A 288,358-nucleotide genomic window follows, 5' to 3' on the forward strand; every position below is an offset into this window, starting at 1 on the left:
GTTTCTGTTTCTCTTTGTTTTGTTGAAGTGAAATATAGTACTAAAAATGCGATGGGGGGCTGGTCTCTGGCTTGGAGAATTCCAGAAAATCCTCAGCCTTGTCAACAGCCTGTCAATATTTTTGTCCTATTGAGTCTGGCTGGAAAACAACTTTGCCTAAATACATACCATTCCTGTGAAGAAAGGTGTATTATTTAGCCCTAAACAAATTAGACTACGCTAAGCAGATTGGCGGGTGAGGAGACCATTAAAAGATGAAAGGGGATCACAGAGTCTGTTTTGTTTTGAATGTTTGATTATTCTTTAGAAGGGTACAGAGTGGAAGACATTCACATTTTGTTTTTATCAAAAGTAATCCAATCCTCTCCTAACCTTCATTTTAGGAGGCTAAATAAGCCAACTTATGGAAATGTCTTTGATTTGCCACTTCCTCTCTGAGAGTGGTTGCTGTACGTCCTCGGGACACTCTGCGTCTGGAAGGCTTGCATCCCCCAAGCACCCCAGCCTGCTTGCTTTCCTGAGTTCCTCCTGCAGTTCAGATACATCTGAGATGATCTGGAAAGCTTCTCCCACTGAACCCGATAGCTTTCTGGGAGACATCTGTGCCGCTTCAGGCTAAGCTGGATAAGCAGCAGCTAGAAAACAAAACCTGCTTCAGAAGCGTTAGGTGCATTGGTGGCAAGGTAAAATAAAAATCAGAGAGGGATCATGATCATTTCTGTTTAAATCATGGTTACATGCCTCCGCATGTCCCTGTGAATTTTGGGTTTACTTCAACTGAATGCTAAGTCTTTGAAAATTGGATTTATGTATGGTCATTGATAATTGTTCATATAAGCATTTGACAGCAACTGCTAAAAGATCTGCACTCTGCTTTTTAACTTACTTATCTACACTCAGGGTTTTAGAGTTCTCAAGCCAGCCAGGTCCTACATCCAGATATCTTTACCAAAAATCATGCCTTGCGGAAAAAATTCTGTTATTTTTTTCCCCTTCCTGAAATTTTGTCTTTCAGTTCAGTGGGGATGTGTATTGGCTTTAAGTGGCAAGGTTTTGGTGGGGGGGGGGCTACAGGGGTGGCTTCTGTGAGAAGATACCAGAAGCTGCCCCCATGTCTGACAGAGCCAGTGCCAGCTGGCTCCAAGACAGACCTGCTGCTGGCCAAGGCTGAGCCAATCAGTAACGGTGGTAGCACGTCTGTGATAACATATTTAAGAAGGGGAAAAAACTGCTGTGCAACAGCAGCCGGGAGAGAGGAGTGAGAATATGTGAGAGAAACAACTCTGAAGACGCCGAGGTCAGAGAAGAAGGAGGGGGAGGAGGTGCTCCAGGCGCCAGAGCAGAGATTCCCCTGCAGCCCGTGGTGAAGACCATGGTGAGGCAGGCTGTCCCCCTGCAGCCCATGGAGGACCCCACACCAGAGCAGGTGGATGCGCCTGAAGGAGGCTGTGACCCCATGGAGAGCCCATGCTGGAGCAGGCTCCTGGCAGGACCTGTGACCCCATGGAGAGAGGAGCCCACGCTGGAGCAGGTTTTCTGGCAGGACTTGTGACCCCATGGGGGACCCAAGCTGGAGCAGTCTGTTTCTGAAGGACTGCACCCCGTGGAAAGGACCCACGCGGGAGCAGTTTGTGAAGAACTGCAGCCCGTGGGAAGGACCCATGTTGAAGAAGTTCGTGGAGGACTGTCTCCCGTGGGAGGGACCCCACGCTGGAGCAGGGGAAGAGTGTGAGGAGGAAGGAGCAGCAGGGACAATGCATTATGAACTGACCGCAACCCCCATTCCCCGTCCCCCTGTGCCGCTTGAGGGGAGGAGGTAGAGAATTCGGGAGTGAAGTTGAGCCCAGGAAGAAGGGAGGGGTGGGGGGAAGGTGTTTTTAGATTTGTTCTTATTTCTCATTACCCTACTCTGATTTGATTGGTAATAAATTAAACTAATTTCCCCAAGTCGAGTCTGTTTTGCCCGTGACGGTAATTGCTGAGTGATCTCTCCCTGTCCGTATCTTGACCCATGAGCCTTTTGTCATATTTTCTCTCCCCTGTCCAGCTGAGGAGGGAGAGTGATAGAGCGGCTTGGTGGGCACCTGGTGGCCAGCCAAGGTCAACCCACCACAGGATGTTACTAGCTGGTGGTAGTACATTACATTATTTCCTTTGCCATCACTGACTGTTCACAGGCTGTCACCTTCTACCAGAATCCCAGGGTATCATATCTTGAAAGTTTAAGTGTTTTTTGATGAAAGGGGCTTTATAAATATGTTTAATAGTATATTTTAATTCAGTGAGAAACAGTGTATCGGATCATTTGTTTCATTAAAGTATGAGCCTCACAACCAACTTAGTCAACGATACAGGATAAGAATATAAGCTTTGGTTTCTAAAGAACTTGACAAATGAAGTCTAAGTTAATGGGAACAAATGAGATATTTATCTAATTTTCTTTATGCACAATTACTTTCTGTAAATGCTGCGGCTTTGTTTCATGCACTTTCTCTGGTAGTGAATACTGTCAAGGATGCGATGATAGTGAGGAACAGTTCTACTGCATATACTAGTGGTGCTGTTTTACATATCAGGCATATCATTTACTGAATGTAGGTTTTTAGATTAAAGTATAAATTTGGGTATTTAGGACAATATAAGTAAAAGCCCTTCAAGGTAACTAAAAGACTCTTTTTTAATTATAGCTTTATTATCACAGGTTTATAAAAATAATTCTCAGCAAAATTTCCTTCCAAGGAAGAGAACACTGAATTAAAAGAAAAGTAATTCTGAATCATGTGCTAAGATACCCAGTAGTGGTTAAATTTAATCAGTAAGCATTGCATCTAATGAGTCCAGTTGCAGAGCTAGCCAATTAATGTATCCTTGTTATGGTGGAGTTAGTCTGAAATAAATGCATACTACCAAGAAGGAACTAGCTATTTAATCAGCTCTGTTAAGATACTAGGTTTTTTAACCTGTTACTGCCTAAAGCTGCTACACAATGACTAAAATATATCCTTCAGTAAAGACAGGAACTTGATATCAAAGACTGAGACATCTGTTTTACTGCAGGTAATTTCTCTTAAACAATTACAAGGTAAATTTTCTTTGGTATTGGTTTATCCTTACTAAATTTTTTAAAACAAAACAAATAAAAAGGATGGAACAAAAGCTTGAATGAGTGACTGACAAACTAACACTGAAGAAATCTTATTAATTTAACATTGTTGAATGTGTTGAGTGGCAAAGCAGCTTGGAAACCAGAGTGAGAGAAACAGAAAATTTAAAAATGCTGTAAGCTTTAAATAAAACATAAAAACATTTTGTGTGTATGCGTGTGGGGAGAGGACCATTACACATAAGTCGGTGTTTGATATGTGGCATATAATTACAGGAAGTTTGTAGAAGGTGCTATGATACCTGTCAATTATCAGCAGGCAGAAAATGCAGAGAACATACATAATTCATCAGCATACTGCCCTTTGTTGTTAAGCCGACTGATTTAGCTCCATAACATAACTGCTTATTCAAAACAAGACATTTAAATTCAAATGAAATACTGTTACCTCTTCAAAATGTGTTCAGTTATTATACTGTTCAGATGTATATATATGCATTGCTATATGTTAGCAAGGAAGACTACAACTACACAAATTTATATGTGCATACAAATCTGTTGTATTATGAGGAAAAAATGAGGTGTTATCAATATCAGTCAGCGCTTATATTCTTGCATGAGAGAATGTTAGCCAATTCTGACTTTTAATAGAAAACATTTAACAATTAAAATTATTTTAACGTCCTTAATATATTTGTTATTTATTCTGCTAGTCTCACACAAATTATTTCAATAATTGAAAATATACTTTAAAATTAATTTTAAAAATAGTGTAGAGGTAAATTCAGCTTGATTTCTCCTGCTATAGCCTTTAATTGTGCCTGCTTGAAGTCAGATGGATATTAATGAAAAGCTATCTATCTAGATAAGGGCTAGCAGTAAGTGTGGATCAGATATTGTGTGGAGGGTTTTCATGCTTTTCTCTGAATAGGAGTGTCCTCACTTAAAATAAAAAAAATCTACCAAGATTAAAAAAGCCTAATAGAAATACAGAGGTTCTGGAAATTATTAGTATCTATCGCTTGCATATGAAGAGACAGAAAACAGTTCAATGTTTGGAGGGAGACAGATCTGAGATACAATAGAAATTTGTGTACAGTATAAAAAACATAAAGAAGAAAGAAATGAACTGCTTTTATTTACTATTTCAGAATATGAGAAGGAGAAGACACATTGTGAAAATAAAAGGATAACAAATAGAAAACTCATAAAAGGAAATGCCTTCTACATAAAAGAAAGGTTTTCGCAGTTGGAGTTCACTCCCACAAGGTGAGTGGGAGCAAAAAGCTCTTTTGCGTAAGTAGGATTTCTACAAGGTTTGAACTTTTATGAGTGATGAGTGCATTCACACCCATATATAAAGGAAGCTGTGAATGTTCTCATTGTGTATGAAGGTCCATGTTACCAAAGCTGCCACTATCTGATGGATGCATTTCCCTTATGAGGAGGTTGTTTGCCTGTGCTGGGTCTGATTCTGGATAGGTAGATGTACTATGCACCTAGAGTACACTACATCCTGTGTATTACATAAAAACCTTCCATGAGGCAAATATTTTTTATTCAGAAAATTATTTTCCTATAATATCAAATTCTCAATGAAACTTTACTTCTTATTATAAGGTAGCTTTCATATCATGCCCTGTCCTTAACTGTAGTGACATTTTGGGTCATACAGTATACATTATTGATGGCAGCAGGACCTAAGGATGAGGAAAGCATTGGGTTGCTTGTTCTACTGGATACACAGCAATAGGCCTGGACAGAGATATTACAGCTGCTACAGTCTTGTGAAGCTGGGTTTGTTCTCTTTTTCTCTTCACTTACATGGCAGTGTCCAGCTCTTGCTGCCTGATGTTTATATGCCATTCAGGCTGATAGGATGTACACATTTTTTTAAAATGGCACTGCTACTTAAAGGAGAGAAGGAACAATCAGTTTTCAGACCCTTTGAGTTTGAAACCTTTCACCAAAACACTAGGGGCATTTGGAGTCTGTGTTAGGGACTGCTCAAACTAGAAGAGGTGAGGTGATTATCAATACGCAGCTCTATCACTTTCCTCAGCTAATATCACTGAGGCGATTGGTATCATTCTAGTCTCTAGGTGTAGCTGTTCCAACAGCAGTAGTGAGCATGGTTTGACTTTGGTCAAACAAGCTTTGTAGGCTAGCCCGAGATTAAATGGAGTATGCTAGAAGAGGGAAGAACAGGATCACAAGGAAAGCAGGAATGGTAAGGCTGTGGTTTTTTTAGGTTGTTATTTCTCCTTTTTTTAAGGCAGCATAAACTAGCGCTGACACGAAATTGGAGCAATAGAAGAGGGTAGGAATAAAGTTCTGTAGTTGTAGAAGGGAGACCAGGCAGATCAGGATGTCAGGTGGCAAGGAGGAATAACAAAAATCTAGTAAATCAGATGACATGTGGAGATACATAACATGGAAGTAATCTGAAAAGGGTAAGAAAGGTAGAAAAAGGGGCCAGGGATCTGTCCTCTCCTCCTGGGTTGCAGTTCACCAAAGATCCTCGCTGGCAGCTTGCCCTTGTCCTATGGCCCTTTCCAAACTTTTGTATTTCCATTACTGGCCTGAATGAGGCCTTGAACAAGAATAAAATCTCTCACAGCTGAAGGGGAAATCCTACCAGTTCAGCTTAGCAAAATGTTTTGGGTTAAGTTTTCAAAAGACTGTTGATGGGAATAGCAAAACAAGAAGCAATTGATTACATCCCAGTGTATACAGTTTAAAAAAAAAGGCAGGACAGGCTGCAAAACTAGCTTTGTGGGAGGAGCTCATGCTGACTCCCTTCCCCGCCTCTAAAGATCCCCTGGAACCCAAGTACTTTCCTCCTCAGCTGCCAAGGTGTTTATCCTTGCTGTGTGGGTTCTGGAGCCAACTGATAACTCAGTGGCTGGGGCATCCTTTGGCTAGACCCAAGGAGAAGTTGCAGATACTGCATTTAATTTTATATTTTATCATCTAAACTCATCTCTGCCAAAAGATGCTGTCTATTTGTTCTAGCAAATGCAAAATTGAATATCCATAATTAAGATCAGGTTTTGGATATGGTGCTTTGGTTAGCTGCAAATAAATTCAAATCAATTTGTCAGCATGTAAAATAATACAAGTGTTGCCATATTTGTGTCCCGCACATAACATACACTACTTATCTATCCATAGTAGCACTGCAAAAAGTAAGCAGCATATTTTGAAGCACATGTAGAAGAAAGAGTAATTTCTCATAAATGGGTAAAGCTGTACTCAAACATACGTGCTGCATAAACAAAATATTTATTGGACTCACAAATTATCTGTATACCCTAAATGTAAAAATGACTGTACTTCTGATTATTTCCTCTGAGTATATATAAAATAGCGCCAAAGGGCAGAATGTTACCAGACTAGTTCAACCACACTCAGGCTTCCTGCAGACTCACTGAGAAGATGATCTCCATACAATTATGTCTTTGTTGCCCTTTCTCTCACCCTTGGTGATTACTTCAAACATATGGTCATTAGGTGGGAACAAGATGGCAGGAAGCTGAGATATATAAGAGCTGGTAAGCAGCTGCAGTTTGGGATGGGCAGAGGACGTTGTCCCTCTGTAGTAAGATGGAGTCACCCAAATGTGGACAGTGGTCAAACAGCAGTGAGGGTAAAGACACTGGGAGGCCAAGAAAAGTTAGGAAAAGAGAAGTTTGGGGAGGTCCTTGCTTAAGTTTTGCCACCAACCTACAGACAAGGACACTTTGGCTGCGCTTGATGGTGTTTTATTTACCTAAGGTCAGCTAGGTAATTTTTATCATGCTTCTGTTTGCACCTCCAAAAGGCTTGTGAAGGGCGAATGTGTTCCTTTTGAATGTACTAGGCTCTGTTGGGTAATGCAACTACAGCTATTGTCCAAAGCAACTAACCCAGGATCCCCTTACCAAATCCCATGACTGTAGCAGGACCTGACACATATTGTAAAAATACCTCTCACAATTTGGGATTGAAAACACCTAGTTTCTTTAGATTGGTGATTCATAACTCGTTCTTATTTACACATCTCTAAGAAAATTTGACAAAGGATGAAAAGCAAAAATACTTCCCCCCTCCCCTAATTAGAGGGTTTAGGGCTTAGCACTAGCTAGCGATTTCTTAAAGTATGTAGTGTAGTAGGGTATTAAACAGAGGGGATGATGCAGAGGAAACATGAAACAACCAGCCCTAGAGATGTAAAAGATGACCTTCAGGTAGCAGGAAAAAAGTTGATCTCATAAAATCCGGTATTCTCTCATTTATCAATGCTTCTACTCATGCATACCAGGAAAAGTTACTTATAGGCCTAGATGGATGTAAAGTCTTTGCAAGATGTAAAGACAGTCAGACCAGTGATTTATGATGAACAAGCAGGAATGAAATTTTATTCTTTTTCTCACTGACATATTAAGGTTTTCTGTTCTATTAAACTGTCTTTATCTCAACCCACAAGTTTTTCTCACTCTTACCCTTCCGATTCTCTCCCCATCCCGCTGTGGGGTGGGGGGAGTGAGCGAGTGGCTGCATGGTATTTGGCTGCCTGCCAGGTTAAACCACGACAGTCCTTTTTGGCGCCCAACGTGGGGCATGAAGGGTTGAGATAATGACACATCTGACCCAAATGGGTTAAAACAAATTGGTTATAAGCATTCATTCTATCAGTTTAGTACTCGCTGGTCACAATGTTGGTTTATTTGCTCTCAGAGTTGTTGGATCTGTTCTTGGAGTTGTAGTATGTAGCACCTTACTGGCTGTATATACTGCTGATTATCAGTATTTATGTGGGGTTTATCATCTCTGGGAAATGGATTAAGGTTATTGTTTTGCTACACTGTGTAACACTGGCTTATGTTATGATAAAATTATTGGTCAGGAGCCTGTATTCAGCACTGCCGTCATTCCTGTTCTTCGGGAGCTATCTTTGGGAAACTATTAATAATTGCACTTTTTACCCCTTCTCCTCGGAGAGCCAATTTACAGGGGAGACAGATTCCTTCACCTTCCCCTTCTCCTCCAGGCTGATTACAATAGCTCTTGAGGATTTTGAATATCCTTGGGATGTTCAAACCAGCGTGTTCCTATTGCTATGTCTCCTGAATGTGTTTCAGGCCTTGTTTAAGATTAAACAACTATTTAAGAATACCACCCAGAGATCTGCCCCCAGGCTGGATAGTTATGAGTGGCAGGGTGTGTGGGATAGTATGGGCAAGTGCCTAGGACAGTGGTCACCTCCAATGTTTTGGAGCTTCACCCCTGAACAAGTGCAGAATCCTGAAAAACTAGTAAAATATTTGGAAAATGTATGCTGTCACCCTGGCAATTCCAGAGAGATCCAGATTACTGCAACGTGCTGGGGCCTGGCCCATGCCTACCGAGCCCTGTTCAACACTATTCAGAACCCTCAAGGGGGAGAGAAGGTCTCCGGATCTGATAACAAAACGACAGGCACTGCGAATACTCCAACCCCCCGCAACGGGCACTGCGGCTACTCCAACCCCTGTGACAGGCACTGCAGCTACTCCAACCACCGCAATGAGCACTGCGGCTACTCCAACCCCACGACGGGTACTACAGCTGAACGAGAGGACCAACCCTTGCTGGTATCAGTCGCCCCTATATATAAAAGGAAATCTTGGAAGCGAAAGTCAGGTCGTTTAGAAAGGGATGATGGAAAAGCAGGGCCATCACGAGGAGGGGAGGAGGAAGAGGAAGAACTCATAAACGAGACGGAAACCACCCGATCCCTATCCCTGCATGAGTTGCGAGATATGCAGAAAGATTTCAGCCGTCGTCCAGGCGAGCATATTGTTACCTGGCTGCTCCAATGCTGGGATAATGGGGCCAGTAGCCTGGGATTAGAGGGGAAGGAAGCCAAACAGCTGGGATCCCTTGCTAGGGAAGCGGGTATTGCCAAAGCGATTGGAAAAGGGACACAGGCCCTCAGCCTCTGGAGGCGACTGCTGTCAGGTGTGAAGGAAAGGTATCCCTTCAAGGAAGATGTTATATATCGCCCAGGCAAATGGACCACTATGGAGAGAGGTATCCAGTACCTGAGAGAACTAGGCGTGCTGGAGGTGGTTTATAGTGACCTGGACAAAGAGCAAGTACCCAAAGATCCAGATGAAGTCCAGTGCACGCGACCCATGTGGCGGAAGTTGGTATGGAGCGCACCAGCGTCGTATACCAGTTAGTTGGCAGTACTGTGGTGGAAAGAGGAAGAAGCAGCAACGGTGGATGACGTGGTTAGCAGACTCCGGGAATACGAAGAAACTGTCTCCTCCTCCCTTGTCTCAGCTGTGGAGAAACTGTCCCGGGAGGTCCAGCAACTCAAAGAGGATATGTCCTATTCTCCACCTGTATGGACCAGTATCTCAGCCATTAGGAGTCAGTGTTCTTCTCCTCAAGAGAGAGGATATAGAAAGTACACACCACGGGGCACCCTGTGGTTTTACCTGCGTGACCACGGAGAGGACATGAGGCAGTGGGATGGAAAACCTACCTTCACCCTAGAGGCACGTGTACGTGAGTTGCAAGGAAAAACAATCACACAAGGGGGTTCTCCCAGGAAAAATGCTGCTCCAGTTGTCAGGAAAAATCTGTCTCACGACAGTCCAGTTTCCAGTGAACAGTTCCCCAGACAGAGTAGAAGGGCTGATCTTAATTTGGATTGTAATGAAGAAATTCTTGACTCACGTTTGCAAGAAGTGAGAAATGGATACTATGACCAGAACTAGAGGGGCCCTGCCTCCGGCCAGGTGGAGGAAAGGGACAAACGGGTTTACTGGACTCTGTGGAATCGATGGCCTGGCACATCAGACCCACAGGAGTAGAAGGCTTTAGTGGACACCGGTGCACAGTGTACCCTGATGCCATCAAGCTATAAAGGGGCAGAACCCATTTGTATTTCTGGAGTGACAGGGGGATCCCAAGAGTTAACTGTATTGGAGGCCAAAGTGAGCCAAACCGGGAATGAGTGGCAGAAGCACCCCATTGTGACTGGCCCAGAGGCTCCGTGCATCCTTGGCATAGACTACCTCAGGAGAGGGTATTTCAAGGACCCAAAAGGGTATCGGTGGGCTTTTGGTATAGCTGCCCTGGAGACGGAGGAAATTAAACAGCTGTCTACCTTGCCCGGTCTCTCGGAGGATCCTTCTGTTGTGGGGTTGCTGAAGGTCAAAGAACAACAGGTGCCGATCGCTACCACAACGGTGCACCAGCGGCAATATCGCACCAACCGAGACTCCCTGATCCCCATCCATGAGCTGATTCGTCGCCTGGAGAGCCAAGGAGTGATCAGCAAGACTCGCTCACCCTTTAACAGTCCCATATGGCCAGTGCGAAAGTCCAATGGAGAGTGGAGACTAACAGTAGACTACCATGGCCTGAACGAAGTCACACCACTGAGTGCTGCCGTGCCGGACATGCTATAACTCCAACGCAAACTGGAATCAAAGGAAGCCAAGTTGAATGCCACAAGTGATATCGCTAATGCCTTCTTCTCAATCCCTTTGGCAGCAGAGTGCAGGCCACAGTTTGCTTTCACTTGGAGGGGCGTCCAGTACACCTGGAACCGACTGCCCCAGGGGTGGAAACACAGCCCTACCATTTGCCATGGACTGATCCAGACTGCCCTGGAACAGGGTGAGGCTCCAGAACACCTGCAATACATTGATGACATCATCGTATGGGGCAGCACAGCAGAAGAAGTTTTTGAGAAAGGGGAGAGAATAGTCCAAATCCTTCTGAAGGCTGGTTTTGCCATAAAACAAAGTAAGGTCAAGGGACCTGCACAGGAGATCCAGTTCTTAGAAATAAAATGGCAAGATGGACGTTGTCAGATCCCAATGGATGTGATCAACAAAATAACAGCCATGTCCCCACCAACTAGCAAAAAGGAAACACAAGCTTTCTTAGGTGTTGTGGGCTTTTAGAGAATGCATATTTCAGATTACAGTCTGATTGTAAGCCCTCTCTATCAAGTGACCAGGAAGAAGAACGACTTCAAATGAGGCCCTGAGCAACAACAAGCCTTTGAACAAATTAAACGGGAGATAGTTCAGGCAGTATCCCTTGGGCCAGTCCGGGCAGGACAAGATGTGAAGAATGTGCTCTACACCGCAGCCGGCGAGAATGGTCCTACCTGGAGCCTCTGGCAGAAAGCACCAGGGGAGACTCGAGGTCGACCCTTAGGGTTCTGGAGTCGGGGATACAGAGGATCCGAGGCCCACTGCACTCCAACTGAGAAGGAGATATTGGCAGCATATGAAGGGGTTCGAGCTGCTTCGGAAGTGGTTGGCACTGAAGCACAGCTCCTCCTGGCACCCCGACTGCCGGTGCTGGGCTGGATGTTCAAAGGGAGGGTCCCCTCTACACATCATGCAACCGATGCTGCGTGGAGTAAGTGGGTCGCACTGATCACACAACGGGCCCGAATAGGAAACCCCAGTCGCCCAGGAATCTTGGAGGTGATCACGAACTGGCCAGAAGGCAAAGATTTTGGAATATCCCCAGAGGAGGAGGTGACGCGTGCTGAAAAGGCCCCACTGCATAATAAACTGCCAGAAAACGAGAAGCACTATGCCCTGTTCACTGATGGGTCCTGTCGCCTTGTGGGAAAGCATTGGAGGTGGAAAGCTGCTGTATGGAGTCCTACATGACAAGTCGCAGAAACTGCTGAAGGAGAAGGTGAATCGAGCCAGTTTGCAGAGGTGAAAGCCATCCAGCTGGCCTTGGACATTGCTGAACGAGAAAAATGGCCAGTACTTTATCTCTATACTGACTCATGGATGGTGGCAAATGCCCTGTGGGGGTGGTTGCAGCAGTGGAAGCAGAACAACTGGCAGCGCAGAGGGAAACCCATCTGGGCTGCCGCATTGTGGCAAGATATTGCTGCCCGGGTAGAGAACCTGGTTGTAAAAGTACGTCACGTAGATGCTCACGTACCCAAGAGTCAGGCCACTGAAGAACACCAAAACAACCAGCAGGTGGGCCAGGCTGCTAAGATTGAAGTGGCTCAGGTAGATCTGGACTGGCAACATAAGGGTGAATTATTTATAGCTTGGTGGGCCCATTACGCCTCGGGCCATCAAGGAGGAGATGCAACATATAGGTGGGCTCGTGATAGAGGGGTGGACTTGACCATGGACACTATTGCACAGGTTATCCGTGAATGTGAAACTTGCGCTGCAATCAAACAAGTCAAGCGAGTAAAGCCTCTTTGGTATGGGGGACGATGGTTGAAATACAAATATGGGGAAGCCTGGCAGACTGATTATATCACACTCCCACAAACCCGCCACGGCAAGCGCTATGTGCTCACCATGGTGGAAGCAACCACCGGATGGCTGGAAACATATCCTGTGCCCCATGCCACTGCCTGGAACACAATCCTGGGCCTTGAAAAACAAGTCCTATGGTGATATGGCACTCCAGTAAGAATTGAGTCAGACAACGGGACTCATTTCCAAAACACCCTCAAAGACACCTGGGCCAAAGAGCATGGCATTGAGTGGGTCTATCACATCCCCTATTATGCACCAGCCTCCAGGAAAATCGAACAGTACAATGGACTGCTAAAGACTACGCTGAGAGCAATGGGTGGTGGAACATTCAAGCATTGGGATACACATTTAGCAAAAGCCACCTGGATAGTCAACACTAGGGGATCTGTCACTCGAGCTGGCCCTGCCCAGTCAAAACTCTTACGTACTGTAGATGGAGAAATAGTCCTTGTCGTACACATAAGAAATATGCTGGGGAAGACAGTCTGGGTTACTCCTGCCTCTGGCAAGGGAAAACCCATCCGTGGGATTGCTTTTGCTCAAGGACCTGCGTGCACTTGGTGGGTAATGCAAAAGGATGGGGAAGTCCGGTGTGTACCTCAAGGGTATTTGATTTTGTGTGAAAATAGCCATTGAACTGAATTGTATGATGTTAAATGTTATATGATATTGTATATCATCATTTCTGTGGTTGCTATCAATGGTATAGCAGTAAAAATCACCCAGATTAATGAAGAATGAACTAACTCCGATGAAACCGAGCGAAGTGCAACGATGATAGAACCGGACAAGCGCAGCAATACTGAAATGAGAACTGGCTTCAGCATGCAACAGTCCAACACCACACACCATCTCTCCTGCCCTGAAAGACTTTTATGACAGATGGAGCCCAAAGTCACGGAGTAAATGAACTCAATGGACATTTTAGAGGGATGTATGTGTGTGTGTATATATATATAAAAAGACAAGAAAGGTGGTGGTGATTAATTGGAATGTATTGAAAAAAAAATGTGAGACCTGGGCATGATGTAGATGGTATAGAATAAGGGGTGGATACTGTCCTGGTTTCGGCTGGGATAGGGTTAAATTTCTTCCTAGTGCTGTGTTTTGGATTTAGTATGAGGAGAATGTTGATAACACACTGATGTTTTCAGTTGTTGCTAAGTGCCCTCCTAGTCCAAGGACAGCTCCCATGCCTACTGACTGAGCTAGGTACACAAGATGGGAGGGAACATAATCAGGACAGCCAGCCCAGCTGGCTAATGGGGTATTCCATACCATGTGACGTCATGCTCAGTATATGAAGGGTAGGCGTGATCCAGGAAGTACCGATCGCTACTTGGTTATTGTTCAGCGCGGGTGGTGAGCAATTGCATTGTGCATCACTCATTTTGTATATTCTATCATTATCATTATTATTTTCCCTTTTTTATTCTATTAAACTGTCTTTATCTCAACCCACAAGTTTTTCTCACTCTTACCCTTCCGATACTCTCCCTGTCCCGCTGGGGTTGGGGGAGTGAGCGAGCAGCTGCGTGGTATTTGGCTGCCTGCCAGGTTAAACCACGACATAAGGATGTTTTTTGAGTATGGACATAAACTTCTGTCATTCACTAAAGGTGTCCTCACTGGGTAGCAGTCGTGGACTATGCCTGAGCCAGGACTGAATGTGATTTATAGAAAAGGTGCTGTTTATATCTATGCCCTGTTGTTACTAATAGAAAGAGCATAATTGTATATAAATTTTGAAGTAATAGGGGAAAGTTTCATGCTTTATGGAAAAAATAGTTCTTTACAGGCAAAATTGCATAACATTCTCCAGTAATATCGAAATGATGATTTGTTCTGTGTGGAGAGTTAAATCAAGAACTGTAAATAAAGACGACACATTTTCTTCAAACATAGTGATAGGTACTTTATTTACAGTATCACATTCTGGAATAGGTCAGAGACCATGTTTTCTAGGAAACATTTTACAAATTCTTACCATATTCTTGATATAAATAGTTGATATCCATGCAATCTCATATACTTTACAAGTTCAAATTAATACCAAACATCAGGTAATGTTCATATGGCTTGAAGATGAATATAGAAATCAAAACTAAAACACATTAAAGTGACAAACTGTCCTGGTTTCAGCTGGGATAGAGTTAATTTTCTTCCTAGTAGCTGGTATAGTGCTGTGTTTTGGATTTAGTATGAGAAGAATGTTGATAACACACTGATGTTTTAGTTGTTGCTAAGTAGTACTTACGCTATTCAAGGACTTATCAGCTTCCCATGCTCTGCCAAGTGCACAAGAGGCTGGGAGGGGGTATAGCCAGGACAGCTAACCCAAGTGGCCAACGTGGTATTCTATGCCATATGACATCATGCTCAGTATATAAACTAGGGGGAGTTGGCCGGGGGGCAGCGATCGCTGCTCGGGGACTGGCTGGGCATCGGTCGGTGGGTGGTGAGCAATTGCATTATGGTTATTATTATTTTTCCTTCCTTTTCTGTTCTATTAAACTGTCTTTATCTCAATCTGTGAATTTTACTTTTTTTTTTTTTTTCAATTCTCTCCCCCATCCCACTGAGGCGGGGAGAGTGAACGAGCGGCTGTGTGGTGTTTGGCTGCCTGCCGGGTTAAACCACAACACAAACCTAAGTAGCTGCTCTAAAATATTGCATATAATAATATGTAATGTTCACCATCAGTATAAAGATATTACTAGCTTCTAACAGAGCCAAGCTCTTGGGCTTTGTCGAGGGAATGTTGTCTTTCGGGTCTCCCAGCAAAGCTGCTGTCAAGAATTATGACAGTCTCTGTTCAACTTTCATTTTTGATAAAATACAGGACACAATCCCAGTTACTCAGACACAAGACAAAGGACTTTAATTCTCCAGTATGCGGTGGTCTGTTGGCAGCTGAGTATCAGGTATTAAGATAGCTAGACTCAGACACATACTAGGCACTTATCATTTTTCTGATTAGTTAAAGTAGCAGCTGCTTTTTATTATAGAGTTTTCAGATGCAGAACCTCAGATGGTATAAATTATCAAATCCATTGAAGTCAACTGGAACTACGATAATTTACAACAGATAAGAATCTGAGCTATCATGGGAAATACAGCCTCACTACAGGAATCTTAAATGAGAAATGCTGCCTAATGTCCTTCAATGCAAAGACAGAAAGCAAAACTGGGGAAAGGAGGATGGAGAAGGTTTTGCCTCCTTTCCCCACAGCCACAGATCAAAATTTGTTTCTTCAGATGCCTATGAGAAAGGGGGAAATGGTCAAGTGTAGTTGTGCATAGACCAGCAAATGCTGTCCTGAGTGCATGTGAGAAGTTGCTTTGCAAGGTCTCTCCTTGTGACTTTGTTGCAACACAAACTATAGCATCTGAGACACAAGACTCCAGTAGGAGAAGGCAAAAATCAACTGTGGATGCATGAGGTACTAAGCCATTGTCTCATGACAGTTTTACTTTGGAGCCTCCTGTCTCAGTGAGAGTTGCCAGGCAGTCTTTACCATGGAGGGGACGCACAAAGATCCAAAGTTAAAGATGATTCTTAAAAGCACACAATCTAAAACTGGAGTTCACAAGGCATAGAAACATAGGACCACCCACCCAAGAGATTCAGGCCTATGACATAAGGCCTACTTAGAAATTTCATGCTTTGCTTAGCTGTAGATTTCCAGAGTAGTTTGTTTAAGTATAATCAAACAACTATCTGATTCATAGATGGATGAGGAAGTAGTGACACATCACATGTACTCCTCAATGAGTGGTGACCAGTGAAACTACAAAGAACATGCAAGTCAGTCTGATGAGAATGTAAAAGAGAAAACCTACCCCTAAAAGAGAATAAAGAATCTCCTCAGTAGTAAAATATGACTGCCTGGGAGCTTAGCTTGCAGATGACACTAAGCTGGGCGGGAGTGTTGATCTGCTGGAGGGTAGGAAGGCTCTGCAGAGGGATCTGGACAGGCTGGATCGATGGGCCGAGGCCAATTGTATGAGGTTCAACAAGGCCAAGTGCCGGGTCCTGCACTTGGGCCACAACAACCCCAGGCAACGCTACAGGCTTGGGGAAGAGTGGCTGGAAAGCTGCCCGGAGGAAAAGGACCTGGGGGTGCTGGTTGACAGCCAGCTGAATATGAGCCGGCAGTGTGCCCAGGTGGCCAAGAAGGCCAATGGCATCCTGGCCTGTATCAGAAATAGTGTGGCCAGCAGGAGCAGGGAGGTGATCGTGCCCCTGTACTTGGCACTGGTGAGGCCGCACCTCGAATACTGTGTTCCGTTTTGGGCCCCTCACTACAAGAAGGACATTGAGGTGCTGGAGCGTGTCCAGAGAAGGGCAACGAAGCTGGTGAAGGGCCTGGAGCACAAGTCTTATGAGGATCGGCTGAGGGAACTGGGACTGTTTAGCCTGGAGAAGAGGAGGCTGAGGGGAGACCTCATCGTGCTCTACAACTACCTGAAGGGAGGTTGTAGTGAGGTGGGTGTTGGTCTCTTCTCCCAAGTAACTAGCGATAGGACGAGAGGAAATGGCCTCAAGTTGCGCCAAGGGAGGTTTAGGCTGGACATTAGGAAAAATTTCTTTACTGAAAGAGTGGTCAGGCCTTGGAACAGGCTGCCCAGGGAAGTGGTTGAGTCACCATCCCTGGAAGTATTTAAAAGACGTGTAGATGAGGCGCTTAGGGACATGGTGTAGTGGGTATGGTGGTGTTGGGTTGATGGTTGGACTCGATGATCTTAGAGGTCTTTTCCAACCTTAATAATTCTATGATTCTATGATTAGTGAGAAACTTGCTTCATCTGAATAGAGACTAAGCCCTGGAGCTACTAACACTAAGGGCAGCAATTAGTCCAGCTCCCTCCTGGTCAGTGCTGCAATGACAAGGTGACCAGTGCTACCTACTACCTTCATGACACTACTGTGGCTTTTCCTTCTCTTGATTTCTTAAGATCATGCAATTTATTAGCTTCTTCAACACAGGACAGGAAAACACAGGGTCCTTTGTGATGCTTTTTTTTTTTAAACACATCCCTTCCTCATCAGTATCAAAGTAATTAAAGAGTTTGGGAGACTTGTATAGGATACCAAGGCCAACTTTGCACCAAAAGTCTGTTAAGAAGGATTGCTATGAAGTATAAGGTTCTAGCTTGGAGGAAGCTTAACAGAAAATTCAGATGATCAGTCATAAAGAAAAATGAGTGGCAACAGAGGTACAAACATCCAATTCTTGTTAGGGACTACTTCGAATGCTGATCTCATTCAAACATGCTCCCCAACTTATTTTAAATTTCTTACACAATTATATTCTGTTTTCAAGTTCTTGTCACTGCACAGAGGTCCCTTTTGTATATGTTCATATTCAGGTCGAGTTCGGTGAGGCTTCATAGCCATCAGAGACAGAACATTGTCCTTCTGCCAATGTGGTTTTGTCCCAAGCTGCAAGAAGGCTGAAGTAGCCATTGTAAGGGATCTTTGCCTTTTTTATTACTTGCAGAAAGGAAGATTTCAGCCAGGCAAGGGTATAATTTTATTTTTCTATGCACAAAGAGGGAATTGGTTTGCTGTAAATAATGATAAGCTAATGTTACTAATTACTTCTGCACTTTTTATTTGAAGGACTAAATATCACTGTCCTGGTTTTGGCTGGGATAGAGTTAATTTTCTTCCTAGTAGCTGGTATAGTGCTGTGTTTTGGATTTAGTATGAGAATAATGTTGATAACACACTGATGTTTTAGTTGTTGCTAAGTAATGTTTACAGTAGTCAAGGGCTTTTCAGCTTCCCATACTCTACCAACTGAGAAGGCTGGAGATGCACAAGAAGCTGGGAGGGGGCACAGCCAGGACAGCTGACCCAAACTGGCCAATGGGGTATTCCATACCATATGACATCATGCTCAATAAATAAACTAGGGGAAAGCTGGCTGGGCATCGGTCAGCAGGTGGTGAGCAATTGCATCATGCATCACTTGCTTTGTATATTCTTTTTTTATTATTATTATTACTGTTTTATTTTATTTCAATTATTAAACCATTCTTATCTCAACCCACGAGTTTTCTCACGAGTTTTCTCACTTTTACTCTTCCAATTCTCTCCCCCATCCCACCGGGGGGGAGTGAGCGAGCGGCTGTATGGTGCTCAGTCGCTGGCTGGGGTTAAACTACGACAATCACTTTACAAACAAGAGCCCAAATGCAAGTTGCAAGTTTTGGACAAGCTAAAAAATCAAGTGTCAATACAGACATATCCTTGGTGCATTTAAAATCATGCAGGCGTACAAGAGTTGATACATGAGCTAGGACTGTTAATCCAAAACAGTATTCTACCTTCTGTATATGGCCGCAAGCTTATATAGTAGCACAGAATCGCCACATACACTGTTAATTCACAAGATTGTTGCTCAAAAACTGGAATAAACAAGAAAAAGGAGTGCTAAAATTCCATGTGTGGCTGGCTGTCCTCTGCGTACATCTTTAGGACAGGCTTTTCTGCAGTTTGGATCCCTTGCCACACTATACCATTTACAGACGATTATGCCCTTTCTTAAACTGCTGCAGCTGCACTGAAGCTCCAGTACAACTGTCAGCATCCATAGGCAAAAAACTGGAGCATGAAGCCCATAGCAGAGATAAGGCTAGAACATCCACTGTAACCATCTGGGCTGATCTGTTTTGTCATAGAAGTCCCGGAAATTTCCTGAACTACTGCTGAGTTCAACTAGAATATGTCTTTTAAGAAAGACATCTCTTGAGGTTAAAACTGCTAGAGATGGAAAACCCATTATAATTTTCATCAAACTGTTCCAATGGTTAATTGCTCATTATTTAGGGAAAATTGGACCACTCAATTCTAGTCTGATTTTTTTCAGCTTCAACATCCAGCAATCAGATCCTGTTGTCTTTGTCAGCTAGATGGAAAAGCCAGGTATTAAGTTTCTATTTCATTGCAGAAACTTTTGGACTGCAGTCAATACACTTTTCTGTTTGATAAACCAAACAGAAAAACTTCCTTGCATCACGCCACATGAATCAATGATTTTTCTGGCTCTTCTCTCAACCTTTTCTGTCTATGTGGTGGGTTGACCTTGGCTGGATGCCAGGTGCCCACCAAGATGCTTTATCACTCCCCTCCTCAGCTGGACAGGGGAGAGAAAATATAATGAAAGGCTTGTGGGTTGAGATATGGACAGGGAGATCACACAGCAATTACCATCACAGGCAAAACAGACCTGACTTGGGGAAATTAATTTAATTTATTGCCAATCAAATCAGAGTAGGATAATGAGAAATAAAAAACAAATCTTAAAACACCTTCACCCCACCCCTCTCTTCTTCCCGGGCTCAACTTCACTCCCGGCTTCTCTACCTCCTCCCCTCAAGCAACACAGGGGGACGGGGAATGGGGGTTGCGGTCAGTTCATCACACATTGTGTCTGCCGCTCCTTCCTCCTCACTCTCTTCCCCTGCTCCAGCGTGGGGTCCCTCCCACAGGAGACAGTTCTCCACAAACTTCTCTGATGTGGGTCCTTCCCATGGGCTGCAGTTCTTCATGAACTGCTGCAGCGTGGGTCCTTTCCAACATCTTCCCCCCTGAGCGGTGCAGGGGGACAGGGAATGGGGGTTGTGGTCAGTTCATCACACGTTGTCTCTGCCGCTCCTTCCTCCTCACACTCTTCCCCTGCTCCAGCACGGGGTCCCTCCCACAGGAGACAGTCCTCCACGAACTTCTCCAACGTGGGTCCTTCCCATGGGCTTCAGTTCTTCACGAACTGCTCCAGCGTGGGTCCTTTCCACAGGGTGCAGTCCTTCAGGAACAGACTGCTCCAGCGTGGGTCCCCCACAGGGTCACAAGTCTTGCCAGCAAACCTGCTCCAGCGTGGGCTCCTCTCTCCATGGGGTCACAGGTCCTGCCAGGAGCCTGCTCCAGCGCGGGCTCTCCACAGGGTCACAGCCTCCTTCAGGCACATCCACCTGCTCTGGCGTGGGGTCCTCCATGGGCTGCAGGTGGATATCTGCTCCACCGTGGACCTCCATGGGCTGCAGGGGGACAGCCTGCCTCACCATGGTCTTCACCACGGGCTGCAGAGGAATCTCTGCTCCGGCGCCTGGAGCACCTCCTCCCTCTCCTTCTTCTCTGACCTTGGTGTCTGCAGAGTTGTTTCTCTCACATATTCTCACTCCTCTCTCTCCCAGCTGCTGTTGCGCAGCAGTTTTTTCCCCCCTTCTTAAATACGTTATCACAGAGGCGCTACCACTGTTACTGATTGGCTCAGCCTTGGCCAGCGGCGGGTCCGTCTTGGAGCAAGCTGGCATTGGCTCTGTCAGACATGGGGAAAGCTTCTGGCATCTTCTCACAGAAGCCACCTCTGTAGCCCCCCTGCTACCAAAACCTTACCACGCAAACCCAATACAGTCTACCAACAGTCGTCTTGAATCCTAAACTGGACAAAGCAAATTCCAACAAAAATTGTTTCAGTGCCAAACATAGAACTAGTATTGTCTTTGTCGTCCCTAGAGATTTGTCTTTGCATAGCCAAGAATTACATGAGGCTTTTTGAACAAAGCACCATATTTAAGAGTTCATTCATTGTTACGTTCCTCGATAAATCTCTCTGTACCTCTTAATTCCTCCTCCAGATCGCCAAATAAAAAATTGTTAACAGAAGAAAAATTCCAACCAGCATTTTCAGTTCTTCTTAGGTCAAGCAAAACACAAATTTCTGAAGATGAAAAACACAACAGCTGCATTAACTTTGCCATGATGTGACTGATGATTAAACTATGGGAATTATCTGCAGACATGATTTTATTCCCTTATTTGTACCAATAGACTTGTTCAGAAACAATCTGGAGTAATTTTGTAGAGCTCTAACTCTGATACTAGTAAAGCTGGGAGAGACAAAGAAGAAGGAACACACAGAAAGAATAAGACATACTTTTTTGTCAAGATCCACTAGTTTTAAGGCTGCCTTGCATAAGTTGGGCCAGTTAGAGAGGTAAAAGATCCTCTGACATGGGGATTCTCTTCATAGAGGAAAAACATAGTCTGCAAACTTGCTGATGATTAGATGAAAGTGTAGTCTGGAATGATAGCAAATATATACATGTAAAAAGGCTATGCAAGGCAGAGAAAGGGTAATAGTGACACATCTATGGCATAAGAAAAATATTTAAAAAGACTGGCTCAAAGTTCAAAAGCAGAATAAATCTATAGCATGGGAATGTTCTAGCATTACTCTGAGATGCCATAATAAAGTTGTGTAAGCATGTAACATAACTGCATGTTTTGGAGATGAGCCGTGATATACAAGGAATCCCAGGAAAACAAATTGGAAACTTAGACTCCCCTAAAACAAAAGGCTGTGTTTTCTAGGGAACTGTATTTTGAGAACACCTTGCTCAACTGACCTTCAATGGCCCCAAATTTGGGTGTCTTCTCTGTTCTTGAGCTCTGGTATTTGGTGTGCAGACCAAATGGACAGGTAAAAAGGACAGTCTGCTTTCACTGTTCACAGACGTATTACTTAATAGTTAGCCACAAAACACTTGTATGCTTGCACTCAACTTATTTAATAAAGTAATCTGGACTGCATCAATGACTTATCTTTGTTGCTTATTACATCCCCAATCTTTTGAGTCATCTATGAGCTATCATTAATAATTTTGTACAATCTTTGATGTCATTTAAAACAAACAGTAAATAACACATGGCCAAAAGCAATTCCTCAAATAACCCTAATATGAATATAGTTGCTCAGTTAGAATCCTCCATTTACTATTTTGGTTTCGGCTGTCAGTTAACCAATATTTTATTAAATAACAGGTCATATTCATTAAATTAGCATGACATATAAAAAATATCATGCAGGGTTAAGTCAAAATGTCTGGAAGAAGTCTAAGTATTACATAAACACTATTGTTATTTAAAGACTATATTTTTTTATCAAGTGTGTTGTTTAATAAAACTGTGGTCAGATCTGTTTTTCATATACCCATATTGACCAACATTAGTTCTACTGATTTTCTTTAATAGCTTACTGATCAGACTTGTATTCAGTTATACATTTTTTACCTACATGGATGCTAGCCAATAATCATCTGGATTGTCCTATTTACCTTTTTTACTGCCAGTACTCTTAAATTCGTCAAGTCTTCTGGATTGTCTTTCCCAGTTTCAAATTTATTGAAAACAAACAGTAGCAATGCAGATAGCTGCTCGGTCAGTTTGAATATAAACACTGAATTAAAGTTATCTGAACATGTTACTTCAAACCTAGCTTTGATGGCTAACATGCTCCTGAGTTACTGCTGGAATAGGATGTGTTTTCTCACCTTGTGAAGCGATAAAAGTTTGGGATTTACCCATATGCTCCAAACATAAAAAAAATATTTAATTATTCAGTCTTTTGTGATTTACTAGCAACATTTCCATCATTTCTATACTCCATATGATTCTTAGGAGTAACATAACCCTCCCTAAATGTACCACTTCTAGCCACGAGGGCAGCAAGGGACATGAATGATGCTGTGTTCTTTGCAGACGTGATTGCTGTTTACAGCTGTCATGGTTTAACCTGGCAGGCAGCCAAATACCACGCAGCCGCTCACTCACTCCCCCCCCTCACAGTGGGACGGGGAGAGAATCGGAAGGGTAAGAGTGAGAAAAATTCGTGGGTTGAGATAAAGACAGTTTAATAGAACAGAAAAGGGAAAATAATAATAATAATGATAATGATAGAATATACAAAATGAGTGATGCACAATGCAATTGCTCACCACCCGCGCTGACCGATAACCAAGTAGCGATCGCTACTTCCTGGATCACGCCTACCATTCATATACTGAGCATGACGTCACATGGTATGGAATACCCCGTTGGCCTTTTTTTTTTTTAAGCTGAATGTCCTTGACTAGCAGGGTACTTAGCAACAACTGAAAACATCAGTGTGTTATCAACATTCTTCTCATACTAAATCCGAAACACAGCACTAGGAAGAAAATTAACTCTATCCCAGCCAAAACCAGGACAACAGCACTGACTCAAAAGAAGTAGTAACTCTACATAAAATATTCCATCAGACTGGCTGATGTGTTATCCCAAGAGGGTGTGTTGAGGCAATAAAGAACAGTCACTGTTCTGAGCATCTGTTGAAAGGACAGAGTCAGCTTAAAATCTAGCCAACTTTCAAAAGTTAGTTAAAAGCAGTTCTATATTTTCCTACACATCTCCTAAAGGACTTGTGAAGCTTATTTACAGAAACATGTCTTTCTGTTTATCAACAGTTTATACCTGGGACAGCAGAGGACTAACTCAGGTCTAGAAATTTCCTTTTATATTCCCCTCCTTATTTACATTCACCCCACACCTTTTTTCTTTGTATGCAGACAGTAAAACCTTCATCTCGTCTAGGAACTGTCATTCTTTATTTTTTTCCAAGTAAACTTGGAAAAAAGATTTTAACTACCTTTGCACTACAGTTCAGCATATAAGGCTAGTAGTATTTGTATTTTTAAGTATACTTCACACAAAATTAAGGCTGTTATGGGGCTTTTCAGAATCGTCACTGGCTATTAATATTTATACCATTATGCTTTCACTCATCAAGGTAAGATCTATACAAATGATAACACAAATACTCTTGCTGAGATCAGCTTAAGCCAAAGTAGTAAATTTTGCATAATGTTCACTTTGCAGATGCTGAAGTGCATTCTCATCTGGACTGTAGTCCGAAACATGATTTTTCATTTCTCAAGCCACTTTCAAACAGTTGTCTTCTGAATGCTAACATCACTCTCGTGTTGGCAGATCCATACAGAGCATGTCATGAATGTTGCCATGGTTATACTCTCCATTTAGTAAACAGCATGAAATAAACCCACGTTCAATGGCAATAATGCAACTTAGACCAATCCCCAGGTACTCTTAAAGTGGTTCCTCTTCATTTACGCTTCTTAAAATCATAGAATCATAGAATAGTTTGGGTTGGAAGGGACCTATAAAGGTCATCTAGTCCAACCCCCCTGCTGTGAGCAGGGACATCTTCAACTAGATCAGGGTGCTCAGAGCCCCGTCCAACCTGACCTTAAATGTTTCCAAGGATGGGGCATCTACAACCTCTCTGGGCAACCTGTTCCAGTGTTTCACCACCCTCATCATAAAAAAATTCTTCCTTATATCTAGTCTAAATCTACCCTCTTTTAGTTTAAAACCATTCCCCCTTGTCCTGTCGCAACAGGCCCTATTAAAAAGTCTGTCCCCATCTTTCTTATAAGCCCCCTTTAAGTACTGAAAGGCCACAATAAGGTCTCCCCGAAGCCTTCTCTTCCCCAGGCTGAATAACCCCAACTCTCTCAGCCTTTCCTCATAGGAGAGGCGTTCCATCCCCCTGATCATTTTTGTGGCCCTCCTCTGGACCCACTCCAACAGGTCCATGTCTTTCTTGTGCTGAGGGCTCCAGAGCTGGACGCAGTACTCCAGGTGGGGTCTCACCAGAGCAGAGTAGAGGGGCAGAATCACCTCCCTCGACCTGCTGGCCATGCTTATTTTGATGCAGCCCAGGATACGGTTGGCCTTCTGGGCTGCGAGCGCACATTGCCGGCTCATGTCCAGCTTTTCATCCATCAGTAACCCCAAGTCCTTCTCGGCAGGGCTGCTCTCAATCCCTTCATCCCCCAGCCTGTATTGATACCAGGGGTTGCCCCGACCCAGGTGCAGGACCTTGCACTTGACCTTGTTGAACTTCATGAGGTTCACACGGGCCCACTTCTCGAGCTTGTCCAGGTCCCTCTGGATGGCATCCCATCCCTCAGGCATGTCAACCACACCACTCAGCTTGGTGTTGCCTGCAAACTTGCTGAGGGTGCACTCAATCCCACTATGTCATTGATGAAGATATTAAACAGTACTGGTCCCAATACTGACCCCTGAGGGACACCACTCATCACTGATCTCCATCTGGACATTGAGCCGTTGACCACTACCCTCTGGATGCAACCATCCAACCAATTCCTTATCCACCGAGTAGTCCGTTCACCAAATCCATACCTCTCCAGTTTAGAGAGAAGGATGCTATGGGGGACCATGTCAAAGGCCTTACAGAGGTCCAGATAGATGACATCCGTAGCTCTTCCCATGTCCACTGATGTAGTCACTCCATCATAGAAGGCCACTAGGTTGGTCAGGCAGGACTTGCCCTTGGTGAAGCCATGCTGGCTGTCTCGAATCACCTCCCTGTCCTCCATGTGCCTTAGCATAGCTTCCAGGAGGATCTGTTCCATGATCTTCCCAGGCACAGAGGTGAGGCTGACAGGTCGGTAGTTCCCAGGGTCCTCCTTTCCACCCTTTTTAAAAATGGGTGCAATGTTTCCCTTTTTCCATTCGCCGGGGTGTTCACCTGACTGCCATGACTTTTCAAATATCATGGAGAGTGGCTTGGCAACTACATCAGCCAATTCCCTCAGGACTCTGGGATGCATCTTGTCGAGTCCCATAGACTTATGTATGTTCAGGTTCCTCAGGTGGTCTCGAACTTGATCTTCTCTTACAGTGGGAGGGACTTTGCTCCCCCAGTCCCTGTCTTACGGTCCATCCACTCAAGAGGTGTGCGAAGAGAGGTTGCCAGTGAAGACTGAGGCAAAAAAGTTGTTGAGTACCTCAGACTTCCCCTCATCCGTTGTTACCAGTTTGCCAGTCGTGTTCATCGGGGGGGTATGCTTTCTTTGACCTTCCTTTTCTGGCTGACATACCTATAGAAGCCCTTATTATTCTTGGCATCCCTTGCCAAGTTCAGCTCTAGCTGCGCCTTGGCCTTCCTGACCCCATCCCTGCACAACCGGGCAATGTCCCTATACTCTTCCCAGGATACCTGTCCCTGCTTCCATTGCCTGTGCATTTCCTTCTTGCCCTTTGGTTTGACCAGCAGGTCTTGGCTCATCCATGCTGGTCTCTTGCCTTCCTTTCCTGATTTCTTACACCTGGAGATCGAGAGCTCTTGCCCTCTATGGAAAGCGTCCTTAAAGATCTGCCAGCTCTGTTCTGCTCCCATGTCCTTGAAGGCAGTTTCCCAGGGGGTCCTATTGACTAACGCCTTGAACAGCTGGAAGTTTGCTTTCCTAAAATTCAGGGTCCTGACCCATAGCCCTCAGGACTGCGAACTCCACCAGTGCATGATCACTGCAGCCCAGGCTGCCTCCAATCTTGATGTCACTGATTAGCTCACTTGCATTGGTGACCATCAGGTCCAGTATCACATCCCCTCTGGTAGGGCTGTCTATTACCTGGCCTAAGAAGTTATCCTCAATGCACTCCAGGAGTCTCCTGGATTGCCTACGGCTCGCCGTGCTGCTTTTCCAGCAGATGTCGGGGTAGTTGAAGTCCCCCAGCAGGATGAGAGCCTGAGCGCGCAATGCCTCCTGTAGCTGGAGTAAGAAGGCTTCGTCAAGAGGCTCCCCTTGATTGGGCAGCCTGTAGTAAACACCAACCACAAGGTTCCCTTTGTTGCCTCGGTCTCTAATTCTTACCCATAAGCTTTCAACCTGCTCATGGCTATTCTTCAGAGGCAGCTCTTCACAATCTATCCATTTCTTGATGTAGAGGGCAACCCCTCCACCCCTCCTTCCTCGCCTGTCCCTTCTGAACAGCCTGTAGCCATCGATAGCCGCACTCCAGTCATGGGATTCGTCCCACCAAGTTTCAGTAATGGCAACTAGGTCGTAGCTTTCTAGCAGCATGGTGGCTTCCAACTCTTCCTGTTTGTTGCCCATGCTGCGTGCATTGGTGTAGAGGCACTTCAGCTGGGCTGTCAGCCATGTCACCTTCTTAGAGGAACACACCTTAATTCCTTTGAGGTATTTCACTGGTCTTTCCCTGTTGGCTCCTGTTACCTCAGGAGCCCCTGGCTCATCTCCGTAAGACTTCAGGTGTGCTCCAGTGTACCCAGCACGTCGCAGAGCAACAGGCTGAGGGCCCTCGCTAGCACCCTGTCCCTCAAACCTTGGCGTGTCGTCCCACAGCTTGTCACGGGCAGGCCTGATATTATCCCCCTCCCCCTTCAAGTCTAGTTTAAAGCTCTGTCAATGAGCCCCGCTAGCTCGTGAGCAAAGACCTTCTTCCCCCTTTGAGAAAGGTGAATCCCATCTGACACCAGCAGGCCTGGTGCCATGTAGACCATCCCATTATTGAAAAACCCAAAATTGTGGCAGTGACACCAGCCATGGAGCCATTTATTAATAGACTGGGTCCGTCTGTTTCTTCCAACATTGCTGCCTGCAACTGGAAGGATAGAGGAATAAAAAAATAACCTGTGCTCCAGATCCCCTTACCAACCATCCCAAGGCCCTGAAGCCTCTTTTGATTGCCCTTGGACTACGTGTTGCAGCTTTATCGCCACCCACATGGAAGAGCAGTAATGGGTAATAGTCCGAGGGCCATACCAGGCTAGGAAGTTTCCTAGTGATGTCCTTAACCCAGGCCCCAGGGAGGCAGCAGACTTCCCTAAGAGGGTCTGTCTGGCATATTGGACCCTCTGTTCCCCTCAGAAGGGAGTCACCTACAACTATAACCTGTCTTTTCTTCCTCGTGGAGGTGGTCGTGATACAGGGGGTAGGCCTTTCTGACCTTGGCAACACCTCTGGTGTAGATGGACCATTGTCCACATAATCCATTGACTGACTTTCCAAATCCAGAGCCTCATACCTGGGAAGGCGAGGTAGGCAGGGAGGGGGTTCACCTGCCGCCCCAAGCGTGGACTTGCCTCCATTCACTCCTTTCCTTTAAGCTACTGCCTTCACCCTGGCGGGGAGAGGATACAGGATCCCCTTGATCTTAATTTTTTTCTGGTGGCTGTTCCTGTTTCTGTCTCAGGGAAGGCAGAGCATGGTTCCACCAGTCTCTCTCTCTCAGACTGATCTGAGTAAACAGATTGCAGTTTCATTTCCAAGTTGCCAGTATAGGGGACACCATCTCTTTCAAGAAGTGCTCAAACTTAGCAAACAATTTTTCACTCCTAGGACCATCATTGCAGACAAGGCAAGAGATTCTGAGCAAAGGGAAAAATTTGCCTTCTTCCCCTTAGCAGATGTGGTAACTGCGACTCATAAGTACCAGATGGAGGTTGTCACCACAGCATCAATTATTGGAATAGGAAACTGCAACTTTTGTAAGGCCCAGAGCTATTTTAGGAGGATTTTCCCGATGCTAGAATCAGTCCAGGGTGGATCCAATTTCCCTGAAAGTAAATGCCATTTAGAGGATGGAGTTGGCAAGGGACTGGGTTTATAAACTCATCCTTCAAATCTTACTCGCATTAGTTCTGCCCTTCTCTTCCTCAGTTCTTCCACTCCTAACTCATATCCTAGTGATTTCTTATTTTCTTTTTAAAGAAAAGATCTCTAGCTTTCCTAGAGAACTTCAAAAGCAGCCATTCAACTGCAGCCAATGAACTTTTGTTTTAAAAAACAAAAATCAAAGCCTTTATGTTTGCAGAGATAAATTGAAAGGTCAGAGTAGGGTGCAAACTGACTCGGTACTGGTTGTCCAAGCATGCCTACAGAGAGCTTTGGTGCCTGTGCTGCTGCCCTGAGCATAGTGAAAACTGGACAGCATCTGTCAGGCTTTGCTGCTGCTGCTCAGAACCACTGTAACCACAGAAGAACAAGGTGATTTTTGTGCTGGCTGTAACAAAGCTCTGAGAAGCATATATTAAAATTACTAACTGGGAAGCAGTTCTGACTTAGGGTACTGGAGAGATTCTTCCTTCTTCTCAGATTTGGGGAGCAGTAACATAGCATCGGATCTTCAGTACAACTGGATGAATTCAGAGGCTCCATTGAGACCCGTCCCTGCCCAGAGGCTCCATTTTTTGAACCACTAAAAAAAACGTATTTTACATGAACACACCAGAAGAGTTTTCTCTCCCTCCTGCTCATGGATCACAACATCCGCAGGATGACTGATGGTGACATCTGCCTAAGCCCACAGTCAGCCTGACACAGTACCTCTTAGAGCATTTGAACCACACCACACACAGTGCCTGTATCTATTCCTTCTGAAGGACCCCAATACAGCCCAGCAGAGGACAGTGTCTAGCAATAAGACAGCTGTCCCATGAGTCCTGCCTAATTTATTGAAGCAAAGAAGCATGGATAAGTATTAAGTATCAAGGGGCCCCTTCCTTTTCAGTAGTAAACCTGCCAAATTCTTGCAACTCTTAATACCCCCCTGGAAGAGGCTCAAAGCACTAACTTTCCGGAAATATAAGAGTACATTGTGCTTCTATTATTCCAAGTGGGGAAGTACAGCAGAGGCATATCTCTCAGCTCATCTTAATCCCTGAAGCACAGAAGAGGAAAAAGAAGAATGTTCTCCCTTTCTATTCAGAATAACTTCAAAAGTTAGATGTTGTTTAGCGACAGACCAGTAGGGAAAAAAAATTAAATCCCTGCTCCAAGAAAGGGATTCCAACAAAACCTTTGAAGCTACTGAAGTAGAAGGAAGTACTGGGTTCTCTGACAAAATTTTACTGCAGAGCTCTAACCATAGCTTATCTCTATCTTCTGAATTTGATTACAAGGCTTAGCTTGAGATATTAGCTCTGGTACAATTTCCAAGACTCCAGGACAGGAAGAATAGGAAGAAGGAAGATAAGTGAATGGAATGTTTATGGGGCATTAATCGGGACAGAGCAGTACAGTTTTACTGTAACTAAGTTTTATTTAGTTAAACCCAACCTGCAAAAATACCATCACCTTTAAATGGCACTTTGCTTAAGGATGGAGTTGACACCAAATACTGCTATACAGATACAAATAGAAGATGAAATCTGGAAAAAAAAAGGAAAGAAAAAAAAAATTAAAAACAACTCCCCAGAATGTTATACCCTCACACTGGGTCTTCATTAATTATTCCTCAGTGCATAGTCCTCTTTGACTAAATGAAGCTTAACCAGATGGCACAGCATCATTTTTCTGCCATAGAGAAAAACTCAGTCTCTAATTTCATAGGATGTCTAAATTATACAGAAGCCCTCATATTTAGAGCACTACCTTGTAAGTTTGTCTTTGATACAACCCAAGAAAAGAGTAGTCTGTAAATCCTGACTGGGTGTTTCAGTCCCAGCAAAGCTAGAGGCAGGTTTGTAATACTGTTTGAATACTTGTAAACTAAGAATTTAAGAATCAGTAGGAATCAAAGTTTAAATGGACTGTTAAGAAAAAAAAAATAAATCTTTAAGTCCAGCTCAGTTTCCCCAGCTTGCTAAATGCAATCACTGGTGACTAAGTTAGAGGAAGCAGACATTGTACCCAAGCTTTTTAAAAGAATGCCAGTTTTTTAAAACAGGAATGATTTAAGTGTTGTTTAGCTATCTCTGCCTTTTCTCTGCCTCCATACTTTCTGCAGGTCCTCAGTTATAATTTATAAAGGCAGAGAAGTTCACAGAAGACTGGCAAATATCCGAAGCAATTGCTGGCCAGTTAGCTATACTTTCCTCTTCCTTGCACTGCTGTCTTGGCTGCACTGGTGGAGACAAGGATGCACCGGAACAACAAGGTATCCTACAGATACGCACCGCATCTCTAGCACATAGGCAGGAGCTTCAGTTTTTGGCATATTTAAGCTGTTCCCTTGTAAGTACAGCTCCCTCACCATCACAAATGAATCTGGACTCAGACTTCTTGAAATGGGAGGAAGAGGGTTCTTTTTTTTTTTGGTGGGTTTTGGTTTTTTTTTGGTTTTTTGTTTTTTTTTTTCCTTTAAAGCCGTTCTACCAGCACTTAACATCCTGGAAAATGCACTTCTGAGAATTTTTAGTATATGTTGTTTCTCTATCTTTGTCATAGGTGAAAATCTGGGTAAGCAATGCCTTTTGTTCCTTACATTAGTGGATTGAGGTTTGCATGCCCATCTTCACACAGAGTTTCTGCCCAAGAATTATTATGTTGCCTGCCATGGCAAAGTAGCTATTTGGTCTAATGCAAGGAAGTCTAAAGTAAAATGCAGTTTAAAGGAAGGAAGCCGGAGAAGATAAAAAGGAGATTTCTTAGTGTAGGATGCTTATCCACAAGAAGGCAGTCCAATGATGTTTCCATTTAGACCACCAGTCTACTTCACTTTCTGTACATTATATGTGCTGAGGTGTTCCTATACATGATGGTAGATCAATCGGTGGCATTTTGCAACTGATTAACTTCTTAACTGGCCTATCACATTTTTGGTGGAGGACTTCTGACCAGAAAATGATAAAGCTTAGAGTAACCTTTTTTTTTTTTTAAAAAAGCATTACACAGCTACTTTACCACAATTAAGTGTATGCACTTGCAGTAAAGAGAAAAAATACCTAGAAGAAAGTTATTTTAAAACCTGAAGTTTTCATCAAATTTGCTTTTATTTTGATATTAGAAAAAATATAATCCTTTACAAATAAAGTTTAGAAAAGCTTGTGAGAGTAATAACACTGTTTTTACTTTGAGTGTTCATGAATTCTGCAACTCAGATCTATAGAAGGGATGTTATATCTAGTTTCCTCTCAGAGACAGGATTTTCTGCTTTTAACTTTTTGCAAATGGTAAGTGAATAAGTTAAAACTCCAAAGAAAGGTGAGACGCTCTTGTTCCTCTATTCCAAGACTTCGAAATTCTGAATCTTCTAAATCAGTTCAACATGTTTAATTTTAAGAAGTCACTTTCACATTATCATTTTACTTGTAACAGTGATGCTTTTATTCCTAGTAACTTAGTAGTGAGCTAAACTGTCCCAACAGATATCCCAACACAAGGCTCCTTATAAGGAAGAAATAATTCATTCCCAGGGTCTATTCTCAATAAATGTAAACTGAATGTGCTCATTCCTTGAGGAAATACAGAACAGCATTAATTCACACAGCTCTGGGACTCTGGCACACACAATGCCCTACCCTTCAGTCCATCTCAGAATGACTTCATATGTCAAGTATCAAGCCACAAAAAGGCAGAGGACACAGAAATGAATGTCAAGAGGATTTAGGACAAATTAGGATGTTTGTATCTTTTCATTATTGTAGAATACTGGCAAAGCACACTTAGTATTTTAAGTACATTTTCCTAAATGCTTTTAGATTCTAGCCTCTGACTCCAGTTTTGGAATCATCATAGAATTTAATTAGAATAAAAAGCTGCACTTTGAAAGGGCTCATTCAGTGCTGCTGGTTTATTTTCACTTTAATAGAGAGACTCTAAAGAGCTGGCAATATTTATCCTAGAGTATTTGATTTAAAAGGCTACTAAAAGGCAAACGCTCTATTTTTAACTCCTTAAATTAAAAATAGTTTCTGAACATAATGAATGAAACTATTTAAGAAAACATTGTAAAACTGAAGATATTGATCAAGCACACTATTTTCTTCATTGACCAATCTTAAGACGATAACTTCATCGACACTCATCGCTATTATCCATTTTCCTGTATTTGAATTTCCAGAGTCACTACACTGCAAAGTGTAGTGATATTCACTACCTTTACCTACAGCAGTGTTTTTCAAGCTTTCAAATGATAAATTATAGAATACATTTGGAATCCATAAAACCTATAGCTTTCTTACAAGAACTGAAGTGCTTAGTTATCTAAAAAAGCTTAAAGAAACAGGTTAAAAAGGACTTGTTTCAGCATTTTAAATTCAACTGTTTCAGTAGGCCCATCAGTCATTTTGTATTTGATTATTTTAGTGCTGCCACCTTGAGTAATTTTTCTTGTGTTTTTTCTTAAAGTTCTAGCTCTGAGAGCCCTCTAGCCTCCCTTCCTGAGTTTCTTCCTCTTCATCTTTGACCCCCTACCCTCCCAGTGTTTAGAAACTTTTTATGCAGCGCATGAATCTGGACTCTTGTTCAGCTTACATGCCATGCCTCCTCTTAATGGTTGTTCTTGTTCTCATCTTTCCAGATAAGTTTTAACCACCAGGGTGACTTGTGTTGGCCAACATTAGGTTGTCTGCAATCCATTTTTCTACATTTAGACCATTGTTTGCTTCATACAAACACAACTGTGCAGCTGTATGTGATCTTTCTTTTAAATTACCATAACTGGTAGAATGCTTAAGCCCTGTATGTATTACTGGAATGAGCAAAAATGACTGCAAGTGGCCTAATGCTTTCAAACATTATTAAGAATGAATTTCACTGAGTGGTGGCCAAGGGTATTTTTCCAAGTAGCTCATAGAATAGCCTTTGATTACATGCAGGAAGTTAACCAAGTCAAGGTTGCTGTTTTGCAGCCATTTCTTCCTCTCTATGTAGCTCTGGAATACAGACCTCCCAAAACCATGAGGCAGAAAAAGAGGAAATGAATACTCAGCTCAGCAAGGTCTTTCCACAAGAAGAACATCCATTGAAAGAAAAAACTAACTATAAATTTAAATACAGTTCAGGTACGGCTTTAACACATTTTAATTTCTTCCCTGGAATTAACACATCTTCCCACTTGCTTTCAGAAAGTTAAAGGAACTCAAGGGGCAATACTAGTGGGACAAAGGAACTTCAGACTCAGATTATAATTTGCAAGCCATTATGGAGCTACACTAATGCAGAGGGAGCCCAAGGAGAAGCATACCTGGTGCTTATGGCAGAATTTCAAGAGCAAAGATGCCATTACCTCATGTACTCCCTAGCCCAGAAATGAAAAAAGCTTCAACAGCATCCTGTGTAGCTATTAATATTCATAGACTTAATGGGAAGTAGCTATTCCTGCTGAGTAGTAGATGGATGAAAAAGGTGGTTCTATGGGCTTTTCCACCTGCTTTTCTCTGGGATTTCTTAGGTGAATTTGATAATTTCTGCCCAGATCTGAAAAGACAGAAGAATGACTAAGTTGAGATAACTGACACATGGACTACTGCTGCTTATTATGGAAGTTCTATTTTTCATTGGCATATCTCTCTTCTTATTTCTCAATTTTTACTGTAAAGCTTCTTTACTATGACAGGAAGAATTCTTCCAGTGGCATTAGTGTGTTATTTTTATTGCAGCAGGTGGCTAAGACCTGGTAAAGAACAGCCATTACCCAATTTAGAAGAGCATTTTTACTGACTTGCTAGACACTTGTTTAAAACAGAAATAGAGCTAGAAGAACATAGAAGAAAAAATGCTTCAAGATGTGAACAATTATTAACAAAGAGTAAGTGATGGGGTGAAAATTAAATATAATTTTCCTCTGCTCTCATACACATGCAATCATGAAGTTCTTCATTTTTTACCTTCTATATATTCCATTTCTCTGCTCTCAGAAATACTGAAATCAATACCATATTAATAGTAAAAGAAAGTACTACATCCTCATCTCTTGCCTGTAGCATTCAGGCTCCCAAATACCTCCAAAATTTAGTTAGAGTTAAGTATATAAATCCAGTAGATCACTTGTAAAATATATGCCTAAAATGATGAAGATGCCAGTTAATATCCCAACAAGGTATCTGTGAATTTATGAAACTGGCACCTCAAGAGTAACTGTTTTGTGCAGTCTATACCCAGAAGCACAAGCATCAGTTTATACTCATTTCCTATCCAGAAGGTAGCTCTCATGATCCCAAAGCAAAAACACCTTGTAGTATATACAGAAAATAAACTCTGCAGAACACAGTTTAGTCCCTGTCTGTAGTCTGCAGTTTAAACTCCTTGGTTAAAAACCATTAGCCATTTTCTTAGTATAAGCAACTGACAGCAGAAAAAGCAAAAAAAAGTTCTATACCTAGATGTAAAAAAATTCTCTACCTGTAAAATTACAAATCAATGCTACTGTCTAAGAGCTTACTAGCATATAAAAAAGCCAATACTTGTATATTCTAAACCATCTTCAGGTTTTCTGCTGATCTTTCTTTAAAAATCAAAGTCAGCAAGTCTGATACAGTTCATTGAATTTCCCATCCATTTTTAATGGAAAACGCAGTTTCCGCAAAGCTCTTCAATCACCTGTTTAGAAAATAAACTATTTCTGCAGTCTCGAGTTTTGGTGGAAACAAAAAGTAGATGTTAAGTTTCAAGTCAATTTGATGTTATTTGTACTTCTTAGATCTTACGCCTGACACACTTGACATTCTTTCGCTGCATTCCCTGACAGAGCCATCTCCCGACTGCGCACCTCCCAGCTGAACGCTTGCATTGCATCATGGAAAATGTAGTCTAGCTGGGTAAACTAGCTTACGTGAATGAAGCAACTAGGCACTCAAATTACGGCTTCTGCATCGTATGCTATCAAGTGCTGTTCATTGTTAAATCCAAGCGAGATGAATAAGTGTTTTCAACTGTAAGTCGCCAAAAATGCCATTTTCAAGCTAAAGTTCCAAAATATTTAATTAATTAAAAATATTGATTGTTCTAAAATGATACATCAAAGTCTCTCTCCATAAGAAAGATGGTATCAGCTTTATTTGCTAGCTCTGATCCTTATTGTATATCATTTTCATAATATTTTATATTAGCAGTGTGGCTGTAATTAGGGACAGAATTCCCTGCTACAAGCAGAGGTAGCATTTGGTATTTACCCTGTGCTATGCAGAAGTCTTATATCCTCAGCCTGCTACTGTGGCTCATCAGCATTTTCTCTTTTTTTTTTTTTTTTCCAGGAAGGCCATTTAATTTGAGGAGTCGGTATGATCCCGAATGGTATGGTTTTTAATGAACACAGAAAAATAAAAAGAATCCTTCTCACTTTACGCTCTGCGGCAACTGCGAGCATTACGCACCGCATCGCACCGCTTGCTAAAAATTTACCGGGACAGAGATGGCCAACACCAGCCATTTACAGACCTTTTCGACACCAAGGCAAACACAACACGTTAATTGCGTTCAATCTACTCACCGCGGGTCGTGGCACGGAGCCCTTCACCTTGGGCTACCAGAGCGGTTCCAAGCTGGACCATCTGCGAAGCGAGCCGGCCGCGTGGAGCTCGCACCAGGCTGCAGCCAGCACTTCCAGGGACCAGCCCGCGCGCAAACGCACCCACGGCGCGCGCGACCAGCGAGCCAGCAACGCCGGGCACCCCACGGGGCGGGGGCTCACCCCGCGGCCCAATGGCCGTAGCTACCATAGTGCCTCTAATAGAAGGGAAAGATTTGGGGCACGCCTCACTGAGCCGCCTCAAGGGCTTGTTGAGGGCACGCGTGGGGTAAGCCACCCCAGCTCCTGCCCCAGAGGAGCAGCACCCCGACAACAACACCCCGGCTTCTCCCGTTTCAGTCCGCCTCTGAGGCAGGAGCTCAGGCCACCCCACCCCATGTGGGACAGCCCGTGGCCACCTCCTACCTGCCCTCCGAGGCGCCTCTGCGCCTCCCAGCAGCTCTCAACTCCCGCGGAGCTCCGGCGAAAGGCAGGCGTCGCTCTGCTCCCCCAGGCGAGGCGCTGGAGGCGGGCCAGCCCCCGCCTTTCCACGGAGCGAGGGTAGCTGCCTCAGCCGTTACCGTATTTTTCGGCTGCGGGGCGCGGTTCTCCTCACCCGCCGGCTTTCCTAGCAGAGGTGACCGGGTTGAGGCCGTGGCGGCCCCGCCCCCGCATTCCATTCCTTACATGGTGTCAGAGAGGGGCGCCGCCAGCCACGCCCCCTTTTCCCACCAGGCGCGCGAGGCGCTCTCGGGCTTGCGCGCGTGACATCGGGGGGGGGAAGAGAAAAAGGCGACACATCGGCACGGCGTCCCCACGCCAGAAGCGTGCGCACCATCCCCCACCAGCGCGCGGAACGAGCCTTCCTCGGGCCGTTCTATTTATGTTTGTGGCGCCGATTTGCATAAGACTCCGCCCCCCGCCGTGGGCGAGGCGGCCGGCACCACCCCCCGCGGCCATGTAAGGGAAGAGGGGGCGTGACCCGGGGTGGCTCGCGGCCGCTCGCTGCCTTCCTGGTGCCGTTTATAGGGTACAGCCACTTCCGCTATCTGCTTAGAAGCGGCGCGATCATGGCGGAGCGTGGTCAGCTCCCTCCCCCCGCCAAGCGCCTCTGCTGCAGACCCGGCTATGGCTCGGGGTGCAGGCCGGGCCAGCGGGTGGGCGGCACCGGACTCGGCAGCGGGGTGCTCTGCGCCGGACCCTCTTCCGCCGCTGCCGCCGCTGCCGCCGCTGCCGCCGCCGCCGCCGCTGCCGCCGCCCTGGGGCTGCTGCCGCTCGGCAAGACCCAGAGCCCCGAGTCCCTGCTGGACATCGCGGCTCGCAAGGTGGCGGAGAAGTGGCCCTTCCAGCAGGTGGAGGAGCGGTTCGAGCGGATCCCGGAGCCGGTGCAGCGCAGGATCGTCTACTGGTCCTTCCCCCGCAGCGAGAGGGAGATCTGCATGTACTCCTCCTTCAACACCGGCGCCGAGGACTCCGCCGCCGCCCCCGGGGGGGCCGTCGCCAGCACCGCGCCCGGTGGGGGCGCGGACACTGCCGCCGCCGAGAACCGCCTGCCCTTCCGCAGGGGCATCGCTCTGCTAGACGGCGGCTGTGTCGATAACGTCCTGCAAGTCGGTGAGTCACTGGCCGGGGCCGCGCCGCGGAGCCGGGCCGCGGCCACCCGGGCAGGGCGCCGCCGGCCTCCTCAGCCGTGGGTCTCTCCCTGCGTGTCACCCGCCTACCGTCCGAGGAGCCTCCTCCCTCCCTGCGCGGCCCCGGCGGCCGGAGCCACCCCACCTCCTTGGCGCGTCTCGGCGGCCCCTCGGGGGGCCGGCAGCGCGGCTGGGGAGCTGCCCCCCGCGGCCCGGCCTGCACGAACCCTTCACTCCCAGGCCGTAATTCGGGACGGGCAACTTCCTCCGCCAGTCTCCTCCCCCTCGCACCCAGAACACGGAATAACTCCTTCGCCCCGCTCCGTGACACGTCCACGGCCCCCGCCGCCAGCAGCCGGTCCGGTCTCCGGCAGGCGGGCCGGGCACGCTGCCCCCCCCGCCTGTCCCTTTAACTCTCCCGACGCGTCGTGCCCGCTCCCTGTAATCCAGAGTGTATAATCCCGTTTGGCTCTGCTCCCTCCCAGCGCCCACCCTCGGTAATCCGGGTCATCGCCATACCCCGAGTCACAATAGCGAGAAGATGCCTCCGCCGCCACCCCCCCCCCTCCCCGGGACCGCCGGTGGAAATGAATCAGCAGAAGGCGGCCGGCGGGAGAAGAGGGCGGGATGCGCCGCGGTCCAAAATAAAGAAATAAAAGAGGGTGCGAGACCCTAGGAGCGGGTGTGTGTGGGGGGGAAGCCGCGAACAAAGGCATTTCTAGGGTAGCGGCGGCAGCGAGCCAGAGGGTGGGGGCGCGATCCGCCCAAGCCCCTCCGCCGCCGGGGGCGGGGGGGAGGGGAGCGTCGGCGGGAAGCTGCCGCAGCTCGGGCGCGGAGGGGCCCACGAGTTACTTTGGGATGAGCCCCTGCGTGGTAACGGCGAGGTGAAGAGGAAAGCGCTGCTCTTCCTCCTCCTGGAACAATACTTTACCCCACTTCCGCCGCTGCCCCCGCACCCGGCAGCCACCACCGCTTCCGCGGTGGGGGGGTGGGGGTGGTGCGCTTGCGCTTTGTGCGGCCCGGGCGTGCTGGGCGCATCGCCGTGCGGCGGTGCCTTGCGGAGGAGGCGGCGGCGACTAGGCACTTTGTTCTCATTTTCATGTTTATTTGTGTTCTCTTCAGTTTTCTGTTTCCCCTCCCTCCGAAAGTGGAAGCCAGACAAAAAAGACTCTTATTGCTTCTCACCGCCGGGTCGACAATCGGGGGGCAGGGCGGGACGGCGGCTCCGTGGGGTCGGTCCCTCTGTCCCGCCCTGTGCTGGGCCGGACCGTCCCCCGGCGGTGGCTCAGCTGCGGCTGCTGCTCGCCTTTTGTTCGCAGCGCCGTGTGGGGCTGAGCCGTGCCGAGCTGTGGCGGCGGCCCCGGTCCCGGTGCTGTGGCTCGGGGTCGGAGGGTGCTGGGCTCCACCTCGGCCTTGTCCGCAGTGGATTTCACTTCGCGGGCAGCCTGCAAATGTGCTTTCTACTTTCCGAAGGGAAGCTCTGTTGCTGTTCTTGGGCTAAGCGCCCTTCCCTTCTGCCTAGGTGGAGTTCAGCCTTAGACATTTTTAAAAAAGTTTAGAAATTTTTATTTTTAAAAAAAATTTTATTAACTTTCTTATAAGTTTAATCTTTTGGCTTTCTCTCTTTCCAAAAGTCTGAGGCCCATGTGTGGTTCCTCAGGACTAGCAAAACCAGAAGTAGGGCTTTTTTAGTTTGGTTGGCAGTGCTGAGACTTTTTTTTTTCCCCTTTTGCTTGCACTTGATTCTGTTTGCAAGCAATGAGGAATGACAGGAGTGTGCATAGGGATGGTTTCTTGGTTGATTACCTTTAAGCTAGGAATTCACTGTGAAAATAAAGCCAAGGGGTGATAAATAAAAGATGCAATCTTTTCTAGGACACCCAGTGTGGGCTTGGCTTTGCTTGCTTTCAGCAGTGGAATAGGCCTCATTGAGTAGTTGTGAAAGAAAAAAAAGTAACTTTTTGCATAGCTTCAAAAGGGGAGTAATGTTGGCAAGGGTCAATGTGAAGAAAGAAAACATGTATAAATACAACTGATGTGTTGACTGATGCTTCTGGACCCCTTAACTGCATTTCAAACAAATGCTATACCTACTGCTGAAAATACCTTTGGTTGGTGGTGTGTTGTTTGTTTGTTTGTTTTTTTTAAACCTTATGTGAGCCTCCTTTGGAAGGCTGTGCAAAAATAGTAGTGGAAGCTGGTGATATGAAACATGTCAATTGTATTGTTATTAAGGGCATTGTCCAAATGCCTCTTAAACACTTACAGGCATGGGGCATTGTTCCTGCTGTATTTAGCATTAGTGCGGCCTCACCTTGAGTACTGTATGCAGTTCTGGGCCTCACAATTTAAGAAGGATGTTCAGGTCCTTGAATGCGTCCAGAGGAGGACAACAAAGCTGGTGAAAGGGCTGGAAGGCATGTCCTATGAGGAGTGGCTAAGGACTTTGGGGTTCTCTAGTTTGGAGAAAAGGAGGCTGAGGGGCGACCTCATTGCTCTCTGCAGCTTCCTGAGGAGGGGAAGTGGAGAGGGAGGTGCTGATCTCTTCTGCCTGGTATCCAGTGACAGGACGTGTGGGAATGGTTCAAAGCTGCATCAGGGGAGGTTCAGACTTGCCGTTAGGAAGCATTTCTTTACCGAGAGGGTGGTCAAAAACTGGAACAGGCTTCCTAGAGAGGTGGTCAATGCCCCATGCCTGTCAGTGTTTAAGAGGCATTTGGACAATGCCCTTACTAACATGCTTTAACTTTTGGTCAGCCCTGAATTGGTCAGGCAGTTGGATTAGATGATCATTGTAGGTCCCTTCCAACTGAAATTATTCTATTTTATTCTGACAGAGGCCTTTGGTTTGCCCAGCAAGGGAGTCGTGGAGCACTTGGGTAGGCTGGGTCCTGGTGTAGGAAAGTTCTTGTGTAGTTTGGATAGGTAGCTGTGTCATTAGGGCTGGTAAAGGCTCTTGCCGGTGAGATACTCCTTGTAAAGCAGAAAGGTGCAACTGTGAAAGCAAATTTAACTGGAGTGAGTTATATTGGGTGGAGAATGGAATTGGTTCCATATAATATGGTTGAAAATGTAGCATTGAGGAAAACTTAACATTGAGTTTGTGTAAGTGTGTGTTTAGTGACCATATAAATGTGAACTTATGTTCTTTGCAGTAAGAGTAATGGAAACTCTGTAAATGTTTACTATTGTACTATGGAAAAGTGCAGTTATTGGACAAAGTACATATCGATTCTAACAGCCTTACTTGTAACACTAAGTATTACTATAAACAGGGAATGCAGGATTTGATTTCTGAGGGAGATGCATAAATTACAGTTCAGTGGTAGTTAAATGGAACAATTTGCTTCTGAATTTTACGTTTTCTTTTTCCGTCTAGCCCTGAATAAACATTCAGACAACTTTATCATGGCAACTCATTTCAAGTGAAAGAATTTCAAAAACTTGTGTCTATGCTCTGCTAAAAATCTTCATGTGATCCTGCTTTATGCCCCCCCAACTTCATCTCGTGTGTAATGAAAAAAAAAAAAATACTAAATAAAAGGAAGATAACACATTAGTGATATGCACAAATAATATTCTTAATAATCAAGCAGTGAAGTTGTCCACTAGCCTATTTTGAAGTTGAATTATGCTGTCCTAGTATAATAATTAGCATCACTTAATTTTGAAAGATTTTTCTCCAAAGAAGTTGGCTTCAAAATTCCATTTGCATCTAACTTATTGATGTTTTTATAACTTTTTTTTATGTTTCAATCAGATATAAAGGATTTTCTTTTTTAGTTTATTAAAAAAAAAAAAGGAATGCAGGCTCCTAAAGCAAACCTTTTCAACTGTATAAAACAGAGCTTTTCTACTATACATGTTTTTAATTTATTTCAAACAAAGTATTTTTAGTAAAAGTTACAGTCTAAACATGAAAGCACTTTGTGAGTAAATACAACAATCTGGAAGGAAAATTGGAAATTGACTGTGTTTCACTTGGCCAAATTGGTGAATGTGCCAGGAGTGAGCAGACAGTTTTAGATGGTGAAGTGTATATTTGGTTTCTGATGTTAGCCCTGAATTAGTATACAGTATTGTATTGTTGTCACAGCTGTGGCTGTCAAGGTTAGGAAGAGGTGTGATCCCTCAATAGCACAGTTGACCTGGCGAGAACCCTTAATGCAGTTATTCTAGGAGAAGAAGGAAAAAAAAAAAAAAAAAAAAAACAACAAACCCTGTGCCTCTGCTGGTATGACTCTTCTTGCTTGGGGAAAGATGGAGACTGCCTTTGCTGTAGTGCTATAAAGCTCAGCTTTGCTGCTGTAGCTGCATCCACATTAGAAGTACTTGGTGTTTTTTTTGATGTGTCATATAAGTACTCCTAGAGTATTCTTGTCTGTCTGTAATTTGAAGTCGGCTTGTCTTTGCTGCATAGACCCTGCTTGCTCATGCAGGCCTTCCTTTAAGGCGTTACAGTCCTTTCCACTGCAGCATAAGGCTTTGTAATCATGGTAGTCATGCCTCTTGGGTATGAATGTCAAGGGAGTGAGTTGGAGGGAAGAAACTCCTAGGGAAGGAGAATAATGTAAATAATTGACTGGCACTTACCACAGCTCTAGAATCTAATGTTAATATTGTGAGCTAGAAAACTGCCTCGTCTGTGGAAGAGGGTTCAGCTGAACAGCATCATCAGTGTGGAGCTGCAGACTCATTTTTCTGAAGCCCCTCAGTGAAATGTGATCAGAGGGATGTAACCGAAATACTTTTTAAAGAAAAAGAAAGTAAAATTTCTCAAGTGTAAAATAATGGTTGGAGCTCCCTAGATGTTTCTTTAATTGGTTTTTAAATGAAGTTAAAGACTTGACTTTTTTTTTTCAATTTTCTTTTAATGAGAAGTATTTATCTTCTGACTCAGAGGTGTTTTTATCATCTATTGTTACAGCTAATTATTCCCTCCCTTTTCTTTTTTTTTTTTTGCGAAATATGAGCTAAAAGTCGGTGATTGCTTTCAAAACCAGGAGAAGCCATTTTCTCACCAGGAAGAGAAAGCTTTACAAGACCATGTTGGTAACTGCTACATGTAATTCTGGTGGAATGTGATACCTATATGTATTGTAATCGGCAGATTTCAGATCCTTTTAATGGATGATGATTCTAGTTAATAATTTTTTGTTCTCTCTAGCCATCTTTGCTCAAAATAATGTGAAATTGTAGAGCAAGTAAAACAAATGTAATTTCTCTTCTTTCAAGGTTTAATTGTTTGAGTGCCAACAGTATCATGTGAAACACCTTTCTGTTGATAGAACACCGGGTATTTTATTAGCAAAGCTGGCACAAATGTTTTTGTGTTGTGAATTGAAATGCACCTTTTAGCAGACATGATGATCTTCACTGATGTATGCAATACATATCTAATTTTTGATGAAACCTGTAGGACACATGGATTTAGTAAAAATTTTTATTTAATGCAAGTAATACTAAATTAAGTGACAAAACTAAGGCTGTCATTTGTGGAGATACAAGCACTGTGTTTTGCATTAACTTCTTAGTGTCCTGTGATACCAAATTGTCCTGGTACGTGTAGTGACCTTTTTCCAAGGGGAGAAGGTTGTGTTAAACTCTGCCTGTTTGAGGAGGAGAAGTTTATCTGCTGACATGCTGAAGAAACAAGCATGGCTTCTTCCCCAGTCAGCCTGATGTTGGGATTTGGTTAGGAATGTATGACTAAAACAAGTAATCCAGAATTTGTTAATACAATATTGTGGTAGGGGAGTAAACAAATGATGTCTGACTTCTTGCTGGACTTTTTTGACTTAGTTCCAAGACTGCTAGAGTCTTGTGAAAATATCTTCAGTGGTTCCAGTTTGTTTCCTTTAAGAAATAACTACCAATATTTCCAAGTTCCAGAACAGAAACAGGTAAACTAATTTTTAAATATTTCTTCATGAAAGGGAGATGTCTGAATGCATTCCAGTTTCCTTGTTAGATTTGGAATGCAATGCATTAATTGGGGAATGCACAAGCTATTTTCAGTGTGTATGCATGTGTGCTCTGATGTACTGTCCCTGACCTTGAATAATTTCTTTGGAAACCCTAAAAAAAGGGGGGGGGAGGAAAAAAGCTTTCTTTCAAGACCAGATTACTAAACGTGGAAAACTTTGTAAATCAGCTCCTGCCTTTTTTCAGTCTTTCTCTAAAAATATCTAATCTGGATTTTAAGAGAAAGTAAGCATTTTAAAGTGATTCCAAGAGGTGAAAATAAAACTTTATACTATCTTTCCATGTAATTATGAATAGTAGGATAAATGTAATAGGACAGTGTCATTATTGCTCTAGGACTTTTAATTTTTTTTTTTAAGGAGAAAATGAATTGTAAATCACTTCCCATCACAGTTTTTAAAACAAGGAATCTTCTTTTCTACAAAAGTTTTATATTGGGTTGACCTAACAAAATTTTTCATCGTTTGTTTTGGGTCAGTTTTCATGTTCCTCACATTTCATTTTTCCCCTAATTTCAAGGCTTTCCTTGGTTTCAAGAAATCAATTTTCATTTTCAAAGCTTGCTTTCAGTTTAGGAAAGCAATTCCATCTCTGTATATGATCAGATGTTTTGGTATGTAGCAATTCTTGAATTTGAGCCAGTTGTCATGCCAGCAACCAATGCTTGTGCGCGTGCTCTCTTTCTCTGCGCTCTAACTTTAAGAGATGAACAATTAATTAAAAGCAAAATCTGTTTGTGAGGGTAGGCTGAAACAATTTAAAAGTCAGCATTGGACAAATTGGTTTCCTTAAAAATCAGTAGCTAGTTGCAGTGTTTTGCCATATCATTTGCTTTTTTTTAATGAACCTGTTAAAACTGAACCCTTGCATAAGACTCTGGTAAAGTTCTAATTAAAAAAAAAAAAAACCCACAAAAAAACCCCCAAAAAAAACAAAAAAAAACCCCCAAAACACAACAAAAAAACCCCACCCTACTTAGAGTGAGAAGTAGTATATTATTATGTACAGCAGTTTTTACTGGTGAAGGATAAAGTATATTATGTGGCACACTGTATGATATGTCTGCATGGGTTCAATTTTAATGTCACCTGCTATCCAGGTAATCTAGTTGTTATGTCAAGACAAATCCTGAAGTTTTGTAGTAGTTAACAAAATATGAGTGCAAAGTTATGGTAGTATAGGAATGCAGCTGACACCCTTTAACTTACTTTCTCTTTAGCTGATTTTCTTTGGGGATTAGGTAGGAGAATTTACTGCATTGTTAAAAAAATAAAAAAAAAAAAAAGAAAAAGGAGAAAAAGGGCCACACTATTTTAACTGACAAAAGCTATCCTAATTTATGAATATGCTGTGACAGGAACTAATTTGAAATTTTAAAAAGCTTTCATGTGCAGCAAGGGTACAGATTTAATGCGAATTCTGATTGCCTGGAATGCAGTCAACCTGACAGCATGTGAATACTTGAGTGCTGTCCAACAACTGCACTTCTCATTCTGGGAGATCTGTCTCCTTGAACTTCCAGTTTTTCCTTTTGGTTTACTATCTAAAACTACCTATGTAAAAAGCTTCTCTCGGCTGGATATATATGCAGCTCTTGACATGGCTTCATAACCTTCTGTGACCTGGATCACTAGAGATGTTGGCTGGTACTGTACGCTGGTTTGCGTTCTCCTTCTAGCTACATGCCAATTATCATGATTTATGTGATGCCCTTGCAATGCATTACCATGCCATCATGTAAGTCACTATCTTAAAATAGTGTTTTTTCTGACTTAATTCTGCAAATGTGTAAAGAGACCAGAGGAGTGTAGCCTTCTAACAGTAACTAAAATGTAGAGAATTCCTTTGTGGTTAAGTCAGAACTGATAAAAGTCCTGCTGTAGGAGCTGAGCAGTCGTACAAAAGACTTTAATGAATTGTGTCAAATCAGAAATAGACTGAAGTGTCTCCTAATGTAGGCTTTTTACCAATGCTTTATTAAACCCTTCTGAAAAATGAAAAACAAAGTGTGAAAGAGGGGAATCTTTAACTGTGTTTAAAGTATATTTTAAGATAATTGTGATGTGCACCATCACATGCTTTAAAAAGGAGAGCTTAATCTTCTTATTTATCTATTATTTTTTACTCTAACCCTCTACTCCTTGTTGCAAGTGAGTACATTTGACAGTCTTGAAATATCTGGAAAATTTTGCTTTGGAAATGCATGGGCAATAGCTGAGAAGGTCTGACATTAATTGGAAAGATGCAGTAAAACTTGTCAGTAAGCTTAAATTCACACTAGTAGAACTAGCTGATCAGATAAATCAGAAGCTCATTTACTGAAATAATGTGCTAAAAATTCAGGTTACTTACCTTTTGTCCTGCTTTATTTAACAATCTGCCTGTTTACATAAGTCATCTTTCATTGTTAATTGGTGTCAGACCTTTAATACATTAAGGGATTGTCGAAAAAAATAAGGGGGGGGAATGGCACTATAGGCAGAAATTTCACAGAAGTAGGTGTTAATATATATCTTTATCTAATTTTTTTTTGGACAAAATTATTGACATTCAAATGATCATTTTAAAGGCTGGGAAAATCAAATATTGCATAGCTGTATGACTTGTAAGAAGTGAGACACTTTGTACACATGCCAAGTTTAACTGCTAACTGGTTACTGACAGCTAAGGTAGTAATGCAGATACAGTGCAGGAACTGTGCAGGAGTTGTGCAGCTGACTACAATGTTTAATTTATACTGACTAATGAAATAAAGAACATTTGACCATTGAGGCACTTAAAATTGCATAAACTGTTTTATAAAGTGTGAGACAAATTTACAATCTGTAACACAGTAGAGGATTAAGTTTGCATGTATTCTAATTATTTTTGTATTTTTAAACGTGTTCAAAGCAAGGTTTTTCGGTTAAAGGCTTTTATCAGCACTGGCTCTCTCAGGTTTGTTTCCTTATGCTTAAAGTTTGACTCTTTCTTATTTTATACTAGTGGCTTGTATTCTCTCTGCATACCAGTGTTCAGCTATGTGTGCAAGGCATAGTGGCAGCACAAACTCTCTTCAGCAAATCAGCTTCTGGCTTACCCTTGTCAAGAGCAGCTGGTGAGCTTTATTAATATGTAATTTCTACATTCAGCTTTGATATTTTGACTGGCCTAAAGCTCGTAGAGCACCAATCCATATTCAGTGATTAATGATGGTATTGATAGTGCATTTATGGAAAGTATAAATAAATGCAGATAGTATGGTCTTCAGGATTTCATATGCTTGGGGGTTGGTCATTTTTGCCACTTACCTGCAGTTTTGGCCACGAAAGGATGGCAGATAAAATTACTGTGTTAAGAATTCATTAACAAAAACATCTACAGATAATGTTCTGGAAAACATGAGCTAGTCAGCAAAGTTGTGTGAAGAACCTTACAGTAAGCTATTGATTACTTGCACAGCAGTTGCCTCAATGAAGCACTTATTTTCCCTCTCATGTTTGAAGAATACAGTACACTGCTTTGGGAGGGTGAAAAGTAGTCTTAGTAAAACACTCATTTGCATATTTACAAAGCTGGCCTCAGCGACCACATTAAGCATGGCTTGTGCTTCTTCAAGAAAATTCTGCTGAGTCTGCTGATTTTTAAAAGTTCAAGAACAGGGAAAAATCGATAGTCTAAATGAATTGTTTAATATATTAGCTAAAGGAAGGAAACCTGGAATGCTTTTATTCTGAAATACTGTGTTATGACCAATGACAACTGGGACAACTGGCTGTACTGCTGCTGTTGTACATGCAAAATGAGTCTCAGTTCCTCCATTGATTTAGGTTGTAAACTGAAACCTTGCAAACTGACTACAATTAGTGTCTTGGGGATAAAATATCAGTTCATTATATTCTGTATCTGGATTTAGTGTAGCTATATTACATAGAAGCATGAAACTTAAATTTTGCTTCTTCTAGAGCAGAAGGATGAGGATGACATAAAATGTATAACTGTTTTTTAGCTCTTTGTTATTGCAAGCCATGATATGTGAGAGCGCCATCATGCAGCTTTCTTGGTCAAATCTAAATGCATGAATTTATAGAGGTGACTTCAGTTAAATCTGCTACTAATGCATGAATGGTAGGCAGTGACTAGGAATGGGACTTGATGTAGCAGATGCCTTGGCAGTCTGATGGGATAAGGAAGCTGAGAATAACTTGATTAGTGCTACTTTGGAAGCAGCATACCACTTAGTTTTACTGACAGTTTTCAGTGATAAAACTTTACGTTGTCATGTATTCTGGAAATAATTTACAGGCTTAATTTCTAGGTAGTTATGTAGATGATAAATGTAAGTGGCTGTTTGGTGGCAGGAGTGAAAAAATGTTTAGGAGTAAACAAGAGCTTGGCTCATTGAATAAGATGTACTTGAAGAGAAGAGAGGTAGTAAAATGCTGAGGTGACCTCAGAAGAAGCTAGGAAGAGAAGTGGGCAAGTGGTGATTCCTGAGATAATGTAGAGGTCAAAGAGCTCAGTAGATCCTTGAAGAGGTGTATTTAAGGAGGATATAGTCTGAACGACTGCTCCCTCTACATGGTCTACTTTCAATGGGTATTAGCGAAGGCATGGAATCTGATAGATTCTTTCCTACAAAATGAAACAAAGCTTTCAAAATGGAAAGCAGGTTGGCAAACTGTAACTTAGATGCCCTGTAGCTTTTGAAATTGTAAAATATGTTTAAAGTTATGAAGTGGGTGTTCTCTTGCTCTCTTTTTTAACCTTACATCCCAATTTAAATTTTATAAATAAGATGTATCTGACACACAAAAGAAACACACTGTTTTTCAGAAAGCGCTGACTTTATATTTAATTGAAGGGTGTTTGTTGGACTGTACTTTATCAGAAGAGGAAGCTATTTCTGTTGGGTCATGGTGGAGGCTCCATCATTACAGTGGTAAAACAAAATCATCGACTTCATTTTGTACAACTGTTAAACAGATTTATTCATAGAGTTAAATATGCATTGTTAAATATGAATTGATAAGATCATAGGATACAACTGAATTTCTTTTATTATAAGGTATAGTCAAATTGTGTCTTAATTCTCCTCAACAGGCAATAAATGGATTAATTTTAAAAATTACAAAAAGAGCAGGTATGTTTTCTATCTCCCCCCCCCCCCCCCCCCCCCCATAGTAGTGAATATTTGTGGTACCCAGACTTGAAAAGAACTGAGAGGGGGTTTATTTTTGCTTTTGTTTTTCTTTTTTCCAAGGCTATATGTTGTGCTGACCTGGGAATAAGGATGGGGAGTTGTCCTGGTTTCGGCTGGGATAGAGTTAAATTTCTTCCTAGTGCTGTGTTTTGGATTTAGTATGAGAAGAACGTTGATAACACACTGATGTTTTCAGTTGTTGTTAAGTACCCTCCTAATCAAGGACATTGAGCTTCCATGCTCTGCCAAGTGTGCAAGAGGCAGGGAGGGAGCACAGCCGGGAGAGCTAGCCCAGCTGGCCAACAGGGTATTCCATACCATGTGACGTCATGCTCAGTATATGAATGGTAGGCGTTCCTGGAAGTAGCGATGGCTACTTGGTTATCGGTCAGCGCGAGTGGTGAGCAATTGCATTGTGCATCACTCATTTTGTATATTCTATCATTACTATTATTTTCCCTTTTCTGTTCTATTAAACTGTCTTTATCTCAACCCACAAAGTTTTTTTCCACTCACCCTTCCGATTCTCTCCCTGTCCCACTGTGTGTGGGCAGTGAGCAAGCGGCTGCGTGGTATTTGGCTGCCTGCCAGGTTAAACCACGACAGTCCTTTTTGGCGCCCAATGTGGGGCTCGAAGGGTTAAGATAATGACACATCTGACCCCAGCGGGTTAAAACAAATTTGTTATAAGCATTCATTATATCAGTTTAGTACTCACTGGTCACAATGTTGGTTTATTTGCTCTCAGAGTTGTCGGATCTGTACTTGAAGCTTTGGTATGTAGCACCTTACTGGCTGTATATACTGCTGTTTGTTGGTATTTATGTGGGGTTGGTCATCTCTGGGAGATGGATTAAGGTTATTGTTTTGCTACACTGTGTAACACTGGCTTATGGTACAATAAAAGCATTGGTCATGGGATTGTACTCAGCGCTGCCGTCATTCCTGTGCTTCAGGAGCTATTTCTTGGAAACTATTAATAATTACACTTTTTACCTCTTCTCCTCGGAGAGCCAATTTACAGGGGAGACAGCTTCCTTCACCTTCCCCTTCTCCTCCAAGCTGATTACAATAGCTCTGGAGGATTTTGAATATCCTTGGGATGTTCAAACCAGCGTGTTCCTATTGCTATGTCTCCCGAATGTGTTTCAGGCCTTGTTTAAGGTTAAACAACTATTTAAGAATACCACCCAGAGATCTGCCCCGAGGCTGGATAGTTATGAGTGGCAGGGTGTGTGGGATAGTATGGGCAAGTGCCTAGGACAGTGGTCACCTCCAATGTTTTGGAGCTTCACCCCTGAACAAGTGCAGAATCCTGAAAAACTAGTAAAATATTTGGAAAACGTATGCTGTCACCCTGGCAATTCCAGAGAGACCCAGATTACTGCAAGGTGCTGGGGCCTGGCCCATGCCTACCGAGCCCTGTTCAACACTATTCAGAACCCTCAAGGGGGAGAGAAGGTCTCTGGATCTGATAAAAAAAATGACGAGTGTAGCTACTCCAACCCCTGCGACAGGAGTTGTGGCTACTCCAACCCCACGACGGGTACTACAGCTGAACGAGAGGACCAACCCTTGCTGGTATCAGTCGCCCCTATATATAAAAGGAAATCTTGGAAGCGAAAGTCAGGTCGTTTAGAAAGGGATGATGGAAAAGCAGGGCCATCACAAGGAGGGGAGGAGGAAGAGGAAGAACTCATAAATGAGACGGAAACCACCTGATCCCTGAGTGAGTTGCGAGATATGCAGAAAGATTTCAGCCGTCGTCCAGGCAAGCATATTGTTACCTGGCTGCTCCGATGCTGGGATAATGGGGCCAGTAGCCTGGGATTAGAGGGGAAGGAAGCCAAACAGCTGGGATCCCTTGCTAGGGAAGGAGGCATTGACAAAGCAATTGGAAGAGGGACACAGGCCCTCAGCCTCTGGAGGCGACTGCTGTCAGGCGTGAAGGAAAGGTATCCCTTCAAGGAAGATGTTATATATCGCCCAGGCAAATGGACCACTATGGAGAGAGGTATCCAGTACCTGAGAGAACTAGGCGTGCTGGAGGTGGTTTATAGTGACGTGGACAAGGACCAAATGCCCAAAGATCCAGAGTGCGTCCAGTGCACGCGACCCATGTGGCGGAAGTTGGTATGGAGCGCACCAGCATCGTATGCCAGTTCGTTGGCAGTACTGTGCTGGAAAGAGGAAGAAGCACCAACGGTGGATGACGTGGTTGGCAGACTCTGGGAATGTGCAGAAACTGTCTCCTCCTCCCTTGTCTCGGCTGCGGAGAAACTGTCCCGGAAGGTCCAGCAACTCAAATGGGATAGGTCCTATTCTCCACCTGTATGGACCAGTATCTCAGCCATTAGGAGTCAGCGTTTTTCTCCTCAAGAGAGAGGATATAGAAGGTACACATGACAGGGCACCCTGTGGTTTTACCTGCGTGACCACGGAGAGGACATGAGGCAGTGGGATGGAAAACCTACCTTGACCCTAGAGGCACGTGTATGTGAGTTGCAAGGAAAAACAATCACACAAGGGGGTTCTCCCAGGAAAAATGCTGCTCCAGTTTTCAGGAAAATCCTGTCTCATGACGGTCCAGTTTCCAGTGAACAGTTCCCCAGACAGAGTAGAAGGGCTGATCTTACTTTGGATTGTAATTGCAATGAAGAAATTCTTGACTCACGTTTGCGAGAAGTGAGAAATGGATACTATGACCAGAACTAGAGGGGCCCTGCCTCCGGCCAGGTGGAGGAAAGGGACAAACGGGTTTACTGGACTGTGTGGATTCGATGGCCTGGCACATCAGACCCACAGGAGTATAACGCTCTCGTAGACACCGGTGCACAGTGTACCCTGATGCCATCAAACTATAAAGGGGCAGAACCCATTTGTATTTCTGGAGTGACAGGGGGATCCCAAGAGTTAACTGTATTGGAGGCCAAAGTGAGCCTAGGCGGGAACGAGTGGCAGAAGCACCCCATTGTGACTGGCCCAGAGGCTCCGTGCATCCTTGGCATAGACTACCTCAGGAGAGGGTATTTCAAGGACCCAAAAGGGTACCGGTGGGCTTTTGGTATAGCTGCCTTGGAGACGGAGGAAATTAAACAGCTGTCCACCTTGCCTGGTCTCTCAGAGGATCCTTCTGTTGTGGGGTTGTTGAAGGTCAAAGAACAACAAGTGCCGATTGCTACCACAACAGTGCACCAGCGGCAATATCGCACCAACCGAGACTCCCTGATTCCCATCCATGAGCTGATTCGTCGACTGGAGAGCCAAGGAGTGATCAGCAAGACTCGCTCACCCTTGAACAGTCCCATATGGCCAGTGCGAAAGTCCAATGGAGAGTGGAGACTAACAGTAGACTATTGTGGCCTGAACGAAGTCACACCACCACTGAGTGCTGCCGTGCCGGACATGCTAGAACTTCAATACGAACTGGAATCAAAGGCAGCCAAGTGGTATGCCACAATTGATATTGCTAATGCCTTCTTCTCCATCCCTTTGGTAGCAGAGTGCAGGCCACAGTTTGCTTTCACTTGGAGGGGCGTCCAGTACACCTGGAATTGACTGCCCCAGGGGTGGAAACACAGCCCTACCATTTGCCATGGACTGATCCAGACTGCCCTGGAACAGGGTGAGGCTCCAGAACACCTGCAATACATTGATGACATCATTGTATGGGGCAGCACAGAAGAAGAAGTTTTTGAGAAAGGGGAGAGAATAGTCCAAATCCTTCTGAAGGCTAGTTGTGCTATAAAACAAAGTAAGGTCAAGGGATCTGCACAGGAGATCCAGTTCTTAGGAATAAAATGGCAAGATGGACGTCGTCAGATCCCAATGGATGTGATCAATAAAATAACAGCCATGTCCCCACCAACTAGCAAAAGGGAAACACAAGCTTTCTTAGGCATTGTGGGCTTTTGGAGAATGCATATTCCAAATTACAGCCTGATCGTAAGCCCTCTCTATCAAGTGACCCGGAAGAAGAACGACTTCAAATGGGGCCCTGAGCAACAACAAGCCTTTGAACAAACTAAACAGGAGATAGTTCAGGCAGTACCCCTTGGGCCAGTCCGGGCAGGACAAGATGTAAAGAATGTGCGCTACACCGCAGCCGGGGAGTATGGCCCTACCTGGAGCCTCTGGCAGAAAGCACCAGGGGAGACTCGAGGTCGACCCCTGGGGTTCTGGAGTCAGGGATACAGAGGATCCGAGGCCCACTACACTCCAACTGAGAAGGAGATATTGGCAGCATATGAAGGGATTCGAGCTGCTTCGGAAGTGGTTGGTACTGAAGCACAGCTCCTCCTGGCACCCCGACTGCCGGTGCTGGGCTGGATGTTCAAAGGGAGGGTCCCCTCTACACATCATGCAACCGATGCTGTGTGGAGTAAGTGGGTCGCCCTGATCACACAACAGGCCCGAATAGGAAACCCCAGTCGCCCAGGAATCTTGGAAGTGATCACGAACTGGCCAGAAGGCAAAGATTTTGGAATATCCCCAGAGGAGGAGGTGACGCGTGCTGATGAGGCCCCACTGTATAACAAACTAGCAGAAAATGAGAAGCAATATGCCCTGTTCACGGATGGGTCCTGTTGTCTTGTGGGAAAACATCGGAGGTGGAAGGCTGCTGTATGGAGTCCTACATGACAAGTCGCAGAAACTGCTGAAGGAGAAGGTGAGTCGAGCCAGTTAGCAGAGGTGAAAGCCATCCAGCTGGCCTTGGATATTGCTGAACGAGAAAAATGGCCAGTACTTTATCTCTATACTGACTCATGGATGGTGGCAAATGCCCTGTGGGGGTGGTTGCAGCAGTGGAAGCAGAACAACTGGCAGCGCAGAGGCAAACCCATCTGGGCTGCCGCATTGTGGCAAGATATTGCTGCCCGGGTAGAGAACCTGGCTGTAAAAGTACGTCACGTAGATGCTCATGTACCCAAGAGTCGGGCCACTGAAGAACATCAAAACAACCAGCAGGTGGGCCAGGCTGCTAAGATTGAAGTGGCTCAGGTGGATCTGGACTGGCAACATAAGGGTGAATTATTTATAGCTTGGTGGGCCCATGACACCTCAGGCCATTAAGGAAGAGATGCAACATATAGATGGGCTTGTGATCGAGGGGTGGACTTGACCATGGACGCTATTGCACAGGTTATCCATGAATGTGAAACATGCGCTGCAATCAAGCAAGCCAAGCGAGTAAAGCCTCTTTGGTATGGGGGACGATGGTTGAAATATAAATATGTGGAGGCCTGGCAGATTGATTATATCACACTCCCACAAACCCGCCACGGCAAGCGCTATGTGCTCACCATGGTGGAAGCAACCACCGGATGGCTGGAAACATACCCTGTGCCTCATGCCACCGCCCGGAACACCATCCTGGTCCTTGAAAAGCAAGTCCTATGGCGACATGGCACCCCAGAAAGAATTGAGTCAGACAACGGGACTCATTTCTGAAACACCCTCATAGGCACCTGGGCCAAAGAGCATGGCATTGAGTGGGTATATCACATCCCCTATTATGCACCGGTCTCTGGGAAAATCGAACGATACAACGGACTGCTAAAGACGACACTGAGGGCAATGGGTGGTGGGACATTCAAGCATAGGGATGCACATAAAAAAACACAAAAAAAAAAAAGCAAGTGTTGGGAGGGAGCATAGCTGGGACAGCTGCCCCGGCTTGTCAATGCGGTATTCCATACAATGTGATGTCATGCTCAGTATATGAATAATAGGCATGTTCCAGGAAGTAGCGATTGCTACTTGGTTATCGGTCAGCGCAGGTGGTGAGCATTTGCTTTGTGCATCACTCATTTCATATTTTCTACCATTATTATGATTATTATTATTATTTTCCCTTCCTCTTCTGTTCTATTAAACTGTCTTTATCTCAACCGTTGAGTTTTTCTTACTCTTACCCTTCCATTTGTCTCTCTGTCCCACTCTGTGTGGGCAGTGAGCGAGCAGCTGTGTGGTGTTTGGCTGCCTGCAGGGTTAAACCATGACAGGAGTGCAATGTTAGACAGGATAAATGGAAAGAGATGTGAATCATGAGTGTGCACTTCAGTGAATCCTGTCTGTTATGAGGTCTATCTTCTCCTTCGTCCTTGAATAACAAAATGAAGTTAAGAGGTAGAGATGAAGTGTCAAGAAACATCTACTGAAAGGTGGAAGCAGAGGTGGATGATTGCTCAATGAGATGCTGAGCTGTGATTTTTAGGAAGTAAAAGGAGAGCCAGAAAAGCCAGTAAAGGTCAAAAGTTCTGGTAGAGGAATCATCAATTTATAGAAGCATTGAAAGGTAAAGGAATACAAATCCTGAAGCATATCCAGAAAAGCTTTCCACTGGGGACCTTGGTGAGATCCATCCCAGTGTGATACACTGTACTGGAACCAGCAAAGGCTCAATGGCAGAATCACATTCCAGAGAAGGGCCTTGGTGTACTCAGTTATTTGGCAGTGGGAGTGAGAAGATGGTGATGTGGGGCAGGTGGTGTTATGATATAACACAAGCACCTCAGGCAGAAGTTACGTGGGTGAATGAGGTGGAGGAGTCAGCAGCATAAGAGTGCAAAAAGAAGTCTGTCTATTAGCCTAGCATACATATAGCTTGATTGGTAGGTGCGGGTGGGGTGTTATCTGTAGCTGTGTTTTGGACCAGGTAGCTTGGAAGGGATAGCATTGCATGTGGCCTTAGTAAGGAAATGCATGTCCTGAACCTGGGGATGGGGGAGTGTGGTATGAGGGAATAAGCAGATCCACCTATATTGCAGTTGCTGCCATCTGATGCTGGTTTGAAGTATAGTGGGAAGGGTATGTTTGCAGTGTGGGCTGGTGGTGGGACTGCTGCTGAGGTAGCCTGCGATTTAATTTTCCATCAGTAGCTGGGTACGAGTAGTGTAAGTTGCCAGCAGCACATTCAGCACAGGTTGGAGGGACCTTTGACAGGCTTATGCCCCACAGAGCTCAGTGTCATCACACCCTGCTTTTGGCACCGAGCAGCTCCTCTTCCATGGGTAAAAGCACTGCCAGGCCTTTGTTCATTTTGCTTTCCTGTGGGAATGAATACATTTGTGAGCAGGAGGCTGTTGTGAGGTTTGTTAGCAATATGTGCTCTAGGTGTGTAATGGCAGTGTCCAGTATGGTGGTTACAGCTTGTTAGCCCTGACATGGGCATGCTTGTGCAGTGATACAGGTACTAGGAGTTGGTGTTATGATGAAAGGGCCTCCATTAGCTTGAGCTGTGCGTGTCAGCTGTTCAAAGACTTTTTTACTGTCCTACAAAACCTGGATTGTGTCATAAAGGTGGTGTGCTGATCAAAGGCCGAGACCAGTAGTTTACAGTTTTTGTAAATACAGGTTTAAAGCTAAAATACAAGCCTGATGTCTGTCTACTTTCTAAGGCTGGTAACCTTAGGTTGCCTGACAAAGATTATAAATGACAAAAGCCATAAACCTTTACTCTGAGAGAAGTTGAAACTGTATTTCCAGTTATAATTTAGCAGCCTTATCACTCTTCTCCCTCCCTTTTTCTAGGGAGTGGGCGTGTTCCTCGTTGACCAAGCCTGTTGCCATGAGGAAAGCTGCTTGATACAGCAGCACAGTGTGGTTGTAACACTTCCTTGTGAGCGTGGGAGTCCTTCTTCAGGAGCCCATTCCAGCAAACTTGCTCCCTCTTGTCACTTGGTGAACTCCTCCAAGGACGGACTATGAAACAGGCCTAATAAATGTTTTCCATTGTGAAATACTCTAGTCATAAATAACTGAATCATTTGCTGCTCTGTGCCTCATTGTGTAACTCCTAGAACAGAAAATGCATATTGCTGTGCTTATAAACTTGTATTTTGGAAAGTGCTTTCGTGATTGTCATTTGCAAACTTCACCCACTGTGAAGACCACTGTGTGTCATTCACCCTGAAGTTATGTGGTTGCTTTAGGCTGGCTTAAATGCAGCCTGCTGTCAAAGGGATGCTGGAGTTCTTCTCAAGCTTGCACCTTTGTGCCAGGGTTTGTGGAGCTGTGTGGTGAGCCAGACAACTAGCCTGCTTATGAATTCAGATCTTGCTAGGTGAGTTTTACGTGGTTTATTGGCCAAAAAAAAATGCTAATGTTGATTCAAGGGAGAGTAGGTTGCAAGAGGGGGGCACAGAGAAGGGCAGGACTCATTTCTGTGTCAGTCACACTTAGACTGGCTTAAAGTGATCATGAAGTTCTGACTGCTGCCTGGGGAAAGGAGATGGCTGCTGTGCTTGGGAATTCACTATTGGCAAAAGGTGGCCTGATTGTTCCAGAGATGGCAGCATGGGCCTTTCCTGAGCCGTGATGTGTGTTGGGCCTGTATGAGTGAGCCATCTTCCACACCTCTTCATTCATAGTGTTTTTCCTTGTTACAAAACCTTGACCAAGAGATCAGTCCCCCTACCACGCTCCCCCAGTGGTTAAAAGAAAGCCAGGCAAATGTTTACTTTAGGAATACAGGAAAGGGGAAGGAAATATGTAACTATTTACTCTAATCGTGCATGTTCACTTTTCTCTGTATCTGCATAGCTGTTGCAAAAGGTGCTTTTTGCCGTCAAAGTTCATATCTTGCCTCTTTTGAGACAGTACTGAGCTTCAGCATACTTATACATAACACAGACTTTTGAGGCAATTTTTCCACTTATTATACAGTTGTTAGGTGACCAAATAATGTGTTCTATGTTTTATTTTTATTCATAGCTGTTGACTTCAGTTGCTAAAGTAAGCATTCACAGCTTTTTGTCTGGTTAGGCCTGCTGAGCCAACATAACTGAGAATGAGCTGGAATTTCCTCGTCGTTTCTTGGGCTTTGATTGGTTGCCCCTCAACAGTCTCACTGGAGGCTGCAGGGTCATGATGGTATAGCAGAGACTTCAGTAGGCTTGCATGGTCTTTATTACTGGTAGTAATGCATGAGAAGGAAATGATGGAGCAGGACTTGTAGATCTTAAGCTGAGTTTGTAGGTCTGGCATATAGGGGGGGAAAAAACCCCTTATTGCTTGTAAACTGAGTACTTTTGATATGGACCTCACTGAGAGTTTAAAATAGCTTTGCGGGGTTCCAGTATCATTACTACTTCCCCAAGTAGAACAGCAATTGAGTAGAATGTTGGTGCTTTTGTATAACTTGCATAGTGTGGAATTTAAATGACAGACAGCTGCTCCAGTAAGTGAGGCGTATTTACTGAATTGATCTGTTTTCAGGACTAGAATAAAGCAGATGTGTGATCTATTCCAGATGGACTGAACTAACACAGCACTAAGCTTGCCCATAACTGGTGGAGGGAAGAAGTGCATTGGAAGCCCTGTTGCACACTTAACAGTGCGAACGAGTCCATTTTCAGGGCAGAAATGGCTTCCCTTTACCATAAAGAGAGATTTCATGGGGCTTTATGCTGCGGGCCTGTCTGGGATAGGATGCTTTGGCTTTCTTAACTGCTTGCACTGGGGGAGATGAAAGCTTATCAACAAGGCTTGCTTTCAACAGTAGCCTGTTACGATGTGGAAGGATTGATCTGGAATGCTCACTTCCTAGAGCCTTCTTACAGGTCTGCCTAGAGGATTGTGGTTGTCGGACTCTTTAAGGCATGCATGAGTGAGAGACAGAGTCCTTAAGTTGTACAGAGCTTAAGCAGGGTACTTTACCTCTCTTGGTTGTCTCCTGCTGGAAAGGAGCCTGCATGACCTCCAACCCTAATTGAAGTGTCTAGTTTCCTTCCTAACCTCTGCCAGGGGTGTTTATTGTACATGTTTATCCAGGCTTCTAAACTAAATATTTCCTCATTTGAGGAAGGTGAAGTTACTCAGTCTTTTATCTTTCCTGCTCCATTGCTGCACTACTAAGAGTCTTCTAAAATTAGATAGCTCCTTTCTGTCAAATCATGTTTTAGGCTGATCACAGGTGTTTAATGTGATACTTCTGTGAGCTGACCATGATTTCTGCAAGCCAGGTTTGTTAAAGAAGTACTAGCTTGAACTCTTGTCCACTTAGTGAATGAAGAGCAGTCAGGTATATCAGTCCTTCAATTTTTGTACCAATTAGTTTAGTTTCATGGCTGTCTTCCTTTTAACCCCTCCACTTCTATCCCTATTTCCTCTTTGCTATTTTGAAGACATACAATTGGGGAAACTGGCTGTTCAGAACAGCGTACTGAGCTATATGCAGTGCTGTTGCTCCCATGAAGCTAACAACTAGGAAAAAGAACAATCTCCATGAGTAATGCAAGAGGTTCCTTAAACACAGTCAAATAAAACAAAAAAGATCAATTTTGAAGCTCGGCTAAGCTATATTCAGTGTAAGAAGTACTATCCCAGGAAGGATGAAGACTTACAGGACCTGAGTGGGGGAAAGAGGAGAGGAGCAGTGCTTGTAGGCTTCCTTTATCTTCATGAAATTCTTAAATTATTTCATCTGCTATGGGTGGATGTGTGTACTTTAATTACTATATTTACACAAATCCAAGATCGCGACACAGATTCAGGTTAGTCTAGAAAAAGTATTTTAAGTCACGTTATTCATAACCAAGTATGTTTTGTCTTTAATCTGGGGAAAACATTTTTTTGCCTCAGTAAAAAAGCATTATTTTATTCGAAAGGCATTTAAGAGGGTTAAAAACCTGGGATTTTTGTGCCCTACAGTTGAGCGAGCCTCCTCAAACCTGCCAAACTTATAACTCTGTGGGATTGATGTTTCTTAACAGCTCACAGTGGATGTTCTCCTGATCTCCTATGACCAGGTGACCTGCCTCGTGGATGAGGGAAAGGCTGTGGATGTGGTCTACCTGGACTTCAGTAAAGCCTTTGACACTGTCTCCTACAGCATTCTCCTAGAGAAGCTGGCGGCTCACGGCTTAGAAAGGTACACTCCTCGCTGCGTAAAAAACTGGCTGGATGGCCGAGCCCAGAGAGTTGTGGTGAATGGAGTTAAATCCAGTTGGCGGCCGGTGTCCTGTTTCGGCTGGGATAGGGTTAAATTTCTTCCTAGTGCTGTGTTTTGGATTTAGTATAAGAATGTTGATAACACACTGATGTTTTCAGTTGTTGCTAAGTACCCTCCTAGTCCAAGGACAGCTCCCATGCCTACTGACTGAGCTAGGTACACAAGATGGGAGGGAACATAATCAGGACAGCCAGCCCAGCTGGCTAATGGGGTATTCCATACCATGTGACGTCATGCTCAGTATACGAATGGTAGGCGTGATCCAGGAAGTAGCGATCGCTACTTGGTTATCGGTCAGCGCAGGTGGTGAGCAATTGCATTGTGCATCACTCATTTTGTATATTCTATCATTATTATTATTATTTTCCCTTTTCTGTTCTGTTAAACTATCTTTATCTCAGCCCATGAGTTTTTCTCACTCTTACCCTTCCGATTCTCTCCCCGTCCCACTGTGGGGTGGGGAGTGAGCGAGCGGCTGCGTGGGGTTTGGCTGCCTGCCAGGTTAAACCATGACAGCCGGTCACGAGTGGTGTTCCCCAGGGCTCAGTTTTGGGGCCAGTCCTGTTCAATATCTTTATCGACGATCTGGATGAGGGGATTGAGTGCTCCCTCAGTAAGTTTGCAGATGACACCAAGTTGGGCGGGAGTGTTGATCTGCTCGAGGGTAGGAAGGCTCTGCAGAGGGACCTGGACAGGCTGGATCGATGGGCCGAGGCCAACTGTATGAGGTTCAACAAGGCCAAGTGCCGGATCCTGCACTTGGGCCACAACAACCCCATGCAATGCTACAGGCTTGGGGAAGAGTGGCTGGAAAGCTGCCCAGAGGAAAAGGACCTGGGGGTGCTGGTTGACAGCCTTCTGAACATGAGCCGGCAGTGTGCTCAGGTGGCCAAGAAGGCCAACGGCATCCTGGCCTGTATTAGAAATAGCGTGGCCAGCAGGAGCAGGGAGGTGATCGTGCCCCTGTACTCGGCACTGGTGAGGCCGCACCTCGAATACTGTGTTCCATTTTGGGCCCCTCACTACAAGAAGGACATGGAGGTGCTGGAGCGTGTCCAGAGGAGGGCAACGAAGCTGGTGAAGGGCCTGGAGCACAAGTCTTATGAGGAGCGGCTGAGGGAACTGGGACTGTTTAGCCTGGAGAAGAGGAGGCTGAGGGGAGACCTCATCGCGCTCTACAACTACCTGAAAGGAGGTTGTAGCGAGGTGGGTGTTGGTCTCTTCTCCCAAGTAACAAGCGATAGGATGAGAGGAAATGGCCTCAAGTTGCGCCAAGGGAGGTTTAGGCTGGACATTAGGAGAAATTTCTTTACTGAAAGAGTGGTCAGGCCTTGGAACAGGCTGCCCAGGGAAGTGGTTGAGTCACCATCCCTGGAAGTATTTAAAAGACGTGTAGATGAGGCCCTTAGGGACATGGTTTAGTGGGCATGGTGGTGTTGGGTTGATGGTTGGACTCGATGATCTTAGAGGTCTTTTCCAACCTTAATGATTTTATGATTCTCATCACAGCTCTGGGGTTGAGTGAAAAACAGTCTATCACCAAAAACCAGAAGAACTTACCTCGTTCTTTGCATACAGATTTGCTGAAAAGTTCAGAATTTTGCAGAACTAGTTCAGGAATCCTGACTTGGACTTGCCATCCTTGCCAAAGCCCTCCAGAAGCATTGGGTAAATACCTTCACACCAGCTGAAGGTGAGAATGCTGCCTGTGGGTGCATGGCCAGAAGCTGCTCGCTGTAATTTACTCTCTTTGGACCTTTATCGTGCACCTTCCCAAAAGACAGCTGACTGCTTTCCACCAAGGGGTAAAGTCCTGTGGATTAATATCTAGTCACTGTTGGGGGACTGTCCACAGGGCAATTTCTGTAGAGTGATGAATGTGCCACCAGACATGCCTTTGCATAGTTTTTGTTGCTGCAGTAGGTGTGAAGTTATACAACGTTGTTTGACCTAGTAGAGAAGTCTAAGACAACTCTTGGGTTTTTAATTTTGAAGATATGAGGAAGAGGTCATATTGGGTTCAGATAATTACTACTATTAAAAAAGCTTGTTTGGTTTTATACACTTTGGTGCTATTTGAATTCAGGCCAGAGTTCCTGTCAGTTTGTGGTGGGTTGGTTGACCCTGGCTGGATGCCAGGTGCCCACCAAGCCACTCTATTACTCTCCCTCCTCAACTGGACAGCGGAGAGAATATATAAAGAACGGCTCGTGGGTCGAGATAAGGACAGGGAGAGGTCACTCACCAATTACCATCATGGGCAAAACAGGCTTGACTTGGGGAAATTAATTTAATTTTTTGCCAATCAAATCAGAGTAGGATAATGATAAATAAAACCAAATCTTAAAACACCTTCCCCCCACCCCTCCCTTCTTCCCGGGCTCAACTTCACTCCTGATTTTCTCTACCTCCTCCCCCCAAGTGGTACAGGGAGACGGGGAATGGGGGTTGCGGTCAGTTCATCACGTCTCTGCTGCTCCTTCCTCCTCAGGGGGAGGACTCCTCACACTCTTCCCCTGCTCCAGCGTGGGGTCCCTCCCATGGGAGACAGTCCTCCAGGAACTACTCCAACGTGAGTCCTTCCCGCAGGCTGCAGTTCTTCACAAACTGCTCCAGCATGGGTCCTTTCCACGGGGTGCAGTCCTTCAGGAACAGACTGCTCCAGCTTTGGTCCCTCACGGGATCACAAGTCCTGCTAGCAAACCTGCTCCAGCATGGGCTCCTCTCTCCACGGGTCCACAGGTCCTGCCAGGAGCCTGCTCCAGCATGGGCTCTCCACAGGGCCACAGCCTCCTTCAGGCACATCCACCTGCTCTGGTGTGGGGTCCTCCACGGGCTGCAGGTGGATATCTGCTCCACTGTGGACCTCCATGGGCTGCAGGGGGACAACCTGTCTCACCATGGTCTTCACCACAGGTGACAGGGGAATCTCTGCTCCGGCGCCTGGAGCACCTCCTCCCCCTCCTTCTTCTCTGACCTTGGTGTCTGCAGAGTTGTTTCTCTCACATATTCTCGCTCCTCTCTTCAAACTACTGTTGCGCAGCAGTTTTTTTTCCCTTAAATATGTTATCACAGTGGCACTACCACTGTCACTGATTGGCTAGTCCTTGGCCAGGGGCGGGTCCATCTTGGAGCCAGCTGGCATTGGCTCTGTCAGACATAGGGGAAGCTTCTGGCATCTTCTCACAGAAGCCACCCCTCTAGTGCCGCCCACCCCCCCCTCCACCGCCAACCTTTCTATGCAAACCCAGTATACAGTTATGTGGTGCAGAGGGCAGGTATAATTAATCCAGCAGTCTCTTTAAATGTATACATCCTTAAAGATAAAATAAAATTGTGTGTGTCTTGGTTTAATCCCAGCCAGCAAATAAACCCCACGCAGCCCCTCGCGTGGGGGGATGGGGGAGAGAATCGGGAGGGCACAGGCAGGAAAACTCCTAGGGTGAAACAAAAACAGTTTAATAATTGAAATAAAATAAAGTAATAACAACAATGAGAACAACAACAGTAACAGAATATGCAAAACAGGCAATGCACAATGCAACTGCTCACTGAGGGCATGACACGAAGGGGGGCGAGCCCCCCCCCATACCACTGGTTTTTATACTGGGCATGATGTCACATGGTATAGAATACCCCATTGGCCAGCTGGGTCAATCTCCCCAGCTGTGCTGACCCGCCCTGCCCCAGCTTGCCCTGCATGTGGCAAGGCATGGGAGGCCGAAAAGAGAAACCAGAAGTCTCCCTGGTGCAAGCACCACCCAGCAACAACCAAAGCATCAATGGGCCATCAATGCTCCTCTCATACCAAACCCAAAACACAGCACACCCCGCAAGCTACTGGGAAGAAAGTTAACTCTCTGCCAGCCGGAACCAGGACAGTATCCACCCCTTATTCTATACCATCTACATCATGCCCAGGTCTCACATTTTCCACTACATTCCCATTAGTCATCACCAATTTTCCTGCCTTTTTATATATACACACACAGAGATATATAATTCTCTTAGTCCACAGGCCATCCCTCTAAAATGTCTGTTGAGTTCATTTAGTCCATGACTTTGGGCTCCATCTGTCATAACAGTCTTCCAGGGCAGGAGAGATGGTGTGTGGTGTTAGACTGTTGCATCCTGCAGCCAGTTCTGGTTCCATTATCACTGCACTTGTCCGGTTCTATCATTGTTAAACTTTCCTCGGTTTCATCGGAGTTCATTCTTCATTAATCTGGGTGATTCTTACTGCAATACCGTTGATATGACATACAGCACCCATAGAAGTGATGACATACAGTGTTATATAGCAATTAACATCATACAATTCAGTTCATTGGCTATTCTCACCCTAGAGCAAATCCCCATGAGGTACACATTGGACTTCCCCATCCTTCCGCATTACCCACCAAGTGCACCCAGGTCCTTGAGGAAAAGCAATCCTACGGATGGGTTTTCCCTTGCCAGAGGCAGGAGTAACCCAGACTGTCTTCCCCAGCATATTTCTTATGTGCACGACAGGGACTTTATCCCCCTCTACAGTACGTAAGGGTTTGGATTGGGCAGGGCCAGCTTGATTGAAAGATCCCCTGGTGTTGACTAACCAGGTGGCTTTTGCTAAATGTGTGTCCCCATACTGGAATGTCCCACCTCCCATTGCCCTCAGTGTTGTCTTTAGCAGTCCGTTGTATCGTTCGATCTTCCTGGAGGCTGGTGCATGGTAGGGGATATGATAGACCCACTCAATGCCATGCTCTTTGGCATGAGGGTGTTTCGGAAGTGAGTCCCGTTGTCTGACTCAATTCTTTCTGGGGTGCCATGTCGCCATAGGACTTGCTTTTCAAGGCCCAGGATGGTGTTCTGGGCAGTGGCATGGGGCACAGGGTATGTTTCCAGCCATCCTGTGGTTGCTTCCACCATGGTGAGCACATAGCGCTTGCCGTGGCGGGTTTGTGGGAGTGTGATATAATCAATCTGCCAGGTCTCCCCATATTTATATTTCAACCATCGTCCCCCATACCAAAGAGGCTTTACTCGCTTGGCTTGCTTGATTGCAGCGCATGTTTCACATTCATGGATAACCTGTGCAATAGCGTCCATGGTCAAGTCCACCCCTCGATCACGAGCCCATCTATATGTTGCATCTCTTCCTTGATGGCCTGAGGTGTCATGGGCCCACCAAGCTATAAATAATTCACCCTTATGTTGCCAGTCCAGATCCACCTGAGCCACTTCAATCTTAGCAGCCTGGTCCACCTGCTGGTTGTTTTGATGTTCTTCAGTGGCCCGACTCTTGGGTACGTGAGCATCTACGTGACGTACTTTTACAGCCAGGTTCTCTACTCGGGCAGCAATATCTTGCCACAATGCAGCGGCCCAGATGGGTTTGCCTCTGCGCTGCCAGTTGTTCTGCTTCCACTGCTGCAACCACCCCCACAGGGCATTTGCCACCATCCATGAGTCAGTATAAAGATAAAGTACTGGCCATTTTTCTCGTTCAGCAATGTCCAAGGCCAGCTGGATGGCTTTCACCTCTGCAAACTGGCTTGATTCACCTTCTCCTTCAGCAGTTTCCGCGACTTGTCGTATAGGACTCCATACAGCAGCCTTTCACCTCTGATGCTTTCCCACAAGACGACAGGACCCATCAGTGAACAGCGCATAGTGCTTCTCATTTTCTGGCAGTTTATTATACAGTGGAGCCTCTTCAGCACACGTCACCTCCTCCTCTGGGGATATGCCAAAATCTTTGCCTTCTGGCCAGTTCGTGATCACTTCCAAGATTCCTGGGCGACTGGGGTTTCCTATTTGGGCCCGTTGTGTGATCAGTGCGACCCACTTACTCCACACAGCATCGGTTGCATGATGTGTAGAGGGGACCCTCCCTTTGAACATCCAGCCCAGCACCGGCAGTCGGGGTGCCAGGAGGAGCTGTGCTTCAGTACCAACCACTTCCGAAGCAGCTCGAAACCCTTCATATGCTGCCAATATCTCTTTCTCAGCTGGAGTGCAGTGGGCCTCAGATCCTCTGTATCCCTGACTCCAGAACCCTAAGGGTCGACCTCGAGTCTCCCCTGGTGCTTTCTGCCAGAGGCTCCAGGTAGGGCCACTCTCCCCGGCTGCGGTGTAGAGCACATTCTTTACATCTTGTCCTGCCCGGACTGGCCCAAGGGGTACTGCATGAACTATCTCCTGTTTAATTTGTTCAAAGGCTTGTTGTTGCTCAGGGCCCCATTTGAAATCCTTCTTCTTCCTGGTCACGTGATATAGTGGGTTTATGATTTGAGTGTAATTTGGAATATGCATTCTCCAAAAGCCCACAACGCCTAAGAAAGCTTGCGTTTCCTTTTTGCTAGTTGGTGGGGACATGGCTGTTATTTTGTTGATCACATCCATTGGGATCTGATGATGTCCATCTTGCCATTTTATTCCTAAAAACTGGATCTCCTGTGCAGGTCCCTTGACCTTACTTTGTTTTATGGCAAAACCAGCCTTCAGAAGGATTTGGACTATTCTCTCCCCTTTCTCAAAAACTTCTTCTGCTGTGTTGCCCCATACGATGATGTCATCAATGTATTGCAGGTGTTCTGGAGCCTCACCCTGTTCCAGTGCGGTGTGGATCAGTCCATGGCAAATGGTAGGGCTGTGTTTCCACCCCTGGGGCAGTCAGTTCCAGGTGTACTGGACGCCCCTCCAAGTGAAAGCAAACTGTGGCCTGCACTCTGCCGCCAAAGGGATAGAGAAGAACACATTAGCGATATCATTTGTGGCATACCACTTGGCTGCCTTTGACTCCAGTTCATATTGGAGTTCTAGCATGTCTGGCACGGCAGCACTCAGTGGTGGCGTGACTTCGTTCAGGCCACGGTAGTCTACTGTTAGTCTCCACTCTCCATTGGACTTTTGCACTGGCCATATGGGACTGTTAAAGGGTGAGCGAGTCTTGCTGATCACTCCTTGGCTCTCCAGTCGACGAATCGGCTCATGGATGCAAGTCAGGGAGTGTGGGTTGGGGCGATATTGCCACCGGTGCACTGTTGTGGTAGCGATTGGTACCTGCTGTTCTTTAACCCTCAGCAACCCCACAACAGAAGGGTCCTCCGAGAGACCAGGCAAGGTGGACAGCTGTTTAATTTCCTCCATCTCCAGGGCAGCTCTACCAGAAGCCCACCGATACCCTTTTGGGTCCTTGAAATACCCTCTCCTGAGGTAGTCTATGCCAAGGATGCACGGAGCCTCTGGGCCAGTCACAATGGGGTGCTTCTGCCACTCATTCCCGCTTAGGCTCACTTCGGCCTCCAATACAGTTAACTCTTGGGATCCCCCTGTCACTCCAGAAATACAGATGGGTTCTGCCCCTTTATAGCTTGATGGCATCAGGGTACACTGTGCACCGGTGTTTACGAGAGCCATATACTCCTGTGGGTCTGATGTGCCAGGCCATCGATTCCACAGAGTCCAGTAAACCCGGTTGTCCCTTTCCTCCACCTGGCCGGAGGCAGGGCCCGTCTAGTCCTGGTCATCATATTCGCTACCCACTTTTTGTAAGTATGAATCAGAAGTCCCTTTATTAAGGTCGGAAGTGGAATCAGCCCTTCTACTCTGTCTGGGGAACTGCTCATTGGAGACTGGAGCAGCATTTTTCCTGGGAGAACCCCCTTTTGTGGTTGTTTTTCCTTGCAACTCACGTACCTGTGCCTGTAGGGCTGAGGTAGGTTTTCCATCCCACTTCCTCATGTCCTCTCCGTGGTCACGCAGGTAAAACCACAGGGTGCCCTGGGGCACGTACCCACGATATCTCCTCTCTTGAGCAGAGGGACGCTTGCTCCTAATGGCTGAAATACTGACCCGTGCAGGTGGGGAGTAGGACATATCCTCTTTGAGTTGCTGGACCTCCCGGGACAGTTTCTCCACAGCAGAGACACAGGCCCGTAGGGAGGAACAGAGACTTTCTTCATATTGCTGGAGTTGGCCAGCCGATTCATCCACTGTTTGTTCCTCTCCTTCTTTCCAGGTCATTATTGCCAATGAGTTTGCATGTGACACTGGTGCACTCTGTACAAACTTCCACCACATGGGTCGGGTACATTTGACTTCATCTGGGTCTTTGGGTAACTGCTCGTTGTTCAGGTCATCATAAATCACCTCCAGCACAGTTTATTCCCTCAGGTACTGGATACCTTTCTCCATGGTGGTCCACTTGCCTGGGTGGCATATAACATCTTCCTTGAAGGATACCTCTCCTTCACGCCTGACAGGAGTCGCCTCCAGAGGCTGAGGACTTGTGCCCCTTGTCCAATGGCTTTGTCAGTGCCCCCTTCTCTAGAAAGGGATCCTAGCTGCTTGGCTTCCCTACCCTCGAATTCCAGGCTACTGGCCCCGTTATCCCAGCATCGGAGCAGCCAGGTGACAATGTGCTCGCCTGGACACGACTGAAGTCTTTCCGCATATCTCGCAGCTCACCCAGGGATAGGGATCTGGTGGTTACCATCTCATTTATGGGTTCTGCCTCCTCCTCCTCCTGTTCTCGTGATGGCCCTGGTTCATCTTCATCCCTTACTAAACGAGCTGATTTTCTTGTGCATTTTCTTTTTTGTGTAGGGGCGACTGATACCGGCATGGGTTGGTTCTCTGTCGCAGGGGGCGGAGTAGCCACCGGGCCTGCCATGGGGGGTGGGGTAGCCACAGGGCCTGTTGTTTTGTCATCAGCTGCAGAGACCTTTTCCTTCCCCTTGGGGGTTCTGAGTGGTGTTAAACAGGACTCGGTAGGCATGGGCCAGGCCCCAGCACATTGTAGTGATTTGTGTCTCCTTAGAATGGCCAGGGTGACAGCATACTTTTTCCAAATATTCTACTAATTTTTCAGGGTTCTGCACTTGTTCAGGGGTGAAGTTCCAAAACAGTGGGGGTGCCCACCGTCCTAGGCATTTGCCCATGCTATCCCACTCGCCCTGCCACTCCTAACTATCCAGCCTTGGGGCAGATCTCTGGATGACATTCTTAAATTGCTTACTAACCTTGGATAAAACCAAAACAATATTCCCAAGGAGTACCAATATATGTATCCTAACTATCCAGGGATGTTCAAGGTACTGACAAGTTATGTTAACGAAGGAGACGACATCATAGAGGAAGGTAGTGAGGGTGCCATTCTGTATTTCCTCCATTAAAAAATCTCTCAGAGTAAAAGATATAATTGCTAATGGTCTCCATGAGGTGGTACCTGAAATACAGTAACGGCTTCATTACAAATCCCAAATACCAAATAACCCCCAATGCCAGCGTTTTAGTAACAAATCTCCCAGGCAAAACATCATTAATCACTGCAGAGCACAGCAGACTACAAAATCCAACTCCAATCTTTAACAGGTACTGTAAAAACAAGAGCATGGTGCAGAACAAATTAGTATGTTAACAGATATAAATTCCTTAATACATGCTAGTTAATCTGTTGTTATCTCAACCCTTCGCTGCCCCACGTTGGGCGCCAAAAAGGACTGTTGTGGTTTAATCCCAGCCAGCAAATAAACCCCACGCAGCCGCTCGCTCACCCCCCCCCACTCCGGTGGGATGGGGGAGAGAATCGGGAGGGCACAAGTAGGAAAGGTCCCGGGTTGAGATAAGAACAGTTTAATAATTGAAATAAAGCAAAGTAGAAAAGTAATAATAACAATGAGAACAACAACAATAACAGAATATACAAAGCAGGTGATGCACAATGCAACTGCTCACCGACTGCCGACCGTGTGTCACGAACTGGCGGCCAGCCCCCCCACACCCCTGGTTTTTATACTGAGCATGATGTCACATGGTATAGAATACCCCATTGGCCAGCTGGGTCCACCACCCCGGCTGTGCTCCCCCCTACCGCCCCAGCTTGCCCTGCACGTGGCAGGGCATGGGAGGCCAAAAAGAGAAACCAAAAGTCTCCCCGGTGCAAGCACCACCCAGCAACAACCAAAGCATCAGTGGGCCATCAACGCTCCTCTCATACCAAACCCAAAACACAGGACACCCCCCAAGCTACTGGGAAGAAAGTAACTCTCTCCCAGCCGGAACCAGGACAGTGTGTAGACTAGGAGCTGGGACTTATAAAATTACTTTCACCACACATTTTCTGCTAAATGCATCCTAGAAGAACTTAGAGTGCATAAAGTGATTTGATAGGCTTCCATCAAGTTGAATCTGTTACACATTCAAGATGCAAGTACTGGATCTGTTTTAGCTCAGAATACTTGGGCAGAAACAACAGGCACAAAATTGACTAGTCTGAGTTTTGAAGAGGTGCCCTTTAATATTATCTTCCCAAGAATAACTCTGCACGAGGTAATAAAGCAAATAAAAGATTATTTTTTTTTTGTGTGTGTGCATAATGATTGAAACCTTGGCTATTGGGAGGCCTCAGAACATTCTTCACTGGAATCACTTATATGAAACTCACTTTCAGGTAGGAGTGGCTATTCTTGACTTAGACCGTTGTCTGGATTTTCTAAGCGTTTACATTAAAAGCAGTGTGTCAGTTTTGGAAATACCATCTTCCTTAAAAGAAGGAAAAATCTGTCTTGAATGATGAAATATGGTGAATATACAGGTCCACACTGTATTTCTCATTGAGCTTCATGACGGTTCCAGTTAATTTCCTTCTTTTCCTTCCCCCCCACCATGTAGTAGTGACAAGAAGAAAAGACAAAGGGAAAAGCAAAACTGAACCCTGTGCTGTTTATTATGAAGGTGCCACAAAGACAGTTGAGATTTAGACCTTCTATTTTTAAGCAAAATGTGACATTCACCTTATTAGATGCAGTGGTTGTGAACCTTTTGAAATTCTTCAGTTCTTAATTGCTAAAAACTTGAAATACATTCCTGATGATTGCAAAATTTTTAATATCTTTTTGCATTCTGGTTATTCTGAATACAATTTGGCACATCTTGATTAAGCCTGCTTTAATTTGATGCACGCAGGGAGTGAATGGAACACAAAGGAGAAACCTCAGCTGAAAGTTGGAATAGCTTCAATCAACATGATCATTTAGGAAAAAATGTATTTCCTCAGAAAATCGGATAAAATATGCATGTGCTGTATCTTGGTCATCATTTGAAGTTTGCTATGCCTGAAATAAAATATCAAACTTGGAACTGTACCGTAATTGGCAGGTTATTTTAGAGTGAAAAACATAGCAGGTGAAGGGAATCTGTGGCTTTTAATCAGTTCAGTGAAAGTTATGCAGTTCTTGAGCATGCCTGGAAAGGTATGAAAACTTTTTTCTTCTATTGACAGCATTCAGAGTGTTGATATACATCTACCCTGTTAGACTTATATTGTCCTACCTAGTGTTTCACTTAAAGCAGGAACAGGATCTATAAGAAAACCTTCATTAACCCTATGTGCTGACGATGACTCTGCTGCTCCTCTTGCTAATGCTTTTGCATTTCACATTAGCACTTAGCAGGAGGATAGCCTATTTTTGGCACTCTGAGATTAATTACATTTATCATGCTGTTTACACAGACTAATTTTGAAGGCTATCACCAAATAGGTGTGGGAGGGAGGGAAAAAAATATCTCTTAGAATATATTGAAATGCTTATGTGATTTGGAGACTTTCTTCCATTATAAACATAGAAACTACTTGTCAGCTTTCATTTTCTGCCAGTAGTAATAGGGTTTCCATACATCCACAGCTGTTTATCATGTGAACAGCTGACAAAAGCTCAGGCTTTCAGGGGTAAGGTGAGCTGGCCTCTGGGTAGAACAAAGACATTCAATAGAGGGGGGGAAAGGCTTTTTTTTTTTCTTCAGAAGCACAAGTGTAAAGGCAGCTGGCAACATGAGTGCAAATCGGAAACATATCTGGAAATTTAATTCCCCCAATTGTGGTGTTACTGAAGTGCAAGGATTTATTTTTACCTTATTGTCTTTAAGGTTGTTAATATTTAGCAAATAAAACTGTATGCTGCTGCTTTTTGGATTGTAAAAAAATGCTGTAATGCACAGAGAATAATTCTGTTAAAATAGAGGGAAGGAAGTGCTTGCACAAATGGTGTGATTTGTCTTGTGAGGAACATGGGGTTGCTAGGGTTAAACTAGATTAAATAAACCCTGTAGGTCTTGGAGCTCTTGGGTTTTCCTGAATTCAGCATTATGTGGGAGTGTTATGGAAATACTCATTCAAATAAGCAACCTCTGCTGTTTGTAAACCATTATCTTGATGTGCTTGCTTTTGTAATACTCCTTCCACAGCCACAGTACCTCTTATTTTGCATATGTGTTCTTACTTAGATAACCTTAAAGGAATGCTACTCATCTCCCCCTTATTTTTTTTTATCTAAACCATTACTGAAAACCCTTGATCATGCTCTGTGACTGCTTTAACTCTTGAGTTGTTTGTTTGCTATTTAACCCTATAACTCAGTAGCAATGCTCTGAGAACTTTCTTAAGGAGAAATGCATGTCCTACTTGGAAGGGTAGCTGCTGCTAACATGTGTGACTGGGTTGGGGGAGGGCTGTGCTGGCAGAAACTAAATCAAGTTCTCCAGGCACAAAGAAAAATTTGAGTGCAACAGCATGATAATGAGAAAGCAGCCCAATTGCACTGTACAGGCTAAATGACATATAGAAAGTAAACTCTTGCACAAATGGAGCAAGGCAATGTTGCAAAATTCAGCTTGTTCATTTGCTGAGAGTAAATTTATTTGTCTTGATGAGCAAAACAAAAGGTTTTATTACAACCTTCATAATTGGCAAACAGATGTTTTTGTACTTCGGTTTATAAACTATCATGAATCTACCAGTCTAAAACCAACAGTAGAAACTACTTTCTTCTTTAATTTAAGGAGCATTTCTAATGTGATGTGCTATCTCTTTTAAAGTGTGTGCTATTGAACACTTTGGGAGGCTTCCTGGAGAAAAGAGGTATTAACCTAGCTGAGTTACATGATCTCAAATAAAATAACATTTCTGTCTTTAACATTTCATTTGGAGCTTTAACTGATACTGAATATTGAAAATAAAAATAATTAAATTCACAGATTAGAATAAATTATTATACTCATTGAAGTACGGTTCTAAGTTCCATGTCTTGCATGTAGTAGACATTGAGCTTAGTTACAGCAGAGTTGAGCGCTTAGGCTGCTTTTACAGAGGATAAGATGCAATGTGTTCATTGAACAATAGAAAACAATTTAAAATTGGTTACAGCCACCTTTTTTTCTAAGCTCTTTACACTGTTTTTAAATTACTCTGCTTTGCAGTTATTCAACTATATTGTCTGTAAAGAGCAAGAGATTGTCAGATTTTAGGATTCTTTTCCTAAAGGGCATAGTGCATATTTGAAAACTGTTGTTAGAACAGTTCACTGACTTACTATGTATAGGGCTATCAAAACACAGCGTGCTCAATGCTAAAAGATACAGTGTATTATACCATTCAAAATGTTCTTCTGTATTAGAGAGAAAGTTGAGCTGACTCTGACATAGAAAGATCATGGATGGCAATCATTCTGTTCACTCCACCAAGCCAAAATGACCTATCTCTATTGTAGACTTGACACTTTTTTTTATCTCGCTTGTGGCAAGCTCTTTGTCAGCTATTGAAGGCACCTTCTAGATTATGGAGAGCAGCATTACTGGAGCTCAGCAAGTCATTTTGAGTTCCCTTTGGCTAGATATTGGTATCAACACGTTCCCTTTCCTGCTCTTCTGGCCCCCTCTCCCAATTTTTGTTCTATACTGTGTTCTTCATCTGTTGCAAATGAATAATGGGATGAAGTCTCTTGCCCATGTCCCTCGTTGGGGCTTGGTTGGGTTCTTTGTAGTTTGTGATACTTAAATACAGTAAGAAAAAGAACTGATCTATTATGGATTGGGTTTTTGAAACTGTATAAAAAGTCTTAAACCTTTTTCAAGGGGCATCTGCAGTTCTTGAAACATGATTCATCCTGTGAAGAGCTGCATGCAATAAGGCTAGTTATAGCTTGCTTTTCCTTTGCAGTTTTAGAACCTGATTGCCTTTGTAGAAAGATGGGGCTGAGTTATTCTAAGACATGTATCTGCACAGTATGTCATTGGACATTCCTGGTGCTAACATAGCTTTGGCTACATCTGCAGTTGAAGAACATGTATTCTGGCAGTGTTGATGGGCCTTAAATTGAGCTTACATGAATTACATGTGCTGTGAGGCATATACTGCTAATGTGGAACCTACTGAAAGCTGATAAGTGATTGCAGAACTTAAACGTAATTTTCACCAAAACCAGAAATGGTTGGAGTCAGATTTGTAGAGTACTTAATACTTAAGTCTGTGGACAAATGTATAGCTCAACAGTGGTTATGCAGCTAATCACTTGGTGCATGTTTGTATTTGTTGGCACTAAAATGTCTTTAAAAAAAAAACAGGTCCTCACTGGTTTCTTTCAAGAAATAACTGCTCCACAAAGAATGAGCTTTAACAAGAGATTTTTTTTAAACAAAAACAACTCTGCCCTTTTTGAGCTTTTCAAATCTTTCGGCAGGCATTAACCACTTCTGATTGTGTGTTTGCTGGCAGCTGAATTTAAGCTTTAGAATTTTTGGACAGTTATCAATATAGTTTAGGCCTATTGTCTTCTTGGTTTTGTTTGGTGGTGGTGTTCTGTGTGGTGTGTTGTTTTGTGGGTGGTTGGTTGTGTGTGGTGTTTGTTTGTGGTGAGTTTTTTTGTTTTGGTTTGTTTTTTTTTTTTCCCCCCAGAGTTAATCCAGGGAGAAAACTAGTTCTGTTTCTGGGATTTTGACTTCTCAGTCAAGATTGAAGAATATTGACGGGCATACTTATCAAACTGATAGGGTAATACATGCAAACTCTTTAGGAATCAACTATTTGATCTGACTCCTTCCTGAGATTTCTGTCTAGTTTAAAGCCATGGCCTGGAAGACTGGTAAGGATTTCACTCTAACAGGAAAAAAGTGTTTCCTTATGTTGAGGAGGAACCTCCTGTGTTTCACTTTGTCCTGTCACTGGGCACCACTGGAAAGAGCCTGGCTCCGTCCTCTTTGTACCCTCCCTTCAGATATTTGTACAAATTGATGAGATTCCCCTGAGCCTTCTCTTCTCCAGGCTAAACAGTCCCAACTCTCTCAGCCTTTTCTATGTGAGGTGCTCCAGTCCCTTCATCACCTTCGTGGCCCTTTGCTGGACTCTCTCCTGTATGTCCATGTCTCTCTTGTACTGGGGAGCCCAGCACTGGACACAGGACTCCAGGTGTGGCCTCAGCAATGCTGAGCAGAGGGGGAGGATCACCTCCCTTGACCTGCTGGCGATGCTCCTCCTAATGCAGCCCAGGATGCCACTAGCCGCCTTTGCCGCAAGGGCTCCTGTTGAACTTGGTGTCCATGAAGACCCCCAGGTCCTTTTCTGCAAAGCTGCTTTCCAGTTGGTTGGCCCACAGCACAATACATGGCACAATACAAATACTTGGCCACATAAACAAAATTTGTTTTATAGGCTACTGATGGAAGAGAATCTTACGCTTTCTGTACTACTGTACAGATACAACTTGCATTACTGCAGAGCTGAACGTCAGTGACCAGAGGCTTGCACAGCAGGTAATGCATCAGAACTTGATTTATTCTTGGGCATAAGAGGCTTCACCCAAAGAAGTTCTGACCAAGACAGTGGATTGCTTGGATCTGAGCCTGTGGTAACTGCCTTTCTGCTGCCCATGGGATGCACTGGCACATCAGCGTTTGGGTCTCTTCAGTATGCTCACTGATATAGGTGCAGTTTAGCTTATAGCAAATGACTGTGGGGGCTGAGAAATCTTCTTGTGCTCAGTCCCAAGGTACCTTTAAGAAACACTTTTGGTCTTTATTTCAAGTGCAGTATGCATCACTTTGGTTAGTGGGGGTTTTTAAAAAACATCTGTCCCCTTACTCGTCAAGTTTACTCAGCTTTTGCTTGGGAAGGGAAATAACTGTTGGAGCAGGAAGAAAAGCTATGTAAAATGCTAGCCATGTTCTTGATCCAAGATGCAGATACCATGGTGATAGCTGTAAACAGTGGTCATGTGTTGAAGGTTGAAAAAAAATTCTACTCTATTTAGGAGTGCAAGTCCCACTTGCTTTCTTCAAACTAATTCTTGGTGGAGTAGGACTCAGTGGAAATAATTTGCTTTTTTCAGTCTGGAAGTTCAGGGTAGTTCATGGTGATTCTGGCTGAAAGTAGAATACAAATTATTTGCTTATGAGTATCCTTCCAAGCTTGTTAATGAATGAGCGGTTGCACTTGTTTGTGAGGTTGGAGTTGAGTTTTGTTGTTGTTGTTGTATTGATATTTTTTACTAATGTAAGTGAAGAGTTTAAGAATTTTGAAGCTTCTAATTATTTTTCAACTAACAATCAAAAGAGAGCTATTTAACTTTTTTTTAGTTTCAGAGTTTCAGACTACCCTTAACCCCAAACAGCAGTGAAATAAAAACACTTACTTAAATTAAAAAGCAATCACAACTCCTCATTTGCCCCGCCTGTGTAATTGGAACAATTTCATTCTTAACTCTGAGAGAATACTTTTTAAGCTTGAATTTGTAACACCAGCATTAATACTAATCTGTTAGTGGATGGAGATTGGAATTGGTGCTGTTTTTATTTTGGGAGGAGCTACAGAATTACTTCATTAATTGTGTATTTTCTTCTCCATTAGCATATTGTTTGCTAACCAGTGTAAGTTTGTTATGGTCGTTTCTATGATTTTTTTTTTTTTTTATTTCTGCTTAGTAGAACTTGGTTGTAGGTGACCTGCTGCTGCTTTGGTTCTCACAGACAGGTCTCTTGGGGCATGGGGGTACTAATGTAAGGTTTACCTGGATTGCCCCCCAGAATGTAAATAAATCTTATGATGAATCTCCTACAAATAGATGATACTTCAAAACAAAAATTATAGTTGCAAAATACATCTGAGTGGCTAGTTTCTGGTCAGATGGCAAAGAATGTTTTAATGTAGAGCAGAGAATGCTGAAAGCCAAGTAGTTTTCAAGACCATTATTATTTGTCCTTAATAAGCATCATCTTTTTATAGGTTCGGTTTATCACAGTTATAGAGAAGGTAAAAGGCAAGAAAAACAGCTGCAGAATTACATTTGAGAAGTGAAATTATTTAATGTTCTTTTAATAGCAAATCTTTTCCTGAAAGTGGTCTAAGAGGCTCTCAGTTTCCAGAGTCTATGTGCCTTTTCTGTGTACAGTAAGGCTTACAAAATAAGCATTTTCATGCAGGTGAAGGGGTAACTAAATAGCAAGTGTGTACTGATGACTTTTTTCTCTTCTCTAAAGAAAAGTTGGGTTTTTTTGTTTGCAGTTCAACTTGGAAGCTAGCTGTCAAATGGAGTAGTAGACAACTGATCCATGCTCCCCTCTGCTCTCCCTTCCACGCCATTTGAGAAGTCACTAGTATTTGCAGAAGATAAGTAGTGCAGGAGGGATTAAAAAAAAAAAAAAAGGAAGGATTACCACATTTTTAAAATGTGTTTACTTCCTAAAGCTTACATATAGGGTCTGCTATTGTTTTTGTTGTCATTATAATAAACAACTAACTTAAGTTCTCTTTGTTTTTTTGGATTACAGTTGAGAAATACAGGTAGACTGTGGTTTAGATAGAACTGGTGTATGGATGGAAGGTGGGAAAGTAGGTGATAAAATAGATATAGATACAGATACCATCTTGCAGTCTAAGTTTTAGCCCTCGCTTTCAGAGGAAAATTTGAAGTGCAGTAATGATACAGCTTTACAGATGTTTGCAGATAATTCCTCCCAAATAAAACAAAAAGAAGGAAGCAAGGAAATGTTCTGGAAACAAGTAAGCAATGCGTCTTTGACTTTTAACTCCAGTTTGTGTGTTTGACCCCTGTCTCGGTAGAATTCTAATATATTGTTTCCTTTGCAAATTCTCATGTTCTAAAATGGTCTTCCTTTGGGGGAGTTTAGGCAAAATCCCCCCCCCAGCTGTGAAGATCTGCTTGTGTCTTTGAACGCCTGGTGGGAAAACCTCGAGCATTTTCAGCCATTACCTCTGGATGTATAAGGATGAAGTCATAGCCACAACCTAATTGTCAAATATTCACTTCTTTTTGGGTGTATTCATTTAGGTGGACCTAAGTTGACTTGGAATCTGTTAAGCTGTAGCCTTCCTATGTACTCTTGAGGACATCTTGCAGCAGGTGGAGATAAACATGCAGGAAAAGTTCATGGTAGAGATTATATGGCTGACTCAGTGTTTTGTTTAGAATACATTGCAGAAATGCTACTGTTGCTTTTAAGAGGATATTCAAAAAATTAAGTTATGGAAAAAGATATAGAGTTTATCTTGAAAGTAGTACAGAAGATTTCATGGTAATTAAAGGTAAGATCATATATTGCAATGGATCATTGAAGATGTATGACTAGGTAAAAATTTAAAATGTTTAGGATCATGCCAGACACAGGAAAGTATCTCAAGTACAGCCAGAGGACTCATAATTATTCCATTAGTGACAAGTGAGCTACTAGATGCTTGCTCATTCACGTTCCCTCCATGCCATGAACATGTTTAGCAAAGTATTCGTTTCACCAATCCCATCCCCACTAAAATTTTGCCTTGCATCTTACCTAACATTATTTCAATCTAGTCACTGAAATCAGTAAGAAAATGTCTGTTTGAGTACGAGGAAGCTACTGTAAATTAGATTCTTCCAAGTAAGACTTAATTAGGGAAAATTCAGAGTTTTACAAGTCCACAGTGAAGTGACATAATAATGGAATTTAGGTACTGAAGAGCATGTTAATGAGTTTGAATTTAAATACCTAACCAAAGGAGGCAAATGGATCATTTCAGTCCAAAAGGCAAAGTTATTTGGGTCTAAGCAACTTGGTTTGGCAGGACTGTTGGTGCAAACATGTAGGTAGGTGTTCTGTTGTTGTTTTTTCTTGACAAGGCAATCTGCAATGAATAAAACTCATCCTGGCTCCTTCTGTTCATATTCTCTGCCTCTACAGTTTCACTATCATGGTCACTGGAGAGCAGTATGACTGAGACGACATTGGTGTGTTTGGGATCTTCTTTAGAATTTCTGCACACTTTATTCGGTTTTCTCATCTGTTTTGGCAAGATGACGGAGACAGAAGATTTCTCATCAGCAGAGGATGTAAGCAGGCAAACCACAGTGTTGGCTCTGGCTGATCATGCTTCAGATCCTTTTCTCAGTAATTAAGAGTGGCAGGTTGGGCTAACCTAAAATTTTTGGAACACAAAATAGAGCTCTGTGAAGTTCAGGCTTTGAGCAGATGTGGTTCTGTTTTGCTGGAGCAGAGACCCTGTCTTTTCAGTGGCTTCAGGTTAAGAAATGATTATTTTGTCCAGAGATTAGACCATGTCCTGAGGCAACTAGGATAAAGCCATATTTCCTTCCCAGTTCTCTTATTCCATTCAGAGCCAGTGAAGCAACAGGAGAAACAGGTCTGCAAATACATCAGTAGAGTCTGCCTAGACCATTTCATTTGACAGAAAGGGAAGTGACGCTCTTGTTCTAGCCAGCACCATCCTGGATGGAAAAGATAATGTAACTTAGAGAAGTATTTTCTAGCTCAGAAGTAGATGTTGCTGCAACCAAATCTGTGACAGCAGTAAGTTAAATACTTTGGTTTCATCTGTAAACCATTCATGCCTTCACCTTCTACAGTAATTACTAAGGTTGTCCCTTCCATCAAAAGCCAGTGCTTCCTTGGAACATGAGACATGGAGTAAATTCTCAGTAGGAGTTTTGGCATAGCTTTGGCTTACACGTTATAATTTATGCCCTTGCATGATGACTAAGTATGGTATTAGGTTTTCAGATAAAATCTGAGGTAACCACCACCACCTAATTAAAAGACTTGAAAGGCTGTTATTTGTAAAGATAATTTTTAAAAGTTGCATTCCCTGAAATAACAGCAATGAAATAAAAGGGTTTGAAGTAGAGAATTTTGATTATGACTTAGTCCTTGAGAAATAGGGTAGTTTAGGAGCAATGAGAAGGAAATTTTGTGTAAATATTGTTTGTATTTCATTGTTGCTAAATTCTTAAAACTTTAGAAGACTTTTCTCCAACAAAGTTGGCCATTCTGAGGGAACAGGTACTCCCTGGGGACAATTTTCTTCCCTAAAGATCTTTGGAGAAGATGAGTTACACAGGGTTGGATTGGTTTCTACATCTCAATTTTGCAAGGCCAGTTTCTATCATTTTGTCTGTTGAGAAGTTTCCAGGAAACTACTAAGAGGTTAGATGGCTGCTAATCTGCTTTGACTTTCACCCTTATCTTCTCAGAGAGGCTGCCCCTTTACAAAGGCAGTCTGGATTAAACTCCCTGGGACCTCAGTACTGTTGTCATTAGCTAGGACAGTCCTTCCCATTTTTTACATCCTATCCTTAACTTGAGGACAAAATCTTTTAATGCATCAGGATACAAATGAACACCCCCCAGCATTCTGTAAATAGAATTAGAGCCTAGAGGCTTTGTTACTAATTGTGAACATTACCGCTCTAGGCGGTGTTCTTGCTATGATGTTTAAACATCCTGCAAGTTTGGCATTTTACTAGTGTCTTTATTTCTGTAATGGTAGCTTTTCTTGGATGGTAAATATTACCCTTTTTTTTTTTTTTTTAATTGTTGCGGTAGCTTTGAGTCACTAATATCTCTTAATTTTGCCCTACAGCAGTGACACTGCAACGTTTTAATGCACTTGGCAATCCTGTTTGTTCATTTTATTTTGTTTTGCCTCAGCAATACCACAGTTTTAACAGCTGGCTTTTCTCTTTTGGTGCAAGGCAGGAATTTTTCCAATTTTTTCAGATCCATTAAAATGTCAATAAGAAGGGGTGATTATTCAGAAGAATCTGTTTTGAACAGATAATTGGCTAGCAGCTTATGAACTATGTTTATTTTAAGTATCTGAATTTCCTTCCTTGTATGATGATTTATGTTGTCCAATACACAATTGTAAGGACTGTACTGCTGGAGCATCCTAATATACTGCCGTTGTATTTTTACTTGTTGTTTGAACCCTGTGATGACATTCCTTCAGTTGCTAGAGTTGTAGTTCTAATTAGCTGATGATGCTTCCTTGCAGATTAATGCATTTTATTATGAATGCTATATTGTAGGCAGAAAATACAAGAAAGGTGGTAGTTTGAACTAGAACAGCTCTTTGTAAGGGCTGGAAGATACCATAGTAAACTCCAGCATGTTATACAAGCAGGGTTCGTGCCTCTCCTTGTAGGGGCTTAACATTTCAAGAAAACAGGTTTAACCCTTGCTAGAGGTTTGCAAAACTGTTCTGAAAGAGAGAAACTAGCAATATATACCCTGAACCATCTCATAATGAAACACAGAGGTTAGAACATAATGTCTTTTACTTAAAATTGCATGAGATAGTTATGTGTATTCAGAGTGCTTGTGAACGTTTCAGACTGCTTCATGAGTGTTTACGCTGTGGTGGCTTGTTAGTTAAAGTAGTGATGAGGAAAAAAGAAAAGTTCAGGAACTGATGTTTTCATGTCAGGTCAGCAACTTAACTGACACGCGGGTTCTGGGTTTTTTTACAATTTGACAATTCTCTGAGAGTGCAGTGGGGAGAGAACAAACGTTACTGCTCTGTGTGTGTGTTTGTATCTACTGTCTTTGTGTGTAAGCTGTTGCATTTTTGGTTCAGGCAGTTTTACTTAAATTTACATTTTAAACTAGTAAAAACCTATTAAAATAATTCCTGAGATGGGTTAAAGATTTGCAAGTATGTTTTACCATGTGCTGTGGCCAGTGGGGAAACTCAACGCATACTTAAGTAGGATTTAGGCTGTGGTTTCACGTACATTTCTTGCAGTGTCAGTATGAGCTGGAGTTGCTCTCAGCTGTTTGTTTCTGTCTTTGCACTATTCCTTTAGTTGTGCCAGCGGAAGTGGGGGTTTTGTTTTGTGTGGCCCGGTGTGGTGATGTGGGTCAGGGAACTTACCCAGTGAAAGATGGTTTGGTTTGGGTTTTTTTTTCCTCCTAGCTGGGTCCATTCCTTGGTTCAGTTCAGGATGTAAGACCACAGAGAGGAGCTTTGGTGAAACTTGAGAGGTCAGAGTAGGGAGCAAGAATGAGGGTCAGTGGCTGGTGCAGTTCTCTGAAGCTCCTGCTGCTTCCCTAATGCTGAAAGTAATACAGATGAGGCCATGCCCATAGGTGTGTTAGCCTGAGGTGCTATGGATTTCCCAATCCTAATCATAAGCAATTAATGGAATACTTTATTACTTTTCTTCTCATCTGTGCTTATGCTAAGGCAGCAAATCTCTCTTCGAGGAGGAGGGGGGGAATCCCCTTTGTATCTGGCTCATCTGGTTTCTCCTAGCCAGCTCTTAAATTTTAGGCCTGGCTGCTGAAGAAGTTTTTCCAAAAAACAAGATGGAATGAGGAAGCAATAACCATCCCCTGCCACCCAAAACTAAGAGGAGGAAGAAAATTACCTGACAACAGTGTCCCTTCCCCCAGGTGGCTCTTTCAAGGGTTTGGTTTATCTGATGTAGTTCTGCATGTAAAGAAGTCCATGTAATTTGGCCTCGGTGGGCAAACTTCTTCCTATTCCTGTCTTTGCTGGTTGAAAAAAAAGGAACGTATGCTGGTCTGCTTCCTGAAATGTATCCAGGTTGGCTGAGAAAATGGAGAGTTGTTCCCTCTGCAGCATCCATCGTTCCTTAGGTCTTTGCTGTAGAGTTCATGAAATAGCCTGATGCTCAACACTTCATCTTTAGCCCTAAGAAAGCAGGCAATACACTGCAGTGCAACGTAGTAACAGCTGCTTGAAAACGCTCGGTATCTGTGCACTTAACTGTCCATTGCAGTACAAACTGTAAAGGTAGGTAAGGGACAAGTTAAGGTCATTTGAAACTTCCTTTTTTTAGGCTTCTTATGAATGAAATATGGGTTTGTAGAGATGACCAAGAATGAGATCTTTTGAAAGTGCAGAGCTCACAGGAGAAAACCATGTCTTAGCCTGCATAAATGAAATGTAAGAGTTCAGTTTGTTCTTAAATAGAACTTGTGAAGAGTTGCCAACTTTAAAAAGGGTGCAGTTTAGCGCTGGAGTTTGTCTTTAAGAATAGTTGCAAGGCTAGTAATTTATATTTAACTGCAATAAAAATAAAGATGCTTATTGGTTATAAGAGCCACCTTAGCTTTTCTCTTGAAATGGAAATTTTAACTATGATCTTTTTGCTGAATTGTCCTTTTGATTCCCTTCACTCACTTCTCTAACACATGAACAAGGATTTCCTCTCTGGATTTTCTGTTTTGTACTAGTCATGTTTAGAAGCTTTTTATAACCGTATTTATCCACCTTACAAAGTCTGAATGATTTGTTTAGAGTTTATAAAGTCATCTCGTTTGGTTGATTTGATAGAGAGATCCATAGATGACTGAAGGATTTCTTCAGAGCTTGTGTACACTGTCACTCCAGTACTTCCCCATCACCTCTGCCCTTACCCACCTGTACTCATTTATTATTTTATCCTGTTTGTGCTAGATCCTGTGCAAACTCATGTTACCAGTCAGTCCTTGCTCTGAAAAGTTTATTCTTAAAATTATGATGCAAAAGGGTGTAGCAAAAAAAAACTGAAGGGGAAGAGTGAATGAGAACAAAGATGTGAACGTGTGCTTTCACAGGCTAAATAGGTACATAATTTCAGTGTGTTGTGTAATTGTCAACTGAAGTGTTCAGAAATCATGATTAACTTCTCCTGAAATCAAAAGGCTTAAAAAAAAAAATAAGAAACCCTAGGAGATAATTTTGAAATTCCATGGTTATTTACCTCTTCTAATGCTTTAGGGGTTTGCAGTTTTCAAACTGTCCTCTGCAGCTAAAAAGAGAAGTTCAAAAACAATCCAAAGGTCAAAAAGCAGACACAAATAAAACTTTACTGTTTTAAATGAGAGAAGCCCAATGGCAAGTAGAAAACCCTGAGAAATTTAAGAATGGGATTATTCTAGGAAGACTTTTGAAGATAGCAGCTGCCTGTCCTCGTATCGAGGTGTTCAGCTTTTTCAAATGGTAAGCTAGTAGTGAAACACAAACCTGGTAATACTAAATGTTGCTAGGATCGGAACAGCCTGTAGACCATCAGTCACTTTCCTGTTTTCAAATCCCCCAGAGGAGCCAGAAACAGCATGTGATGTAGTTGGCTTCTGTGCTGATGACTTACTTTTTTTTTCTTTTGAGGACTACTGAGATAATTGCAGTGGTGATAAGGTAGAAACCACCCAAATGATATCGTTCTCAATGAGAGCGCTACCTGGAATTGTCCCGAGGAAGTGTTATAAACATGACATAAAGCTAAATCCAAATTCAAAATGTCTGTCTGACGTGCAGAAAACAGACTCCACAACCTAAAAGGTTATAAAGTAGCTATGTTTATTCAGCGCTGGGCAGCACGGGGGGTAGTCCCACCAAAATCGTGCGCACCAGGGTACTTAACTTACAGGGGTTATATGCAATCAATATATACATATTCATTACATTCCTTAGAAAAGGTGGTCTTATGGTAATGAGTTCCTGAAAGTCATTTACATAGTCCAAGCATGCGCAGTAAAATTAGGGTTAGGGTCTTTTCCTTCTCTGGTGGTCGTCCATAGTCTTCTTCACTGTGTCCGTTAGTTGAACTCTGGACTTCCTTTGTCTATATATGGTCACTTAATTAACTCATCAGTTCCTTGACTCTTGGAATGTAACGAGGCATCAGGTTATCTTGTCCTTTAACACTTATCCCTTCACAGTTGTTCATTGTTAGTGATTTACATAGGACACTTATCTCATCACAGGTGTTACATAGGAGGCCTAACGAGCCAGCTCAAGGTCTATCCTCTCTTATCAAGTGGGAGGATGCACCACAGTAAGGTCTCAGTCAGGAATTGTTAGTTAGTTTAGTAATTCAAGGATCCTGTTATCTACACAGCCTTTGTAACTTCTGCTTACAATATTTATTATGCTTATAACAGCATCTTGTCTATCCGAGTTGCTAGCTACAAAAGATTGCACTAGCAAGCCAGACAATGGCTCTGCTATTAACCCTTAAGTGTTAGTTCCCTCTATCATGTCCACTTTACATCTGAAAGTAATTGTTAATTTGAATTTTATAACACTCTGTAGTGTCTAAAAAGGAGATGTACTAAATGTTTCTCAACTAGTGTTTTATCAGCAAAGGTGATTTAGGGGCATTACTGGAACAAAAGCAACAGGGGAGGCACATGGGGAGCTATTTTTTAATAGTTCATGCAAGTATACCAAATGAAAACCTAAAACAAGGAAAGTGAAAGCTCCAATAATTGTGAAATCCCTTTAATGCTACTGTCAGTTACCCAGTGGAACATTTTAGTCAGTTTGTGGAATTGGTATTGTTAGGAGTATTTCAGGAAGATAAATGTCTTTATAAATCTGTGAATCGTACACTGCAATGATAGAATAGATCAGATAAAGCAACAGATCCTTTCCAACTCAATTATCTAGTAAATGTAAAAGAAATACAGAGCTTGCACGTTTAAAGCAGAGACCAAATTTGTAAACGTCAAGAAAACTAAAAGTTATGGCCCCCACAGCAAATATTAAGTCATCCCCTAGCGCACTTGAGTTTTTTTGTGTTGCTGTATATGCTGATAAAATCTTGCCTTAAAATATGTATGTTGTGGTGGTTATAGTAGCTATGGGGAACTTTTATTCAAATAAGTGCCCTGGTGCTTTGAAGGCATTGAACTGATTCATTCCGTGCATTTAGATACTGGTGTCAGTTATGCAGTCAGATAAAATGCTTTTACTTGTAGTTAACTCTTCAATTTGTCCAGCTTGCCACCACATGCAATCTGTGCAGGATTTATAAAACTTAACATGAAAGGAGTTGTAGAACTGTTAGATATTTGTTAATATTTGAAATCCTTTATGCTATGAGTTAAAATAATATGTGCCACGTGTTGTAGTCTTATAACATTGTAAAGCTTCAGCTCTGGAGAGTCTTGACAACTGGAGCTTCTACACTTCCTAACAATGGTGGTTATAGAAGACTGGAAAAGGGACTTTCCTTGAAATCATGTTTTAGATTGCATAGGTGGCATGGAGGGAGTGTGAGGGAAGAGACATCCTTTCTTTTCCCCCACCCTACCTGTTCATACTATTTAGGAGCACAGGCTGTACTGTGGCAAACTAAAATGTAGTGTGAAAAATTATGGTTCGGAAGTCAAAGCTTTTGTTTTGCTTTAACTGTCCCTGAGCAATGTCCTGTTCTGAAGAATGCTAGATGAGATGGCTATTTTTCTGGGGTTTTTTGTTTTCTTTTTAAGTGGGGAACTTACATTTTTTCTGATTAAAAACATGAAAATCCATTTTAGGAGATCTAGTTTGTCATTTAAAAAAAGGTAATTGTAAACTTATGAATCCTTGTCAACACTGTACTTGCCCCTCTTCAGGAAGTACATAGATGTGTTTTGTTTTTTTTTCCTTTGGACTTGGGTCATGTGACCTGGTTACAGGAATATGTTTACTTGTGTTGTAAATGGTAGTGGGGATCTGGAAACAGCTGATCAAAACTAAACGTCTGTAAAATGCTTTCATGCTTTTTGTAAAGAATTTTCTGTGACACAAAGTTTCACGTTGCCAGCAATTTACTTGCTAGCTGAATTAAAACTTATCTCTAGTTTTACTATGACATTTCTCAGAGATTATTTGATTCAGGCTTGTAGTATCTGTAATGTTATGGTACTGAGGTGATGCTGACAGTCAAAATCAAAGAATCTTATACAAATATTTCTTAGGGTTATCTCTATTTTAAAATGAGTGCCCCTTGCTGGGTGAGGCAGTGTGTACTGGATAGATATTCACCTAATAGGGCAAAAACTCTGTATGTGCTAGAAAATTATTTTTGTATGGCATGTGCTCAGAAAAATAGAGCTAAACTTGATGATTTAGAATAGGGATCTGTGATTAGATAACGTTACAAAATGGAAGGCTGCGAGGAAGGAATTTACTACACTGTACTGTCTTCACAGCTTTAAAATAGGAACTGTGTGGTCTCAAAAGTAGTAGGGCTATATGAATGAAATGTGGAAACTAAGGTTACATGACCTTCAGAAAACTTCCTTCATTTTTTCAGATTTGTAGAGATTATTGGAAATCACTTGCATAGTGTATGTAGCAGCCAAAGCTATTCTTAGCCTCCTCCCCACCTCTGGTTTCAGATGTGCTTGTTTTGAGTCTTTTCTTAAATTAGACGGCCAGCTCAGTGTGACAAGAACCACATCTTCCTGTGTTTGCCCTGAGCCCTGAACCTGGTCCCCGGTGCAGCACAAATGGCAATCTGCTGGTTTCTCTGGCTTGTATGGATGAATCTGTGACCAGTGGTACTTTCAGGATTCATGTGTAAATATCATATATATAAATCTGATTAAAATCAGAGCTGCTGTAAATACAGTATCTGCATCCAACTGTCTCTGTCAACACACAGACTCACGCAGAACCAGAGGAAATTAAGGTAATCTTTTGGCTGTGAATGTTACTGCTGAATTTGTATCTACTTTGCAGTACTTCGGGTTAGTTCCTGTTTTTCCTTTTTCTGACACACAGTTTTGAGTAAATGTGACAGTAACTCCCCTGGTCGCTGCAGCCTCTCAGTTTGTTTTCCGGTGTTTCTAATGGAGAGTTGCTGGCCCAGCATTGTGGGAGTGGGTGAAAAGAAAGTGCTGCAGCCATAAACCCGATTTCAAGGTGTGCATGGGGGTGTGTGGGTGAATAAAGGGTTAAAGGTGAAGGGGCCGAGGCATTATGCAAGCTGCTAAGTAAAAAGGAAGTGCATTACAAAATGCTGAGCTCAGTAGTCTGGCTCCTGGCCAAGCCTTTGCTTTCTTCACTACAGCTGAGGGCTTTCCAAGTTTCCCACCAGTGGGTTTGTCTGAACTGTTCAGGAATGCTGCCTCTGCTGCTAGCTGACGTCGGGGTGGGCGGTTCAGCTGAGGGCCAGGCAGGCAGGCGCGGGCCTCCTGTCCTTGCTGCCTTGAAATACCCTCTTCTCCCCCCCACCCTGCCGAGGTCCTGCGGCCTCCCTGCTTGCTTCCATCCCCTTCTTCATCTTGCTCCGTCATACCAGGGCCTACAGTATAAAGGCAAAGTTGTCGTTTAACTGAAAAATAATGTCTCCCCACAACGGCGCAAGGTCTGCTTTTGTATTTCGTTTTCAGCACTGTGGATGAGCTGGTGAAGAGGGTGCAAAAAAATAGCCTTTAGCTTTCGCAGTTTTGGGGTTGGAGGATTTTGGGAGGCGGTATGTGTCTTCCATTATCGGAGCTCCTTCCCCTGCCCATCCAGTCCATCTTCATCCCAGCCAGATTCTGAAGCAGAAGCTCATGACTTGTCTGCCCCATACGGAGGTGACTTGTCAGGTATCAGCTACAGCCAGAAGCACCAGAGCAGTAAGGATACCATGGTGCCATCACAGTGCTTTTTTTTTTTTTTTTTTTTAAATTAGGGAAAACTTCCATAGAAAAGTATTTTGAGGGTGGCAAGGTGTTAAGCTTTTGGTTCAAAATGAATAAAATTAGCCTATTTTTGGATTTGATTGCTTTCTGGGTTATATTCTCTTCAGCTCTATAATCAGATTCAGTGCAGATTTATGGTTCTGGATTATTATGAAACAATACAAAATATGATTGTATCTGGAAAATATGCAGGCTGTGGAAGAGTGACAAAGCATGTTTCAATATCAGCCTTACTGGCAATATAGGTAAATGGAGCATTACTTAAATGTTTCTTTTTCAAGGATTTTGGGAGAACTGTTGATTGCAGAGGCTTCTGGGCTGTCTGGACACTTGCTAAGCAGGTCCAGGCAGCTTCTTTGAAGCTGCTCCCTTGGCTTTTCTAATTCAGTTTTATTTTTTTGGACTACCTTTCCTCCTATAACCAGTCTTACTGCTTCTAGTCTTCACTAGATCTGCAAAACTTCTGGGGCAGTGTTTCTCATCACAGGTGTCTCTAGTCAGTGTGTGCTTGTCACTAAGTCTTGTATAAAAAAAACAGTCCGATCCTGTTGTAAATTAGAGATACAGGTTGCAGGACTCCATTCGGAGTTTAAATATAAATACATGATGGAACTGATTTTCTAAGTTTTATGAAGGAGAGGGGAAATGGAAAAAAATTCAAGAGAAGCCCTTTTCTCTTTGTTCTCCCACTTCCTATCCTGTGAATGATTTTGCAGATGTAGGTGGCATCAGTATAGTTACCTGTTCCTAATAATAAAGACAAATGAGAGAACAATCAGCAGACTGGAGATAACAAATTTTGAAACTGTTAAAAAGAAACTTGTTTGTGCAAGGCAGCACTAGTTCATTAAATTCATTATCAGATGGTATTGGGGCCAAGTCTTAAGTGGAGCTGAAAAAGACCAGATGTACTAGTATGGAAAACACATTTTAAAATTTGAGACATGACCTAGTGGTTGGGGCTTTAGGAGTCAGAAGAGGTGAATTTCTTCTGTACTACTGAGGTGCTGCATGACTGGGTGAGTCACTCTGCTTGTGTGTGTTGCTTTCTCCTGTCTTGTCTGTTGGAGATTATTAAAATTATTAAATTTCATGACTACTGCTGGACAGTGCATACCACAGTGGTGCCTCAAGTTCTGTCTGGGGCATCTGGGCAGTAGTAATACAGTAACATGACTACAAGGAAGCCTCTGGGTTGCCTCTGTGAATCAGACTAGTTTTACACCTCTCATTCCAGTGAGCACAATCTGGGATTTCCTCTTGAGCTATAAAATTACTAAGTCTAGTTAAATGCAGCACAGACCATAATGAAACAGGACTTTGGAGCTTTCAAGCTACCTAAATATTGCTGTGTATTGAATAGAAATTGGGTATGTTGGGTTTGAGCCATGAGAGACTCATTGAAGGTCTGCATTTCCACAAAGAATAGGCACCACGTAAAGCTTAACACATTGCCTGCTTCTGAAATTCACTGTCAGAGGTTTAATTTGATGTGTGGAGGTGGATTAAACTTCAAGGCTGTGGATTTTAATAAAATGTCTACATAAGCGTGCATTTCTTTTTTCTTTGTTGATTAAATCTATGAATTAACATGGCAGAAGCAATCTTGTGTACTTGATTTTCATTGGTGTTATGGTAGATAGTGTTCCTCATATTCGCTGTTTCACTTCTCTTTTTCGGAGCCTGGTTTTTCAAGGTGCAGTGCTCCTTGCTCTTGTACCTCGAAGTCCCTCATCATGGTGACTCATAATGAAAGAAACCTAGAAGCAGTTCAGAGAGAGAGAGGCCCTTCCCCTGTAAACTGAAGGGAAACGTACCCAGTAACGTATCCACTAAGAAATCCTGTGCGGCATAGAGTTTATTGTCATTTTAAAAAGAAGTATGGAGCAGTGATTCAGTGCCGGTACCCAAATGGCATGTTGTTTTCCCTTTGTGCTCTACCAGCTGATGGTCCTGTCTTGTAGAGGTCTTGTCCATCTGTACTGATGCAGTATTAGCAATTCAGTACAATGTCAGTGTAAGTATGCAGGAAAAAAATACCAGAATGCTTCTGAAAAGCTAGTAATAGAGTAATAGGCACAGAGATCAAACTCCTAATGAATGCTGTGCGGGTACTAGCTACTTTCCCTGGGTGATCCTCCTTTCCCTGACAGGGTATTAAGTGCCATGTTTGTTTGTTTGTTTTTCTTCTTGTATTGACTATTTGGGTAAAGGGGTACTGGTGCAAAATTTGCATCCTTGTCTTGAGTTTTAATAACTAAAGAAGTTTGAAACACAATGTGTCCTCACCTCACTTCTTTTCTAGAGGCATTAACTAAAAGGCAACTTCACATACAGCATGTACAGAAAGTACTTTAGCAGGGGCTCTGATTAAGACACCACTTTTTCTTCCCCTCCTTTCCCCTGCTAGGTCTATCTTTGGGGACTGTCCATCTGGTGAACTCTTACAGCCAGAGAACTGAGAGCAGAGTGCTCTCACAGCTGGTGGATAAATTAGGAATAATAATTTAGACAGCTATTTGATTAGGTAAGAAAATAACACTCAACAGAGAACTAGTTTCCTGAGTATTATTAGTAGCCAAAAATAATTTGTTTTTAAGTGCAGCAAAAGGCATTTCTAGTGATTCTGAGTAGAACTTTTTGCAGAAGGTGAATGTGAAAGTTTACCAAGTGTCTCTCCCCCCCCCTTTTCTTTTTTTAATGTGCCGTGGCAAATAAATGCCTTTGTTTTGCAGCTGTTTCTTAATTTTCATGGGGTGGGGATGGAGATACCCCTCTAGCTTTAAAAAGGCAGAGTTTTTTGTTGGGTTTTTTTTCTTCTCTTTCTCTCCTCTGGTTTGGTGAAACAAGAGAATGAAAATCTCTCTTGCTTGACGCTTGCCTTGATGGGATTTGGACACAGTAGGGGTGACAAATAAACAACCTTTCTGTCCCATCCCATTTGCTGCATATCACTTCTCCATCTCTCCTTCCCCAGACACTTGGCAGCTTTTGCTGCAAGTCTGTCTGCTCAGCATCCCATATTGTCCCTACACCAGGATGTGAGCCATAGTGACAGTGTAATTGGTGCCCTTTTTCAGGAGATCTTGTGGGACTCCAGGAGTCTCAGCTGAGCAGCAGCAGCAAGGAGGAACTGAATGTTAATGTCTCTGGGAACCCCACACCAAATTCAGTGTGTGGCTCAGAGCTCTTCTGCATGACGTAGACTTGACTGTAGGTGGCTGGCTTGACCATCGTAAAAGTTATTTAAATTTTTCTCTTAATGCTTCTAATAACAGTAAAATAACTGTATCCACAGGGGACTGTAGCTAAATGAGCGAGTGGAGACTTTTCTTAAACTTTTGTTAAAATTACTTTTCAGTCTCTATAGAAAGTTTATTAACTTTGAACTCTTGTATCTTTTTGATTTGAACTTTTTTTTATGCCAACTGTATTCCACTCTTTTACATTATTCTGCAAAATATAAACTATGTTTTATTAATTTTAGGATGTAAATGGCACAGCTCATTGTGCTGAGTGTATCTTATGTCTGCATCCCGAAAGCAAGATACCAGTTGGCATGGTTTGGATGTGTCTGCCTGTGCTAGTAGGAGGCCCAGAGTTAGGGAAAAACTGGATCCTGCTCAGTTAGAATTTGGTTAAAGAGATTTTGCGTCCTCTTTGTTGTTAACTGCTTCTGATGGCTCAAGTATGCAAGATTTATTTTCTGTGAAACATGTTGTACCCTTGTTCTAGCCTTGAAACATCTTTCAGAGCTAATTCTCATATCACAGTTTGGTACTTATGTTACAGAGATACTGTAATAGTACACTGAGATACAGCATTGTATTGGGTCTGGCTGGGATGGAGCTAACTTTCCCCATAGCAGCCCTCATAGTGCTGTGCTTTGTACTGGTAGCTAGAAAGGTGTTGATAACACACCAGTGTTTTGGCTACCGCTGAGCAGTGCTCCCACAGCATCAAAGCTGTCTCTCCAACATTCCCCCTCACCAGTAGCCTGGGGATTGGGCAAGAGCTTGGGAGGGGACATAGCCAGGACAGCTGACCCAAACTGACCAAAGGGATATTCCATACCATATGACGTCTGCTCAGCAATGAAAGCTAAGAGAAAGGAGGAGGAGGGGGGGCATTCGTTATTACGATGTTTGTCTTCTGGAGCAACCGCTACACATACTGAGGCTCTACTTCCCAGGAAGTGGCTGGACATTGCCTGCTGATGGGAAGTAGAGAATAAATCTTTTGTTTTCCTTTGCTTCCGCACGCGGCCTTTGCTTTTGCTTTATTAAACTGCCTTTATCTTGACCCACGAGTTTTTTTCCATCTTATTTTCTCCCCCTGCTGTCCTGCTGAGGAGGGGAGTGATAGAGCGGCTTGGTGGGCACCTGGTGGCCAGCCAAGGTCAACCCACTGCAAGCATCATCTGCATTTCTCCAGTGCTTTGAGATTTGTAGTATCTGTAGGACCGGACTAGAAGACTACAGGCTTGGTTTTGGCTGACCTCATGAAATTTTGGAAACTTTTTCTCTTGAGGCTATTTCAAAGTATGCTCTTTGAAGTGACAGTTGCTGCACAGTTCCTTGTAATCAACATGTTATTGCAATGCTAACTGAAATTAAAATAATAAGGAAAAGGATTCACAAGTTTTGACATACTTGCTCCTACCTGGCTGGAATTACATGGTTGTTTTAATAAGAGTTTATTACAATTTTATTAGCTGCAAAATTGATAATGTAAAAGTACGATATCTGGCTTATCATGCTGATAACTGCACACACTAAAAAAATAATTCCTCTGTGTTCGGAAGTAACTTCTGTGGTTAACTCTGTACTAATACTTTTTCTTTTCCATGCATTGATGTTTCAACAAATAACACAACAATTACAGGAAAGTGACAAAGCACCATTTTTATAAGCAGATTTGTGCAGGTTGGGTTTTTTCCTTTGCTCACTGCTCTCTTCCTTGTTTTGGCATAAAGCAATGAGATACTTTTCACATGGACAGGTGGAAACATGAAGAAAACTTTGACTTTGCTTGCCTGTGTAAGGATCTGTTGTCTGAATTTTTTTTCTGCCTTCAAAATAACAGCTGGTTTTGTTCTAGTGAGTTACAATTGTATTTACTATGAACTAGTGCCTAGCAACATCTAGGCAGTGCTTTTGCTGCTACGGATTACTCGGTATACACTCTGTGACAATCTAGTTGATTTTAAGGTGAGCAGTGTCTGTTTAAGGCACCGTGGCGCATCTAAGTTTGTGAGTCTTGCCCTGTCTCAAAGGGAATTGTTACATTTGGTACGATATTTGAGCTCTTGTGGATGCTGAGTCTGAAACGTTTCTGACTGTGAAAGAGCATAGAGGTTCTTCTTTTTGGCTGAAAGGTTTGGACAATTCTTAAGTTTTTACAGTGAATGCGGCTTGTTCGCCATAAATACAAATTTCCCATTCGAATGGAGCATTACAAAACAATCCCCGGTGAATTCTGGGTGATTCTTTTTGGCAGGTGAGGACATTTCCCAGGGAGGTGAGTGTGCTACCTTGGGCTCCTCCCGCTGCCCCACCTCTTTGAAACAACTTAGTTGGCACTGGCTTTGCCAGCTGCTGTTGTGCAGGCTGCTGGAGCTGAGCTGGTGGTGCTATTGTTTGGGAATTACTGCCTAAAATTAGAGTCCTTTTAACCAGCAAGACCTGCATGTGGCAGGGAACATTATCTGCAGTTTGTCTTCCTGCCTCCATCTACTGGGAGGAGGAAATGAATGCAACACAGCCAAACAGATTTTGGAGAGCTGGAGAAAGCAAATGACCGGGTATGAACTTTTGCTCAAACTGTACCTGTTTGGAATAATTTGACTTCAACTTGATTGTTTTTTAAGAATATTTGCGGGTTTGAGAATGTTTTGTAAGCTTGAAAGGTTTTCATTGAAATGCAATTTTTAGTTTAGATGATGCTTGTTGTGAAGGGCAGATGAAAACCACAAGTGTTTTCAGAGGTGGGGAGTGGAAGGCCTAATGTTTAGAGAACTTGGTCCCAAATACTTATGGTTATCTAGTTTAAAAGCACATAGGCTTTATTTCTTTTAAAAACCCCAACACTTATAAATAATTGTATTTGTGTTATGATTAGAGACGTAGTTTATTAAAACCAGGACTAACAAGACGAGCAGTATTGTGTTAACGATAGCAAGTCAGTGCAAAGCATGCTTGTGTCGTGGTTTAACCCCAGCCGGCAACTAAGCACCACACAGCTGCTCACTCACTCCCCCCACAATGGGATGGGGGAGAGAATCGGAAGAGTAAAAGTGAGAAAACTCGTGGGTTGAGATAAAGACAGTTTAACAGGGAAAGCAAAAGCAGCATGTGCAAGCAAAGAAAAATAAGGAATTCATTCACCACTTCCCATCAGATATCATTCCCTTAGTCTATAGACCACCCCTGTGAAATGTCTGTGAAATGTCTGTAAAATGTCCATAAATGTCCACAAAATGTCCATTGAGTTCATTTAGTCCATGACTTTGGGCTCCATCTGTTATGGTGGTCACTCAGGACAGGAGAGGTGGTGTGTTGCGTGGAGTTATTGGGCACCAAAGCCAGCTCAGGTTGGGTCACTGCTGCACTTGCACTGCTTCTTGTAAGGCTTGTCCTCCATTGGTTCAGGTGGTTCCTGCTATAGTAATTCCTACAACATGCAACTCAAATCATGGGTTACAACAATTTAAAGGTATATCCATTACAATCTCCACCCCTGGTCCCTTTGGACCAGACCATCGGGTTTAACATTGCAATGAACTCCTCCCCTTGCCCCTGCTCCGGCTTGGACTTATCCAGAGACTGCAGTCCCTTAGGGGTGTACCTGCTCCAAGTGGAGCCTTATCCACGAGCCACAGTCTCTCCAGGGGTATACCTGCTGCAGCATGGACTTATCCACAGCCACAGTCGCTTTGAGGTGCACCTGTTCCAGCATGGCCTTCTCCATGGGCCACAATGCCTTCAGAGACATACCTGCTCCAGCATGGCCTTACCCACAGCCACAGTCCCTTCAGAAGTAAACCTGCTCCAACATGGCCTTACCCACGGCTGCAGTCCCTCCAGGGGTGTACCTGCTCTGGCGTGGGCTTATCCATGGCCACACACTTTGAGGTGCTCCAGCATGACCTCATGCACAGCCACTGATGCTTCGAGGTGTACCTTCTCCAGCGTGGACTTATCCTTAGGCCACAATCCCTTCAGAGGTATACCTGCTGCAGCATGGACATAATCACGGCCACAGATGCTTCAAGATGTACCTGCTCTGGCGTGGGCTTATCCATGGTCACAGATGCCTCAGGGTGTCCTGCTCCCACGTGGACTCATCCACAGGTCACAGTCCCTTCGACTCGAGTTCACACTGGAGTTCCAGCCTGTCCAGTACAGCAGCACAGAAACAGCAGCGATGTCCTGGCCATCTGCCAGCTCAGGCGCATCGCCATTGCTGTTATCAAAATGTTCCCAGGCACAGCACAGTAAGGTGATAAGCAGTACAGCAAGCAGCGGAAGCAAAAAGCAGCCACTGATGAGCACTAGACTCTAATATACAGGAAGGCAAGCAAGCCCCATGGCAAGCACAGGAGCCTACCGATTAATAGCTAAACAGCAATAACAGCTATAAATTCGATCTAGCACAGTCCAATCAAACCTGTCGTTATCTTGAACCCTTCGAGCCCCACGTTGGGTGCCAAAAAGGACTGTTGTGGTTTAACCCCAGCTGGCAACCAAGCACCACACAGCTGCTCGCTCACTCCCCCCCGGTGGGATGGGGGAGAGAATTGGAAGGGTAAAAGTGAGAAAACTCGTGGGTTGAGATAAAGACAGTTTAATAGGGAAAGCAAAAGCCGCGCATGCAAGCAAAGCAAAACAAGGAATTCATTCGCTACTTCCCATCGGCAGGCAGGTGTTCAGCCATCTCCAGGAAAGCAGGGCTCCATCACGCGTAACGGTTACTTGGGAAGACAAACGCCATCACTCCGAACGTCCCCCCCTTCCTTCTTCTTCCCCCAGCTTTATATACTGAGCATGACGTCATATGGTATGGAATATCCCTTTGGGCAGTTGGGGTCAGCTGTCCTGGATGTGTCCCCTCCCAACTTCTTGTGCACCCCCATCCTACTTGCTGGTGGGGTGGTGTGAGAAGCAGAAAAGGCCTTGACTCTGTGTAAGCACTGCTCAGCAATAATGAAAACATCCCTGTATTATCCACACTGTTTTCAGCACAAATCCAAAATATAGCCCCATACTAGCTACTATGAAGAAAATTAACTCTATCCCAGACAAAACCAGCACAGCTTGGAAGCTGTTGCTTTTAGTGGGGATTTCACATTGTGAGTATTGGAGCTTGTCTATGTGGAGAGGAGGGAGAAAGTTGCATATGATATGCCAAAAAGTATTTCTTCAGTAATTAAATGATATTTTTGTTTGACACCATTTCAGCTACCTGCTTAATTTGTGAGATTTAATTAAGATATAGTCAGCTTGTGCTGACATGGACATAAAATCAATGCCTAGTTTGTCTGAGGAAAAGTCTCTTTTTCCTTTTGCAGTCTGGCTATGTCTTTTTTGTTTTTCTTCTTTTTTTTTTTTTCTTTTTTTTTTTCTTTTTTTCTTTTTTTTTCTTTTTTTTCTTTTTTTTCTTTTTCTTTAAAGAAAAAAATCATTAGCAATTCAGAGAGCAGAAGCAAATAGCCATTTTTAAAATTCATGTCCTCAAATGTTAATTTGATGCTTTGAGGCATAAATGACCTTTCTAACCAGCCCAAACTTGTCAGACAAAGGAATGATAGAAACAAGCTGCTTTATTCTAATACAACAGGCTGCTTTTCAGGGAGAACTTCAAAACAATTCTGCCTCCCTCTTCCCAACAACATTAAATTAAACTTTGGCCTGTGCTACATTTGAATTTAGATGTGTATGCAACATTGGAGAGATTGGTGATGGAATCTAGACAACCTGTGCAAATTGAACCATTGACTTCAGCTCCTGAAGCCCAGGGCAAGTGAATAATGCTTTCATCCATAGCTACCCCAGCTGGTATTACTTAGTACTGGAAAAGCAGTTAGGTGTGGGTCAGAAGCAGAGGGGAAAATTAAAAGGGGATTTCTTGTTGTCACAAAGCTGAAGAGTGGAGGGGAGAGTGGGGAGGAGAGAAACAAACCTACCACCATTTCTTGAAACCTTTCATTTAAGTGTTTAGATTGCAGTATACACCTTGGAGGTTATATTTAGAAACTAAATATAAATATATTTTTTTGGTAGCTCCTAGGGGTTTCATTGAGACTGGAACTGTGTATAAGTATATGCTGTACAAACAGGAAAAACACTTAGTGCATCAGTGCCAACTCTCTGTCATTATAAGATTTACCAGATAAAAGACACACATAAAAGGTTGGAGTGGAAGATATAAGGCAATATCAAAAATGAATATGTCTTTATACAAGGTAATGCATTCTTTTTTTTTTTTTTCCTACCTCTTTCCAAAAAGAAGTTAAACTAAATTTGGTACTTGAATACCATTTTTCCTTGCCAGCTGTGCTTGAAGGATCTCAAATTAATCTCTTGGAGGGACATGTTTCTGAAGCAAGCACCACAGTAGTAAACTACTTCTCTAGGAGATAAGTAGAGTTAACGAGTAATAATCTGGTGTTGCAGTTCTTGTATCTTGTCTATTTTTTCCTATCTATATTTTTTGTCTTGCTCAGTGCTTACTCATTGATCCACATCCAAAAAAGGAATATCCAATTCCTGAATTTGTTCAAACTGGAGAAATTTGAAAGTCCTTTAATCGTTCGCTATTTTTTCCACTACTTATATGTTCAGAGATTTACCTGGCATGTTCTGCTGTATAACCTGTATTGGTTTTGTTTATCTAAAGCACAATCCTTCCATAAGTTTCCCAGCTAGATGGGAGGAGACAGTACTGGTCATTCTCAAATATTCAGCAGCTGAGCAGTATCATAAAATATCAGGGTCATGTTATTACTGTTCATTAATATTTGGTTACTTGAATCTTTTATATTAGGGCTTATTTTATCTTAGGGATGAAATATGCAGTATGTTATTAAAATATTTGAGGAAAGCTAATGTGTCCTTAGCTTTTCTTTTTAGATGACCTTCTCAAAGCTGTTTTGTATAAAACAAGAAGAAGAGAAAATACTTACCATGTTAGTTCATCTTTTTGGCCTAGTAGATAGTTCATATAGAACCTCTAATGGTAATTTTTCTGACACTTCAGGATCCATTCATGAAGGTATTTTACTTTAATAGATTCGCCGACTTCCATGTGTACTGGGTGATTTTCTCACGTAATTGTGTTGTGGTGGGGTTGTTTTTTGATTGCTTATGAATGAAAAGTATATATGTTTTGTTTTTTAAAACCTTTTTGTTTTGATCGCTAGCAAGGGGAAACTGCTCTGATGGCCTGAAATCTTATATAAAGCACTCAAGTCAGCTCAGGCTAAAACTTGGCCAGATGCTGTACCTGTGTCAGTCATGGTGGGCTAGAACATATCACTTCTCACAGGGACTGGGGTTATCTGACTCCAGAGAGAGGAGAAACAAAAGTAAAAGCCTAATTATTGCTTCCAAAAATACTGAATTCTTTCTAAAACATCAACACGTGAACAAACTGTAGGACACAAAATTCTGCTCTCTGGATGAGAACAAAGAGACCCTTTTCTACTGTAGTGTCTGCAAAATCAGCCTGCAAAGCTGTTCTGGATTGTAAAGCGCTTTATCAGTCTGCAGTCTTCATTCAGATCTAGGAACGAGCTGTGACTGCCACAAGGAATGCATATGCATGTACCAAACTCGTACAGAGTTGCTGGTGGAAAACTTGGGCCAACAGCATATAGCTCAACATATTCACATAAGTACAAATGACGCCTGTTAGTTATCCCATAGCTTAAGTTTGCAGTTGATTCTGGTAGTTGATCCAAATTGCTGTCAGACTGTATTTTCTTGCACACAAACACATGTGCTTTTGCTTTAAATTGGTACAACTATTTCAAATCTAGTTGGGCATATTTTAAGCAACTGCTAGATTCTTTTATATTTGGTTATTTGCGTATTGAAATGAATAGGTATCTGGATGGAGCTTTAGGCAAGGTTTTAAGGACAGCAGAACTTTAAAAAAAACTCTGCTGTAATTACATTATCACTGGCTTTTATCCAGCCAAGGATATCTGCTCTCCGAGGACACAACCTTTTTTAAAGATCAGAATTCCTCTGTGCTGTACACCTATAAGATAGCCATGCAGTAAGCTGCTGAAAATGCTTCTTCACCTGTTTGGCCTTGAGTGTGTTTTGTGCTGCCATGACAACTTGGTCACAAACAGCCTTGGGTTTGTGGTTTCCAGGCCTGATTAATACAATGTACTGTAATTAGGAATAGGAAAAATCCCCACAGGCTCTTTTCCAATTTAAATATTCTCACTGCTCCCAAGACTTCCCCAGCTTTCATTGTGCATTGTTTCAGATTAGTCATAATTGAAATATTTATTTTGTTTAGTGTGGCCTAGACACTGGGAAGAGTCCCTGGAATTTATCAGAGCTTTCAGCTTGGTTTTGGGGTCTCTTTGAGAGGGTTGTATGACTTGCTGTGTACCCTAAGAACTGAGGTACTAGCATAACAGCATTTCAGTGTCCTACTTTTATAGTGCCAGTGCTCATTCAGAAAGGAATTACAGATAATACAAAACCACTTATTTAGCTCTTGACAAATTCTTCCATCACTGTTATTTCTTTCCTGTGCCAGTGTAGATGGGAAATGAGTTGAAGAACATTAAAGCACTGAAATGGGAAAGAAAGCAAAACACAAAGCTACATATATTTAATTTTTCTAGGTACAATGGTAACTGATTTGATAAAATAGTTTTAGTTTTCTGTTATGTTTTTTTTTTGAAGTGAATTGTAACTTAACCAAATGGTATTACTTAAATTTTTTTACTATAGCTACTGTAGAAATGTGTGCACAGCTACTGTTTTGGTAAAGAAAACCTAGTAGCCAGATGGCAGTAATATTTAAAAAGTTGAGCGATATGATTTGGGAAGCATCCAACTGGAATATGCTGTGCTTTGCCTAGGTACCTTAGATTTAGTACACAGTAGAAGACTTTAAATGTGTTATCACTGCAGTGGCTTGAAAGAACAAAGACTATTATGTAGAATACAAATAATGCTTATTAAACTTGCAGTTGATTCTTTCTGATAGATGATCCAAATTGCTGTCAGACTGTTTTTACTTACACATAAACAGATGTGCTCCTGCTCTAAATCAGGATAATGATTCCAAACCTAGTTATCCATATTTTAAACAACTGTTAAATACTATGCTTCGAATAATTTCTGGTTTCATGAAGGCTTAATTTTTCTAATAGGTCCTTTCCTCAGCCTTATTCCATTCTATCCTCCTACTTGAAAGGTTAAAACTTGGTACATTTGGCTAGCTGCTGTATGACTGAAGAACTGCTGTTGAGTGAAGAAGGAAAATAGGTTTTTTGCAGGGTATGGATGCCCAGCATACTCTGCTGTTCTTTGTATATTTTTAATCTGTTGGGTAATTGTTTACCATGGTGCATTAAAATTGTCAGCTTAGTGGTTTTTCCTTGTTTCTAAAAGTAGGCTATAGACTAGGCTGAAGGATTCTTAGCATGAACTTAGCCACCATCAAATTGGTGGAGATAGTGAGATCAGATTCTGTTCTTGGTGACACAGCTATGAGAAAATATGATCCTTGAGCTATTAAGCGGCAAAATAACCTTTTCTAAGACTTGAAGTAAGAACCATCAATAAATGGTGGCAGACTTCTTTCTTTCTTTGTTAAAAAATGGGGTAAGTCTTCCTGCAAGGCTGCCTGCCTCTTCCCCTCCCTCCCCCCTTTTGATGTGGGAAAAGTCTGCATTGTGAAACAGTTGAAGCAAAAAAGCAGGACAACACCCCACCCCCCACCCCCCGTCTAAACTGCTTGTTTCTCATGCACTGCTCTTCCTTGGAGCAGACATTACTCACAGGTTGTGCTGCTCGCTCCTCTGTGAGCAGCAGCATGGGCTCTTTTCCTCTCTTTGTTTGGAGTTCACCTTCTGCTGGTGTTAGACAACCTTCTCATCTGACCCCCCCAGTCTACCCTGCAAGCTTTTTATATACAAGCTTCTGCTTTTCAGACTGCTGCAAATAGGAAGCAGTTTTTGGCAACTACAGCCTGTTGACTCTCCTCTCTGGGGCTGAGAGAGGCTTGGTGTCGCACAGGCATTCCTCCAGGATAGCAGTCAGCCTTGCTGTGGTTTAGCCCACTCTGCCATCGTGCCATGCTTTCACTGCCTTTCCTCAACACAGCCCTGTGCAATCCATAATAAAGGGAGAAATAGATATCCCCCCCACCAGTGATGATGATTTTTGTGGATTATGAGTATAAATAACACTCCATAGTGCTGCAAGCACTAGAAAACTGCCTCTGGTGTTTTGGAAGCTTTTTCTCCACGTTCTGAAGTAGTGGTGGTGTGGGTCATTGTTGGGATGAGCGGCTTCCTTACAGCAGGGCCTTTGGAGTCCTGAGGAAAACAAAGAAAAACAAACTTCATTAGGTGGGCACAGGTACTTGGTGAGATTACAGTCACTTTCTCTCTTCATTACCCTTAAAGAACAGGAAGAAGGGAGGCTTCCTCTGCTTTCAAGAAAGGGGTTTTCTTACTGGAGATCTCCAGGCCAGGAGCTCTGAATCCAAAGAAATTTTGTTCTCTTAAGGCTTTTTTCTTGCTTAACAGGTAATTAAGAAAAAAAAGTTCAGTAGTTTGTTTCAGTAAGTTTTACTTCTGATTTCAATATTAACTCTGAAAGAATAACTACAAGTAGTATTTGTTTTAAGCTGGTCAGATTGTAGAAAATCTTTAAAGTAATTACTCTTTCTCTTATCATTTCATTACAGCAATAAATCCTACCAGTGTCCTCAGAAAAACTTTGTATGTTTGACTAAAAATTAGTTCATATAAAAATTCCCTGTCCAAATGTGGTTAACAATAAGGTTGCAGGGACAGCTAGAGTAAAAACAAAATCCCTGAAACTCACCTGAAATAGAAATAATGCTTGTGGCTTTTCCAGTGTTCATTTATTTGGAAGGCAGACTGAAGAGAAAAATATAAAGGTTACTTCTCTTAATATTCTGGACAATTTATTTTTTCTGTTTAGCTTTTTCCAGAAATGAAGTATTATCCTGCTTTAAAAGGTGGTTTCTTCAGCCGTCTTTTGTATTTCATGGTCTAGAAGGTTTGGAATTTGTGTTGCCCTCTCATGCAAAAAGCAAACATCACCTTTCAAAACTAAATGTGTGGACTGCGACATCCTTACTCTTAAAAAGAAAATAAGTCCTTCTTTTCTGAACCAGTTTTATCTCTGGCAGGAATATTTTAAAAGCATATTAAATTTGCAAAACCAGAATATAACAGTTCTATTTTCTATTTCATGAATTTTATGTAGATGAATAAAAAAAATTAACCTTTTTTAGAAGAGTCTTGGTTCTGCTTCGTGATTTCAGTATCCAGGTTGTTTCTCTTCATATGGACTACAAGGGGGTTGTCTTTGTTAAATATGCCTATGGTGGAAGAAACAGAATTTTTTGTTTTGTTTTGTTTGTTTGGTGGGGTTTTTTTTGTTTTTTTTTGTTCTGAATCTGGCATGATTCATTTGAGAAAAGGCTCCACTCACCCTCATATGCTTCATAGATTTCAATAGTTGTGACTGTCCTTCCTCACTGATAGTGTCAGCATTGCCTCATCTTGAGAGGTATTGATGTGTTGTTTGAATGGCTTACTGCTTTAAAAAAAAGAAACTTTGTATATTCCCATAACAGCACAAAAAAAAGATTAAAATATCCTTCTTGTTGCTTTATAGAATGTCTTAAGCAGATCCAAAATGGAAAAGACTAACTGACAATTTTCCTGTTGTTCTGATTGCATTCAAACTGTGTGTGTGTGTGCGCGTGCGCACATGTGTGTAATGGCAGGGGTGGGGGCAATATGTTGGTCTTTCCTTATGCAGTACCTCCCTGATACAGTCTTCTCAGCATCTGCAGTCCATACTCTGATCAGCGATGCATAGCAGGCAGCAACCTACTTCAGCCTACTGATTTCTCTAAGTTGTCAGGCAATGCGGTGATGCTCTGCTTTACAAAATCCTCAGGGCAGTGTTTGGGTTGCACATCAGAGCAGCCTGTGTGTGTGTTGGATGAGCAGAAAGGCCCAGTCCACTGGAGTCTCTTAGTCCTCAGGAATGAGACTTGTCTACTGCGTAAATAAAAAAAAGGAGGGATAGGAAAGCCTTGGGCATCCTTTCATATCAAAACAATGAGCTATTTGACTATCTGTACTCATAGCAGATAAGAGAAGACTACATTGAGGCTCTGTCTGGCCAGCAAGGGGTGTCTCTGTTGCTTTTTTCATGTTTAGATCTATTTGCAGTTTGGAACAAGGAAAATGTACCAGTTGGAATTTTGTTCCTAACATCCTAAAGCAGCCTGTGGGGGTACTTCTGTGTTGTCATAGCCCCCAAATCTTCCTAACATCAAAACCTGCATAATCCTGGGCATCTAGTTGAGATAAAGCTTGTTTTAGCTAAGTATATTGGAATCTCCTTTGCCTTGCATTGCACTTGCCCTCCAACAGAGAGCAGATTATCGCTTGCTCCAAAGCAGGTTTAAAGTAGTGTTTCCCAGAGGGCATCGCTTTAGTAAAGCAGAGTAGATTCCTTACCTTTTACTTGGACTGCTTTGGAAGTATGTAATTAAAGTCAAAATCTGAGCTGGGAACCATACATGCTAGTACTCACTGCCTTCTAGACTAAATGGCCAGTTGTTTTGTCACTTGGAATAACCATATTAATAATCTGTTTTCCCTGAGTTAGGTGTAGGGAGGATTGGTGACACTGTCTTAAGACTACATTTGGCGTAGGAGCACATTGAAGTATTTCCTGAAGGACATGAAACGTCTTACATGCGTTGGTCCAACACTTGACTCCAAAAAACTTGTTTCTCTAGTTTAGAACTTTGATTTCTTTCCTCTGAAGTCATTTGCTATTGTGAACAAAATTATTAATAACTGTATGTAGTAGAACTTTAATATTACTACTTAGTGTCCTCTAGTAGAAAGAATAAAATTTGTTGCAAAGGCCACTGCTCTAATACAAGTATTCATATTTCCAGTGGCAAGAGTAGCCTGGAATAGGTTTCCCACCAGTTGTCCAGATATGATTCCCTTTCCACTTCCCTTCATATCAAAACAACTATTCATATCAAAACAACTATAGACTGGGGAGTGAGACCCAGGAAATAAACTAAATTATGTTAGTAGTTGCAGGCCAGAAGCTTGTCACATTTGGTTACCTCACCCTGAGTCCTGGGGTTTTTTGGTCTAGAATAGTCTACGAGCTGTTCATTTGAGGCTCTGTTACAAAGAACACCAGGGAGAAGGCCTAATAAAAAGTACAGTGTTTTTCAAAGGGAATAATGCTACTTAAGAGTACATAATATCTGAACAGGCAATGAACAGCATACAATTCTGTACATTATGCAGCGGCATTAAATATACGTATTAGTAAGGTAGCAGATGCTGTAGTTCTGAAATTGCCATGTAAAGTAGCAGTCTTTCGCAGCAAGGTGCTGCTCTATGTGAGACTCCTTCACATGTAATGAATAGCTAATTTCAGCTCTATAGTCCATGAGAGACCAGAGGGGATCAGGGAGGGGGTAGAGTGTTCCAGCAACCAAAACCAGCAAGATGTGCTGAGATGTGCTTTTAATGGAGCAACATTTCAGAACTCTTGGGGGTAAATTCATAAAGAGGGATGAACAGATGCTCATCTGTTACTTTGTATTCAAACTGAGGAATTATTGCTGCAAACGGACAAGCAGGCATATGAAATGCACATTGCAGGGATGAGACGATGATAGGTTTAGGTTTCGGTACCTCTTCTGAGGTGGTGGATGTCTTGTATTTTACTTTTCTGTGTAACCAAAAGATGAAATAAAAACAAATGAAAGCATATACAGCAATTGGCACTGAAAAGGTGAGCAATGTTTTCCCTCATCCCTCTTTCAGAGCATGTGAGGATGCTTGTTGATCCAATTAATGTATGTCACAGATGGGAAGATTCAGCTAGCAACTGAATCTGGCACTTGCACATCTCATGGGCTTGCGAGTCTTGTGAGAGGTGAGAACTAGGAGATTTCTTGCTGAGAAATAGGATTTTCTTGCTGAGTAATCAGGGGGTCAAAAAGCTTTGGGTATTCCAGGTTCATTACTGATATTATTCTGTGTTTTCAAAGTGTTTTGAAAATAGTTGGTCTAATGTTCGAATATTTATATAGAAAAGCGATCCCATTTAATCTTAAAACATCGTCATTGCTTGTTAGGACCAAGCTAGGTCTATGAATCTGGACTTCTAAGACTTGCTTGGAGAATTTAAGAAGGGCAGCAGGCATCATATGGACATCTGTCACAACTCTCATCCAGAGATTCAGACTGCAGAGAAGACAGATTTCTAAGGAAATGGTTGATAATGTTTGCAGCTCCTGATATCTGTCTCACTCCTTATCAGAGGAGGAAGCCTCCTGTTTGGCTAAGTAAACAGGAAAAACCGGATGTAGGGAATAGTAATCCTTGCTACATAGTCTAATCTACCTTGTTATAGTGAATGATCTATTTAAACCCTTTCTCAACAGATACAAATAACCAAATAACAGAGTAAACCTTCTGGAAGCATGATGATAGTTAAACAGTTCTTTTCCTTCCCATTTGACTGAAGAGGGTATGGATGGATTTTTTGGGGAGTTATTTTGATTTAAAAAGTGGACAACTCTGGTATAGTACCCAGCTGCTTCCTTTGAATTATTCTGCCAAGTAAGAGAGCAGAGGAGATTTGCGAAAAGGGATGGGGATGTTGTTGCAGGGGACAAGACTGAAGGCATTCTTTTTAGATACTTTAAATTTCTTTTGAACCATTTAAAGTATAAAGAAAATAAATCAATAGCCCTCTATGTAAGGGCCCTGACTGAAGTATTTCAATTTATTTTGATGAGAGCTGGGATACTGACAGTGTTAAAAGTTAAAGGCCCAGTTTTCAGTTTACAGATCTTTATCATCATAACAGAGGCTAGATTATAGAATTGAACTCTGTTCTGTTTCTGCCTTTCTTATTGTGATACAGAGAATTACTTCAAATACTAGCAAGTCTCGATTTGAGTATCTTGGGCAACACTGAAAACTAATTTATATGTAATCTTGTCTCTGTCTTGCTATTTAAGTGCACTGTGATAACACAACATTAGGCAGGTGACAATGGTATGATGTAATAATCCAGTATGTTGCTGAATTTCATCTTAAGTTAATCTGATCCAGAAAATAATTTTTAACCATTAGTAATGATATCAACAACTGTGGTGATAGAGGAATGATTCCTGTTCAACTTTTCTGCCAGCAAAGGGCAAGCACCCTTTCTATCTTTACCTGCATCTGTTTCAGAGTTCATATAAACACCTGTTTTTTTTCTTCAAAGAACTTGGAATGTTCTTCCTTTTTTCTCCCAGTTATTTTTATGTAGGTTATGATAAAAGTTAAAAGAGCATAGAAAGAGAACCGTTCCTTATCACTAAAGGTAGACCTGTAGCCACTTAGTCTTGTGGGTTTGGTTTCAGCAAGCCTAACCCTTGACTATTTTAGTAGGCAACCAAAGCTAACAAAACGAAGCATTAAGCACACTTCTACAAGTGCAACACCTACCAGCTTATCACAAATGCTAATAGTTGTAGTATAGATAGGTTATCGGAAGCTGAAGCCCAAAAATAAGTGGCAAAAGAATGCAGGGATCTGGAAGGGAGAGAGAGTTACTTCATCATTGCATGAAAGCAGCATGTTGCTTGGCTCACTGGCAGCTAGAGAGACTTGCCATCCCTGAGGTTTTTGTCTTCTGTCCCCTTGGGTTTTTTGTCTGCCCGCAATGCACTGTAAAAGTAAAATAAACGGTGGTGGTTTTGTAATTGTTTCCTTTTCCTCTATCAAAGGATAGTTGTAAGGTGTTTCTTGGCTTGTCAGTGAAAGTTAGAAACGTTATATGTTACCAGAAGTGCTTTTTTTTTTTTTGTTGGGGTCCTCAGTCTAATAGCTTAGGTACTGTAAAACCTGGTCTTGGAGGCCAAACCACAGCATGTTGAATTCCAGTAACTTGCTTAATAAATCTAAATGACAAATTAAATTGTGTTTAGTTGTATAATTTGTCCTCCTTCCTTAGATTGTTTTTCTTAAATTTACCCTGGAAGTTTTGCTTCCTTGATTGTGCAGTTCCGTTTTTTCCTGTTTCCCCCTGCCTTTCCAAACTTTTCACTATCTCAGTCTGTGTTATCTGGAAAGTTTTGATTTTCTGGGTGTGAGACACGAATTTAAAAAAAGAAAAATCTCATATCGCATTTTATTGTTCAACCCTATGCATGTTAATAGAGGTTTGGATAACATGTTACATACTAAAATACTATCTAGAATCTGATTAATAGTCAGAATAACTATAGCTTGTTAAAGTTCTGGGTGCTGCAGGTTAGAGGCAAATATTCCTAAGAATTTCTTGACTCTGTCAAGGAAGGAATGGTATGCCTTGCTCAATTCAAGGAGAATTAGTGTGTGGCTTTAGAGGAAGAGGTGGGCTCCTAAATTACCTCTTTAAGAAAATTGCATATTAATCTTACCTGCATTGTTTGAGGAGCAGCCGTGTGCTCTGAATGTGCTAGCATTGGCTTAGTCAGTAGAAGAACGTACATCAGGCTCCCCCACCTGCACACACCTACCCCATACCTATTCCAAGTACTTGCTCTGCATGCAGCTCCCAGAAATTAGGGCCTGGGAACATACATAATTTTTGTTTGAACTACCAGATATTTGTATTTTATAAATACAAAAAGATATGCAAGTGACTTGCACTCAGTTTTCTGTGCCTTTGGAAATCTGTTTTTCTTACATGAAGCCTATTCATTCTGCATCCTATGTCTGGAAAGAGGTGGTGCACACCTAATATGGAGGAGTACTAGTATGGCAAGTCTTATCAGCCAGTTTTGACGATGGGGTGCACTAGCCAGGACTTCTGTATATTGATTTGATTTCATCAACTAATAATTGGAACAGCAAGAAGCGAATTAGGATCTAGCCTAGCAACAGTATGGAAAAACTGTGAACCACAAGAACCTGTTTTCATACAATATGTCCCCTTGTGTGGGTTTAGGCTGTGTACCAGTGTTATCAAGGATGTTCTGATTTATAATATAGGTGACCTTTGCATGTGCCTCTTTTTGTCTTGATTTTTGGGTTTGTTTTTTTTTTTTGGGGGGGGTGTTGTGTTTTTTGTTTGTTTGTTTTCTTTTGTTTTTTAAGATTTTATTTTTATTATGATAGTTCCACAGGATTCCAGTCTGCATTTGGGTCTCCACTGTGGTTGGCCCTGGACATCTAGAAAAAGAAAGATGCTTCCCCCTGATGTTGGCTTCAGCCATGCAAGGGTGACTCATCTGCGATGTTGGTGTTTTTTTAGACTTTCATCCTGGAATCCTATGATTTTAGTGGCTTTTTCCCTGCTGCTTTGTCAGGAAATACTATGTCGTACTTCATTATTTTTGCTGGAGTCCCTTGTAATGCTCTGGTGACCAGAGAAAGTTGCTGAAAACACTTATCTTGTAAAATTTACAGTCCAAAATGAACTGAGCCCCTCCTGAAGTCCTACATTGTTGTTGTTTCTACACTTAAAAACCTCTTTTCCTCCTTTTACTTCCATTTTGATTATGAATAAAACGAGTTCAGTAAACATCCTGATTCTTGCAGTAATACACAAACATTTGTTATAAATAAAATTAAAGCAATAAAAGAATTTTGTAAATGCTAAGAATTAAGTCTTTCTGAATACTTAGTATACAAGTGAAAGAATAGAATCATGGCCATAAAGAAAGGGTCTCCCTTTCTAGGAGTTTTAATGCTATTTTTCATTTGGCACAAGTGCAGCATTGATCTTTTTTTCTTTTTTTTCTTCCCCTTTTTAAACAAAGAAAATTATTTATTCCACAACTAGTAATGGAAATGGGAGTGGCAGTTTCCTCTTTTAGGACAAGCGTAATGCTTCCTGATGGAAAGTCAGTTTAGTTTCAAAACTGTACTGGCTTGCACTTTTGCATAGCTTAAACTTTAACTGTTTGAGTGCAATCTTAAATTACTCAATCAGTTAAATGTTTTATGTTGTTGGAATGACCTAAATACCTTTTACTGCAGGATGCCTGTGTTTCGGACATCCTGTGCTGGGTTTTCCCAAACTGTAAGTATGGCTATGGAAATCCAGACACACTCTTTTCAGGAAGTAGTTATTTTCTAATCTTTTTTAAATCTCTTCCCAAGTTTATATCAGTGATTGCTGTCTTCTTCCTTTATAGGATTTTATCCACTTCCCATTAAATGGGAAAAGTGCATGCATTGAGCCAGTTGAAGGTGAAAATAGCAGAGATGAGGTTGGACTGGGGGAGGGAAACTTCAAAACAAAAAAAAATTTGATTAGAGCTGGGTTCTTCCCCTCTTTCCCTCCCTTAAAAATGAGCAGGTCTTGCTGGAGGTTTTTTTCAGTCTCAGATGATTTAATTTCTGTTATTTCCTTTTGGTGGAGACAGATGATTCTTAGTTGAGGGTAAACCTTTAACTGTAGACATGTAATATGGAAAATTTCACCTCTTAGCAATAAGAATGTAAATAGCAACTTTAAGAAATGACCATATTTTTCTGTTTGACAGGCAAGGCATCTTCTAAGTTGCTTAAAACAACTGATAGTCTCTAAATATTTACTTTCATGAATGTAAGAGCAGCCTATTTCTTGTTATATTGCTTTAAGGATATTTTAATGAAAGCAGGAGGTTTAATCTGAGTTTGTTTGGTTTTGTTGCTCTTCCTCATTTGCAGTCACTTTCCCATTTGTGATATTTATACTTGTGCTGTAGCAACTAAGCATAATTTCTCCCTGCAAATGTTGTGATGTGAAAACTAAGTAGCAGTAAAAGCTAAAATGGTATCACCTTGGGAGATAGATACCCTGGGCTATGGGATGAATCTCTGCTGCCTGCTACCTGCAGGAGGGATGCCAGCTTCTGCCCACTGTAGTAGAGCAAATTCCTCCTCAAAAGCTAACAACAAATGTCTTCACACTGATCCTCTGAAGACTGATAGTAATCAGTCTTTGTTCTTGGGCTCCCTCAGCATATAGCTGGGATGCAGATCCTTGCAGACTGTTTGCACATCCTGCTGTCTCAGTCTGTTCCCTTTGCAAAAAAACAGGGTCTATGAAGTTCACCAGCAGAGTGAAGGTTTGTTTATCAAAATTTAACTGTAGATTAGTAATATGTCTTAACCTTTTGTTTCCAGCCTTTGTTATGGCTGAATGTAAACTTGAGCCTGATGCCTGCCTACGTGTATATTCCATTACAATTCACCTGTAAATATTTCAGTGTACACTAGCTGGACTGTCTGGGCAGCATGGTTAGTTAAAAGCTCAATTATTTGGGAGTAGCTCCACCTCTAGCAACTTTCTTGACTATTAATTACCCTTTTTTTCTTTACCCTTCATTTTGAATTTACTTCCAGTTTCTCTTCAGTGCCAGTGTAGATTTGATGATTCCCACTTCACACTTTTGCTGCAGTGAGCTGCTGTATGACAGTTCCAGATGGTTTCCCTCAGCTCAGATAGCCTATTAAGTCTTCCTCAAAAGTTTGAGGCTTACCATATTCCATGCATGTGGTGGGTTGACCGTGGCTGGGCGCCAGGTGCCCACCAAGCTGCTCTGTCACTCCCCCTACTCAACTGGACAGGGGGAGAAAAATACAACGAAAGGCTCGTGGGTCGAGATAAGGACAGGGAGAGATCACTCACCAATTACCATCACGGGCAAAACAGACCCAACTTGGGGAAATTAATTTAATTTATTACCAATCAAATCAGAGTAGGATAATGAGAAATAAAACCAAATCTTAAAACACCTTCCCCCCACCCCTCCCTTCTTCCTGGGCTCAACTTCACTCCCAAATTCTCTATGTCCTCCCCCCGAGCGGCGCAGGGGGACGGGGGAATGGGGGTTGTGGTCAGTTCATCACACGTTGTCTCTGCCGCTCCTTCCTCCTCACACTCTTCCCCTGCTCCAGCGTGGGGTCCCTCCCATGGGAGACAGTCCTCCACGAGCTTCTCCAACATGGGTCCTTCCCATGGGCTGCAGTTCTTCACAAACTGCTCCAGCGTGGGTCCTTTCCACGGGGTGCAGTCCTTCAGGAACAGACTGCTCCAGGGTGGGTCCCCCACGGGGTCACAAGTCCTGCCAGCAAACCTGCTCCAGCGTGGGCTCCTCTCTCCACGGGGTCACAGGTCCTGCCAGGAGCCTGCTCCAGCACGGGGTCTCGACGGGGTCACAGCCTCCTTCAGGCACATCCACCTGCTCTGGCGTGGGGTCCTCCATGGGCTGCAGGTGGATATCTGCTCCACCGTGGACCTCCATGGGCTGCAGGGGGACAGCCTGCCTCACCATGGTCTTCACCACGGGCTGCAGGGGAATCTCTGCTCTGGTGCCTGGAGCGCCTCCTCCCCCTCCTTCTTCACTGACCTTGGTGTCTGCAGAGTTGTTTCTCTCACATATACTCACTCCTCTCTCCGGCTACTGTTCCTGTTGTTGCTGGGTTGTTTTTTTTTTTTTCCGCCTTCTTAAATACGTTATCCCAGAGGCGCTACCACCATCGCTGATTGGCTCGTCTTTGGCCAGTGGCGGGTCCATCTTGGAGCCAGCTGGCATTGGCTCTATCGGACATGGGGGAAGCTTCTGGCATCTTCTCACAGAAGCCACCCCTGTAGCCCCCCCTGCTACCAAAACCTTGCCACGCAGACCCAATACACATGCATCATAAATCATAAAATGTTAATTTGCACACATTCTGTGAAGCTTATGATTTCTTTGGCATTCTTGATTTTTTTTTAATAGCTGTCACGTGAACCCTGTGGGGTATATTATTAGAAAAATTGTCAGATATATAAATTTCCTGTCTGCTGGTGTCTCACAGCAAACTACTTTTCTACCTGTCAGCTTCAGGGTTTCCAGGGTCACACTGAGATTTCTTTTTTTTGTTTACTGCTGCTCTTATGATACCTTGTACTGAGAGGAGCTGTTAAACTCTTAGCATAGAGGAGCAGTTTGTTTTAAACTGATACCCTTTTAAAAACAAACAAACTTGGATTGTATACCTGATAGAGGGTGACCTGCAGCCATGGATTGCTAGCCTTCTTGACCTGACAGGAGTCGGTCAGCATTCACTCAGCACTATGTTAAGCCTTTAATTGAAGAGACATGTCTGCTTCTGCTCTGCTTCTGCTTTGTGAGCCATAAGCATCATTTGCCATAGCATCCTAGATCACAATTTGAGGATCACTGTACTAGAGGTAGCGTTCTATGTTACTGCTGTCTGGAAGGTGCTTTTTTTTTTTAAAAAAAAAAAAAAAAAAACACATATCTCTTATTTACACCAAGATTTTGCTGCTTTTGCTTTGGCCACAAAGCTAATGCTGCAAACAGCTAAAATGGGGTTGATTATATCCATATTAAATGAGTTGGAATGCAGACAACTTTCAGGTTTTTCAGAGATGTGATCTGAGGCTGTGAGCATTGCTGGTGAGAACATCATTCTGTAGTTCGTATGGGGTTCCTATGGAGTGGGTTGGAAGTTGTTTAGCCACAAGAATAGCAGTGAAACTTTGAGGGACCCTTGAAGCCATGCTCATGGGGAGCATGTTTTGTTCAATGTCTCCACCTCCAGACAGCAGGAGCTGCTGCAGTCTGCATCTGTCTTGAAACAGTCCGGATCTTATATGGCTGTTGGGCAGGGGAAGGCATTTTGCTGTGTTATTTGCTGATTGAATGGCCTTTCCTTCTCTTCAGGGAAGAATAGTCTGGATGGATGTATCCCATCCACAGTCATCCATGACCCGTGCTTGGACCACAATGTTAAGTGGTTGCTTTTGAGCAGCAGAGATACAGACCTATCACATAGTTTGGCTTGAGGGGTTAGTGGAGGCCTTTGTCTAATGAACGTAATTAGTTGAACAGTTCTTATACTTGAAGGTTTGGGCTGCTGAAGGAAGTCCTGGAAGAATTTTTTCTTTAAATGCAACTGTTGTATATATAGTGTTGGGACAAATAAATCTTCTGGTTCAAGTCACTAGTGCTGGCACTGTTACAGCATGCACATTCTTGGACGTGCGCCAGCAGTAGTGAACTTTCAAGTTGTCAGTGGAGTGTGTGCATGGAGTTATTTATCGCTACTTCCACTCTCTCTTGCATGCAAAAGTCTTGAAATATCAAATCCTGACAATTGTCTTTATGAATGAGTCGTGGAATCTGGGCGGTTGTTTGTGACTGGTCCTCTGTTAGTGTTTGGGTGCAGTGGTAATGCCAAATTTATTCTAGGTGGCAGTGCTCTCAAAACATAAGCTATTTTATACCCTGTGCATTCATTACATACAGTAAACATCTTATGTGCTGCTTGTGTTAATTAATCTTCCCCCCCTCCGCCCTTATTACCTTTGTGCCAGCATGTTTAAGGTACTATGGGTAAGTATTTTCTATTTTAAAGCAGTGTTTTATCTGGTTTATAAACAGGCTGTTAACATTAGCTTCAGGCTAAGTGGTGGCATGCAAAGTTTTGACTTCATAATAATTTCAAAGTGTGTTGTTGATCTGTTTTTAGAGTGTTCCAATGTTCAGAAGAATTGAATGTAGGATACTACTTTGCCATCTTAAAGGAAAACCACCTCTTAAAAGACAAAATTTGAATGAGGTAAACATGGTTTAGACTTTTGCTTGTCTTGGGGAGGGGGGAAATGGAACCACTGATCTAAGTTATGAAAAAATAGCTAATGGGCACAGTTGGGAACTACTTTCCATAAGCATTTCTTGTTGTTGTTTGGTAGGCAAGATGAAGCAGAGGTGGTTTTCACTTTACACAGTGATTATGTGTTTGCTAAGTAATATAGTAGTCTGAATAAATCTTAGCTGGCAGGTCTGCAAGTTAATTTAAATGACTGTTAAAGATAGAGGGTATGATTCTGATTGCCAATTTAAAGTTGCGTAAGAGGAGGTTACCCACATAGGTCTTGCTCACTGAAGACTCCCCAGCTCTCAGAACAAGCTCTTCCATTTTTTTTCTCTATAAGTAACCTCATCTGCTGGTCTCTTCTTCTGGGAATGTAAAACAGCTCTTGAGTTTTTTTTTTTAAATAGGAGTATAAAGATGATTCTTGTAAACTACTTGAAAAAAGGTCAGTGGATCAATGTTAAGGAATGCTTCTGTTTTCCAAATACAGTTGGTAACACATTTCCTAATTTTAAGATAATGTGTGCATAGTGGATGAGGTATGCATTGTGTTCTCAAAAGGTACATGGCAGAAAGCTATTCAAAGGCACTGGTTTTTAAGCTTTAGGGTATTTCTGTAATCCAGTTCTGACATTTTTGTATTTTCTGTAAAGGATAAACAATACCCAGTGTTGATCTATGGTTGCATTTCAATCAAAGCTTTCAACTGCAAGTGTGAACTTAAAGTGATTATTTTTTTAATCATTAGAATTCTTGACAGCAAAGATATTTTTAATATATGCAATGCAGGTTTTGATTTTTGTAATAAATTTTGTTAAAGTACTATTATTGTATGTTCATAAGAATAGCCTGCTATTTTTTGAGCTGGTAATGTGTTTGTTTTGATGTCATGTTATTGGCATTTTTTTTTGCCGAACTAAAAAGTTTACTGAGAAAGAATTATTCAAAATATTTTTTCAGCTAAAGTTCACTTTATAATAGCTTGCTGTATTGTTGACTGAATCACAAATGGATGCAGCTCCCCTTGAATGAGAGGTTTTTTTCTTTAATTTCTTTTTTTCTGTGTCTACAGGAACATTTTAGAATTTTGAATTCTAAACTACTGAGAGAAAAGAATCCAATGGTCTAAAACTTTAGATTGAATTACTATTTATAGTTAATTTAAAATTTATATTGTACTTTTTTTTTTTTAATTTCCTTGAGCCACAACACCGTAAAATCTCAGCATAAATTTTCTTCCTTTCCCCCCCCCAGCATTTTACATGGCTGCTTGTTCTGATTAGGTTTTGTTCGTTTTGGTCAGTATCTTTTAAAGTACATCTTTAGACTTGGGTAGATTGAGGAAGATGCTTTGTAACACAGGGTGACAGTAGAAACGAATTAAGCTTGTGAGATGCTATTGATGATGCTTATTTAGTGCAGTAAATTTGCTGCTTATGCTGTTGGATTAGTGGAACTCACTATTTCAAAATTTGCTTTTGACTTGAGTAATTGAAAGCCAACCTGCTGCTGTTTCTCTGCATGCTGCCGTCGTTTCTCCTCTTTAGTGCCTTACAGTTTGAAGTTTCTTTTGTTTTATTCTAAAGTATTTATTTTCTATGACAAAACTCAGAAGGATGTCTGAAGCGTATATACTTGTGCTGGCAAATACTACACTGTAGTAATGTGAATTTTCATTTATCAGGCAGCTTTACAGTCCCAGAATGTTTTTACTTAATGGATTGGATGCTGTCAAACAGATTTTGGCAAAAATTACTTTGTAGAATTCAGTGACTTAATGCTTTCCTCCTGATGGCACTTTGGCACAGTTTCCTTCCAAAAGTATGGCAGCTGAAAAAACTATTTTCTGGCTGTTAAATCATTTTTGTGGTGTGTTTGTTTCTGAGGTGAGTGTTCAACAGAAACAAAATCACCTTGCAGAAGAGCTTCATTTGATACGTTGTCTTAATGCTATAACTGCTTTTCTAAATGCATTTTTGCAGAATGCAAAGCCTCTGTGCATTGAAAATGTCAGCAGAGCTTGAATTACTGGTCACGTGCTGGTTTGAAAACAGTAAAACATTTCAAACTGCAGCAGCTGAAGGGCAAAGGTGAAACATGCCTGCTCTATAAATAGTAGTGAACATACACTTTTCTGCCTGCAAATCTTCTGTTGTATTTAGATAATAACGAACAAGCTTTTTATTTTAAAGGTTGAAACACTAGAGTTCTTGCGGTTTTTTGGAATGGATAAATACTTCCAGCAAAGGTTTGTAACTTTGAGTAAAAGAGGAATTTTCCCTTTGAAGGGAAAGACATATTTAGAGTGAGGGCTTGCAGCTTTTAGCTGAAGAGACTTTTTCTGCTCCTTTGGATCTTAGTGAAATGTCATTATCTTTGAGTCCCCGTGCGGGTGATTCCTTTTGCCTTCTTCCAGAAGCATGTAACATCTCTCTTCTTGGCAGGCTATAAATTACTGCTGGTGAAAGCTTTCTAGCAAAGCACAGTGCGTCAATTTTTTACCTGCTACAAGCTTTTGATATTTTGTTTTGAGAATATTAAACGGTTAGGTTAAAAAAGATTAAGGCTATGTCTGCGGGAGGGGAACAACCCTCCTTGTTGAGTACTCTGCAGTGTTGTGGGCTAGCGGAGAAGGCAGCGTTTGATGTCTGGTAGGTTAAATTATAACAGCCCTACTAAGGCTTCTGAGCTGAAATTTCGTGAATTGTTTTGTCGCATGTTGAAACCTTTTTAAAGGTCATATTTACTAACAACAATTTCTTTCTTTAAATATACAAACAGAAAAAGAAGAGGAAAATAGTTCTTCATAATTACCAGGCATAGTACATCATTGCACCATAGTTAATACAGAGCTTCTACATTTTAGGCTGCAAGAGCAGCTGATCTTTTTGTTTAAACCCTCTGTAACTTAAGAAGGGTGGGTTAAGTAACTTGACTGTATTAGTGCTGTCATTGTTTAGATCAGGATCTGTGTTTATAAATGTTGCTGCTTGTAACATGAATTCTCAAAAAATCTCAGTGGAGAGGGAGGGGGAGCCGGGAGCTGCATTTGTGTCTGAATGCAAGTAGGGACTTACAGGCAGGTTTGCTGTTAACTCTAAATATTTCTGGAGACACTCATCTGTCCAGGAAAATTTTAACCTTTTGAATGCTTGAATTATATGCTGACAAATTAAAAGTGATAATATTGTTGGAGTAGCTGGTTGTGCACTTTTTTATTTTAAATTGGTTTAATAGAAAATCTTTCATTGGGTCTTTTTCTATCGGAATTAATAGGAGTTTAGCTACTTGCTGAGAGCAGGAAGGAGTGGGATCAGGCCCTTTCAGTGTTCAAGTGTTAGGCTTTTCCTCAGCTCATAGATGAGAGAGAGTTTTATGTATGCTTCATAGGAAAGTGATATTAAAAAAAAAAAAAAAATCATCTCCCGTACAATTTCTTTGAGACCACCAATCCAACTCTCATTTACTGGGAATTAACCTGAAATAGAGCTGGCTAAGTTTTAACAAAGCCTCTTTTTTTGAGAGAGGGCACTCATGGGAGCATGCTATGACTACTTAAAAACCAAAGGGAAAGGCAGAGGGAGGAGCTCGTGATTCAAGGGGCAATTCCCCTCCCCTTCTCTGTATAAGTGTTAAGTGGAGCCAAAACCAAGAATACCACATACGCCTGGGCTTTGTCCTCCCCCCCTTCCTCTCTGTGCACTTTACAGCTTACTGTCTCTTCAGCTTCAACTCCAACTACTTTAACTGGTAAACATCCTCTTGCAAAATCGAGGTTAGTGTGTGTGTATGACCTTCTTCAGGGTAGAGTATCAGAGTACTGCAGTTGAACGCAATCCAAACAGTGATGCTGACTGCACAACCTGCTCTGAAATGTACAGCATAAACAAATGGAAAAAATGAGAGATTTTCCTCTTCGTTTCCTGTAGCTTGAAGAGCTTTTTAAAAACAATTGGAGATACAACATTTTTGACTAGAGCTATGTATATATTTCTTTTTTTCCACCTAATTTTCATGTGATACTGCTTCCTACAACTCACTTTTCTTATATTTCAAGAATACTAAATCAGTTTTGGACTTTGAGGGAGTGTGGTTTTATATTATTTCCATTATAAATAGTTAATGTATAACACCTTACTTGTAGTATCCATTCCAGATTTTATATGCACAGTCTGTTCAAGTTTAATACTGATACAGCATATGAAATTCGTTTGTATTGCTCTGTATCTATACCTCTGACTTAATGCTTGAGCCAAAAATCAATGTCATGTTTACATAAAATCCAAAAGAAACACCCAAATTCTGCAGTGATAAAGTATTGAGAGCCAAACCTGGGTCTTCATGTTGGGAAAACAGAGATGGGTTTAGGTCTGATCTTCAGAGAATAGAGTTTGAGACCTTGGTTCAACAGGGTGCTTTGTCGAGTAGTGGCTGAAGTGAACATCTTTCTTATGGTATACCATACCTTCTTACAATATAAGAAAACCCAGCTCTTTGGCCTTGTGCTTTATCGTGCCAAGTGGAAATGCAGACTTCTGAAACAGTGCATGCGTGTCTCATTCAGTATTATAAAACTGATATCCTGTGTATTGGTAACTGCAGCAGTTTCCATCTCCAAAGAGCTACACAAACATAGCTGCCCTACCAGATTGCTTGAGTTGAAGGTGAGCTTTAGCATCAGCTCAGTGGTGGGAGAGGTGAAAGCAAAGAGGTTAAGTGACTCGTGTCAGTGAATTGGTGGCAGAGTTGGGGTTAGGACCTGGGTTCATGCCACTAGAGTGCACTACTTCCTTCTTACTTATTGAGAGAATGGTTAAATTTGCTGGTAGGTGCAGGCTCCCTGGTGTGGGGTTTGCAAAATTGCTGCCAACTTGCTGAGCTACTGGGAGTTTCACATTGGTCTTTATCGGATGCAACTCTGCTTCTGCAGCTATCATTTACCAAATAAATGTTTTTCTTACTATCAAACTTTTATGAATGTTGTGATGGAATAGCAAAGAGGGCTTGTAAACTAGCTTTTTACCTCCTTTTGATTTCATTGGAGATTAAAAGGGTACGTACGAAAGAAAGGGTTCATCATATTTGTAATTAAAGCAAATTCTTTAAGATATATAATTTCTCAGAAATAGATTATGACTTTTACTTGATTAATGAAAGGTTATTGATAATGAGATATGGTATTTTACTTGATAATGTAAGCTCTCTTTTTTTTCCCTTCACAGGTTTCCACTTGAGTGGCACAGTGACAGAGCCTGCAATGCAATCGGAGCCAGAAACTGTTTGCAATGTAGCTATCAGCTTTGATCGTTGCAAGATTACCTCAGTGACCTGTAGCTGTGGAAACAAGGACATATTTTACTGTGCCCACGTTGTGGCACTCTCTTTATACCGGATCCGCAAGCCAGATCAGGTCAAACTGCATCTTCCCATTTCAGAGACACTCTTTCAAATGAACAGAGACCAACTACAAAAATTTGTACAGTATTTGATCACAGTGCACCACACAGAAGTTTTGCCAACTGCTCAAAAATTAGCAGATGAAATTCTTTCTCAGAATTCAGAAATCAATCAAGTCCATGGTAAGTTTGATACTTGTTCTTCCTTTTGTTTCATTCCCTCTTTGGTTTTGAGCTTTTTTTGTGGCATTCAGGAGTGTGACCTCCTGAGGTCCCTTCCAACCTGAATTATTTTGTGATTTTATGGTGTTTACTAAAGAGGATTCTGTTATTGAACCTTTGCTTTAAGATGTTTAGGAAGTAATACTTTCTGGAAAAGAGAAAAGGCACGTTTGTTAGATACAGAGTAAGTGGAACAAAAGAAGGGAGTCTTTCTGATAACAGGGCTCATCTGCAACCTAGTCCCTCTCCTTAGGGTCTGGTGACCCTGGAAGGCCCAGGCAGGTGGTGCTGCAAGAAGGTGAATTTTGGGAGCAGTGCTCTTCTTTGGCTTTGAGGGCTATGGGGATGTGGCCAGAGGCAAGGCGATTGCTCTAGTTGTTGGACGTAATGACACGGTGGTTTGCAGAGCTGCCTGGTGGCAGTGGAAAGGGAAGCTAAAGCAGATGCAGGACATGAAGCAATAGAGGAAGATGCTCAGATGATGTAAGCTGAAGGCATGTATCACATGAGAGTTGGTAATAGCCTGAACGTAAGGAATTAAGGGGAAGGAAGAATTATGATGAGTATGCAAGTGGTGCAGAGAAGACTAAAACAGTCAAGGGTGATTAGAAAAGGGGAAGGCAAGGGTGGGAAAGGAAGGACTTATGATGGCTGTATTAGCTATACTATGACTAATGTAAGGGGAGAAATGACATAAAGGGTGTTGCAGAGAGTGCTTAAACTTCATCAACATTGTCTGTAATTATACTAATCACAGGCATGTTGATCTTTGTCAGTGTCAGCTATTTCCTTATTGTCAAAATATCTCTTTACTCATTAGTATTTAAAGTATTTTTAGAGAGAGATTTAATGCTTATATCACAGCCCAGATAGCAAAAAGGATAGGAAACAAAAAACTAAGTTGTTGATCAATTACGAAATTTCGCAATGAGTTTGAGTAGGGTGGTTTAAAAAATATCCACAAAACTAAAATGTTTGTCTTTTACATGTTGCTGTTTTCCTAGTAAATGAGATTGCAGTATGTCTTTATTGACTGTTGGTATTTCTTAATAAAATACCAAAAACTGAAGTAGAAAATCCAGGCAGCACAAGAAAATAAACTGCTATTACCAAAGAAAGCTGGGTTATAACAGAGGATCTATAGTCTCCTGATTTTCCTCTCAGACTCCCATGAAACCATGGTCTGATTTTTTTTTTTTTTTAAGATATGTTTACGATGTTAAAAATTCCAGGATTCTTTTAAGGAAAAAGTTAGTTCCTCTGATTATATAGCAAGTGAGCGTTCTTCTGGGATTCATACTGTAATTCTGTTATTTTGATCTTTAATCAAATTCCTTAAATTAGAAATAAAAAAACTAACCAGAAGAAATCTACCCCTGGTTCTAATAGCATAGGTGGCTGAACATAAGATCACCATTCACTCTGTCATATCTCCTGTGCTGCAGGTGTTCAGTTTGTAATACAAAACTGTCTTGTAGACCTCTCTTGCTTTGAAAAGTTTAACCTCACTAAACCAATGTTTGAAGAGGAATTATATTGAACACTGCTTGAAGGCACAGGTAAGTAAGAGGAAAAACTTACTTAAAAAAACTTGCTTATAAAAGTACAGAAACACCAGAAACAGCTTTGATTAAAGGAAAGTCCTGAATCTGGAGTTGGATGAGGAAATTCACACCTAGAGGTGTGTGGTGGGTTGACCCTGGCTGTACACTAGGTGCCCACCAAAGCTGCTCTATCACTCCCCCTCATCAACTGGACAGAGGAGAGAAAATATAACGAAAGGCTCGTGGGTCGAGATAAGGACAGGGAGATCACTCAGCAATTACTGTCACAGGCAAAACAGACCCAACTTGGGGAAATTAATTTAATTTATTACCAATCAAATCAGAGTAGGATAATGAGAAATAAGAACAAATCTTAAAACCACCTTCCCCCCACCCCTCCCTTCTTCCCAGGCTCAACTTCACTCCTGATTTCTCTACCTCCTCCCCCCGAGCAGCGCAGGGGGACGGGGAATGGGGGTTGTGGTCAGTTCATCACACGTTGTCTCTGCCGCTCCTTCCTCCTCACACTCTTCCCCTGCTCCAGCATGGGGTCCCTCCCATGGGAGTCAGTCCTCCACAAACTTCTCCAACGTGAGACCTTCCCATGGGCTGCAGTTCTTCACGAACTGCTCCAGCGTGGGTCCTTTCCATGGGGTGCAGTCCTTCAGGAACAGACTGCTCCAGGGTGGGTCCCCCACGGGGTCACAAGTCCTGCCAGCAAACCTGCTCCAGCGTGGACTCCTCTCTCCACGGGGTCACAGGTCCTGCCAGGAGCCTGCTCCAGCACGGGGTCTCGACGGGGTCACAGCCTCCTTCAGGCACATCCACCTGCTCTGGCGTGGGGTCCTCCATGGGCTGCAGGTGGATATCTGCTCCACCGTGGACCTCCATGGGCTGCAGGGGGACAGCCTGCCTCACCATGGTCTTCACCATGGGCTGCAGGGGAATCTCTGCTCTGGTGCCTGGAGCGCCTCCTCCCCCTCCTTCTTCACTGACCTTGGTGTCTGCAGAGTTGTTTCTCTCACATATACTCACTCCTCTCTCCGGCTACTGTTCCTGTTGTTGCTGTTTTTTGGGGGTTTTTTCCGCCTTCTTAAATACGTTATCCCAGAGGCGCTACCACCATCACTGATTGGCTCGTCCTTGGCCAGTGGCGGGTCCATCTTGGAGCCAGCTGGCATTGGCTCTATCGGACATAGGGGAAGCTTCTGGCATCTTCTCACAGAAGCCACCCCTGTAGCCCCCCCTGCTACCAAAACCTTGCCACGCAAACCCAATACAAGTTGTTTTAATTCCAGGTTTGTTTTATATAAAGCTTCTAATTTTTTTTTCTCTCTTGTGGTAGCTGTACTAGTTCTGGTTTTCAATAGGCAAAAGAAATCAGCTCTTGAATACTACTTATTGTTTCATAAGAATGATCTGGGCCTTTGAAGATCTCCGACCACAGCAGTCTTGTTGACTTGCTTATGAGCTGACTAGGGAGATGGAATAACTCTGCAGTACTTTCCTTTCACAAAAGGTGAATTGGATAATTGTTTATTTGCTCAAAATTCTGTCTTATGCAGCATTCGATGACTGGCTTTGGCCACCTTCCTTGTGAAGGATGTTACTGGGGGAACTAGTGAAGTGACTTACACTGATGGAATGGGTTTTGAAATGACAAATCCTTTTAAGTTTCTCAGTGGATACAAGTGATGCAATATCCTTTCTTGCTTCATGACTGAGCCTCACTGCAGGAAAAAAATAAGGGGATGCTGTTAGAAGCACAGGAATGTGTTGTCTATTCACTAACTTCTTCGGGAGAGGAGTCATTTGTTGGAAATTCTCTCTGTTTTTGCCATGCTAGTTTTCACTTGGTGGTGATTACATTACAAGAGGGTTTTGCATGTTTTTAAGGCACAAAAGCACCTCTTACATTTGAGAAGATTTGTTGTGTTCTGATTTTCTCATGTGACAGTGCTACAGCTGTACATGTTCCTGATGATTTCAAAACTGGAGATCTGTCTAATCTGTGGGGTCTAATCTTCTGTACTGAAGACAATAGTAGGTATTCATACTGATACCCTGAAGTCTGTGCTGCATAACTGTTGGCTTCACATTGGGTTTCAATTCGGGGATGCTGACTCAGAAAGCTGGATATAGATTTGGATCCTGCTTAGCTGAGGCTTTTTTCCCCCGTTAACTTTTGTACCATCGTAGCGGAGGAAGCTGGCAGGTGTGTAAGGCTAGGAAGAGAACAGTCAGGACAATGGATTATCAGCCGCGTTTGTCAACTTTGGATCTGTCTTGTCTTAGATATGAAACTTTCACTTAAATAAATTGGTTGCAAGATCAAACTATGTTCCTGAGAATTTGAGTGGAAATAGGAAAGTAACTGCAACATTGGGGGGAAGGTCTGTTTGTATATTAATCTCGTATTAGCATTGATTTGTCATTATGTGCATATTGAAAAAGGGTCTGCCTTTTACTGGTATAAGGACAGCCTAGCAAACCAATTTCATTTTTTCCTTTTAAGGTGTACTGTTTCTTTCCTGAGTGTTTAGTGCTGCTGTTATTATCTCTCTTTTTAGAAAACCATATGGATGTCTCCACACTTTCTCCCATTCTCTGATTAGATACAAAACTACATGCAGGTGAACTCAAATTTAACAGGGAAGAACTGGGAGAAAGGGGTTTATGTACATTTGTCTTTTCAGAAGCAGAGGTGCCTGGGTAGTTGTTTCTCTATTTTTTCAGGCAGATCTAGATACATCCTCTGCAAACGTTAATGTGTGACGTATATTAGGAGCGCTGGTGGAAGCATTCGAGAAGAAAACATCTATCAAAAAAATTCAGATTTGCTTTAAAGAAAGTTTCAGAATATCTAGTGCTGTTCCTATATTGTAAGTTCCAAAGGGCAATCCAGAGATACTGATGAATACGTGTTAATCTGAACCTAGTGTATTTAGCTGAAATGATGGGGGTTTTAGTGGGAAATTGTAGGGTAGGGTAGGGCTGAACAACAGAATACAATGTATTGCCAATCTACTAGAAAAGGGAACATTTAACGTTAAAGAAGATAAATTATATTAAAAAAATGATGGAATGTTTCATATGGCCCTGCTTAAACTAATAAAATTGATTGAGAGACTAGTTGCAAGAGAATAACATAGGAAATGGCAGGTGGGTTTCCTTTCAAGAAGGATAAAAGTAAAGTGTTCCAATGCTTAGTATGAGAGTTGTTTAGTGAACTGGATTTGAGAAGGAAGTAACAACAAGGCTAATCAAAACTAGAGAAATTTCATAAACCCAAGTAGAGGTAAATAAGTAGTACGATGTAAAATGAAATGAAAATTTGATAGCTGCAAAATAATATGAAAAAATATTTTATGAAATTCAGATTTTTAGGAAAGGTTTTTGCAGATACATTAAACATTAAAATAAAACTTGTTATATAGAAAATAAATAGTGAGATTTTGGTTTGAGACATGGAATGTAAAAATAAATTAAAATGAAAACACTGCATGCTAGTCTATACTGATAAGGAAGTTCTTTTATCTGCCACACACAAGTAGACTTTGAAACTTATTGCTATATAATGTTTGTGAGACCTGGATTTTAGCAGGAGAGGTTAGATATTGTCAGCAGATAAGTTTATGCATTTTGCTGTATGTGTAGATGGAAGGGAAAGAATTTTTTCGAAGTTAAAAATTTGTTGGGGGTTTATTAACTTTCCTCAGCAACTTAGCGTAGCCTGTCCTGTCTTTACATTTTCTGTTATTAGCACTGGCTGCTTCACAGCAGTTGCTGTTTTTCTTTGATGCTGTGCACTGCTGAACAGGTGTTATATTTCACCCAAGAGTTCTGAAATTAAATACAAGATGAAGTGTCTTATGTCTAAACTTTGAATAATTTGGGGAATAATATTTTTGAATCATTAATTTTATGATCTTTGTTTCTATATAATTACTGTTTAGAATAATTCTGAGCACACTAAGTTTATAAAATCAATTACTATTCTGTTGTGAATCAGCATACAGCAGTATTGGTTTCTAGCTGGGACCATTCAGTCTTTGCATAGTACTCATGCTTTTTATTTGTAATCGTTTTTCCATATCTTCTTCTCCTTAATGCTGCCATGGGATGACATTTAATAAAAATTAACTGATCTACAGTTCATTTGTATACTTAAATTCATAAGATTTTTAGAAAATTCAGTATGGCTGAGTGAGTAATTTGGCATGGTTTCATTTGAAGATTAAAACAACTCTTGTGATACTTCAGAAATAAGGACCAGGGAAGCAGTTTACCTTGAAGATGCTACATTCTGTTGTTATTTTAACCAAAATTTACTGTTGATCTGCTCCTGAGTAGTTTGCAATATAGGCTATTCTTAGCCTGTTTTAGTCAAAGCCCCTTGCTTTGCTTCTATTTACTTTTCAAGGTTAAGTTCTCCATATATGACACCAGTTCTTGAGTGCGATTGCTCATTTTGAAAGCAGTTGCTATGTAAATGATCAAAGTGTTTAATTTTTTTAAATGCTGCTGCTTCTTAGAACTTGGGAGTTGATTATATTTAACATGTAACCTGTTATGACCATAAATATAAAAGGCTGTTACTCTGTTTTCAAATTTTATTTGGGTGTTCAGTGTTACAAACAATTGTGCACAGTATTCCTGCTTTGATTGCTAAGATTGCAATTTAGTAATTTTAGTAAAAGAGCATGAGTAAGTATGTATGGCTGTATCTATATACTGAGTATAAATACTTATTTATTGTATTTAACTGTAAGTACATGACATAAAATCTATTTCAAAGACCAGTCACGACAAGTTAACAAAGCCAGAGGTTGTAGGGAGATTAATATGTTAGTGTCTATAAACTGACACAGTTTAATTACAGGTTTTAATATTTAGTATAATTATACAGTGCTTTTCACTTTCATAGTTCAAATGGGAACTAATTTATCCTCATGACACCCCTCTAAAGCGCATAAGTAATACTTATCCCCAGTTTACAAGTGGGGAAAGGGATTTGGTCTTGGTACCAAACTGTGTTGCAGAGATTAAATTCAGGGCTGCCCATGTTCCTCTCCGCAGCCAAACTGTCCATCCGCTGAAGCCTCGCGGTGCCTGTTCGGGGCTGCACTGCACCCCAAGCGAAGCCGCCGCCTTTGGGTTGACCCTTCGGATCTACCTGGTGTTGAGCCTGAGCCTTCTTGCCAGCTATTGCTAGGGCTTCATCTCGCAGCTCCTAAGGCAGCTCCCTCCTGCAGTCCTGTTGCTTGTTCAGATAGTTTCTTGTCTACTCACCTGGTCCCACATCTTCAGAAGAAAAGTGGCAGTGTAGAAATCCTGTCTGTTGCTCAAGAGTGATGTGTGTGCTAGTGGGAGAGTGATCTTGAAAAGTGCCTGGTTGAGAGATGTGGAGATGGTCGCATCTCGACCCCAAAACAAGAGTGACGTGGGCAGTGGGAGCTGAGGCTTCCACAGCAGCAAAGCCAGGAGGCCCGGCTGCTGCCAGGGCTGCAAAGGGGGTTTGGACTTGTGCCCAATCAGACATGCCATCTCCACGCCTTGTTAGTCCATGGTTATTGCTGAAGACTGCCAATGGTGTTGAAAGATCAGTGAATTACAACCGTAGCTGGTGCCGGTTACATGTATACTGGAATTTCTTTATACATCCCAATTAAAAATTTTGATCATACTGAGTGTAGCCTATATATGATCTTGTGAGGAAAAATTGCTCTGAGTCAGAAGTATCTGTAGTACTGTGCTGAACAGCGTCGTAGAGCTCAGACCCTCGGCTTGGTGTCTTCAGCTTTTATAGTCTTCTAACCCACTGGCATGAAAATAACGCTGGCGTAATATAGTGGTGCTGAGCCCCTGGGGAAGGTATATTTGGGATTGTGCTGGGAGAAGAGGCCTTGGTGGGGGCAGTGCTGCTGGCATGGGGCAGCGGGTGCCCTTGTTCCTGTAAAGGAACCCTGTTTAAAGAATCTGCGGTAGCTGTGTTAGAATTTAACCTTCTAGCACAAACTGACCGATGAGCTTTTGATAAAATGTAAACAGTTACGGAAGGAATTTTGTTTTTTCCCTAAATAGGGAAGCTTAGCTGAGGAATCTTAGGCTATTTTTAATACAACTTAAAAGTAGCCATACCAAGATTATTTAAAGATAAATCTCCATTGAAGTGAGGGATAAATATGTGTTTTGTATATTGGTGCTTTTATATAGTTCCTTTTCACAGGTCTTTTCTCTGTGTTTTAGAGCAATGAAATTTAAACTATTTGCAAGGTGATACTGCAAACCTGGGTCTGTTCAACAGCTGCACTGCTTGTTCCTGTGTGGCTTGATTTCCCTTTTTATCTCATTCTTTGCAACTGAAGACTTATCAGCATGTTTCATGTAGCTGACTGAATTGAAGACCCCTTAAAACTAACATAGTAAAGATGGAAGCACTCACAGAAGAGGAAGTTTTTCATTCCTTGGTTTTTGTACTGTCTTGGGCTTGATTCCTGTCTTCTGAGACACTGTTATGGTTCCTGTGGAAGGCAGGAGAGTTCTTTCACATCTTCAAAGACACAATTTCTTATTTTTATATATATATATATATGGACAGCAGTGCAGCATTCACAGCTGTAGGCTCTGAAGTTGGAGGCAGTTTAGGAAGTTGCTGAGCTGGAAGACTTTTTTTTGACTCTCTCAGCAACTAGTAGACAAGACATCCCTCTGACCCTTTAAATCTTCTGGTTGTATTTTCATTGAATGAAGATTCTAGCATTCCCTGCAACTGCTTAAAAGATTCACCTACATGGAAGAGCTGCAATTGTGAAATAAAGGCTTAAATCAATAGAATCAATGTTTCTATACATCTTTAAATTCCTGTACATCTGAAGAGTTGTAGCTATCTTTGCTTTTCAAGTTCTCAGGACTTCTTTGAAAGCAAGTTTTTACAAATCTGACTATGTAATTTTCCTTCCCTGCCAGTATCCTTCTTTTAGTATTGGCTACAGAGGTAACATGATCTGGGATTTAAAAGTGATAGATTGTGTTATGCGATTCAATTTCTAACATCTTCTCAAAACCTAACAGATAGAGATTACACAGTTGTGACAAGCCCAAAATCGAAATTTCAAGTTAACTTGAGTCTTGGGCATGCTTAAAATACCTTACATCTGGTATGGTGATGCGCTACCTTGAGTTGTTTCCCTGACAGTCTAGTTAAGTGCTTTTCAACCGTTTCAGTTTGAATACCTTTTAAAAAATATCCAGCGAAGGTGCAGGCTTCTTCAGAAATATGTAGATTGCTAGATGGTGCAAGAACTTGTTTTAGTTTTGTCAGCCTTTAGAAGAGGCCACAAGTGGAAAATAGCTGATCTCAACTGCAAATTTGAGTTAGAGCAACCTGTGGCCAAAGCACTGCCTGATGTAAATCCAGTCACTTTAGTTGGCACTAGGCTAATTCAGGTAGAGTTGCTCTGAATTGACTCTGTGCTGATGACATTGCCTATGTAAAAATGCTCCTTCAGAAGCACCACAGTCTTACACAGCTGTAACTCTTATTTATGATGGAAATGCCTTTAGTGCTTAAAGACTTTGGATTTGTTTGGGGATTTTTTTTTTACTCTTTGTTTAGCTTTGCAGAGCCATCACAGCTCACAGGCGCTGAGGTGATGATTTTCCTCACATTCATCAATAGCAGTGTTCACTAGCAGTCACTTAAACCTGAGCAAGTTTGCTGAAGGTACAAGAATTACACAGGTGTTTTGAGGAGAGTGGTTTTAACATTGCAGTTGTTGAAATACTATGTAAAGTGTAATTTTCTTTGTAAAATCATTCTAGAATAGCTGCTGAGATGGGAGGAAAAAACTCACCTTGATTTCAATGTTTTATTATAAAATATTGTTTATTTAAATACCTTATCATAGGCTGTCATTTCTAAGTGCTTAAGACTACTGAGGAGAAATTTAGGTCTATTTTAAAGAACCTTTAGATTAAAGCCAAGACATCCAAAACAGGACAATACACAAATCCAAAAACCTCTGCAGTACTCCTTTCCCCTGGACTCACAAACCTCTCTTCTTTATATAGAACATAATGATTTCTTTTCTTGCTGTTTGCAGGTGCTCCTGACCCAACAGCAGGTGCTAGCATAGATGATGAAAACTGCTGGCATTTGGATGAGGAACAGGTCCAAGAACAGGTTAAACTCTTCCTCTCCCAGGGCGGATACCATGGATCAGGGAAGCAGCTCAATTTGCTTTTTGCAAAGGTATGTTGACTACTCTAAACCTTCCCTCTTTTCTCTCCCCCCACTCCCCCAGCCAGTCTGTACTTGTTCACGTCTTATTCAAAGTCCTGTTGTTCTAAAACAAGACAAAGCCTTAGGAACATGATGGCAAGTTAATGCAATGGAACACTATCTGGTGTGTCTTGAGATCAGTTTAAGGATATGAAGTAACATTTCAACTGTTTGCAGCTTTGCTGTTCTCTTCCTTCCTACCCCCAAAATGTTGGAGAAACCTGTAGAAATGATGGTCTTGCAGCAGCTTGCATAATACACCTGTGGAAGAAGTGTGTTTGCAGAATTGCAATGGGATACTGAAACTAAAAACTGTTGTTAAAATTGGGAAGGCAGACTATTTTTTTTCTACTTAAAAATTTCACATCAGATATATAAATTATATTTCTTATTTAACAGACATGGAATGTTTAACACTGCAGCATATTGTCTGTACTGTGGTTTGGTTTGTTTTTTTCAAGTTTGTATTAAAAGACTCATTTCCTAGGTGCGAGAGATGCTAAAGATGAGAGATTCAAATGGAGCTCGCATGTTGACGTTGATAACAGAACAGTTCATGGCTGACCCTCGTCTGTCGCTTTGGAGACAACAAGGAACTGCAATGACTGACAAGTACAGGCAGCTCTGGGATGAACTGGGTAAATGCACAGACTTCAAAATCATTTAGGTGTTCATGTGTATAATGAAGAAACAATTACATATTTTGGATGGAGAGAAACTTTATTGTGGTACTAGGTAAAGCAGGTTAGAGTTTTCTGCAGGTTTGCTTGTTCAGTTAAGGTTGGGTGAAATTGAATTTTTGATCTACTGCACGAGACACAGTTGGAGGAGAGGAAGCATGGTATGAAACAAGTATGATTGCAACAGGTTGTAAGTACCTGAGGATCTAAAAAAAATAAAGCAAAAAGTGGAAATGTAGCTACACAACTGAGGGTAAGTATATAAGCCACTAGCGCTAAACTGGAAAGATTAAGGAAGAAATCAATTCACAACTAGAAAGAAATAGAGGGCAAAAAGAGAAGATTCATTAGAGTATGAGAAGATAGCAACAAAGGAAAGCAGAAGTCCATTACTGAGCAGGAAAGGAGAACAAATAACAGAGGGCTATAACAATTTACACTGCTTTACAGGAAAGGTCAGTTGTGACCAAATACATGACTTGTACAACAGAGAGAGGAACACAGGCTGAAATGGGAAAGGAATATTTAAACTGGTAAAGTCTGAAGACACTTGCTCTAAAGTGTTCCAGAAACTCGCTGACACAGTTTTGAACTGCTGCTTCAGAAGTTCTCAAAATCTATAGGAATTTGTGGTAGGGAGGGGAAATTCAAAACAACTTGAAGGTAAATGTCACCGATATTTTAAAGGTGGGTAAGTGAGTGGAAAGAATAATATTAAGTAACCACCAGCATTGCTTTCCTAGATGTAAGGTACTGGAACAAACTACTAACCAGTTGGTATGTAAGCATATAGAAGAAAAAAGCGATAAAAGACAACCTGAATTATTTAAAATACAGTGGTAAATCTATTTTTTTTTCTCTAAAAGATAATTCACTTAGTGTATGAGTGAAGGAATTAATGTGTATATCTTAGCTGTAGTAAGGTTTTGTACGATGTCTTGGAGGCTTTCTCAAAGCAAGTTGAAGACACACAGCCTAAATGGAATTGCCTTGTAATGGAACTTGGAGTAGTTACCTGTGCTCTCACTCAATCTGGAAAGACACTTCAAGTCTAGACTTACAGGAGTCTGTCTTGAGATGTGTTCTGGTCAATATTGCTATTCCTGACTTATGTGGCATGGAATATTAAAATAAATATATATATATTAAAAAACAAACAAACAAACAACAACAAAAAAACCCAAAAAACAACAAAACAACAACCCAAAACTTACTGATGACACCCCTTGGGACAATATGTAAACACTGTGGAGAACAAAGCCAAAAACCCTAATGCTCTTGATACATTTTAAAGGTCCAAAATCAAGCTAAATGAAATTAAATCCAAGCAAGAATAACATGCTTCATTTAGAAAGGAAAAGTCAAAAGCAAAACTTAAGTTTTCCACTGTTAAAGGTTAAAGATGACCATGATTGATTGCATATTGTCTGGTGGGGCTAAGACTGGATATAACCTGTTTAGCATAAATTATGTTCATTCTAAATGAAGCATTAGGCTAATAAAGCACTGGCTGTCTATAGTTGATATTTTTGACTTCTGTGGTGGAAAGCCTTAATATCAGAGCAGGCAAAGCTCTGTCAGAGAGTGTAGGCATAGCTACTTTGCCTTCAAGTATACCAACCCTCTTAGTATGTAATTTTTATGATGCCTTAGCTTGCTGGGGAATAATGCTTTTTGCCAAGCTGGACATGTACACAGCAAAATTGTATCCCATCATACTGAAAAACGGAGGGTCTCATGCTTCGTTGCTTATGTGGGTTGAGCTGGTAGGTGGTGGGAGAGGCAGAAATGTGTTCTCCATCTGTTACCTGTAGCAGTCTTACCACGTGCTGCCAATAAACATAAAAGGTTCTGTTAAATTTCCTTAGCAGCTCTTCTTGTTTCACCAGTTCCATATTAACGTCATCTTCTTGACAGCACCTATCTGAAGGTGGAATCTCTGCCTGCAGCATCAAATAAGCAATATTTTAGATTAATCGAATTTATTAGTTTACCTCTGTTTAATCAGAATTGTAGTTGCCACTCCCAAAAAGCTGCAGTGCGACCTCCAGCCTCACCACTACCTCAGCTGCTGTATTTGCAATCTGAGGCAGACCCTGTTTCAGTCCTGAACTGCTCTGCCTCCTCTAACAGTATCAAAATATGTTGATTGTGTACCAGTTTCAATTGCAAATACATTTCAATCACTTCAGGTGTGTAGTAGGCTAAGGGTAGAACTTAACTTGGTTCTTCCACCTCCAGCTTGTGTTTATGTTGCTAAACTGTCCATTTCTTCCCCACACCAGTAGGATTCCTTCCATTGGTGCTTAGCAAGTTCCCTGAAAATTTCTGTTAATTGGATGAATCTCTCCAACTTGACTCCTGCCCTGTGTGAAAATTAGAAGTTGCTGCCATGTTTTTGCTAGGATTTCACCTTGAGTTTCACTCTAGTTAAACACATCCCTTTTTCCAGGTGAAACATGCATGTGAATGTGCAAAAGTTGAAGGAGGTTTTAAGGGAGACCAGAGTTACGATAGCAAAGTACAGAAGGAAGAGCAGGATGTCCCTGGCGACCCTTGATCTGTGCCAGTAGTGGCAGAGAACTCAGACATTGGGTTTAAGGGGGCAATGGTATCATTATGTTCTAAAATAATGTTGGTTTCCTATCTTGTCACCTTCTAGGATGTTGGAGAATTAAAATATCAATAAAGGGAGTGGGACAGGCCTTTGCATACTTAACTTTTTGTATTATCTGTTTAGAGTAATCTGGGAGTGGCATATATGTATGTCTTTTTAAAAAAAAATGCTTTATCTATGATCTCATTTATTTCACATTGTAGTTATGGAGATTTTTAGGACATGTAAAGTATGTAAATATAGACTCTGCTTAATAAAGGCTTGCTTGCTTGCACTGGTATGCTGTCTGCCAACCGCTAGGCATATGGCCACTTTGTCAGTTCCATTTTGGCATAGGTTTTTAAGCATACTTAAATAACTTCAGCTTTGCTCCTTGACTGGGTCACTTGAGCCTTTCATTAGAACTTAACTGATGCTTCCTGCCTGGCATTGGGCATTGGCCAAGGATACTGGGAGGACACATTGGGCTCTGATCAGAGTTCCTGCTGAAGTTTATGGTAAATTGTGTTGACTTCAGTAGAAGTCAGATTGGGTTTGTATGTTTGAAGATGCTGATTTAAAAAAAACAAAATTAAATACTTCACATCTAAGTATGAGCCTGGCAATTTTCTAATACAAAGTCCTAATTCTGTAAGCAATTTATGATTCAAAGACCTCAAGTTAACTAGCTAGTTATGTGTAAGGCTTTTTTGTTGTGTTTTAAAGCCTCTAGATCAGGAGGAAGAATATAATTATGCTCAGCAGATTCCCCTATTGTACATCAAAGAACAGGTTGAGCTAAATGCTCCAAAGGTGTAGTATTGGAAAGATTAAGATTACAGGTCAAAGCTATAAGACTTGCTCATATACTTCTCATGCTAGAAGAATTTAGATGCAGCTTCAGTGATGCACTGGTGAACACTTCCAACTTGCCACAGTAATACATGAATGCGCTTTCCAGAGTTTAGAGTGGAGTTGGAATTCTTCATGTTGTTGCTGTTTAAATGGTGTCTAGGTAGGTAAATTTCACATGCTGATCTTTATGCGTTTAACTTTCTGTGACCATGGTTGAAGACTTCAGTATATCAGAATGATTAACTATCTGAAGCCCCTTGGTTTATCTTTTTAATTAAATTGCATTGGTAAAATGGAGGAATACGGAAATGCACAGTAAATATCTGCTGATGCCTGTTGAACTGAGATCCCAGATTTGAAGAAAAGGTCAGTTAACCTTCTTTGTACTCTAGAGGGGAAAAAATGGTCCATGCAATCTTACTACAGCAGTAATTTGTTAATATTCATCCATCAAAAATTAAGTAAAAGTTTCTTGTTCTCTACGAAAGTGAAAAAATTTCCTTAATAAAAGGGGAAAATTTGACTTTGTGCCCCAGCCCAGGGATCATGATGGCTGCGAGGCTCTGCTTTGGAATTAAATGTTGAGCACTGCCAGATGCCAGACATTGAGAAGAGGCTGAGTTTTGTTGGCAAATGGGATCTGCAAGTTAATTGGTGTTTTCTGCAGGCTTCTGGCTGTGAAATGAAATTGGAAGCCCTTTAGCCACATGGATAATACAGGACCTGAATACAAATGTCACATGTCACCATCAGGGCCCACTGTGAAACAATAGTGTTCCCACTCGAACACTGCACCATTACAGATCATTTAAATATGGGGATTACATTTAAACTAAAAGCCCCATTTGCCTTTTACTGCAATTTAAATGTCCTCTTAGCAAAAGCTAAGTGACAAATTAAATGAAAAAAGCGCCCACATTTTTAAAGCTGTAATGCAAAACAACCTTTTATTGCTTCTCATGTGTCACGAATTAATCATTATACTTGTCAACTCTAAACCAAGCCATAATTGGAGCAGCTACTGTTATCAAAGCAGGGCTGCTCTTGTGACAGCTTAATAAAGCTGAAACTGTTAAACTAAATCCCAGATGCTTAACCTGATGAAAGCAGTCAAGTAGAAGAATCTAAGACAAGTATCTACTACTTGGTGGAGTGAGGGAGCCCAACAGCTTGTCAACACATAGATTACAGGATCAGATATTTTTTTGTGAACTATCATTTTCAATATCTTTATATCTTCTTGCTTGCCTTCATGGTGAAGAAACTTCACATAATTTGCATGTTTCAAAACAAACATTTCTAGTAGATTTCCTCCATTTTTATATTTAAGAACAGTTTAAGGGGGAAGAGAGCTGTTTTGTGAGTCAAGGATTAGTTTCTTATAGAACAAAAATATGATGGCTGTGTCATGGTATGGTGGGTTGACCTTGGCTGGACACCAGGTGCTCACCAAGCCGCTCTATCACTCCCCTCCTCAGCAGGATGGCAGGGGGAGAAAATAAGATGGAAAAAAACTCGTGGGTCAAGATAAAGGCAGTTTAATAAAGCAAAAGCAAAGGCCGCGTGCAGAAGCAAAGGAAAAAAACCAAAAGATTTATTCTCTACTTCCCATCAGCAAGCAATGTCCAGCCACTTCGTGGGAAGTAGAGCCTCAGTACATGTAGCGGTTGCTCCAGAAGACAAACATCATAATAATGAATGCCCCCTCTCCTCCTCCTTTCTCTTAGCTTTTATTGCTGAGCAGACGTCATATGGTATGGAATATCCCTTTGGTCAGTTTGGGTCAGCTGTCCTGGCTATGTCCCCTCCCAAGCTCTTGCCCACCCCCAGCCTACTGGCCTTTGGGGGTGAGGAGGGGGATGTTGGAGAGGCAGCCTTGATGCTGTGCCAGTACTGCTCAGCAGTAGCCAAAACACTGGTGTGTTATCAACACCTTTCTGGCTACCAGTACAAAGCACAGCACTATGAGGGCTGCTATAGGGAAAGTTAACTCCATCCCAGTCAAACCCAATACACATGGGGAAGACGGTATATCCAGAGAGCTCTTGCAAGGCAGGGCAGTGGATAAAATTGGCAAACTTGTTCTGGGTTTTCCTCATGCTGATCCTGATCTCTGTTGGTTCTTGTATTTCATGAAGTAGAGGAGAACTTAAAAGATATTCTGTACTTCCAGCTGGGTACTCTCCACATAAGCTTCTCCTGTCTATCTCAACCACTTGTTGATATCTAAAGTTTTTAAGAGTAGGAACCTCTCACGATATTGCCATGAGCCTCATTCATGGTATAAAGCTTTTCTGGGTGATGTCCTTACAGTCCTTTCTGTTATGCATACTAAATGGCTTGTTCTCAAAGGTATTTCCTGAGCAGAATAATATCTCTTTGCCTTAGTAGTTCTAATAGTCTTAGTCTTAGTAGTTTTTCACTAGCACTTTGCCCTACTGTGGGCTGCTTTTTAACTGTTGGAACAGCCTGATGATCTACTTTGAGTTCACATTTGCTGATATTTTGGACATTTTCTGGATTAGTGATATATTTTTGTGTTAAAATTTAAAACTAAAATATCATTTTACAAGGTCATGTCACGCAGAGAAATAGTACAATATATTTCCTGAAGGATCATGCCTAAATTTTATTAGTAACACTTTGCTCCTCATCTAAAACTTAATTCTAAATGTTGAGTTTAGGCAAGGAATCATTATAGATCAATTAAGAGTGATTTAATTACCATTTTGCCATGAGCAAACTAATGATTGAGTGTTAAATAATGTTTTTTTGATTCAGAAACCACTCTGAATTTTTCTGATAAAAGTTTGTATTTATCTCTAGAAAATACCAAGCTAGATTCTTTTAACCTTTACTAAATGAAGCTATTCTCCATCTATATTTCTATCTCAGGCATTCCTTCCCTTTGCAATTAGAGAGACAAACTTGCATGAATGGGACATGCCAGCTGTTCTAAACAGATTATCTCTGCTTAGTACTTAAGGGAGGGGAAAAAAGGACAAAAGCAGCTAGGGTTGTTGCCAGTATGCCCCTAGAGAAATTCCTTCCTGATGCCAGATTTGGTGACTACTTCAGGGCTGCCATGAACAAGAATCCCTAAAGTTAAGCATTCATTACAGTTTTTGTGTTCTAATACCATTTTTCTGGAGCTGCATACTTCATGCAATCCCTTTTTAGGATCCACTGTGCAGTAGGAACAGTTACTTTTCCCCATATTTTATGGTATTTCAAAAATGGTACAGCGAGACTCTAATTTTGAAATTTGAGTGCCAAGCTTATATCCGTATTTACATGATTTCTTTGGGTATCTGAAGTTCTAATTGAATCATGTTCTGCCTTAAAGCTAAGGAGAGTACAAATGCCCTGCACCTTCAAATTTCATAGTTTAGATTAATCAGTTGCACATATTACATTTCTGGCCTTGAAGTGAAAGCTGTAGGAATGCCCATGTTTCAAAGGAGGTGGGATGCACCATGCTTTGCACCATTTCCCTTGGTCTTTCATTGTGGGGCTTATGGGTGGAGTGATATCTTACACATACTTGTGTCTACAACTGTGTCATATCCAGTAGGCTATCTTTGCTTAATTGATAATCCTTTTCTTACTGTCAGTTTGCTTAGTCTTAGCTGCCATGGTGTGGTTGCCATACAGTTACAAAACACATGTGCCTTCAGTTCATGCACTTAAGGTTACATCTCTTTCACAGAATAAGCTGTTAATATATGTCAGTGTATTTGAATGATTTATGCTATTGGAGGCACTAAATTAACAGTACTTCTGAGTTAGCATCACAAGACAGTTTTGTTGCTCTAAGGCCTGAGTTATGGATGACAACTTCAAGAAATTGCTGTCATGGCCCTGGAGTGTCTCAATTGTTGCTGTCAAGTTCATTTCCCTGGTGAATGAAGCCAGGCTGCCATTGTGCAAAGATGGGTTCTGTCCATCTTTTTTGAGGATGATTTCCTTCCTCCTTTATTACAAACAGTAGAAGATTATTGGCATGTGCCATAATGGTATTTGAAATTGAGGGTATATGAGGCTGGATTTTGACAGTAAGTGGGAGCTATTTTCAAAGAGGGTATTCTTTCCTGTGGTTAAACTGCATTTATCGGATTTGAGGAATAATGGTGAAAGTAATTAACTTCAGTCTATAAGCATAGCTTGAGGGGTTTAATTTTAATGCCGTACAGAAAGTTTGGGTTTCCATTTAGTTCAGTTGGATGGAAAGTACTTTTACAGTAGGAGCCAAATTTCTTCAAGTACCCACATTAAAACAGTTTTTGAAGTTTTTATTCCTAAGCTATTGAACTGATTTACTTATAAATGTTCTAAAATGTTCTAAAAAATTGTTCTGTATTGCAGCTGGTACAAAACTCATTGTAGCCCTAACTGTAGAGTTGTGACTTCCAAGATTAAGGTCAGAGTTTTACTGTGAGCCCAAACTGCTACTTAGCATTATTTTTTTCCTTCCTCTATTTTTAATACTTCAATAACGTTAAGGTGCCATTTAATTTTCTGATACCACTTCTAGTAAATACCAGAGCTAAAGAGAAGTAATAGATCTATGGAGAGGAATTACTGAATCTTCACTAATTTCTGCAGTCCAGCAATCTGGCCTTGTGATATTTTCCAGTTTTCTGTCTTGAATGGATACTGGAAAAATAACTGAAAAATTGGAAAAGTAATCTAAAGTGAGAGATGCAGGAATCTCAGTCTGCTCGGGCCTGTCATGCAAGACAAAGGAGGATGATCTCCTTCATGATTTAAGAGACCTACATAGACTAAAAACTTGATAGTGAAGACACTTCTGCCAAGCAAACAAAAGGTAGCTGAAAATTGTAATTGGAGCTGGACAAATTTAACTAGAAAACTTGAAATAAGCTTAGAATTTTGAGTCATGGTAGCCAGGCAGTATAGATCAGCTAACCAGGAGCTGTGCTAGATTCTCGTATTGGAAATCTTAAAAATTGAAGTATGCTGTTTTTTGTGGAAACTCAACCATCGCTTTTGGACTTGAAGACAAAATTAACTCAGGAGATCTTAGAGTATGAAGGAGTCCAGACTAGTCAATCAGAATGTGTTCTTCTGGCCATTTATAGTGGGTTATTTACCTTCTGTGAACATAGTTGTGGCAATCATACTTTTTTCCCTGACCTTTCTCACCATACAAGGGAGTGTTTGCACTTGCTCTACTCTTTTAAAAAATGAGATGTATTTTCATCCCTTTCTTTTATGAATATCTTGTTTTGTTTGACAAACTTCTCAAAATTTCCAGTTTTGCATCTTCCTAAGAAAATTAACTGAGAGGAATTCATTCATCTCTATGATAGATTTAAATAGAGGTACGGTAGTGTAGTCACATTAACTTTTATTCTGAAAATTGTCAAAGTCTCTGAAAATAGACTGTGACTGCTGAGAGTGTATTACCAGTTAAAATATTTGATAAAATATCTAGTCTCTGTTTTGGGCAGGAGTATACATTGTGTTCACCGCCTAGCTGTAAATGCTGGCAACTACTTAAAATTGTGAAGGATCATATTACATTATTCATAAAGGAGTATTTTTGTACTATTTGTGCTAGTATTAGCAATGTTTTTACCTTCAGTTGACTGTGAACAAATGAATGGTTTTGTGGATATTAGGGAAGTTAATCAGTGAGATTCATTTGCAGGTGCTTTATACTTTCCCCTAGCTTTGTAGACTAATAGCCCATGCCTTGCTATGGTGATTAGGTTATAGGGTACTATAAGTGCATAGAGGGGCATCTAATGGACATGTGACAGATACCTAAATGCTCTCTTAGGGAGATTGTAGTCTCAGGCTATGATACTGTAAACTGCACCTTTCAAGCAAATTTCTCTTCTTCTGTGAAACCCTTTGGTCAAAAGATGCAGCAGTTTTTAAAACAAACTGAAGAAGGCATGCTCATGCAAAATGACAGAAGTGCTTGGTTAGTTCCTTTTTCCATTGTGCTAAAAGTTGAAAATGTAGGAAGATGGGAGCAGGAGTTTTTTGTTACTTGACACACACAGATCAGAGCATGTACTTGATGATAGCTTAGAATAGAATCTCAAAATGTAAATACCTGTTTCCTTTCAGCTGAATACAAGTGTGCCTTTAACCCTTGGAGCAGAGGTATGCAGCAAGAGAGAAAGGGAAACTTAAGGAATTAGACAGTTTTTTGTCCCTGGATTACACCTCCACTCCCTCTAATGCACATTCAAAGTTTAATGTGCAGAAGGGCAATGATTCCCTCTTGCCATCAGTGCTGCAGGTAATCTATTGCTTTAATCAGCCAGCTAGTGTGAAATGCATGGGGAACGATTATACTATCATACACAATACAATCAGCATGAAGCACTTGTCAAGACCAATACATCAAAGTTTAATTCAGTAATAGAATGAATTAGAGCAAAATGAAACATTCTGTTCTCTAAGAAACACAGCACCCATAGCAAGCCTTTTTTTCTGAATGCTGCATAGAGAAACCAGAGTGCATTAAGGATTTTTTTTATGAATAAAATTGCAACTTGGATCCAACTGAATGCCGAGAGCACTTTTCCTTGGGGTTCTTATCAAGGAGAGAACAGCACTGAAGTGCTTTGCCTATCTTCACTATTCCATAAAAGCAACTGTTTAATTGGAGCATTCTCCAGTGGGACTTCTGATTATGCTTTGTTCTAATGGAGATCTCTCCATTCCTGGAGGAGGGAGGTGGCTTTGCCAGTCATTCTGAAGGCACTTGTCCTTCTTGTTGAGAAGCAATAAATATCATACACTACCTTCTTTGAGGTTTCCAAGTGACTGTCCCAGTGAAAGTGCATATGTGTTTAAAAAACAGATGTAAACCACTTTAAAATCCTTTGCTGACACTTCTATTTTAAAGGGGTCATAGGTTCTGTCTCCTATTATTGTTTCTATTCTGGCACTTCCAATACTGGAAGATGATGCTTTTGTAATAGAATTGATTAGGCTCAAACGGGGCACAGTGGCAAGTGTACAGCAAGTGCTGAAGCTGATTTGTCTGTTGCACAAATAAAATCTTGATTACCTGGCTCCATTTTCTTTGAAATAATCAAATGTTACTAACCTGGTAGCTTTTGGGGTTTTAGTTTTTTAAGAAAGAGACGTGCATTAATGGGAAGAGCAGAGACATGTCAAACGTGCATCAGTTTCTTGCATATTTTAATTTTGCAAATGAATGGATTGACCTTAAGTATATTAAACATAAAATTCCAAGGCAAAGGCCAAGTTTCAGCCACTGATTACACAGATATTGTAAATGAGGAAACACTGACCCAAACTTAGCTACACAGCAGCCCTGACAAGGTAGCATAATATTTCTAGGAAAAGCAGATTTCTTGGGAAGACTGTAATCAAACAGTCAAACAGAATTGTACGCTGGATCTTCAGTCATGCTCAGTGTCCTAGCTCCCACTAAAACTGTTTCCACCACCACCCTCCCATTTACTGGTACAAGAGTAAAATATAATGGGATTTATGAAAACCGAGCAATGCTTAATCTCTTGGGAGAGTCTGTATACATTCCTTGCACTTTCTTTGGCTTCATGAATTCATGCATACACAAGATGTGTAATTATTACAACACCTACTTTTACAGTGACTGAATACTTCTTAATGTTTTTCAATTTGCATGTTTAAATTCTAATCAGTGTAAAGGGCATGCTGTTCCTTTCTCCCTCATGAATTCAGAGGTATGGATGTCTACTGAGAAATACAAAAGTACTGATGTTCCCCCTGTATGTACAAGGCATGCATGCATTGTGTAAAGCAGTAATTTAACCTATTTCTTTGTGGTGTGAGGCACACTAAAGATGAATGATAACCGTGCATTTTCAAAAAGAGGACTATTTGAACCAAAGGTCTGTTTTGGCAAAGCTGGCTTTTTCCAGGTCAAAAGGATTAGTGTTGAACCAAAATAGGCAATTCCTCACTGCAATATGACAGTTCTAATATTAATTCCCTTGTGAAATTAATATCAAATTGCAGTCACAGTATGACTTGTCTTCCAGTTATCTTCTGGGGGAAAAAAATTTGCATATTGGTTTGTGATATTTTGCCACTGTGCTGTGAGGAGCTTCATATTGGAAAGACATGGGTCACAGTCAAGGGATCCAAATCAGAACTTTACTTTTGGTTTAGTTCGGGGGGGGGATGTGTCAGCCTTCTGAGATCCAGTATGAAAAGATATCTGGTGCCTGGGGGAAAGGGAGACAGGAAAAAGTTAGCTGTGTTAGAAAAACAGAATATGTAAGCACAAACACATTCTCTGTTTGTTTTTTTTTCCTTTTTTTTTTTTTTTCCATTTAATGAGACATTTGTTCATGTTGCAGGTGGCATTGGTGACATCATTAAAACTAGTCAAACAGGTAAACTTACTTGAGAATGCCAGGAATGTATTTTGGGAAACTTCTTTTGAGTATAGGCTGTTGTGAACAGCAGTTTCCAGGCTGAAGTCACTAGAAATGGATTTAGATAAGTTCCCAACAAATTAATTACAAGTAGCTGCCCTTCATTTTTCCGTAAGCCTTATCTGTAGTAAGGGGTAAGTGTGATCAGCAGTTTCCCCATATAGGAGCCATTAGGCAGAAAATAGAGAATCTCTTGTTTGAGGCCAGTGTAAGCTTTCAGGTTGGTGGTGACATATAAGGGCCAGCTCACGAGGGCTTCCACTGAGCAGCATTAGAGTGAAATAGGAAGAATATCCTCCGGGCTCCTCCCAGTGGTAAAATCTGGGCACAAGCGAACATTTTCCTCAGACTTTTTCAGTGCTAGGAGCAGGACAGGAACCAGTGAATTGAAAGAGCCAGAATGGAGCAGATGTCAGGGGAGGGGGAAGGCGCTTGGGGAGAAGGAGGAGGAAGAAATATGAATACAGGCAAACACACACACGCTGCGGGGGGGAAGATCACACACATACACACAAAAACTTGAAACCCAAATAGGCTGAAGAGTGTGGGGTCATTAGCATTATGCTTCCTTCTCCCAGATGGTAGCCTTTATAGTGCTACAGGAGCTGAGCCTGAGGCTCTTTCTGTTCCCCTCTCTTCTCAGTGGGGGAGTTTTGTCTCTCACTCCATTTTCTGCAGGGAATTGGGCAGCCGTGAAAGCTGGGCAAGACCTCAGATGTGCATGCAGCTTGCCCTGAAGTCACCTCAAGCAGGGTGCAGTTGATCTATTGAAATTTTAAGTGGTTTGTGTGGGGTTTATTAGAAATACACTTGTCCTTGTGCTTCATTTGCATAAAAATAGCATGGATTTCTGAGACAATCGCTGCTAACAACGTAGTTATGCTTGACATAGTCTCCCTCTTTAAACCAAAGAAGTTTTTAAATTATTTTGGTACTTTGGGGTATCTCTTCCCTTTCCTGCCTCTTAGATGTAACTGCATGCATAGTGGAGCTTCTGAAGAAGGCAAGTGAATTCCTTTGCTTCTAGTGGTGTTTCTGAGATGCAGAAAAAGAAAAGGCCACTCATTTTGTAGGGGCATGGTGTAATCAGTAGTGTGCGTTCCACCTTGCTGGATGATTGAAATACTTACCACATGTGGTTAAGCTATTCTACTTTGCTTTTGCTTCAGTCTGAAAACACTGGGAATCTGATTACAAAGTATTAAATTGGCTTTTTTTTTTTTAAGATGCTGAGAGGTACAATGACTCCTCAGTAACCTAAAGTAATACTTGATTTTGAAAATAAATAAGTAAACCCAAGATAACTATTCTACAAGGCTTTCCAATATTCCCCATCTTCTGTTTTGTTTTGTACATTGCAAGAAATATAGTCCTTTTGTCTTGGGCAGTGCTGAATGCATTGATGCTTAATAATAAGAACCAGTTGTAATGCCATCCAGAGGGACCTGGACAAGCTCCAGATGTGGGCCCATGTGAACCTCATGAGGTTCAACAAGGCCAAGTGCAAGGTCCTGCACCTGGGTCGGGGCAACCCCTGGTATCAATACAGGCTGGGGGATGAAGGGATTGAGAGCAGCCCTGCCGAGAAGGACTTGGGGGTACTGGTGGATGAAAAGCTGGACATGAGCCGGCAATGTGCGCTCGCAGCCCAGAAGGCCAACCGTATCCTGGGCTGCATCAAAAGAAGCATGGCCAGCAGGTTGAGGAGGTGATTCTGCCCCTCTACTCCGCTCTGGTGAGACCCCACCTGGAGTACTGCATCCAGCTCTGGAGCCCTCAGCACAGTAAAGACATGGACCTGTTGGAGTGGGTCCAGAGGAGGGCCACAAAAATGATCAGGGGGATGGAACGCCTCTCCTATGAGGAAAGGCTGAGAGAGTTGGGGTTATTCAGCCTGGGGAAGAGAAGGCTTCGGGGAGACCTTATTGTGGCCTTTCAGTACTTAAAGGGGGCTTATAAGAAAGATGGGACAGACTTTTTAGCAGGGCCTGTTGCGACAGGACAAGGGGGAATGGTTTTAAACTAAAAGAGGGTAGATTCAGACTAGATAGAAGGAAGAAATGTTTTACAATGAGGGTGGTGAAACACTGGAACAGGTTGCCCAGAGAGGCGGTAGATGCCCCATCCCTGGAAACATTCAAGGTCAGGTTGGATGGGGCTCTGAGCACCCTGATCTAGTTGAAGATGTCCCTGCCCATGGCAGGGGGGTTGGACTAGATGACCTTTAAAGGTCCCTTCCAACCCAAACTATTCTATGATTCTATTCTATAATTTGACTCTGGGGAGTAAAGCGTGTTGAAGAGTGTGTCTAAAGAAAGTCATATGATTTGATTTTAAAACAAGTTTTTAAAAACAGTATTGGCTTTATTCACTCCCATGGCAAGTTTTGGGGACACTTTACAAAAAAAAAAAAACCCCACACCCAAAACAAAACCAAAACACAACCAAAACAAACCCAAAACCAAAACCCAAAAAACCCCACAAACAAAAAAACCCAACAAAACAGCGTGCTCTACTGTATTTAACTACTGTGCAGTAATAATCTGCATTAGTGTAGTGTCTCTCTGGTGTTTTGCACTGTACCATATCTTATTTTGTTGTGGTTTTCAGATTTCTTTGATATTCATAGAATCATAGAATAGTTTAGATTGGAAGGGACCTTTAAAGGTCATCTAGTCCAACCCCCTGCAACGAGCAGGGACATCTTCAACTAGATCAGGTTGCTCAGAGCTCTGTCCAACCTGACCTTGAATGTTTCCAGGGATGGGGCATCTACCGCCCCTCTGGGCAACCTGTTCCAGTGTTTCACCACCCTCATTGTAAAAAATTTCTTCCTTATATCTAGTCTAAATCTACCCTCTTTTAGTCTAAAACCATTCCCCCTTGTCCTGTCGCAACAGGCCCTGCTAAAAAGTCTGTCCCCCTCTTTCTTACAAGCCCCGTTTAAGTACTGAAAGGCCGCAATAAGGTCTCCTCAGAGCCTTCTCTTCTCCAGGCTAAACCACCCCAACTCTCTCACCCTTTCCTCATAGGAGAGGTGTTCCATCCCCCTGATCATTTTTGTGGCCCTCCTCTGGACCCACTCCAACAGGTCCATGTCTTTCCTGTGCTGGGGACTCCAGAGCTGGACACAGTACTGCAGGTGGGGTCTCACCAGAGCAGAGTAGAGGGGCAGAATCACCTCCTCAACCTGCTGGCCATGCTTCTTTTGATGCAGCCCAGGATACGGTTGGCCTTCTGGGCTGCGAGCGCACATTGCCGGCTCATGTCCAGCTTTTCATCCACCAGTGCCCCCAAGTCCTTCTCGGCAGGGCTGCTCTCAATCCCTTCATCCCCCAGCCTGTATTGATACCAGGGGTTGCCCCGACCCAGGTGCAGGACCTTGCACTTGGCCTTGTTGAACCTCATGAGGTTCACATGGGCCCACATCTGGAGCTTGTCCAGGTCCCTCTGGATGGCATCCCGTCCCTCAGGCGTGTCAACCGCACCACTCAGCTTGGTGTCCTCTGCAAACTTGCTGAGGGTGCACTCGATCCCACTGTCTATGTCATTGATGAAGATATTAAACAGTACTGGTCCCAATACGGACCCGTGCAGGACACCGCTTGTCACCGATCTCCATCTGGACATTGAGCCATTGACCACTACCCTCTGGATGCATCCATCCAGCCAATTCCTCACCCACCGGACAGTCCACCCATCAAATCCATACCTCTCCAGTTTAGAGAGAAGGATGTTGTGGGGGACCGTGTCAAAGGCCTTACAGAGGTCCAGATAGATGACATCGGTAGCCCTTCCCATGTCCACTGATGTAGTCACTCCATCATAGAAGGCCACTAGGTTGGTCAGGCAGGACTTGCCCTTGATGAAGCCATGCTGGCTGTCTCGAATCACCTCCCTGTCCTCCATGTGCCTTAGCATAGCTTCCAGGAGGATCTGTTCCATGATCTTCCCAGACACAGAGGTGAGGCTGACTGGCCTGTAGTTCCCCGGGTCTTCCTTTTTCCCCTTTTTAAAAATGGGGGTTATGTTTCCCCTTTTCCAGTCAGCGGGAACTTCACCGGACTGCCACGACTTCTCAAATACGATGGATAGTGGCTTAGCAACTTCATCCGCCAGTTCCCTCAGGACCCGTGGCTGGATCTCATCGGGTCCCATGGACTTGTGCACCTTCAGGTTCCTTAGATGGTCTCGACCCTGGTCTTTTCCTGCAGTGGGCGGCTCTTCATTCTCCCAGTCCCCGCCTTTGCCTTCTGCAGCTTGCACGGTGAGGCTCGAGCACTTGCTGGTGAAGACTGAGGCAAAAAAGTAATTGAGTACCTCAGCCTTCTCCATATCCCAGGTAACCAGGTCTCCTGTTTCATTACGGAGAGGGCCCGCATATTAGTTCCCCATTCCATGTTGGCCTGAATAGCAGCGGACTTGCAACCTTAAGGATCAAGCTCTGTTTCCACTGGCTCCTGTGCTGTGGCATACTGACATACTGAGTTACTTTAAGAATGAATGTAATGTGATGGCCTGTGCTCTGGGTATCCATTTTGCATTCTTAGTTAGCAAAAGAATACTTGAATATGAGAATTCTATTATCTTGGAAGAACCAGCTGCATTTTTTATTCTTTTTTTTTTTTCAGCCTGTCATGAAGATTGCATAGTTTTTATAGTTCATGAAGATAGCATATTCTTTAAATCTGTTGTAGTGTATAAGGCACGTTCTCAATGAGCAAATGAACTGTTTCTAAACAGTACTTTCAGATATCTTCATGCTTCTGTCAAAGTTCACTCTGATGAAGAGACAGCTGATTTAGAGAAAAATCTTTCCATTTGAAAATTGTTGCTAGAGACCCTGATGTATTTATGCCTGCCCTGCTATATAGTGTCAGGGAGCAGGTTCTAAAGTGATGGTATATGTGAAACGTCAGTGCAAATTAGCTTTCCCTTCGAGCTCTGTAAACAGAAAATGTAAAACAAATTTTCTAGTGTAACCAAATTACTGAAGTAGTAGCAGTAAAAATATCTTATTCCTATTAGACTGCACAAAGCCAGTGTTTACTGGATGTCTGAGGTCCAGATGTGTTTGAGAATGAGTTATATGATCAGCAGTACTTCTGCTGGGTTTTGAGTGTGGAAGTATATGCTTACAAAATACATGTCTTACTAATGCACTTGTTTGGTTCCTGTAATGTGAAGCTGGAAGATACATAGTTCTTGTTTGTAGAAAACAACATTTGCTTCTGGTACAAAAATTAGAAGAAAAACTTGGGTAATTTCTTTTTTATTGGGTAAAAAAACTTGGGTAATTTCTTTTTTATTTCTTTCTTCTTGGGTAATTCACTTTATGTGAATTCTTGTTTGCTTTTGACTGATGTCCCTGTCTGATGGGCCATACATCGTGAACTATGGATTTTCTAATACAAAAGACCCACTTAATGCCTTTTAATTGAGAAGGTTGGCTTGATACAGTCTTTCAACTGCTTCAGATGGGCCACACCAGCTCCAAGATTCTGCGTCAGGAATTTAGTCTGCCTGGTGTTAGGCATAGCTGGGAAACAAGCAGTGTAGTCTTCAAGGGGAGAAAAAGCGTTACAGTATAGAAGTTTGCAATTAGTCATTGGCTGCTGCATTTTTAATAGAAAACATAATTTAGCAATTTTTTTTTAAATCAGGTGCTCTGTGGATGTGTATAGTCTTAAATCCCCACTGCAAGTTGGAGCAGAAGGCCAGTTGGCTAAAACAGCTGAAAAAATGGAACAGTGTGGATGTTTGTCCCTGGGAAGATGGAAACCATGGAAACGAGCTGCCCAATTTAACCAATGCTTTGCCTCAGGGTGCAAATGCTAACCAAGGTGAGCCTAAATTTATGCACTGACTGCAACATATAATATAGCCTCTATCTTATATACTCTAGCCTTGCAGAATTCAGCACTCTTTCCTGGGACAAGTAACTTTCTTGTTGAGGATTCACCAGCCAAATTTATTTTCACTAATACTATCCTTGCAGAAAGGATAAATAGGGTTTTTTTTTTTGCACTGGGGCTGCAATGTTTTCAAAGCAAGTATTTGTGTTTAGTTAGGTCTTCTAACTTTTCACTCGGTCCTTCTAAATACTTGTTGCATGAAAATTGGATGTCCCTGAAGTATGTCATGTAAAAGTCTGTTGTTTCTTTGCTTGACTATAATCTTATATCCCTTCTGGTGTTGGGGTTTTTATTTTGTTTGCAGTTACAAAGCCTTTGATACTTACTTAAAGGGAGATCTGTTGTAACTGCATTAAACTGAGTGTGTGAGAAACTAAAGCAGCTATCTGTGGGATGTGCTCTGTGTTGTGCAGTCTGCATTGACAGGTGTGGGGGGGTGCAGAGGCAACACTGCCTTCTTGGAGGAGGTGTCTCTTCTTACACGATATGATGCTTTCTAATCTAAAATGTGATTATCAAATCTGACAGAAACCTTCTCCAGTCATCTTCAAGCAAAGATTGCTACTTTGCTAATAACTGAGGAAGATGCAGGATATTTACCTGGGAAAAAAACCCTCATAATCCTCAAAACCCTCAGTATTTTGATACATATTTCATATAATCATGATAAAGTTAAAATTAAATGCTTGTGGGAGGTGGCAGATTTGGGCTTAGATGGGTTTTTCCTTGTTTCTTTTTCTTGGAAGATTACCTCTGAAGGAAATAGACTTGGTTCATTTTTAAATCTTGCAGCTAGCTGGGGACAGAAGTTCATTCAACATATAACTTCCTACAGAGGTATTTTGCTTTCTGGATCTTGTGATGTTCAGCTCAACCCGAGCAGGCTAGTGGCAACTCTGACACGGCATTTCAACATTCATAGACACAGTGCCATGTCAACAGAGCACTTTTGCCATAGGAAGATGACCAGTAAGGATTATGTCAGTCCCATGGCCTCAGTACCTCGCTTTCTTTGCAGTATTTGTATATGTTTATGACAAAAAATTATACAAGTGCTCAAAGTTAATGTCATTTCTCAAAGAGAACAACTAAAAATCTTTCATGCGATGTTTATCTGTCCCTCATCCTAGTAGCTCTGGGTCTGAGAAGGAGAGAAGCTGGGGATGCTTGAGTAGCTGTGTGCCATATACTTTCTGGTTTGTTTTTAGGGGAGTTCTGTATGTGCCGTTTAATGTCCTTCATCTCTAGCTGTTCCCTCTGCAAAGTCCTGTTTAGCATTAGCCATGCTGGTTTGTAGATCTCTCTCTCTGAATGCAAAGTGAATGGCACACACTTTGTCTGAGCTGTTGGGTAATAGGATGTGAAATGTCATCTGCGGGCTGCTCCTTGCGGAGGGGGGCAAGGCAGGCTGTCGTCAGTTGGGGGTTGGTGAATAGGCAGAAGACAAGAATACTGTGAATGACTGATTCACATATGAATGAGTAAAAGCTGATGCAGCTTTCTGAACTTGTGAAAATGACAGATTCATCGAACAGGCCACATCGGACAGTGTTCACTCGAGCCATAGAGGCATGCGATCTGCACTGGCAGGACAGCCACTTACAGCACATTATCAGCAGTGACCTATACACCAACTACTGTTACCATGACGACACTGAAAACTCGCTCTTTGACTCTCACGGGTGGCCCCTCTGGCATGGTAAGTGGCTAAACCGGAAAGACATTTCCATGACTTGCTGCTTTGTTCAGTTTCTATGGCATTATTTTGGGGGGATGGTGGGGAGATGAATGAAAAGCCTGGCAAAAAGAACAGAGGCTCCCTTGAAATGCTGGCTCAGAAGTAGTCCTTTAAGTCTCTCTTGCACAGTTTTAAAAACAAAACAAAGAAAACAAACAAAAAAGCCCTTTTGAGTAACCTAGCAAAACAGGCCATTGCAGACATGGAATCATTGCTATTCCTCAATTATTTTCTCCATTTTAGAACATGTTCCTACAGCCTGTGCGAGGGTGGACGCATTACGATCTCATGGATACCCACGAGAAGCACTGAGGCTAGCAATAGCTATTGTTAATACACTAAGAAGGCAGCAGCAGAAACAGCTGGAAATGTTCCAGGCTCAGAAGAAAGGTAAATGTGGGGAAAAGAGAAGGGCAAAGGACGTGACAAGGTGACAATAACACCGGACTGGAACTTTGCATGAGAAAACTGCTTTTGAAACTAAAGCAAAAGAGGTGACTTTAACTCTTTGGTCCAAATGATCATAGTGGTAATGTCCCATTCTGGATGTTGGAGGTTTTTTTTCAGCTGGGTTGTGAGCTCTGCAGGGCAAGGGCTCTGTTCTGCCTTCTGCAATATGTCTGACATGATGGGGCCTTTATCCCAATCAGGGTTTTTGGTAACACAGTGTAAATATTCATCCTGTGTAATTTATAGGCCTTTAAACAGAGCTTTGCATTTGGCACATCAGGTATTTAAAATAATTTTTTCCTCTGATATATAATTTAGCAGAGCTATATATTTCTGAGGTGGAAGCCTAAAGTCGACATCGAGGGTAACAGCAAGGCAAAGTCTGCATCAAATTTGGCAGTTTGTTCCAGAAGTCTCTTATGATGCTTAAAACTTTAGTGGATTCACATCGCTGGAAATGAGATTTTTGAAACATTGGCTTTATAAAATGTTCTGTGATGTTCCTCTGAGCACTACCCCTATTTTTTGAAGGAACATTCTACCAAAAATAATCCTGCACTGAACTTTGTTATAAGTTTGAAGAGGTAGTGGAAGAAGAAAGGGATGGCTTTGTGGTTAAAGAATGCACGTGGAAAAACTGGAATTATGTTCTCAGCTACTACAAGAACACCTTTCATTCAAATTTTATTTTAGATCTTTGTTGCTACTCTTAACTATGTGTATCCTCATGCATTGTAGGCAAAACTACCAGTGTGAAGTCATGTGTGTAAATGTTTCAAGTGTATGTGCAGGTGTTTTCCCAGAAATGATCATTTAGAAATTGAAGTGAAGACAAGGTAGACACCTGACTGAAAAAAAAATTAGCTGGCAGTTCCTTTGTGCCTTCATTTCCATTTCACGGTACCCAAGGAAGAAGTTTGGAGCACTATTGTGGATCCTAGATTTGAACAAAACTTAAAAGCACTTTGTATTATTACTTAGGAGAATTTTTCTGAGTCTTTTTATCGTGTAATATATCTTTCCTTAACATGTGTTCCCTTAAAAGCTTTGCATGTTTTCCAGCTTCTCAGACTGGGGAGGTAAGAAGGGAGGGGGCTATGTCAGTCTGTGAACGTGTGTATGTACTGCTGACAGGTATGAAGGGTCTGCTGCAAGTGTGCTGGTCGTAGTACTGCTCCTTTTCATTCCCAGTTGCTAATGCAGTATCTAGACATTCAATACTTCTGTTAAGTTCCTTTCCCTGTGAGCAGTTTCTATAGCTGTCAACTAATATTATGCTATTATAAAAAAATGGAGTGTATGAAATGCGATTCATCCTACCCCAAAACAAAGAAGTTTGTCATTTCTATGTTGTTACTCACTGCTTTTGGTTTTTTTTTCCTCTTATGTTTGGAATTTAAAAAATATTCTTTTAATACTGTAAAATATGCTGGTCTTCTCTATAAGCAGATTAATTCTGCAGCTACAGCCCAGCTTTAGGTTTCAGTTCAGCAACCACCACATGCTTCTACTTAGCTTTCATTCATGTGACTGATCTGACATCCGTGGAACCACTTGCGTGATTTAAAGTTAAATGTCTATATGAATGGAGGACTGAAGCCTTTGTTTGGCATGACACGAGTGAAGCTCATAAGTAGACGCAATAGATGAAATGGAATATAAGTGAGTCAGTAAGAAGTCACTGATATTAATCCTTTTTGGTAATATTACATGCTTCTGCCTGTTGTCTTTAGCACATGCTATTTGTTAGTAAGACAATTTACTTGTTTTTTTTTCATATTACATATCAGTTGATTCTTTAAAAAAAAGCCACCCTCCTGAACATTCAGTTCAACAGTGTGGCTGTGTTTCGCTTTGTAGCTCCACACATTTAAATAGGCAAGAAGCAAGCTTTTAAAGCTTTGTGATAATACATATGGTTACTCAGAAAGATGGCACTTTGTGAACGAGAGCGGGCATAGGCAGGTACAAGTTAGTGTGTAACAGGCAGAGAAACAGAGCATCCGTAATGGCTTGTATACAATTTTTAAATGGTCACCCGTAATGCATCTGATCTCTCATAGTTCAGTTGTGTGTATGTGTCTAGGAGAAGAAAGTTGGGAGTTGGAGTAAAAGGGGAGCTACTGCCGTAAGACTCTTAGTAAAAAAAGGGATTTGGGGAATCTCTAACCTCTGTTACCACAGCCACACTTCCTTCAATTCATTGTGCTAAACAATTTTTTCATGTTGTAACTGACTGATGGATGAGGGCTACAAAACAAAGTATCCACGAAGGTATTTGTTGACTGAAACTTTAGAATGACAAAAAAATGCACTTAAAGGACAATTTTTTCTTGTATACCTCATTTAAACACTTCATACTTTTTTTTTTCTTTTTTTTTAGGAGCTGTCATCCTGAGTTTATTACTTCAATAAATATTTAGATGCAAGATAAGCTCATATTTTATTTATTAAAATGGAACATTTTAGAATATTTTAATTTATTTCAGTGCCATCAGATTCACTTAAAATGTAAAAATGGTACTGCGTCTTTTGAGTGAGGAAACGGTTGTGAATATTTTACAAAAAAAAGTCTTTGCTATAATTTTTCAGCAGACATTTTCAGAAGAGTTACTGGTATCAAGTAAGAGATTTCAAAAGATACCGCAGTTGAAAATTTTGACCCATAATGCACTTTGCTAGTGCTAGAAATGTTTGGCCTTTGTCCATTTTCTTTTTTTCCTCTTTTAACATATTCACAAAGGGCAATGAATTCACCCTGAAAGATACTATTTTCTCCTTCTAAGCAGAAGCTACTGGAAATACTTTGAATTCTGTACTGAGAGCATTTTAATCAGTTTTACTTCTATAATTGTTTTGAGGGGCTAACATGTGCTCTCTTTCCCTCCCTCCTCCCCCCATCTTTTCTGTCACAGAACTTCTCCACAAAGGATTAACCTCAATAACGAATCTTGAAGGTTGGGTGGGACACCCTTTGGATCCAATTGGCACCCTCTTCAGTAGCCTGATGGAAGCCTGCAGGGTGGATGATGAGAGCTTCCATGAATTCTCAGACTTCACGGGTAAGGCCGTGCAAAGGGAGCAATCTTCTCTAAGTCTTCAGTAACTGGAGGCGTTTTTCTATCTTGCCTTTCTGAATTAACTTCGAAGCCAGTGTCTTTATAGTATAAGAACTCACGTTTGCATTCCCTAAGAAAACACTAGGGAGAGAAAATGTTTAAAGTAAAATTTTGTTATAAGTTATATGAAAGCACTTCAAAAATTACCAGTTACTCATTCTTGAAGACAATTCCGTATTTCACGCTTGAAATAAAACCGAATAAGACTTTATGGCAGCAACCCTCTCCACATACATTGCTCTGTCCTCTTTTTGAGAAAATACAGGAAATCACAGAATTGTTGAGGTTGGAAGGCTCCTCTGGAGATCATCTAGTCCACCTGCTCTGCTCAGAGTAGGGTCACCTAGAGCAGGTTGCCCAGGACTGTGTCCAGTTGGGTTTTGAATAACCCTAAGAATGAACACTGTACAACCTCTCTGGGCGACCTCTTGCAGTGTTTGACCATCCTCACAGTAAAAAAGTGTTTTCTTATGCTCAGATGGAATTTCCTGTATTTCAGTTTGTGCCCATTGCCTCTTGTCCTGTCACTGAGAAGAGTCTGGCTCTGTCTTCTTTACATTCTCCCATCAGATATTTATACATTTTGGTAAGATCCTCCTGAGCCTTTTCTTTTCCAGGCTAAAAAATCCCAGCTGTATCAGTCTCTTATATGGGAGATGCTCCAGTCCTTTAATTATCTTTGTGGCCCCTCACTGAATCTGCTCCAGTATGTCCATGAGGAGCCCAGTGCTGGACATGGTACTCCAGGTGTGGGCTCACCAGTGCTGAGCAGAGGGGAAGGATCACCTCCCTCAATCTGCTGGCGACGCTCCTCCTATGCAGTCCAGGATGTTATTTGACTTCTTAGCTACAAGTGTACATAATACTTCAAATTGATGACAAAACACTTAAAATTTATAACATACATGGTCTATAAAGGTTATGAATTGGAAAATAGTATTGCAGTATTGATACATGATTTAGGACAGGATGTGTACACCCATTTTAACTTCAGTATTTGTTTCCCAGGAGCTTAACTGATTTATTCCTTATTCTCAGTCTCTTTCCACCTCTGTGGTAGTTTCTTATCACCTTCTGTGTGGTCAGAAACTCGATTCATCCCTCTACCTACAGCTCTTTTATATGCACATCCCCAATCTTCTTGGGGCTTTGCCTCAAAACTCATTTTATTCAATTAGATTTTCTTCAATAAACTTCTAATCCCATATTCACCAATTCTGGAAGAACTTTAATTAAAATAAATCAGATTCTTTGCAATTAGAAAAAAACAAAACAACCCCATAAAATAAAAGTAGTGTGTGTTGAAAAGTAAATTCCCCCTACACACGCATATGCAATCTACCAAATGCATTCTGCCTTCTCATTTGCTGCAGCTGTCCATCTCCTTACATCTGTACATTACAACTTTTTGTTCCCAAACTAGACTGTAAACTGCTAGAGGTTGGAATAGCATTTTGTCATATGGTTTATCTGTGAAGTGCCAAATGAATCAGTAGTACTCTTTAAAGCAATTTATGGCTTGGTCTGTGTGGAATTTACAAGTAATCTTTACTAAAAGTAGCACTTCTAGTGTTAATAAAAGTCAGAAACATTATACATGTTTATCATAAATACAACTGTAACAAATAAAAAAGCATGAAAAGAGCTCTAGCAAACAGGATGCTTTAAAGTTGTGGAGTTCCCAGGCCTACTGTATTTGCACAACCCTAATAGCTTCAACTGAAATCTATGCAGGTGTATAAGCACCTTCCCTTTCAACTTATACAACATCAAAGCTTTAAGGAGATACGGAAATGGGTGGGGAAAAAAATTGAAATAGATCTTCCAATTTTGGCCTTATTAACACAAAGCTGGAGAAACTGCCTTTCTCCAAATCATGCAGTTTAAAATGAAAACTTTTATTTTTACTTGTGGGTTTTTTAAAACCTAATTGTTTTGTGTATTTCTGCCATGTGGAATTGGATCAGGTAGTTTAGATTGGACCATTGGATCTTGAGATTGCGCTAGTAATTTAAATCATTTTTAAAAATGAATACTGACAGAGGAAGCATTTGTAAATGTGGCATTATAGGCAGATTATGGATTAGAATGATTTCCTGATGTGGTGTTCTTTGTGTCACCCTTTACAGAGAACGTGGGGCAATGCAAATCTCTGGAGTACCAGCACCTGCCTGCACACAAGTTCTTAGAAGAAGGGGAATCTTATTTAACGCTGGCTGTGGAAGTAGCATTGATAGGGCTGGGACAGCAACGAATAATGCCAGATGGCTTGTATGCACAAGAGAAGGTTTGTCGAAATGAGGAGCAGCTCATTTCTAAGCTACAGGAAATTGAATTGGATGATACTCTGGTGAAGATTTTTCGAAAACAAGCAGTCTTCCTATTAGAAGGTAGCTCAATGTAGATGCTAACTGCTTCTTTAAACTGTCTTCACTTACACAAGCCCACTGAATTAGTATTCCAGTGGAAACTGCCTTACATACTTAAGATGTTTTTTGAGTAGAACTCCAGCAAAATTTTGTTTCCAGTCTCTTGTGAAAATCAAACATACTTCAGATATCGCATGACTGTAGAGATAAGGCATCTACCGACCTATAAGCCTTTCATTTTAATTTTTATTGCATTTTGTTCTTTAGATTTGTTGCTTGTCATAATCTCAGTATCCTAATTATACAACCCAGGCTCACGATTAAATAATATAGACATCAGTTATCATCAACAGTTCTTGGGTAACAAATTTCTAAATGTCACTTGTATCCTGAAAAAGGACTGGCAGCTTTGTAAATGTATGAAGATTTTTACCTCTGTTCCCAAGTGAAGAGCTCAGAAAATTCACTTAGAATTGCTGGGACAGAAATATAACATTTTCTTTGTAGCAATTAGGAAAATGACTTGCCTCTGAAGTTTGTATCATACATGAAAATTGAAATATATGGTCAAATATTGAGGCTTAAGGCCTGGTCTCATGACTAAATTTTGATTAAGACAAATAACTTGTGTTTGGGAATTAACTGGTGTATTGCAATAAAATCTGTACAAAAAAGTGCATGCTTTTGCCTTAGCTTTTAAAAAAGCTTAACATATAGCACTTAAGCCTCATGTTCAGAGAGTAGTCTTGTGGTTTCTAAGGTTGTCTTTCTAGTTTTTGGTTTTTTAAATGGAAGAAAAAACTTTAAAGGAACCAATTAGCTAAAGGCATGGTCCAAGTTTTGAGTGCTTGCTCAAGGGATGGTGGGGAGTGTGATACTGCTCTAGGTAAGTTGTGAAGACTGTTACACAGCAGTCAGGTTTTGCTTTCTTTCTGTAAGACATTTGTCTTTTAAAACTACTTCTTTAATGGAAGAGATGCAGTATGCTGTTTAGGGTTCTCAGCTTTGAGTCACTATTATTGCCCAGATCCTTAAAGACTTTGGTACCTACTGATGGTGCCATTTGAAACTGCAGAGAAGCTTCACCATAGGGAGAGTTTCCATTATGGTGTGGCTGTAACCACTGCTTTATGGCCTTTGGACAAGAACAGCTGCTTGCTGGATCCAGCTATTAACCACCATAGAGGGATCCTACAGATTATAAAATCAATTTGCTGCATCTATTTACTGGTAAGGCTTTATGAGGAAAAGGCAGGATTTCTCAAGTATTCTCTGATGCTTCTAGTTTACTACTTTGATCACTGATATTCTTTTTGTTTTCTTAGAGTAGTAAACAAGTGATCGTAGCAGGAAATCTGCTAAAATAACTACCTACAAAATTGCTGTGGTGAGCAGTGTGCAACAATGGTCTTGCATTACTGTGTGCTGAGAAATCTGTCTTTTCTGCAATAGCTTCAGTTTATTCCAGGTTAGGCAGAAACTGCCAGCTCACCTGGAGGAAAAACTGTGCAGTGATTTAAGATCCTAATCATATCAATTGTATTTTTATAGTTGTCCTGTAGATATAATAAAGAAAGCTTAATCCAATATTAAGCTGATTTCTATGCTGTTAATGCAGATTAATGCATGCTGTATGTAGCTACCATTTGAATGTGTGGGAAAGCAGAACATAAGACTGTGTTGCAAGAAGTGTTCTAATTTTTTGCTTGACTGCTAAGTTAATGGCAGAATATATTTTCATATAAATGCTTTGTCATGCATTCTTCGTGTCCTGAGTTTCTGACTGGACCACCAACTGGCAAACATACATGAAATGGCTTCTTTCGTTGAAGCAATACCGGCTCATTTTGAATGGCTTTCAACTTCATTTTAAATGATTGAGAGACACACTGTCACCTACTTAATCTTCATTGATGTTTCCTTTGTGATCAGCCCCAGTCTTCAGAAATGCCCACCTATGGAGCTCAGATTTTTTTTTGTGCCTAGTGATTTTTATCTTTGCATTTTGTGCTAAGGCACCAGTCAGAAAAACATTGCTGAAACAGCTGTGCTGGTCCAAGTTGTTACCATCTCTCTCTCATGGAGTTCATCATCCTCTGCAGCAGAAGTGGTTGAATAAATTTTGTGAGTATTCCTCATCTGCTTCAGTGTAGGGTCAGCCATGTTAGTTTCAACCACTGCTGGAAGCTATGACATGTGTGACTGCAGTGAAGAAGTGTGCTCACACATTTCATCCATCCAAGTGTGGTGGGTTGGAATCTCTAGTAGAAGAGGAAGTAGTAGCTTCTAGGACTGCTGGCTGCTATTTGTGCAATAATTGTCTGATAATACTTAATGTAAGATTCTTATTCTGTATCTTGCAACATTTAATGCCTGAACCTCTAGCCGCTGAAGTAAAAAACTGCTTGACACAGTTTTCCTATTAATAGGAATAACAGTCTTAAGGTTGCAGGGAAAATGTAAAAATGGGATTCATATGCACCGTGAACATTCAGAACTCAGCAAGCAAATAGTTGCATTTATTTTTTTTTAAATCGTCATTTCAATCTTGACACTGCTGTTATGAAGTTGAAGTACTGCACTGGCTGCACTGAGTGTGAGCAAAATCCATTGCCCCAACAATAGGAATAGTTTCCCCACAACAAATACAATTTTTAAGATTGTGTGGCTATAATGGGCTAACAAAAGCAGCTTTGGTGCAAGATCTGACCTAGTCTTCTCTGGAGACCAAGTCCAGACCAAAGGGTTATTTAAATGCCTAATGTCAGGTGAGACATTAATAGGGATCAGGTGCTGCTGTAGTGATTGGTCATGTAACTTCAATTAAAGATACATGTTTTTCCACTGTAACCACTTTTTTTTTTTTCCTGGTGGATTTGTGATAAAGCAATTATGCACCAACAGAGGGTGCATAGGGATTCATGTGCACAATATAACTACGCAGAGGCAAAGCTAGGATTATCACCTTCTACTTTTGCATACCATAGACTTGCTGAATGAGCCCCATGGAGCCCTGGGACCATTCTGTCATTTGTATGTGCACTGGTAGTGTGCTTAGTACTATACAATTTGCAGTCTGTCTTGTTGTCTCAAAGAATATATGGTATTTAATATACTTGTAATATATTTCACAAAAATATCAATGTAACTTTACCTTTTGTACAGCAAACTGTCTCTGAATACTGATTCTAACTCAAGGTATAGTGAATGTTTTTAAAGGTCCAGAAGTTGGGTTTTAACAGTCTGTAAAGACTGACATTCTCTTTCTCTTTCCCACAGCTGGACCATATAGTGGTTTAGGTGAAGTCATCCATCGAGAGAGTGTTCCAATGCACACATTTGCCAAGTATCTTTTCACCTCTCTCCTACCTCATGATGCTGAATTGGCATACAAAACTGCACTGAGAGCCATGCGGTATGTATTCACAAATCATCTAGAAAGAGCACAAGTAGCGGTTTGGAAAAGGGGAAAAAGCTTGGTAATCAAGACCTAGTCTTTTTTTCGTAGAAGCAGCATTGTTCCCTTTAAGGAGAAATTACTTTGGTTCTGTCATCTGTAAAAGCAATTGATGTCTGTAGTAACTACAGTATAATCATTTATAAATGTACAATTAGTACATTATTAGTACATTAGTACATACTCCTGAGTGGCGAGGAAATGAGGAAAGAGGCATCTTACCAGCAGTCTCAGGATCATCTGCTGCTTAGCAGATGATAGGACTATTTGTTCCACCAGCCTTCTTTATAAATTAACTCTCAATGATAGATTTGAAAACATATGGTGTGGTCTAAGCCAGTACTTTTTTCTTGTGCTTAATAACTAAGCAGTCTTGCACACTTCTGGGTGAATGTTGGGATTTAAATGGAGTATGTCATATGACAACAAAACGTCTGACTTGCATCCCATTTGTCTTCAGTAATTGGGGATAAAGATGTTTCTCAGGGAGTGCTCAGTGTGTGTTGGCTTTGTCTCAGGGGAGGCTGGATTGTTAATGGTGGCTAAGAAGGGTCTTCTGATGGAAGTTCCAAGGGCCTAAATGATCAGCGATAAATCTATGTTGTCCGCATACAGTGCAAGGAAGAAACTGGTCCCATCTGGATTGTCTAGTCGCTGTCAAGAACTTGTAGTAAATGATTGTTGACAAAGAATAGCCACAACTGAATACTAAGAGCAATCAAGTCCCAGATTTAAAAAAAAAAAAAAGTGTTGGGTTTTCCTGGTCATTATTATCAAGAATGATTGCACAGTGACTGAAGGACACACTATCCACATAAGTAGCATTTAGCTTCATCAGACAGGTTGTGTCCTAGTGGTTTGGAGGTGTGTATTCTGGAGCTAGTTTCTTCAGAAAGCTAAATGGGGAGGAAATAATCCTGTGTTCAAAGGACTAAACAGGAGGGCATGCATAAGAACAAAACATAGCTAATATCAGGTCAGGCCAAAGGTCTGCTTAGCCTGTTTGGGTTTTTTTTGCCTCCAAGAGTGTCTAATAGTGGATGTTAGGGAAGGAGTCTAAGAAATATGAAGAGTGACCTTGCATACTTGCTGCTTATGATTAGAATTTTAGGAAATAGATTGAGAAGACAAAAGTGCGTTACTGATAAACTGTTGAGAACATTTAAACGTATGATCAGAAAGCTGTCAGGGCCATCTAGGTACACCCCTTTTCTTTCATTGCAAGTTAAGTGCATCAATAACCCTGGTCATACCAGATCAGCAAGATAGTACAAAATGTGTGGTGTGTGGTTGTGTGTGGTGGGTTTTTGGGTTTGTTTGGTTTGGTTTGGTTTGGTTTGGTTTTGGGGTTTTTTTTGTTTTTTTAAGAAAAAAAGATCAATTTTATAAAGTAGACTTGTGTCCTTGCGTTTAATTCCAGTCATTACCTTAAAGTGTTTCTCAGAGATTGTTTGTGTGGAGTTTTCCTCCTTAAACTAAACTACTGAAACCACATTGAAAGGCTGGAATAGAAATCTATCAGTAGCTTTGCACAGTGCACTGAATGCTTCAGTGAATGTGACGGCAGCATGCCATTCCTCTTGAAGAAGGATTTGGGCTTTCCCCAGAAACAAATCATAACTGAAAACTTCTTTTCTGGAAGTTTCCTTTCCCAACTGGAAAAATAAGCAAAGCAGTGAAAGTTCCAAATGATGAAATCTCTAGTTAATCATGGGGAGCTCCAGCCATCTTTTGGCATGAAGCTGCCATCTCAGCCAAAGAAGTTACTTCTCAAACAGACCAGTATAAGAAAGAGTTGTCTGTATGTTTCCATCTGGTAAAATCACAGGAGACATCAGCATAATCAGGGCTGTTCTCCATAGCTCTCTTGACATCACTTTATAAGGCAGATGAGAGTTCAGCTTTTTTATAATTTTTTTTAATTTTATTTTTTATATTTTTTATATTTTTTTAATATATTTGGCACTCTTAAGAAATGTGGACTGCTATCTTGAACTGTGGTGATGGCAGATGCAGACACTTTCTATTCCATGTCTGTCTGCATTCCTCGGCACTTCTTAAAAATTCTCATAAAGAAGGTTGGTTACTCTTTCCATTCACGCTAAAGTGATAGTTCAGTGTACAAAGCACTCCTGATACAAACCAAATTAAAAACTAACTAAAACTAAACGTTCCTTTGAGGGGGAGAAAGAAGAAAGCAAACATGAAGATTGAATGTCTGACTCATGTTTGTGAGGTGGAATGGATCAGAAGAGGGAAATTTGAGCATCCCTTCCTCCATGGCATGGGTGAAATATTTCCGCATAGAAATCTGTGTAGTTGCTCATGCTTTTAGAAGTGGAGCATATTTATTTCTTCACTTGAACATTTATCAAAGAAGTTAACTTCCCAAGACTACAGCTAGTTGCTCTCCAGACATAAGTGTTTAGTGTCAGTCTACGCACAAGTCTACACAGGTCATTGACCCATGATGGCAACTCTGGAGTATTTTGCCTCTCTGTATTCAAAATCATCTGTTGCTGTTTCATTTTTTTTAATCCTCTTTTAGTGTGTGGAACACTCAGTGTGAAATCAATGGAAGCTGAGACCATAAGGCCTTTCATGCATGCACCTCAGGTCTGCAAGGACAGGGTGTGCTATCCTTGATGATTGCTTCTGTCTACAGTTCTCTGCTTGCAGCACTGAAACATATGGAGTAGAGCCTTGGAGAATGTGGATCTGCGGTGACCTAGTTGACTGCTCACTTGGAATCTGAACTTGAATGTTTGGCTTAGTTTGGCTGATCCCTTGTTAAGCTTGAATTTCAACCCAGGCTTTGGGAGTCAGACTTTAATGGTGATGTTTAATCACAAAGTAGCTTTGCTAAAACCTAGCTAAATAATTGATGTTTGAAAGGGGAAAAAAGTGAAGAATGCTAAATCTGCTTGTGCTTTTTATGATGTTCCCTAATCTTGCCAAAATTTCATGAAAGCCACCAATTCACAACAGCATTTCTTTTCACAGCAAAGGAACGTAGAAGCTGGCAATGAAATTCAAAGTGACAAAAGATTTCCCCAAAACAGCCTCTTCCTGTCATTCTTTTTGTCTGTTTACTGTTACTCATAACCTAATAATCCTTTTTGCATTATGTAGTTGGGATTTTTCCTGTTTGTTGAAACCATTTAATAATGCATCTTTTTTTCTCCCCCCTCTCTCTGTGCTCGGAAAAAATCAGCTGAAGAATTTATATGTATTTTATTTTTACGTATATAAAGCTATATAAAGAGGTGTCTCAGTGGTACTAGGGAAGAGATTTGACTCTTGATACAAATCAAAAGGGAAGTCTTTTTTTTCATATTAGCATGCACATTATTAAATGTTGGTAGGCTAGAGTTTACAGACTTTAAAAAGTAGTTGATATTTGAACAGTAAAATGCCCTTTTTGGTATGTCTGAATTTATTGCAAGGTCAAAATCCGAATGACTTGTTGAATATCCCTCTCCCTCTCCCTTACTTTGAGCATTTGCAAGTAAAGAAAGTATATTCCAAATACTGGAAAATATTTACATGTTCTCAGTATGATGGAGAACTACTCCACTTTCCTTCCTGAGGGCTGTGGTTCAAAGACTGAAACAAGGCAGGGGAAAAAAGCTTCAACTCTATGGATGATTCAGAAAGTCTCTGCTGCCTTGGCTAATGGATGGCTTAATTGTCCTGTGAATTCCTGCAGATGCCCACTGATGTAGGCAAGTTTGGCAAATGGACTTTTAAGATTCCCCAAGAAGAGAAGTGGTTTTCCAATATCTTTATACCCAAAACTGCACATTTCATAAACAAGGTCAAGTGTTCTTGCAGCTTTAGTTTTGCTTATGAGTAACCTAATATAATAATGATTTAATGAAAGAGGATTTCTTCCTTATTTCAGGTTGCTAGTATTGGAATCTACAGCTCCTTCGGGAGACGTGTCCCGCCCACACCACATTGCATCAGTTGTTCCAAACCGGTATCCCCGCTGGTTCACCCTAAGTCACATCGAATCCCAGCAGTGTGAGCTGGCATCAACCATGCTAACAGCAGCCAAAGGTACATTGCTGTCAGTTACGTACTCAACTAAATGTATGCTTTTAATATTGCATGGTATAAACAGATTATAAAACTTGTGTTTAGGAATCCAAATCGCAGTCTGACAGGAGCTTGAAATGGGAACAACAAACTGAACTGACTTAAACCTGTCACTTAATTTTCTAGCAAAGTGGTTAAACTAGCTAGATGGTAGCCAGATGGGCTTGATTTGAGGCTGATGAGACAGCTTTTTGTTCTTCTGACACACGATATAGACTGTGAAACCCAGGAGTGGACAAATCACTTCTAAAATTCACAAATCAGGATGACTTTTGGCCATGTACTACACTAACATCATCAGGCACTAGAGGAGTTTGTGCTGTCTTGTATCTTTCATTCATGTGATTTAATTATGGAAGGTTTATAAAAAACAAAATGTGTATAACTGAAACATCGTACTATTGCGTAGCAATGGCAGGCTCAATTATAATGCATCTCTGGATGTTTTGGGAGCTTGTTCTGTTTTGGTGATTCTGTTTACACCTTGCAGGTGATGTTCGGAGGCTGGAAACAGTGTTAGAATCCATCCAGAAAAATATCCACTCCTCATCACACATCTTCAAACTTGCCCAGGATGCATTTAAAATAGCAACACTGATGGACAGCTTGCCAGACATCACTCTTCTGAAAGTTTCTCTGGAGTTGGGCCTTCAGGTATTTCCCTCGTTCATTATTACTACAGTAGAAGACAGGAATTTGACCCTGTGTTGGTGGGTACAGCTCTTTAAGTCACTGAGGACCATACCCTCTTTGGGCTCTGTCTGGAATTTTTAGATTCTGTTTTCTGATGTAAAGTGCAGTTGACTGGTAAACACAGAGCAAGGGTCTGCGCAGCCCCTTTGTGCCATTCGAGTGGAAGAGAGAGCTGGGAGCAGCTGGCTGCAGGGCACTCCTCTGTTCAGGGGTGAGAGAGGACCAATGCAATGGGTTCAGGAGTATATGTAGGGATGGCTAGAGAGCAAAATTATTCTGCTTGCCAGAAATGCACTTTTGCAGATCTTTTGCATGGCCTTGGGGGGTTTCTTATCATTCCTCCCATCCTTCCCTTCCTTTCCCTCAAATGAGATTTGGTAGGTGCTTGTTGAATTACTAGAGAAAGCCAAGGTCAACCATAATGACCTGTTTCTAAGGCAGACTGTGCTAACAGCAGCCCTCTCACTTCCTTCATCAAATCCTGCACTCCACAAGCTGTGGGATGGTCATCTGCATCAGACTCAGCTTGACGTGTACAAGAACCTCAGATCAATTTTCAGGCTCTTAGGAGAGACTTTACAAGCTAAAAGGAGACAGCTAAGTTTTTAGGTATCTGGAGTAATATTGCCTTACACTGATGAATCTTGGAGTTTACACAGTTCATTTCAACAAAAATAAATCTCTTCATCCCTCTTCAGGGAGTTCTTAAAAACAACAAAAAAACAAACAACAAAAAAAAAGCAGATCAGAAAACCATTTATTACTTTGCTTCAGTAAACAAAGCTCCAAAGACTTCTGGGGAAAGGATATTATCCCACTTGCTTCTCATGCCAAAGAAAGGTACTATTTGCCTATTCTAGACTTTTAGAAGCTAAAGTCTTTAATCAGAAAGCTGAGATTGTGTGCTTTGTTAGCCTTTCTTATTCCCAAGGTTGCTGTGGAAATCTGCTTCTTTTTTCACATCTTGGTATGTTTCTGCCTTAAATGTTTGTTTACTTGAGAGAGAAAGATCCTTATGATTGACTTGAATGTCACCTCAAGCATTCACCGAGTATCATTCAGTGGTAGCAGCACACTTTGGATATCACTGTGTTCATGGATACCCCTGTGTGGATGATGGTGTCATCAGAATGTCTTCAGTAAGATCTAGTGAAAGAAATATCATGAACCTGTACTTTCTCCTAAATCCAGTGTTTGGAATAAACTGGTGTAGAACATGTCCACTGTCTGCCCCAAGCTTACTAAGGTGTTTTAAGAATCTTAAAGGTAGTTTGCTTTCCAGAAGGAAGATGCATAGTAGTTTTCTGGTAGTAACTCACAGCTGTATAGATTTCTACAGTAATGTTTTTCCTGTAAAAGCCTTACAGTATCATCACTGTCTTCAGTGGCCTACAGATGCTTTCCCCTCTCCTGCTCCCTGACCTAATGGCAATTAAATTGTCTATATTTGCTATCTAGTAACTGACTGCTTATGACATTTATGTGCCCTATAAAACTCTGTTTCTCTCCTCACGTGGCAAACTGAACAGCAGTGTCCTCGCAGGTATGCTGTTCTGCCTCTCAGCTACAATAATGGCAAATTGGACTGGTTGGGCTGAGAAGATGATACCAACAGTTTCACAACTCTGTCACTGGGATTTCTGTGACAGAAAAGCCTCTTATATTGTTCTAGATTTGGGAGTAATGTATGGACTCCTGGGTTCTTTCTCCCTATTTCCAATGGCAGCATGTATTATGTGACTCAGCAGAGGGAAGGCATTTAAACTAGCTGTAGAAAGAGGTCATCAGTGTGGCCAAATGGGCATGGAGCATCTCAGGTGTATTCTGTCCTTCAGAACCTTACTGGCACAGACGCTGTAAGATCTGCAGGTATAGGAGGGGCTTCTATTCCTCCATTTGCCTGTTGTATGCTACATCAATGCAAGTAAGTATTACTGCACACATGCAGACAGGTACTGCTGGCAGAACTGCTGAGCAAGTTAGTGCAGGTGATCACTTGATGCGTATTTGGCAAGTGGTGTCCTTTCCCTGAAAGCCTGTAAATAAACAAACCTCCTTCCAATGTGCATGACAAAGAGGTTTCATGTTGGTGCAGGAGCTAATGGTTGGTTGGCCATTTCTTGCATCTCTTATGGGTAGTGAGATCTTCTGTTCCTCTAGACTAAAAAATTCTTATTAAAAAAAAAATCCATCAGGACAAAGTCAAGGTTATTCTCTGTGGAAGAGAGCTTGGCTTTCAGATAAGCTATATAATTCCCAGGGGCTTCTTGTCATTTTCAGACTTACTAACCTGTTGAGAAGCTCTCTTCAATTGATAGCACAGATCTTGGATAGAACTCGGACGGATCTGGAACTCCCTTTTAGGAAGAGGTGGCTCAAGAATGTATTGAGCAGAAGTGAAATAGTTCTTTGACTACATGGGCTACAGTATAAATTAACTTCAGCTCCTCCTTGGTCTTTCCATCTTCTTAATTATCCTATCTACAGCTTAGGACTAAAGGAGGTGGCAGGAGTAACAAATATGACAGAGGGCTACATGCCACTTTGAAGTCACCTTAGGATTGGGGGGGGGATATGGGTTGAGAACCCTCTTACAAATGCTGCTGACTCCAAGCTGTTTTGTGAGTGCATTTTATGAGTTAATATGTAAAGATCATCGCTGAAAGCTCTGATTGACCTATTATGCTCTTTGTTTAATTGCTACAAATAGTAATACCATAGTATGATCACTGATATTGTAAGGGGAAAACTTCTTGCTTTCTTCATCTAGATGTCTGTGGGGTCTGTCCAGTTAGCTGAAACAAGCTTTCCATGCAATTTCCATGCAGTGTTTGTTTTACTGCATAAACATATTTGCCCACATTTTGAGAAACAACATAGTCAATAACTGCAAGTGATGTAAAATATGGGCACTGCAATCAGAGCTTAAAGTCCTTTTTCTATGATTCTGATGGTTTTACGATGGAACTTCTTTGCAGGGACTCCTTGTTCAGAGAGAGAAATCACCACTATGGACTTACTAATAATATCTGGATATATCTGGAAGTGTGTGTGTATATATATATCTTTGCAGCATAAGCAGCCAGTCAAATCACAGTACACTCTAACTCCTGTCTGTATTGTTTAAGTCAATGAAAAAAAAATGCAGATGGGGGAAAAATTAGATGGGTTAGTTTGCCCGACAAGAGTTGAAATGTTTCCACTTTAAAGACTAACATACATAGAGGGAGGAGACACAATATAATTTAATTTGAATAATTGGTAATTGGTTGGGCTTTTTTGTTGTTTGGGGGGGGGCTTTTTTGTGTGGTGTTTTTTTTTTTCTTCTCCCCGAATAAAACAGAGTTTCTCCTCTAGCCTTGAAGGACCTGCAGTTGGAATTACTCTCTGTATACTCTTCTAAGATAGTTGAGCAGTATTTGTCAAGTCTTTTGACATATCAGCTAAAAAGAGGTAACAGTGGAGAGGGCAAGAGGCTGCCATTTTGAACCTCAGTGTATTTGAGTAACTTAAATCCCCATTGGTATATTGTCTTGGTTTTGCAATAGGATTAATTTGTATTTTGTTTGTGTTGTTTTAATAGGTGATGCGGATGACGCTGTCAACACTGAATTGGCGACGGCGGGAAATGGTGAGGTGGTTGGTAACATGTGCAACAGAAGTAGGTATGTTCTGAGATGCTTCTCAAGGGCTCCTGCCTTTTTGTCAGCTAATCTTAGAGGGCTTGATCTTGTTTGTCAACACCCAGGCTCTGCAAATGTCTCCCACTTTCTGTTCATCTATAAAATTCCTTTGGTTAGAAGACATTAATTATGGCAATGATGAGTGGGGTTTTTGAGTATGTGATAGAATAGGCACAGGCCAAGTGAGACAATAGTTGAGTAATGCAGTGTGACTTCTTTCCCCTGCAAGGTAGGGATGTGCATAACCTCGTGGGAAATACCCCAGATTTCCCCTTGTCCCCTCCATGTTGGGTTTGGGTTTGAGGCTGCAGCAGAGAAAAGGCTCGTGGTTATGGGCTGTTACACTATGCTACAACTTTGCTTGCTCTGAAAGGTGAGGCTCCAAAAGACTGGTGAGAGCGCTATCTGGTCAGCTGTGGGGAAGAGGAACCAGAAAACAGGTGAATGAAATGCTGAGGATGCCTCCCACTGTGTGGCAGACAAGATCTCATGAAGGGGTTCTCATTGCTTGTTGTTTGGTTTTTTGGGGGGTAAATCCAAGCTTAGAGTGTAATGCATCTTTTTTATGTGGCTGTGACGTTGTGCAGGCCTCTCATCTGCACTGGAAAGCAAACCAAACATTAATGCACCTATCCTTAACCACGTAAGGTGAAAATAAGGTGGGAGCAGAACTAGCCTTATACTTAGAGGATAGCAGTGGGAGAATAGTGTACTCAGCAGGACATTATGTTCATTTCTGGGCTTTGCCATAAATTTCTTGTGTTTCTTGATGAGGTATCCCTTAGCTTCTTTATTCCAGTTTACCATCTGCAAGATGAGGATACAGAATCTGAAAGTGAAGATGAGGGCATTAAAAACTGTGTAGCTGTAAAAAAAAAAAATCAGCAGCTGTGGTAGTGAGGACAATATAAATACTATGATAAGGGAGCAATTTTAATTGTCACTAAAGGTATTTTTGGAAAGTATGCTTCCCTACTGTATTTACTCCTTTTTCATACATCTGAGTTGGATTGTATCGCATAGATGCTTCTTGAGTTTCAGAACTTCAAAGGATTGCTGCTGCTTAATCTCTGGATTAGTTTATTCTGCTTTACGCTTAACTGGGAAATTAATGTTGTCAGTAGCATGGGAAAATACAGCTTGCCTTTGTATGCCCTCAGCCAGAAAATGGTTTGTGTCTACAAATTTTCATGCAATGCTCTTGTTTTATTGCTTTTATATCTTTGCTAAGGTAATTATTACTGAGGCTATCTTGCAGATATTAGTGCCTGGGTATTATTTTGTGCAGTTACATATTGGCAAATAAAATGCTGGTTTTAATAATGCTTTAAATTAGTTTACATATTCTAATAGAAGCATCCCATGAAGAACCTTTAATGTCACACAAAGTACTCTTGAGACTTAATCAAGTTGATAAAACAAGGAATCTGTTTATTTAAATGAAGATCTGGTATTTTCTGACTATGCTGAATTTTTGCACGAGTGAAGGGGTGCACAGGAAACATGAGAGTCCTACAGAGAAAAGGGCCTCTGGGTGTGGTTTAGGTGGGCTCACAGATGTGTGTAAACTGCCTCTAGCAATAATAAGACACTCTAGTTGGCTATAAGGTTCAATTTATGGAACCTATTAGTCACTGTTTCCCCCTTCTTCACCCCCACCACACACACATTCCAGGAATAAAGTGATACTAAGGAAAATATCTATTTCAGATAATATCCCATAGTGCATATTGCTCAGAGTATTTCCCTAATAAGGATCTTGATGTTCAGGTGCATATGAATTTGATACAAGATGTATCTGAAAAGTCTGTTGGGAGGGGGTGGGGGTTAGGGTTGTTTTGTTTTGTTTTTTTAAGGTGTGCTTAGTATTAAATGCCATGATGTTCTATTAAATGAGACATTTAGCATGCTTTCATATTCTTTTGTGCATGTGCTGTACCTTGAGATGCACATTGAGAAAAGAACTTAAAATTGCCTTTTAAGTGTTCAGTGTGAGGGCTGCTTTTGAGTGATGTGATGAGACCAAATGAGCAAGAACTTGTTATCCAAATTGTCTTAGATAACAAGTGAAACAGCTCAGTTGTCACACCGGGAGATTAAAGCTTATCTTGCAGGCTTTTTTGTTATTATCTGCATTTCGGTGATTGCTACAGAGTTTGCACAGTAGCCTTTGTTTTAATGTCCTTTTCCAGCCATGTTATCTGGTTTAGCCCTTCTTGCTGAAGCACATCTCCTTGGATGTACTGGCAACCTCTTAGACTTTGAAAATGTAATCTCTTGCTGAACATCTGTATCTGCTAGGTTTTATCAGTTGTGGCTAATCCTTTCTTTCTCTCCCCAGGTGTTTATGCACTGGATAGTATCATGCAAAACTGGTTTACACTTTTCACTCCAACAGAAGCCACTAGTATTGTTGCTACAACAGTGATGTCCAACAGCACCATTGTCCGTCTGCATCTGGACTGCCATCAGCAGGAGAAGCTGGCCGGCAGTGCTAGGACGCTTGCTCTACAGTGTGCCATGAAGGATCCTCAAAACTGTGCCCTCTCTGCACTGACCTTATGTGAAAAGGATCACATAGCTTTTGAGACCGCTTACCAAATTGTTCTAGATGCTGCTACAACTGGCATGAGCTACTCGCAGCTTTTTACTATAGCACGATACATGGAGCACCGTGGTTACCCCATGCGGGCCTACAAGCTGGCCACTTTGGCCATGACGCATCTCAACCTGAGTTACAATCAGGACACACACCCTGCCATTAATGACGTTCTGTGGGCATGTGCGCTCAGCCACTCCCTTGGGAAAAATGAGCTAGCAGCTATAATACCTCTGGTGGTCAAAAGTGTCAAATGTGCAACAGTACTATCAGACATTTTGCGTAGGTGTACTTTGACCACTCCTGGCATGGTGGGACTTCATGGAAGGAGGAACTCTGGTAAGCTCATGTCATTGGACAAAGCCCCTTTAAGGCAACTCTTGGATGCCACAATCGGAGCCTACATTAATACAACTCATTCGCGTCTGACTCACATCAGCCCACGACACTATAGTGAGTTTATAGAGTTCCTCAGCAAGGCCCGAGAGACCTTCTTAATGGCTCATGATGGACACATCCAGTTTACACAGTTTATTGACAACCTAAAACAAATCTACAAAGGCAAAAAGAAACTGATGATGTTGGTTCGTGAGCGGTTTGGTTGATGAAAATGGGGGGGGGGAGGGGTGGTTTGTTTTTACTTGAGCCTGCCTTTGTATCCTTTTGAACTTAAAGAAACAGAGCCACACCGGTATTATATGTGTATAGTTATATTGAGTTTGCAAACTAAACTGTCATGTTGTGAAAGTGTTTGTGTTTAATTTTTTTTCCTTTCTTCTGTTTTGTGTGAGAGAGAGGTTAAAAAAGGTTTGGTTTACACTGAGTATATGTTGTCAAGTGGCAAAAGCCCACATCGCTCTCCTGTTCTTTCTGTATATGTTCACAGCCTCAAAAACAAACATATATTGCAATGGCTTTAAAAACCAAACAAAACACCTCCATCCTGTGATAAGTACCTCGAATGGATTCAGCTTTACTCCTTTGTAACCCATCCTTACATTTCAGCATATTTAAACAAACCAACAAATGAAATACTAATACTTAAAAGGCTGACCACGTGGCTTTGCAGTGCTGTTCATCCAGAAGCATGGCACACAATGCTTGTGCATGTGGAAACTTAGCGACTGTCAACATACATTCTCAGGGATTTATCAAAAAAAAATTAAAAAAGAATGAGAGCATTTATTGTACTGTATATATATTATAGTATATGTCTGAATATTGAAAAAATATAATTAATTTATAAAAAAAAAATCTATGTAATGCAAAATACTTGAAGCTGCAGTAGCTTGGTTTTAAACAAAAAAGAAAACCTATCCGAAGGACTAAAGTGCGCCTTGCTTCAGGGTTGGCTCAGGTGGTGAACTATATGCTGGGCATCTATGCAGAGCCACCTTTTGGATTGCATGGTTGGACTGATACCTATTGGGGGAAATTTTATATATATATATTTATACAACCCATGTATACATATATATGTATACACACATACACACATGCTTGTAACAGGCACTATAGTAAAGAGGGACAACAAAAAAATACACAGCCAGAGCAGCAAGCCTTAGCATTAAGAATACAGTATGCCAGAATTGGGGTTTGTGCCTCCTAGCCTAGGAAACTTAAAGAAATATCCTTTTTGACACAAAACACAAAATGATTGACATGATACATTACGCCTTTGCAGTGAGCTAATAATAAGCTAACCTTTGTGCACAAATATATATATATATAATATATATATTCTGCATAGGTATTTTGACTTTGTGCAGGACAGAAAGTTGTGTAGGTATGACTGTTCTACTTTTCCGTTCGTTTTTTTTAATATATTTTATTTTCTCTAGATTACTCAAACAAAAGCAGCCTTCTATCTTGCCTTGTCTTAATGCTTTAAAATAACCAAACTGGAGATCTAACTACCAAACTGTTCATTATATTATTAAATACCAACTTTGGTTACAGTATAGTGTCTTTACTTTAGCTGATGGTTCTGTATCCTTGTGCTTTTTAAAGCAGTTTTTATGTTTTGGTGCAAAAGTTGTCCAGTGTCTCTTGTTCCCTTCATTAGAGAACATGCTAGAGGTATGTTTGTAGGTATTTTTGTTTAGAAAAACTATTTCATGCTCTCCATTTTATTTATTAAAATAGGTAAAAAGGTTGTACTTCATCACCCATGTAAACATGCTCATGAAGTTGAAAGTAATTAAGATTTGATACACTGATATCAACTTATTTATGTAACTAAATCACTGTTTTATAAACTTGTTAATGATCAACAATTTCTTTGTTTTGATTAAAATTAGTTTTTTGAAAGTTGATTCTGCCTCCTTTATGGTGTCTGTTACTGGAGTTGAATTGTGTATGGATAGTTCATAGATCTTAAATGCCCAGCTTGCAACTTTGGTGCATTATGGTGATAAGCAATATGACCACCAAGACCAGGAAAGAAATGTTTTGTTCCTCAAAAATCTGCTGAGGAATGGTAGTGTTCACAATTGCAACAGCTCCTTTGCTGGTGGAAGAAGACCCGGTGTGTCAGAGGGACCAAATGCTGCCTGCGATTGAAGATGTGTGGTCTATACAACGAACCATAAGCCTTGACATATTGCCCTGCTGGGATGGAAGAGTGTGTGGGGGCATGTTCCCACTCAGTGGATTATTTGGGTGACCATGAGAGTTGAGATGTGCTGCAAATATATACAAGGACAGTTCCTGCTGTTCTTTGGCTTTTCTAAAGCTTTTTGTGTATTCTGAACTGTGCAGCTCCACCCAGCATGGAGTTCCTGCTCACCAGCTGACAGCCAACATTTCTGCTTTTTTGGAGCCTTTGGTCTGTAAGATTTGTGTAAGTTTTCCAGCCCTCAGTGGATAATGGGATACGGCATGGTTGAAAATTGAAGAGGAGCTTTCTGCTTTACCAAGATCTTTATCATCTTAGGTATGTTATATGATGTCATATTTGACTACATGATCTGAACACCTTCACTTTCTTTGTTTAGTATTTTCAGCTGAAAAGAGAATTAGCATGCAGCAAGCAACTATCAGAGATGCCAGTGTACCCATGAATTCTGACAGTGAGACTTGTGTCACTGGAATATTAAGGAGGAAAAGGTCTGAATCTTTGTACAATTTGTCATATAAAATATGAGTCTTTACCAAGCCTTGCTAACAGCTGAGTTGTCCTGACCTGGTAGTACTAACGTTCTGTAGCTTCTGCAACTTCTATCCCTTCCAAGTATTGAATCCTCATTATGTGTTTGCTTCATTACTTTGCCCTAGATTAATTTTCTGCTACAGACAATAAGGAATGAGAAGGATACTCCATTCTGTAATAGGGTTTGCATGGGTGTTGGGGTTTTTTTGCCTCTTACAAATAATTCAGTATTATGGATATTGTGGATTATGCAGATTGCAAAACTGAAGCCTATTTGAAGACAAAGGCTTTAGAATTAAATGAGGTCTTGATGGTTGCCACCTGCTTTTGAGAAGCACGATGGCTTATTCTTCTTTCAGAACTGATCAAAGTTTATTTGACTTGTTTTCGTGACTGATTGAAATCTCTCATGTGTCCTCAGTGGTGCTGCGCAGTGCAGTTCACACCATGTTAAAAGCCCTCATGGACCAACAGATGCTTGCCCCATGTCTCTAGCAAACATGTCTAGATATGTACTGCTCTTGTTTTGTGGAGGTAGGAAGAGCCCAGGAAAGAGATTCCACGAAAAAAGTCTGAAGGCTCTTTTGGTGAAAACGGATCAAATATTTCTAAAACTACAGATTGGAATTAATTTTGAAGCATGAGAAAGCCTAGTCAAAATACAATGTCTCAAATACCTTATCTTCTTTTCAGAGCCATATATTTGAGATATGCAACTGAACACCTCTGCTATCATTGTTGCAAAATGTTATAGTGTTTTTCAATACTCCTTTAAATAAGAACCTTTTTTAAATCCAGGATTGCTGTTCAGCAGTGAAGGGAACTGAGCATGATTCTTCCATATCATAGGCTACCATATCTTCATTCTTTTGGTGAGTTGAGTGAAATCCTGAAAGACGTGATATTACTTCTGTATTATGAGACTGTCTTGCAGCCCAAGAAACTGACTTTTACCCATAAGTTCGTTTTCAGATTTCCTTTATAGTCTATTGATTCTGCCAGAACAGAAGCCAGCAGAGATTTTTCTCACCCAAATTACATTACCTTCCTTTAGCTTTTTGGTGTTTCAACGCTTACTTCATTTCCACATCCGGTTTTCCCATTAGAGAAAACTGCACAACTTTTCAGCATGAAAAAGAGAAAGGCACGTATGGGAGACTCAGACTTTAGATACTAAGGTGCAACTGAAATCCAAGACAGCTTCCCTTGGAGTACTTCATGTCTTATTCTCAAAATCTTTTGGTTTTAATGCTATGGCAGTGAAGCTAAACCTGGATTGCATGTACATGACAAAGAATTTATTAGACTGATTGAGAGAAATTGCAGGTAATATTCTGAGGCTAGAGCTGCAACTAGAAGACTGGGACTGTATATCACTGTGGTTGTCTAGTAGAACAGATGGAGCTCTTTCAAGACAGTGAATCTGCTAATATGCGCAATCGGTGCTTTGAATGACCAGTCAACAGTTTTTGCAGTACAGATGAAATTCTGGAGGACTTTTTTTTTTTTAATATAAAAAAGTAAAATTGGCCTCCTAGTATTTTTAAGTATAGAAGATACTGAGTGCTTTGCATTAATAAATTTCTGTTCTATAGAAAACCCATATTCCATCATTTTCTTTGTATATCCATACAAAGTTTCATGCTGCAAGATTTCAAAAGTCTGTGAAAGTCACTTTTCAATAATGCTTTAGTGTTCTGTCAAATTAGTTTGAGCTACAGTTTTCGTTCAGGTTTGTCTAGTAGCAATTAAGTTTTTATATAAGTGGGTATAAGTAACATAAGTGCATCAAAACTGGGGTGCAGCTTACACAGAGGGAAATTTTGCTTTCTGAGTTGTGCCAATTTAGATTTGTAGTTCCATAGAGTGGATTTGCACTAGAAGTAAATTTATTTCACTGAGACGCCTTCAATTTGATTAAAATACAGATTTTTACTGAAAAATCATCCAGCCTTCTATTTCTGATTTTAAAGCAAAAATCCTGGTAATTCATCTACTTTTAATGCAGGATATAATTTGGAAAAATAGCAATATAGCTGATACCTTTACAGAATTGGGAAGTATGATACCCTCAAGTATTCTCTTGCTCTGCAGTTCTGGCTAGGGATAAAGTATAAAGTGTTCATAAACAAACATTTTCCTATCTTTTTAAGTGCTTGTCCTCTTGAAAGTATACTTTTTGCAAGGATAAGTGGGGAAGGAAGGAACACAAACCACTAATTGTTATGTCCAACCCTTGCCTCATGACAATGCAACAGATGATAGTAGAGATTTATGGGTATTTCAGCATGTTACAAACTACACTGAATATGAGATGAAAAGCTTTGTAAGATTCTTAATTGAGGAGACAACAAAGTGTCAGGGATAGCTTTACTGAGAGAAGAGATTGCTAGGATTTGCCTCCCCTGTAGAAGTGTGCACTCCATACCGCACATGGGAAGACAAGAGTGTTGCCTCCGCTAACACCCTGGGCTGTCAGCATCAAGTAGCACCTAGCCCTCAGTTGAAATGTTTGCGATCCATCCTTACAGGTAGTATCAGTATCCCTAAAGTTAGTAAAAGTAGAGCATTGTATGCTCTGAGAAAAAGAACCTGTCTTAAGAAGAAAATGACATCAGCTGCTGTATTTGCAGACATCTGCAAGGTCACAGGATCAAAGATGTCTATTAACATGTATTGGCTACAAAGTACAAGTTATTTCTAAGGCCAACCTTGACAGATTTCTATAGCTTCTAGTTGCAGAGAGCAATTATGACTAGAAAGTACCACGATCATGAACTGCCCCTGTTTTTAAATATTACCCTTTCTTACCTGCACAATGTGAAGAGCTGCATCAGATTGATTTCTTTCCTTAATTTTCTAATCCAAATATTTAATGTTTTTATGCTAGTGTTTTTATGCTTTCTTTTGTTGTTTGCTGTTAAACCTGGTATTTTGAAGACTGGAAAGCAAAACTTACCCACAAATAGCAGAGTCCATGCTCCTGGTGTTCCATTATAGGTGGGCTCCAGTGTGTTCCTGGAATCAAAAGGCAGTGGAAGAGGTGCAGATGGCCCAGCCTAATTAAACTGTCTAGGTCACAACCTCTGAATTGTGAAGTATCCTGTCAGCCCAGGAGCCAGCCAGTGAGTAAAGTCTCTTACCGAGTTTTGTACCAACTGCATTTCATTGTTATAACTTCCCTTTTCTTTCTCTTTAGCCTTTGTCTTTTAGTATACATAATTTCAAGAGCTTTGTATTTGGAAAAATGCTTACATGGAAGATGATGTGGATGGCATTTCTTGCTTGGGGTCTGATGATGTAAAATGAGCAATGGAGCTATTGCTTGGTTAACAGCGGTCCGTGGTGTTGGAAGTATCTGTGGAGCAGTAAATGAGAAGGGTGAGCTGTTCAGTCATGCTTACTTTAGGGGCCATTGAGCTGAGACCTAAGGCAGCAGCCACAGCTAGCATGTAGAACCAGCACTGTCTGCCTTTCCAGCTCACCACTCTGACCTTGGAATTGCTTGTCCGACCACAAAGTCATCTTCGTTTGGTGTCCCAGGAATCAAAGGCAAATCACTGTTCATGGAAGGATACTGGAAAGTCAAAAAATGGATGAAGGTGATTAAGGACAGAGCTAAATATTCCTCTGGTGAAGTTGCTGGAATTACATCAAGACTGATCTTGGCACACACTTTTGGGAAGTCTGTTTTAGTTATAAGAACAGTGGTGAGAGAAGTAGTGCCAAATTCTGCCTAGTCAGTGGGCAGGAAAAATCATTTGGGGTTTGTGGCCTCCAATTCCAGATGACCTGAATCTTATTAAATGGCACAATGACTATTTGTAATGCTTGCTTTATCACCTAGCTTTTCCTATGCGCAGGGAAACAAGTCAGGCAGACTGCACCTCATCTCTTAGATGCATTACAAATGGTACAACTGAAGCCCTCTGTCCCTTTGTCTTTGCTGCTATTCAAGTGTGTGCTTACAGGTGAGCATGTTCAGCAAGGGCAGACATAGGCTGACCTCACAGTGTGGGGACGAGGGGGGAGTCCAAGCCCAAACATGGCTATTAACCACTGGCCCAAGCTTTTCTTCAGGTGTTGCAGTTGGGTGAAACATTTGTGGACTGATGCGCAGGACAGGCTGGCTCACTAGCTGATATCTGTAGCTTTGGTCTTTCCAAGCAGCATGTACATCCTGCAAGGATGTGCTATGACTGGGCCAAAGGACAGCAAGGGAGACAAAACAACCAGGTAACATATTCATTCCTGGCCACAACTACACGGCTTGATAAACCATGGGCATAGGTAGCCCCAGGGAAACTGCTTGTTTCCTCTTTCCCTAGTATTAAATACTTCTCTACTGGACAAACGATAGTGAGGATTAAGGCAACAGGGTGAGCCCTGTGACTGAGAGAGATCACACATCTTTAGAGCCTCCCTGTGTTGGGTTCCCCCATCCCATCTGTGAGCCTGAGTGCTGCCTCTGTGCCTTTGTTTGAAGTGAACACTCTTTTGTGCAGCTCTTGGCTTTCTGCAGATGTTTTAACTTACCAGCAATTCTGGTGATTTTCTGTATGTAAGAATCGTGAGGAATTAAACTGCTTATTTAACTGCCATGCTGTGAATTTGTGATTAAATTCAGAAATGATAGTGTTTTGGAATTCGGTTATAAAAAATATTCCTTGACTTGTTCAATGGGTCCTTGATGTCTGGGTTTTCCAAACAGTGGTGGTTTTCAGCTTGCTGCGTTTATTGCACAATTGGCAGCACAACTGCAGAACCCTCTCAGCGCTACAGAAAGCACATACAAGACACTGGTCTCTGGAAGCTGTAATTCCAAAAGACTAAATACATCTGGCTTTTGGTTTTTTTCCATGAATTCTTCTGCTATATACTGGGTGAGTAGCAGTTCCCACAGCAGACCTCAGGGATCCCTAACGTGAAGACCAGATGTAAGTCTGGAACAGTCTTATTGATTTAGGTCTCTGGATTAGCAAGATACGGGAGCAGACAGTTGAGTTTCTGTGCATTAATAGTCCTTGTGAGGTCAATGGTACTTCTCACTTACTTAAAGTACTTTGCTAAAAAGAGGACTTAGAAGCACAGTGGAGTGCACAGCCTGCTCCTTCAGCAGCTGGCGGGAGCCAGGCCGTCTGCGCAAAGTACGTCATCCTTGGGGGCATCTGCCCAGAGCTTCTGGAGGGTGTGACTCCCCACTTCCACCCCTTGCTGCAAAGCTCCACTGACGGGTCCCAGGAGGAGCTTGTCCTGGTCTGCCTGTAGAGATCTGTGGGAGACATAGTGCTCCTTGAAGATTCAGATATGGACATGAGGGAGTTCACTAGGGAGGCTGGGGAGGGAACAGCCAGACTTTCTTAAATGGAGAAGCTTTTCATTTAATTTCCTTTGTTTTCTTTTTAACAGCCTAAAATGAAAAGTAGAACAGGAGTGACAAATAAAACTTAAACAAATTGCTTCTTGTCAGCTCTGTTTCACTTGCTGATGTTTTGAAAATGTATCAAAGCTCTTTGCAGCCTAGTGTTTAAAAAATTTCTCCTATTTAAAGGTAGCCTTTGTAAGCGCCTGCTAAAGGTTTTCAGACTGCTGCTTGTTTACCAAATAGCTCATTATAGGCCTGCTGCAGAAATGTGCATGGGGAGGATGAGGGAGGCTCCCTCCTTAGGTGAAACTCCCTTGGCAGTAACACTATAACCCTCAAGAGAAGTGGGTACAGTATAAGAGCAGTTGCTTTTAAGGTTTGAAAAACAAATTATAACTGGCTACATCAGGAGAGCAGTGAAAGTAAAGAGCTATGTCAGAAGTTGAAGACAAATTATTCTTTTGATTTAGATCATTTTGGGCTACAGAACTACATTAAAGACTAAGATCCCACAATTGCTTGTATGTGTGTGTGCATGCACAATTTTTAAGGTCCTGGTATAGAAACAGATTAATTGTGTCTATCTCTGCCAAGTGCCATATGTTTACAGCTGAGTTATAAAACACTTTAAAATAGGGGTTTATAATGGAAACACTGACACATCCTTAAATATGTTGATGCTAATAGGCACACCATAATAAATCCCATAGAGGATTTAAAAGATATATCTGTTGTTCTGGAACATACTGGCTTCTGCCTGAAGTGAAGCTTTTCATTTCTGTTCTTCAAACCATTTGAATCTTCAATGGCATCTAAGAAGCCCTGGATTATATCTAACGCATCAGATGGTGCCAGTATGTTGCAAAATAATTTGTTTGATATATAAAAGCTTTTCCAATTGCAATATGGAAACCACAGCCCTTTTCAGAACATGTAATTTTACTTGTGTGTGATATAGTGCATAAAGGCATTCCGGTTTCTTCCCTGTTTTTTATTTCCTGAAATAAATCCCAATATGGAGCAACTGTTCCAGTTTTTTGTATACTGGCTGCAATCACCAAACTCTTGCTTTTGTTAAAATTCCTCCCAGGAGAAACTTACCTTCTTGTAGGTAACTTTATTCTTAATTACTACAAATTTTAATAGGCTTCTGACCTTCCTATAGACAACAATAGACAGAAGCACACTGTAGCATTGGTATGTGCTAATACCTTTCACCCAAGTTCTTGCGAGTGCTATCGGAGGGGATCCTTCCCTGCCACTAGCGAGAGGCAGCCAGCTCTGGGCTGGAGCGGGGCAGCTGTGCAGCACAGCTGTGCAGCATCGTACGGTAGCTCAGGGGCGTGAAGCTTGCCTGCCATGCTCGAGATGGTAAAGGCAGGTCAGTAGCCTGAGTGCGGTGACACTTTGGATTTGAGCCGTGGTCCTTGGGATAACATCCTCACTCTGGAAAGCAGCACAAGCAGGGAATGGGGATGTTAAACACAGGAATGCTGCTATTCTGTTAGATATTGCTGGAGCCTTTCCCAGGGGCAGGCAGTAGCCCCACCAGGGGGGACCCGGGGATGGACTGGGGGGCAGCAGTGCAACCCAAGGCCCCTGGCCTGCTCACTCACAGCCCCCCTGTCCTGCCACCAGCCACCCAGCCCTGCCGTCAGCTGCCACCCTCAACCTCAGAAGATAAATAGCAATGCCAAATAGAGAGGTCTGCCTAGCTCAGGCTGTTGCACTGGGTGACCTTCGTTTCACCAGCCTGGTCATGCGTAGGTTTTGGACTCTTTCCCTCAGGCAGCGGCTCCTGGAGGGCATGCGTGGGACCGGCACCCCTGCCTCTGGGAGACCGGGAAATTCCCTCAGCAGCAGTAAGGCCTGTGTTTTCAGAGGTACCATCAGGGCTCGCTACCACAGGCTTCCCTTTCTCTTGAATGAGGTTTAGTGACAGCACGTTTTTTTCTGCGATTGTTTGTTGTTGTTGTTGTTGTGTTTCCTTGTTGTTCACCACAGAACAAAATGTCCCCTGGCGGCAGGGTCTCCCGGTGCATGCCAGCAGCCCGCTTTGGCCAGAGAAAAGCCTCCTGGCCCGAGTGAACTATGTGGGATGAAAAATTGTGCAGTGTGTCTGAGGAGGCTTAAAGACAAGGCAGGGAGTGTTGCATGGTCAGACTCTGGGGCTGCGCTTTCGCAGTGAAGTGAAAAGGGGGACAGGTTGCTTTGGGGTGAAACGCTCAACCGGGTGCTGACAGGAAGATGCTGGAAAATCCCCGTGAAAGAGAAAATGAGGTGACTCGCACTGTTTGTGGGGGTGACCAGGGATGTCCTTGCTGTCTTCTGAGCTGTGGTGTTACTGGTGGTCATTACAACTGGGGGCAGCAGAAAACAGGCAGTCTGATAGAAGTAGATGATTGACTGCTTTCCTCTCTGTTGGAGGCGCAGTGTCGCACAATTCCTTTTGTATCTTGAGCAAATTCCTTCTGCAAACCTCCTAGAAGCTTCCTAATTTCCAGTGTGCATCAGAAGGCTCGGGGAGGCAGTTGCTGTGTCAGTCGCCACGCAGAGTGGGGAGCAAAGCAACCTTCTTCAAAACCTCAGTCCAGAGACGTGAGCTGCAGGCGAGGGACGAGAACAGCAGGCTCGCGAGTGCTCTCCCCTCCCTCGCCTGTGCTGATGGTGTCAGGGGAACAGTGATGGAGGATGCAGTGTGGGGATCCGCAAACCCCGCCAGGCTTGCAGGCTGGTATGGTACAGCACAGAGCAAGATGAACACAGGTGCCCTCAGCTCATGACAGTGGCAGCTCTATCTTTTCAACACGCCAGGCAGGAGCTCAGCTGCAATATTTCCAGTTACAATTTCACATCTATGTGCACAAAGAATTCCTTGGTGCAAATGTTAGGTGAGAGCACGTAGTCTGCGAAGTAACCTACACAGCCATCGCAAAGGCACCAGCTTCCTGAAAGTCTGCAGTTCGTGCATGCAGATCTAATATGGTTTCTTCTGCAGAAGAGCAACAGAACATTTTAATTCAATATCCTGAAGCTCCATGAGCTTATTTATCAGATTTTCCTTCCAAAGACTCAGTTTTCCCTCCATCCTGCCTTCCCTCTGCATCAGTCCCAGAGATGACTTTCTCAGGTTAGGGTCCTATTCTTAAGTAAAATGTTACCCCAAGGGGGACCCACAGCATGTGACTCAGGTGGCAACAAAAAGCAAAACCTGCGCAACAAATTCAGTCTTTAAACAAAGCTGCGCTTTTGTGAATGGTGAGTGTTTACTTCAGTAAACTTCAGAACTGCAAATAATGAATAGAAACCTACTGTTTGTATTAGACTGATCATAAATACAGCAGTGGCTATGTTACCTGAATAAATCACTCATTGCGAGCTGTTTTGTGGCTTCCTGTGATAATTAATAATTCCTGAATTGAAGTTGTTGGATAAGGGTAAATGTTTATATTATGCTAGTATCATCTAAAGACCCAACGTGAGCCCATGTCTCCTTGCATTGCCTATGCCTCCAGCATAGGCATGAGAATCAGCACAGAAAGAATCCTTCCATTCAAAACTATATGGCATTTCCCTGGCGGCTCCTTTCCTTCCTGAGCCTGGTACCTTTCCAAGAAAGGAGAACGGCTGCTGCTATGCAGTATATTCTGGCTAATCAATCTATGTCTCCACTGCTCAGATAGTATCAGTGTGGTAGCATATGAACCTGTCCTGGTTTCAGTCTTCCAGGGCAGGAGAGATGGTGTGTGGTGTTGGACTGTTGCATGCTGAGGCCAGTTCTGGTTCCATTACCACTGCACTCGTCCGGTTCTATCATTGTTACACTTTCCTCGGTTTCATCGGAGTTCTGAGAGAAGGGATTAAGGAATTTTAGTAGTTGAATGATTAATAGTAGTTAGAAAATTGAATCAGTAGGTAGGGGCTTGATACTTTGTTCCTCACAAGGCCGGCTCAGCCTGATAAGGCCGACTTAGCTATGGTGTAAATTAACTGAGGCGCCTCACAAGGACAGCTCCTGATAAAGACTAAAAACTTGTCTCAAGAAGCCAGCTAAAACTGACCCTGCGGTATGGACAAAAGTGAGAAGACAACTGAGCCTGCGCAAGAACAAAAGGTTACTAGCGGTGACGAAGAGGAACTATCAGCCTTCATCCCCACGACCCCCGACGACCACCACTAGGAGGAAATGCGCAAGCGCAGATAGGAGGGGGTCTATGGAAATGACTTCTTGGAACTCATTTTAATACAAAGCGGGGACAGGTCATGCATATGTATAGGCGTAATACGAAACTCTATGAATATGTAATATTTTACTGTATATATTTATGGTAAGTGCCGCGTTGAGGCGCGCACGACTTTGGTGGGACTACCCCCCGTGCCACCCAGCACTGAATAAACATACCTACTTTACAATCTCATAGATTGTGGAGTCCGGTTTCCGCAAGTCAGTTTTGGCGAGCCAGGCAGGAGACTCTCTGCTTCACCGCGGGATCGGCTGAGGAGCAGACGCCCCTGGGCGCGCCCCGAGCACTTTCCTCGGAGGGGACTCCGCTGCCAGCCGCTCACCGTGGGAGTAGACAAGAACCTCCTGAGTCCGCGGAAAGAAAAGGTATGTTTTATGGGAGGGGCCTGTAAGTCGTACGCATGGCTGGGGCTGCTGGTAAATCGCGCAGAGACGTCTGGCGTGCAGCATAGTCCCCGTATGGTAGGAGGGTACCCTGCACGGTAGGGGATTCGCTGACCGATAGAGCGGCCGCTAGCGATCTTGGGAGTAGATCGAGTGAATCCGAGGTTTCCGCTGCATCCCAGTGTTGGGAGCCAGGACGGACCTGCTAATGACTGGTATATAAGAAGCAGGAGAAGGGTAAGCGGACCTCCTCGCAATTGCGATTGGGTCATCTTTACGGTTGCAGCTGCTGGGTGGGAGTACAACTAGTCTGAGGAGTTGTATGTGGCATGGCCATAAATATTATCATCTGTTGCAACAATTTATTGTGTGACTGAGTGTCTGTGTTGTATGAGTGAGACGCAGCACAGCTGCGAAGCGAGTGCGGAGTTCTGATCTGCGGTTCCGTAATCTCCGCGAGGAGAGCGGCCGGAGACGAACGAAGTGAATGATAGGATCGAGCCTTCGTCTTTTGTGTACGAAAACATTGTAGAATTTTGTGGAAAAGCAGTATTGTATATCTAGAGGGTTCTATGATAAGAAAACCTCCGATAAAATCACTGAGACAGTGCGGGAAGGAAAACCAGTCCCGGCATCTTATTAAAGGTTAAAAGAAAAGATCAATAAAGGGAAGATACGAAATGGGTAACACTCAAAAGGGAGTCTTGAAGAAAAGCCCCTTGGGCTGTGTGCTTGCTCATTGGAAAGACATTGTTGGGACTGGAGGGACAGAAAGTAAAAAGACTCTTATTAAGTATTGTAATCAATGGTGGCCGTTGTATAAATTGGAAAGTGAGGCTAAATGGCCACTTAATGGATCAATAGACTACAATACTCTCCTACAATTGATGCTATTTCTAAGGAGTGAAGGGAAGTGGGATGAAGTTTCATATGCAATGTTTTTCACCCTCCGAAACCATCCGGAGTGGCAAAGGGACTGTGGAATGGTGCCACCACAGGACCCTATGGTACTCGCACTTGAGCGAGAAAATAATAAAGAATTTAAAGGTAAACTGAAGCGGTGTTGCTCGGCATGCAGTACAGACAGAGGTGTATGAAAGCAAACAAAATTCACCAGGCGCCGGAACCAGATCTAACTGACCTGTTTAAGCCTCCCCCTCGACCACAGGAACAGGATGCGGACTCGGACGAAACTTCTACCCCTCCGGACAGCCCTGTATCTTCCCGCACCAGAAAGAAAACTGCCCCAGTAGCCTTACAGGCACCTCTTCGAGAGGCAGTGACGCCTGATGGCGGGACGATGCTAATCAAGTTAAGCAAGATCCCTCTGAGTCCCCATCTGAATTCCTGGATCGATTGAGGGATGCAATGCGCCGTAACACACCGCTGGATCCTGGATCTGAGGTAGGAATACAACAACTAGTCTCTCTGGTTTTGGGTCAGTCCACAGGGGACATTAGGCGCAAGCTCCAGAAGCTACGCACTACAGAAAGTAGAAATTTGGAAGTGTTGCTAGATGAAGCATGGAGAGTATTTAGTAACAGAGAAGAAGCATACAAACAGGTGCAAAGGAGAACAGTGGCAGTTGTAAGGAAAAAAGAGGAAAGGAGACAAAGGCAAGAACCGCCTCGCTTAGAAAAAAATCAATGTGCACGATGCAAAAAGTTTGGTCATTGGAAAGGAGAATGTCCGATGAATAGGGGAAGAGGACGAAGTTATCAGGCAAGGAAAGTGGTAGCTCATGTGAAAAAGGACTGACGGGAACCTGGGGAATCCACCCTAGCGGATCCACTGGTTATAATAAAGCTAGGGAAGGAACAACAAGAAGTAGAATTTTTAGTTGATACAGGGGCAACATACTCAGTTTTGAATCAAGCCTTGATGCCCCTGGAGAACGATTACATCATGGTAAAGGGGGCAACTGGCCAAAGTGAAAAGGCGTATTTTTGTAAACCTTTGAAATATAAACTGGGAAAACAATGGGGAATTCACAGATTTCTATATATGCCCAACTCTCCAAAGGCCCTATTGGGAAGAGACTTGCTAGAACAATTAGGTGCAAAAATTATATTCGAAAAAGGAGAAATTTATCTGAAAGTAAAAGATCAACAGTACATTCAAATCCTGGGTTTATTCTTAACCAGACCTACCATAAAAGGAGAAATTAGGGAGGAAGTCTTAAATCAGGTATACCGTGGGGTATGGGCTACCGATGTACCAGGAAGAGCAAAGAATGCATTACCTGTTGAAGTTAGACTTAAAAAGGGAAACCAACAACCAGTAAGGATTAAGCAATATCCCCTAAAGAGAGAAGATAGAGAAGGGATTCGGCCGATAATAAAAAAATTTTTACAGTTCGGACTATTAAAAGAATGTGAGTCTAATTTTAACACACCCATATTACCAGTTCGTAAGCCTGACGGGTTGTACCGTGTGGTCCAGGATCTACAGACTGTAAACAAGGTAACTGAGGATCTCTACCCCGTGGTGGCGAATCCATATACTCTGTTGACTACACTAACACCTGAATTAGCCTGGTTTACTGTTATAGACTTGAAAGATGCCTTCTTTTGCCTCCCTCTCCATGAAGCCAGCCAAAAATTGTTTAAACCCCAAAACTGGTCGCAAGACTCAACTCACCTGGACGGTGTTGCCACAAGGATTCAAAAATAGCCCTGCCATTTTTGGCAATCAGCTTGCGAAGGACTTGGAATCATGGGAAATCCCGCCTGAAAAAGGAAAACTGCTACAATACAATCCTGATTGCCACCGAAACAGAGAATGATTGTATCACCTGGACGGTGAGTCTATTAAATTTCTTGGGGCTCCAAGGGTACCGGGTGTCTAAGAAGAAAGCCCAAGTAATACAGCGCAAAGTGATTTAATTAGGCTATGAAATCAGTGCTGGGGAAAGAACCCTGGGACAAGCCCGCAAAGAGGCAATCTGCCAAACCCAGAGACCTCGAACAGTGAAAGAGTTACGGACTTTCTTGGGAATGACTGGGTGGTGTCGGCTGTGGATTTATAATTATGGACTGCTTGTTAAACCATTATATGCCCTAATAACTACCAACCAGGGTGTCCTGGTTTCGGCTGGGATAGGGTTAAATTTCTTCCTAGTGCTGTGTTTTGGATTTAGTACGAGGAGAATGTTGATAACACACCGATGTTTTCAGTTGTTGCTAAGTGCCCTCCTAGTCCAAGGACAGCTCCCATGCCTACTGACTGAGCTAGGTACACAAGATGGGAGGGAACATAATCAGGACAGCCAGCCCAGCTGGCTAATGGGGTATTCCATACCATGTGACGTCATGCTCAGTATATGAAGGGTAGGCGTGATCCAGGAAGTACCGATCGCTACTTGGTTATCGGTCAGCGCGGGTGGTGAGCAATTGCATTGTGCATCACTCATTTTGTATATTCTATCATTATTTATTATCATTATTTTCCCTTTTCTGTTCTATTAAACTGTCTTTATCTCAACCCATGAGTTTTTCTCACTCTTACCCTTCCGATTCTCTCCCCGTCCCACTGGGGGGCGGGGGGAGTGAGTGAGCGGCTGCGTGGTATTTGGCTGCCTGCCAGGTTAAACCACGACAGAACCTCAGATATAAATTGCAATAACATAATGTATGTAGTAATTGGAAGGATAATTAAGTTATAAGTTGGTAATGCTTGTGGGATTGTTTACTATCTTCCACAGAGTAGATGAAAATTGGAGGGATCAGGAGCAGCAGGCCATTTAGCTTTCTGACACAGCTGGATAAAAACAGCTTTATCTGAATAGCATTGCCGTTAGCACTAGGTTTCTCATCCGTGCATTTTGGTTCCCCAACAGTGGATGAGTTGGATCCTGTTATTAACTTGTCTCAAAGTACCATGTAAAATTAATAAGCATAGAGAAAGAGTGCTTTCAGATCATTTCAGATACATTAGTATCCCATCATGTTTACAGCATGACTTGGGTAATATTGATAGAAACCACCTGTGCTGTAACCACATTTCTAGACTGTGCCCTTCTGAGGTCCGCTGTTAAAATACAGATTGGGAATTTGTTTTAAACAGTCTGGGCTCAGCAAAACTAAGTGATACTTTAGATGAAGCTGTACTGAGTGACTAGCCGGTCTTCTAAATAGTTCCTTGTTTGGATCACATTAAAATCAATTGCCTCAAATATGGCTTACTTAGCTGAGGTAATTTCTTCAGCTGACCTTGGCCAGTCTTTCCTTTCCTCTATAGCTTTCCAGAAAGACTAAGTTTAATTTCTTCTCCTAAACTACTGCAAGTTGCACGCTCCTCTTGGCTCATACCAGAATTGACTGTGGGAATTAACTGCTGTTGAGGAGCCTCTTCTGAAAATGATGGTAATCAAATGCTATAGTTTGCTTGGTAGGGACTTTTTAATTAGCAAAAAGCAATCAGGTGTTTTATTTTGTTTTGTTTTTTCCAGAGTAACCCTCTGTAATCTACAGGACACAGCAGAAGGCAGCCAGCAAGAGCAGTGAACACAACAGCCAGCGTAGTGACCTGTTCAGGTTTAAACTGGGAATTTCTCAGGCTTGAGTGCTGACAGGTGCCTTCCAGGTGGCAGGAAGTTGCAATGTATGAGAAAAGCACTTCAACATGGCTCCTAAAGAGATTAGCTGGAAAGGAAATTTTCCTTCATCATAGGATCTCTCAGCAGATTTGTTACAGGTAAAGCTGGTTAAATTCAGTACTAAATATGACATTGTAAATAAGAAACCTAAGGGGAGCTGAGAAACCCTGTTGTTTAAAAATGTTTTAAAGTCTGTTCTCTTGAAACATGTATTATCATTCCCTATTCAAAAGTTTTCTGGTTAAAGAAGGTCATGTGCGGAAGAGACTGTTCCCAATAGTTATCCTCACAGGTACCTCTACTCTTCCCCAAAGAGCACTGCAAGGGTAGTGCTACAAGTCTCTCCTCAGCAGGCAGAGGTGGGTTTTAGTGATACCTACTGAACCAGGTAACGACAGATTGGAGAATGCCTATGGGTTATTTCATGCCTTTTTTTCTGAAGTGTGTTCAGTTCTTAGGTGACATTTTAGAAGTACCTATTTTAAAATAGAGAACCATCGGTGTGATATTCAGCTCATAAGAGTTTCCAGGATGGGACAGATGGGTGTCTCTGTCACTCACAGGTGTTATGCCCACACCATACATGACACAACAGGCAAGGGTCTTGCAGGGAAAGGAGCTTGATTTCACCTGAGAGATTTCTCCCACAGCAGAAAGTCGACAAAGCCAGCTCCCAAGGCACCTAGGGCTGCGTGGCTAGAAGAATATGTAGGTGTGCTTTGTTGCACTAATTCACAAATTATGTAAACAGTGCCCAGAAAGACCAAAGCCAGCACAGGCTGCTGAAACTTGTATTAGGACTGGGGCAGTCTAACTGGCTTCATAATTCATTTTTGCATCATATCCACTGTTGAGTGCAAGAGAATGAATAACTCCTCTCTTTGACTCTGTTAATTTGTCTCCTGTTATTTCAGCCAATCCTTCCCAAAATGCAAGCATCTCTTCCACTGATGTTCTTTTAATATGGAGTGTGAGCAAAAATATTTCATTTATAGCTACCACAAACATAGGTTGTAACTTTTTTGGAATGTGTGATTGCAGCTTTTAAAGGCATATTTGCACTAGCTTTAGTTATCTTGGATACCAAGAGTGAAGTCATGCTCTTCAGCACAGACTACGCAAAGTAGGCTTGCTACATGCTTACTTGGATGATTACTTTGGTGCCTAAGTTCAACAGAAAAATGAATAATTATTTCCATATAATATTTCCATTATTTCCACATATTTCTGTACATTCAAGTGGGAAGGAAGAACCTCTAAATTCACACTTACAGTAAATGAGCTGAATACAATGCATACGTATGTATAGCACTGAATGAGAATGATCTTCATACATGAAATCTGAGAGATTCACAGTCATTGTACAGGACATCTGCAAAAACAGACTAAATGCAACAGTTGGAGTCACTGGAGAGCTAAATAGGAATTTGGGGTGGGAAAAAAGTCAGCAATGTGTATTATTCATCATTTGTCATTTGCAGTTGAGGAAATGGAATGCCCTCTGACACATCTGAAGAAGCTCATGATTTATTGGAAGTAGTGAAAGAAGTATAAAGCCAAATAGTAATATAATCCCCTGGGGATGTCTTGCTACAGTCTTTTACACAGTAGTAGAGCCACTGTAAATAGTTGGACTAAGATAAAAATCCTGGCAAACATTTGGCATGAAATGCTTGAGATATGAAACTATTCATTCTTTGAAGTCAAGAGATTTTAGTCTTGTCCAGCATCATAATACTAAAACCTGCTACCTTTATTTAAAAATCATTCAAACTCACATAAACCAAAGACATTATGATGAGACTTCTAATCTTTCACCCTAAACCCATCCTCCTTTTACTGGAGATGCCCTGGATGATGAATGGCGTTAGCTACAACACCTCAGCTTTGTGGACCTGTTGTCGCAGCAGAAGAGCCCTATTAATTCACAGTGATCACAGTGGGCATTGTATGAGGTTTGCTTTTGACCTGGGAGAATATTGCCATCATTTATTTTCAGTAGCCAGTACAAATAGAACCATTTCATAGAAAGTGGCCAGATGGAACAAAATACTTGATAGCTTAAAAAATAGTTATTACATATATGCAATAGTCATTATGGAAATGTAGTGAGCCAATTTGAGTAACCGTTTTCCAAATATTACCTATAAACTTCATTTCTGCATGCAAGCCTAAATGAGCAGCAGTGCAACTTCCTAAATTGGAAATCAGTAAATAATCCTGAGAATCAGCATTGCTTTAACAAATGATACGTATACAGCCATTCGTGCCTGGACTTGATCCTACACAACCTGACATTTGTGGCATGAACACTCACGGGTTTCTTCCTACTGCTGCATTGCAGGTTACTTGCTTTGCTTTGTAGACCAGGAATTCCATGCATTAGAGCATGGATGGAAACAAGAGGAAGAGGATATAGAGAGAACTAAATCAAGAATTCACCTGTCATGGGTCCAAACACCAGAAAGGACATGCTCTTCAAGTATGCTTGCTATGGTCTTTTAAATAGCACTCAAGCCACTGTAAATAGTTGGGCTCCCACAAAAATAAGTGGTGCTGGAGAGGTAGTTTGTGGCTGTATGTTATGTAACAACTCCAAAATTCATCTAAATTCTCGTGTTTTGTCCTTGGACAATGCTTTTCCTCTAAAAAATTACAAATATGAATTTGTCTTGGAAATAATCAGCAATACACACACAAAAGGCAGCAGATCAGACTTTGTGCATGGTAAATGGGAAAATCCAAAGCTGATAAGTTACCAATGCAAGTGCAAGTTAGTTCAGTGATTCAAACGTCAAGAAAGTGCACACAGCAAATAATAAGGAATAGTGCTGTAAGTGATATCCTAAGGCAGGAGAACAAGAACCACATGTAAGTGTCAAGTACCTCCATGCAGTTATAAAACAGTTGTGTCAAACAAACCAGGGTTAAAATCAGCTTTTGTGAGTTGAACTGGCATACAGTCCTCTTGCAGTTTAAACACAAAGTTCCTTTCTTTTTTTAATTGTCTCATTTTTGTATGTGCAAGAACATATCATTAATAATATTAGACCTTACCATCACACCCCATCATTATTTTTGTGGTTTTCCCCTATACCAGATAATTTTAGCAGCTAGTTTCAAGAATGAAAGTGCACACTTGAGCTGGCTTTAGACACAATGGTTCCAAATTTCTACATAGTGCATGGTGCTGAGTTCACGCTCTGGCAGTTTGGCTGTTGAAATCGTCAGCCATTTAAGCAGAGTTCAAACACAGCTTGTAAATGCTGCTTATAGCCTGGAGTAGACACAGCTGAAGATCAGGAATGCCTAGTGAGTTTTTCCTAAGCGTGCTGCAGGGAAGACACATCTGTGTTTTGCAATGTGTGCAGCCGACTAGCCCAAACAGTTGATAAAATGTTCCTCTTTTGTCCATTGCCATTGAAGTCTCTGACACCCTTCACGAGTACCTCAGCACGTACTGACATCTCTCTTCTGCAAGAAAAGTATAATGATTTGGCCTGTCTTTTCTAGTCTCATTTTCTTCTTTGATTTTTTTCCTCCTCAAATGATAGGGAGTATTGTGATGACTTCCCAGCTGTGTGTCCCCTTTGGACAGTCTCGTACACGATCTACATGAAACTATGTTGTCCATTATATTCTTCATAGTCTCTCAACAGCGAAGGTACATTTCATTATGTGTTGCAGTCAGCTAGGCTAGCCCTTAGCCTTCATGCTAAATGAGTTAATGTTCCTGAATCAGCCCAAGCTTCCTCTTTCTTGCCCAGCTGGTTTTTCTACTGATGAGCTGACGGAGTTAGCAATTGTGATGCAGTTGCCCACAGATTCCACTACCCTGGTCCCTTACAGGGCTGTACGCTGTGTACATTGCCTTTCAGTGCATGTATGCTAAAGATTTCCTAGGACAGAAAAGCTCTAGAAGGGTTCTTCAGAGACTGTAAGTGGATACATAGATGGAAGTGTAAAAGCATCATTGAAAGCACTGGTTTAATCTCATTGAAATAAACATTTACAGCTTTTCTGACCTTTTCCTGTAGATCATGTCAAGCCCTTCATCAAGTTCAACATGATTTAAAATTTAGAGCAACACTCCCTTTAGGCTGTTGTTACATTAAAGTCCAGCTGTGAGTGAACATTCAGGCTCAATCTGAAATTTTCCACCAACTTCCAAATCCATAACCTGCAGGCAATTGCAAGAAGGTTGGCTGCACATACCTATTCATTAATCCCAAACAGGGACTCTTTGTATGCAATGGCAGAGGGATGATGTAGTTTCCCCCTTACTGCTTTGAAATAAAGATAATTTACTAACATGGAAATTTTTTGAGAACCTGCTTTTGGCATGTTTTGTTCTAATCTTTAGTTTGCATGCTATTTTCTTATTTACTCTACTGAAATACTGTCAACATCTAGGATAAAGAAATATTTCTTATTACCTAAAATTTATACTTCCTCTGCAACATCAAATATTCTGCAGCTGCTCTAGTCTTCACTTACAGCCATAGATCTGTATCATGTTAAGAACATGATGACATGCACAGAATCTCTTAACTAAGGTGATGCAAATAGGACTTTAGGAAACAAGCTTTGACTTTGGTCAAGGAGGTAGGACAGAATTTCAGAATATGTATTGGAGGAACAGCTCATATCACTGCAGGCCCAGAGATAGGAGTGAAGATGTTTCAGCCACCTACCTGCTGTACTCCTCCTAGTTTGTGCTAGCAGGGGAGGATTCTCCCCTGGCCTGAATTGCAATTGTCCAGCCCTGGACACCTCTGACTACATATTGGGTTTGCATGGCAAGGTTTTGGTAGGGGGGGAGCTACAGGGGTGGCTTCTGTGAGAAGATGCCAGAAGCTTCCCCTATGTCCGATAGAGCCAATGCCAGCTGGCTCCAAGATGGACCTGTCGCTGGCCAAGGCTGAGCCAATCAGTGACGGTGGTAGCGCCTCTGTGATAATGTATTTAAGAAGGGGGAAAAACTGCTGCGCAACAGCAGCCAGGAGAGAGGAGTGAGAATATGTGAGAGAAACAACTCTGCAGACACCAAGGTCAGAGAAGAAGGAGGGGGAGGAGGCGCTCCAGGTGCCGGAGCAGAGATTCCCCTGCAGCCCGTGGTGAAGACCACGGTGAGGCAGCTGTCCCCCTGCAGCCCATGGAGGTCCACGGTGGAGCAGATATCCACCTGCAGCCCATGGAGGACCCCACACCAGAGCAGGTGGATGTGCCTGAAGGAGGCTGTGACCCCGTGGAGACCCCGTGCTGGAGCAGGCTCCTGGCAGGACCTGTGACCCCGTGGAGAGAGAAGACCACGCTGGAGCAGGTTTGCTGGCAGGACTTGTGACCCCGTGGGGGACCCAAGCTGGAGCAGTCTGTTCCTGAAGGACTGCACCCTGTGGAAAGGACCCACGCGGGAGCAGTTTGTGAAGAACTGCAGCCCATGGGAAGGACCCACATTGGAGAAGTTCGTGGAGGACTGTCTCCCGTGGGAGGGACCCCGTGCTGGAGCAGGGGAAGAGAGTGAGGAGGAAGGAGCGGCAGAGACTGACTGATGAACTGACCGCAACCCCCATTCCCCGTCCCCCTGCGCTGCTCGGGGGGAGGACATAGAGAAATCGGGAGTGAAGTTGAGCCCGGGAAGAAGGGAGGGGTGGGGGGAAGGTGGTTTTAAGATTTGTTCTTATTTCTCATTATCCTACTCTGATTTGATTGGTAATAAATTAAACTAATTTCCCCAAGTCGAGTCTGTTTTGCCAGTGACGGTAATTGGTGAGTGATCTCCCTGTCCTTATCTCGACCCATGAGCCTTTCGTTATATTTTCTCTCCCTACCCTGTCCAGCTGAGGGGAGTGATAGAGCGGCTTGGTGGGCACCTGGCGTCCAGCCACGGTCAACCCACCACAGACTAGCAGTACTGTTTGGCATTACTGTGTTGTTATTCATTTGGAGCCCCAGCTCCAACTCCGTCCTCCATTTCTGCCCCGTAATTTTTTTGAGGTCCTACACGAGGCCAGATCCTTACCCCAGGCTCAGAGGATACTTCTTGCCTAGTCAGCAAATGGCCTTTTCCCACTGTGTTATGTTTCTAAAGCAGCTTTTGAGGGACTGGAAGATAGAAACACTCTTTCTCTAGATGGATGCAGCTATTCACCCTCATACTGAAATTTTGTCCAAGTGCTCACATTTCTAACATCCCAATGGTGTAACTCTTGTGTTTACAGTGCCATTTATGGTCTAGACAGCCATGGTGCACCTTCCCCAGTGACCAGCCAGCCTCAGGCCTGTCTCGGGCACCTTGGTTGTTTTGACTAAGCCTGTGAACCCTGCTACTGCTCTTAGCTCATGTCCAAGAGTGAGGCAATCAGGGGTACATCCTATATTCATTCCTTGCTTCTGTGTATGCCATTAAAAGGAATGCAATAATGTAGTGTGTTTATTATTGTTAATTATTTGCTATAACAGTTTTAGATTTTTTTTTTAGCCTAATCACATCTTTTTTTAGGTCTAGAAACACATATGGTTGAGCATCTCTCCTTAAAAGAGGAGAAATAAGGATATGTGAGACATCAAGGCACGAAGAGAGTTCATGGATTCTTCAAATGGCTATGCTGCTTAGAGATGGACAACTCAACCCTAAATCTGTGACCTGAGTCCCACCACCCCTCCCCTGTCTGAAGGGTTCAGGAGTTTGGAGTTTGCATGTGGGTGTTGCCACTTGGCCCCTCCTGTAACTTCATGGTTACTGGGAAATCACACTGATTCACTCTGATGGTGCCTCTTGCACATCCTGTGTTTCTTTAGACTTCCCCATTCTCTTTCCTTCTCTTTCCACCTCCTAACCCCTGTTCAACATTGCATGCTCTATTCTGTGGTCGCAAACCGTGCTGTGCCAGGCCGCCCTGCACTGCAGGATTTCTCTGTTTGCCCATGGTCAGAAGTCTTTGCTGGAACTGGGCTTTATTACTGAACACCTTACCTAAGCTATGAAGCTAGGTAGCAACATAGGAAACTTTCCAAAATCAGGCACGTTTTTAAACCCTATGAATTTCATGTGAGAATGAATCATAGAAAGAGTCATTTTCTTCTCATGCTGAACAGGGAACTGCATTAAAATTGGGAAACAAAGTGATTCATAAAGCAACTTTCTTTGTTTCATGTCAAGACATCTACCTTAAGCTTTCTCAACTCCCCCTCTGCCTTTTTTCCTAATTTTACTTTAGAGAAAAAGACACAGTTCTCCTCCCCCATCCAAAGAATGAAATGAAACATCTTGATTTGGGGTCAAATTAAGCATCTTAATTCACAACGAATTTTCCCCTGCCAAAAAGCAGATAAACTGCTTTAGGTTGACTCATAACAAAAAACATGTTCTTGGTGCCACCAACAAACCAAATGAATCCATTATTCACACAGCTCAAGAGAAAGGCCTGCTTTGAGTCAAGGGCTGGAAAATTAGCTTAATGTTGTATTTGACTTTGCCGATCCTCAGAAAGGGAGGATGCTTGAGTCAGCTACAGATCGGTGACATCCTCAAGCGCCCAGCCATGCGTGGTAAGGGCATGAAGTGTGATGAGGTGCCCTTAGGCACAGGCCTGGTGTGGACAACAGTACCAGAGTGCCTTTTTACACCGCTATCCATAAGGTCCGCCACAGCAACCTCCATTTTCTCTGCCGGGGCGTGGGGGAGCCGTGAGCACAGCGCTTTTCCCCGGAGGAGACGATTATTACATTGGTGATGCTCCCAGCCCCACTAATTCTCAGAGAAAATGACCTAAGGTAGCTCATCTGAACCAAGCCTGCCATTTGACAGCACGTCACATTCACTTATTAGGCTGGAGCCTGCTGCTTTACTTTCCAAGTTTTATTAATTTCAGTGTATATTGCTGTTGGCTGTGCTTCTCAATAGCTAGTGTTTTTTGTGCTACAGATGGGAAATAGGCCCATACAAGGAGCTGTCTTCAAATGCAAGCCTTGAGGGGCCTGAACTTGAGAACATTAGTGTGCGCTTGTGGTGTGCCACCAAGTGCAGGTGGCAATTTAAAATCATCTGCACCTCTGTTTACATGGGCTACATTCAAGGACTTTCCTAAGTGATGCGAAACAAAGTAGACATGGCAGGAAACTGCGCTGCTCAAGCAGCTTCTTGGCGCTGACATCCCCTACTGAGCACGAGAGCATCTAGGCCATCTAATTGCCTTGATGTGCGCTTGTGTCTTTGTGCTGACGCACGAGATGTTTCGCTGCCAGCAAAGCAGGACAAACGTGCTCAAGCTAATGCATTCGAACGTCCTAAGAGGGCGGGAGGCAGCTGGGTGGGATTCCTCCAGGTAAAGGGGGACCTGGGCTGTGTGTTGTCAAAAAGAGCTTGAAATGCATTGTAAAGTCGCTGTAGTTTCATCAGCAGAAATTGTGACTGTCCTACTGTTCCCAGTTCCTGCAGAAGGGATTTCTTCCCCTGTCCCTGTGGCAGGATGAGGAGCATTTGGGGATGCATCTTTTGCCCTTCTCTCTCCAGTTTTGCTGGGGCACTCACCTGGGCTGGGGCCTCGGCCACGCCGGCCACCCTGGGCCAGCCACTCCCTCCCATAGCTCCTCGCTTGGCGGCACCCCTGGAGAAGAGGATCAGTTATTACTATGCTCACGTTATGCAGTGCTTTTAGGGTTTGTATGAATACCGGTTAACCCTTGTAGCATCTGAATGATGTCGGTAAGTGTGTATTTAACCAAGGAAACCCAACTTATTTCCCTGGCTCTTGGGAGATAAGGAACGATCCAGAGCTGGAGGCCAGCATGGTCAAGGGGTAACTCATCTCATTGCCTTTGAGGAGGAAATGAGACAAATGGAGCCTTTCCTTACATGAGACTTCCCTTTCTTCTGAAGGACAATAGGAGAAGAGAAACCTAAAGTGCAGAAGAAAGGATGTAAACCAAGAGGAAACAGGAAAAAAGGATGGAGTAAGAAAGAGTGGCAGAAAGAAGGACTAACTGCCACAAAGCAAAGACGTGACTGTGAAAACAAACCCACCAAATGACAGAGGGAGATACACAGAGAGATCTCTTGGGAGATGGATTTGCTCTTGTTTCTATACGAAAGCACGAGGCTCCTGAAAAAAGAGAGAGATAACTCACACTTCAAATCTCTCTTCCAATAATCTCAGGTGTAACCTGTAGCAACAGGAGTTTAAAAAGCGCCACATAAAATTTGAGTAGCCAGCACCTCCGTGACTTCTCTGTAGCTGCAGCTTTGGCTGTTGTTGCTGCAAGGGCGGTGTTGTGGTTTAACCTGGCAGGCAGCTAAACACCACACAGCCGCTTGCTCACTCCCCCTCAGTGGGATGGGGGAGAGAATTGAAAAAAAAAGGTAAAACTCGTGGGTTGAGATAAAGACAATTTAATAGGACAGAAAAGAAAAGGACAATAATAATAATGATAAAAGAATATACAAAACAAGTGATGCACAATGCAATTGCTCTCCACCCACTGACGGATGCCCACCCAGTTCCCGAGCAGCGGATACCTGGCCAGCTTTTCCCCTAGTTTATATACTGAGCATGACGTCATATGGTATGGAATATCCCTTTGGTCAGTTTGGGTCAGCTGTCCCAGCCGTGTCCTGTCCCAACTACTTGTGCACTCCCAGCCTACTCGCTGGTGGGGCGGTATGAGAAGCAGAAAAGGCCTTGACTCTGGGTAAGCACTGCTCAGTAGTGACTAAAACATCAGTGTGTGATCAACATTATTCTCATCCTAAATCCAAAACACAGCACTATACCAGCTACTGGGAAGAAAATTAACTCTATCCCAGCTGAAACCAGGACAGGCGGTTCAACACGTAGCTCCACTCCTCTGACAGCACCTTTTGCTGCGCAGTGTTGTCCTTGTATTCAATATTTCTTGTTCAATGGACACCGCAGGTGAATGCAGGTAATGGCAAATGTGTGTGAGTTCAGTTATTCAAGACACAAAAATCTTACACCATGTTGTACCTTATAGTTCAAATGAGCCAAGCACACTAGATGAAAATATGCAAACAGGTTTTTCAATCTCTCTCTCTCTCTGTTACCGTCTCTTACAGTTGCATGTTTTGGGTAACAAAGCACGGGCTATAGTGCAGAAACCACCATAATTTTTTGAGGCTAAAACTCTGGCACCTACAAAATCAATAACATTTATTAGAAACACAGGGTCTTGCACAGGGCTTGTTTTTTGTCCTATTTCACTGGTTTGTTGCTTTTATATTAAAAATGTACCCATCAAATATTGTTTACACTTCTTCCTCCCTGTAAAACTTTTACCTTCACAGTTTCTCCCTGGCCTTTCCTCACCTCTGGCATTTTTGTTTCTACAGCAGCTCTGGAAGACCTTCCCCCTCCTTTGAAAAAGTATCTGTTAAAAAGTTAACCTTACTTTTTCATTGGAAATGTAAAGGACCACCTCATGACCTCTGGTAATAATACTAGGGATGGGGGACAAGCAGGCCCAGGCGTTTCTTCAAGGTGATATTCAGGAAATTTGTGATGAATGTGGTGAACAGCTGGAAACAGCAACACCAGACATGGCATCAGAAGAGGAGCCCTACAGAAGTGCAGGGGACAGCACTGTGCGTAAGCAGGGGATGGGGAGGCGGAGAAAGAGGGGTCCCATTTCGGCGCCTGTTCCCCTTCCTTCATTTGAAGTCTTCTCCTTCCTCCCTTCAAGAGGAGTGCAAAGACGTACCCCATGCCTGCCTGGTTTCCAGAGATATGTAAAAGTATAAACAGATTCAGCAAACATCTCAACAAGCATTTGCTGTTTCTTTCTACTTCTGCTCCTACTACTTAGACTTTATTTTCCTCCATCACTGCTCTGAGTTACTGCATTATTCCTGCATATGATTATTGTGGCTCTGTGTGGCTCTCCTTTTAGCCCAGTATGCAGTGCCCTACAGCAGTGCCTGTGCCTCCTGCTTAGCCCACATTCTTGTCCTCCTTCCTTGATAGTCATACCCAGAAGCATGGCGCTGGCTTGGTGTCCTGGTTTCGGCTGGGATAGAGTTAAATTCCCTCCTAGTGCTGTGTTTTGGATTTAGTATGAGAAGAATGTTGATAACACACTGATGTTTTTAGTTGTTGCTAAGTTCCCTGCTGGTCAAGGACTTTTCAGCTTCCCATGCTCTGCCAGGTGCACAGGAAGCTGGGAGGGAGCATAGCCAGGACAGCTAACCCAACTGGCCAACTGGGTATTCCATATCATATGACATCATGCTCAGTATATAAATAGGAGGCGTGGTCCAGGAAGTAGCGATCATTTTTTGGGTATCAGTCAGCGGGTGGTGAGCAATTGCATTGTGCATCACTCATATTGTATATGCCTTTCATCGGGCCTGGCCTCAGAGGTTGTCCCCTGCCCCGTCCCTGTGTCTTCAGCGCATTCAGGGCCATGGCACACACAGAGCTGGAGGGAAGCGAAGTTTCTGTCAGCTCTTCTGGAGGCCCTGCAATGTATTGTACCTCCCCTCTGATGGTGAGGAGCGACGCATGAGAATAATTTACAGGGTTAGAGTGAGAGAAATAATTTAAAATAGGAACAAGGGGCCAGATTCAGAGCATCTGTTCAGGGCTTCCCGTGTAGACCTTGCACTGTCCTAAAATTCAGGTGTCCAACCCCAGCAGGGTGGTTCAGAGGTCAAAACAAGACCTGTGCAATCAATGGGAAGGGTAACACAGCTCCAAAGGGTAACCCCCAAATTCCCCATACCGGGTAGGCAGCAACCTGGAGCCAGTCAGCAGGAGGCATGGCGCCAGTTGTTCTCCTCTGTTCCTGCTCCTCCCTGGGGCCTGAATCAGATTTGTACCCTGGGTGTTCTCTATCCCCTCTGGACCCAGAGTGTAGCAACTGCTTTGGTGCTGGGTGAGCAGGCCTTGCTGCTTGGAAGATGTTTTTCACCATGCTAGTGCTACCCTCTGCCATTGCCTTTGCTGTGGTTTGAGAGGGATTCTCCAGAAAAGGGCTTCAGGTCATGGCTACCTTCTCCCACCAGCTGCCAGGCTACAAGGTTACAAAATCAGGTTTTCTTGAGTTTTTTTTTAATTCTTCACAGACCCCCCCAGCTTCAGGACACTCATCATTTTGACTGGTGAAAGGAAAAATTTCAAAATGAAGGGTGAGACGTGTCTATACCTGGAGGACTCAGCTGGGGAAGGATGCCTTCAGGCTGAGAAGGAAGCTGAACACAGATTTCCCATTTCCTAGGTAAGTATTCTGCCGGCTAGGCTAAGAGCTGACTTTATTTATTTATTCATTTACATTTACAGTTTTGTTTCACATTTTATTGGCTGCACACGTGAACACACAAAATTTATTCTCTTAGGAACGTGCAAAGGAATTGGAAATGTTATAGGTATTGGTGAAAAAGTACATATGACTGATTATTCTTATTTTTAAAACATGCAACTTGAAGATGCTTCTTGGGCTGGGGGGGGCTACAGGGAGAGCAGAAAAAATACTGGTTGGCTTCAGTGACCAATCACACAGTCCAACTAGTGAACAAGCAATAACTGTGGCACAGCATTCACAAGTAAGTACACAGTCTGCAAGATGATCCTATGCATTATTCAGTGAATAATTCTAAATAATGAAAACACTGAAATCTGTGTGTAGATGTAATACGAGAGACCAAATTCAATGCATTGTTCAATAGGAGAAGCTGACCCAGCTCTAGTGAAGAACAGCAGCAGCTGTTTAGAAAACCTGTGGGTCTATGTAACATGAATTTACTGTGCGCTAGCAACAGTAATCCAAGTCCAGCAATCTGTAGTGGCTGGTAGGTATCATTCAAAGTGACGAAGCAGTTGCCAGACTACATAAGCTTCACCTTCACTGCAAAGTCACCTTCCGAGTCATTTTCTACATGGACTCCACTGGAGCTGACTGCGGTCAGCTGAGAACCAGCTGTGGTGCTGGGCACCACCCTGTAGTGGTTTAACCCCAGCCAGCAAATAAACCCCATGCAGCCGCTCACTCACCCCCGCCACTCTGGTAGGATGGGGGAGAGAATCGGGAGGGCACAAGTAGGAAAACTCCCAGGTTGAGATAAAAACAGTTTAATAATTGAAATAAAACAAAGTAGAACAGTAATAATAACAATGAGAACAACAACAATAACAGAATATACAAAGCAGGCAATGCACAATGCAACTGCTCACCGACCGCCAACTGCGTGTCACGAACGGGGGTGAGCCCCCCCACACACCTGGTTTTTATACTGAGCATGACGTCACATGGTATAGAATACCCCATTGGCCAGCTGGGTCAACCACCCCGGCTGTGCTCCCCCCGACACACAGCTTGCCCTGCACGTGGCAGGGCATGGGAGGCCGAAAAGAGAAACCAAAAGTCTCCCCGGTGCAAGCACCACCCAGCAACAACCAAAGCATCAGTGGGCCATCAACGCTCCTCTCATACCAAACCCAAAACACAGCACACCCCCCAAGCTACTGGGAAGAAAGTTAACTCTGTCCCAGATGGAAACAGGATAGTATCCACCCCTTATTCTATACCGTCTACATCATGCCCAGGTCTCACATTTTCCAATACCTTCCAATTAGTCATCACCACTTTTCCTGCCTTTTTATATATACACACATACAGAGATATCATTCCCTTAGTCCATGGGCCATCCCTCTAAAATGTCCATTGAGTTCATTTAGTCCATGACTTCGGGTTCCATCTGTCATAACAGTCTTCCAGGGCAGGAGAGATGGTGTGTGGTGTTGGACTGTTGCATGCTGAGGCCAGTTCTGGTTCCATTACCACTGCACTCGTCCGGTTCTATCATTGTTACACTTTCCTCGGTTTCATCGGAGTTCTGAGAGAAGGGATTAAGGAATTTTAGTAGTTGAATGATTAATAGTAGTTAGAAAATTGAATCAGTAGGTAGGGGCTTGATACTTTGTTCCTCACAAGGCCGGCTCAGCCTGATAAGGCCGACTTAGCTATGGTGTAAATTAACTGAGGCGCCTCACAAGGACAGCTCCTGATAAAGACTAAAAACTTGTCTCAAGAAGCCAGCTAAAACTGACCCTGCGGTATGGACAAAAGTGAGAAGACAACTGAGCCTGCGCAAGAACAAAAGGTTACTAGCGGTGACGAAGAGGAACTATCAGCCTTCATCCCCACGACCCCCGACGACCACCACTAGGAGGAAATGCGCAAGCGCAGATAGGAGGGGGTCTATGGAAATGACTTCTTGGAACTCATTTTAATACAAAGCGGGGACAGGTCATGCATATGTATAGGCGTAATACGAAACTCTATGAATATGTAATATTTTACTGTATATATTTATGGTAAGTGCCGCGTTGAGGCGCGCACGACTTTGGTGGGACTACCCCCCGTGCCGCCCAGCACTGAATAAACATACCTACTTTACAATCTCATAGATTGTGGAGTCCGGTTTCCGCAAGTCAGTTTTGGCGAGCCAGGCAGGAGACTCTCTGCTTCACCGCGGGATCGGCTGAGGAGCGGACGCCCCTGGGCGCGCCCCGAGCACTTTCCTCGGAGGGGACTCCGCTGCCAGCCGCTCACCGTGGGAGTAGACAAGAACCTCCTGAGTCCGCGGAAAGAAAAGGTATGTTTTATGGGAGGGGCCTGTAAGTCGTACGCATGGCTGGGGCTGCTGGTAAATCGCGCAGAGACGTCTGGCGTGCAGCATAGTCCCCGTATGGTAGGAGGGTACCCTGCACGGTAGGGGATTCGCTGACCGATAGAGCGGCCGCTAGCGATCTTGGGAGTAGATCGAGTGAATCCGAGGTTTCCGCTGCATCCCAGTGTTGGGAGCCAGGACGGACCTGCTAATGACTGGTATATAAGAAGCAGGAGAAGGGTAAGCGGACCTCCTCGCAATTGCGATTGGGTCATCTTTACGGTTGCAGCTGCTGGGTGGGAGTACAACTAGTCTGAGGAGTTGTATGTGGCATGGCCATAAATATTATCATCTGTTGCAACAATTTATTGTGTGACTGAGTGTCTGTGTTGTATGAGTGAGACGCAGCACAGCTGCGAAGCGAGTGCGGAGTTCTGATCTGCGGTTCTGTAATCTCCGCGAGGAGAGCGGCCGGAGACGAACGAAGTGAATGATAGGATCGAGCCTTCGTCTTTTGTGTACGAAAACATTGTAGAATTTTGTGGAAAAGCAGTATTGTATATCTAGAGGGTTCTATGATAAGAAAACCTCCGATAAAATCACTGAGACAGTGCGGGAAGGAAAACCAGTCCCGGCATCTTATTAAAGGTTAAAAGAAAAGATCAATAAAGGGAAGATACGAAATGGGTAACACTCAAAAGGGAGTCTTGAAGAAAAGCCCCTTGGGCTGTGTGCTTGCTCATTGGAAAGACATTGTTGGGACTGGAGGGACAGAAAGTAAAAAGACTCTTATTAAGTATTGTAATCAATGGTGGCCGTTGTATAAATTGGAAAGTGAGGCTAAATGGCCACTTAATGGATCAATAGACTACAATACTCTCCTACAATTGATGCTATTTCTAAGGAGTGAAGGGAAGTGGGATGAAGTTTCATATGCAATGTTTTTCACCCTCCGAAACCATCCGGAGTGGCAAAGGGACTGTGGAATGGTGCCACCACAGGACCCTATGGTACTCGCACTTGAGCGAGAAAATAATAAAGAATTTAAAGGTAAACTGAAGCGGTGTTGCTCGGCATGCAGTACAGACAGAGGTGTATGAAAGCAAACAAAATTCACCAGGCGCCGGAACCAGATCTAACTGACCTGTTTAAGCCTCCCCCTCGACCACAGGAACAGGATGCGGACTCGGACGAAACTTCTACCCCTCCGGACAGCCCTGTATCTTCCCGCACCAGAAAGAAAACTGCCCCAGTAGCCTTACAGGCACCTCTTCGAGAGGCAGTGACGCCTGATGGCGGGACGATGCTAATCAAGTTAAGCAAGATCCCTTCGAGTCCCCATCCGAATTCCTGGATCGATTGAGGGATGCAATGCACCGTAACACACCGCTGGATCCTGGATCTGAGGTAGGAATACAACTAGTCTCTCTGGTTTTGGGTCAGTCCACAGGGGACATTAGGCGCAAGCTCCAGAAGCTACGCACTACAGAAAGTAGAAATTTGGAAGTGTTGCTAGATGAAGCATGGAGAGTATTTAGTAACAGAGAAGAAGCATACAAACAGGTGCAAAGGAGAACAGTGGCAGTTGTAAGGAAAAAAGAGGAAAGGAGACCTAGGCAAGAACCGCCTCGCTTAGAAAAAAATCAATGTGCATGATGCAAAAAGTTTGGTCATTGGAAAGGAGAATGTCCGATGAATAGGGGAAGAGGACGAAGTTATCAGGCAAGGAAAGTGGTAGCTCATGTGAAAAAGGACTGACGGGAACCTGGGGAATCCACCCTAGCGGATCCACTGGTTATAATAAAGCTAGGGAAGGAACAACAAGAAGTAGAATTTTTAGTTGATACAGGGGCAACATACTCAGTTTTGAATCAAGCCTTGATGCCCCTGGAGAACGATTACATCATGGTAAAGGGGGCAACTGGCCAAAGTGAAAAGGCGTATTTTTGTAAACCTTTGAAATATAAACTGGGAAAACAATGGGGAATTCACAGATTTCTATATATGCCCAACTCTCCAAAGGCCCTATTGGGAAGAGACTTGCTAGAACAATTAGGTGCAAAAATTATATTCGAAAAAGGAGAAATTTATCTGAAAGTAAAAGATCAACAGTACATTCAAATCCTGGGTTTATTCTTAACCAGACCTACCATAAAAGGAGAAATTAGGGAGGAAGTCTTAAATCAGGTATACCGTGGGGTATGGGCTACCGATGTACCAGGAAGAGCAAAGAATGCATTACCTGTTGAAGTTAGACTTAAAAAGGGAAACCAACAACCAGTAAGGATTAAGCAATATCCCCTAAAGAGAGAAGATAGAGAAGGGATTCGGCCGATAATAAAAAAATTTTTACAGTTCGGACTATTAAAAGAATGTGAGTCTAATTTTAACACACCCATATTACCAGTTCGTAAGCCTGACGGGTACCGTGTGGTCCAGGATCTACAGACTGTAAACAAGGTAACTGAGGATCTCTACCCCGTGGTGGCGAATCCATATACTCTGTTGACTACACTAACACCTGAATTAGCCTGGTTTACTGTTATAGACTTGAAAGATGCCTTCTTTTGCCTCCCTCTCCATGAAGCCAGCCAAAAATTGTTTAAACCCCAAAACTGGTCGCAAGACTCAACTCACCTGGACGGTGTTGCCACAAGGATTCAAAAATAGCCCTGCCATTTTTGGCAATCAGCTTGCGAAGGACTTGGAATCATGGGAAATCCCGCCTGAAAAAGGAAAACTGCTACAATACAATCCTGATTGCCACCGAAACAGAGAATGATTGTATCACCTGGACGGTGAGTCTATTAAATTTCTTGGGGCTCCAAGGGTACCGGGTGTCTAAGAAGAAAGCCCAAGTAATACAGCGCAAAGTGATTTAATTAGGCTATGAAATCAGTGCTGGGGAAAGAACCCTGGGACAAGCCCGCAAAGAGGCAATCTGCCAAACCCAGAGACCTCGAACAGTGAAAGAGTTACGGACTTTCTTGGGAATGACTGGGTGGTGTCGGCTGTGGATTTATAATTATGGACTGCTTGTTAAACCATTATATGCCCTAATAACTACCAACCAGGGTGTCCTGGTTTCGGCTGGGATAGGGTTAAATTTCTTCCTAGTGCTGTGTTTTGGATTTAGTACGAGGAGAATGTTGATAACACACTGATGTTTTCAGTTGTTGCTAAGTGCCCTCCTAGTCCAAGGACAGCTCCCATGCCTACTGACTGAGCTAGGTACACAAGATGGGAGGGAACATAATCAGGACAGCCAGCCCAGCTGGCTAATGGGGTATTCCATACCATGTGACGTCATGCTCAGTATATGAAGGGTAGGCGTGATCCAGGAAGTACCGATCGCTACTTGGTTATCGGTCAGCGCGGGTGGTGAGCAATTGCATTGTGCATCACTCATTTTGTATATTCTATCATTATTTATTATCATTATTTTCCCTTTTCTGTTCTATTAAACTGTCTTTATCTCAACCCATGAGTTTTTCTCACTCTTACCCTTCCGATTCTCTCCCCGTCCCACTGGGGGGCGGGGGGAGTGAGTGAGCGGCTGCGTGGTATTTGGCTGCCTGCCAGGTTAAACCACGACACAGGGACACCTTGAATGGAACAACCAGGCCGTACGAGCCTTTGAGAAACTAAAGAAAGCCTTGATGTCAGCTCCAGCCTTGGGGCTCCCAGATGTGAGTAAGCCATTTCTCCTCTTTTCCCACGAAAAACAAGGGGTTGCTCTGGGGATACTAGCACAGTATTTGGATCCCAATCGACGAGCAGTTGCCTACTTTTCCAAACAGTTGGATACAACTGCGAAGGGCTGGCCTGGATGCTTGCGGGCAGTCGCAGCTGTAATACTAAACATACAAGAAGCCCGAAAATTCACCCTGGGTCAGAAAATGACTGTGCTGGTGTCCCATACAGTATCTGCAGTACTGGAAGCGAAGGGTGGACATTGGCTTTCTCAACAAAGATTTCTAAGATATCAGGCTATATTGGTAGAACAGGATGATGTGGAAATAATAGTCACTAACATTGCCAACCCAGCTTCCTTCCTAGAGGGAAACACAGGAGAACCAGTGCATCATGACTGCTTAGAAACCATTGAAGCAACATATGCAAGCCAGCCAGATCTGAAAGACAGCCCCGTAGAAGATGGAGAAAACTGATTCACAGATGGAAGCAGCTATGTCCTGAGTGGTAAAAGATACGCGGGATACGCTATTACCACTAGTCAGGAGATAATACAATCAAGGCCTTTGCCCCTAAATACCTCAGCACAGAAAGCGGAGATAATCGCTCTAACCCATGCCTTGGAATTGGCCCAAGGAAAAATTGTGAACATTTATACAGACTCAAGATATGCCTTCGGAGTTGTGCACGCACATGGAGCAATCTGGAAAGAGAGAGGGTTATTGGACTCTCAAGGGAAGAATATTAAACACGCAGAGGAAATTTTGAGACTGTTAGAGGCAGTACAACTCCCTGAGAAAGTGGCAATTGTACACATCAAGGCACACCAGAAAGTGAGCTCGGAATTGGAAAGGGGAAATGAGCTGGCGGAGGGAGAGGCAAAACAGGCAGCCAAGGCAAAGGTAAAAATAGAAAGGGCTTTAGTCCCTGACGGGCCAATCTCCCTAGAAGGTAAGCCAGAATATACAAAAGAAGATCAGAAGCTTATTGCAGATCTAGAAGGGTCATATAATAAAGAGGGGTGGGCTCTCACCCCACAAAGGAAACTAATCATTCCCTCCTATCTAACATGGTCTCTGATAAGGGAAGAACATAGAAAGAGGCACTGGGGAGGGCAGAGGCCCTATATAAACACCTAATTAGAGAGATCGTAGCTAGGAATCTATACACTACTGTAAGGCAAGTGACACAGCAGTGCGATCTCTGTCTCCAGACAAATCCCAAGAACACCCCCAAACTAGAAATGGGCCAAATCGGGAGAGGCAATGGGCCTGGACAACAATGGCAGATGAATTTTTCAGAACTCCCAAGAAAAGGGGGTATCGATATTTATTGGTATTAACTGACACCTTTTCAGGTTGGCCAGAGGCATTCCCTACCAGAACAGCCAAGGCTTGGGAGGTAACTAAAATATTAATACAAGAAATAATGCCACGTTTTGGGGTTCCAGCAACCATATCTTCTGACAGAGGACCACATTTCATCTCCAAAGTAGTACAACAAATTAGCCGCCATTTGGGCATAGATTGGCAGCTTCATACCCCATATCGCCCTCAGTCGAGTGGCCAAGTAGAAAAAATGAACCACTTAATCAAACAGCAGATTGTGAAATTGGGACAGGAAACTAACTTGGCCTGGCCTCAGTCTCTTCCTTTGGCTCTTTTGTGCATACGAACTAGACCAAGAGCAAAGGAAGGACTGAGCCCTTTTGAAATCTTGTATGGACAACCCTACAGAGTACAGAAAGGGATGTCCACGCAAGTCGGGGATGAAATCATGACCTCCTACATGAAAACAACTTGTTTCCTCCTACATGGAAACAACTCAGGAAAGTTGAGAAATATGTGGTTGGGACCCGAAGTAGGGGTTTGGATGGGCCTGTACATAATATACAGCCTGGAGACTATGTGTATGTAAAGTCTCTTGCAGAGAAAAGGCTTTGGAACCGCAGTGGGAAGGACCATTCCAGGTACTCCTCACCTCCTTCACAGCAATCAAAATCAAAGAACAGAATGCCTGGATCCATCATACCAGAGTGAAGAAGGCACACAAATCTCCATGGAAGGTCACGCAAGCCCAACCGGGAAAATTATTTTTTTCACGGTCATAATTATGATTTGGGGGTGGGAAAGCACTTCTAGCCAGGATAATACTAAGCAGCTTTGGTCTCAGGCTTATATCAAATATACCGGATCCATGGGGAAATTGCCTGATCTGAGAGGCTTAAATCTATCTACCGTGGTCATACACGGAAGCCAGGTATACTTGAGAGGGGAATGGGGTAACACTACAGAAATTCATCAACTCCAGGGGACTGTAGGAGAAGAAATCAAAGTGGGATGCCGAATGACTAATGGGACTACTACCCATAAAAAGGCATCCCAGATTAGTAATCGAAACATCTGTCCCATAGATGATACCACAGAAGTCTGCCCTAAAAACAAGGAGGACTGCATTACAAATACAGTCTGCCCTCCAGATAACATAACGGCCTGTACCGGAAGGGAATTAGAATGTTGGCATAACTTCACACTAATACGAACCACTGAGGTGGTTTGTCTCTGGGCCAGAGATAACATTGGACTCTCATTTAAATTTAGGATAAATGCTGTGGCAAGGCCTGTTGCAACGGTCACACCGGTTACACCGGTCACACCGGTCACACCTCATGCACTCAAGCTCAAACCTAGAGTGTATGAAGTCGGGCCGTATGTAATAAGGAATACAGGACAACAACAAATGCTATTTAACCCGGATTGGTCCCTTAAACAAGTTAAATTACAAATGCAGAACAATGTTTCAGAAATTCAACCGGCCTGTTCTCCTTTTTTGCAAACCTCTTACGAGGGGTGGACTACCTGGCTGCATAAAAGACGAATATCAAGAGACTTAACTGGTATTTTAGGTACAGGGTTAGGGGTCCTAAATAGCATTGACGCAGAGGTAATAATGAATAAATTGGCTGCCTCTACTACTGAGCTGACAAAATTACACCAGCCTTTACGATCTTCCCTATTGGCTCTGGGAACCCATCAGTGGCTACTGTCAAAAGTGTTACCTGATTGGGAAAGAATAAACAGAGGAGACCATGAGATAATCATGAATTCACTCGGTGGGCTCCAAAATAATGTTTCTCTAGCTCTCAGCTGTATTCAGGCACAATTGTGGATGCAATCAGTAACTGCTTCAGTCCTAAGAGAGGGTGAAGAGGGAATCTTCCCCACTGAAATTCGGAAAATAATTTGGGACAACGCAAATGACTTCGAAAAGAAACTTCAGTCTTGGTGGAACTTAGTGAATTTTACTTATGATCCTGCTACAAACACAGTCAAGGCTTTTGTATTAACTATTAGCAAAGCTACAGTATATGTGATCCACCCTATTATAGCGTTAGGACTGAATCATAAGACTCTACTTTACCCTTTTGAACATAGGGCATGGGCTCGAAAAACAGGGAATGAATGGCAAACTGTAGATTTAGGATCTTGCATTGTACGAGAACAACAAGGGTTCATTTGTGAGAATAATGCTATCGATACTCAAGATATTTGTCTTGACACTGATCAGAAAGTTTGTCATTTTGAAATTCACCCCAATGCTGACCTTAAAACCGTAATAATATACACCGGCAAAGGTTGCGTATGTTTGAGAACTACTTATAGTTTTATATCTGTAGAGGACACGAAGGTAGACACTAAAAATCACTCAAATTTTTGCATTTGCAATTTTACTAAAATCATTGGATGTGACTTTAATTATATAACTCCAGTCATATCCCATCAGGTTCTTAAATCTAATTATACATTATTCCATGAATTGATACCTACATCCCTCGGGATGGATAAAGCTCGAACGAAGGAATTACTACAACATCACGATTTAACACGGATACTAGAAGAAGTTAAAAACAATGGAAAGGAGACCTTGATAACGGTGCATCATGACGTAGACAAAATAAAAAAAGTTCTAAAGTGGGTAAAGAAGGATGGAGAACACAAATGGTGGGAAATACTTTTCGGATGGTCGCCCGCTGCTACAGGTATCCTTAATACCTTATGTCACCCTATTGTTCTCCTAATTCTAGTTTTTATTAGTATTGCTTTATCTGCAATACTGTATGTTTTAAATTGGCGAATGATAAAACAAATAAGGCACTTGAGGTATGTCTATCAGCACCGACAACAAGTTGAAACAGGCAGAAATCTTATAAAGAACCTGGAGAAGAATGGGATAATATAAAGAACATAAGTGTAGAGTTTAATATAGAGTAAAAAAATTTACTAACTTTTTAGAAAAGGGGGGACTGAGAGAAGGGATTAAGGAATTTTAGTAGTTGAATGATTAATAGTAGTTAGAAGATTGAATCAGTAGGTAGGGGCTTGATACTTTGTTCCTCACAAGGCCGGCTCAGCCTGATAAGGCCGACTTAGCTATGGTGTAAATTAACGAATCAGAAGTCCCTTTATTAAGGTCGGAAGTGGAATCAGCCCTTCTACTCTGCCTGGGGAACTGCTCACTGGAGACTGGAGCAGCAGTTTTCCTGGGAGAACCCCCTTTTGCAGTTGTTTTTCCTTGCAACTCACGTACCCGTGCCTGTAGGGCTGAGGTAGGTTTTCCATCCCACTTCCTCATGTCCTCTCCGTGGTCACGCAGGTAAAACCACAGGGTGCCCTGGGGCGCGTACCCACAATATCTCCTCTCTTGAGCAGAGGGACGCTTGCTCCTAATGGCTGAGACACTGGCCCGTGCAGGTGGGGAGTAGGACATATCCTCTTTGGGTTGCTGGACCTCCTGAGACAGTTTCTCCACAGCAGAGACACAGGCCCGTAGGGAGGAAGAGAGACTTTCTTCATATTGCCGGAGTTGGCCAGCCAGTTCATCCACTGTTTGTTCCTCTCCATCTCTCCAGGTCATTACTGCCAATGAGTTTGCATGTGACGCTGGTGCGCTCCGTACAAACTTCCGCCACATGGGTCGGGTGCACTTGACTTCATCTGGATCTTTGGATAACTGCTCGTTGTCCAGGTCATCATAAATCACCTCCAGCATGGCTATTTCCCTCAGGTACTGGATACCTCTCTCCATGGTGGTCCACTTGCCTGGGTGACATATAACATCTTCTTTGAAGGGATACCTTTTCTTCACGCCTGACAGGAGTCGCCTCCAGAGGCTGAGGACTTGTGCCCCTTGTCCAATTGCTTTGTCAATGCCCCCTTCCCTAGAAAGGGATCCCAGCTGTTTGGCTTCCCTACCCTCGAATTCCAGGCTACTGGCCCCGTTATCCCAGCATCGGAGCAGCCAGGTGACAATGTGCTCGCCTGGACGACGACTGAAGTCTTTTCACATATCTCGCAGCTCACCCAGGGATAGGGATCGGGTGGTTACCATCTCATTTATGGGTTCTGCCTCTTCCTCCTCCTGCTGTCGTGATGGCCCTGGTTCATCTTCATCCCTTACTAGACGAGCTCATTCTCTTGTGCATTTTCTTTTTTGTGTAGGGGCGACTGATACCGGCATGGGTTGGTTCTCTGTTGCAGGGGGCGGAGTAGCCGCCATGCCTGCTGTGGGGGGGTGGGGTAGCCACAGGGCCTGTTGCTTTGTCATCAGATGCAGAGACCTTTTCTTCCCCTTGGGGGTTCTGAGTGGTGTTAAACAGGGCTCGGTAGGCATGGGCCAGGCCCCAGCACATTGTAGTGATTTGCGTCTCCCTAGAATGGCCAGGGTGACAGCATACTTCTTCCAAATATTCTACTAATTTTTCAGGATTCTGCACTTGCTCAGGGGTGAAGTTCTAGAACACTGGGGGTGCCCATCGTCCTAGGCATTTGCCCATGCTATCCCACTCACCCTGCCACTCATAACTATCCAGCCTTGGGGCAGATCTCTGGATGACATTCTTAAATTGCTTACTAACCTTGGACAAAACCAAAACAATATTCCCAAGGAGCACCAATAGATGTATCCTAACTACCCACGGATGTTCAAGGTACTGGCAAGTTATCTTAACAAAGGAGACGACATCATAGAGGAAGGTAGCGAGGGTGCCATTCTCTATTTCCTCCATAAAAAATCTCTCAGAGGCAGAGGTATAATTGCTAATGGTCTCCATGAGGTGGTACCCGAAATACAGTAACAGCTTCATTACAGATCCCAAATACCAAATAACCCCCAGTGCCAGCGTTTTAGTAATAAATCTCCCAGGCAAAACATCATTAATCACTGCAGAGCACAGCAGACTACAAAACCCAACACCAATCTTTAACAGGTACTGTAAAAACAAGAGCATGGTGCAGAACAAATTAATATGTTAACAGATATAAAATTCCTTAATATGCTCTAATTAATCTGTCGTTATCTCAACCCTTCGCTGCCCCACGTTGGACGCCAAAAAGGACTGTCGTGGTTTAACCCCAGCCAGCAAATAAACCCCACGCAGCTGCTCGATCACCCCCGCCACTCTGGTGGGATGGGGGAGAGAATCGGGAGGGCACAAGTAGGAAAACTCCTGGGTTGAGATAAAAACAGTTTAATAATTGAAATAGAACGAAGTAGAACAGTAATAATAACAATGAGAACAACAACAATATACAAAGCAGGCAATGCACAATGCAACTGCTCATCGACCGCTGACCGCGTGTGAGTCCCCCCACACACCTGGTTTTTTATACTGAGCATGATGTCACATGGTATAGAATACCCCATTGGCCAGCTGGGTCAACCACCCCGGCTGTGCTCCCCCCGACACACAGCTTCCCCTGCACGGGGCAGGGCATGGGAGGCTGAAAAGAGAAACCAAAAGTCTCCCCGGTGCAAGGACCACCCAGCAACAACCAAAGCAGCAATGGGCCATCAACGCTCCTCTCATACCAAACCCAAAAACACAGCGCACACCCCAAGCTACTGGGAAGAAAGTTAACTCTGTCCCAGCCGGAACCAGGACACACCTGCATGGCACCAGTAAGGGGTTTGCAGCACACAGTGATCCCAGCTGCAGCTGATGAGCTGTGGGTACTCAGACTCTAGCCTATCCCCCCACTTCACATTACATATGCGTTGAGACCTTTGTGTGTAGATTAGCTTTGAATTAATGGCAACACAGTGGTTATAATCTGAATGAATTCTTGCAGGGAAGATAGGCACTTATTTATATCAACTTGGGGATGTTACAGCTTTGCATGCATTTAGTTGTTTTATTCTGAGCTCTAGCACATATTCATATAGAGCAGAACGATAACTCTTTCTTCCCTTAAGGTACCCATCAAAGTAATCATATGGGTAAAAAAACCCCAAACCACAGAGGTAAAAATAGCTCATGACCAACACCTTCTTGGAATTTTATTTCCCATGTTATGATCTAGAGGAGAGGGGCTAAAGCTCGTAGCTGTTGTAGCAAATTTCCCTGTTGTTTTTGAAATGTTCCTACTTGATGCAAGGCAAAGCTTTAGGAAAGTTACTGAAGGGCAGTGGGGAATAACAGTGGATTTATATTTAAACAAGAAAACTAGATCATGGTAAGACATTTTGCCAAGCCATAACTTGTCATAAAGCCAAACAAAGGTGAGTATATTTTAGTAAAAAGTTGCACATGCTTTTATTGATTTTTATTGCATTTTTAGTTTTGTCCAGGCAGCCAATGTGTTGCTGGCTTGCAATTAAGACCTGACAGCGGGAGAAAGAACAGTAACAAGAAATTGAATTAGTCATTTGTTTGAAAGCAAGCCAAAAACAACAGTATGGAGAGAAAGGGAGTAACTTGTGAAAGATCTACTTACTGTTATATTTCCAACATTCAACTCCTTAGCTTTAATAGCGCTTAAAATACCAGTCACAATTTGTGTTTGTGAAGGAAAATACGCAATGTTTTCTGATGATTGAGTACTTATTCTAAAGGCACCACAGAAGAAGAATGCCTTGGGGCTTCAGCAAGTTTTAAATGTTGTACAAGAATTCAGAAAGAAATTGACCTAAAAGATGCAGTAAATGGATTTACAAGTCTTATTGACTACCCTGTTGAGTTACTGTTTCCAAAAAGCTCTGAAGTCCAGGTCTGTACTAAAGGCTTTCCTTTCAGATATTCAGCCTGCAGAGTCTGCTGGCATTCAGCATTGATACGGGCTTTTATTTTTATTGGAAAAATACAAGAGGCAGGTTGATGAAGTTTTGTTTTTCTCAGGTTTTGGTGATCTGAAATCATAAGTGTTTTGGAGTATCTGAGTTCTCTTTGTGCAAACCATCAAAGTTTTGGGGTGCTGTGATAGAACATGAACCACACTTTTTTTTACTTTAGTCTTTACAGTGATCCAAAGTAGTGTGGCTGTATGGACGTTAGCAACATAGGTTTTATTCAAAACACTTCAGAAATCTGGATCAGGTTGTGTTTTTACTATGACCACAAAGTTGGATGGGAAAGGCTGGATGATTTTGCCTTCCCCCCCCAAACCTCTGACTTTTTACCGCTGCGAGAGACCTCGGCTGTTATCCAAATGCATGTTGTCACAGGCTGCAGTGCCATCATGCAATCTTTTACATCCATGCCTATAAGAGGCATGTCAAAATGAAGAACTGGCCGCCAAGTGGCTTGATGAAGAAGCTGTGTCTGTAAACTGTGTTCTGATTTGATATTATAGAGTAGGTATGAACTCCATCTTTGGGGTTTGGGAGCGAAACAGTTCTAGCCAGTATTATCTTGTTTGAGGAGCTATAGCTGTGGAAAGGGAGTTTGGATTATTATGGAGGGAGAATCATAGAATCATAGAATCATAGAATCATTAAGGTTGGAAAAGACCTCTAAGATCATCGTGTCCAACCGTCAACCCAACACACCATGTCCACTAAACCTTAGGGCCTCATCTACACGTCTTTTAAATACTTCCAGGGATGGTGACTCAACCACTTCCCTGGGCAGCCTGTTCCAAGGCCTGATCACTCTTTCAGTAAAGAAATTTCTCCTAATATCCAATCTAAACCTCCCTTGGCGCAACTTGAGGCCATTTCCTCTTGTCCTATCGCTAGTTACTTGGGAGAAGAGACCAACACCCACCTCGCTACAACCTCCTTTCAGGTAGTTGTAGAGCGCGATGAGGTCTCCCCTCAGCCTCCTCTTCTCCAGGCTAAACAACTCCAGTTCCCTCAGCCGCTCCTCATAAGGCTTGTTCTCTAGACCCTTCACCAGCTTCGTTGCCCTCCTCTGGACACGCTCCAGCACCTCCATGTCCTTCTTGTAGTGAGGGGCCCAAAACGGAACACAGTATTCGAGGTGCAGCCTCACCAGTGCCGAGTACAGGGGCACGATCACCTCCCTACTCCTGCTGGCCACACTATTCCTAATACAGGCCAGGATGCCATTGGCCTTCTTGGCCACCTGGGCACACTGCCGGCTCATGTTCAGCCGGCTGTCAATCAGCACCCCCAGGTCCTTTTCCTCTGGGCAGCTTTCCAGCCACTCTTCCCCAAGCCTGTAGCGTTGCATGGGGTTGTTGTGGCCCAAGTGCAGGACCAGGCACTTGGCCTTGTTGAATCTCATACAGTTGGCCTCAGCCCATCGATCCAGCCTGTCCAGGTCCCTCTGCAGAGCCTTCCTACCCTCGAGCAGATCAACACTCCCACCCAACTTGGTGTCGTCTGCAAACTTACTGAGGGAGCACTCGATCCCCTCGTCCAGATCGTTGATAAAGATATTGAACAAGACCGGCCCCAGTACTGAGCCCCGGGGAACACCGCTCGTGACCGGCCGCCAACTGGATTTAACTCCGTTGACCACAACTCTCTGGGCTCGGCCGTCCAGCCAGTTTTTTACCCAGCAAAGAGTGTACCTGTCTAAGCCGTGAGCTGTCAGCTTCTCTAGGAGAATGCTGTGGGAGACAGTGTCAAAGGCCTTACTGAAGTCCAGGTAGACCACATCCACAGCCTTTCCCTCATCCACTAGGCGGGTCACCTGGTCATAGAAGGAGATCAGGTTGGTCAAGCAGGACCTGCCTTCCATGAACCCGTGCTGGCTGGGCCTGATCCCCTGGTTGTCCTGGACATGGCTCGTGAGGACCCTCAAAACGAACCGCTCCATAATCTTCCCCGGCACCGAGGTCATGCTGACTGGCCTGTAGTTCCCCGGATCCTCCTTCCGGCCCTTCTTATAGATGGGCGTCACATTGGCGAGCCTCCAGTCGTCCGGGACTTCCCCAGTTAACCAGGACTGCTGGTAAATGATGGAGAGTGGCTCAGCAAGCTCCTCCGCCAGCTCCCTCAGTACCCTCGGGTGGATCCCATCTGGCCCCATAGACTTGTGAGCGTCCAGGTGGCGTAGCAGGTCGTTAACTACTTCCTCTTGGATTATGGGGGGTTTGTCCTGCTCGTCGTCCTTGTCTTCCAGCTCAGGGGGCTGAGTACCCTGAGGATAACCACTCTGACTACTAAAGACTGAGGCAAAGAAGGCGTTGAGTACCTCAGCCTTTTCCTCATCCTTGGTGGCAACGTTCCCCCCCGCATCCAATAGAGGATGGAGATTCTCCTTGGCTCTCCTTTTGTCATTAATATACTTGTAAAAGCATTTTTTGTTGTGTCTCACGACAGTGGCCAGGTTGAGTTCTAGCCGGGCTTTTGCCTTTCTAATTTCCTCTCTGCACGACCTAACGAGATCCCTGTACTCTTCTTGAGTTGCCTGCCCCTTCTTCCAAAGGTGGTAAACTCTCCTTTTTTTCCTGAGTCCCAGGCAGAGCTCCCCGTTCAGCCAGGCCGGTCGCCTTCCCCGCCCGTTCTTCTTGTGGCACATGGGGACAGCCCGCTCCTGCGCCTTTAAGACTTCCTTCTTGAAGAACGTCCAGCCTTCCTGGACCCCTTTGCCCCTCAGGACTGTCTCCCAAGGGACCCTCTCGACCAGTGTCCTGAGCAGGCCAAAGTCCGCCCGCCGGAAGTCCATGGTAGCGGTTTTGCTGGCCCCCCTCCTTACTTCACCAAGAATCGTGAATTCTATCATTTCATGGTCACTAAGCCCAAGACGGCCTCCGACCACCACATCTCCCACCAGTCCTTCTCTGTAAACAGCAGGTCAAGCGAGGCATCTCCCCTGGTGGGCTCGCTTACCAGCTGCGTCAGGAAGTTATCCTCCACACACTCCAGGAACCTCCTCGACTGTTTCCTCTCTGCCGTGTGGTATTTCCAGCAGACGTCCGGAAAGTTGAAGTCCCCCACGAGAACCAGGGCTAGCGACTGGGAGACTTCTGCGAGCCTCTGGTAGAATATTTTGTCTGCCTCCTCATCCTGGCTAGGTGGTCTATAACAGACTCCCAGCAGGATATCTGCCTTGTTGGCCTTCCCCCTCATCCTTACCCAGAAGCACTCGACCTCATCATCACTACCATTGAGCTCTAGACAGTCGAAGCACTCCCTAACATACAGGGCTACCCCACCGCCTCTCCTTCCTCACCTGTCCCTTCTGAAGAGCTTATAGCCATCCATTGCAGCACTCCAATCGTGAGACTCATCCCACCATGTTTCCGTGATGGCGACTAAGTCATAGCTACCCCGCTGCACAATGGCTTCCAGCTCCTCCTGTTTGCCGCCCATGCTGCGTGCATTGGTGTAGATGCACTTGAGCTGGGCTGTCGATTTCTCCCCCGACATTGGCGTGCGGTCCCTAGGCTCTTCTCTAGTGAGCCTGGTTTTATCCCCTTCCCCCTTCGAACCTAGTTTAAAGCCCTCTCAATGAGCCCGGCCAACTCATACGCGAGAATCCTTTTCCCCCTGTGAGAAAGAGGTCTGAGGGGAGCAGCTTGGGATTTTGGAAAAACCTATACTTCTGCCTTTAATTGTAGGGCTCTAAGGCTATTGTTGTCCCAGGAATTTGGGCCAGAGCTCCCATGACCAATTCTGGAGAGCTCCCAGCTGCTCTATCACTAAAACTGAGGACAGCAGGTCCTCTTGGAAAATGTGGTATCCTCAGCAGCTCTGGCAGTTCTCCTTGCTTGGAGCAGCTCAGCCAGGGACTGAACAGAGCTACAACAGCACTCTTCAGGAAAGCCACAGAAAACCAGAAAGGACCCATGAGTCCTCTAGAAAGGCACAGAAAAATATCTCATCCCTCTACGCCCAAAGTTTGTTTCCTAACCAAAAGTGTTGTTTCACAACATCTCAGCATTAGGTTCCTCTTTGGAGGAGATGAATAATTTTAAAGTTATTCCAGTTTAGTTAAGGAAAATTACAAAGGCATGATCTTTCCTTTTCTTTGTACCTTCAACATGGAGAGAGACTGGCAGAGTTCAAGGCTAAGCAGAATTTTATCTGCATTTTAGCTTGTTGAAGGACAGCCATTAATGAAACTTTGAAGGACATTCTGTCAGGGTTAACAACCATGGAAATGTTAGACTAGATAGGGAATCCTTAATATCAACCCCCCCAAAAGTCTACTTTCGTTTTAAAAAGCATTTTTTAAATCAAATACACATCAAAACAAGGTGTATAAAGAACAGAGAAATGTCTCTTTTCTAAAAGGCAAAAGTTGCAAAGAAAATTTTTCTCCCATTTGTAACTGTATTCTATCTTCTATTTCAAAACAGCTATGATATATTGGAAAGAAGGGAAAACAAGAATGAAACTTGAAAACAATGCAACATTTCATTGTTTTTTAAAACTGAAGCAATCAAAACTTTTTTCTCTATTTTTCTCAGCACCATCCTTTTTCTCACCAGAAAAATATCACTGTCAAATTTGGAACAGGCTGTCCTCATTCCTAAGAGCATTTCTTCATTACATCTCTAGCTTTGAATATATCTGTGCTGGCTTTGACCAATTTAAATTAGATGATTGGATGAAACAAGCAGAGTGACTGCAGCAACTGGGAGCTCTAACCAGGTTAGCTGTGAGCCTCACCATGCAAACCATTTACCCACGCTCTTGGTCAGGCTTTCTGCCCGTGTTGAGCTGGCTATACCCAAGTCAAACCCAAGTCAAACTACTGTCAAACTGCCTTGCCCACATACATCTACACAAGCAGCCAATCTCAGCACTGATTGCAACAGTAATATACCCGCAGTGCTGGCACACTTCTAAGGCAGGATTTTTCCATCACCACAATCCAGGCCTGCAGTTTGGAGGGGGAGATCTGTGAATCAGTTATTGCGGAATACTAATTTTCAAAGATTTGTTATCAGCAGTGTTGGAACAGCAGCTTCAGTAAATTTAGATGAAGATTAGAAAAATATTTCCTGCCCATGAAAGTAGAACAATATGCCAAGAATGTGTGTGAAGCCCATAATTTGGTGCTTTTCAGCTCCAAACTGTAAGGAACAGCCCTGCAATGTCAGGGAAGGATGTGATTGCTCTAAGTGATTTATCTTCATCTCTGCTTTTAAAAATCTATATTGTGTATATTAGATACCTATCAATATGCTGGGGTTAATGTAACTCTGTATCTGAATAGATTTTGAAGGTGCGTGGGTTGATGCAAGCACACCTTGTTTTGAATTATATACTAGGGGTGCCCTTGCATGGTGGATCATGTGAGGGGAAAGGTTGGTGGCACACATCTTCAGCCAGGAAGAGGTGTTAGTACCTTCACTTTCCATCTCTTCCTCCCTTGCGATTGCATGGGCCTCATTTATCGCCATTACTGCACTCACCTTCCATGTGTGTGAAAATGGGGAATTAGAAAGAAGATACGGTCTTATACTGGAAACACCAGCACACTGATGGGGGAGGAGGGAAAAAGGGGTAGTAGACAGGGAACAAAAGAAGAAATTAAATCCCCTGTGGCGCCAGGGTAAATCTCTGCCTGGAATATGGTTCCAGTATAAAGTTATTGTGAAGTAATTTTGGGCATGCAGATAGAGCACATCAGCTGTTTTTTGATTACAGACTGTGAGTATGCTCTTGCCCGTGGTGTATGTGGAGCAACTCTTTCCCTGAGAGGAGAGAGAAGCTGGTGTACATCTGCCCTAGAGTAAGAGCATCCCTGTGGGTGGCTACCCAGAGCAGCCAACAGCAGCCTATTTATTCACATCTCAGCTTAGCCTGTGGTAAGCTGTTTGTGTACCATATGCGAAGATCTTAGGAAGAAAGCAGTTTGTTTAAGACTTAAATATCAGCTTTCTTTTTCTAAAGGAGAGAGGATTTCCTACCATATTTTAATTTGGAATTTATTTATAGCATTTACGTTCGAATTCGGTAAAAAGCTATCAACACTGACAATGAAAAGCTTGTCGCGAATGAGTGGTTTAGAGGCCACTCAAAGAATCACTGTCGACGGTATTAGCAGAAAGTGATTTTAATAGAAATTTATGTAAGCGCGACTTAACAGAGTTTGATGGCAAGGTTCACTCTATCACTTACTACACGGATGAAGCATACAAAGGAAAAGAGCATGGGAAGCTGAAAAGTCCTTGACTAGAGTAAACACTACTTAGCAACAACTAAAACATCAGCGTGTTATCAACATTATTCTCATACTAAATCCAAAACACAGCACTATACCAGCTACTAGCAAGAAAATTAACTCTATCCCAGCCAAAACCAGGGTATCGTGTTAGAATTGAGTTGGGATGATTTATACAGAGGCCGAGGACGAAAAGCTTAAGGGAGACCCTCCCATTGAGTCATGAGGTTCAGAGAAGACCCGGCTGGATCCAATCTTAGTGTCAGACTTGGACAATGGTTTTTGTCTAATACCAAAAGGGTAAGGAGACCCTCCCGTTGAGTCACGAGGTTCAGAGTAGACCCGTCTGGACCTACCCCTAGTCCCAGACTTGGTCAACGGTATATGTCTAAGGGATTATATGTGTTTAGCAGTAGTCTAAGGTTCATTCCCAATCTTAAGATAGATAATAAGATTTAAGCAGACTATATTTGCTAGCGGGTATTTCCATCAATTCACACACACACACCCACAGATACAAAGATAGATAAATATACAAAGATATACCTGTTAAAAATCCCCCTCAAATTCAGTGAAATACTCACGTCAAATGTCTTGGCATTTCTCAATGGGCGAAGGGTTGAGCCTCGAGGAGTGTTGCAGCCCAGGTCCCGTGCCAGTCGGCGACGGTCCTCCGAATATCGCAAACTCGAGAGTTTGCAAGCTCTGAGGAGCATTCCACGCAGAGGGAGATGCTGGGCACAGCCTGCTGCGGCCCAGGAGAGCTCAAAGGGCCTCACTTGGGACCGCTGTTTATAGGGTCGCAAAATGATTGACTTTAGTTATCCGTCAAAACTCTCAAGGTTTCAGTAACAATAGTATCGTTCCACTTGAGCTACGACTCAGATAAGGGTATCAGGGGATGATAATTATCCCTGCTCTCGTCCTCCACTTGGGCCAGGCAGCAGAAGTTTCTGGTACGATCGTGTCACGAGTGAGTGGTTTAGAGGCCGCTTAAAGAATCACCGTCAAAGAAATTAGCAGAAAGTGATTTTAATAGAGATTTATAAAGGTGCAACCTAATAGAATTCGATGGCAAGGTTCACTCTATTACTTATTACATGGGTGAAACATATAAGGAAATTCATCTAAGGGTTTATATTTCAGGGACAGTCTAGGTTTCATTCACAATTTAGCAACACTTAATTATCAACTAATCATTAACAAACTTTAGTAACGCCTAATCATTAACTATTCAATATTTGCAAAATAGGTTAGTAAGTCTACTACAATCACAACTTAATTACAGATTATGCTTACCATTAGTTCACACACACAGAGAAACATATATATATAAAAAAATATACAGAAGGTATACCTGTTAAAAATTCCCCTCGATTTCAGTGAAGAAATATTCACGTCAAATGTCTAGGCATTCCCTCTCAACGGGCGAAGGGTTGAGCTTCGAAAGGGACTCACCCAGGACCCAGTGGTCCTCCGAATATCGTAGGCCTGAAAGATCGCAAGCTCTGAGAGGCGTCCCACTCAGAGGGAGATGCTGGGTGCAGCCCGCTGCGGTCCAGGAGAGCTCAAAGGGCCTCACTTAGGACCACCGTTTATAGGTTCGCAAGATGGTTGGCTTTAGTCATCCATAAATTTCCATCCTGGCCACAGTCCCAGGTGGTAATTACTAAAGAATTCTCAAGGTTTCGGTGTTGTTCTACTGGACACCTGGGCCAGACAGTAGGAGTATGTTCCCAGCCTCAGCTATGCAGAGTTTCTGATACAGTCAAGGAGTGCTCAACTGCCAGACTTCAATACACCAAGGCCGAGGTTTCATGGAAATTTCTGAGATCAACAGGCGACTCAGATCAACAAATGGCCCAGGGAAGAAAAGGGGGGGTATGAATGCACCACCACAGATCGGTACATTCCCCAACCTCAGCTACGCAAGAGTTCCTGATACGGTAAAGGGGCGCTTCACCGCCTGACTCATTACACCAAGGCCAAGGTTTAACAGGAGTTTCTGAGATCGTGGAGCGACCCAGGAAGTGGGGGGGGAATGCACCACCACAAAGCTCGATAGCTCTACAGCAGTGTCACAAACAATGCCAGCAGGGCATTTGGCATCACATGATATGATTAATATGAAATTCTCTGCTGCTGCAGTATATCACTACAGTGTTTAACATCTTTTTCTCAATGGATGCTGAAGGTGAGCATAGGTATTTTATGCTAGGAGACAATTCATTATTCCAGGCACAAAATCCTCTGCTACGAACCACAATACACCATCATTCAAAGGAGCCACACACAATAGGAGAAAAATATCCAGGCAGACTTTTTTCCTCTTTCCTTCTGCAACAGTTTTTTTCCAAGCACTGTAATTATAAGCAGGCAGATAGTTTGGATATTGGAACATATGGGATACAGGGGTGTCCTCTCTATTGCATTTTGTACACAACTACTCTGCAATTATGATAGCAACAGGGGTTCTGATCGGCCTTGCTACACAACAACCTTTTTTTATAGTGTATTTTTTTCAGGTCTTCATGCTAAAAATATACCAATGGGATAAAGTTTGCCTAAATTTTTCTGTAAGTTTTTACTTTCAGAATTTTGTTTTGGCCAGTATTGGTCCCTTACATTTTGTGTTTTAACATAGCTCAGCAGGCTTTTTTGTTCATTTTTCTTTTCTATGCCATTATCTTTCATTTCACTCATAGTACCATGGGAATACATTTTCCTGTAGTATTTTCAGTGGCACATGTAATGGAAAACACAGTGCACTTCATGTCCTTTTCGTCAAGCCGTTTGTTGTGTCTGTGTACATGTGTATACAGAGAAAATACATACATTTTAGTGGTTAATTATAGACTAAGTGATTTTTGTCTGATAGGAATCTAATCTATTCTATGAAGATAACCATTGTGTAACAGGAGCAAATAATACGAGCACTGGATGAAGAATGCTAAACAATTAAACCTTGAATGCACAAATCTCATTACTGGATTCCTTTTGTGTCAGACCTGTTATATTCCGCTCTGCTGTCAATGACTAGGGTTTCCACTGATCCAGCTATCACATAATTACGAAAAACAGGACATGCACAACAATAGCTACAAGAGCCCAGAAAGGAAATTATAGCACTGTGACCATTTGCCACATATACAAAGACTTGCTCCAAGATGACAGATGTATGGCTCAGGAATGGCCGGTGCTGCTGTGAGACTCTGAGAAGCTAGTCCAGTGCCTGGGAAGATTGGTCTGTCTCGCTCATAAGCTCAGGTTCACGCTGGTCACAAGAGTTAGGATTCAGGTGCAGAGGAACAACTCAATTGGCAGTAGTGTCCGGAGAGCGTGTAGGGAAGCTGATTGGTCCCTGGGCGTAGGGCACAGCAGACACTGGGAACCCCCCGTTCTTGGTACTTGGCATGCAGGCGCCATGGGCTTGGATGTATTGGTCCAGACTCCATACTTGAAACAACATCTGGAGGAAACATAACAGTCTATGTTATGCAGAGGAGACTAGACAGCTCAAAAGCCCTCCTACTTTTAGAGTGTATGACAATTTGCTCTGATTTTTTTTCCATGTTAGGCTTTGAGACACATCAAAGCAAGAAAGAAGCAATGAAACTGTGCTGGGGAGAGTGCTGATGCTGACATGTTTTGCAACAGCAATCCCTTGTAAACTAATGAAGGCCCCACTTGGCACCTCAGGGTATATGGCAGGAGGCATGCTGCTGCGTAGCAGTCATACAGCTATATCTAATGACACCAAACCCCTGACTTGGGTGTCTACCTAACCCGTGACAGCAAGTGTGCAGCAGGTGGGTCCCCAGGGAGATGGGCTCCTTGCCTGTGCTGGTTTGTTCGGCAAAGAGACAGACAGCATGCACCCGCCACTGTCATCTGGAAGGGAGAAACTGATCCTGGAGGGAAGCCCTGACTCTCAGTAGCCCAAGGTACAGCTAGTACGGCCGTGCCTGTCTGGATACAGGTGCCAAAAGAGCTCCCGCTCTTTCCAGCTTGGCTTTCACGTGTGATGAAGGTGCGTGTGCAGTGTCACTGAAGGAGTGGCTGTGGGTCCCGGCAGGCATCAGGGAACGTCTGTGCTTCTGGGACACTGGGGCTGAACATCAGTCCATGTCTGCAAAGGCCTCATAGACCAACAAATGTGAGTCTCTGTAGCGTCTGTGTTTGATTTGATTCCTGTGCACCCATGTTGCCCAAAGCCTCTGTGGCAGGTGCTGCAGCGTAACATTGACATGAGGCCCCTTCCTGCAAGTGGAGAAAGGGTAGATGCCAACAACTCAGGTACTCTGCCTCAGGTACAGCCACTGCTAGGGCTGTGGCTGATGTCAAGCCTCAATGTAGCTCTTGGCCCAAGAGTACATGCAGCAAGAGACACAGCCAAGGTTTGCTGGCAGGTAGTGAGAGCCTGGGTGCTGCAAGTAGAGCTGATACAAGATGGTACAGCCAGTGCAGGTGGGACTTTGCCATGTTTCCTTGCTGAGAGTGCCCTGTCCTCCTGGCACTGCAGGGCTCTGCCTTGTCCCTCACAGGTTGCTGTTTGAAGGATACAGTGATACTGTCAAGAAAAAGATATGCGCAGAAGGTGGCCCTAAGCAGGCTGATCCTGGACTCATTTTTATACTATCTGTAAAAGTTCCCAGATGTCGATCTTCCTTACCTTCACCTTTGCTTTACCACTGTGAGGAGCTCTGTCCCTCCCTCCTCCCACTCTGCTCTGAGCAGGCAGGATTACTCCACTGACCCGGGATGGATGAGAAATGCTGACCCTGTTAAGTGAGATCCTAAGCTTGCCTTTTCCAGGGCTACTTCATTCCTAGTGGGCTCATAACTTTTTGAAAACTTAACTTCCCAGCTGAATGTGGCTTAATGTCTTTAGTGGCAGACATTCTTCAGTTGTTTTTTTAAAAATACATATTTGAAATATAAATCTGAGAAGGCAGAGAGCCTAGGTATAGATTTTTGGCATTTTTCTTTCTATTGCATAGGAGAAAGATGTTTTTCCCTAGATCTTGTATATGCTAAATGGCTTCTGTGAGATTGCTCATAGACTTTGATTACACAGTAAAAATATAAATTCCAAGCTGTGATAATAGCCATCAGTTTGGTGACAAAAGGCTAATTGGGTGGGGGACTTGGGGAAGAATGGAATGCATGTTAATGCAGCAGAGGAGGAGGTATGGGAGCTATGTGCTGGTGGAAATGCTGCAAACAGGAATGAAAAGGAGTGTAAAAATACAGTCAGCCATCTAGGCTTCTTCATGCTCTCTTGCTATTTTTGTGAAGACATTCTTTGTCCAAATGAGGAATGAGAAATTACAATGGGCTGGGTGGTGGCTGCTGAAGGTGTAGGAAGCATTGCTGGCACTAAAGGGGATCGGAGGATATCAGAGGAAGGAGCAGATGAAATTGTGGATGGGACTAACAGATGTGGTGTGGGATTTGCTGCTGCATACACAGGGTCACTCACTCACTGGGGAACAAACATTTCTGCTATAAGGTTGTTGGCTGGCAACAGAAGAAAGTCCTGAGACATTCTGCTGAGCATAAAATAGCTATAAATATAATGGACCTGTGAAAAAAAATGCAACCCTAGGTGGCATCATTAGAGTTAGGGAAATATCCCTATTTTGTACATGCCAGAGGGTGCAATATTGAAGAGATCCCATCTGGAAATGTGTATATAGGTCTGGTCTCCTGTGTTTAGTGAAGGTGCTCAGATGGGAGTCAGGAAGAGGGAGGCTCCTAGGACTGCCACGACAATGGTAGCCTGCCCCAGGGGACAGGTTCCCAGCTTCTTGCCTTCACTGGCAGAGAAAGGGACACGGCCACTCTCTGTAAATAGCTTGGGAAGCAGAGTGGTTTAATAACAAAAGGGAAAAGAGAGATTAAAGCTAAGAGGAAATATCAACTTTAAAACAACTGCATAATAACTGTCCCTGAAAAAAATTGAGCGAGGAATTAGCAGCAAATTTCTTTTGACCATAGGAGTGAGGTGTTATAACATCTCCTACTCATACTGTTGAGGACATAAACCTGTTTTTACATTTTGCTTAATCTGTTTATGAAACAGTATCTTTTGATGCAGTTGCCTGGGGCAGCAGGGTCTGTCCTCCATGTCCCTTCCATCCTTGTTTTCCATGGAAGCTGGATTATGAGGAAACTTTGGTTTAAGTAATGCTTTGAGCAGATCTGGCATGGGGACAGCTTCTTTAAAGGTGTAAACCAGAACCTTAAGAGCTGTTCCTAGAAACAGTGGAATATGTATTAATCTCATACCATAAGAGAGTCCCTTAGTGCCAGACTGTCAATCATCAATCATATTTGCTAAGAGTCTACCAAGAACTATTTTATCAAAGAGAAAAAAGTATATTTTTATCAACATTTGCAGCAAAAAAAAGCCAAAACTCATAGTGTTGTGCAACTATGTGATTTTGACCAGGAGGAAAAACTGTGTTATGGCAGCCCTTGGTCTTTCCCTACAGTTTCCATACAGCTGATCTCGTTTCTTGAATCCTCCCTCCCATCACCACTGCTCCTTGCTGAGACACTCGATAGCCCCCTTTCTTCATCTGCTGCCACCCCTCTGCCTCCCTTGTCACAGTCCTGTGCTTCCTCCTCAAGAAGATGCCCCAAAGCCCCTCAGGCTGGATGGCCTTGGTGGGGCAGGTCATGTGTGGGGGGTTACCCACCGCCAGCCCCACTGAGGCAGAGGAGTGGGAGCCTTCGCTGCCAGCCCTGCCCCAACACCGAGGATGAGCTCTCTTGAATACTTATAAGAGAAATGGACTGATGTCTCAACCTACTTACCTTGTCCGTATTGTTAAAATTCTGCCAGAGCATTCAAAACCTTGGTGTCAGTCTCAGGAAGGGTATCAATGTGCTGAAAGACCCCCTGCATTTCCTAAACGGTAAAGTGGCTCCTCTCACCAGCACAAAATATTTTGAGAAATTTTGAAAAAGAATGTTCTTATGTAGTGCTTGCGTATGGTATTTAAACAAAATACCAGCCAGCACATGCAATCCTGCAAGAAGCAGTGATTTCTCCTGAAAATTTAGAAATTACTTGTCCTTAGGCTGTTGTAAATGGTTATAAGCTTTGTCTTATTGCACTCATTCCTCTGGAAGAGAGGGGTAGTAGCTGTGGTGTGATGTTTTGTATCACACATGAAAGAAAAATCTTTCTCATAGTGTGCATTGGGGTAAGCTCAGTGTCCCACAGTGCTGGCAAATAAAATAAGAGTTCAGAGTTCAACCGAACCTCAAAAGGTTCAGAATTGCTCCAGAAAAAGTTCAACTTGTTAAGGAAAGCCCTCCAAGGCTTCTCCAGGATTTCCAAGCCCATCCCTCCTGCTGCCCAGGGAGGACACGGGGAGCTCCCTTCTCCCCCTGAGCCTGCAGGCACCTGCCCCGCAGAGCAGGTTTTGGCTGGCGCAAGGAGGGCCCACACAGGGTGGGAAGTGGGGCTGTGGTGACCTGGGTAGGTGAAGGCTGCCGGCTCCTGCCTCTCCTACAGACAGAGCTCGGAGGGGCCACAAGACCCTCTCACACAGGTGAGGCATTGTGAGTCAGGTATGTCCCTTGGAAAGGCACCATCTCCAGCATGCTCGGGCTCTGATTTGGGGAAGAAAACATATTCTTCTATGAAAAAGCTTTATTAATTAATTCAGGGAAGTCATACAGCCTTTATTACAAAAGTGGTCAGATCAGATGATCACAGTTGCCTTTATCTGCCCTTACAGGATGTATTTAGTTTATATATATGGTGGGATTTAGTTCACTTAATATAAAGAACTATAATCACAGGTAAGTACCTCACAGTGTGGGATTGCAGGGTCCCCAAGGAGGGACTCCCCTTTAGAGATGTGGCCACTCGGGCAGCCCAGCTCTGCTAAACCCTAACCAAAACTCTGCTCCATTGTGTTGCTCCATGAATAAAGGACTGTCAATGCTTAATGATCCTCCACTGTCAACTCAGTGTCACTGCTTGCCAGAATTGTCATCCACAAGGAGATAAAGAAAGAAAGGAGGCAGGCAAGCCTCATAGCTAACATAGGGTTTTCACACTGTTGTAAACACACATAGATCACAAAAAAAGTAAATGGAATTAGTATATAGACAGAGTCCCCAATTCAGTACAGGCAAATTCTCATTTTCCTGAATCAATTCTCAGATGCCATGTCCAGCACTGAAACTATTACTTTTTAGTGTTCTGATGAGTGTGTTTGGCAAAGCACTCTAGAATTGCAGAGAAAATGATAACCTTCCCACAGAGTTTTTTTCTAACAATCATGTAGAATGTGTTAGAAATATACAGTGTTACTGCAGAATTTCATAGGATTGTTAAAATATATAGAAAGGAGATTATTCTTTATGAAAGCTATTGGGTTTTGGAATGATTTCTTTGGATTCCTACTGATCTCAGCCCTATTACTTACATGCAACTTTTCCATACAGAGGCAGGTATTAGGCCTTTCACAGGCCCATAGCTGAGGTCTGCCATAACCCTGCTGAACTAAACACAGAGGTCTCGACTTACTATAGGATGAGCTCTATTTGTCCACATTTGGGTAACTGGTGGAAAAAAAGAGGCACTTTTCACAGCCTAAAAATGGGACATTCTTAATGTAATAAGGCCTTGCACTGTATAGCTAAATACACGCACAGTCATTCATAGCCCCCAGCACAAGACAGACATGGACCTGTTGGAGCGGGTCCAGACGAGGGCCACAGAAATGATCAGGGGGATGGAACGTCTCTCCTATGAGGAAAGGCTGAGAGAGTTGGGGTTATTCAGCCTGGAGAAGAGAAGGCTTTGGGGATACCTTATTGCGGCCTTTCAGTACTTAAAGGGGGCCTATGAGAAAGATGGGGACAAACTTTTTAGCAGGGCCTGTTGCGACAGGACAAGGGGGAATGGTTTTAAACTAAAAGAGGGTAGATTTAGACTAGATATAAGGAAGAAATTTTTTACGATGAGGGTGGTGAAACACTGGAACAGGTTGCCCAGAGAGGTTGTAGATGCCCCATCCCTGGAAACATTCAAGGTCAGATTGGATGGGGCTCTGAGCACCCTGATCTAGTTGAAGATGTCCCTGCCCATGGCAGGGGGGGTTGGACTAGATGACCTTTAAAGGTCCCTTCCAACCCAAACTATTCTATGATTCTATGATTCTATGATTAATTAGACCTAATAGGTTGTGAAGAAAATAATATTCACATTTTATAGATGAAGAAACTTAAGAAATGGAGTTCAGAATAATATTTAGAAAAGGAAGAGGCTCCTAGTTCTTCTTTAATAGATTATTCTTCAAAATGAAGGGGAGTGTCTGGGCCTCAGACCACCTATTAGGAGAGAGGGGCCTAGAGGAAGACACCTTGGAAGTTTACACAAAATTAGAAAGTGCAGACAGTGTTGCTCAAGCCCATCTCTGATGTGGTTTAGAAAAGCTTTATTTGTCTTCAGAGGATTAATATCATACAGCAGACACGAACAGATCCAGGAAATTCCTGAAGCATGTTGAAGATAGCTTCTTGGTGCAGGTACTAAGGGAGTCGACTAGGAAAGGTGCCCTCTTAGATTTGTTGTTTGTAAACAGAGAGGGACTCGTGGGCGAAGTGGTGATTGGTGGCTGTCTTGGTCACAGTGACCACGAAGTAGTTGAGTTTCAAATCGCTGGCGATAGGAGAAAAACTTCCAGCAAAACTTCGACCCTGGATATGGGGAGAGCAGACTTAGGGCTGCTGAAGGAGCTAGTTAGTAAGGTCCCCTGGGAATCTGCTTTTGAATGTATTGGGGTCCAGGAATGCTGGTCACTTTTTAAGAGCCATCTCTTAAGAGCGCAGGAGCAGGCAATTCCAAAGTGTCAGAAGTCAAGCAAGCGGGGCAGAAGGCCTGCTTGGCTGAGCAGGGATCTTCTAGAACTTAGGTGGAAAAGGGAAGTGTATGGACATTGGAAGCAAGGACAGGCGACACAGGAAGACTACAGAGATGCTGTTCGCCACTGTAGGGAGAAAATTCGTGCGGCCAAAGCTCGATTAGAGTTCAAGCTGGCCAGCACTGTGAAGGACAACAAAAAGGGCTTTTAAAAATACATTAACAGCAAAAGGAGGATCAGAGATAACATTGGTCCGTTACTTGATGAGGTCGGTCACCTCACAAATAGGGACGTAGACAAAGCAGAGATGTTTAATGCCTTCTTCACCTCTGTCTTCAACACCGATGATGGGCCCTGGGACCCCCAGAGCCCTGTGTTGGAAGACCATGACTGGGGGAATGATAAACTCCCAGCCAACTCTGAACTTGTTCGAGACTTGCTGCTCCAGCTGGATGCACAAAAGTCTATGGGGCCCAATGGGATTCATCACAGGGTACTGAAAGAGCTGGCTGATGTCATCGCGGGACCTCTCTCCGTTATTTTTCAACAGTCCTGGGAGTCTGGAGAGGTCCCAGTAGACTGGAAGCTGCCAAATGTTGTCCCAATTTTCAAGAAGGGTAAGAAGGAAGACCCTGGTAATTACAGGCCTGTCACTCTCACTTCAGTGTCTGGTAAAATTATGGAGAAGGTTATTCTGGGATTTATTGAAAAACACTTGAGAGACAATGCAGTCATTGGTCATAGCCAGCACAGGTTCATGAGGGGAAAGTCCTGCTTAACTAACTTAATTTCCTTTTATGACAAGGTCACCCATCTAGTTGACCAAGGGAAGCCAGTAGATGTGGTGGTGTCCTGGTTTCGGCTGGGATAGAGTTAATTTTCTTCCTAGTAGCTGGTATAGTGCTGTGTTTTGGATTTAGCATGAGAATAATGTGATAACACACTGATGTTTTAGTTGTTGCTAAGCAGCATTTATACTAAGTCAAGGACTTTTCAGCTTCCCATACTCTGCCAGCGAGGAGGTACACAAGAAGATGGGTGGGAGCATAGCCAGGACAGATGACCCAAACTGACTAAAGGGATATTCCATACCATATGATGTCATGCTCAGTATTATAAGCTGGGGAGAGTTGGCTGGGGGGAAGCAATTGCTGCTCAGGGACTGGCTGGGCATCAGTCGGCAGGTGGTGGGCGGTTGCATCACTTAGGTTCCCCCCCCTGGGTTTTGTTCCTCTCTCTCTCTCTCTTGTTGTTTTACTTTTCATTACAATTTTATTATTATTATTATTATTATTATTATTATTATTATATTTTAAAGATTAAACTGTTCTTATATCAACCCATGAGTTTTCTTACTTTTGCTCTTCTGATTCTCTCTCCCATCCCACCATGGCGGGGGGGAAGGTGAGCGAGCGGCTGTGTGGTGCTTAGTTGCCGACTGGGGTTAAAACACAACAGGTGTTTTTGGATTTTAGCAAAGCTTTTGATACTGTCTCTCACAATAGCCTTCTGGACAAAACATCCAGCATACAGATAGACAAGTCCGTAATATGTTGGGTGAACAATTGGCTGGTGGGTCAAGCTCAAAGAGTTATAGTAAATGGGGTTACATCAGGCTGGTGGCCAGTCACCAGTGGGGTTCCCCAGGGTTCAGTTTTGGGGCCAGTGCTCTTTAATGTTTTTATAAATGATCTGGACGCAGGAGTCAAATGTACATTAGGTAAATTTGCCGGTGATACTAAACTAGGAGGACCTGTGGACTCCCTCGAGGGTAGAGAGGCCTTACAGAGAGATCTGGATAGACTAGAGAGCTGGGCAATCGCCAACCGTATGAAATTTAATAAGAGCAAAATTCTGCTCTTATTATAAGAGCAAGATTCTGCACCTGGGATGGGGTAATCCTGGTTATACATACAAATTGGGGAATGAGAGGCTGGAGAGCAGCCCTGCAGAAAGAGATCTGGGGGTTTGGGTTGATGGCAAGTTGAATATGAGTCAACAGTGTGCCCTGGCAGCCAAAAGGGCCAACCGTGTGCTGGGGTACATCAAGCACAGCATAGCTAGCCAGTCGAGGGAGGTGATTGTCCCACTCTACACTGCACTGGTGCAGCCCCACCTCGAGTACTGTGTGCAGTTTTGGGCGCCTCAATACAAGAAGGACATCAAACTATTAGAGTGTGCCCAGAGGAGGGCGACCAAGATGGTGATAGGTCTCGAGGGCAAGACTTATGAGGAGCGGCTGAGGTCACTTGGCTTGTTCAGCTTGGAGAAGAGAAGGCTGAGGGGTGACCTCATCGCAGTCTACAACTTCCTCAAGGGGGGCAGCGGAGGGGGAGGTGCTGATCTCCTCTCTCTGGCGACCAGCGATAGGACACCAGGAAATGGTATGAAGCTGCATCAGGGGAAGTTCAGATTGGACATTAGGAAAAGGTTCTTCACTGAGAGGGTGGTTGGTCACTGGAACAGGCTCCCCAGGGAAGTGGTCATGGCACCAAGCCTGTCAGAGTTCAAGGAGTGTCTGGATGACGCTCTTAGTCATATGGTTTAGTTTTAGGTAGTCCTGCGAGGAGCAGGGAGTTGGACTTGACGATCCTTATGGGTCCCTTCCAACTTGAGATATTCTAAGATTCTATGTAAGTAGCTTTTCATATTCTATGTATCAGATATTAAAAACAGATCCCACGAATTTTACTCCTCAATTTTTCCTAGTAGTATATCTAATGCTTGTCTCCACATCACATTTCCACTCTTAGTGACTGATTCCATTACTTTGTATGCCCTAACTGGCTCAGACCGATTTTGTCCTTTTTTTCTCTCTTCTTTTTTCTTTTGGATTGTGGTGGGTTGACCTTGGCTGGACACCAGGTGCCCACCAAGCCGCTCTATCACTCCCCCTACTCAGATGGACAGGGGAGAGAAAATATAACAAAAGGCTTGTGAGTCGAGATAAGGACAGGGAGAGGTCACTCACCAATTACCGTCACGGGCAAAACAGACGTGACTCGGGGAAATTAATTTAATTTATTACCAATCAAATCAGAGTAGGGTAATGAGAAATAAGAAATCAAATCTTAAAACACCTTCCCCCCACCCCTCCCTTCTTCCCAGGCTCAACTTCACTCCCGATTTCTCTACCTCCTGCCCCTAAGTGGCACAGAGGGACGGGGAATGGGGGTTGCGGTCAGTTCATCACACGTTGTCTCTGTTGGTCCTTCCTCTTCACTCTCTTCCCCTGTTCCAGCGTGGGGTCCCTCCCACAGGAGACAGTCCTCCACGAACTTCTCCAATGTCGGTCCTTCCCACGGGCTGCAGTCCTTCAGGAACAGACTGCTCCAGTGTGAGACCCCCAGGGAGTCACAAGTCCTGCCAGCAAACCTGCTCCAGCATGGGCTCCTCTCTCCATGGGGCCACAGGTCCTGCCAGGAGCCTGCTCCGGCGTGGGGTCCTCCATGGGCTGCAGGGTGGATATCTGCTCCACTGTGGACCTCCATGGGCTGCAGGGTGACAGCCTGCCTCACCGTGGTCTTCACCACGGGCTGCAGGGGAATCTCTGCTCCGGCGCCTGGAGCGCCTCCTCCCCCTCCTTCTTCACTGACCTTGGTGTCTGCAGAGTTGTTTCTCTCACATATTCCCACTCCTTTCTCCTGGCTGCTGTTGCTCAGCAGTTTTTTCTGCCTTCTTAAATATGTTATCACAGAGGCGCTACCACTGTCGCTGATCGGCTCAGCCTTGGCCAGCGACAGGTCCATCTTGGAGCCGGCTGGCATTGGCTCTATCGGACATAGGGGAAGCTTCTGGCATCTTAGAATCATAGAATCATTAAGGTTGGAAAAGACCTCTAAGATCACTGAGTCCAACCATCAACTCAACACCACCATGCCTACTAAACCATGTCCCTAAGCGCCTCATCTACATGTCTTTTAAATACTTCCAGGGATGGTGACTCAACCACTTCCCTGGGCAGCCTGTTCCAAGGCCTGACCACTCTTTCAGTAAAGAAATTTCTCCTAATGTCCACCCTAAACCTCCCTTGGCGCAACTTGAGGCCATTTCCTCTCGTCCTATCGCTAGTTACTTGGCAGAAGAGACCAACGCCCACCTCACTACAACCTCCTTTCAGGTAGTTGTAGAGCGCGATGAGGTCTCCCCTCAGCCTCCTCTTCTCCAGGCTAAACAGTCCCAGTTCCTTCAGCCACTCCTCATAGGACTTGTTCTCTAGACCCTTCACCAGCTTCGTTGCCCTTCTCTGGACACGCTCCAGCACCTCCATGTCCTTCTTGTAGTGAGGGGCCCAAAACGGAACACAGTATTCGAGGTGCGGCCTCACCAGTGCCGAGTACAGGGGCACGATCACCTCCCTACTCCTGCTGGCCACACTATTCCTAATACAGGCCAGGATGCCGTTGGCCTTCTTGGCCACCTGGGCACACTGCCAGCTCATGTTCAGCCGGCTGTTGACCAGCACCCCCAGGTCCTTTTCCTGTGGGCAGCTTTCCAGCCACTCTTCCCCAAGCCTGTAGTGTTGCATGGGGTTGTTGTGGCCCAAGTGCAGGACCCGGCCTTGTTGAACCTCATACAGTTGGCCTCAGCCCATCGATCCAGCCTGTCCAGGTCCCTCTGCAGAGCCTTCCTACCCTCAAGCAGATCAACACTCCCACCCAACTTGGTGTCGTCTGTAAACTTACTGAGGGAGCACTCGATCCCCTCGTCCAGATCATTGATAAAGATATTGAACAGGACCGGCCCCAGTACTGAGCCCTGGGGAACACCGCTCGTGACCGGCCGCCAACTGGATTTAACTCCATTCACCACAACTCTCTGGGCTCGGCCGTCCAGCCAGTTTTTTACCCAGCGAAGAGTGTACCTGTCTAGGCCGTGAGCCGCCAGCTTCTCTAGAAGAATGCTGTGGGAGACAGCGTCAAAGGCCTTACTGAAGTCCAGGTAGACCACATCCACAGCCTTTCCCTCATCCACTAGGCGGGTCACCTGGTCATAGAAGGAGATCAGGTTGGTCAAGCAGGACCTGCCTTCCATGAACCCGTGCTGGCTGGGCCTGATCCCCTGGTTGTCCTGGACATGGCTCGTGAGCGCCCTCAAAACGAACCGCTCCATAATCTTCCCCGGCACCGAGGTCAGGCTGACCGGCCTGTAGTTCCCCGGATCCTCCTTCCGGCCCTTCTTGTAGATGGGCGTCACATTGGCGAGCCTCCAGTCGTCCGGGACCTCCCCTGTTAACCAGGACTGCTGGTAAATGATGGAGAGTGGCTTGGCAAGCTCCTCCGCCAGCTCCCTCAGTACCCTCGGGTGGATCCCATCTGGCCCCATAGACTTGTGAGTGTCCATGTGGTGTAGCAGGTCGTTAACTGCTTCCTCTTGGATTATGGGGGGGTTATCCTGCTCGCTGTCCCTGTCTTCCAGCTCAGGGGGCTGAGTACCCTGAGGATAACTGCTCTGACTATTAAAGACTGAGGCAAAGAAGATGTTAAGTACCTCAGCCTTATCCTTGTCCTCGGTGGCAATGTTCCCCCCCCCCCCCCCCGCATCCAATAGAGGATGGAGATTCTCCTTGGCTCTCCTTTTGTCATTAATATACTTGTAAAAGCATTTTTTGTTGTCTCTCACAACAGTGGCCAGGTTGAGTTCTAGCTGGGCTTTTGCCTTTCTAATTTCCTCTCTGCACGACCTAACGAGATCCCTGTACTCTTCTTGAGTTGCCTGCCCCTTCTTCCAAAGGTGGTAAACTCTCCTTTTTTTCCTGAGTCCCAGCCAGAGCTCCCCGTTCAGCCAGGCCGGTCGTCTTCCCCGCCCGTTCTTCTTGCGGCACATGGGGACAGCCTGCTCCTGCGCCTTTAAGACTTCCTTCCTGAAGAACGTCCAGCCTTCCTGGACCCCTTTACCCTTCAAGACTGTCTCCCAAGGGACCCTCTCGACCAGTGACCTGAGCAGGCCAAAGTCCGCCCGCCGGAAGTCCATGGTAGCGGTTTTGCTGGCCCCCCTCCTTACTTCACCAAGAATCGTGAATTCTATCATTTCATGGTTACTAAGCCCAAGACGGCCTCCGACCACCACATCTCCCACCAGTCCTTCTCTGTTTGTAAACAGCAGGTCAAGCGAGGCACCTCCCCTGGTAGGCTCGCTTACCAGCTGCGTCAGGAAGTTATCTTCCACACACTCCAGGAACCTCCTCGACTCTTTCCTCTCTGCCGTGTGGTATTTCCAGCAGACGTCCGGAAAGTTGAAGCTCCTCCTGTTTGCCGCCCATGCTGCGTGCATTGGTGTAGATGCACTTGAGCTGGGCTGCCGATTTCTCCCCCGATGTTGGTGTGCCGCCCCTAGGCTCTTCTCTAGTGAGCCTGGTTTTATCCCCTTCCCCCTTCGAACCTAGTTTAAAGCCCTCTCAATGAGCCCCACCAACTCATGAGCGAGAATCCTTTTCCCCCTGTGAGACAGCTGAACTCCATCTGTCACCAGCAGGCCCGGTGCCGCGTAAACCTCCCCATGGTCAAAGCAGCCAAAATTCCGCCGATGGCACCAGCCCCTAAGCCACGTGTTGATCCGATGAGTTTTCCTGTTTCCTTCAGTATTCCTCCCTGCCACTGAAGGGATCGAGGAAAACACTACCTGTGCTCCCGATCCTTCCACCAGTCGCCCCAGTGCCCTGAAGTCCCTTTTGATCGCTTCGGGACTTCTCTCTGCAACCTCCTCACTGCCAGCCTGTATAACCAATAGCGGGTAGTAATCGGAGGGCTGTACCAGACTAGGGAGTTTCCTAGTAATGTCCTTAACCCAGGCCCCAGGGAGGCAGCAGACTTCCCTGTGGGATGGGTCTGGCCGGCATATTGGGCCCTCCGTCCCCCTCAGAAGGGAATCACCTATGACAATTACCCTCCTTTTTTTCTTAGCAGAGGCAGTCGTAATGCATGGGGCTGACTGACTTGCCCTGGGCAACCCCCTGGATGGGCCTTCATCTACACCCTCATTTGCCTGGCCCTCAAGTTCCAGGGCCCCATATCTGTTGTGTAAGGGCAACTGGGAAGGTTGAGGTGAGGGAGGCTGGGCGGGGGTTCACCTGGCACCCCGAGCAGGGACCTGTGTCCATTCCCCCCCATCTCCTGAGTCCCCTCCTTCTGCCTGGCGGCAAGAGGGCAGGGGATCCTCTGCTTCTTGTGGAGCCTCCATGTGCTGCCCTTGCCTCAGGGATGGTAGGGTGTGGCTCCACCAATCTATCTCCCTCTCACACTCCCTGATGCTCCTTAACCTCTCCACTTCCTCCTTTAGCTCTGCCACCAGGCTGAGCAGATCATCCACCTGGTCACACCGCACACAGGCATCGTCTCTGCTGCCCTCCTGTACAAGGGACAGGCTCAGGCACTCCCTGCAGCCACAGGCCTGGACAGATGTGTGTTTGCGTGGGGGCTCCGTCTGGGTCGCCACATTCCTTCTGGCGATGGCTTTCGGCCGAGTGGATACCATGGCTAGGTCCTCTTCTGGGAGGCCGGTGACCACCAGTTGAGCTAGCCTCTAGAGCCTGGAGGGGGGGGCTGCGCCCTGCCCGCTCGCCTTCCCCGCACGCCCTGCCGACACAAACTGCCGCACCACACCGCACCCCGGGTCGCTCGCGCTCCCTGGGGGCTGCTCTTGTATCTGAGGGGGTTTGGCCGCCGCCCCTCCTGTCCCCGCCCACGCTGAGTCAGAGCTGCCGCTCGTCAGGAGCTCGCTCCTCCGGCTCGGGGGAGGGGGCGGGGGCTGGGGCATCCTCTCGCTCCCTGCGCTTTTGCCTTCGCCGTTTTTGCCGCGGTTTTGCCGCTTTAGGAAGGGTCCCCCGGCGCGATCCTCCGTTCCGGAGCGCTTCGCCTCGGTGGCTTCAAATGAAGCTTCAAATCTTCTCAGAGAAGCCACCTCTGTAGCCCCTTCGCTACTATAACCTTGCCACGCAAACCCAATACAGCTTTCCCAATCAAATGACTACATTCCTGTTATTTTTATATGATTTAGACATGTTGTTTAAGGCGCACTTAGGTAGAATGACAGGGAGGTCCTTGTTAAAGGAAATTGGAATAAAAAATAAATACAACATTAGGAAAATAACCTGGGGAAGAAGAAAGCTCTAGGAGCAAATGCAGTGAACTGCTGCCTGCCAGTTTATTTCAACCCTTCCTGCCTGTGGAAATCAAATAGCAGAAGGGCTGCAGCTCAAAAAACCATACGTCTTCTGGGAGCCTGTGAGCCTGTTTATTGTAGGGCCTCCCGTGGCTCGCAGTGGCTCCCCGTTCCTCGCAGCCTGCAGCTTTCAGCTCGGCTTCATTATGAATATCTCCATTACCCACAAACTTGGCGTTTCCATCCTCCTTGCCACATTCCCCTCACCTCCTCGGCAGGGAGGCTTTCTTGTGGTTTGCGAGATCTCATCTCCGCTCTGCTCTCAGCGGGGACAGGAGGGATTTTGACAGGGGACAGGGTGGGATTTCGGCTCCCTGCGGAGACACCGACCCTGCTGGCATGTAGACAGCGAGGTCCCGTGGCGCTGCACCCCTCTCCCAGCCGGCTCCAGCATTGTTAAGTTGCTTCATGCAAAGTCATCATAATCCCCAGGTAAACTGTGATTTCCTCTTTATCAGGTTTAGCTGGAAAACAAAACAATTAATTTTAAAAAGCAATTAATTAAAATTAATTAATAAAAATTAATTAATTAATTAATAAAAATTAATTTTAAAAGCAAAACACAAGATCTAATCGTTATTTATGCCCCTAATTATCTCATTCTAGTGGGTATTTTAGTCCCTGTCTGGTCAGAACATTAATTTTTTTCATAAATACAACAAAAAATTAAAAAATAATCGCCCAGGGCTACAGAACCACTGCAGTGATCAAGCTTAAATGAACATATACATTTTATTAATGGATGCTTTATACAACTCCATATATTATAAATCAAACAAAAATCCTATTTCTATCTTCTAAGGTTGCAATGAAAAAGCTCTAACATTACTGAGGATAATTTTTATTGTTTGTTGTGGTTTAACCTGGCAGGCAGCCAAACACCACACAGCCGCTCGCTCACTCCCCCACCACCACCAAGTGGGATGGGGGAGAGAATTGGAAAAAAAAGTAAAATTCGTGGATTGAGATAAAGACAGTTTAATAGAACAGAAAAGGAAGGGAAAATAATAATAATAATTATTATGATAGAATATACAAAGCAAGTGATGCACAATGCAATTGCTCACCACCCGCCGACCGATGCTCAGCCAGTTCCCGAGCAGTGATCACTGCTCCCCAGCCAACTCCCCCCAGCTTATATACTGAGCATGACATCATATGGTATGGAATACCCTGTTGGGCAGTTGGGTTAGCTGTCCTGGCTATGCCCCCTCCCAGCTTCTTGTGCACCTGGCAGAGCATGGGAAGCTGAAGAGTCCTTGAGTAGCATAGCACTACTTAGCAACGACTAAAACATCAGTGTGTTATCAACATTATTCTCATCCTAAATCCAAAACGCAGCACTATACCAGCTACTAGGAAGAAAATTAACTGTATCCCAGCTGAAACCAGGACAGTTTAAAACTCCTTTTTTGCAGTAATGAGACTGTTATGGGGATAATTTAATCTGGTTTGTCATGAGGCACCTCAGCTTGTTAAATAAGTTAATAAATGACTATGCATTAATCAAAGTGACAAAGCTATGAAGAGCTGAGGATGGGAGACAATTTTGGTGATAGTATTAATTAGCATTTAATTAGAAATTTTGGGGCCATAAATAAAAAAATCATGGGAGAGATGTTTATGCAAATTGCTTTGAAAGTGTGGTGGAGTTGTATTTGCTTTAGAAAAAAACCCTTCCTTCCTTCCACCCTTCCTTCCTTTCTCTTTTTTCTTTCTTTCCACACTATACATAGCAGAGTTGCAGTGACATCACATGGATAGAAATGAGCTTATATTGGTTTTAATTTTTTCCAATTAGAGGACTCTGCACTTGAATTGTGTTTTTCACTCTCTGGCTTGAACAGAAGGGTTTTTTTCAGATTTCTGATTTCTAGACAAGCAGAAAGAAAGAAAAACCCAAAGAGAGAAAAGGGAGGGAATTTCTATTATTTCTGCCGTTTTTCTCCCCATAAGGTGCCCATTTTGAAACAGACAATTCCTGCTAGCAAAAGAGATAATATATCACTCTGTTGCATATTTCAGGCTGTTTTCCTGAGGAGCAGACTTTAATATTTGTTGTATTTATACAAGAAGGTTATCCACAGTAAAACTGCTTTTTCTATTCACCAGTCTATCACTGTCATGGCTCATTTACGTGTGAACATGACTGACTAAAGTCAACATTATCCACAACTGACAAGTGCCAGACCTACAGTTCAATCAACCCCTTCCTTAAGATAATGCCAAGGGCCAGCTGTTTGAAGTAGCGGGACAATAAAGTGGAGAGAGACAATCAGGGTCAAATTGATCCAATTCCCTGTGTATAAAAGGGATTCTGCGTAATAAAACACAGCTCTTTTTGCTCTCTAAACACATTAGACCTTAAACAGGGACCTAGCCTTCAAGAAAATGTGTGACTGACATGAAAATGCTGAAGTTTTAAGGTGGTTTCTTTAGCCATTTCCGTTCAAGACCTTTCATTAAGAGTATAGTGTAAATCCAAGATAAAATGCACCTGATACCCAGAGTTTTTAAGTTTAGATGGGATGTTTAGACTGAAAAGCCCAGTGATGACACAGAGTTCATTCTCCTTTTCCTTTTGTTTTGTTTGTTTAACAAATAATTTGCATCCGTTAATAACATTAAACCTGAGAAATGAATAAGAGGCAGCTCCTTTCAGTGACGCTCCCGATTCCCATTGCCAATATAGCAAACTGAGTTCCTGAATACATTTCTTTATATTAAGTCTCCACAGAACAGAGCAGTTAACACAAGTATTCCTTCAAAATTACCAGCTGTTGCTTCACTGCAATACATATCAGGACTGGGATTTAATAAGATATTTTACTGAACTTCCAGAAGATAAAGAGCTGAGCAGTAGTCACTAAAGACTCAAGAGAAATTTTGGTACCTTCAAGCATTAAGATCCTAAACTTTTACATATTTCCCTTAATCCATTCCCTAATTAATAAGCCCCTGGAGTTGCATGTGAACATCTATCTTTTTATTTTTTCATGGATAGAGACAGATCATAGAATCATAGAATCATAGAATCATAGAATCATACAGGTTGGAAAAGACCTCTAAGGTCATCGTGTCCAACCGTCAACCCAACACACCATGCCCACTACACCATGTCCCTAAGGGCCTCATCTACACGTCTTTTAAATACCTCCAGGGATGGTGACTCCACCACTTCCCTGGGCAGCCTGTTCCAAGGCCTGACCACTCTTTCAGTAAAGAAATTTCTCCTAATGTTCAATCTAAACCTCCCTTGGCGCAACTTGAGGCCATTTCCTCTTGTCCTATCGCTAGTTACTTGGCAGAAGAGACCAACACCCACCTCGCTACAACCTCCTTTCAGGTAGTTGTAGAGCGCGATGAGGTCTCCCCTCAGCCTCCTCTTCTCCAGGCTAAACAGCCCCAGTTCCCTCAGCCGCTCCTCATAAGGCTTGTGCTCCAGGCCCTTCACCAGCTTCGTTGCCCTCCTCTGGACACGCTCCAGCACCTCCATGTCCTTCTTGTAGTGAGGGGCCCAAAACGGAACACAGTATTCGAGGTGCGGCCTCACCAGTGCCGAGTACAGGGGCACGATCACCTCCCTACTCCTGCTGGCCACACTATTTCTGATACAGGCCAGGATGCCGTTGGCCGCCTTGGCCACCTGGGCACACTGCCGGCTCATGTTCAGCCGGCTGTCAATCAGCACCCCCAGGTCCTTTTCCTCTGGGCAGCTTTCCAGCCACTCTTCCCCAAGCCTGTAGCATTGCATGGGGTTGTTGTGGCCCAAGTGCAGGACCAGGCACTTGGCCTTGTTGAATCTCATACAGTTGGCCTCAGCCCATCGATCCAGCCTGTCCAGGTCCCTCTGCAGAGCCTTCCTACCCTCGAGCAGGTCAACACTCCCACCCAACTTGGTGTCGTCTGAAAACTTACTGAGGGAGCACTCGATCCCCTCGTCCAGATCATCGATAAAGATATTGAACAAGACCGGCCCCAGTACTGAGCCCTGGGGAACACCGCTCATGACCGGCAGCCAACTGGATTTAACTCCGTTGACCACAACTCTCTGGGCTCGGCCGTCCAGCCAGTTTTTTACCCAGCAAAGAGTGTACCTGTCTAGGCCGTGAGCCGCCAGCTTCTCTAGGAGAATGCTGTGGGAGACAGTGTCAAAGGCCTTACTGAAGTCCAAGTAGACCACATCCACTGCCTTTCCCTCATCCACTAGGCGGGTCACCTGGTCATAGAAGGAGATCAGGTTGGTCAAGCAGGACCTGCCTTCCATGAACCCGTGCTGGCTGGGCCTGATCCCCTGATCTACATATTTCGGTAATCGGAAAGGGTTTTTATTTCCCTCTGTCTCTCATTTCCCAGCTACCACCTACTTAGCGTATTGAATGACCCACAAAACCAGATTTATTACCCTCCATTTCCAGTACAAACCTGAAAGTAGGAGGCCAAGCCTGCTGTGTGGACCATGAGCTGTATGTTGGCTGGTTCTGTGGTAATTTTAGTATTTTTTTAATTTTCTGTTGAACCCAGTAAAGAGGATAACATGTTCAGTACTTTTTTATTGCAGGTGCTGCTCTGCTTGGGGTCTTGCAGCCCTGGCCGGTCCCCATTGGGCAGCATGTCCACAGAACTCAGAGGGGGACAGATCTGCAAGTGCCTGCCACAACTCTCATCTGCTTCGGTTCCCACCTTCCCCTGTGAGTGAATAGAGAGTTAAGAGTGGTCTGGAGGAGAAAAAAAAAGAAGAGGGGAGAGGAAAAGAGCTGGGCTGTCTACCTCTCTTTTCAGGCCAGCCTTGGCACCCCTCCAAACATGCCTAGCAAAACCCTGGTTTATATCTGCAGTGTGGCCAAATACAGATTAATACAGTATGGGCATCAGAAATGAGATCATATGAGGACTTGGGAGCACTTTACTGAGCCCCAAATGCCCCTGAGGGCGTTGGGCTGCAACCAACAGGAGTAGGTGTGCTTTGTTGGTAAGGGTTCTTAGCAGATATGGCATTTCGGAAATTTCCCTCACTCTTTTATGGCTTTTTGTGTAAGCTTGCATGCTCAGTGAGGGTGCTTCCTCTAAAAGATATGGTACTTCTGTGTGCTTCTCAGTGGACAAGGATTTAACCTCTATCATATTCTTGCTCAGTTAATGAAAGGGCTTGTATGATGTGAGTAATCAACATCAGGACGCAGGGCTTGGTCCTACTGCTCTGTAGGTAACGAGAAAATTTGTGTCTCCTGGGCTCAGTTTGGGTCTTTCCATCACAACAAACAGGAGAGCGTGCAGCCCTCCAGGAGGAAGCACATTGATCATGATCACCACTGCTGGTAGATAGTCACAAAAGCCAGTGTGACTGTGTTTGGACACAGAAAGGTTCCTGTGGGGGGTTATACCAATAGGGAGCACAACTGCACTACTCTGAACAATGTCTGGAGAAATCCATTTCTCTCTATCAATGAAGGAAGGAAACCTCAAGAACTCAGGCCAGCCCTTATGAATAGCACCCAGTCAATGTGTTTTGTGAAAAACTTAAAAAATAATTAGGATAGAGATTATATCTATGCAGGTGATAAGCATTAACTATTGCAAACGCCATCTAAAGGATTTTTTTAATGTCATATTAGCAGAGTCCAATATATCCAGTTGTCTTGATAATAATACAGCTAAGCTTTCCTATAGAGCAGCATAAGCTTTTAGGATTACACAGAACACATCACATAAACACAATGCAATACTTACGACTTTTATCAAGTTGCATATCCAAGGACTTGCTCAGTACATTATTTTTATAGCGCTCTCAGTTAGAAAGGCTCCATGATTTAGGACCTGTGCATAAGCACCACACTTTTAGGGGGTATGCATTTCTGAGTAGCAGATCCTCAGACCGCTCTTTTCTTAAGAAGTACAATGATTGCCCAGGTAATATTCCATTGCGTCATTAGTAAGTCTTCTCAAATTAGCTGCAAAAACTAGGTGCTTAAAAAATTGTCCTGGTTTCGGCTGGAATAGAGTTAAATTTCTTCCTAGTGCTGTGTTTTGGATTTAGTATGAGAAGAATGTTGATAACACACTGATGTTTTCAGTTGTTGCTAAGTACCCTGCTAGTCAAGGACTTTTCAGCTTCCCATGCTCTGTCAGGTGCACAAGAAGCTGGGAGGGAGCATAGCCAGGACAGCTGGCCCAGCTGGCCAACTGGGTATTCCATACCATATGATGTCATGCTCAGTATATAAATAGGAGGCGTGGTCCAGGAAGTAACGATCGCTGCTTGGGTATCAGTCAGCGGGTGGTGAGCAATTGCATTGTGCATCACTCATTTTGTATATTCTACCATCATTATTATTATTACTATTATTATCCCTTTTCTGTTCTATTAAACTGTCTTTATCTCAACCCACGAATTTTAATTTTTTTTTTCCGATTGTCTCCCCCATCCCACTTGGTGGTGGCGGGGAGTGAGCGAGCAGCTGTGCGGTGTTTGGCTGCCTGCCGGGTTATACCACAACAGTCCTTATTGGCGCCCAAAGTGGCGCCCGAAGGCTTAAGATAACGAGAGATCTGACCAAAGCGTGTTAAGGCAAAATTTGTTATAAGCATTCATTATATTGGTTTAATAGTCGCTGGTCACAATGTTGATTTATTGGTGTAGTGGTTTAACATGGCAGGCAGCCAAATGCCACGCAACCGCTCGCTCACTTCTCCCACACAGTGGGACAGGGAGAGAATCGGAAGGGTAAGAGTGAGAAAAACTCGTGGGTTGAGATAAAGACAGTTTAATAGAACAGAAAAGGAAGGGAAAATAATAATGATGATGATGATGATGATGATGATAATGATAGAATATACAAAATGAGTGATGCACAATGCAATTGCTCACCACCCGCGCTGACCGATAACCAAATAGTGATTGCTACTTCCTGGAACACGCCTCCCATTCATATACTGAGCATGATGTCACATGGTATGGAACACCCCATTGGCCAGCTGGGCCAGCTGTCCCGGCTATACTCCCTCCCAGCTTCTTGTGCACCTGGCAGAGCATGGGAAGCTGAAAAGTCCTTGACTAGCAGGGTACGTAGCAACAACTGAAAACATCAGTGTGTTATCAACATTCTTCTCATACTAAATCCAAACCAGAGCACTAGAAAGAAATTTAACTCTATCCCAGCCGAAAACAGGACAGTATCCACCCCTTATTCTATACCATTTACGTCATGCCCAGGTCTCACATTTTCCAATACATTCCAATTAATCACCACCACCTTTCTTGTCTTTTGATATATATACACACAGATCTCATTCCCTTAGTCCATGGGCCATCCCTCTAAAATGTCCATTGAGTTCATTTAGTCCATGACTTTGGGCTCCATCTGTCATGACAGTCTTTCAGGGCAGGAGAGATGGTGTGTGGTGTTGGATTGTTGCATCCTGAAGCCAGGTCTGATTCCATTATCACTGCACTCGTCTGGTTCTATCACCGTTGCACTTTGCTCGGTTTCATCGGAGTTCATTCTTCATTAATCTGGGTGATTTTTACTGCAAAACCATTGATAGCAACCATAGAAATGATGATATACAATATCATATAACAATTAACATCATACAATTCAGTTCATTGGCTATTTTCACACAAAATCAAATCCCCTTGAGGTACACACCGGACTTGCCCATCCTTTCGCATCACCCACCAAGTGCACCCAGGTCCCTGAGCAAAAGCAATCCCACGGATGGGTTTTCCCTTGCCAGAGGCAGGAGTAACCCAGACTGTCTTCCCCAGCATATTTCTTATGTGCACTAGAGGGACTTTATCCCCCTCTACAGTACGCAGAAGTTTTGACTGGGCAGGGCCAGCTCGAGTGACAGATCCCCTGGTGTTGACTAATCAGGTGGCTTTTGCTAAATGTGTATCCCAATGCTTGAATGTCCCACCACCCATTGCTCTCAGCGTAGTCTTTAGCAGTCCATTGTATCGTTCCATTGTCCCAGAGACTGGTGCATGGTAGGGGATGTGATATACCCACTCAATGCCATGCTCTTTGGGCCAGGTGTCTATGAGGGTGTTTCAGAAATGAGTCCCGTTGTCTGACTCAATTCTTTCTGGGGTGCCATATCGCCATAGGACTTGCTTTTCAAGGCCCAGGATGGTGTTCTGGGAGGTGGCATGGGGCACGGGATATGTTTCCAGCCATCCGGTGGTTGCTTCAACCATTGTGAGCACATAGCGCTTGCCGTGGTGGGTTTGTGGGAGCGTGATATAATCAATCTGCCAGGCCTCCCCATATTTATATTTCAACCATCGTCCTCCATACCAGAGAGGCTTTACTCACTTGGCTTGCTTGATTGCGGCGCATGTTTCACATTCATGGATAACCTGTGCAATAGCGTCCATGGTCAAGTCCACCCCTCGATCACGAGCCCATCTGTATGTTGCGTCTCTTCCTTGATGGCCTGAGGCGTCATGGGCCCACCAAGCTATAAATAATTCACCCTTATGTTGCCAGTCCAGATCCACCTGAGCCACTTCAATTTTAGCAGCCTGGCCCACCTGCTGGTTGTTTTGGTGTTCTTCAGTGGCCCGACTCTTGGGCACGTGAGCATCCACGTGACGTACTTTTAAAACCAGGTTCTCTACCCGGGCAGCAATATCTTGCCACAACGCAGCAGCCCAGATGGGTTTACCTCTGCGCTGCCAGTTGTTCTGCTTCCATTGCTGCAACCACCCCACAGGACATTTGCCACCATCCATGAGTCAGTATAGAGATAAAGTACTGGCCATTTTTCTCATTGAGCAATATCCAAGGCCAGCTGGAAGGCTTTCACCTCTGCAAACTGGCTCGATTCACCTTCTCCTTCAGCAGTTTCTGCAACTTGGCGTGTAGGACTCCATACAGCAGCCTTTCACCTCCGATGCTTTCCCACAAGACGACACGACCCATCAGTGAACAGGGCATACTGCTTCTCATTTTCAGGCAGTTTATTATACAGTGGGGCTTCTTCAGCGTGCGTCACCTCCTCCTCTGGGTATATTCCAAAATATTTACCTTCTGGCCAATTTGTGATCACTTCCAAGATTCCTGGGCGACTGGGGTTTCCTATTCGGGCCCGTTGTGTGATCAGTGCGACCCACTTACTCCACGTAGCATCGGTTGCATGATGTGTGGAGGGGACCCTCCCTTTGAACATCCAGCCCAGCACCGGCAGTCGGGGTGCCAGGAGGAGCTGTGCTTCAGTACCAACTACTTCCGAAGCAGCTCGAACCCCTTCATATGCTGCCAATATCTCTTTCTCAGTTGGAGTATAGCGGGCCTCGGATCCTCTGTATCCCTGACTCCAGAACCCTAAGGGTCGACCTTGAGTCTCCCCTGGTGCTTTCTGCCAGAGGCTCCAGGTAGGGCCATTCTCCCCGGCTGCGGTGTAGAGCACATTCTTCACATCTTGTCCTGCCCGGACTGGCCCAAGGGCTACTGCCTGAACTATCTCCCGTTTAATTTGTTCAAAGGCTTGTTGTTGCTCAGGGCCCCATTTGAAGTTGTTCTTCCTGGTCACAATCAGGCTGTAATTTGGAATATGCATTCTCCAAAAGCCCACAACACCTAAGAAAGCTTGTGTTTCCTTTTTTTCTAGTTGTTGGAGACATGGCTGTTATCTTATTGATCACGTCCGTTGGGATCTGACGACGTCCATCTTGCCATTTTATTCCTAAAAACTGGATCTCCTGTGCAGGTCCCTTGACCTTTCTTTGTTTTATGGCAAAACCAGCCTTCAGAAGGATTTGGACTATTTTCTCCCCTTTCTCAAAAACTTCTTCTGCTGTGTTGCCCCATACGATGATGTCATCAATGTATTGCAGGTGTTCCGGAGCCTCACCCTGTTCCAGTGCGGTGTGGATCAGTCCATGGCAAATGGTAGGGCTGTGTTTCCACCCCTGGGGCAGTCGGTTCCAGGTGTACTGGACGCCCCTCCAAGTGAAAGCAAACTGTGGCCTGCACTCTGCTGCCAAAGGGATTGAGAAGAACGCATTAGCGATATCATTTGTGGCATACCACTTGGCTGCCTTTGATTCCAGTTCGTATTGGAGTTCTAGCATGTCCGGCACAGCAGCACTCAGTGGCGGCGTGACTTCATTCAGGCCACGGTAGTCTACTGTTAGTCTCCACTCTCCATTGGACTTTCGCACTGGCCATATGGGACTGTTAAAGGGTGAGCGAGTCTTGCTGATCACTCCTTGGCTCTCCAGTCGATGAATCAGCTTATGGATGGGAATCAGGGAATCTCGGTTGGTGCGATATTGCCGCTGGTGCACTGTTGTGGTAGCGATTGGTACCTGTTGTTCGTCAACCTTCAGCAACCCCACAACAGAAGGGTCCTCCGAGAGACCGGGCAAGGTGGACAGCTGTTTAATTTCCTCCATCTCCAAGGCATCTCTACCAAAAGCCCACCGGTACCCTTTTGGGTCCTTGAAATACCCTCTCCTGAGGTAGTCTATGCCAAGGATGCACGGAGCTTCTGGGCCAGTCATAATGGGGTGCTTTTGCCACTCATTCCCGATTAGGCTCACTTCGGCCTCCAATACAGTCAGCTGTTGGGATCCCCCTGTCACTCCAGAAATACAGATGGGTTCTGCCCCTTTATAGCTTGATGGCATCAGGGTACACTGTGCACTGGTGTCTATGAGAGCGTTATACTCCTGTGGGTCTGATGTGCCAGGCCATCGAATCCGCACAGTCCAGTAAACCCGGTTGTCCCTTTCCTCCACCTGGCTGGAGGCAGGGCCCCTGTAGTCCTGGTCATAGTACTCCTTACTCACTTGTAGATGCGAATCAAAAGTCCCTTTATTAAGATCGGAAGTAAAGTCAGGCCTTCTACTCTGTCTGGAGAGCTGCTCACTGGAGACTGGAGCAGCAATTTTCCTGGAAGAACCCCCTTTTGTGGTTGTTTTCCCTTGCAACTCACGTACCCATGCCTCTAGGGTCGAGGTAGATTTTTCATCCCACTTCCTCATGTCCTCTCCGTGGTCACGCAGGTAAAACCACAGGGTGCCCCGGGCTGTGTACCCACGATATCTTCTCTCTTGAGCAGAGGGACGCTGACTCCTTATGGCTGAGATACTGGTCCATACAGGTGGGGAGTAGGACATATCTTCTTTGAGTTGCTGGAACTCCTGAGACAGTTTTTCGGACAGTTTCTCCACAGCAGAGACGCAGGCCCGTAGGGAGGAAGAGTGAACACCTCATGTACAAGGCATGTGATTGCATATGAAAGTGTATTCTGCTTTTTCATTTGTTAGTGCCTGCTTTGATGTGTTTAAGTTTGATTTTCATGGGCATGGGAGGATGAAAGCAAAATCTATAATGCTCAAAAAAAGCTAAAGCAAGAACCAAGGTAGTCTCTCAAGTCCTGCACTTTTGCTCAGGTAAGTGATGGAACCACATCTGGATACAAAACCAAGACAAACCTGCTTTTCTACAGCTGGTCTAAAGTTTAAGTTAACCAGGGCTCATTAACTTCACCAGGCAGAAGATCTGATACAGTTATCTCCAGGCCTTCAGAAGGGAAATGGAAACATTAGTGAGCACAGCCCTTGCACCATGGCTGCGACATGGGCTGTTTATGTCAGGAGCTGACCTGAGGAGCATTTCAACATGGGTGTCCCTCTGTGCAGTGATGCTGGGGAAGCTGAAATACTCAAAATGGACCGTTTCAGTTCCTCTCATTAATGTTTTTACATTTTCCAGGTTTTAACCTGTGAACCCTCATAGCACTTCTTAGGAATAGGCAGAAGGCAAAGTCTGCACGTGTGGCTCCATGGTGGGGGGAGATGTACACAGCGGGCATCGAGGTGGCAGGGCTTTGTCACACATCTGGAGGCTGTGTGTGCCCAGTTACGTGCCTCCTTAGTCCATTACACATCCACATATGTGTATATACATCATAGTTTAGAAAAGTCAGCCCTTATCTCTCCCTTACCAATTGTGTATATAGTCATGGGCTAAAATGACATAACACCTGTCACTATACTGAGCTACTGTGTGTGTTTACTGATTTTGCCTGGTCTGATTATTACTTATGCTGTGTACACAGTGAATAGTGTTTGAACGTCGGACAAGAGCACAGAGAGAAGTAACACAACCACAGAGTCCCAAACCTCAGACTGCTTTGATAGTTTGCTGATATTAAATATCTTCCCACTATCATGTTAGAATATATGCTGAGCTTTTTATATATACACTTTTCCTTACATCTTTTCAGTTTTCTTTATGTGTTCTTGAATTTGTTCCCCAGTCCCTGAGCATGCACAGAGATGGGAGGGGGAGTTTGCATCAACTCACCAAGATGAATTTCAGGCTCCTGCTCCTTTCCATATCACTGCATTTTGCAGCATGCAGCTTGATGTACTGCCAGATAAGATGAAACATAGAGGAAAACACTGCAAGTGAGTGGGTGACACCCTGAGTCAAAATACCTACATTGGAACAGAAGGACATGAGGGAAAAGAACAGGGGGAAACGGGGACGGGAGGCAGGTTCCAGAAATTACCCCAAATTGCCTTTTCTGGATGCGGGGGAGCTATCCCTGAGGCCATTAGTAGTTTGGAGAAAAACAAGTATATTTTGGGGATTAGAAACAGTGGATATGGTAAGCCTGGCCAGACAGGAGTGATTTGTTGTGGGAGCTGGAGGCTGAGGCCGGGGGGATGCCAGCTCCAGTAGCCTTGCCTGGTGTGGCCTGTCTTTTCACTGTGGCATGGCACGATAGTTGCCTGGCCACTGCATCCTCCCCCTTCCCAGTGCATCCACATATGTGTTATGGGATTGACTTCACCAGTCCCTCGGGGTCTGTGCACTCCTTGCAGGGGATTTAGACCTCAGTGTTAGCAGCCAGAGCCCTTGGCGTCGTCTGTGATGCAACTTCCCCAGTAATCTCAGACCGAGCAGCAAAAATTCTGAGTAGGTCCAATGGTATGGTATGGTGCCAGTCAATCAGAATAAACTTTCAAAATAGTCGCCTCTTCTTCATCATTATTTAGGAAAAAAGAATTAAGGGAGCTAAATCCCACCATCCCCGACTCCTGTGCAAAATCCCTTGCTGACTTTCCATAGCTGCATTGGTTAAATTATGGCACCAAAGCAGCTGGCTGGAGGCTCAGGGAGCTGTGGGGAGGGAGCAAAGGTCTCCACGCAGGAGCCCAATGATCTCCACCAACCACGTGTGCATAGGAAGTGAGGGGGGTCTGGCATGTGTCAGGGAGCACCATATGCCAGGGGTGAGCCGGGAGCCCCGCCTGACTCCAGTCCTTCCCCCTGCCTGCCCACTGCTGCATCGGGGAAATTTGATATTGCATACATTTAAAATCACTGCAATGATGCATGATCAACCACTATTTTAGGGTGTGTCTGTGGTGGAGTCACAAGTAGCTAAACCTATGCCTGCAGATGGAGAGCTATGTTTCTGCCTCTGTTGGTGCGAGCAGCCAGCTTGGGAAGAAGAGAGATGCCCTCCGGAAGTATTTTACAATTCTGAAGGGCTCATTACTGAGAAATGAGAGAGCAAACTATTCATAGAATCATAGAATATCTCAAGTTGGAAGGGACCCATAAGGATCGTCAAGTCCAACTCCCTGCTCCTCGCAGGACTACCTAAAACTAAACCATATGACTAAGAGCGTCATCCAGATGCTCCTTGAACTCTGACAGGCTTGGTGCCATGACCACTTCCCTGGGGAGCCTGTTCCAGTGACCAACCACCCTCTCAGTGAAGAACCTTTTCCTAATGTCCAATCTGAACTTCCCCTGATGCAGCTTCATACCATTTCCTGGTGTCCTATCGCTGGTCGCCAGAGAGAGGAGATCAGCACCTCCCCCTCCGCTGCCCCCCTTGAGGAAGTTGTAGACTGCGATGAGGTCACCCCTCAGCCTTCTCTTCTCCAAGCTGAACAAGCCAAGTGACCTCAGCCGCTCCTCATAAGTCTTGCCCTCGAGACCTATCACCATCTTGGTCGCCCTCCTCTGGGCACACTCTAATAGTTTGATGTCCTTCTTGTATTGAGGCGCCCAAAACTGCACACAGTACTCGAGGTGGGGCTGCACCAGTGCAGTGTAGAGTGGGACAATCACCTCCCTCGACTGGCTAGCTATGCTGTGCTTGATGTACCCCAGCACACGGTTGGCCCTTTTGGCTGCCAGGGCACACTGTTGACTCATATTCAACTTGCCATCAACCCAAACCCCCAGATCTCTTTCTGCAGGGCTGCTCTCCAGCCTCTCATTCCCCAATTTGTATGTATAACCAGGATTACCCCATCCCAGGTGCAGAATCTTGCTCTTATAATAAGAGCAGAATTTTGCTCTTATTAAATTTCATACGGTTGGCGATTGCCCAGCTCTCTAGTCTATCCAGATCTCTCTGTAAGGCCTCTCTACCCTCGAGGGAGTCCACAGGTCCTCCTAGTTTAGTATCACCGGCAAATTTACCTAATGTACATTTGACTCCTGCGTCCAGATCATTTATAAAAACATTAAAGAGCACTGGCCCCAAAACTGAACCCTGGGGAACCCCACTGGTGACTGGCCGCCAGCCTGATGTAACCTGTCCTGGTTTTGGCTGGGATAGAGTTAATTTTCTTCCTAGTAGCCTGTATAGTGCTGTGTTTTGGATTTAGGATGAGAAGAATGTTGATAACACACTGATGTTTTAGTTGTTGCTAAGTAGTGTTTACTCTAGTCAAGGACTTTTCAGCTTCCCATGCTCTGCCAGGTGCACAAGAAGCTGGGAGGGAGCATAGCCAGGACAGCTAACCCAAATGGCCAGTGGGATATTCCATACCATATGACGTCATGCTCAGTATATAAAGCTGGGGGATGAAGAAGGAAGGGGGGGACGTTTGGAGTGATGGCGTTTGTCTTCCCAAATAACTGTTACGCATGATGGAGCCCTGCTTTCCTGGAGATGGCTGAACACCTGCCTGCTGATGGGAAGTAGTGAATGAATTCCTTGGTTTGCTTTGCTTGCGTGCACGGCTTTTGCTTTCCCTATTAAACTGTCTTTATCTCAACCCACGAGTTTTCTCACTTTTACTCTTCCGATTCTCTCCCCCATCCCACCAGGGGGGAGTGAGCAAGCGGCTGTGTGGTGCTCAGTGGCCGGCTGGGGTTAAACCATGACAAACCCCACCATGAGCTTGACCCATCAGCCAATTGTTCACCCATTGTATTATGGACTTGTTCTTAAAAAAAAAGAATTAAAAATAATGCACATTAGATACTGATTTCCAGTTCCTAACTCTCCTGTTCCATCTGGGCAGAAGACTGACTGGAAGCTAGAAAAGTAAAACATTGCTATTAATAAAACCACCAGCTCCTAAAAGACACCAATAGACATTATAGAGGAGGCTCAATAGAAGAGGATCTAATAATGAGAAAATCCCAACTATCTTTTTCAAATCGAAACTCAAGAATAAACCTTTGGGTAACCTTCCTCAGGTTAGAAAAAAAACCAGTCTTATTGTTTTACTCGCAGATCTTTATGGCTTCTTTCCTGATGTATAATACCTTTATTATACCAGTCTCGGATCTCTCTTGAATAGCAGTTGTCAATGTTGCATAATATGTTGCTAAATTGTAGTGTGGTGATCTTTTGGTATAATAGCTCCATCTGATACCAAGAGGACCTTTCTTTTTCTCTGGTGTTTTGTTCCCAGCCAATGAGACCTTATGTTTTCTGGCCAAAATTTCTGTTATTGATCTCTCAGCAGATGACCTTCATTCTGACTATAAATTTAATCCTAATTGTATTGTGGTCATCCCCAAGATCATCCAGTGCTTCTGAGATGACCTTGAGATCCTCATCTGTATTGATGATGCCTCCCATCTTAGTGATACTAGTAGATTTAATTAGCACAATACTAAATTCTTTGTCGTGTGTGTCTGTGCATGCGTGTGAGTGTGTATACATGCTCGCTTTTACATATACATAGAGAAAAATAATAAGACTTTTTTTTTTTAAATACAAGAATTTCCAGTGTACAAATCCAGAATGGGATTTTTCAGTGGGGTTTATAAATTAGATAGCTTAGTCCTATGGAATTTCATATTGAGGTGTCTGACTCCCTTACGCTCTCTTAAAAATCTTAACCTTAAAGAAAAGAAAATGACTGGAACAATTTCTTTTATATTTATAAGTGCAAGCCATTATTTGTAAGAGGTCTGGACCAATTTAACTAAAGCTGAGTTTGGATCATTAAATGAGAAATTGCATCCTTAATAATTTTCTCATATTTTCTTGATAAGAGTAACCTGTAAAAATTCACAGTGTGAGGAACTGTACAGCATCTAACTGCTGAAAGAACTGCATTTCTACCAGCAAAACCGGTGCACGGTTACCTTGGAGAGCAGGGAACTGTTGTCACTTCTCGCTCAGTTGATGGATAAGGTGTAAAGTTAAATTTCAAGGTGGAGAAGCACCCAAGAGGTTGCTCAGACTCCCTTAATACATGAGATGTCTTTGACACCACTGCATAGGTTCTTCTGTACTTTTTATACAGCAGAGTTGATAAATGCATTAAATGCATAAAATATTTATTGGTTCTGGGACAGGATACAACATGACAAGAAATGAGATCTTTCCCTACAATGCTACAACATATGAAAATTGAAACTGTATTTTTCCCCCACTCAGAAGCATTATGCAAGTGACAATTTTTCCTTTGAAGAATTAAAGTACAGAAATGTTCTGGCAATTGAAAGTTGCAGGTTTGCAGAATCAGTTAATATTTATTCTGTTTTTAAATAAGTCATTGTGCAAATCGAGGAAAGAATATTGCTAGCCATTCTCTCTTTAGTACATTCCAATTTAATGTCAGCCACTAGGTAAGATTTAACAAGATATATCAATTTAACTACATCAAACAAGATGGCAAGAGACTTCCATGTCAGGAGAGGAATTAAAGTTTTGTGTATGTGGGAAGGGGGGGTGGAGTTGTTCTCACTGCATGCTGTATGCGCTAACATGGTGTTTAATTATTTAAGTGAATTGAGGCAATGAGCTGAACGTATAGCTGTAGATACCTCTGTTTAGCAGCAGAGTAGGCGCAAGGTGACCTCTACAAGTGCAGCTCCCTCCAGTGCACTTGCTTCAGCGGTGATCTGGGACACTCCTGGCTGGTGGTTCAATCTCCATGTCCGTTTAACTCTCCACCTCTGCTAACGTGTCACCAAAGGTGGGACAGTTGATGCTTCTCATCAGTGCACACAGACCATTATGTTTGTTGTCACTGTGTGCAGACATCACATCCAACCCCAGCTGTGCTTCAACTGTGAAAGAGACATTACCAGTCTCCTGAGCCATCACCTTCCCCATCCTGGGCTGGAAGAAATACAGCCTCATGCCAGGGCTGTACAGCAGAACCGCGGCACAGTGATGGGGAAGCCATGCTGGCTGACAGAAAGTGAATACATTAGAGGTGAGGGCCAGGTCAGGATGCCCTGGGCTTTAAACAGGAAAGGATCAAGAGACCAATATCAATTGCTGTAAAGTTTGCATCCATACCAAACTGTAATTTAGTTGAAGCAGTTTCATTTTTCCAGTGCAGAAAATTATAGTGTTTGTGTGTTTGCATGCATGGATGTGTAAGCACAATCACAAAGGATTGTTAGGGACTCTGGGAAGGTATAAATCAGAAAAAACATTACTGACACTTAATCAGCCTTTGTAATATGCTTTGTAACTCCACTAAGAAATTAACTCTAACTGGAAAATGGAAATTTCTTGTATTAGCACGTTGTACAGTGTAGGTTAGAAGTTGCTGTCTGCTGATTGTGGGTGTGTCAGTTCATGGGGAGTTAGCAGCACGTGGCAGCTCGCAGGACCTTGCTCTGCACTCTGCTTCTCTGTATCCTTCATGATGGAAGATGAGAGGCTGTGCGGCACCTCCTGGGACCCTGAATTTAGTCCTGTGACCTCACAAACATATCCCATACCATCCCTTTCACAAATTTGTCCTGATCCATCTTAGAACTGGTTAGATTTCTTGCTCACATTATTTCTATTGGAAGTTTGTTGTAGAAGGCCACTTCTTGGATGACTAGAAACCTCCTCCTGATTTTCAGCCTGTGGGTATTTATAGCCATTTGATATCCTTTGCTCTCCTTCTAACACTGTCATTTAACTTAAATAGCACCTCTCCTTCCCCAGTATTTATAAATGGCAGCTCTAGTCCCTTATAGCTTTTATTTGCTAAAGTAGATAAATTGTATTTGCCTCCACTCCCAAAAGGGTCTCCCATCCCCTAGTGTTGCCAGTTGTCTTTCCTCGTATCCGTTTCTATTTTAACTTATGTTCCTTGAAACACAGCAGCCAGAACTGTGTGTGGATGTTGTCTCCCCAAGGCCTTGTCTCGCGGCATCGCTGCTCCTTATACATCCTCAGTTTGCATTTGCTTTTCTTGTGTGGCCACACAGTAGTAGTAGCATATTGTCATCCTCAGAGAGATCAGAGTATCTAAATCTTTCTCCTGTTATACCATTTCCAGCTGATGAGCTCCTGTTTTTAGCAGAAATTTGTATAATTTCCAAGTTCCTGATCTTGCATTTGGATGGTTAAATTTAATCCTGTTTTGTAGTCTCAATCTCAGTTTCTTTCAGATTTTTTCCTCTATGATACTCTGATTGACATTCATTCCACAGCCCTGCTTTCTGTGTAAAAGAATGAATTAATATCTGCTCAGAAATGTATTGATAAGAGGCTGCATTGGTAAATCTCGGCACCTGTAGTTTTCTTTCAGAGCTACGTTGTTTTATTTCTCTTTTGGCTAGTTTAATGCATATCTTAAAATTTGACTCACTCCTATTTTCACCATTCTAACTAATAGTTTCTCATGTGGCACAATATTAAATAATAAGTAAATAATATGTTTTACTGAGATACAGTTTAGATTTAATCAAACTTCTTTTTAGAAAAATCGAATACTTCAGTAAAACAGGATAATAAGTTGCCCTGTCATGATTTACCTTTCCAAAGTTTCTGTTGCACTGTCTTCTGTCTAAAGCCTTACATAATACTGAAGTGAGTCTAACAGTCTTGTTGTTCAAGTCCTTTTCCTTCTATCAAATACAGAGTCTATGTATGCTATTCTGCAGTCATGCAGCATTAATTTAACTTGGAAGATTTATAAAAAGTCCTTGCTCCTGGACCTGCAATTTCACATGCCAGGTCTTTTACTGCTCTGGGTGGTGATTGTCTGCCCCCGCCCCCCACCCTTGGCTTGAATACATTAAGTTCTTTAAGTTTTATTTCAATCCCAGCTGTGGTGAGCTCTGTTCCCAAATTTTCATTTCCATTAGCCATCGTGTTCTTACCTTCCCGCTCAACATCATCTTTCTATTGAAAATACAGCAAACTATTTAAATTTGAAGTCATACTTCCCTAGTCTCTTTTCCTAGTCAGTCTTTTCCTATTTTGGGTGTTCTTTGCTTACTCCTAATAGCTTTTTGAAAATGGCAGCTTATCCAGCCATTTCAAAGTCTTTCCATAAAAGTTTTTTCTCTTTTCTTTTCTTGGTTCCAATAGTTTTTGTATCTTTTACTTAAGAGTATTCCTGGATTCCACACATTCAATTTCTTCAGCACTTCAGACTTTATCAACAACTTGTTTAGTTTATTTTGCAGTTTTCCTTTTTAAATAGTAAATATTCTAGACCTATTTTTGTTTAGCCCTCTACTTTATTTAAACTAAATCTTCTCATGTCAAGTCAATCCTTGTTTATCATCTGCTATGATTGATTGTTCTATACTTTTCTGAGTACCTACCAAACCCACATCTGACAGAGTATTATCTCTAGTAGGTTTGGTGATTATTTAGCAAGACATTTGTCAGCTATCATGTCCAAGAATAAGTAAGCTGTACCATTAGTTGTTGCATTTGCTTCTTAATCTATATCTGAGGGGTCAATGACACAACAGTGATACATCCCTGGTAGTGTTTATCTCTATAATAACTTTATAGAGATATTCATCCATTTCTAAATCTGACCCTGCAGCTGACAACAAGTACTATTCTAGGAGTAGTTTGGAATTTGATACTTTTATATAAATCAAAGTTACATAAGCTGCTCAGTTGTTTCTCAACGACCCCATCTAACAGTTCAGACAAATTCAGTCTTTTCACAGATGATAATGCCTCTCTGACCAATGTTCACACCCTTATTTGTGTATTTCCTTTCTCCATACTATCCATCCATTGAGGAGCCTTGGCCTATTGCAATGTCTTTTTTTTTTTTTTAAACCTGATTTTCTGATCCTTGTATGTCAAAACCCAAAGAGGAGATTGTCTCTCTCCTGCCTTTCTTCCATTCCAAGTCTTTGAAAGCAGACATGTATGTCCAGTCAAATTTCAGCTACCTTACAAATGAGAAGATGAACTATCCAACAATGCATCCAATAGGCTCTTCAGGGAGCTGCTGTATAAATAAATAAATAAATAAATTACTAGCATAATAATTGCTCCTGATGTCACATCATAGATGTCATTGGGTGCTCAATAAGGTAAGAACTGCTCAGCTTAATCTTACAGTCTTTTTCCTTGCTTAAATGTCACACAATGACACTACTAATACAAAAAGAGATGTCAGAAGTGGTTATAATTAGATAAAATTAGGCAGATTATAATATTTCTGTCTAAAATGCTCATGCAGAATGCCGGCTCCAATCCACCCCAGAATAGACTGCCTTTCTGTGCTACATGGCAGATTACATGAAATATACAGTCATCCTTATACTATGCCACATTCAAAAAATATTGTCATCAAAAAGGCAAATAAATTATAATTTTGCTATTTTATTGTACCAATTGTGCAAATAAAATATAACCTTTTCAGTTTTCTGATGATCTCTTTGACTTTTGAAATCACATAATCTTGACATAAATAATGGTTCATTATACTCTAACAAAGGCACCTAGGAAATTAATCTACAGCATCAAGACTCTGAGAGACAAGCTCTGGAAAATATTGCTGCAGAGGTCTAGGAAGTTACTACCACAGTTGTCTTTTTGGCTTTCTCATTGGAAGTTAGCTTCTCAGTAGCAGAGTTGGTAGGAAAGAGCATATCCTCCTACCTTGGTTGTTCCAGGGCATGTACCCATGTGTTCGCTTAACCTGCTGAAAGAAGTACATTGTCACACATTTCTTTCTGCCAGCCCTGCTATGCAAGGTATGTTGTTCAGTAGGGAGTGACAGCAAACAGCTGATGAACTCATAACATCGTTAGCTGCTGCAGTTGTCAGCTGAGTGCCCGTATCAGATCCCCAACACCCATAGGTGCTAGACAAGGACTTACATTTGAAGCATGGAAGTCTGGAAATATTTGCAACTTGCAGACCTGCTAGATACATTTTTAATTTTGAAGACAGCTGGTATTTTGTTTATTTATGTGAATGGTTTAATTTCAGTGCTGATTCCATTAAGATGAAAGCTCTTTCCATGTATTATTGGTACTGTCCTGATATGGTTTGTTTAATGACGACAGAGGGCTGAACAGACAAAGCTATTCTTTGCCCTGTAGGATCTAAGAGATAGAAACAGAAAAGAGAAAGTGCCTTGGGAAAGAAAGAGACAGCTCTTAAATATGTCCCCCTATCTTTCTGGAAAATATTAATATGGAAAGAAATGCCTGCATACCTGCCAAATCTAAGACGACTGCCTTTTTTTGGTATTATGTATTTTCTAACATTCAGTCCTAAAAATTCACAGTCTTCATCATCTGAATACATCCTGTCTCACATCCCTTTCTATATCTATTCCTGTTCAAATCCTGTACCGAGGACAAATACTATTCATCACCAACCACATTCTTTTGGCATATAATGATGGTACCAAAGAACAGTAGAGCAGCCTCTGTATAGCTTTTGATGGAGAATATTAATTCAGAAAGGGAACAACTACTGCACCATTATTTCTGAATGGGTACCTTTCTTTCCTATCAGTCTTTGGGGTTGAAGCATTCATATACTTCTCAACATGGGTGCATTTATCAGGCTATTTTAATTAATTTGCTGGCAGCTACCAGCTTATTATTATGTTGCAGGTATTGCACGCCCCGCCCCACCTAACTATTCTAAGTTGTTGCTGAGTGCATCTCTGTATGTAACGCCTGTTCCTTAAAAAGAAATCCACGGCTGAGGCAATCTTCAAGAATGCCCCAGGACTGGATTTGCTCTGGGCATTGGGGGTGCATGTAAGCCTCCAGAAGGCAAAGGTAGGAGAGCAGTCTGCTCCCCTCCCCTCCGGCTGTGTTCCCAGCTCTTCTTCCACTGCCGTAGACTGGGGCAGGCTGCTCTCCTACCTCGCATACCTCCAGGTATGGAGGATGAAATAATATTGCAGGGTTGCAGCTTGAGCCTGGATCAAGTTGTTTTATTTGTAATGCTGTATAATTGTAGGTCAGCCACTTTCAGCCTTTTTTAATTTCTGTGCAGAGAACCGTGGCCACTGAGGGCAGAGACGTCCGGTGGTCACGCTCTGGTCATTTGGGAGGGTGGGAGACAACCCCCAGATGACAGTCGTAGACTGAGAGGACTCCAGGAAGCCTTCTCTGGTCCCGCTGCTGCTCAAAGTTGAAACACCTCCAGTTGCAGAGGGCGTTGGTGACTCCTCCATACCTGCAGGTCAGATACCCTGAATGTGTCTCTGATCACAGGGCACCCCTGTTGCACCCTTCTCGGTGGGGCCCAGCAGATGAGGGAGGAAAGCTTACTAGAGATGGCCTGTAATAAAACCTCTATTTACTCTCTCTCTAGCCATGCTGATGCTGTGGCTCCCATGCTAATTTAGTGTTACCTCTTTTTGCTGCAGCAAAGCTTTCTTCTCCCACAGACCCACAAGACAGAGGTGTATATATGGAGAAGTACAGCTTTTTATGGGTGTTGAGCCTAAGTGACTCCAGAATTGTTGGAGAACAGCTTTAAATTAGGTGTATTCATTTGGGACCCTTAACTATTAAAATTCACACAAACCACAGTTATATATCTACTGATCACACAGCAGGTAATGCATGGCACCAGGATGTACAGATTACCTGGTAGAAAAAAAAATGACAGTTACAGAAATGAGTGCCCTACAATGATATGTACAAAAGACAAAGAGCTGGGTTCACTCTTCAAATTTCCAGAAATGTTTTGCCAGCAACCAGCTTTCTAGATCCTGATGGGTGTCAGCTTCCCAGGCTCTCTCCTCAGTCTCTGCTTGCTCTAAATGAGAATAGAAAGGAGGAATTTCAGTGAAATACTTCCTGAAATGAAACACTAAGAAGAGCCATGGTTTGAGCAGCTGGCATTTTAAAATGTGATATACTTACTAGCTCCTTCTGCAAGATCTTCTGTAAAGAGAAATGTTGCCACCCATCCCTTAGGGCTTGTATACAGCACCACACAGAATCTGTTTTTAGTTAAAGTGATGCAACTTCTGTATGTTTATTTTTTTAAAAAAGGCTTCAAATGTGTTATATGCATTTAACTTGTACCTGTAAATTCACCAGCGCAAGATGGACCAAGATAAGCAAGGTTTCAACTGATAATGGGTGTCTACATATTCATGAATGACAAATAGCGTAACTTTATATCAGCTGAATTAAGCTAATGCAGCTTTATGCAATATAAAATTATATCTTTAGTCACAATAGCACAACTTTGTATAGAGATGAGATCAGATAAAGAACTGGTAAATGAAATATATTTGGGTTTCCAAAAAGCTTGCTACCATCCATTGCAAGAGCAAGTCTAAATAATTGCAGAGGAAAAGACAATGTTCTGTCATGGTTTAGAAACTGGCAGATTAGAGACAGAGATGAATGGAGATAAAGTCATTTCCCAACATGAAAGGAGCAAAACATGAGGATACCATGACTAGTATCATGACATGACTTGTCTGGTTTTCTTCTATGTATGTACTGTAGGGATCATTTTGAACCCTGCTTTGGCAGAGATAACCTGTGTTGATCAAAAAATGTTAAGATATTTTTGCAGAAAATTACTGCATTAATTTCCACTTCGCAAGTTTGGAAGGGTTTCTTAAATCAATCTCATTGTTCAGTGCAGGTCTATCAAACATCTTCACAAAAACCTGGGCTGTTTTAGAGGCGGAAGGAGGAACTTGAATGTCAGATTTTGTCTCTTCCAGTATCTCTCTCCCTTCCACAGTTCTCTCTTTTTTTCATTTTGCCACTGGAATAAAAAAGGGTGCATTTCCAACCAAAGGTTCTTTAAAAAAATCCAGCAGTTTCTGTGGGTAGTAATCATGGATAATAACCAAGTGGAAGAAGGAACAGACCCCTTCACCACCCCGCTGACCTGATTACCCCTTCCATTGCCACGAGTGGGGCTGGGGCCCCACCAGTCCAGCCTGTAGCATCACCAGTCAAACACTGTCTCGCAGGGGAGCTTGACCCTGCGAACTGCCCAAAACCACCGAGTCACTTGTTTCACCTCACCCCCGTCCTGCCAGGCTGGATGCAGGCTGGGGCTGTTTTCTGTCTGCGAAGCATAGAGATGCCCAGCATGAAATCATATGTTTCAAGGAGCTGTACTTCACCTTGGGTAACATGAATATTTTTTTGCTGAGAGATTTTCCTTAGCCACTGAAGCATGTGAGTTTTTGGTTTTAAACCCAGCTGTTCCTCTGCTCTCAGGACACTGGCTTGGCAGCATCTGCCCCGTTTTAAGTGACTATTTTCATCCCACTTTGGAGCTATGCAAAAAGTCCAGGTTTGCTAAACAACTAATAAAGCAGTACAAGAGTAGTGCCTTACAAGGAGATATTGTATATGAGTGAGCTTGGTACCATAGCCTGACCCTTGCATGTTGAGGAAAACTTCATTGCAAAAAGCAACAACTGGCAGCAAGCACGTTGGTCAAACTCTGCAAACCCTGTGGGAGCCAGCAAAGTTGCGAAGCACCACTGCCTGGTGGTGCTGCGGTGACAGGGTGCTGCGGGACAGGTTGCTAGCGAGGGCCCTCAGCCTGTTGCTCTGCGACGTGCTGGGTACACTGGAGCACACCTGAAGTCTTACGGAGATGAGCCAGGGGCTCCTGAGGTAACAGGAGCCAACAGGGAAAGACCAGTGAAATACCTCAAAGGAATTAAGGTGTGTTCCTCTAAGAAGGTGACATGGCTGACAGCCCAGCTGAAGTGCCTCTACACCAATGCACGCAGCATGGGCAACAAACAGGAAGAGTTGGAAGCCACCATGCTGCTAGAAAGCTACGACCTAGTTGCCATTACTGAAACTTGGTGGGACGAATCCCATGACTGGAGTGCGGCTATCGATGGCTACAGGCTGTTCAGAAGGGACAGGCGAGGAAGGAGGGGTGGAGGGGTTGCCCTCTACATCAAGAAATGGATAGATTGTGAAGAGCTGCCTCTGAAGAATAGCCATGAGCAGGTTGAAAGCTTATGGGTAAGAATTAGAGACCGAGGCAACAAAGGGAACCTTGTGGTTGGTGTTTACTACAGGCTGCCCAATCAAGGGGAGCCTCTTGACGAAGCCTTCTTACTCCAGCTACAGGAGGCATCGCGCGCTCAGGCTCTCATCCTGCTGGGGGACTTCAACTACCCCGACATCTGCTGGAAAAGCAGCACGGCGAGCTGTAGGCAATCCAGGAGACTCCTGGAGTGCATTGAGGATAACTTCTTAGGCCAGGTAATAGACAGCCCTACCAGAGGGGATGTGATACTGGACCTGATGGTCACCAATGCAAGTGAGCTAATCAGTGACATCAAGATTGGAGGCAGCCTGGGCTGCAGTGATCATGCACTGGTGGAGTTCGCAGTCCTGAGGGCTATGGGTCAGGTGAAGAATAAAGTCAGGACCCTGAATTTTAGGAAAGCAAACTTCCAGCTGTTCAAGGCGTTAGTCAATAGGAATTTTCCCCTGGGAAACTGCCTTCAAGGACATGGGAGCAGAACAGAGCTGGCAGATCTTTAAGGACGCTTTCCATAGAGGGCAAGAGCTCTCGATCTCCAGGTGTAAGAAATCAGGAAAGGAAGGCAAGAGACCAGCATGGATGAGCCAAGACCTGCTGGTCAAACCAAAGGGCAAGAAGGAAATGCACAGGCAATGGAAGCAGGGACAGGTATCCTGGGAAGAGTATAGGGACATTGCCCGGTTGTGCAGGGATGGGGTCAGGAAGGCCAAGGCGCAGCTAGAGCTGAACTTGGCAAGGGACGCTAAGAATAATAAGGACTTCTATAGGTATGTCAGCCAGAAAAGGAAGGTCAAAGAAAGCATACCCCCCCGATGAACACGACTGGCAAACTGGTAACAACGGATGAGGGGAAGTCTGAGGTACTCAACAACTTTTTTGCCTCAGTCTTCACTGGCAACCTCTCTTCGCACACCTCTTGAGTGGATGGACCGTAAGACAGGGACTGGGGGAGCAAAGTCCCTCCCACTGTAAGAGAAGATCAAGTTCGAGACCACCTGAGGAACCTGAACATACATAAGTCTATGGGACTCGACAAGATGCATCCCAGAGTCCTGAGGGAATTGGCTGATGTAGTTGCCAAGCCACTCTCCATGATATTTGAAAAGTCATGGCAGTCAGGTGAACTCCCCGGCGAATGGAAAAAGGGAAACATTGCACCCATTTTTAAAAAGGGTGGAAAGGAGGACCCTGGGAACTACCGACCTGTCAGCCTCACCTCTGTGCCTGGGAAGATCATGGAACAGATCCTCCTGGAAGCTATGCTAAGGCACATGGAGGACAGGGAGGTGATTCGAGACAGCCAGCATGGCTTCACCAAGGGCAAGTCCTGCCCGACCAACCTAGTGGCCTTCTATGATGGAGTGACTACATCAGTGGACATGGGAAGAGCTACGGATGTCATCTATCTGGACCTCTGTAAGGCCTTTGACATGGTCCCCCATAGCATCCTTCTCTCTAAACTGGAGAGGTATGGATTTGGTGAACGGACTACTCGGTGGATAAGGAATTGGTTGGATGGTTGCATCCAGAGGGTAGTGGTCAACGGCTCAATGTCCAGATGGAGATCAGTGATGAGTGGTGTCCCTCAGGGGTCCGTATTGGGACCAGTACTGTTTAATATCTTCATCAATGACATAGTGGGATTGAGTGCACCCTCAGCAAGTTTACAGAGGACACCAAGCTGAGTGGTGCGGTTGACACGCCTGAGGGACGGGATGCCATCCAGAGGGACCTGGACAAGCTCGAGAAGTGGGCCCGTGTGAACCTCATGAGGTTCAACAAGGCCAAGTGCAAGGTCCTGCACCTGGGTCGGGGCAACCCCCAGTATCAATACAGGCTGGGGGATGAAGGGATTGAGAGCAGCCCTGCTGAGAAGGACTTGGGGTTACTGATGGACGAAAAGCTGGACATGAGCCGGCAATGTGCGCTCGCAGCCCAGAAGGCCAACCGTATCCTGGGCTGCATCAAAATAAGCATGGCCAGCAGGTCGAGGGAGGTGATTCTGCCCCTCTACTCTGCTCTGGTGAGACCCCACCTGGAGTACTCCATCCAGCTCTGGAGTCCTCAGCACAAGACAGACATGGACCTGTTGGAGTGGGTCCAGAGGAGGGCCACAAAGATGATTAGAGGGCTGGAACACCTCTCCTATGAGGAAAGGCTGAGAGAGTTGGGGTTATTCAGCCTGGGGAAGAGAAGGCTTTGGGGAGACCATATTGCAGCCTTTCAATAATTAAAGGGGGCTTATAAGAAAGAGGGGGACAGACTTTGTAATAGGGCCTGTAGTGATAGGACAAGGGGTATTGATTTTAAACTAACGGAGGGTAGATTCAGACTAGATATAAGGAAGAAATTCTTCACTATGAGGGTGGTGAAACACTGGAACAGGTTGCCCAGAGAGGCCGTAGATGCCCCATCCCTGGAAACATTCAAGGTCAGGTTGGACGGGGCTCTGAGCACCCTGATCTAGTTGAAGATGTCCCTGCCCATGGCAGGGGGGTTGGACTAGATGACCTTTATAGGTCCCTTCCAAACCAAACTATTCTATGATTCTATGTTTCTGTGAAAACCATGAGGCAGTTATGGGCAGAGCTGAGAATAGAAAAGAGCTTCCCGACTCGGTGCCTGATTCACCCAGTTTTGTTTCACATTATGTAAGGAAGGTGAATGAGTTGTCAATGTCTTATTTAGCATTCTGCGTCTCCAGGATGCACTGATATCATCTGAGGTAGCACAGAAACTCTTGTATTTGTGGCCTCAACTTACGGATTTGCAAAAGTGATCTAGAACTGTCTTCTGAAAAAAAAAAAAGGCAATTTTTTTAAATTTTAGCATCTTCTTTGCTTTCATGTCTCTTCTATGCTGGCTCCTAAGAGCTAGAGATTCACCAACTTTTTGTTACGAAATGAAACCAATAACAGTCTCTGCTATGATCCAAAACTTCTGATCATTACACAGTTCAAGTGAGAACGAAATGGTTTAAGTTCTATATTTTTTAGGATTTTGATTTATTTTCCATGCAATCTGATTGATAAAAAAAAGTTGCTGTCACAGTCTTACATGCTGGTTTTACCCCATTATACCTTTGTCTTGAAACTTCTGTACACAAAAATTTGCTAGAGTATACATTAAGGTAGGTACTCAATTTAACAATGCTTTCCCATGTGCTATCGATTTGCTTCAAAGAAATTGTTTTTGTTTCAGGGGACACTGCTGATCACCTTCCAGGAGAAACTAATTGTAACCTAATCATTAAAATTTGCATGTAAAGTACATATTGCAATTAGAGTGCCCAATATTGTTAAAGGGAAAAGACTTTTGGGTCTGGGGTTTTGGGATACTTCAAAGAAGGCCGAAAGAAATATCTTAATCCTGATTTCCTCAGGGCAAAGAGTGTGGGAAGGGGAAAAAAGGAGAAAGAGATTCTCATATAAAATGAGGAGAGTAGGAGAGGGTGGCTGCAGTGTGTCTTCAGTGAGGGGTGTTTCATGAGGCAGATGCCATACGTGAACAACTCTCTCACTATAACATTTTTTATATTGGAAAATCAAACCTAATAGACTTGCCTCACTTCAATCTCTTTACAGATAAGATGATAAAAAAATTCATCACACTTGTTCCCAGGATATTGCCAGCCTGCTGTTCTTGAACATCTCTGCACGTCAGCTGCCACACAAGGAGTAGCCATTCAGTCTCCACTGCCCACGACGCAGGAACACTGTAACAGCTGCAAACAGGGGAAAAAGCTGGGATTTCAAATATTTTTGTTTGACTTGAATTACAAAATCAAATTTAAGAAAAATGGAAAGAACATTTTATTTCAACTTCATTCTATTTCAATAAAACTGAAATTGTTTCATTTTGAAGAGGTGAGAGTGTTCTCTTTGGATTTGACTTTTCCATTGCATTGTCTTTCGGGTGCCACATGCACTCACACCCTTGCTGAGGGCTTGGGTTCCAACCGCTCAGCGTTTTCCAATGCAAATCAATTCTACGGAAACATTTTGGACAAACTGCTAGACAGGAAAGGTACGTCCAAGTTTAAACTCATGATAGAGTGAAGAAGGAAGAAGTTATCTGTACTAGTTTCTGTCCATAGCAGGAAAGCCTCAGTTTGCATGAGTGATTTTCACCTTTAATCTTGCCAGGAGACCATTAGGAGCAAAACAAATGGCAAGCAAAGCAATGGAAAAATACAGTCAGTGTGGCTCCTATCCATGGAGGTAACAGCAGGGAAGTTATTTTTTGGGGAATATTCCATACAGCTTGCAACTTGTCTGCTGACCAGCAGCAAAGAGGATATTAAACTGTTAAAGCTGCCACTTTTGGGGAGATCAAGGGTGGAACAGTTGGCAGTAGCTGGGCACGAGGCTCTGAGAAAGAAGAAATACATTACTGCAGACGATGGTGTAAAACAAGCAGTGCCTGGGAATGTCCCAGGCACTGGGACAGGATCATCTGCACTGCGAAGTCCTCACGACGGCCCCAGCCCAGGGTGGCTGGCAGGGGCCCAGACCCCAGCACCATTCAGGGACCATTCCCCATAGGTGGTTTGCAGGCAGCCACCCAGTTTTGGTGGGTCAGAGTGTTTGCTCAGGTAGATGTGGGCTGTTGTAAGCCTGTTGGCCTCCGTGCCAAGTTTGCTCCCCGACATGAGCCCTTTCAAGAAATGCCCGGGGAGTGGTAGAGCTGTGAACCCTTTCTACAGTGCTGGAGGGAACAGCATGGTACCTGTGGGTCTGCCCTCTCGCAGCAGACGAGTTTTCTGGCCGCACGCTGTTTTATATCTTGCAGATTACTGAGTTACAATAATATCCTGGAAATTAAAGTTAAAATACCCTGAAAAAGGCAGATCAGTACTCAGAGAGATCCTCTTGGGAGACCAACATAAGGCTCTCTGTCTGGAAGATCGTCATTTTGGGAGCACCTTCATCAGAGATGGGTTTCATCTCAGAAGTTGTCAGTTCATCAACCCCACATCTGCTTTAGGATACACGCACTCCCACGTTGGCAGTGCTTATTTCTCTCCTTTCTCTGCTAAGGGTCCTTAGGATGGCTAATCCATCTGCAGGTATCTGTGTTTGGCCAGATTAATATCATACCACACCTCTGACCTCACAGAAACCTGTGCAACGCTCACTTATGTAAGTTAATGGAAAAGAGGAAAGAAAACGACTACAGAAATTTTAATTTATAAGTACAGAAGAAAGCAGTGTGTGCAACAGCTGTTGCAGAGGACTTCTTTAAGTAGGGCAGTCCTCAGCACCCTAAAAATAGTTAATATAGAACTGATTCAAAGCCTGTTTTCCATTTTGAAAGGGTCTGAATTGAGGTCACAGGTGGGAATTACTGAATAACTGGACCAGAAATAAAGATTAGGATGGAAAAGGATATGTTCCTGATGAGAGAGGAGAGATGCATGGAAGGCTGCTCCAGAGCGCCAGAGTATCCAGCTTATGTTCAAAGCATGAGAAAGCAATGGATTGGAGGGAACAGAGTGGGGAAGCTGCAGGAGCAGAGCTCAGTCACGGTGCTTCAGCAGAGAAGGGAAGGTCTTGATGTGGCCTCATTGCTGGACAGTCACCTGGGGACTGGTGGGATCATTGACTCCCCTCCTCCCCCAAAAAAGGCCAATGAAAGTCTGGAGGGCTGTGGTTAGCAATCACTTCAGATTCCTCCCATCCCATCTAACCTCACTGAGTTGTGCAGGTGAGCTGGACCCGGGGGAAGTGGGGAAAGCAGAACTCCTGGCAGCCCCTTTTTCCTGAATCTGTGCTGTTTTTCATGGGATGAACAGGTGCTCCATGTCACACTCCCTACATGTGACACCTTCACCTGAACATTGCTGCCCAACTGCAGATCTCATGGCTTACAGGATTTTAAGGGATTTTAAGGAGGATCGCGCCGGGGGACCCTTCCTAAAGCGGCAAAACCGCGGCAAAAACGGCGAAGGCAAAAGCGCAGGAAGCGAGAGGATGCCCCAGCCCCCGCCCCCTCCCCCGAGCCGGAGGAGCGAGCTCCTGACGAGCGGCAGCTCTGACTCAGCGTGGGCGGGGACAGGAGGGGCGGCGGCCAAACCCCCTCAGATACAAGAGCAGCCCCCAGGGAGCGCGAGCGACCTGGGGTGCGGCAGTTTGTACCGGCAGGGCGCGCGGGGAAGGCGAGCGGGCAGGGCGCAGCCCTCCCCTCCAGGCTCTAGAGGCTAGCTCAACTGGTGGTCACCGGCCTCCCAGAAGAGGACCTAGCCATGGTATCCACTCGGCCGAAAGCCATCGCCAGAAGGAATGTGGCGACCCAGACGGAGCCCCCACGCAAACATACATCTGTCCAGTCTCCGGCTGCAGGGAGTGCCTGAGCCTGTCCCTTGTACAGGAGGGCAGCAGAGACGACGCCTGTGTGCGGTGTGACCAGGTGGATGATCTGCTCAGCCTGGTGGCAGAGCTAAAGGAGGAAGTGGAGAGGTTAAGGAGCATCAGGGAGTGTGAGAGGGAGATAGATTGGTGGAGCCACACCCTACCATCCCTGAGGCAAGGGCAGCACATGGAGGCTCCACAAGAAGCAGAGGATCCCCTGCCCTCTTGCCGCCAGGCAGAAGGAGGGGACTCAGGAGATGGGGGGGGAATGGACACAGGTCCCTGCTCGGGGCGCCAGGCGAACCCCCGCCCAGCCTCCCTCACCTCAACCTTCCCAGTTGCCCTTACACAACAGATATGGGGCCCTGGAACTTGAGGGCCAGACAAATGAGGACGCAGATGAAGGCCCATCCAGGGGGTTGCCCAGGGCAAGTCAGTCAGCCCCATGCATTACGACTGCCTCTGCTAAGAAAAAAAGGAGGGTAATTGTCATAGGTGATTCCCTTCTGAGGGGGACGGAGGGCCCAATATGCCGGCCAGACCCATCCCACAGGGAAGTCTGCTGCCTCCCTGGGGTCCAGGTTAAGGACATTACTAGGAAACTCCCTAGTCTGGTACAGCCCTCCGATTACTACCCGCTATTGGTTATACAGGCTGGCAGTGAGGAGGTTGCAGAGAGAAGTCCCGAAGCGATCAAAAGGGACTTCAGGGCACTGGGGCGACTGGTGGGAGGATCGGGAGCACAGGTAGTGTTTTCCTCGATCCCTTCAGTGGCAGGGAGGAATACTGAAGGGAACAGGAAAACTCATCGGATCAACACGTGGCGCAGGGGCTGGTGCCATCGGCGGAATTTTGGCTTCTTTGACCATGGGGAGGTTTACATGGCACCGGGCCTGCTGGTGACAGATGGAGTTCAGCTGTCTCACAGGGGGAAAAGGATTCTCGCTCATGAGTTGGTGGGGCTCATTGAGAGGGCTTTAAACTAGGTTCGAAGGGGGAAGGGGATAAAACCAGGCTCACTAGAGAAGAGCCTAGGGACCGCACGCCAATGTCGGGGGAGAAATCGACAGCCCAGCTCAAGTGCATCTACACCAATGCACGCAGCATGGGCGGCAAACAGGAGGAGCTGGAAGCCATTGTGCAGCGGGGTAGCTATGACTTAGTCGCCATCACGGAAACATGGTGGGATGAGTCTCACGATTGGAGTGCTGCAATGGATGGCTATAAGCTCTTCAGAAGGGACAGGTGAGGAAGGAGAGGCGGTGGGGTAGCCCTGTATGTTAGGGAGTGCTTCGACTGTCTAGAGCTCAATGGTAGTGATGATGAGGTCGAGTGCTTCTGGGTAAGGATGAGGGGGAAGGCCAACAAGGCAGATATCCTGCTGGGAGTCTGTTATAGACCACCTAGCCAGGATGAGGAGGCAGACAAAATATTCTACCAGAGGCTCGCAGAAGTCTCCCAGTCGCTAGCCCTGGTTCTCGTGGGGGACTTCAACTTTCCGGACGTCTGCTGGAAATACCACACGGCAGAGAGGAAACAGTCGAGGAGGTTCCTGGAGTGTGTGGAAGATAACTTCCTGACGCAGCTGGTAAGCGAGCCTACCAGGGGAGGTGCCTCGCTTGACCTGCTGTTTACAAACAGAGAAGGACTGGTGGGAGATGTGGTGGTCGGAGGCCGTCTTGGGCTTAGTAACCATGAAATGATAGAATTCACGATTCTTGGTGAAGTAAGGAGGGGGGCCAGCAAAACCGCTACCATGGACTTCCGGAGGGCGGACTTTGGCCTGCTCAGGACACTGGTCGAGAGGGTCCCTTGGGAGACAGTCCTGAAGGGCAAAGGGGTCCAGGAAGGCTGGACATTCTTCAGGAAGGAAGTCTTAAAGGCGCAGGAGCAGGCTGTCCCCATGTGCCGCAAGAAGAACGGGCGGGGAAGACGACCGGCCTGGCTGAACGGGGAGCTCTGGCTGGGACTCAGGAAAAAAAGGAGAGTTTACCACCTTTGGAAGAAGGGGCAGGCAACTCAAGAAGAGTACAGGGATCTCGTTAGGTCGTGCAGAGAGGAAATTAGAAAGGCAAAAGCCCAGCTAGAACTCAACCTGGCCACTGTTGTGAGAGACAACAAAAAATGCTTTTACAAGTATATTAATGACAAAAGGAGAGCCAAGGAGAATCTCCATCCTATATTGGATGTGGGGGGGAACATTGCCACCGAGGACAAGGATAAGGCTGAGTTACTCAACGCCTTCTTTGCCTCAGTCTTTAATAGTCAGAGCAGTTATCCTCAGGGTACTCAGCCCCCTGAGCTGGAAGACAGGGACAGCGAGCAGGATAACCCCCCCATAATCCAAGAGGAAGCAGTTAACGACCTGCTACACCACATGGACACTCACAAGTCTATGGGGCCAGATGGGATCCACCCGAGGGTACTGAGGGAGCTGGCGGAGGAGCTTGCCAAGCCACTCTCCATCATTTACCAGCAGTCCTGGTTAACAGGGGAGGTCCCGGACGACTGGAGGCTCGCCAATGTGACGCCCATCTACAAGAAGTGCCGGAAGGAGGATCCGGGGAACTACAGGCCGGTCAGCCTGACCTCGGTGCCAGGGAAGATCATGGAGCGGTTCGTCTTGAGGGCGCTCACAAGCCATGTGCGGGACAACCAGGGGATCAGGCCCAGCCAGCACGGGTTCATGGAAGGCAGGTCCTGCTTGACCAACCTGATCTCCTTCTATGACCAGGTGACCCGCCTAGTGGATGAGAGAAAGGCTGTGGATGTGGTCTACCTGGACTTCAGTAAAGCCTTTGACGCTGTCTCCCATGGCATTCTCCTAGAGAAGCTCGCGGCTCACGGCTTAGACAGGTGTACTCTTCTCTGGGTAAAAAACTGGCTGGACGGCCGAGCCCAGAGAGTTGTGGTGAATGGAGTTAAATCCAGTTGGCGGCCGGTCACGAGTGGTGTTCCCCAGGGCTCAGTACTGGGGCCGGTCCTGTTCAATATCTTTATCAATGATCTGGACGAGGGGATCGAGTGCTCCCTCAGTAAGTTTTCAGACGACACCAAGTTGGGTGGGAGTGTTGATCTGCTCGAGGGTAGGAAGGCTCTGCAGAGGGACCTGGACAGGCTGGATCGATGGGCTGAGGCCAACTGTATGAGATTCAACAAGGCCAAGTGCCGGGTCCTGCACTTGGGCCACAACAACCCCATGCAACGCTACAGGCTTGGGGAAGAGTGGCTGGAAAGCTGCCCAGAGGAAAAGGACCTGGGGGTGCTGATTGACAGCCGGCTGAACATGAGCCGGCAGTGTGCCCAGGTGGCCAAGGCAGCCAACGGCATCCTGGCCTGTATCAGAAATAGTGTGGCCAGCAGGAGTAGGGAGGTGATCGTGCCCCTGTACTCGGCACTGGTGAGGCCGCACCTCGAATACTGTGTTCCGTTTTGGGCCCCTCACTACAAGAAGGACATGGAGGTGCTGGAGCGTGTCCAGAGGAGGGCAACGAAGCTGGTGAAGGGTCTAGGGAACAAGCCTTATGAGGAGCGGCTGAGGGAACTGGGACTGTTTAGCCTGGAGAAGAGGAGGCTGAGGGGAGACCTCATCGCGCTCTACAACTACCTGAAAGGAGGTTGTAGCGAGGTGGGTGTTGGTCTCTTCTGCCGAGTGACTAGCGATAGGATGAGAGGAAATGGCCTCAAGTTGCGCCAAGGGAGGTTTAGATTGGACATTAGGAAAAATTTCTTTACTGAAAAAGTGGTCAGGCCTTGGAACAGGCTGCCCAGGGAAGTGGTTGAGTCACCATCCCTGGAAGTATTTAAAAGACGTGTAGATGAGGTGGCTTCGGGACATGGTTTAGTGGGCATGGTGGTGTTGGGTTGATGGTTGGACTCGGTGATCTTAGAGGTCTTTTCCAACCTTAATGATTCTATGGTTCTATGATTCTATGACTTGCTCCATGAGAGTCAAAATGCATGACCTCCATGCCCTGAATGGCTGAATGAGGTGGCTTGTCTGAAAATCAGTCCTTCACGTATGTCCTCCTGCTTATCTCATTTTCTCAAGTTTTACTTTAGTCGTGTATTGGGTTTACGTAGCATGGTTTTGGTAGCAGGGGGGCTGCAGGGGTGGCTTCTGTGAGAAGATGCCAGAAGCTTCCCCCATGTCCAATAGAGCCAGTGCCAGCCAGCTCCAAGACAGGCCCGCCACTGGCCGAAGCTGAGCCAATCAGCGACAGTGGTAGCGCCTCTGTGATAACATATTTAAGAAGGGGAAAGAACTGCTGCGCAACAGTAGCCAGAAGAGAGGAGTGAGAATATATGAGAGAAACAACTCTGCAGACACCAAGGTCAGTGAAGAAGGAGGGGGAGGAGGTGCTCCAGGCGCCAGAGCAGAGATTCCCCTGCAGCCCATGGTGAAGACCATGGTGAGGCAGGCCGTCCCCCTGCAGCCCATGGAGGTTAACGGTGGATTAGATATCCACCTGCAGCCCGTGGAGGACCCCACACCAGAGCAGGTAGATGTGCCCTGAAGGAGGATATGACCCCACGGGAAGTCCACGCTGGAGCAGGCTCCTGGCAGGCCCTGTGGCCCGGTAGAGGGGATCCCACGCTGGAGCAGGTTTGCTGGCAGGACTTGTGACCCTATGGGGGATCCACACTGGAGCAGTCTGTTCCTGAAGGACTGCACCCCATGGAAAGGACTTGTGGAAAGGACCCACGCTGGAGCAGTTCATGAAGAACTGCAGCCCAGTGGGAAGGACCCATGTTGGAGAAGTTTATGGAGGACTGTTTCCCATGGGAGGGATCCCACGCTGGAGCAGGGGAAGAGTGTGAGGAGGAAGGAGCGGCAGAGACAACGTGTGATGAACTGACCGCAACCCCCATTCCCCATCCCCCTGTGCCGCTCGGGGGGAGGTAGAGGAATCGGGAGTGAAGTTTAGCCCGGGAAGAAGGGAGGGGTGGGGGGAAGGTGTTTTTAGATTTGTTCTTATTTCTCATTATCCTACACTGTTGTTAATTGGTAATAAATTAAATTAATTTCCCCAAGTCGAGTCTGTTTTGCCCGTGACGGTAATTGGTGAGTGATCTTGACCCACGAGCCTTTCGTCATATTTTTTCTCCCCGTCCAGTTGAGGAGGGAGAGCGACAGAGCGGCCTGGTGGGCACCTGGTGTCCAGCCAATGTCAACCCACCACAAGTAGGATGAAACAAACCTGGTCAGGAAAACTGACGGTTTGTGCCCTGTGCGCTGATGGCAAATGATGCTTTTTAATGGATTCAATCTTCCTTCACAGCAGGGTCAGTAGTAAAAAATTCACCTGTATCATGAATTATATATAAACCTTTAATTTATACCAGTTTGTTTAGAGCAGGATGCTGGACAGAGAATTGCAAATTTGCCCAGCCTGAAGAAGGCGGGTTTGTGACTATTGGGACAGCTGTCCCTAGAGCCTGCTTCCGCATGCAGAAGGGGAAATGACTGTCTCGTTTTAAGGAAAAGGGCATGAGGAAGAAGGAGGATTTAATAATTTTGTGCCAAGTCTTAAGGCAGGAGCAAGAGAGCAAGAGGCTGATAGTGATGTTTTCATTTCACAGGGAGATGGAAGCTTCCTTGGTCTCCTAACCCAAAATATTGAGGTTTTTGTCTGGTTAAGATAGTATCTACCTCTTTAATAGGACTGTGACTCAGAGAGCAGGTGACGGCTGCTTCTTTCTGTGTAGAGAACTATAATCCTTCTCAATTATCAAAAACATAAATTACTATTATTTCCTTACCAGATCTAACATTTTCCTTAAATATGTGAAAGAAAAATTGTAGGTTGTCTAGTGAATTTTCCTTTGGGAAAAACTGCCTATTCTTAATATACAAGTTCAATGAAAGTTCAAAAGTTTATCAGTGCAAAGACTGTATTCTAATAATTTATCTACCAGCTTCTCAGCTCATATTTTGATACTTTGAATTAAGAGACATTTTTGTACTGCCTTCATGTAAAAGTAATCAAACAGCACTTTTCACAGGCCTATCATAATATCTATTGATCATAATCAAACTACAGATAGTGTTAGTATTAGAGGGCTCCTGTGTAGGACAATTTGTCAATTACCAGAGCAAACTGATGCTGACTGTTGCAGGATGCTGTTTTCCTTGGCCAATATAACTCCACCAGGTTTCACCCCATGAAGAACTGCCATGAGGCAATGCTCAGGGAGTTTGCAGGTAAATCAGATATTTTTTGCAGGCAAGTCAGATGTTTTCACACTTGCTGGGCTCAATGACACTCACTCACAGGGTAATACAAGGGCTATTGGATGAAGTCTCAGTGTTATTAGTAGTATCTTTAACAGCCTGCTCTGGAAAAGTGAGATGTCAGAGAGTGGGAAAGAACAAAGTGCCTATCTATGAGAAATAAAGAGTAGTTCAGAATTATGGAGCTTCCAGGTTATTCTTAGTTCCTGGAAAATGTTGAAACAATTAACACAAACCGTTTTAAAACATCTAGGAGAAAACAAGAAGGTGAGTAGAAGCAAGCAGCAAGCATAGATTTGCCAAGAATAAACAATGCCAGTCAATCTAACACAATTTGATAAACAGTTTTCAGAGAGAGAAACAGGAGTGATCCAATATTTTGAATTTATGGAGATTTTCATGCTCTTTCATATGACTTTTTCCTAACGTGACTAAGTAAGAATGGCCTGGATGGGGCAGCTTCTAAGATGGGGGCAATATTATCTGAGTGACAAGAAATAGCCAGGATGTACTACTAAAACAAGTTATAGGTGATGAGGTTCTGCAGGAGTCAGTCCCTGGTCCAATTCTCTTCAATATTTTCAATATCAAGCTATATGCGGGAAAATAAAGTATGCTTATTAAATTTTCAAAAGGCACCTCATTGGGACTGACCACAGAAAATTTGGAAGATAAAGCTAAAATTAAAAATTATGCTGACAGCTGGGGAAGATGCTCTGAAAAAGTAACGTAAAATGCAAGGAACTATTCTTGGGAAGGCTTCATCAAATAAACATAGGATAGAGACCAGCTGGCAAAATACAAGTTCTTCATGAAAGCATCAGAGGACCATTGTGAATCATGAACTGAGGAAGAGGAAATATTTGCAAAGCCAGTAAAAGTTATAGTAGTATAAACAGAAACATAAGATGTGTGAGAAATCCTTCCACTGTTCAGCTCCAGTGAGCCCAAACCGCCTGCACAGATGTAGGGCTGTGTCCCATGTTGGGTGATGTCTTTTGAAAAACATGTGGATCAACACTAGAAAGTCCAGAGGAGACTGCTAAAACTGACCAGGAGTCTAGAAAGGAAGTGAATAAACCATCTGAGGTTAGCCTAAGTTGCAGAGGACAGAGGGAGGAATCAACCCTAACAAACATAGCAACACAAAATTGCAGAAGGGGATGATTTGTTTTCCACATCCATGGTGACCTAGACAAGTCTTAGGCTTAAGTTGGAGCAATTTGAATTCAGGTGAGACACTAGGAAAAGCCTGTGTCCTGGTTTTGGCTGGGATAGAGTTAAATTTCTTCCTAGTGCTGTGGTTTGGATTTAGTATGAGAAGAATGTTGATAACACACTGATGTTTTTAGCTGTTGCTAAGTACCCTGCTAGTCAAGGACTTTTCAGCTTCCCATGCTCTGCCAAGTGCACAAGAGGCTGGGAGGGAGCATAGCCAGGACAGCTGGCCCAGCTGGCCAACGGGGTATTCTATATCATATGACGTCATGCTCACTATATAAATAGGAGGCGTGGTCCAGGAAGTAGCGATCGCTGCTTGGTTATCGGTCAGTGCGGGTGGTGAGCAATTGCATTGCGCATCACTCATTTTGTATATTCTACCATTATTATTATTATTATTATTATTTTCCCTTCCTTTTCTGTTCTATTAAACTGTCTTTATCTCAATCCACAAATTTTACTTTTTTTTTATAGAATCATAGAATCATTAAGGTTGGAAAAGACCTCTAAGATCATCAAGTCCAACCATCAACTCAACACCACCATGCCCACTAAACCATGTCCCTAAGCGCCTCATCTACACGTCTTTTAAATACCTCCAGGGATGGTGAGTCAGCCACTTCCCTGGGCAGCCTGTTCCAATGCTTGACAACCCTCTCAGTGAAGACATTTTTTCCTAATATCCAATCTAAACCTCCCTTGGTGCAACTTGAGGCTGTTTCCTCTCATGCTATCACTTGGTACTTGGGAAAAGAGACCGACACCCACCTCACTACAACCTCCTTTCAGGTAGTTGTAGAGCGCGATGAGGTCTCCCCTCAGCCTCCTCTTCTCCAGGCTAAACAATCCCAGTTCCCTCAGCCGCTCCTCATAAGACTTGTTCTCCAGACCCTTCACCAGCTTTGTTGCCCTTCTCTGGACATGCTCCAGCACCTCCATGTCCTTCTTGTAGTGTGGGGCCCAAAACTGAACACAGTATTCGAGGTGCAGCCTCACCAATTTTCCGATTCTCTCCCCCATCCCACTGTGGTGGTGGGGCGTGAGCAAGCGGCTGTGTGGTGTTTGGCTGCCTGCTGGGTTAAACCACAACAGCCTGCTACTGGGAAATATAATGAAGGACTGGAACAGAAAGACTGAGCTATAAGGAAGGTCATCCCGAAAAAGGATGCATAATGAAAATTGCTGTCACTTGGAAAACAAATTCCTTTTTTGAACAGCGGCAATGTGATATGATATGAATAATCAAAAATTATGCAGATATCATTTTTTAATACAGTATAGTGCAGTATAGAAAAGGGCCACAACTTTCTGGAAAGCTACCAAATTATTTTTGCTGTGACCTGCTAGTCTGACCAGTCCCTGCAGGGTAAGCCCTGTGGGCTTGCTGCTCAGCAGGACAAAGTCAGCTTCACATATAGGTGGCCTCTTCTGTGGAGGTGGTAAATGATGAGGAACATCTCACCTGGGGTCAGTGGCAGAAACTGTTGAAGAGGCTGGGGGAGACTGGTGCAGCTCTAAGCCGGCTGCAAAAGAGTTCAGAGGAACTTGGTAGGTGGTTGTTCTGCACGGCTGTGCATCCTGCGCACTCACTATGGGCTGCCTGCTGGTGGACTTGTGTGCTTACAGACAAGAGAAAGATGTCACATAGTGGCAGCAGCTACTTCATAAACAAAAAACCAGCAGAATTACCATTATAAGCCTAATTATATTCTTTCCTCCCCTGGCCTTACTGATCTCAACCTTGACAGTTTTTCCTAACTCCAGGTCTAGCCTATCTACAAAATCTGTGAAAAATCAGACATGATTTCCTGAAATGGAATTTAAAAACAAATTAGAGCTGATTGAAAGCCATACCTAAAGAAGAGGTAAAAATTTTATTGGATGAAACATTCACTGGACTTCTTAAGCCATGACTTAATACCTGGGACCAAAATTTATTTGCTTACACAAGTTTAAGTTTTTTGCCGAGTAAGACATTGACATGAGGATGATGACTACAGCATGATGGATGGCTGAAGGAAACCTAATCTTTGTGATGTTGTTGGGGAGGGATTGGTCTTATTTGGATGTTTTTGAAGTAAACTTCTAGGTTTTTATCCTGCAAAAACAAAGCTCAGAGTACAAATTGTTTGGTCTGGAGGGACATCTGTAGTCCTAGGAGGAGTCTTTCTAAACTCTCAAGATACTCTTTCACAGCTCATCTATAACCAACACCTTTTCTCAGGACAGACATCTTGGAGTTAACTCAGCAGAGGCATGCTGCTGTAGACTTTGGGTAAGTGAGAGGCGTGTGACTTGCATTTCTTTCCCTGACTCATAAGACAACAGAAAAGATTTTAATGTGCTTGCAGTATATTGCACCCCCAAACGGAGTGCAAATTACATTACTTTCTATATGGCCACCCAACTGTGGAACACTCTTCAAAGTCACAATTATAAATTAAAAAGAAATGTGTTTTTAAATAGATTTCTCAGTTTGAAGCATGGTAACTTGTCTCGCCTTCCAGACTAGTACTAGAAACGTGAACAAAGTAGGCACCATTCTCTGGTTCAGCATTGGTATATGGTGTAATAAATACTGCCATTTAGTGTGGAAAAAAGTCTGTTCATTTTTATCATATGCTGTAACATGGAACAACATTATGTAGCAAGTTCATTGCCTCTGACCTCATGCTTGCTAAATACTGAACATGCCTGCAAAATATTTTTGGTGCCTCAGATTACACATTTCTAGAGTTTAGGGAATGCCTGACCAGGGGTGATCTTCTCTGGCACATCATCTTTTTCCAGAACATATTGTCCTTGGATCTATCCCAAAACATACACAGGGATGGTCCAATGTTTCTGTGGACAGTCTTTTTCTTTTCCTTGGGCAGTTCAACTTTTGTTTTGGATGCAAACTAATTCTATTGTAATCTAAGCCTGTTTATTGTTTAGTGTTCATCCCTCAAGAAAAATAAAGAAGGTTCTAGAAAAATCCAGTCAATTCTAGTAGAATCAGCCAATGTTCAACCAACTCATTTGTTTTGGATACTTCTTAATCATTTCTATTCATTGTTATTCAGATTTTTCATGAAATGCCAAAACACACTTAAGAACACTCATTTTCTGTGTCCCTTACTAATTTATTACCATTTTCTGAAGGCCATTTTCTGTTATCCTTGAAGATAATGAAAAACTCCCCTCGGCTTCAATATCAGCAGAAAATGACCCTAAGTGAGCAGTTTTGTCAATTGGAAATTATTTATTTCTTAAAGGACTTAGTCCTGTGAGTTACTGAATGTCTGCTAGTAAGGCGTGACAACGTTCAGCTTCCACTGATGTCCATGGGGGTTGAGAGCATTCAATAACTTGCAGTACTAGATCAAAATTAACAGAGAGAAGTAATTTTAAGTAAAGTGCAAAACACAAAGTAACATCTTTTCTGGCATCTGTATTTTTTATCACAGTATATAACCTGAATGCTGTGTGGAAATTATACCTTTTCAGCTATAACAACTTTTTCCAAAGTTTAGACACATTCTTACACTGAGAAATGTTTGCCACATTCTGTTCATGCTCATAAGGTCGTGACTAAGATAAATAGATTTTAGAGAAACATTAGAGTGGGAGTATGTGGGAGGAATTTCATATTACTAGCTCATTTTTTAGCAGATAGATAGAATTTGAAAAGCTTGTTGAATTTTGTGCTTGATTCCATTAGAAGGGAAAATGACAATGGTTCCTGTAGAATATACATCCTTATAGAATAGCACATTCATCTTTATTTCTTAGTTGGGCTGTCTCATTAACCCTGCTCTTTCCTCCCGTCTGCTTGATAACATCTCCAGCCTTCCTCAGCCTGGGACTTCTCCTTGACACCAACAGTTGAAAAGGGGACACTCAAGATGCTCCTTTGCATCCATCTGGAGAGTCTGGGGGTGCTCTCAGGACGAAGGCTCATTGCGCTACACCCAGGGACTAGCTGTGCAGAGCAGACCAGCCACCGGGCCCCCACGACAGATAACGTGGCGTGGGTGCTGCTGTTTGCACTGGGAAGGTGAAAAGAGGGAGGGTTTCCAGAGGTACCGTGACACCAAGGTGACTCCTCCAAGCATGGTGCCTAGTCCCTCTCTTCCCTTGGGCATGAGCAGGGCAAGCAGGGTTGTAATGTTGGTTTATAGGCCCAATGAATAAATTTAACAAGGAAAAAATGGTTTGCTGTCTATTGCTAGTTACGTGCCACTGCCAAGTCCTACTCACCAGAAAGATCAGCTGTGGTTAAAGGTTTGCCCATGCAACCTGGAGATGCATTGCAACACTTGAGGATGTTGAACCCATCTGTGCTATTTCTGCTTTCAACCTCCTGTGACTTTAATGGGGACGCTTGCATTCACTCTAAGATCACTAAGTGAGAATACCTTTCAAGAAGTAATGAATATTTGCCAAGCAACCATGTTAGTCACCTCATTTCAGTCTGCTTGTATATTTACAGCAACATGACTACACGACGTGCCTCGCTTTATATTCATGTGAAAAGTTGCACGAGCCACGGGAAGAATGAAAAAGCCGCCTGATGAGACTCCCAAGCATGGCCGCTGGCAAGCCGCGCTCAGGCAGGTGCAGGGCTGTTGTGCGCCAGTGCAGCTGCCTCTCCTGAGAATTAGTCCCTTTGGCAAACAAAGCCATTTACCATCATGAACATTTCCAATTCGGACTTGGGTGGAGTATGAAAGATAGAGTGGTTAGCAACTTTTAAATGGATTATTATTTGTGAGAAAGACGACAGCAAGTTCCTGGATGATTTGCAGAAACTCACCTCCCAATTAGCTGTGGAGAGCTCACAGTATGGGGGGCTCCAAAAGCAAGAAGAAGTTCCCACAATGTGGGGCTGGGAGTCCTGGAGCTTGCTGCGATATTTGCACAGTGCCTGCTTATCGTGGTTTAACCTGGCAGGCAGCCAAATACCACGCAGCCGCTCACTCACTCCCCCCACCCCCCAAGTCGGACGGGGAGAGAATCGGAAGGGTAAGAGTGAGAAAAACTCGTGGGTTGAGATAAAGACAGTTTAATAGAACAGAAAAGGGAAAATAATGATAATAAATAATGATAGAATATACAAAATGAGTGATGCACAATGCAATTGCTCATCACCCGCGCTGACCAATGACCAAGCAGCGATTGCTGCTTCCTGGAACATGCCTACCATTCATATACTGAACATGACATCACATGGTATGGAATACCCCGTTGGCCAGCTGGGCCAGCTGTCCCGGCTATGCTCCCTCCCAATGCTTGTTAGTTTTGTTTGTGGAGTTTTTTTTTTTTTTTAAGCTGAATGTCCTTGACTAGCAGGGTACGTAGCAACAACTGAAATCATCAGTGTGTTAACAACATTATTCTCATACTAAATACAAAACACAGCAGTAGGAAGAAAATTAACTCTATCCCAGCCGAAACCAGGACAGTATCCACACCTTATTCTATACCATTTACGTCATACTTAGGTTTCACATTTTCTAATACATTCCAATTAATCACCACCACCTTTCTTGTCTTTATATATATATACACACAGATATCATTCCCTTAGTCTATGGGCCATCCATCTAAAATGTCCACTGAGTTAATTTAGTCCATGACTTTGGGCTCCATCTGTCATAACACTCTTTCAGGGCCGGAGAGATGGTGTGTGGTGTTGGATTGTTGCATCCTGAAGCCAGGTCTGATTCCATTATTGCTGTGCTCGTGTCGTGGTTTAACCCCAGCCAGCAAAAATAAACCCCACGCAGCCGCTCGATCACCCCCCCACTCCGGTGGGATGGGGGAGATAATCGGGAGGGCACAAGTAGGAAAGCTCCCAGGTTGAGATAAAAACAGTTTAATAATTGAAATAAAACTAAGTAGAACAGTAATAATAACAATGAGAACAACAACAATAACAGAATACAGAAAGCAGGCAATGCGCAATGCAACTGCTCACCGACCGCCCACCGCGTGTCATGAACGGGGGGCGAGCCCCCCCCCCCCCCCCTGGTTTTTATACTGAGCATGATGTCACATGGTATAGAATACCTCATTGGCCAGCTGGGTCCACCACCCCGGCTGTGCTCCCCCCTCCCGGTGCAAGCATCACCCAGCAACAGCCAAAGCATCAATGGGCCATCAACGCTCCTTTCACACCGAACCCAAAACACAGCACACCCCCAGGCTACTGGGAAGAAAGTTAACTCTGTCCCAGCTGGAACCAGGACAATATCCACCCCTTATTCTATACCATCTACATCATGCCCAGGTCTCACATTTTCCATACATTCCAATAGTCACCACTACTTTTCCTGCCTTTTGGTATATATATACGCACACAGGGATATCATTCCCTTAGTCCATGGGCCATCCCTCTAAAATGTCCGTTGAGTTCATTTTGTCCATGACTTCGGGTTCCATCTGTTGTAACAGTCTTTCAGGGCAGGAGAGATGGTGTGTGGTGTTGGACTCTTGCATGCGGAGGCCAGTTCTGGGCGCTCATCCGGTTCTATCATTGTGCACCTTGCTCAGTTTCATCTGAGTTCATCCTACATTAAACTGGGTGATTCTTAGTATAATACTGTTAATAAGGCATATGGTGACCATAGAAGTGATGACATACAGTACTATGTAATAACTAACATCATACAATTCAGTTCATTAGCTATTTTCACCCAAAATTAAATCCCCTTGAGGTACACATCAGACTTCCCCATCCTTTCGCATCACCCACCAAGTGCACCCAGGTCCCTGAGCAAAAGCAATCCCACAGATGGGTTTTCCCTTGCCAGAGGCAGGAGGAACCCAGACTGTCTTCCCCAGCATATTTCTCATATGCACGACAGGGACTTTATCCCCCTCTACAGTACGTAAGGGTTTGGATTGGGCAGGGCCAGCTCGAGTGAAAGATCCCCTAGTGTTGACTAATCAGGTGGCCTTTGCTAAATGTGTGTCCCAATGCTTGAATGTCCCACCACCCGTTGCCCTCAGTGTAGTCTTTAACAGCCCGTTGTGTCGTTCAGTTTTTCCAGAGGCTGGTGCATGGTAGGGGATGTGATAGACCCACTCAATGCCATGCTCTTTGGCCCAGGTGTCTATGAGGGTGTTTCGGAAATGAGTCCCGTTGTCCGACTCAATTCTTTCTGGGGTGCCATGTCGCCATAGGACTTGCTTTTCAAGGCCCAGGATGGTGTTCCGGGTGGTGGCATGGGGCACAGGGTATGTTTCCAGCCATCCTGTGGTTGCTTCCACCATGGTGAGCACATAGCGCTGGCCCTGTCGGGTTTGTGGGAGCGTGATATAATCAATCTCCCAAGCTTCCCCATATTTATATTTCAACCATCGTCCCCCATACCAGAGAGGCTTTACTCGCTTGGCTTGCTTGATTGCAGCGCATGTTTCACATTCATGGATAACCTGTGCAATAGCATCCATGGTCAAGTCCACCCCTCGATCACGAGCCCATCTATATGTTGCATCTCTTCCTTGATGGCCTGAGGCATCATGGGCCCACCGAGCTATAAACAGTTCACCCTTATGTTGCCAGTCCAGATCCACCTGAGTCACTTCAATCTTAGCAGCCTGGTCCACCTGCTGGTTGTTTTGGTGTTCTTCAGTGGCCCGACTCTTGGGTACGTGAGCATCTATGTGACGTACTTTTACAACCAGGTTCTCTACCCGGGCAGCAGTATCTTGCCACAATGCGGCAGCCCAGATGGGTTTACCTCTGCGCTGCCAGTTGTTCTGCTTCCACTGCTGCAACCACCCCCACAGGGCATTTGCCACCATCCATGAGTCAGTATAGAGATAAAGTACTGGCCGTTTTTTCATTCAGCAATGTCCAAGGCCAGCTGGATGGCTTTCACCTCTGCAAAGTGGCTCGATTCAACTTCTCCTTCAGCAGTTTCTGCAACTTGTCGTGTAGGACTCCATACAGCAGCTTTCCACCTCCGATGCTTTCCCACAAGGCGACAGGACCCATCAGTGAACAGGGCATATTGCTTCTCGTTTTCTGGTAGTTTATTATACAGTGGGGCCTCTTCAGCACGTGTTACCTCCTCCTCTGGGGATATTCCAAAATCTTTGCCTTCTGGCCAGTTCGTGATCACTTCCAAGATTCCTGGGCGACTGGGGTTTCCTATTCGGGCCCGTTGTGTGATCAGTGCGACTCACTTACTCCACGTAGCATCGGTTGCATGATGTGTGGAGGGGACCCTCCCTTTGAACATCCAGCCCAGCACCGGCAGTCGGGGTGCCAGGAGGAGCTGTGCTTCAGTACCAACCACTTCCGAAGCAGCTCGAACCCCTTCATATGCTGCCAATATCTCCTTCTCAGTTGGAGTATATTGGGCCTCTGATCCTCTGTATCCCTGACTCCAAAACCCTAAGGGTCGACCTCGAGTCTCCCCTGGTGCTTTCTGCCAGAGGCTCCAGGTAGGGCTATTCTCGCCGGCTGCGGTGTAGAGCACATTCTTTACATCTTGTCCTGCCCGGACTGGCCCAAGGGCTACTGCATGAACTATCTCCCGTTTAATTTGTTCAAATGCTTGTTGTTGCTCAGGGCCCCATTTGAAATTGTTCTTTTTCCGCGTCACGAGATAGAGGGGGCTTACAGTCAGGCTGTAATTTGGAATATGCATTCTCCAACAGCCCACAACGCCAAAGAAAGCTTGTGTTTCCTTTTTGCTAGTTGGTGGGGACATGGCTGTTATTTTGTTGATCACATCCATTGGGATCTGACGACGTCCATCTTGCCATTTTATTCCTAAAAACTGGATCTCCTGTGCAGGTCCCTTGACCTTACTTTGTTTTATGGCAAAACCGGCTTTCAGAAGGATTTGAATTTTTTTCTTCCCTTTCTCAAAAACTTCTTCTGCTGTGTTGCCCCATACGATGATGTCATCAATGTACTGCAGGTGTTCCGGAGCCTCACCCTGTTCCAGTGCGGTGTGGATCAGTCCATGGCAAATGGTAGGGCTGTGTTTCCACCCCTGGGGCAGTCGGTTCCAGGTGTACTGGACGCCCCTCCAAGTGAAAGCAAACTGTGGCCTGCACTCTGCCGCCAAAGGGACTGAGAAGAACGCATTAGCGATATCATTTGTGGCATACCACTTGGCTGCCTTTGACTCCAGCTCGTATTGGAGTTCTAGCACGTCTGGCACGGTAGCACTCAGGGGCAGCGTGACTTCGTTCAGGCCACGATAGTCTACTGTTAGTCTCCACTCTCCATTGGACTTTCGCACTGGCCATATGGGACTGTTAAAGGGTGAGCGAGTCTTGCTGATCACTCCTTGGCTCTCCAGTCGACGAATCAGCTCATGGATGGGAATCAGGGAATCTCGGTTGGTGCGATATTGTCGCCGGTGCACTGTTGTGGTAGCGATTGGTACCTGTTGTTCTTCAACCCTCAGCAACCCCACAACAGAACGGTCCTCCGAGAGACCGGGCAAGGTGGACAGCTGTTTAGTTTCCTCCGTCTCCAGGGCAGCTCTACCAATTACATAACCCAACATTGAGAACCAGCCCCACAACTTTGACAGCCAATAAATCAACATTGTGACCAATCTTTTAATGAATGCTTATAACAATTTTGCCTTAACACACTTTGGTCAGATCTATCGTTATCTCAACCCTTCGAGCCCCACGTTGGGTGCCAAAAAGGACTGTCGTGGTTTAACCTGGCAGGCAGCCAAATTCTACGCAGCCGCTTGCTTACTCCCCCTACCCCCCGCAGTGGGTGGGGAGAGAATCGGAAGGGTAAGAGTGAGAAAAACTCATGGGCTGAGATAAAGACAGTTTAATAGAACAGAAAAGGGAAAATAATGATAATAAATAATGACAGAATATACAAAATGAGTGATGCACAATGCAATTGCTCACCACCCGCGCTGACCGATAACCAAGTAGCGATCGGTACTTCCTGGATCATGCCTACTATTCATATACTGAGCATGACATCACATGGTATGGAATACCCCATTGGCCAGCTGGGCTGGCTGTCCTGATTATGTTCCCTCCCATCTTGTGTACCTAGTTCAGTC

General features: G+C 43.4%; 1 protein-coding gene and 1 long non-coding RNA gene across 8 annotated transcripts; one reads left to right on the forward strand and one right to left on the reverse strand.

Moving 5' to 3' along the window:
- Positions 1-18,079: 18,079 nt before the first annotated feature.
- On the reverse strand, positions 18,080-37,086 carry LOC142074835 (uncharacterized). 2 transcript variants are annotated; one of them, XR_012670723.1, is made up of 3 exons: positions 36,230-37,086; positions 30,154-30,227; positions 18,080-21,128 (listed from the first exon to the last, which is right to left on the reverse strand). It is a non-coding gene; the product is annotated as an uncharacterized LOC142074835 (long non-coding RNA). The 2 variants fall into 2 exon arrangements; XR_012670724.1 differs by lacking the exon at positions 18,080-21,128 and adding an exon at positions 26,822-29,275.
- A 204-nt stretch (positions 37,087-37,290) lies between these two features.
- On the forward strand, positions 37,291-173,031 carry LOC142074834 (zinc finger SWIM domain-containing protein 6-like). Of its 6 annotated transcripts, XM_075135729.1 has the most exons (16): positions 37,291-37,861; positions 38,364-38,540; positions 119,664-120,020; positions 129,709-129,857; positions 130,375-130,525; positions 142,376-142,411; positions 148,117-148,296; positions 149,891-150,067; positions 150,350-150,496; positions 153,472-153,618; positions 155,805-156,065; positions 159,324-159,459; positions 163,406-163,563; positions 164,093-164,256; positions 167,879-167,960; positions 170,320-173,024. In XM_075135729.1, the coding sequence occupies exons 1-16, from the start codon at positions 37,318-37,320 to the stop codon at positions 171,180-171,182; spliced, it is 3,729 nt and encodes a 1,242-aa protein (XP_074991830.1). In that variant the 5' UTR covers positions 37,291-37,317; the 3' UTR covers positions 171,183-173,024. The 6 variants fall into 6 exon arrangements, with proteins under 6 accessions (XP_074991830.1, XP_074991834.1, XP_074991831.1 ...); XM_075135730.1 differs by lacking the exon at positions 142,376-142,411 and having other exon boundaries at positions 37,292-37,861; positions 170,320-173,022; XM_075135731.1 differs by lacking the exon at positions 38,364-38,540 and having other exon boundaries at positions 37,292-37,861; positions 170,320-173,021.
- The last annotated feature ends 115,327 nt before the right edge of the window (positions 173,032-288,358 follow it).

Source organism: Calonectris borealis, chromosome W (assembly GCF_964195595.1).
Source record: "Calonectris borealis chromosome W, bCalBor7.hap1.2, whole genome shotgun sequence".
NCBI classification, from domain to species: domain Eukaryota; kingdom Metazoa; phylum Chordata; class Aves; order Procellariiformes; family Procellariidae; genus Calonectris; species Calonectris borealis.

What these genes read in the sequence shown, in the direction of transcription:
- LOC142074834 (XM_075135729.1), top strand. Translation starts at nt 37,318, where the DNA reads ATGGCGGAGCGTGGTCAGCTCCCTCCCCCCGCCAAGCGCCTCTGCTGC. An exon ending in CGGGTGGCCCCTCTGGCATG is followed by an intron (nt 150,068 to 150,349) that starts GTAAGTGGCTAA and finishes TCTCCATTTTAG; the next exon opens with AACATGTTCCTACAGCCTGT. An exon ending in CTCTGGAGTTGGGCCTTCAG is followed by an intron (nt 164,257 to 167,878) that starts GTATTTCCCTCG and finishes TTGTTTTAATAG; the next exon opens with GTGATGCGGATGACGCTGTC.